Genomic DNA, 288,358 nt, shown 5'->3' on the forward strand with positions numbered 1-288,358 from the left:
CTGAGCAGCGTTCATCTGCTGAAGTATAAATCTGTCATCCCATAATCTGGAAATAGCTTCTCTAAGGTGTTGTGTTTTTTTGTTTTGTTTTAGGGTTGTTTTTTTTTTTAGATAAACTCCCATTTTGTTAACCATTACCTTGCACATAGAAGCAACACTCTTGTTCTGCTCTAAGCAATTCCATTGTGCCCATGGGACTGCAGGCATGAATAGTTACTATTTGGCATGCATGTGCAGTGCTGATCAGGCCCATAAATAACCACTGGAAAATTACTATTAATGGTGCCTTGATGGTTTTATTTCTGTTTGTGCTCAGGAGTCATTACAACACTGACTTTGGTACAAAAGAGGTGGCTGAGCTACTGTTTGATGTTGTGAGATGATGATGCTTCTTCATACAGAAGTTAAGAAAGTCAAAACTTGGTTCTAAGATGTCAGTAGTTTCATTTCTGTATTTCAGCTCAAAGAAGGTGTATATTGTTACATCTGTTTACAGCACCTTTTTTTTTAATATATTTTGTCTACTGTTAATTGTACTACAAGTAAGAATGCCACTTGTGAAACATGCACTGTCCTAATTTTGTTTCTCAGGTGCAGAATTTGAAATGAAAATCCAAGTTCCCAGCTGGACCTATAAGCTTTTCACAAGTTGTACATACACATTCCCACAAGCTTTTGTGGTTGCCTTCATTGCAAACTATTTGGAGATGAACATTTTCCCCTCACAGTTTGAGTATCTCTCCTAAGTGGCATGGCACACCCCATAGGGACTGCCTGGAGCACAGTGTCTTCACACCTGGTTTGTTTGAAGCATAGGAAAAGTGAGCACTGAGCTGTCTCTAGATGACCATGTAGGCATGCTGTACCCTTTGATAAGTAGATAATAAACAATGCATTTCAGTAAGCACTACACACTAAATTTGGATGACAAAATGGAAGGAGTGAAAGACTACATTTAAACAAAAGTGGTAATAAATTTGGCCTAATCTAGTTTGTGAAGAAGAGAATGGGAATTTGCCATTAGCTTCAGCACAAGTTAGATCAGCCCATTAAGCCTTCTTGACACTATTAAGTCTTCTCCATGTAATTATGACTCTGCACTCCTAGAAAGGACTTGATTGAAAACTCTGAGAATAGTTACAGCACTATCAGCAGCAGTGCAGACTTCCTAACCCTGCCTGCCTATAAATGTCAGCTCTGCGAGCATGAAATTCATGGAGTCAGTATAGCTGCCATTCAGGCTGTGCAACCCCGACCAGATACTTTCTAATTTTCAGAAAAAAAAAAAAAAAAAAAAAAAAAAAAAAAAAAAAAGTAAATCTGGAATTAAGGATTTGAAGAATGACAAATAAACAGCTTTCTGGGGCTACTGGCAGCAGTTGCAGAGGTCTGCTCCAAACATGAAAGGTGATACTAACAGATGTATAGAAATGCTCAAGTGGCTGGAAGGCATAGGAATGACTTAAGCTAGGATTATTAGGGGAACATTATTAGGGGTGCTGTGCCATAAAAGGCAAATGTAAGTTAGGAAGGTTGTTACAGGAAGGTACGTATGTACAGTTGGTGAATGTGGGTGTGTAAAACCAGAGAAGCAGAACAGAGATGTTCCAGCTGAAGCATGAGTTGCACATTATTCAGGAATCAGGCTCGGATGCACATCACCACTTTGAGTCTCAGTTCTACAGGGTGAGCATGGCAAGAAATGTGCTGCCACATAATGCAAGACATCTTAAAAATACATTTCCTCCTATTTTCCTTCTCTCAGCAAATATAGACAATACCAATCATCACTTACCTGCATTTGAAATTCTGTAGTAGGTAAAGCAACTTCCCACAGGACAAAGTACTTATAATATAGTGCCTGACACTGTCATTTTGACCCAGGTGCATTCTCATGAAACATAAGAACCACTGTGCTTGTGTAAGCATTAATTCTGATTATGCTACAGTATAGACACTTATTTCTAGTCTCTTTGAAACCTCCTCCAATGTGAAGCTCTAATTCTCCCAAAGTAATAATTATAGAGAAAGAAGGCTTCAGGAATGCAGGAAAGGCTTTATTTATTTGTTTATTGGAAATGTGATAGAGTTAATTCATGTTAAAAGGACCAGGAGAGATGTGTGAAATGAACAAGAACACATCTGGACGATTCCTCCAATGGTTTGGACACAAAAAATGATTTTTAGAAATATTCTGAGAAGAAATGTTATGATTGGGAAACAACTTGGTGAAGTGTCAGGAGGACACCTTATCCGGGTCACAAACAACTCAGTGATGGGAATTTTCTGTGAGTTGTATTGCTAATTCCAGAAGCCATCAAGTCACCCAGGAAGTATTATTGTTTTGTTTGTTTGTTTGAAGACAGCCCTTTTTAAATTAGTGGATTAAGATTAACTTTTTAGCTTTCTTTTTAAAAATCTGAAAAGCAAGATGGACATGTTTATTCAACATCAAACATCTCAAAATTTCTTTTATCACAATAGGTTTATTTCAGTTAGTTTCTTAACATACAATAGAACATGGGTAATTGCACCCACATTGCTTAAATTTCTAGTTTTAATAATTGTTACTTAATTTATCCAAGTATTGATTATTCAGTTCATATCTCAGGACATTCTTAGAGGATCTCCAAAAACATTTTGGAATAAGGAAAAAAAGAGCCATGTGCCTCTAACAGAGAAATATATATATATATAATCTCTTCGATCAATAATTAGGAAACAGAATTTACAAAAAAAAGGGGGGGGAGGGGAATGAAAAATGCAGGAACATTAGTTGTATTCACATTTCAACAAGGAAAAAAAATGAGTAGACTTCCTAATGTAGAAATTTCAGTTACTATTATTTCTACTGTATTCAGTTTTCTATATAGAGGATACTTTTAATTTAAGAGATAGAAATATGTGCTTTCATTAGCAGAGTACTTAGTAATTAAAAATGTTGGTGGCCGCAACACAGTGTGCTTTGCTTGCTCTGTACAGGGGAAGGAAAGGGAAAGCAAACAGGATGATGAAAATCTAGGCAATGGGAAGGTTTCCAAAGCCTTAGTATCCGATTCTCTCGGACTCAGCAGGTGTTCTCCAGCTTCGCTCAGAAGCTGCTGCTCTGGGCCTCCCTAAACCACTGACTAGGTGTACATGATCCTGGAGAGAATCTCAGCCAGGCATCAAAAAGAAAAGCTTTTCAGGAGAATAAAGTGCACCAACAGCTGCTAGAAATGTCTTCCCTAGTGTATGTACAGTAAGTATATAAATCATTAAATATTAAAGATTATACAAACCTTCTCTGGAAACTATTTCAAGAGCCCTGCCATATTTCTGCAAAGCACTGGCAGGCATATTTCATAAATCAAGCATATTTGCAAGGTCCCATCAACATAACCTTTACATTAGTTGATTCGCTAATGTGTTTTTATTATGAGAAACCTCATTATTTGGAATTACAGAGAATGTCAGAATCTGTCTATTAATACTCAAGACTCATCTATATACTTTTATACAGAAAAAAAATCGTATATTTGTAGGAATATGTATCATTTAGGCTTTATTTACTTATGTTTTAAGTAAAAGGAAAGCAGTGCTTAAGCTCATATTGGTACTATGAATACAGATGAATTCTACCTCAAATCTTTATTTTGCTGTCTGCTGTTATTAATACACAGAATTTTCTATTATGTCTGTTAAGTCTGACCAGCATGGTATTTTAAAAAATCACATCACCTGGAAAATATAACTGTAATGGGCACATACCTGACTAAACCCAAGCTCTTGACAGTAAGTGTAGTCTTAATCATTCGCATTATCGTCATTAGTTTGTCATTCAGTTTGACATGTCTAAAATGAAGTCCTGCCCCTCCAGACAACCACGTCTCCTCGAGTGCTGCAAGAAATTTCTCTTGCAGTGGTGGGAGGAGTAGCTAACATAAAGTTACTTATATACAGAGGCAAGTTGCAAGATGGAGGCATTAACCATAGTCCTTAGGGGGAAACACTACCGTCTTTGATCAATAAAAATACCCACCTGAGTTTTAGGGCTGTATTTACCTGTACATACTTGAGTGATGTGAAGACAGATGCCTTACACATGTTTTCTCCTAACATTGTATAGTACGGGAAGATGTTTCACCTACTTTTATCGTTTATTATTCAATCTCAAAGACACATTACAAAAGACATTTTCTGGATTTTTTCTTAATTTCAGACAACAATTTTGACTGCTTTATGTTTCATTCACTTACAGATGCTATTGACCATATCACTGAAATACTCAGTTTTTGTGTTGTTGTGTTTTGTTTTGTTTCCGGAACTTTTAAATAAAGATGAAACTGGCAGAATTCACTTCAAATTGGTAACTTGTTTCTCTGGCTGTGCATTTTAATATGAGAAGTAGGAACAAATTTACATCACTTACAGATGGCTTTACAATTCAGGGCTGTTTGAGCATAAGTGTAAATTACATAGGAGCTGACTGCACCATTTGTAGGTGGACAGTTTACATCTTCTGGGCAACTCAGTTTGTGAACCTACCCCAAATCAAAAGACTGACCAGATGCAGTCATTTCTAAAGCATTAGTTCTAGATTTGGTTTGCACTTCTTTTTACAATGGAAATCCAAATAAATTCCATGCTTCTGCTCTTTATTTCTATTCCAAAAATATATTTATACAACGCTGAGAGACAATGCAGTTGAGCTGAAGAGCCAAATGTTCAGATGGTCGTGAGCAGATACCTCTGTATTGCCTCATAGGCTTTGCTTATTGACTCTTCCATCTGCAAGTAAACTGTGAAATAAGGATTAATTTTCTGCCTTTCGTCCAATATCAGAGTTATAACCAATGTTAATTTTGAGAGTTTGATTCGCATGAGAAGACCAGTAATTACATTTATGTTTAACCTTGCCTTAAGGAATGTGGACCATAACTCTGAGTAGATCTGTAAATACAAAGTACATAAAGGCAGTAAATGAGGGTATTTTTATCTCAACTGACTTAAATTTAGGTTCTGATGACTAGGCAAATATGGGATTGCACATGTTGTGGACTAATGCTAGCCTGAAAAAACGGAAGTGACAGGAAAGCACTAGAAACAAGGTGTGTGCTTATCATTTTGGTTCACATAACTTTCACTTCCACCTTCTCATCTTCAGTGCTACTCTCTTCTCATCTCTTCATACATAGACACAAGCACTAAGTACACACTTATTCCAGCTATATTATCAATGCACCATCTTTGGCACTGGCTTTCCAATAGCAGTTCTCCACAGATAAACTGTTAACAGAAACTACACAGAGCCACTGAGGGCCAGATGCTCAGTGAGCCACAAATCACAAAACCCAAGATTTGAGGGAAATGGCTAAGCATAAAATTCTTGCTCACCTTCATCTGAACCTAATGATTCACTTTGTATGGCAGTCCTAGCTGTCCCTCTGAGGTCTGCATTAATTGCATCTCCTTTTCTCTTTATACAAAAATGAAGTCACATACAGAGCTCCTACATCAGCCCTGTATTTCTGAAAAAGCACTGTAAGTTGGTCCTTCTTCAACCAATTAGACAGAGATGCAGCACACACTCAGAGGTGTTTGGCTCTAGACATTAAAATGCAACAAGATCTCCCAGAGGAAAAATCTTTTTTTTTTTTTTTTCTTTTTTTTTTTTCTTTTTTCTGGCACTTCTATTCCCATTCTCTATATATTTTATGTCTTTAAACCACAGCCCTCTCCTTAGTTCCTCTTATCATCCTGAAGTCCTTGCAGTTAGTCATGTCTAAGGTAATCCTTTATATTATGATTTTAAAAACATTGTTATTCCAAAAAGAAAAAAAAAATATTGGAGAGGGCAGAGATACAGGAAGTTGGAAAGGGAGGAGATGCAGGAGTTGTCACCCTTGTAGGTCCAAAACAATAATCTTTGTTATTGCTGTATACCAAGAAGCAAGAGTATTGGAAGTTTTCATTCAGAGGTTTGCCAATGCATTTCAATCTTGGCCGACAATATCTTCTCTGTTTGAGTTCTGGACTTTGGCTCTAGAAGAAATTGGCAAAATGATTCTTTTTTTTTTTTTTTTTTTTTTTTTTTTCCTCAGAGACCAGTAAGTGAAAAAAAAAAATGAAAATTTTACATAAATAACAGATGTCTCAGCCAATAAATTGCAATTGGAAAATAAAACTTCTGCCATAACTTCCTGTGGGATGTGTTTTTAATGCACTTTAAAAACTGAAATCTGTTTTAAACTGTTACTTTTTTTGCAGCCATGTACTAAAAATAAAAATATGGCCTCGTTTTCAGTACTGTTATGTTCTGAGTTCTGCTTCACCTCATCAAGGTCTAGCAAGGTTCATCTTTTCAAATTCATCATAGCTTGATTTCTATCACTTAACTTGCAGTTTTATAAAGGAGTGTGAAAATCATTCAAATTCAAATAGCAAGTGTACCAGGGGCTCTCACCTCTCTCTGCACCACTCAGGCACACACACATAGACCACTGCATCTTTGTTCTTTGGAGTAATATCATTGATCTATAATTTGCTGTTTGTCGTTCAGTTAAATCTTACCAGCTGAACTGTGAACACAAAATAAATGTGATCAGTGATGGCTGCATATTCAAGGAAGGCTGCAAATCACAGGATAAAATGTGTGAGAGAGGTGACTAAAATTTCTGGTTCTAGTCTGAGGATAGAGTACAAATTCAACAGTTACAGTTTCCATACGCTCTTTCTAAAGAGGGTGAATTTGAAGGACAGCATTTGGGATGAGCTAGGACCTGTTTGAAAGTATATCAATCCAATAAAAAAAAACGATCCTTCATGCAGGTTAACATCATCTATCTGAACGTAACCTCACTTAATTTGATTTGCTTGTATCTGACCACAAGCTCAGAGATTATTTTCCCAGTAATTTACTCCTCCAGATTTCAGCATTGGGTGATCATTAATGAATCTTGTTGAAGCAAGGAATTTGGTTAACTGCGTGTCTCTACAAGATCTGGTCTTCAGAAGCTGATTTGGAAACTGATACACAGGAACTTTTAATAGCCAAATAAAGTGTTTAACACTAATATTATTTCCATATTTATTAAACTATAATGAAAACTGAAGCATCTGTGATCTTCATTCTTTCCAACAGTGTTGCTATTTACAGAGTTCTGCAAGAGTATCAGATGGTGTGTGGTATGAAATGTGTTTCAGATGACCCAATTCTTGTTAAAGATCTAGCAAATGAATGCAAAGGTACCTCTAATCCTTTCCAGAGAAAGTCAGACAGAATATAATTCCCCACTTCCCAAAATAACTTTAGTCACACATCAGCAGTACCTTGTATAAGTAACAGTATGTGCATGACTTTCAGTGGGCTGAACTTGCTGCTTTAAGTTCTTTCTACTTTACAGTACTACCCCTAAGTCATCCTGAGATATGCTTTCAGCTGCTCACTGATTAAAGGAAGCTTTTTCCTATAAGGTGACGGACTCTGCTCTTTTAGCTGTTTCTGCCTCAGGTTTTGATCTCCTTGGAGGGTGAGGTTTAGAATGAGGAAACGGTTAAGAGAGGCAACTACAGGAGAGGGGGCTACACAATTCGTTCAATTTCCCTTTTGTTTTTCAGTAGTTATTATGAAACTGTTAGAGATCTTTGTGCCCAGAGGAATGTCATTGTATCAAGATGAATTTTCTTACCACAAGAATGTGTTTAGTTCAAATGATATAAGACACAAATATTGGAGGTTTGTATAGTGCCACCACATCCATGTTCTGTTGGGAAGGATGTAGTTTTTTTTACTGTGTTCACAACATTCAGTGCAGGAGATTATCTTTTGATTCACCAGCCATTGTAAAGAGGGTGAAAGTGCCCCAGCAGGATACAGCCATCAGTCTAATGGAGCAAAATGAAAAATGTCCAGCTGGGATGACTTAGTGGAAGATGACAGTGAAATCTTTGTGGATCGGTGCTACGTAACCTCTGACAAACACAACACTTATTTAGTTGCCTAAAAGTACATTTGGGTGCCCTACTGAGAATAGGACAAGAGCATAACTTCTGCAGTCCCTTCACTTCTGTTTAGAGGAAAGAACTGAGAAATACAGAACTGCAGAGCAGAAATTTTCTATACTTTTGAGTACTGATTTTTCTATCTCTAGAAATGAGGTGGCAAATGAAATTGGTTAAAGATTTTGATTTGAAACTGGGCATATCTTACCAACTTATTGGTAAGGCTTCAAACTAATTGTGTACGTGTGCTTTATTAGGTATAGTGTTACAGAAAGAAGAATCCTAGCAAACCAACACTGATGTTACCAAATTCACAGTTTGTGAATTTGATGCAGAACTGGACAAAATAATATGCTAAGAAGTAAGACTGGGGAGAAGAGAAATTGTGTTCCCTTCACCCTCTCCCAAACTCCAGGTTGATGGAATTTAGTCATTTTGTAGTTATTGTTCCTTAGTAGAAAATCCACTAGGACTTGTTTTCTTTCTGAGTTTTTGGAACATGTCAAATATTTTAGATTTAGCTGTTGGGGGGGAGGGAGTTTGGACCAACAATACAAATACTGTTCCCAGTGCCTCAGCCAGACACCTTTGACATTATTCAAACATTTCCATCACATTATTTCCATGACAATATTGCTTTAGAAGTGTATCTTTCAAAATGAATGAGGATTTTTGAGACTTGATATAGAAGTAATGCAGGATGAAAATTTATTTTGTTGAAATAAACGATACTTCTGTTTGTCTTAAAATAATAGGACTGGGGTTTGTGTCAGTGACAGCCCTTGTAACTTACCACCAGAACTCAGAGTAAGGCCATACAGCCAGTCTTCTCTCCCAATTCCCCTGAAGCCCGTGCCCAGTCTAATACTGACTTCACTGGGAACAAAACCAATTCATCAGTCAATGTTTTGTTGCTTCATAAGTTTGAGGTGGAATCAAAACACTTTTTCTCATTATTTCTAAGAGACATGATGATGTGTGATGATGCCAGGAACTCAGCTGTTCGGGCTTGTCATGCAGGGAAGTTCATCTGAAGTAGCTGTTGTGCTGAATATTCAGTTCTCACTGTAGACACAACGATTTCCTCCAAGGCTCATTTAGACCATGTAAAAATCAAGATTGTTCTCTCCGTTTCCAAAGACCCACAAGTCACCTGGCACAAAGGCATTCTCTGCACACACTGAAACTGTCACTAAGACACCAGCTTGGAGGAGTGACAGCATGGTAAATTTTTGCCTTAGCCTCCTTTCTGCTAGTGTCTTTTTGTAGGTGTTGGCTTCAGTGACAGGGCACTTCATATCTATTCAGTGCTTGTGTGCAAATTGCTACCAGCTATGCTGGTATAAAAGCTGTGTAAGTCAGACCTGCTTCAGAATTAAGAATCTGTTTGGTGTTGGCTTTTGTTTGTTTGTTTATTTTTGTGCAGTTTCCTTCTTCCTTTCTTTTTTTCTTCCCCTTTCCCCCCCACCCCTTTTTTTCTTTTTATTTTCATGGTAGAAAATTCTCTAGTTATGTATTGTTATTCTTCGCTTCTTTCTAGCATTTTTCCTTTTCTGTTCAGTCTCACTTTCTTCCTCCCTTTCTTCCTCACTTTCTTCCTGCTTTGATGGCAGATGTTATAATTCTAAATTCCCTCCTGAACAGAAGGGTCAAATTCTGAACAATACTCCTCATTTTTAGCATGTTCTTCCTGCAGGCCAAGCTACCTGATTGATTTTTAAAAGCCAGTTTGTCCAGTTGCTTATTGTAATAGTTTTCTTACAAGTAAGAGTGCAGTTTTGTTTTTCATATTAATGGCATCTAAAAAGTTTTTATACATAGAGCTAATAGCTCACTGTTTTCAGGCCATGTTTTCAGAACCCAACTCCTTTGCTATTCCTTAATTATTTGTGTTAAAACTTTCCTTGCTAGATGAATAACTATTCAGCTGTGCCTTAGATTGATTTTTTTGGGGATCTGTGGAAGAGTTTTAGTTGAAACTTTGCAGCTGGGAAGATCATTTTGACTTGGTAGTGTTCAGCTATCATGACTGTTTCACTCTTTGATGTCTTTCAGATTTGGAGACAGGAGTTGAAAGTTAGTAAGTACTCTGCACAGATGTCAGAGAGATACTTGTCCTTCTGAAAAAAAAAAAAAAAAAAAAAGAAAAGAAAAGAAAAGAAAAGAAAAGAAAGAAAAGAGAATCAAATTCAAATAAACTGTAAACCTCCATGGAGGGTTGGAAGGAATCTCCCTTCTCCTGCTTCAGTGAGAAATTCAAAAAGTTAGCAATAAATTCATTAAAGATATAATCTCAAGCAAATTTATTCTACCTTTTTTTTTCACTGCCTACATGCTAACCAAACTGAACATACATGTAACCTTTCTCTGCTCTCCCTTTTTGTACATCTTCCTCACCCTTTGTCTTCTAATACTGAAGTCCAGAATGATGCTGAAATTGAGATCAGAGAGTCTGCCTCCCATGTTGATTAGTTATTTTCTTACCCAGCAGTTCTGTAAAGCGCCAGCTAATGTTGTTTCTGACTTAGTGTACTGATTTAAAAAAAAAAAAAAGAAAGAAAGAAAAAAAAAAAGGATGGCTTTCACCTATATCTGAGACTCGCTATGTTTTCTAGGTCACAAGACTTGAGCAGAATAAGCAGGAAAAATTTCTTCTTCAAGTAGCGCAAATATTGATGTGCTGGGTGAGGCAGATTAAACAGGACATAAGATGTTGAGTATGTTGAGTATTATTTATGCAAAATGGAGTCAAATTATTGCATATGTTCATGTCTTAACATTATTGCATATGTTCATGTCTTTCAGAGTTTAGAAATGTCTATAATTCTTCACAGAACTTGAACTTTAGACTACTGGATGTGCTTTTTACAAATAAATTCACTTCTTGCAACTATTTATTTATTTATTTATTTATTTCCCTTTCCCTAAAAATAAATTTACCTCACTTATTTCCAGTTTTGGGAGAACTATTTTCTGTTTATAAAACCAATTTCTTTCACTCCACACCACCAAATTTCTGCAGCACTTAAAGTGCTACTAAAGAGGTCTTTCCTGCCTCTGGAGAATGATATATTCTCCTTGTTGCTCTCAGGGAATTTCTGGATAATGCTTAGCAATCTACTTAAACAGCATTTAACAGCATTTTGCATGTTGGCTACTAATGGTCTGTTCCATGTTTTCATGAAACATCTGAGATCTGAAAAGAAGAAAGTCTGAGCATTAATTGTAGTGCTGTCTGCAATTACAGCAGGCTGTAGCTGGTTGTTGAATGCATCAAGTGCTTTAAAAAGCAAATTGCTTGAAAAATCCAGTTCTTTCTAGGTTCTGTTTCCTGTATTCATTATTGCTTGGAAATTAGAGATATAACTGCTATATTTAAAAGCACCACTTATTCCTTACAGCACTGACGACAATATGTATTTTCTCATCCACTGCCTGGTGCTCTAGGAATTAGGTTGCTTCCTGATTTAATCATTTTTGAGTGGAGAATAAAAGTGATGCCAAATACGCATTTTAACATCAGGAAGATGGACAAACCTAATCTAGAAACCTGACTTCATGGAGCTGCTTCTTCCTCCAAAAAATTTCATGCTCTTGGAAGTAAAGGTGGCACCTCTCCTTTCAGCAGAAGTCTTGGGACTGTGGAAGCTGACTACATGGGTGCATTTCCCCGTAACTCTTAAAAAGATTCCTGACAGGCAGTGATTTAAAAATCATCCTTGTCTTCTCTGTTTCCTCACCAGACGGTTAAAGGCATCTTCATACTGAAGAGGCAGAATATAGCAGCTCCTTGTTTATCTTCTCGCCTGCTTTAGCTCACCACTCTGAAGTTCCTAGTCTGGACATGCAATAGGGGATCCTGGAGCAGTCCAGGAACCTAAAAGACTTTTACTGCTTCTATTTACTGCATCTATTTTTCAGATTTTGGTAAGCTTTTAAAATACATTTTTTATTTTTATTTTTTATTTTTTCTAATTTAGCATTCACAGACTGAAAATACATCACCTTTCATTTTTATACATGATGTCCCCAGAAAATCTTTGTCATTGCACTTGAAATCTTTTGTTTGTAGTTGTCTTTATGCACTTTTCTCCCCTTAGCATCCTCTGGAGCTGTTTGAGATCAGAAAGAAACACTGTGCCTTCAGTGTAGAAGTTCTTGAGAAAGTTAGGAATTCAGAGAGAGGATCTTATTTGTTCATGGCCTTTTTTTTTTTTTTTTTTTTTTTTTTTTTTTCCTACCCCAAGGTGACTTGTGATTCCTGACTCAACTACCCAACTACTCTGTGTCCTGCTGTTGGCAAAGTTAGCTTGGAACGAGGGACAGCATAAATTGAGAACCCAAGAGATGCTTCAATCAGCCTGGCAAGTATTTGCCTCTAGAGGTCTCCCAACTCTTCTCGCGTTTGAAAATCCAGATGTAGCACTTGGTATCTCTGTCTTCAGCATACGATCTCTCCCTTCCTTGTCCTCCCCTGATGCCCAAGCCCTCAAAATTAGCTCTGTAGCATTTCTGTTTTATGGTTCACAAATAGAATTCTTTCTTCTCTCCATTTAACATTATCAGAACCTGTCAGTTTACCTTAATCTAGCTCTTAGTGAAAATTTGCTGTTATAGGAGCTACTTTGGGGGAAAATAGTGGGCACTGCAACCAGTTTGTGTCATAATGGATAAATCTGGGGATTAGGAACAAACATTTAACTGAGGTACACCATAAGCATACTTCCAAGCAAACCATGTAAAAACTGAGTGGATTTGAACTGTCTTTTTTGTGTCACTTGTCTGCAGAAAAAAAAGAAATGCCAACAAACATTTGTGTAGTGATCTTGCTCTGCTCCTTGTGGCATCTCAGAAGTATCAGCTGAAAAAGCATCTTTGCCAAGCTTCTCTCTTCCTCAGTGCTGGTAGGTGCCAGGCTCTGTGGATAGGATTGAGGAGGTTTTTCACTGGGGTTAGTCAGCTTGCTTCATGCTATTGTTCTGTAAGAGGTGTCGTGACTTCACAGGAGTTTTGTCTAATTTGCATCAGTATAGTGAGAAGGCAGACTCACTCGCTGAATCAGTGCAGTTTGACACTTTCCCGTTACCCTGATCCACAGGCAGACTGAAGCAGAAGGGGGTGACATGCTACACCCCTCTCCATTTGCATTTAGACCCATTTTCCCACTCAGAGGGGAGAAAGCGGCTGCATTCAGGATGCCAGCAGGAGCTCAGCGGGAGCTGCTGCATCTCAGACATGAGATAGAGGCAATCAGGTGCTTCCTGCAGGTGCTGTGGAGCTGCTGCCTGGTTTGGATTGCTTCCTCCGGCACCAGCGGGATGCTGTCAGTCGTGCCACCAGGAGAGGCAGCGGGTCCTGGCCAGCAGCCAGCAGCCTGGCAGCAGCCAGCATCCCTCAGCACCTTACCCCTGGGAAGAGAGGGGAATCACTCCACGATCTTAAACGCCCTGTATAAAATCTTAAAATAGCCACCCTTATTTACACCAAGCTGACCCCAGAGGCCTCAGGGCCGTACGAATAATATGTAAGTATTAATTTAAAGGGCAGTTAGCGACAGAAGCAACCTTAACAGCAAAAGCTTTTTGTGAAAAATGAGGAAAACAGGGAACATACAGTATCTCAAATGTACAACTATGCTCTTTTATGCTGGCTGATGTCTGATGAACCTCAGTCCTGAAGAGAGAAAGGCTAAGGAATAATTATGCAGGAGAATGGAAAAATGTTGTTGTTAAATATATTTTCTGATTCAATGGAAAATGACCAGAAATTTAGGGGCAATAGTTTTTTTTTTTTTTTTTTATATAGGGTGTGATGTGGTTAGAAGAAAACTAATTCCCAAGCCATTAGCAAAGATATATAATTCATACAATAAATCTTTAAAATACTATAATATCCTAGAAGTTTTAGAGAATTTAAGTTTTAAAGAATAAAATTTGAAATATGTTTGAGAGCCAATTATGTAGGAATTACATGGATTTTTCTTTAATTTCCATTAAAATATTCAGAAGCACATGATGATTTTTAATTTTAATGACAATAAATCAAAGGATTTTATAGCTTAGGTGACTGGATTTGGGTTTGGGTATTGACCAAAAGGAGACCACTAAATTTGCATTATTTTCTGTTTTAATTCAAGCAAGTTTCATTAAGAGAAAAAAAAAAATGATTCAAACCTTTCTGCAAACAATGGGAAGAGCCAGCTTAGTCCTCTTCATTAACTGTAGTGAAGAATTATCTTCCTTCCATGGTCATTTAGCTTTCAAACTAAACAGAAAGCAAGGAGTACCATGGCTGTAGCTTTAATGAGACAGCTGCTTCTTTTTGAAGAACTCTATGCAACTATCAAACAGCAGTCAGATCCAAACAGACCAGAAAAGAGCTACAAGGGAAATTTGTTTAGATTAAAAATCATTGAGAGAAACCTAAGAAAAGGAAAGAAGATTATGAAAGCTTGCTTACTTGCTTCAGGAAAGAAGTAAGATATCATGATTTTAAATTTAAGTAGCCAAGATTTAGGGATGGAAATGATTTCTGATGGTAAGCAGGTGAAGCGGAGGAATAGATTGCCCATGCTGGTGTCACATCTGTCTCACTGGAAGGTCTGAAGAATTGGTTATATAGGCTAAAATGGCCTGCACTGCAGGACACGCTGAGCTCCTAGGTCTGGGTGTGAGCCTTTTCTGTGCCCAACTCTATCTCAGAGCAAAATAATCATCATCTCCCTCCTTCTCCAGTCCCGTTTTCAAAGCAAAGTAAAATAAAGCATGCAAAATGAATTCCAGCAGACCCTTGTTCCGGATGATCCGGGGGGCGGGAGTCAGCATGCTCATCATGGGCTGTCTGTCAGCCACGGTCATGGATTAGGCAGCAAGATGAGCAGGGTGACTCCTTCAGAGTCCTTTCAGTTTTATTTTGGGAGGACCTACTGTGAAAAATAATCAGAGACAATTTTGAGTTGGTATCCAAGCTGGTTAGTCACCTGGTCAGTCTTTCATGCAGACTTGGACAAGAAAACCCCAACATACTAGGACGTTTGTGCCCCATAATTTGTGCCCCTCACTGTTCAGAGGCAAAAGCTTATTGTCAGTTGTAGGATTAGAGACACAGTACCAAGGGGACAGCCTATCACTCTGACCTACCAGTCCAGGAAAAAATTATTGTGGGGCTGTGGGGATGCCATGACAGGAACAGAAGGCATTTAACTCTGTGAATTATCGCAGGTGCTTGCCTATCTGAAGAGGCTCTCAGTAAAAAGTGTTTAACATTCTCCTGTTACAGTTCTGCCTCTCAAGTGTGAAATGAACTCATTTTGACTGTTCCAGTGGAGATGGGAAGAGATGCATTAAGTTTCTTAACCCTTTCTTTCTCTGCTCTTTCTCTTCTCCTTGTTAAACTCAGTTTACCAAGCTCCCCAGCCAATTATAGAGAGGATCTTGTGAGATATTCAGATACTTCAGCAGTGGCCTCAGTCCTGTAGGATATTTAGAAATGTCTTTAAGACTTTGTCTTTTATTGTCCTGGTTACTTCAAGCAAGAGTTCTCTCCAGACCTAGCTTACTCTTGGGAGACTACATTAAAAATCTGTACCACTGCAGTGAAATGCTCTCTTCAGAACTGGTACCTGGGGTATCCATATCTGATGTTGGTGACATCTCCAGAACTACTCCACAGGCTAGAAATGAGGCATAGAAAAACACTCAGAAGACTCAGACTGGTATTATCCCATGGCTGTCTTTTTAAAAACAACTCCCAGATTATTGTGCACTGTATATTAGACAAAGGAAAAAATAGTCCTATCTGCCAGCACAGTTTAGAAAAGCTGATGAGTTTAAAGACCTTCAACAGAGAGAGAGCTGCCACTGATAAAAACTTGCTGTGACTCAGCTATGCCTTGCGTGAGAGCAAGTCATTTTGTTGCTTACCATTGATTACTGAACATGAAACACTCTGAGGTCTTCCAAAGGTCTAAGAACTTGTAAGAAGTGAATGGTAAGAAGGGGGTCTGTTACAGAAATAAAAGGTGGTTTTAAAGGAAAAATTGATAAAGATCAAAATACAATTAAAGAGGCTTAAAAACATGTACATAGTACATTATTTTTTAACTTATTTTTCTGGAAAGCAAAGCAGCACTCAAGTCAAGGGATGGAAACAGATGAAAAGAATTTATTCACTCGAGGATGTAAAAGCTCTACCCATTTCTGTGTACAAAGTAGGAGAATTTATCTGCTTTTGTGTTACTCCTAAGAGTAAAGCAAGAATGGAAACTGAACAGAGCAATAAAAAAACTACCACCACCACCAAAAAAAAAAAAAAAAGTCATAATAAGCGTTTAAATATATAGATATACTTAATGAATATACATACAAAAATATCTCATGCTGGGCAGAATAATGCAGTTGGGTGCAACCTAGACAGAGAGAAGTCAGGCCTGAGCAGATTGGTGGACAGCAAGTGTAACTCCTTGCAGCAATGAAAGCACGTCCTGAGCTGCATGGGCAAAATCATAGCCAGCAAAGGAAGGGCTGAGTGCTAGGAGGCAATTTGGAGGCCACTTTGGGAGTGCCATGCCATGCCCAGACCAGCATCCTGTTGGTGGACTAGAGGGGGAGTCCACCAAGAGAGGAACTGACAAAGTGGGGAGCAGAGGACTGCTGACATGGTCCAGGGGCTGGAGAACATGATTTGCAAGGGGCAAGTCGAGGGAACAGGCTTTACTCCTCCAGAAAAAAAAAAAAAAAAAAAAAAAAAAGAGAGAGAGAGACAGAGAAAGAAGAAAAAGAAAAAAGAAAAAGGGATATAGAGGGACCTAATATCTGTCTTCAACTAATTCTAACTAACCTAAAAGTGAATTACTGAGCAGACAAACACAGAGTTTTCTCAGACTGACACAGCAGGAGGCAACAGTCACAAGCTGTAAAAAAAAAAAAAAAAAAAAAAAAAAAAAAGAGAAATTCTCACTGGCTGTGAGGAAGAATTTTTCACAGTGAAAGTGGTTAAACCCTGGAATAGATGGTTCAAAGAGGCTGCAAGTTCTCTGACCTTGGAAATCTTCAGAATTCAACCAGTACAGACCCTGAACAATCAGGTCTAAAGTGGAAGTTACCCCTCCTGTGAAGAAGGACTTGAGCTAGATGATGTCCCTTCCAAATTAAATTATTCCACGATTCTATGGGTCCGTGGGATTTGTCTAGTCAAAAATATTTTTACACATTTCTGATGATGGAGACTCTTCCATCTCCCCAAAGGATCTATTGCAGTGCTTCCCAAAGAGATTGAAAAAAAATATTTCAAAGCAACCATATGTTTTGACTGGATTAAATCAGCTTCTTGAAGTATTTGGAACCTTTACATTGCAATGCTGTGATAAAGCCTGGCAGCCAGAGCGTGAGCCTGAATACACTATATTTCTTGTAGCTGAGTTGAAAGAAATGGAAATAGTTAAGCATTTCAAATCATACAATCTAAAGCAGTGGTTAGCAGCCCATTTCTTGCTAGAAAATGGGTATGTCTTTCAAACACCTTTGGCAGCCCCTGTATTAAAGTTTTCCAATATTAATGTTAATAACGATATGTCTGTAGAAAATATGAAATGATTTCATGGTCATAGTTCTCTATTTTTGTACAAGAAGTAAGAATATGTATTAAATATTACAGAATACCAGATATTATAGGAACTTAATTACCACAGATCCACTGTTGTATTGCATGAAAATTGTTAGATCATTTTCTTACGCATTTGTTAGACAAAAAAAAAAAAAAAAAAAAAAAAAAAAAAAAAAAGGATCTGAATCTTAAATATTACAACTTTGTCCTCATTTTGTCCTCATTTTTGTTCTCCATTTTTGCCACTACATCAAATGTGGTATCTAATTATCTAATTTTGTTACACTCCCAGGAGTACTAACCCATCTTTCATAAATTCTTTCTGACTTTTGGTTAATTTTGAATGTATTGCCCACCTTCTTGTTCACTTCATTTTTCTATTTATTTTAAAACTAAGGTTGATCAACCTCTTTCTTTGTTAGAAGTAATCTTTTATTTATATCTTTTTGTTTGAAACCTGTAATTTTTTCCTCCATCTTCAGTAGCAGGAACACACTTACTGTCAGCTCGATGCTCTCCAGAGTCTACTATGCACTACTTGTATTGAAATGCTGTTTCTAAACAATACAGAAATGCAGTTGAACACAAAAAAAACACTGCAGAATTTACAAGTTGGTATTAATGAATGAAGTATGCATCTTTTTTAAACATCAGGGCTTACATTCATCAGATAAAAGTACGGCACCTCTTCTCTTCCAAGTCTCATTTCCACTATTGGTGACTGTGGCTGACAGAACGTTATTTGTCTTTTCTCACTGGAACTACACTAGATTTGGACAAGATCTAGCCTCATATTTTCAGGGCCCCAATGACATGCTTAAATTTAAATAAATAAATAAATAAATAATGCATGCACAAAGAATGGCAAAGTCAGCCAGTCAGTTCCCAACAGAAATCAAATTGTTCGTTTTGTTTGTTTGTTCTAACAAACACAGCTCTAACACTTCCAGCATTTTGTATATTATTCCAGTCTATGGCTTGATCCACTGTAACATCCTTGTGCCATGAAAAATGTTGAGGATAAACTCACTCTTCACAGAAGTATTTTTCATGGTGCATGTGGGGGTAATCTGCACATTGCTGTCACAGCACTAGTAATATGAGGAATTGGTAAGTCTAAATCCATATCTTACCTTTACCTATGGTTTAAATACTGTTTGTTTGTTTGTTTGTTTGTTTCCCTAAGGCTCTTATATTTTTAGTTTTTATGTTTCTTGGAATTGTTTTCTGAACAGGCACAAATTTAACCTAACTTTTAAATGTATACCAAGACTGAAGGCAAACAAAACTTACTCTTTTTGAAGTGTCAGAAATACAGGTGCATCCTACAAGCAGCAAAATGTATCCTTTTCAGGGTGTTGTTCTATAGTTTGGAGAGCAACTAAATAAACAGATATTGGCTTATGGACAAAATCCTCTCCCTTTAGCTTCTAGGCAGGACATGGAGTGACCAGAAAACGAATTGGTGTTTGCCTCAGAGACTTTCAAGCAATTTCATAGCAACCTACCACACTCCAGGTTGCTTAATGAGAACAAGACTATGTTACACACATTCCCTCTTATCTCCAAAGTACTGTTTGGTGTATTTCCGTGAATGTGGCTCTGCAGAGGATTTCCTGAGAGCTGGTTCCCCTTTGGAGCAACATCCCACTGTAGGTCTGCTGTGGGGAATGCTTGCACCTGCATGGAGAGGCCGAGCACAGCATACAGAAGGCATTGTGTAAACCTAATGCTTCTGCAGGTATTAAAATTCAGCCCTGACCACAACTAAACTGAGGATAGAGCAGGGGATTACATTGATTATTTTGGGTATTGCTCAAGTTAATTCAGAGTGACTGGATCTCGTTTCTCATGAGGGTTGCATGAGTCAGACTTGTCAGATCGAACTACGTGTAAGCATGTAGGCATTTTTCCAAACAAATGCTGTTGACAGTGATTGTCCAAGTCAAAACATCACAGATAGGACACATCTCTCCTGATTTTAAAAGTTTGTTCCAAACAAACATTCTAGCCCATTAGTTCAGCTTCTCTTACAACTTATGAAGTGAAACACATACATCAAAGCTGTGATCTGACCTCCTTTAGGCCTACTTTCCTATGAAATAAGTTGCACTCCAGAGCTCTCTGACAAGCTCTTGCATGCCAATAAATGGGGCCCACTCCAATGAACTGAGACATGGGTAGTCAGTGCTCTTTGCATAAATTCTGCTGAACTGCAGAGCTCCTTTGACATCAGGCTTATTTTGGTTTATGGTCTCTCTTTTTTTTTTTTTTTTTTTTTTTTTTTTTTCCCAAAGCTGGTTTAAGACACTGAACAGTTGTTCAGTGTTCCTCGCTTTATTGTATGTGTTCTCTCATTTTTGGCTTCATGCGTTGATTCAACTCTTAGCATCTCCAGCCTGAACAGCAAGCTCAAAGGCTTAACTAAGAGATTTTGATTGATTTCAGCTTCACTAAGGAAATAGCAGCATTTGAGCTGTTGCCCAATCTTGCAAGCATCTGTGGAATTGTGCAACACAGTCGCTTTTACAGGACCTGGCTTTTTGTTAAAACACCTAGATGTATCGGTAGGAATGTAACTGCTGTGGTAGCAAAAGTCTCCTTCTCCCAGTGCAAAGAATTCTCTTTAGTGCAGAATAGGAATTTGTAGGAAGTTAAGCAGTAAAATAGACATCTGGTGACGATGTACAGGATAAAAATCCCATTACTCCCTGCTGCCAGCAGTACAAGGCGCAGAGCCTGACTCCTTGACCCTTGTGTACTGAGGGAAACATTCAGACTGCATAGCTTTGTATTCAGAGCTCTATCTAGGTGCTCTCTGTCACCTTCTGTTCATTCCTTATCATTTCATTTCACACACTTTCACATCCTTTTTCCACAAGTACTTCTGAGATTTTCTCCAAGCTATTGTCCTCTAATGAGCCCTCCGCCATTATGGTTTCCATTCTGTCCTTCAAAATGCTGTCATCAAACCCCATTTATCACTTATTTTTCAGTTCAGGACACACTGCTATCTCAGGGTAATAGAAAAAATAACATAATCAGGAAAATATTAAGAAAAGAAAAAAAAAAAACTATACAAATCTCTAAATGTCACTGTATTTTCTTTTGCTTTGGAAATTTTGCCTCCTGTTGGTGCTCTCTCTTCATTTCCTCTATTACAGAGTGTCTTGAGAGGCCAGGACCCATCTTTGCTGTGTCAGTAAAATGTCTTGTACATCTGAACCTTGATCCCAAAAGGTGCTTAAGACTTTGGCCCTCAACCAGCTTTGGGATTTATCATGTGTCTTAAACATTCGGTCAGGAATAGTGTTTCGCTAGATCAGCAATGTATAAACAACAGCTAATGCTATCCAGATCTCAGCCTCTGGCCTTGCCTTAGCAATTAAAAATTACTTTGAAAGTGAAATGTTTGATATGGCTTAAAGATATGGAAACTTTTGATGTCAGTCAATCTGGTAGATAGCAAAGTCAGTCAGTCAGGTAGATAGCAAAGGAAGATTCTATTTGTTGAGCTTATTATATTGTTACTAAATATGTAATAATAAATATATATTAATAAATGTATATATTAATAAATAAGATAATATTTTAAAATGAAAATATTTTCTTTTTCTCCAAATTAAGGCTGTTTTTACAGACTTCAGATAAGTGAGATCATATAATCTTGTTCAATGATTTTATTCTCTTAGGTTATGATAACTATTGTCATATATTTTCATGGAACATGCACTACTAGAATTATGCAGATGTGACTTTATCTGGATGATGTACATTTTAGGAGCTCAGCTCTGTATGGATATTATATATGCTATTACATCCTGTGGTCCCACACAGCTTACTATATAGAAGCTACAAATTAAGTCTGCCATTCTTTTTTTTTTTTTTTTTTTTTTTTTTCCTAATCTACTTCACAAACGTTAGTTATCCTTGTCTCTCAAACTGTCTACTGTCATTAACATCATTTCTTGTACTCAGAACAATCTGTACTTTGCTTGAAATGTGTTGTTTCTGTTTCAGACTTGAAGGAGGCACGTGGTTCTCTTTGAACATAGGAAAACATTCCTCCTTTTTCCACCTGTATTATCTGATCTACTACAAAATACAGTCTAACAAATGTTGCCTTACAAGGATGGTTTATTCAAGCATTTAAATAACAATTATCAACTTCAAAACTGCTTCAAAACTATTTTTTTCCTGAAAGTCATTTGCACTATTTGTTTATAAACTTTAAAGTAATGCTTTGTTTGGCCCTCATCCTTTTTTAAGTGAGACATTTTGTAAACAAAATAGTAAGAGAAACTGACCGTTAGAGACTACTCCCCTCACTCCCATTTTCTCTCTAGTCATAAATGCTGAGAATCTAATTTATTCTCCGTACTGATAAGACACAGCAGTTTTCACATATTCAATGTGATTCAATTATAATGTGCCTTTCCAAGTATGCAGACTAGTCTGCAACCTCTTGTGCAGATTTCCACTCAATATAGACCAGGAAGCAGCTGACCACTTTGAGAAGAAACACCAGAATAATTGCACTAACAACTTTCTATGATTCCCTTTTTAAATTTAATATAACTCTGGTATTTCTGACAACACTGCCTAGACAGTTGTAAAATCTCACAATCTCACATTTCAGTTGTACTTGAATATTTATGTCATCCTTAAAAAAAAAAAAAAACAACACACAAAACAAAACAAAAAAAAAACTTTCTGACTGCATTTAGAAGAGGCACAAAATATTTAACTTTATGGATGATTTAACTTCAGTATATTTTGCTTATCTAGTTTTTTTTTTCAGAAAGCTAACTGAACCACCAAGTTTGAAATCCCACTTTGTTGTGAAATCTAATGCTGTGATGGCATCATACTGCTCACGTTATTGTGTTTGATGTGGGAAAAAAAGATGGTGATCTGACAAAAAGGTATGCCTTTTAAAAGCCTTGTTTCTTACATTACATTAATTTTAACAATCAAACATTTTTCAGCTTCCATTTGCTATATTTACTTACAGTGTGCCACTTCTTTCATGTCTCTCTTGTGTAAGCATCCTTCTGCCAGCTGATTCTATAAACTAGGTGCAGATTTGATGATATTGACTGAAGGACCACATATAGATTCTGTTTCTGCAGATCAGGTCATATTTTATCTTTTTTTTTTTTTACTTAGAAACGGCTGAAACTGTACTGCAAGGCTTACTTTACTTACAAAATTTACTTACTTTCTTCTGCTTCTCAGTATTCAGCTATTTCCTTTTGGCTTTCAGGATCAGATCATCAAATAACTGTAAATCTGAACAGCCTCATCAACTGCAAAGAAAAAAAGATTGATTTCTCATGCTCCTGTTTAAATCAGAAAGAACAGCGCAACTTTTCAGAGCTTCTGCCCTCTGCTTATTCACTTGACATATTTGAATCAATAAAGGGACAAATCTTTCTCCCTAATGCAAACAGTAACATAAAGGAACTAATCTCAGATTATATAAATTGGAAAGGGTATCAGCCTTGAACTGCTGCAAACAATGATTTGCTTCTTTTTACCTAACAGCTTTTGTTGCTATCAGGTCTTCAAATAGCTATTACAGTGTTGGATAACAATACTGTCTGATTGACTCATCTTCTCCTCGGGTATAGCTGTACGTAGACCATATTTTTCTTCCTACCTGTTCTTGTTGCAGTTTTCTAAGCTACTTGTTTAATGGTATGCAAATACCTGAATGTTTATTGCAGAGGAAGGAAGTAATTAATTTCAGGGGTCAGAGGATTTTATTATTTTGTTTTGTTGATTCATGAGTTTATATATGCATTAACTGAGAGCCAATTATTTATTACCTGGTTGTTCCTCACATGTTGATTTATTCATTTGCAATTCATTTATATATCAGGGGTGTTTGCTTTGTTTTAATAACAAAGATACAGTGAAGAAATTTTCTCATCAAGTTGCTCTGCTCTATCTTTGGAGAAATCAATAAGATGAAGTGAAAATAAAAGGCTGTGACTCACTGGCAGATATACATGGAAGAACGCCACTCCGCAATGCATTCTTTTTAAACTGACTTCTTTAAGATGCCGTGTGGCTTGATCTCCCCACAGCTTTTGTTTGGTGACCACAGGCAAATTCTACACAAACCAGCAGACCACAGTACAGTTAGACCAGGATGCCACATTACTGTTTGCTCAGGTTTTGATTGCATTTCCACAGGGGTCTTCTGACAGCCTGACTACAATACCCAAGAAGCACAAACCTCTCTAAACTCTGGAAGCTCCAAATCTCTCCCAGCTTGTTGTATCCTGAAGGGCTGCAGGCTGGGCTGGGGGTAACAGGCTTTACTGGTGCTTTCTGCCTGCTGAGCTCGTAATGCTACAGGAGCACTGCTTGCCCATTTTAAAAGCCCCAGAGATACCTGAGGTATCCTGGTGTGCCTTTAGTATGGATGAATTTGCTACTTGCATCTCCATGGGGTACTGAGTAATTTCATTTGCTGTTTCTTTTTCTTTAGCTGTTAACACAAAATGCATTTTTTATGGTAAAGCTGTGTAATATTTCAAAACTGGTGTTTTTCACCATAGATCATCTAGAATCACATTGCTCCTAATAAAACATTGATGCTTTGCTTGCCACAGTGTTGGCAGTCTTTGAAAAGGCAGACTAATTGTTTCTTGGCCTCTCTTTAGCACACCACAACCCGCCCTTTGATTGATTTTCTGTGTATCGTTATTACTTCGTGTGATTATTGCTGCTCAGAATTGAGACTGACCAGTTACAGACCAGCTGTGTTAAGGACCATGTATTGTACAATAATGTATGGATTCTGCCTCCAGAGGTTCTGCAGAAATTAGACATTTTAACCAGTATTTTTGCTTTACCTTTCAAAGGACTTTAGGCTCCGATCTTAATAATGAACCACGGATGTTTTAACTCCTGCTTTGATGTCTCACAAATATTTCCCTTCTTGTTCTTTGATCTCATTTCTGTCTTCAGTGAGATTACTTCACTCCTCACATTTTCTATTGAGGGTGAATTACTCCTTTGTGTATCTTACCTGTCCCACAGGTTCTTCCACTCATCAGGTATTCAGTGATTTTGCATCTCTTCTTGATCCAACAACTGGTCTTCCTATAATTTCTTGAATTTTACTTTAACAAACGTGATTACCAATCAAGAATGCCAGGAGTATAGGATGTGATTAGGCATATGGAGATTAGACACACAGAAATACATGTATGTGTGCTTAGCCTACACTAGTGTGATCAAGATACTCTGAAAAGCTTCAAGTACGTCTTAGAGCAGCAGTGCCAAGTTCAATGAGAAACCTTATACACACTGTTAAAAATGCTACAAAGAAGGGTCTGATATAACAGCAGCTGGTTCATTCATGCTGCAATTTTAAAAGAGATTGTGACAGTAAGGAAACAGAGCAAGAAGTAGAATATATAGTATAGCAAGACACCAGCTAAGGCTCTCTGTTATTCAATTAGATTCAGCACCATTGATTCTGGATGCATTTGTACCTGCTTTTAACAGTTTCAGGCATATTTCTTTAGTATCTGCAAGAGTCGTTTTTTACTCAGAGACCATGTGGGATAGATTTTGTTCACATTTTCCTCTAGACTTTCAAAAGCATTCCAAATCATTGTCTGAATTCCACAGCAGAAGAGCATTTTCTTCTGGAACTGCAGACAGTTTTCAAAAGGGACAGACATGCAATTGCATGGCATGCATGTGCCATGCAGATGCACAATTGTATAGATTTATTATATGCATGTATATCCTGTAATTGCAAAGCAACTTGGGTGTTTGAGTACTTAACTGTCATTTAGATACCTCGGGCTATATGAAAATTTGTATTTATTTATTTATTTATTATACGATAGGTGTTAAGTGGAGAAATCAAAGATATTCTCTGATGTTAGCAATGCAACGTCTTCCATAAACAACTATTGATTTTAAAAAGTCTACTTGAAAAAAAAAAAAAAAAAAAAAAAAAGCAGAATATATAGTATCAGTACTGCTATGTCTCAGTACTATGATTATTGTCAGGGCTATTATGATTTCCAGAGATATAGAAATTGAGAAATATGGAAAATAAATGGAAAGTCACTGAAATTATTGCGAAAAGACACCTTACAGAAGGATTTGCTGTGCAGCTCCTCTGGACTTCAAGGCTGGCTGTGGCTCTGTCAGAGTCAGAAGTGCATCCCTTGGCAATGTGAACTTGCAAACAAGTCCTGTAGGAGGAAATGGATACACAGGAATGCAGTCTCTAGTTCTGACTAATGAGGGAATAAATTAATTCAAATTGCCACAGGGAAAGAAGTTGTTAAAATGTGAAAGGTCTGGATTTCTTTGGTTATGTGAAGGCAAGATAATGTATTTTATACCCATAATTACCACAGCAGTATCCTGATGGTAACTATCTAAGTATGAAGAAAAGGCACTGAACATAAGAAAAAATGGGGGAGCGGAGGTTTAACCTTTCCTTGTTGACTGAATTTGTTATGGCAGACAGTTGTCTCTGTTCAAAGAAATAATCCAGATATTCATGGAGAGTCAGACAAGAAGGTAATGAAAATACTGAGAAATTCTGGAAATATACAGTCTTTGAACATCATATTTCTGAATGGTCTTTACTTCCTCATCTCTCAAGCTTGTATTCTACAGTAACTCTGTATCCCAATTAAGAAAGGGAGTAATTTTAATGTAGCTTTGAAGCACATTGGTTGTACGTGCAATGCGGAACTGTGATTTATGTTGGTGCTCTCTGCTGGAGCTCTAATTTTAGCATAACGCAGCCTTGCTTCTACTTTGCATGTTTTGTGATAGACTCATCTTGAAGGAGTGTTTTAAGGTATTTAGTCTTTCATTTAATGAGGGAGTAGAGCATGCCTGGTCTTCTGTTGCAAGTTGAGGATTTTGATATCTCAGCAAGTGTTCCAGTCTCCTACTTTTACAGCAGAGGAAAAAAAAAAAACACAAGTGAACTGCAGGTTCTTATTGTAATCGGTGTATATCTGGCAAAGTTACAATTTGTGCCCAAGGCAATCCTCACGACTTACGTGTGAGAAATATTCAAATGCTGAATATCATTTGTTGTGTTCCAGTTTGCTGTTGTGTGTTCTGTGTTGCTTGCTGATTACACTGTTGTTAAGTTGTGAGGTCTGAGCCTTCCTTTCAGTGAGTTATGGAGATGTGCACACGCATTACAGCGAATATGGAAATTCAATAAAAAAGAGATCACTGATAAACAAGTCTGCCCTGGTTCTGCTTGCAAGTTATAAATAGCTGATCAGAAACTTCTTCCTCTGGATGAGCATAATGAGTCAGACATTTTGCTTACAGTTAATGAGATTATACAATAATTTTTTGTTAGGTTAACCTCCCCAAATGGAGTGAGAGAATTGGTCCATTTTGATAAAGCCTCCTGCTCCTACCATTTCCAGACATACTACCAAAAACTTTATTGCAAGGACTAAATTTAGTGCTAGCAGTTTATCTAAGTTAAAGAAATTCCTGAGAATGACCATCATCTGAACACAGTGTTATCACCAAAGGGCAAACTTTTAAGACTTTTGGTCTTTTTGGTTCTTCAGCCTCTGAAAACATTATGCTTTCTTTTGAGCTGTAAGCTCTTTTCCAAGTGTCACTCATGTTCATCTCCCTGTTGGGTCTGATGGCAGGGAATTCAGTTCGGGTTTTCCAACCCAAATATTTTAATGCATGATACTATATAATCTTACCTATTAATTGCTGTAATGTACATGTATAAAGGCATTAGTAGATATCTAGGAACATATAAGTGTGTTTTGAGTTCAGATGATTAAAAAAAAAAATCTTCTTATCACTACTAACAGAATAGTACTATCATTCTCATTGTTTTTTAGAGATCCTTAACCTTCAAATACCACATTTTTCCTTGCCCTTATGTTCATTGCTTGCTTCATTTACAGTCAGGAGCTTCTTATTCAATGTCCCGATAGTGACTGAACACCTATAAACTTTATGACTTTAGACTAAGAAGTGAAACTCAGTCTAGTATTAATTGGTTGACCTTTTGCTGTACCCACTTATAAGGCATTAAGTTATATTCCTGAGTAGAGATTTGATTAGCAATGATCAAATTGGAACTGAGCTCACTGGAAGTGCATAAAACATTTTTAATCTGGACACGTTTCGTCTTCATCTCAAATGTTTATAGCTGGTTGCCTACAGCTAAAAGAAATATTTTTCCTTTTGAGTTTTTATTAGGTTTGGCAGCAAAAGAGACTTTACAGATTTACCATAAAAAGTACTCCTATTATCAAATAAGCCAACAATAATCTCTTATTGTTTCTGATTAGGGTCCTAAGAATCAATGACTGTGTTATAGCCAGATTCTAAGAAAATAATGGGTAAGGTGGAAGAATTCCTTCTTAGAGGAAGCTGTGGACCAGTGCATGAAAAATCCCTGCTTCATTTAAATGTATGCAAATAAAATGGATGCCTTTTCTTTTTTCTTTATCAGGTCATTACATGAGTTACTAGCTGTAAAATTGGCAGACAATTAAACAGAATACTTTGACAAGTACTGCAGTTTAAAGATTCCAGTAAATTTCCTGTCGTGTTCACAATGGGAGCTGATTCAAATCACTACACGCTTTGGACACTAAGTTTGGAACTTAAAAAACACTGAAGCTTGCTGGCAACAGTCTGTTATAGCTGGCCATTAATGCTGATACCAACAGAAAGATTCCTTCCTTAGCTGTAACAAGTACTGCATTTCAGCAGCATGTAAATACATAAAATCCATTTCCTAGCATGGAGAGGATATAGGATCTGTTTGCAAATATTCATGCCTACATTCTGCACAAACAAGATAATGTGCAAACTAGCTACACTTCTGTGCTTTTAACATAGATTATTTCAAGTGAACAATATGTATTGTAAATACAAAGCCAGTAAGTGCTTCTGCAATGATCCATTAACATTAGATCAAAGGTATCTTGTGGTTCTCCCATTTGTGAATGTACAGTTAGGCTAGACCACGACAGCAATAAATGGATAGTTTCATTAACCAGCATGTGATTTTCTTCAAATCAAGTCTATGATGTTTTCTTGATATCATTATTATCATACCTTCTGAGGGCTAATCTGCTTTCTCTTGTTAGACAGAAGTCACCCTCCTTGATCAGCTTTAGCTGGCAGGTTTTGACAATGCCATAGTCTCCATCAGATGCAGTTATCTGTGTCTTCCTGATCTCCAGTCAGGCCTGGAGCACACAGAACACCCTCTCTAGGGTTTAGCCCATAAGGATTACTAAAGATTAAATTTGCAAAACAGATAAAGCTCATCAGCCCTTCTGTCTAAACTCAAGCCTGAGATGTGCTGGGTCGTCCCACTTCATTTGAGGGGTAATACTGTAATTCACAGCAAAGTCACTTGGAGATTTCAGGTTGGAAACTCCATTTTACTCCATTTCTGCATACCATTGTCTACAAACATGGTCAAGTTCTGGCAGAAGGTTCCTCCACATGAAGTCCCTTCACAGGATAAAAATAGATCATTAGCTTACCAAGTATGACACTCTGTGTTTAGAAGAGCTTTTCCAAATCATCATCATCACCAAATAATGTCTCTTAAATCTCTAGAGGGCACCAAACAAATGTCTTTTACTTATGCCAGCTTTCCCCTTCTGGTTTTTAAGAATAAATAGTACATAAATCCTTCACCCTACATTGCAAGCTGTTGGCAGAGCCCACTTCTCTCTTCTGTCATTCTTTGGATATTTACTTTCTCTTTCTATTACTTCCTGTTCTTGAGATTTATAGCCCCTTGTCAATCATTTTAACCATATCTGAACATATTTATTCATTTTAACTAAGCAAAAGTAGATATAATTATACCTCAACAGATTTGCTGTTTCATTTTGCAGACAGGTAATCTGATTTGAAGAAAAATTTTAGACAGCCATGCACTCTCCATTTAAGAAAGACTCTTAAGTAGAAAAATGAACAGAGAGAAAAACAGACCTGATCAGAAAATGTGAACAGAAACCTGAGAGAGGGCATGATGGAGGATAAATAGGATAGAAAAGAAAAACATAATGCTGTGGGAAAGGGCCTCAAAAGAAAAGATCTAAGTGACACTGGTTTCCCAGATAAGTTATCCATACATATGTTTGGATATGGGTTTGTAAGAATCCAGTTTCTGATAGACAAGGGCTGTGTGTTCACTTATGGGTTGCCTTAGATTCTTATTTCTTGTGATACTGAGTTTGGAGCTTCTTTGAGTGAAACTGTGTAATCACTACACTCAAAGTTCCCTTTATCCACATCCTCATCCATTCTTTTCAATAAATGAAAACCTGTTTCTTGCTGTTTTAATCTTCACAACCCCATTTACATTTTCTTTCCTTGCTACTGTAGGAAAACAATGACTTTTGTGGTTATGGCTGTTTAGACCATGATAAAGGTGCAACATCATCTATGCAAAGCTGCCCACAGTCTCTAAACACCAACAGAGCAGTTCCAAAACCAGATTCATTCTTTAATTAGTTCAACTGCCTGCAGGCTGATATAATATAATAGGATAAAAAAATACAGCAATACAAAGACCTTCTACAGAGCTCTGAGTAGTAGGTGTGTGTACTCACATCAATCAGAAATCATGGGATGAGAATAAAGTTCTGTGGAACTGCTTTGTTGAACATGCTAGTGCTTTGCCTTTCCTGAAAACCATAGAAAATCTAAAATAAGTCATCAATAAAAGGAGATACAAGTCGGGACTTAGACAGCAGTGTGTTATATGCATTCTTCTTGTTCCTTTCATGGTTGGAGCCAGGAGAGCATATTATATTTTAAAATAATAATTTCCCTAATATAATAGTAAAAGGATAGAAAAGAAATGGATTTTCCTATACAGAAAAAAAATTGAAACTGAGATCTACTTGCAGTTATTAGATGGCAAAAAGTTAATAATAAATAAGCACTGTTCAGAATTCTTTATAAAATGTCATTAATTTATAAATCCAGCTTGAAATATGGTGAAGCTTAGAACCTTTGGGACAGTTTTATTGCTCCTATTTAAGTGAGGACAAGACAAGTAAACTGCTACATTCATGTTATATATATGTATAGATAGTCTATTGTATAACATAATTTTTTCATAGCAGCTTATTCTGCAACAGGATCTGTGAAAACACTCACAGATTTGTGAGTACAGATTTGAGAATTTGCTTGAAAAGAAACAAAAATAAACTCTCTTTTTAATGTTAATCTTTCTAGGCATATTTGGACATGTTTTGAAGAGGAAAAATCCTGATAGATTCTCTTTTTCTTACTTCTTGCTTAAAAAAAAAAAAAAAAAAAAAAAGAGTATAAAATTCATCCATTCACTAATATTAAAGTTGTTTTTAGCCATCCAATAACACTTTTGTTAATAAAATAGTTGAGGAAGTTTGGTCATTCCTAGTTCTAAGATTCTCAGACACCACCATGCTATGTCTTGACTCAGCAGGGATGTTAGCATCAGTTTATACAGAACTTGGTGCAGGATGGAGTCTAGGGAGGAGAGAAGGGCTGTGACACAAGTGCATGTAATTCAGCTCTGCAACCAAAGTGGTGATAGCAACATGATCACTGCTTCCAATGCTAAGAGTGGTGCTTTGAAGGAAAACATCTGATTCCAGGTCTATTTAACAGATGGGCTTCTTCCCTGAGAGTGAATTTCTGGTGGTTAGAACAGTGAACTAACAATGCTTTAAGGACATCATCTAACTATCAGGCTAACCTGATACTTGAGTTCAAAGGCTCCAAGTATGCTAGAAGCATTCACTCAGACAAGGAGATGAGAGCAACCAGAGAGAAAGGGATATTGTTTTTGTTATCTTTACAGTGTCACTTCATCACATGGAGAAGTTTCCCAAAACCAAGAGAGATCATGGTCAATGTAGCTGCTGCCCGGGATTCCCATATGAGGTAGATTGATTGACTGTGCATTCTTTCTGATGAAGTGATTGTGAAATTAAATCTTGGATCTTGAAAAGATTTATTAATTTTGACACCAACATTGGCACTGAGGAGAAACGTTGTTCCTCAGCTAGTCTGGGAGATTGCTGTATTCTGGATTGATGTCAAACAGATTGGAGAGCAAGGTGTAGCTGCTGTCATCAGCTGTTAGCCCAGCTAACTTGTCCTTCTCGTTCCTGAAAATTGACTGAAGATCACTTTGTCTTCAGGCATCTTTTGTTCATGTAGTGCAATTTTCCTAACAGGATGACCTTTAAAGTAATGATATTTATCCACCATTTCAATGAGCGTACTTCAGATCTGTGATTGCACTTTTAGGCAAACATCAACAAGCATAGGACAGATACACTGGAGGATTTAGATAAAATACAGAGTCCTGGAGGAAGCAGCGTGGCTCCCTATAAAATGCACAGGGAAACACTGTTGTCTTAGGGTAGAAGCAAAGCATCCAGCCCCCTATGAAAGAGCCACACATAAATATTGACGATGTGTCTCACAACACTTCTGCTTCTGCTTTACAATAGCTAGCAATTGTATGGATGATGGGGGTTCAATTAAATTATCTGAGGCAGTTCAGAGATAGCTTTCTATCCTGCTGATTAATCAGCAGGCTGTCCATGCAGGGCACTCTTTCCCTTCCCAGTGGATTGCACCTGCAGTACAGAAAGTGTAAGGTTCATTTGGCCAATGTGAGAACACACAAGAGGGAACCTGGCACTGGATATTAATGATTAGGAAGAGAATCAGGAGCCTTACACTGAAAAGGAAATATATGAGATGGGTTCTTGTATAAGATAAACTGTTTGAGATGAGGGATCTCCATTTTCACATGAGTGAAAGTCAGGGAGTTCACATTCCTTTAGTCAGGGAGGTATCCAGGGAGTTCTTGTCTTAACCAAGGGGTATCTGTTTGAGATGACAATTTAGATTTTAGGTGCCTTAAATTCCCTCAATATCCCATTCCAGGCAGTGGTATGGAATCTAAATGTAAGGATTATATGTCTTAATGTTACAGCATCACATTCAGTAAGTTGAGACTAACAAGCATCTGCCACTACTATCCAGAGGCTTTAGCTTAAAATTTCTGATTGCATCCCTAACTGTGTAGTCATGAGACATAGCAGGGGATTCAGATGTGCTCTTCAGTTGCCAGAGACACACTCGAGTGAATTACTAATCTCCCCAGACACCTGGTATGCAGATAATGACTTTTGCATGTGCAGCCTGATCATCCACCTGGGTAAAGTGTGTCCTTCCTCCCTCTTCTGTGGCAGGGGGACTTTAAAGCTCCTCTGTCAGTATTGGCATGGCTAGATCCTCCAGAGTACTCACAGCTGGGCTGCCTTTTAACAGTCTTTCCTTCTAAAAGGCAAAATGATGAGTTCAGCAACATTAGTCTAAGCTGATAAAATTCACGGGCAAAAATGGAAGTCCAAAATGATCCTTCAGAGCAGCAGCTGAGCTATAATTTAGGATATAAAGCCTGGTGGCTTGGCTGCATGAGATTTCTGACTGTTGTGGCTTTGGCCTGCTCTTCCAGCCACAAGCCAGCACTGCTGCTTAAGCTGGAACACTGAGCTTTAAGGAAGAGGAGCACTTCAGCATCAGCAGCATACACATGGGGTAAGAGAGATCGTGTTCTAGGGCCAGCAGGATCCTGCTCTCCCCTCTCCTTGGTGGTCTGCCTCTGTCTTTGCTGGGAGCTCCTCCTGCCTCCAGTAGCAGCCTAGTGCTTCACTGGTATGCGCTCACCTCACCAACAGCACACTGCACTGGTGAAATTGCAGCTTATTGCTCCTCAAACAGCAGTGCTGAGTCCTACAGGTATTGTACAGTTGTACACAGCTGTTTACAAGGCCTTGTTTAACCTACTCTGCATTCAAGTGGGCAATGGCTGCTCTATGCAGACAGCAGAGACATTCCCCCAGAGACATTCTAAAATCTGACCTAGAAGCCACTGGTGTGTCAGTCCAACCCTTCACTTCTAAATATACATTTGGGGCTGGTCTCCCAGCTCTTGCTCCATCTGAGTAACTGTGATGAATCCACGAGTGAATGAGGTCCTTCTATCTCCTATCAGTAGTAAGGAAGCTTCCAACAGGAAGAATGAGAACTTCCCTGTGTCTCTTCAGAAAATAGAAAGGTGAGGACTGGTCACAGTTCCTATAGCTCCCCTTGTAGCTCCACTTACCTATCTATGAAATATGGTAAAATACCATACTTGGTCCCAACATTTACACTTTGCCATTCAGACAATCTTGATATCCTGTAACACTTTAATTGCATCAGAAATGAAGGACCATGTAGCTGAGGTAGTGGATAGACAGTTTTGCTTTAAAGAGATAAAATAGTTTTACATTTCTTGTGTAAGCTTCGTATTTCTTGTTGCTTGTGCGTGTTTGACAGGATAGAACTTCACAAGGTTATCTATGAGTATGCAGGGGAGAGGAAATCAGTAGACTACCTTGTAGATAGTCATTAAAACAGTTTACAGAAGAGTCCATTAGTCTTCCCTTAAAACACCCAGTTCTCCTCTGCTTTACACTTAGCACTGGCACTGTCCTTGAGCTTCAAAAGGGTTTTTGCTCCAATTTGTCCAAGGAGTAACTGTGGTCCATTCCAGCACTGCCTTTGCTTTTTCTGAGGTTCTTATATTTGTCAGGTATAGGTGAATAACCGACAGAGGTGGAAAGTCCATCAGTCTTCCACTCCATATAAATAATTTGAAACCATGGAGTGTTTTCTTTGGCTTCATGGTTGTTTTTGTTGTTTCGTTTTGTTTTGTTTTTAAGATCTTATGCTAGCTTTTCTTTTCATGTGCATTTTGAAGAGGAGGCCATCTTCAGGGAATTTTGCATTAGCTTATTTTATGTTTGTTTATCAGATGTCTTCTGTAAGAAACTGCTAATTAATTGCTAATTGATAAAAATGAAATAGGCTGCCAGAATTCCCTGAAGCAGCACGCAACAGCTGAAGCCAGCACTTTGGAGAAGAAGCTTTTCCAAGGGCTCTTGGTCTAATGAATCCATTGACCCAATAGGTCAATTGCCTCTTCTCATTCATGATTTTGTACCTCTTTATACCTTACACATCTACACATATTACTAACCCCTAATGCAGCTGTTGTAAACAATGAGGACATGAAACCACTTGCGTGCTTCTAAGGAACTCAGAATTTCGGCTGAAAGGTAAGATTTTGACGGGTTCTGTTTTGTTGGTACTGTTTTGATTACTTGGCCCCATTGACCAAATTGAATATGTAGCTGCCAAATATTTGATTTCTACCCTGTGTCTAAAGATAAAGCACAAAGACATTCTAAAGGTACAAAACTCATCTATTAATAAAAGTGTGTTTCAATTGTATTGTTTTCCCTCTCTAGTAGAATTAAATGACATGAAGCCACTCCTATAAGTCAGGCTCCAGAGAGACAGAAGCCTTTCCAAGAACAGCTGTGCCTTCATTGCAGAAACATCTATCAAATAACATCACGGACTCAGCCTTTTTTCTTTTTGATTTAATAGGAATGAAATCACTGCAATACTAGACTGTCACAGGTTCATCAGCTATCCTGGACCCTGACTAAGTGTTCATTTCTCTGTCTGATGAAGTGTTTCTGTCTGATGAAAAACAACAACAGGAGGCCACCGTTTTGAGACAATGTTTTGTTGCACTTAATCTGTCTCATCAACATTCAGATTCAAACGCCAAGAAGACTTAGTCATCTGATGAAACCGTGTAGGTACTTTGTGAATAAAAGAGTATCTATATGTGTTTAAATATTTATTGCATCTGGGCCAAAAAGTAGATCTATTTGGTTCCATTTTATTTTAAATGAAAGAGGAGAATTGAGGGAGTGATCGGGCATGACACTTATGTAGAATTGTGTGGATGATTTTTTTCTGATTTGGTAATCAGGAAAAGAACAATTCCTGAAGATCCATCCTGCAAATAAACTTCTAATTTTTCACTCTGAAAAAGGAAAGGTAAACTTTCTCCCAAGCATTTTTGCTTCATTTTATAACCTTTCAAAATTAGGTAAATTTATTGTTAAAATGTCACTTCAAGAGAGAAAAATAGTAACATGAATTTACAAATCATTTTTCATAACCCATATCAGCTTTGTTAATGAAAAAAAAAGAAAAAAAAAAGAAAAAGTTGAATGCAGTTTTTATTTCCAGATCCAGCTTTATTTTAAATCTACTGAATGTTTCTCACTATTATTTCTCAGTTATATAACATTTCTAGAATTTAAATACTTTAACTGAAATTCTATTTTTGAGCATCAATCATAGATTGAATATTTTAATTGCTGACAAGATATTCTAGCCATTTTTTAATATGCACATCGGTGGAAAATGTATTCTCTCAGTTACCTAAAAAAGGTTGAGATTGTGTTTTGAGTTTGTTTTCTGTTTGCTTTGCTAGTTTTAGAGCAAAGAATTGAAGCATGAAAAAGAAGACCCTGGGATATAACTTTTGTTATCACTGCTCATATTTCATATAGACTAGGTACTTACTAGATTTCCTACATAAATTTCCCTGAAGAAAAAAATAATAAATAAGTAAACAAAGGTAAGAAAGACTTTCTCTGCTGGAGTACACCACCAGCTGTACTTCATTCAGATGCAGAAATAAGAACAGGAGCCTTTCAACTCTTGTTGATTTGTCAGTCTCAGCACCCAAGGCTCACCCAATGCAGAAGAACTGCCTAATAAAGAGGGGCAAGAGCCAGACTTGGGAAGGGGTCAGTAGAGGGAAGAGATATAGCTCTGTAGTGCCAGTAAGTTTGCCTTTCCATGGGAGAAAATCCAGTTTCCCATATTCATATTTTTTCCTTTTGGCACTCATGTATGTAACTCATTCACAGAATATCTTTCTGTAGGGCTGGTCCTCAGGGAGGATGATAATGTGTTTCTGAGGATTCATTAGCTCAAGCAGCAGTGAATCAGAAAGCTCCTGCTGAGACCAATATTCATCAATATGAGGAAATTTGGGAATTTTCTACATTTTTCTCTGACAAACAAGCAAAAGATTGCATGCCCACATCCTGCAACTCCTTTATCTTTAACAGCTATTGATGTTTAGAGAGAGAGAGAGAGAGAGAGAGAGGAATAATTTTAAAAAGCATAGAAAGATGCACAAAAAAATTTGAAATTGCATGATTATTGTAGTTTTGAACTTCAGGTCTCCTGCCTCATGTGATGCCTCTTATGGAGCTGTTTTGGGAGTGAATCAAGGTCTGTTCGAATGAATCTTGCTTAATTTGTTCAAGAAAATGGATATTGAGCAGAAGATCAAGCTACTATTAAAGGAAAAGGTGTCCCTGTATGACAGTAGATTGTGCCCCAGAGAACTGGAGCCTATTTCTTATTTTTCCACTGAGGTCTTGTGTGGCCCTGAATAAATCAGTAGACCAAAGTTTTCTCAGGCAATCTCTATGTTACTAATTTTCCAGCTGTCTGACATGGGAGCTATGACTTATATGAGAACAGAGATATCACAGCTGCAGCTGGAGATTGCAATTTTTAATTTGAACGTATATATTTCTAAATAGAACAAAGCTCAATGCAAATTCAGAATGCAGTGCTTCAAACAGGACATTCAAATGGATAAATATTTATCTTTAGTCTCTCTGTGACTAAATTCTCCCTTCTTATGTTGGGAATAATAGCATCTGTCCCTATCCTCCCTGCCAACGCACACACACAGAGGAAACGAATTATCCTGTTGTGAGAATAGGGGTCAAATTCCATCTATTAGATGTGAAACATCTGTTTCACATGTAAGAAGCTCCTGGCTCTCCCTGTCCAAAAAGATAAGATTGCAGCTGTTGCCCAGGACAGCAGTTTGGAGAAGCTAAAGGAGAGAAGTTCAGTTCTTCAGGGCTGAAAGGTGATTTTCCTGGCAGGAAAATTACTTGACCACTTAAGTCTGTTAAAATCAGTGCAAATCTATTGACTTAAGCAGGCTGGGGCACAGAGAAGGAAAGTTTCTTCCTCAGGCTCCAGATTCTGAATTTTTGTTTACTGACACGGTTTAATAAATTCGTGTTGGACGCATCCTTTTAATCAAATGTTTGATTTTGAATGATCTAGTGGGAGCTGGATGCAACGGTGCAGGGAAAAGGCTTAAGCTACCTCTTGAGAAGTCGTGATCTAATCTGTTGTTTCCTTGCGTTCTGTTATGAACACACATTCTGCTGTAAAGTTCACAAAACAGACCAGAAAAGGAGTCATCCTGCTGTCCGTACCAAGTGGTGCCAACCAAGAAGTCCATGTCCATACCAAGAAGTGCCATGGTGAAGTGCCACCATGGCACTTCACTCTGAGGACCTAATTATTTTCAGAACAAAAAAAAAAAAAGGTATCAAATAAGGCTCTAGAGAACTGGTCTGTTTTACATGGAAAATGATTGCAAGACCATTTTGTTTAATGAGCATTCTTTACAAAGATAGGTTTAAAACATTATGTCGACTATGCTGGAGGCCCAGATCACTGGTTAATCAACAGAACAGACATTTGGGTAACAGCCACATGAGTGAGCAGCATGTGTCTCCAGAAAGCTGAAGCTAGTGAAGAGGATTAAAATTTTACTGAAGTTGCCTGCTTCATTTCGTGATAGTCCTGCTTTGGACTACGTGCAGGTCAGAGACTATATGATTCATCTTCATTCTTTCCATACTTCTACTCCATAATATTGCTACTGATACACGCTATGAAGTTCAGTTAATACCTAATGGCTTGTCTTACACTCCGCTAATACACAGCAGTGTTCAAGCAGTGTTGAGGGCAAGGAAGGAAGGCACCATGCCACTTCAGTCAGCACAGAGGGGAAAAAGAGAGTCTTTTATTGCCAACCACCATAAGAAGAGAAGAAAGAAATTACAGATATAGCTGAAAGCAGAAGGGAGAAAAAGATGTGCTCTGTTTCATTAAAGACATCAGGAATGTAAAAGCAAAATTTCTCTTCCTCTGAGGCAGAATGGTTAACGCTGCATATTAGGTTTATCCTCACAAGAACTTTGAAAAGCTCTATAGGCTTTTTGCAAAACCCAAATAATGAAGGTACAGACCTAGGATCATTTTAGCTGCATTATTAAAGCTTGGATAATTTTGTCTGGCCAAAAGCCTGGATTTTTATCTTAACTCTGTAATAAACAAAAGTCCAGTTTTGTAAGATCAGGTTTACTTGGTAACTGAGTTCTATTTTTTCCTGAACTACGCAATCCAGAAAGGATTTAACTCACCTGTGGTGTGCTACCCCTCTAATATTTATCTGCTTGTGGAAAGGATGTCATGATGCTGTAGTACCAGTGAGTGGTGTTTGACAAATTAGAGACATGCAGGTGTATCTGTATGCTGATATTTATATGCCTCTCATTTTGTGCTTGGTTCTTAATCCCCAGCTGCCCATGTTATCTATGTGATTGTGTTCACTTTATATCTGTTTTTACATGAGTTAAGAGCTTCCTTTGCTAAGGGCTCTTGAGTGCAGAAAAAAAAAAAAAAAAAAAAAAAGGCACACCAAAGTTTCATCCTTGCAAAATGGATGGAGTTGCTTGCTCCTTGTTCTCCAGGTACCCCGTGGGGTCCTGGTGTCCTACTCCTTCACTGGTGTCGTGGCCTCTCTTGCCCAGAGCTCAAGCAGTTGTACTAGAGTATCTTCTCAAGGAGTTGCGTGTGCTGCAGCGAGAACCCATGCTGATGAATATGGTATGAATAACTGCAGACCTGAAGGAGGGGTGGGAGAAGAGAGGGTGAGTGGGATGCTGCCATGTGTCTTCCAGGTGCTGATTTGTACCAAGATCATTTCTGGTGCAAATAGATGCAAAGTAGAAGACTTCAGCTGTAGTAGGTTGCTCTCCTATAGCATCTTGCTTTCCCAAGATTGTTGATCCAGGTAGTTATATGGATGCATTTAAAGTGTCAAGCAATTACAGAATGGGCAGATCTGCAAAATCTGCTGGGGTTTCACAGAATGCAGAAATTTCACTCAGCTTTGCTCATGTTACTCATTATAAATAAGTACAGTGCTGATGTTAAATTTTGGACCAGATATCATGTTTGGATCCACTTTTCTGGACTGGGAACATCTGCGGATTCTGTTAGTAAAACAGCTGCTTTATGCTGTGTTTATTTTAAAAGTCTTTACCACCATGATGTGGGTCCTTATTTCATGGACAAACTACCTTTGGTATATTTAATAGGCTATAAATTGTATCCTGAAAGTTGATGTTTTGTTTACAATCAATTTATGACTAGAAAGGCATTTAATGAAAGCATATTGAGATTTTCTGCTGTTATAATCTGTGACACTCTGTTTCCCATATGCTCAAGATGTACAGCATCTGTTCTGTTTCCAATGTGAGTGGCAGTTTTACAGTGCACAGAGCTGCTAATAAAAGGTTACTGTTGACAGTTCAGTCACAATATAAAGCTCTTACAGCTTTTGAACATGTAAAGATATTTAATTTGTTTTTAATTATCATTTTGGTGCTTAACTTGTAATAGGATTTTTAAAAAATAATTATTGTCTTGTAAAGCAAACTGGAATAATGAACCTTAATTTCGGATGCTTCCCTGGAAGATTCATCAGTACTGCTGTACAGCTACTGGGTTAGTCTTTAATGAGTACTGCTAAGGAAGTTGTGTAGGGAAAAAAAAAAAAGAAAAAAAAAAAAAAAGTCATTAGCAATAAAGTATCTGATAAATAAAAACATAAACATAAACATAATAATAATAATAATAATACAGCAGTACAAGGAGCAGTGGACATAGCTGTGTCTAAAACTGAGATTGGCAGGACAGTGTGGGCCACGTGCCCTTAACTACACTCAGCCAGTCAAACGCAACACCAGGATTTTGTCCAGTTGTCAATTTATTCAGCTATTAAAGAGAAAATAAAAAAGACCAGAGATCTTGATTTCACCTTCTGTAGATCTCCCGATGATGTCTGTGTTTTTAAACCACTGAGGACTGACATCACAGTCCAGGCTTTGTGCAGTCCTCCATCTGCAGAGCACAGAGAGCACACCCAAGAGCAACACCGGCCTGACCTTACACTGAGCTTGTGGGGTTGTCCCCATGGCCAGGGCAGCCAGCTGGGGCTAGTTACAACCTGGTGTTTGTCCTATATTTGTTGTTTATCCTTCAACTAATAAAGTCTTGTTTTCTGGGTATCTCCATACCTTTCTGTTTTAAGCTGCATGTGTAAGCCATCTGAAAAGCTATTTCTGGTTATTCATTTTCTGGCCATATGGTTGTAAAGTGAAAGTTGTGATGGAGTTATGCATCCCCCTCCAGGCCCATTATCTTCCTAGCAAAAGGTTTATCTTCGTCATAAGTTACCATACCAATACTCCCTATCTAACCCAGAGATCATAGAATCATAGAATTGTTCGGGTGGAAAAAGGTCTCTAAGATCATCTAGTCCAACCTTTAACCTAGTACTAAAGTCTGCCTTTATACTATGCTACTAAGTTCAAAACCTAGATATTTCTTGAAGACCTCCAGGGATGGTGACTCAGCCACCCCCCTGGGCAGCTTATTCCAATGCCTCACAAGCTTTTCAATAAGGAAACTTCTCCTAATATCCAAACTAAACCTCCCCTGGTGCAACTTGAGACCATTTCCACTCATCTTATCACTTGGAGCTTGGGAGAAGAGCCCAGTCCCCACCTCTCTATTGCCTCTCTATAGCCTCCTTTAAGGTAATTGTACAGTGCAATAAGGTCTCCCCTGAGTCTCCTTTCCTCTAGGCCTCAGCCACTCCTCATAAGTCTTGTTTTCTAGTCCCTTCACCAGCTTCATAGCCCGTCTCTTGACGGACTCCAGCACCTCCATGTCCCTCTTGTGGTGAGGGGCCCAAAGCTGAGCATAGGACTTGAGGTGTGGCCTCACAAGTGCCAAGTACAGAGAGACAATCACTTCCCTGGTCATACTGGCCACACTATTTCTGTGTGGCCACACAGAATCACTACTGATTCAAGCCACAATGCCGTTGGCCTTCCTGGTGACCTGAGCACACTGCTGGCCCACACCCATGCAACTATTGACCAAAACCCCTAGGTCATCCCCACCAGGCAGCCCCCTCTCTTTGCCCAGCCTGGAGTGTTTCATGGGGTTGTTGTGGCCCAAGTGCAGGATCAATCACCAAGCCCTGCTGAACCTCATAAAGCTGGCCTCAACCCATTGGTCCAGCCTATCCAGATCCCTCTGTAGAGATAGATAAATAATCATCATAAATGGCATATTAGATAAGTATATGGCATATTAAGGTAAGTATATCTTTGACAAGAGACAGATGCTTTGAGAAGCAGATAAGGGGCATGCTTAGAGGAGTTCAGTACTTAAAAGTAGAGATGTTGGTATCAATGAGTCAAATAGCAAAATTGAAAGGAGCAAGCTAGATGCAAACCAGTCAGTGTCTGTTTCATCAGAGAGAGGAAATACCTTCATACCTATCTTCCATAGGTACGTTTTTGTCATCTAATCCTGACAGCATGACATGGGGCAATTTCTTTGTGCAGTTTAGCAATGTGAAAAAAAAAAAAAAAAAAAGAAATCATTTAGAAATGAAAATCAGAATAATTTTCCAAAAAGATATCTAAACAGAACTTAAAAGTTTTAAAATTTGTCAATTTTTAACTAAAAAAAATATTTAACTGTTTTGTCCTTGGATTCCTGAATATTTTTGGTTGAAGTTAGAACAATCATCTTTTTAAAATTTTATTATTTCTAAAATAATCACATTATAAGTAGACCTAAGTATGTGAAAATTCTTAAAGGATTTACACATCAACTGCAGAATGTTTCATAATGTGTGTGATAATGCCACAAAATTAGAAAAAGATAAAAATTACTGGAAGAGGACAGAAGTAATCCAAAGTACTCTTATGTCAACAGTGGATTTGGCAGTAAGACCATCTGTAACACAAGGACTGCAGAATGAGTTCAGAAGTGAAGAGGGGGGCACAAGGCAGATAGAAGAACTAGCTTTTAATGCCTGTTTCTTCCTTCATGCAAATATTATAACAACATTTTTTGGCACTACATCTTCTGTAGAAAAAGGTCGTTTTGGGGATCATATCAGGATCAGTATCCCAAAGACAGTTTTTTATTTCCATTAAGATTTTCAGTAAAAAATAATTAAATTTCATATTAGTCTTATCAGGTAAAAAAAGCTCCGTACCACTTTGGAAAATAAATTCAAAAATGAGTTTAATTGTTTCTAATCAATTTCCACTTTTATTTTTAATGCTGTTTGGACCTCCTTTGATTGCAGTTATTCACAGAGATATATATTTACACTCTGCTACCACGGCTAGGAGCAGAGATGCAGGCCTAAAATGTAGAGGTGAAATATATTGCTGTCAGTGTTCTTTTAAAACACTCTTATTTTTATTCACCATCTGTCATATTGGTTCGTAGCCAATATCCAGCAGCGAGTTTTATAACTTCTTTGGGATTAATGGAGTATTGAAGACACAATGAACAGTTTCACAGTTGTTTAACTTGTTGCTTTATTTCTCCTTTTGCATTAGTATTTTCATCACATCCATTGTTAATAATAACAGTAATAAATGTGTCAGATGCAGCACACATTACCATTAATAATAATAATAATAACAGTACATCTCAGATTTATGAAAGAAAGAAGGAGACAAAGCTAGTCTGGCTAAAACTTCACACAGGTTCAGCAGTCTTGGTGCTCACACAGAGCAGTCTGTGGCTGCTGGCGAGCCAAAGAAAACCAGAATTGACTCACACATACACTTCAACCCCAGGTCCATTCCCTGCCTGTCTCCAGCCACAGCCAACAGCAACACAGCTCTTGTTGCCTGATAGATTATCTAAAAAACTGAGCATCTTTATCAAGAGAAGCTCCTCTGATCAACAGAAATGTGCTGCTTAAACATAGCATTCCAAATTTATTGATTAATAATATGGAAATGCAAAATTCTGGTAGATGACCCACACAGAAGCAAATAATGATGCAGTACAACATCCCTAAGTATGAAAAACCACACTGTATTTCTAAGGGGCAACTTTCAAATGAGACATTTATATCATCCCATCTACTTTATCCAGCAGCTGGTTCAGATAGATCAGTACTGCTCATGGTAGTTTCAAAGACACCAGCAAACCTTTGGAATTGCCATCAACTTTGGGGGATTTGTAGAGAAACATTTGAAAATATTTTCAAAGTATATTCAGACTGTGTGAGATTCATAGTAGCAACCCAAAGGTTTAATAACCATGTGAGATAAAGAATTATTTTGCTGAAAGATGGCCTGTGCACACTATAACACACATCATGTTCTGCACCTAAAACCAGAGTTAGCTGCTTCACATTTTTTTAACCCTAGAAAGCCCCTATTCTATTTTTTATATCAGTAAGTGTCTAGATTCCAAAATACCTTCAAAATTGGCTAGTCTTCTGTCTTTCACTGATACAATGTAGTATTATAAACCCAGGGCATACAAAGCACTTTTTTTGCCTGCAATTAGTGAAAAATTTACAACTCTGTATTATGTTTAGGAATTGTCTGAATGCTATGAAACTAACAAGACTTGGATTTCTCTCTGCTGACTTTAGAATCATAGAATGGCTTGGATTGGAAGGGATCTTTAAGCACTTTTTAGTTCCAACCCTCTGCCATGGGCAGGGACACCTCCCATCAGACCAGGTTGCTCCAAACCCCATCCAGCCTGGCCTTGAACACCTCCAGGGATGGGGCTTCCACAGTTTCTCTGGGCAGACTGTGCCAGTGCCTCACCACCCTCTGAGTCAAGAATTTTCTCCAAATATCTAATCTAAATCTCCCCACTTTTACTTGAAAACCGTTACTCCTTGTCCTATCACCACACTCCCTGACTCCACCACCACCCTCAGGTCCTCAGCCTGAGGGCTGCTCTCAATCCATTCTCCACCCAGCCTGTATTTGTTCTTGGGATTGCCATGGCCCAGGTGCAGGACCTTGTGCTTGGCCTTGTTGAACTTCATGAGGTTTGCACAGGCCAACCTCTAAAGCCTGCTTCTCTTAAAGAGAAAAATTAAACAACAGGCTTTTCTTTGTTTCTTTTGTTATTGTTGTCATTATACTTTTCTGCAGGTCACATGAGGCAAAACCAATTGAAGAAGACTGATACACAGAGAAGAATGTCCTCACATACTGCCCATGAGACAAATGTTTGAATGCACAACCATTTTTTGTGTCCAAAGTCTAGCCACTAAAGGATGACCTGTTAAAGGGGTTGATGTTATTGGTGATTGCAATCTTCTCTTAAATTATGATTTAGAATTGGAAGTCTGCTCTGCAGAAATTTCTATAGAATAGAAATCCTAGTGTTCCAAAAATCCAGGAAATTCCAATAGGCTTGTAAGACCTCAGCCCCCAAATTGTGCTTAGCACAGTCATGTGCTTGCCTACGTCTGTATTCTCGTTCAGTCACCTGCTCTGGGACACAATATGAGAGAGGATATTGAGCTGTACAGACCTTAAGTCTGATCTACTGTAACCTTTCATTCTTGTCAACCTTCTATTAATTCCAACTTGTGATGAAAAGGCCAGCATTGCAAAACGTCCAGTATGGTAAAGTATGATACGATAAAAGCTAAAGTAAAAAATATTTATTATATAAATCTCTATATATTATATAGAGATTATCTTTTATAGGTAATTAACATCTATATGGGTAAATAATTAAAAAAAAAATGCTGTAGGAACACAGAAGCATTTTATTTTGTTAATTTTGAAGTTTCAATTAATTTGATTAGACATGTTCAAATGTAAAATATATTAGATTGTATGCCTATAACAGTATGTATCAATTTCAAATCAGAATTTAATATACTGTTAATGTAAAAAATAAAAATAAAAGAAACATTAAAGTTTCAACTTTTTTCAAATCTTTTTCTTACATCTTACTTGACAACACATTGCAGTTTTGATAAAAGTGCACATTTAATCAGAATTATTTAGTGTTGATGTGCTTTGGATCAGACATTATTAGGATCTATTGTTAATGAAACTGTTTCTGGAGGTGTTCAATCTGCCCAAGCTTGGTGCCTAATGTTTGTGTCTAGCTTGGAAGTGCTCTTTCTTTACTGAGAGACAGGGAAGGAGCTTTTTCAGGTTATGATTCAGTGCAGGAACCTGATTTAAGTGCTCTGAATTGACTCCTGGATCCTCTCCATTATCCAGTGGCTATAAAGTGAGATTAGTCTCTTCAACCTTGGCACATGGATTAAACGCTTCATGTGAATATCCCTTTATGCCATTTTCTTAAGTTGCTCCACACCATGCCTGTATGTTCCACAGGCTGAATTGCCACAGGCTCTGCTAGCGTAACTCTGTAAATGATTACAATCAGGATTACTGCCACAAGGGTCCATAAATCCTCCACAGCAAGACTCTCCAGCTGTGCTTGTACAACTCCCATTGCAATCAAGCCTAATTCTTGACTTGAATTTTTAGGCACTGTAACAACACAGGAAATAATAGCCTCTGGCCACTGCCTGCTGATGCCTGCTGATGCTAAACTCAGGAGACAAGGCTCTGCAGACAGGAAGTACCAAAGTGCCCCATTCTCCTAGGATAGCAGTGACAGACCTAAGCTCAAATGTATCCAGCCCACAAAGACACAGAGAAACACTGTGCAAATGTGGGAATAGCAATCAGAAATCTATGTGCAGCCCACAAAAACACAGAGAAACTCTGTGCAAACATGGGAACAGCAGTCAGAAATCTATGTGGCTGAAAGACTTTCGTCAGCTTATGTCATCCACTAAGCTGTAAAAATTACATTACATTAGCAGCGAACACCAATATTGGTGGGATCTGGGGAGTGGCAACAGTTCTCTGGCTTTCTTCACCAGGTATAAAACAACTGTTAACAATATGTACAATGACATTTTCAAACCAGGAAATCTACCAGTGGCCTTGCAATTCTTTCTAGATCAGCAGAGAAAGATCACCAGCTGCACAAATGAACCATAAATGAGCTCTGAAAAATGTTTGTATGTTTTAAGAGGACACTAAACACAATAAATATGACAGAAACGGGCTCAGATTTTCCTGCAGGTTGTAGCCTACTAGCACCTGTTCAAGCAATTTTCTTCTCTTGCAGAAAGGAAAGTTTTCTCTTACATTTATGGCCCCAAGCAGAGCTCTGCTCCTTAGCAGCTGCAGGCTGAAAGTAACTTTACAGGCATCCATAGACAGGCAGAAAACTTGCAAAATCAGCCAGCTCTGGAGCACACAATACAGCTCTGAGAGTGAACCAAAAATTACACATCTGAATTACAGCAACAACCATGGAAGGTGAATTGCAGATCAACTTCTAGCATCTTGGATTTGCTGTCACATTTATGAAAAAAAGCATTCATCTCCAGCTCATACCAGTTACAGAAAACAGCATAGCTCACTTTCTAGAGGCTTAGGCGAACTTACTTTTTCATTTTCCACATTCATTTCCATTATCTGAGAGTGGGCCTATGCCCCCAGATAAAACCACATTAAAACCTCTCTATAGCCCTCAGATAAAATTATTGAGTTTTCTTTGTTTGAGAGAGACACTGGAAGGTCCCTCTTTACATAATTATTTGTTCAGCATGGAGGAGGATGACAACAATGCTTGCTAGAAATTGAAATGTGTGGATCATTACAATTTAGAGTAAGTTCTTGCAGAATTGAATACTATTGCATGCCCTTTCAGCAAGGGTAATCGATTTGGCATGCTGCTGTTGACATGATGGCTGTAGACAAGGAGGGAGGTGTGTGTTGCCTTGCTGTGAGGAGATTCCTCTTAGGCATTCATCTGTTGACAAGGTTTCCCACAGCCCTCATTTTCCTTTTCATCTCTATGTGTGTTACATGGCAGTTCAACTTTGTGCCTCTGAAAATAGTAGTTATTGGCTGTGTTAGCAGAAAGGTCAAGCTCTGCATTGACTTACTTTGTCCTGAATATCATGAGTTTGTAAGAACAGTTCATATTTTACCCTTTTTACCTAGGTTGTTTGTTTCATGTAGTAAGACAAGACAGGAACACCATGTCTATGGAGCACTAAATCATGCAAGTATTTTCTCTGGGAGCCTCTAACCCACCATGCAGAGAGGAGTAGCAGTAGTGTTGGCTACTGCATGCAAGTGGGAAGACATTGGCCTAGCACAATGTTGAAAATTCCTCATAACTGAACTGTTTAATGGTCACATCAATGCCATATTGATGATGTTAGTGATACATTAATGTTCTATATCCCCCCCAGCTGCCAGAAAAACTGAGCCTCATTCTAATGAAACTTCAGTTAAGATATACTTTTTTTCTTTCAAGAGAAACTTCATTTCATCCTCTGAAAGAAGTCTTGGAGAACAAACATGAAGTCGAATCAATCAAGATATTTACAAGTACTGTTGTATCAAATTATAAAAGGTTAATGTAAAAGATACTCAGAATTTCCCCCCTTTAGGGTCAAATAACAGTTTGAAAAGGATGATGCAGAATTAAATAATCGAGACTGGAGCACACTATTTCAAAATGTTCTGTGCTTCCTCATCTTTTCTTTTTGTATAAACTTGTGTTGAAAACATGTTACTGGAAATATGTCTGTTTGATTTTCACTAGATTAATGTAAGCTGTAGGAAAAATGTTCCACTGAAAAAATTCTATCTACTTTGTTTCTTGTTCCCATTTGATTGGGACCATCCCTAAAGCACCCACCCGGCTATTCTATCACTAAACAAAACCATCCTGAGATATGTTAGTTTTATACATGTACAATTTCTAGGTGTTGTATTTCAGCTATCAGGTAGAGAAAGCAACGTGATGAGCTTGATTCATGGCATAATCTGTTGTTGATTTCATTATAGTGAATAATGGTTTATAGCTACAGCTAAGCCAAGTAGTGGTAAATTGAGAGGGCATTCTCCCATAGTGCCAACAGTCTTCTCCCATTGATTAGATTGTTTTAACTGAAGTATGTCCATTATGAAACATCCCATTGCATAAACAAGATTGTTTCAGATTAGTTTTTCATTTAATAAATGTTCTGTCTTAAGGTTTGTCAAACAGATTTCCTTCAAACGTATAGAAGTAATTTGTCAAACGAAACGTGATTTTTTTTTTCCTTTTTTTTCTTTTTACTTTTTTTCTTTTTGTTCCCATATTAAAAGTAACAAAAGAATCTTTGATCTTTCAGGACTTCAGAAGGCATATGACTGATTGGAGTGCTTCAGCTGTAGAAACAAGCTAAAATCACAACTGCTTCATTTTTTTGTGTTATGTTTTGATAACTTTGTTATTTGAGGTTGTCCACTGTCTGTAGATGTCACTACCTTTGTCAGGTATTAATGCAGGTGGAAAGTCCAGCCACACATTTTCTTGATATGTGTATTTAAGGGTGTGAACTTGTTTTCAAAATAGGTCAAGAGCAAATCAGTAGCAGATGATATAACTGCAGATCCTGATTTGCACTTTCATGTTCAAACCACTAGATATTTCTCTTCCTGTAAAGACTGAAGCATGTTCCCAAATGGGGACTTCTTTGGAGTGATAAAAAAATATATTTGAGTTTAAAAATGTACATAAAATTCATACAGAATTATCTTTGCAACCAAACACCGCTGGAATAGAAGAGTTTTGTTCCTTACAAATAGATCATTGTAGAACCTGCACACAAGTAAACATAACAAAACATATCTTCAAACCCCACGTTTTTTTTCCAAGTAAAATTCTTCTGTTTTCTTTCTTTTTAAGTGGTTCTCATCTGTTATAGACAAAAAGAGATGGAAGAATTTCTGCTTTGAAGTTATATCCATTTTGCTTGCATGAGCCCAAGAACATTTGGAGCTCATCAAGGCTACATCAAAGAGTTTTATCATGTTCGTGCATCAAACAGGTAGTGACAGAACAGCACTTTAAGAGCAAAGCCTGTAGCGTCATCTCTGTCTTTATATTTGAACAGAGCTTTCAGAAGGAGGAAAAATAAGAAGTCCTCTCCTGTAAAAGGAGAGGACTTGTCTTCAAAATAAGTTTTCAATTCAACCAAAATTTAAATGCATCTATGTAAAATAACCCAATTAGAAAAAGGAAAGAAGTATTCAGTTTTCTAGGATTAATATAACCATTGAAGAATGATGAAATAATGTTTTTTTTCTTGAAATATGAAAGAATGTTCATCTTCCTGTTTAAACTAACAGGTTATAATAGTCTCCTAGTGCAATCCATAGCCTAAATGTCTATGTGGGTGAAATCCTATGGTACCCTGCAGTACCCAAGAAAGCAAAATTATCCCTATATGACAGCTTGCTGCCTTCTAAATAAAAGATCCTTTTTTCAGATTGTTACTCTTGAGAAATCAACAGTCACCAAGCTCCAAAGCGTCTTCTTCCCTTACAGAAAGACCTGGGATAAAATTGAAATGAACGTCTCAGAATATTATTTTATTTATTTTCTTTTTCTACCATTATGGCATTTTAAAATCATGTCATTATTACTGACCCAAAGTTTAGTGCTGGGTTAGTTGGTTGGTTCAGGCAATTACTTTCTGTTTTAATATCTATTATGTTCATAGGAAAGCATTTTGCATCTCCTCTCAGTTGTCATCTGAGTGCTGAGTATGCAGGGGACCTGATTGACATTTATCTCTACTCCTTAATGTTGATTAATAGATCATGACCTAGATAGCAAGTTGATTGTGAATAAATTCTGGCAAGCTCTTCAAAGTCAAAGGAAAGACAGCCATAGGAAGTTTGCATATATGCTGAAAAAGCTTCTCCTTTTCTGCCAGTTTTCATAAGACTCGTTTGCAATTAAAACTGTTCCTGTTAAAAATTTAGAATTATTTGTTGGTTTGGGTTGCTGAGTTTCTTGCTCCTGTTCACATCCTCTTCCATAGTATTTTAACCAAAGATAAATTTAGAGGCATTCTGCAGTATTCATTTTGTCTCTTTCTTTTAATTTTGGTTTTGCAGTAAAAGATAAAATAGATTGAATTTCTTCAATTCGGAAAAGAGAATGCAATGAAAGTTACAGTAATGAACTACAAGATCATGAATAGTAAAGTGAAGGTTATTAAGAAACACCCATCCATTTTGTCTTGCATTATGAGAGTTAGGTATCCGGTGAAATTAACAGCAGACTTAAAACCAACAGGAGGAATTACTTTCCTACAAAATGTACAATTGAATTATGGGGCTCATTTTTCCAGGATATTTCAGTGGCCAAGAGTATTAAAATATATAGCTCCTTTGATAGTTACTAAACCCAGTATATCCCATTCAACTTCTAGTTTAGAAAATTCTAAGCGGCTGGTTGAACATACTTCTCTACAAAATGTCTGTAAACTTCCACAGCTGCTCCCTGGTGGAGACCTGAAAGCTGAGTATGATGATCTTTTGCATAATGTTGACGGAGAAGTTCTTATATTCTTCTATTTATGGCTCTTGATGTTATGGTGTCAATTTATATCACATATTGCTTTTCCTTCTGTGTGAGGAGCAGAAATACTGTTACCCTCAGATCTACTTAAACGTCTTTTCACAAGGGATTCACTTATGAAGATTAATTTAACACACATTATTAAAAATATATTTAAAAAATCTAATTTGAATAACTCTGTAAAATTTGAAAATCTATTGCCTACCTGAGTTTAAACTGTCCAGAAAACTGAAACCACCACGTTATGATTAATGCTTTATATGTTCTCATTTTCCACGTGGTTGGGCACAGAATTTGTCACTAATTGTCACAGACATATAGCATGGTGTTAAGTGGAGTCAATACATAATTTTCAGCTTGCTTCACACTTTCTGCTTTTAATCAATTCCATTTGACTCCTTTTGAAAATCTAGATTCAGAAATCTTCTAGTGCTGATAATCATGTAACAACTAAGATGCTATAAATGAACCTATGAACCTTATATAATGCTGTTCACTTCATGTAAGTAACTTTTACTAATGGACAAGTAAAATGCCATTGATAGTTTTCATTTTTCCTATTATATTCACTGCACGCTGTTCTCCAGGCTTCTAAATGTTCCTGAAGGTTTTGCAGGCTGCAATAAAGAGCTATGTACAGTCACCCTGCAGCCTACAACCACTCTGAATTTCTTTAGAACTTACTTGCTGATTCAGATATCCTGGGTTTCCCTGGATGCTCTGAGCGAGAATCCCAGCAGAGGTGGCTCAGCTCATACATTAAGTTGGTTATAATGCTTGCAGAAGCAGCCCTGCACCTGTGAGTCTTTTATAAAGCACTTCTCACCAGAGTGGTGATGGTACTGCTAGAGCTGTCACTTCTAGGGCATACCAAACCTTCAAAAGAAGGGAAGTGAACCTGTATGCTTGTGGATATAAACTGGTGCACAACTACAATTTATTGAAAGGTGTAGATGCAGCTGTCACACAAACATGTGACACGGTTTAGTCATGGTACACAGCCCCAGAGCTACATTCAGGTGGGCACAAAGAGGCCCTCAGCATCCCCAGTGCATTCCCTCCAAAGGGAAAGAAAATGTCCATGTGCTTTGGCAGTACTAAGCAGTGGTCACCTGGAGTCACCAAGCTGCCTCGTTCTCTTCCCCTTCCTATCCATGCTACAGCTCTTTTTTGCATACTGTCTGAGGTCCCTGAAGGTAAAATCACAGCCTATTTTTCTGTAAGATAAAGGCAATGATGTTTAACACATGCAATTTCACTGAAGCTTTATTTCTAGCAAGGGAATTTTGTACTTCAGCTGGAGCAGTTCTTCGGTCTTTTCTCCTGTCATTTAATAAATGAGAGTACTTAAGTTGGTGATCAGTCATAACCTCTGATCCTCTGATGGTTTTGCAAAAAATCTTCATCAATGAGGTCAACTAAAGTGATAGTTTCTTATAAGAAGATATGTTTAAGTATACAGTGGATTCTCAGCAGAAATTACAGCTTACAATGAGAGGTTAATGACTCCTTACACAGGGAGTTGGATTGTGTCATATTACTTCCTCAGACAGTGTTTCAGACTGACAAATTTCTGCTGCATGGGTATGGGTTTCCCTCAAACAAAATACAAGTTTATTTAGGAAAAAAAAAATCATTAAGAGGATAAGAACATTTATAAATGTAAAACAAAATATTAAAGATGTGTTGCGTATGTTCCAAAACAGTAAATTTGATAGTTGCCAATTAGGCTTAAGCGTACCCAAGGTAATACAGAGGAATCCACTTTTATCTGCATCTGTGTCATTTGTCCTAGGATTCCACAAAATCTAATTAGGAACAGATTTCTGGCACATGCCACCAAGAGGAGAATACATCTCCTCCCAGTAATTGCTTGATGTATGTTCCTCCACCCTCTGTCTTAACTTCACTGTCATATCACACCTGCGGCAAGACAAATTATCAGCACATCCTATAGGGCCAGTAGTCTGGCAAGAACTGCACAAGCTTCAGAAACAGTTGAAGATGGTGATAGAAAGCATACAGCAAGATACTTGGTGTGAAAGAACTGCTCAACAGGCTTGAGGAGCTCAACTACAAGCAATAGTATTTTTGAACCACAGGTATGAATTTTTCATATGGACTGAATGGATGGAGTTTTTTAAAAGTCTTCCTCTGGAGCCCCTAAATTCTTCAAACACAACTTTCAAGGCAGTGATAGTCAATGTGCAGCTTCTCACTGCCCTCAAACCACAGTCACAAGGAAAACCCTCCTGGGCTGTCAAGAAAATGTATCAGGGTTATGCTGCCTGTGAAAGAGGTTGGGGTGGGTGTGAAGGCAGTGAGGGAACAAGGACAGGTGAAATGCAGAAAAGGATTTAAATCATTGTTTTGCAACAGTAGAGACTCAGTGCAGAATGCATATGCAGATTTCCGAATAAAAAGTTGCAGTCACTTCACTGGTAACTTATGTTATTTGTTCCTCATTTAGGTAAAGCTTAAAAATGCAAACTGCCCAGGAGTAGAAAAATGTCCTGTCTTTCTGTACATACAACATCAGAGAGATCAATATCTGGAAGACTTCACAAGCTTGTATAAATTAATGGAAACCAAGAGTCTTCTTATAGATTCTCTCTTATTCATAAACAGGTAGCAATACAGTAAATCAAACTTTTAGATTTATGAGTGATTTGGTTTTGTTTGTTTGTTTGTTTTGTTACTATTATCTTGAAGACTACTTTTTTCATCCATTACCACAAATGGATGAACAGGGATGGCAAAGCAGCACATGTCACTTCTCTGAAGGCAGTCACTCTAATTCATGTCCATTTCTCAGGCTCTCAGCATGAAAATTCACTCACTGTTGCCAGCAGGCAGATGCATCTATTTTAAAATTACTGTAATGTTATGCAAAGCTTGAGTAGCTGTTATGAATAACTGTGGTAGGAGAAGCTAATTCAGTGCTTTTTATGAAATAAAAAGATACATTTTCTTTAAAATGAATGTATTTTTAGAATTCAGTAGTGCTGTTACAGTGCACAAAGTAAATCTTTCAGGCCCAGGTCCTGTAGCAAGAGGTATGTGGGCAGATACCACAGCCTGCAGAGGGCATGGGTGTTGGCAAAGGGAAGCTCAAGAGGGAACCACGTGAGTAGTGAGTCCCTTGGGGGACCTCTGGGGCTCTTCAGTAGAGACTTGGGCTCTACTTTTCCATCAGCAATATTTTCAAATTTTTGGCCTGCATGGGTATTGTTTGTTTTGGGAACTGCAGGTCTGAATCTCAAAATTCAGTGTATCTGTTCTTCAGCACTGCTAATCTGCACTACCAACAGAATTGACAATGTTGTTGATCACACCTATTTTTTTCTTTAATTTCACACTTTACAGTAGGTAGAGAAGCCAACTGGCATATACAACCTGTGATTTAATTAAGCATCAATTGCTCTGAGAGAAAAAATCACAGAATAACTGAGTCTGGAAGGGACTCCCAAAACCCATTCCCCCCTCCCCCCCCCAATCACCCAATCAAGGACATCTAAGGCAGGTTGTTAGGGCTGTTTTGAGTCAACTTCTGGATGTCCCCAGGGATGTGTCTCCCCGGTCCTGTTCCACTGCTGACTCTCATTCACATTGCAATTGCTATTATATTCATTTCACAAAGAGTTTGCAGTTGCGGTGACTAAGTCTGGTGGGGAAAGAGAAAAGGTAAACTGTAAGAATGGAGTAACAGCTCATCTCTCTATCTCTCTCTCTCTCTTTTTTTTTTTTTTTCTTTTTTTTTTTTTTTAATTAAGGTACATGGCATAACAGTAAAATGACAAAAGAGAGGGTTTTGAGAAGTCTCTGATTATTCTAGTCAGCAAAGCCTGCAAACTTTCATGATTAATTTGTTTCTGCTTTTCTCTGAAGTGAGCTGACAACTGAGTTTCCAACACACCCACAAGAATACACTCTCAAAGTGCTGGTTAAAATGCAGGCGTGTATGACTGTGGTTTCACTTGGGCATTTTCCATCTCATCCCCTTGTTATAGCTAAGACCCAAAAGGTTTGTTTTTGATGTTGCAAAAGGAATTTTTAAATAAATTGCTGACCTCTGGCATTTGAGCATCAATAACAAGACCTTTCAGGACTCATCCTCTTCAATAAGTCAATGCAATAAATGCAAAATTGGATCGTGCATTAGTGTGAGAAAGGTCAAGGGAAAAAGAAATTATAGAAGATTGTCCATGTTCTGTTAACCATCTGTTAATAATTTTTTTTTCTAAGTTTTGCCTTATTTCCAGTGCACTTCATTCTATACTCTGTACTTTCCATGTACACTGTCTTTTGAAACCTTAAAAACAACTTGAGTTTTTTGTTGTTTGTTGTTGTTGTTGTTTGTTTGTTTTGTGTGTGTGTGCGTGTGTGTCATTTCTTGATAACGATGGTCTCACAGGTCAGTTTTAGAAAACCATTGATTCTTTACCAAAACTTACTGTACTGCCAAGGCACAGCCCCACATTTCTGAAACAATTCTCCAACATGCCCATCAAGCCACCACTGGTGAACAGATTGAAATCTTCTGTGCAGTGCTCAACCATCTGTAATCTTTATGCAGAGGATGAAGCATGAGGTGTAATTTATCTTGTGAATCCATAGTTGTCTTGAGAAGACAACCTCCAGAACACTCTTCCCAACTCCCATTCCCTGTTAGTAAATAGTCCAAAGGTAGAGCTGTTCTCCACAGCTTTGCTGTTTGTCTGCAGCTACATGGGGCATCTGAAAACATTTGGAGGGAGATGGGGCAGCCTCAGCATTGGGAAATGTCTCTCAAGCAGGAGAAGCAACATGGGCACTGCAAGACTTGACAGGGGTATTAGACAGCCTGTTATGTACTTCAGGTGATCAAAGGCCTTCTCTAAAAGTTGATTTTGATGGGAAACTGAGTATTTAGAGAAACAGTATTTTCATAAAAATACTGCTCATGTTCTGCAGGCAACTTTGATTTCTTTATTCCCTAGAAAATCCTAGATGTTTCAGTTTTCAGCCAAAAATATGACTTGGATCTAACTTTTTTGGATTTATTTTTTTTTTAACTGAAAAATGAATTTTCCACTGGGAAAACAAAAAGACACTTTTTTTTTTTTCTTCTATCAGAATTCTGTTTTATATAAGAAAAACAGTACTTTTGCTTTTCAAGATAACTAGAAGCAAAACTAAAAACAATGAAAATAGGAGCAATAGAGCTTGCCTTACAAATAAGGCAGTAATACTGCAAGGAAAAGCTCTTTGAAGATTCCGTTAAATTCAGTGGTATTGCCAGCCACCCTGTTGCCACTAAAGATCTGGATCACTTTTCTCAGTACTGCCCTTTACATTTTCCCTTAACCTTTTGACAACTGGATTATGCTGACCCTTTTCTTTTCAGAAGAAGCTATTTCATTGCTGGGTAGAATGACTACAGCTTTCTGTCCTAAAGTTTTCCATATATAGAAAATGAATCCCTTCAATTCTGGTCTGCTTTCTCTCACTGTCTAAATATACACTGTTAATTTCTGTCTTTTTTGCTATCAGGAAATCCAGGAGGCTTGAAGCCCTTCATGCAGAAAGCAGGAGTGGAATTACATGCGCAGCAAGGCACAGAGATGCTGCAAGCCAAGACCCTTGCCTTTCCCCTCCCATTCCACCACTGCCCTTTGGTAGCTTTGCTTTCCCACCCACACCTCACACAATCCTAGTATCATAAAATGAAGGGACCTCAAAGATCATCACCTCCTAAGAAACTCTTCTCTCCCTCCCTCCCTCACCACTGAGGGGTGTGGGGAGCTGCAGGTCCCCAGTTATGTTGCCAAGGGAGTTTTTGTTTTTCTGTTGTTCGATGTAGGAAATGAGTCAGAAATACATGTACAACATCTAACCACAAGCATTCAGGCAGGGCAGAAGTGTTGATCCTGCACAGTCAGTCTGCAAAGTACCTATGCAAACCTGATTCAGGGAAAATGATGGGCCACATGAATCCTTCCAGCCTTCAGTGCAAGTCTAGGATCCTCCTTCACTAAACCCCAGCTAAGTGTTCCCCAAGCCCAAACCCCAAAGATCTAAAATCCTACTGCGTGTTCCAGCACCCTGAGTTTAAACATGATGCATCTCTGATCTCAGCCTGGAATTGCCTTTGTGGAAAAAGCCTGCAGGATCTGGCCTTTCTAACTGGAGAGAGTTACCTGCTCTGGCTTCCCACCTGCTGTAAAGCATTATGAGACACTTGACTGTGTTTTCTGTATTTTGTAATTGTACCACTAGAGAAAAGAGAAATGTGATGGTGAAGGGAGTCAGCAAATCTCTCACTGCTTCTGATACAGCATTCTGGGAAGGATTCAAATAAAATAAATAAAATATTTTTCAATTTGTTATTTAAAAATACCATAAACCTAGCACAAGCAAAATATGCTGACAAAGAGCTCTTTGATGGAAAGAAAGGTCCTACACAGACACCAAGGGAAACACTGGGGGTTAACACTCCCTTTCTGGCACAGCAAGAGCAGGTTATATGCTTTGCCCAGACTGTCCTTTCAATGCAATTCGTACCTGCACCAGCCCTGGCAGAGATGCTGCCCCAGGTCTGCTCCCTGCATGGCATCTCTTTCTCCCCAGGCTGATAACATAAACTCACTCCAGCGTATGGCATTTAAACTCTGCTGGGTAACTTTCACTGGTAGCTATTTTCCATTCCCATTCCCCACCTTGTCAGCCTGTGCTGGGAGGGTTGGTTGTGAGCTCAGGGAAGAAAGCCTTTCTGTTCCCTTTGGATCCCTCCCATGGTAACCACTGCGATTATCACAAAAGAGAGCAGCATCCTGCTTCAGACACAGCTCAGACCCATAAAACTGGCTGCTCACCCCCACCACAAGGAAGAAAAAGTCCTCAGCAAGGCAATCGCCAGTGCCTGGCTTTCAGCCACAATCCCCGGGACCCCACCTTGCCCCACTTGGCCAGGACTTATTCCTCCTAGAGATGCAACCGTCCCTCCCAGCATGTTACAGAAATATTATTTACAAATTCAATTCTTATTATTAATAGTTATAATTATGTCAATTATTTATAATTTCAAAAGCCCCTTCTGGTCTTTTTTTTTGTTATTATTTTTTTAATTTCCGTCTGCTTGGGTGCATATGGTGAGAATAAAGCATCTGCTTTGTTGGGAAGGAGGAAGACATAGAGCACACAACATCCAATTTCACAGCCTTTTTGATAAATTAAGTTGTATTTTGGGGGTAAAAGAAGGTGCTCATAATATTCCGTCCTTCTGGCTGTTTTTTCTAAGCAATTGCTCATCAAAGAGTCTCCTCCGTGTCTGTTGTTGTCTTCCCTTGTTTCTTCTAATGGAAAGCTGCTCTCACCTCTCAGCCAGGCTGGGGATATTAAGTGCATCCTAATGATAATCCTTTTCATAGGTGCAGGTGGGAGCTCAGTGCTCCAGCACACTGCATTTGCTAATAGGTTTATGCTGCATGTACTGTAATCACATAAAAAAGGCAGGATAATAATCTTCAGTGCAGTTTGTGGGATCAGTCCTTTAGCCTGGAAAAGTAAATGTATTTGTGCTCCTCATAACACCAACTTGACTAGATTATTCAGTTAAATCAGAGCTACCAACTTTTTACAGCGACATTAAACTTGGACTCTATGTTATCAGGAGGAATTTGAGCAGAAATGAAAAAAAAATGATATCCTTAAATTTAACTGTAAGGCTGGTTGAAGGATGAGTTTTAAATAACAGAAACTTTCTACTGCTACTTGAACACTGGATAAGGAAAGCTACACATTTAATCATTGCAAACCCAAGGATTAATAGTTCAGAAAGATGTTTATTCTTGGCACAACACATGGCTAGAAATCTAGTGCAATTTCATACAAATAGACAGCTTGCAGCATTTTAGTAGGGTTAAATGAAATTATATCTGAAGTAACAGTCTTTTAATATACACACAGGATCTATGAGTCTGTCCAGTGAACTGCAAGACTTATAGGGAGATATACAGATACACCCTGATTTAAATTAAAAAACAAAACAAAAAACCTTCTACCAAAAAATCATAGAATTAAAGCCTCTAAGGATTCTTGCCATTCTTGCCAAAATGAAAACAGCTGATTCAGAGAACATATATTTTTCCAAACCACATATCGATACTCCTCAGTAAAATGAATGCAATAATTGAAAAAAAATTGGCAATAGGATACTTTAGGCTAATGAGTGAGAAGATGGGGATGTTCTTCCTCTCTGATTTCTTCCCTGTTTTCAAAGCAGCAAGCTGATTCCCTGCTTCCACTCTCTTGGAATTCTTTTTCAAACCTCTAAATCACGGAAAGGAATTGGCATATTCTTTCTGTTTCTGATAATTCAGTGGCAACATTATCAGCACCTGGTGTTTTGTTGTTCCTGAGCTCCTGATTGCCTCTCGAATCACTTCAAAATTTAATTCTACCACAAATAGCTACTGTGTCTGGAAAACATCTGTTTATTCACTTTAGCCATCTCCCTGTAGTGGGCACATAAAAGTTGCTCTCCTGTAATTGAGTTTTTTATAATGAAAAGATTTCCTTATTTGTTCTTTATCACACATAGATTTGGTTAATATCCTCTCCCCATGCACTGATATCCTTATAAGATGTGGTTATTTTACTAATCTTGCTATCCTGTTTCATCTTTTCCCCAAGCTAGGAAAGCATTGCCTTTCTTCTTAAGCGGCTGGCCTCATGACCTTCCCTTTGGCTTTGGAGTATTTCTCATGCAGAGTTCAATTTTGATTCTGAAGGCTACAGTCTTACTATGTATTGATCACAGATGTTTTTATGCTATCAAACCATTCTTTTTCCTTTATTTTTGGATTTTTTCCTACAACCTATTCTAATGCTTTCTTTACCATCTCTTCACAGGTGTCCCACCTGGTACCAGTTTTCTCATAAACATCACACAATCTTTTGAAGACTCCAAGCACTTTTAATTACTGCCCAGTATTCCTGTCCATAGTCTGCATCTCACAGACTATGTATTGTGTCTGTGCCTCATATGCTTTAATTCATTTTGCACAGTTCTTTGTTGTAGCAAATCATATTCCTACAATAGCATGAGCTCACTTGCAGCTAGCTTTCCTTTCTTCATACTGTCTTGGTGTCACTTCTATGGCCTGAATAAAACACTGTATTATGCAACCTCATTGATACCAGCCTATTTCAAGGTACTCATATATGCTTTTGAATGTTCCCATGATCAAATGATGGGATTTTCACAATCACATCTTTGCATTGGGAAAATGGCATTGCCATGCTGTTATTTCTGTCCTGAATGATCTCATTCTGTGCATCTGGATCCCATGCACCCTCCTTCCCTTCCTTAGGACATCACTCATCCAGGAAAATACTGGCAATTGAACACATTTTACCTTAACTTCTTCAGAGAAGCCACCTTTATTAGCAGTGAGCTTCATCAGAATGAGAAAAGTCTTTTCCTGGCATTGCCCTTTGAACTACATACAGGAGTGTAGAGACAACTGCGAACCCAGCTCCTGCTGACTGTAGTATCACCAGCAAGAAAGGTCCTGTTTCTCACTTTGCAGTTACTTCTCCATTCCAAAATAGTGCCAAACTCCTAAGCTTCAGATATTTGTTTCTTAGGCCTCTTGGTAATTCACAACTGTGACAAAAACTTCAGAAGGTTCTTGTTTTATGTAAATTAAACCTCCCAGATGTTCCCATACCCCAGTATTATTTCAGGCTATTTGGGACAGAAGATATGGATATGTAGAGCCTCCATTTTTTCAATTTCAGTTTTTATTGTAGAAGGGTTCAACAATGAACATAAGTCAGTTTACAGGAATTAGTTCAGTCATTATTCTTCTACATGTCTGACCTGGCTAATTTAGGGAAAATCTGCTACAAAAAAATAAGGAATAGGAATAGATAACCAGTTATCTAAGAATTGTTTCAAACATAGACCAGCATGTGCTTTTCCTCAATTCCTTGTACTATTCACTAACTGAAAAACTAGTTCATTCTAACATAATAGGTGTAAAGATGCTAAACATACACAACTCAGCAAAATGTAAATAGGCAAAGTACTAAGCTAAAAGACTAAGGACAAGCAAATTTAAAACAAATAAGACAACCTGACATTTATTGAATCTGTGGAAGCAAATTTAAAAACAACTTCATCACTTGGGACCACATGTAAAGTATGATTTAGTTGTAAGGAGTATCAGGTACCTCACTGCCCAACTCCCATTAACTGAAAGAGCAGTGCCCAGCTAGAAAACTGAACCTGGAGTTTAGCTGTTGTGAAGTTAATGAAGTCAGCACGGAAATTTCTATTTAAAATGTTGCTTAATACTAGCAGAGTGATGATCTAAGCAAGTATCCTGCACACTTGCCCAGAGTGGGCCTTCAGTGGATCCCTCCCAAGGAAGGGCATTTCAATTGGCCTTAGCAGAGGGAGGGCAGTAATCTCTGTGCCTGAGAGCGCTCGGTCCTCTATCAGGAGAGGAGTGCTCTTGATGATTCCTCCACATCTCCAGCCAGCCCCACAGAAAGGCAGGCATGTATCCTCACCTGCCCCATTTTGTGTCCTGATGCCATAGGGAAGGCATGGGGAAGGAAGCTGTGCACTGGCTGTGAGAGCTCTTCTCAGTAGCTGTGAAAGCACAAGAATAAGTGCTCCAGGAGCCTTGAAACACCCAAGTCGTACCCAAAACCTGCCTTCAGCTCAGGCAGGGGCAATGCTAGCAGATTGCTGGGTGGTGAGGGAACGGGCCCAGGGCCTTCGGCCTCCTGTGGGGACACCTGGTGGTGGCCGCGGGGCTCTTACAGCCAGCAGAGTGTGTCCACGGTCCATGACATGGAGCATTGCCTGGGGGAAAAAAAAAAAAAAGAAAAAAAAAAGAAAAAACGCCCAAAACACTTCGAAACAGCACTTAATACCCTCTGGAACAGCCTTCTTATTCTTCAAACAGAAGCAGCTCATGTCACTCAGAGGAAAGTGTTTACAAAGAGGAATACACTCTATAAACTGGCTGTAGACCAGTTGAGCCAGTTTCCTTGCAGCAGACTTTCCTCAGTGACTTGAGCATTAGTTTTCGCAGATGGGACACCCTGGGAATACAGTTTGCTTGGGAAATTGTTTAGGGTGGTTAAGCTATACATTTTTTCTATTCCAATGCACTTAGAGGGTGACCTTTCAGGTTGAAGATTGGAAAGTGTGCATTTAGGAAACAAATTACAAGATTCTTTTTCTTATCTAGTGAAGTTATCTAAATGTGGAAACTAGAGTTTGATAATTTGTGCCAATACAGCTTTAAGGGACTGTACCAAAGAAGCTGTCTTGAGCCGCATCCCCACCCCCCTCAACCAGAGGATGCCTATCACCCCACAGGAACAGAGACAACACTGCATTTTTCTTTTTATTTTGTACTTCTTTGGAAAATAAAGAGGCATTCCTGAATTTATGGTTGTATTATATTTACCCCCCCCCCCCCGCACCATAAATTTAAATATTTTTTTCTATAAACGCTGATTCCTGAAAGCATTGTCAGCCATATATAGGATTTACTCACTTTCCACTAAGTCCCATTACATTGCTAATCTGAGTAAAGCCACACATGAAATTTGGAAAATATTTTTTCTATTGAAAGTATTTGGCTTAGTATTTATCAACTTTCTCCTATCTATAAATTCACAGAAAGCCATATTGCTAGTGGTAGGATACACAATTTAATTTTCAAGAACTGAGTATAAGATCAGTATTGAAACAAAGCCAGTATTTTCATGGGTGTCTGTAATTAAGCATCTAATTTCTTGTTTCATTTTGTATACATGAGTATTTAGCATCCTAACAGTGGAAATAAATTAAAATGAATAGTCTTTATCATGAATCAAAATACCCCAGTAACTGAAAATTAGTATTATTTGGGTTTCCTGTCCATCTCCTGAATTAAGCAGAAATGAAACATTCTGATGAATGTTTGTCCCTTCCAGGCAAACAGGCAGAAAGAGTGATTTATTCTTACAGTAGCTTGGATAAAATCCAGAATGGCAGGGTTCCAGCTTGCTCTAGCAACACTTAAAGTCCAGCTGATTCCAATAAACACCGATATCTTAATGCTTATTTTCCATAAAGCCTCATCTGTGGCTTTTCCAATGATCAAGTTATTTCAACTAACTAGAAGCTTGTTTGGGGGAATAGAAATTAAAGAATTCATAGTAATTTAGGATTTTTCCCCTCTACTAGCAATAATTCTGAGGACGAGCAAATTCTAAAAATGCCTTGCCTGACAAGTTAAGCCCAACATAACCCTATATTATGAAACCTCAGGGTTAAAAAAACACATGTCAACAAGCACAGCCCACAAGGAGGTCACAGGTCCCTTTGTGTTTAGGTGACATAACTCTGGGTGTAGCCCAGGCTACTTCCTAGGGGGTGCAAGTTCTGTCTTGCTGCACTCCTCCTTGCCCCTCCAGTCATTCCCATTACAACTGCAACCGCTTCACCACAGGGACCCTCACTCATCCCCTTTGCCTATTGCCAGGGCAGAGGATTCCCAGTCCCAGGATGGGTCTCTAGGTGCTGCTATAACACCAATAATAAATACTCTTAAAACTATTTTTCCGGATATTAAATTGGTACCAAGACTCCCTGGTGTTTGTGACTCCTCTGAAAGAAGTGAACAGAAATGTGACACTTATAGTCAACTGTGGTTCTGACACTGCAGGGCTGGCTCCTAACCCATGCCGTATCTCACCAGAGTGACCAGCTCCCATTGCCAATGCCAGGGCATGAGGAGGGTCTGTCTGCCCCAAGACTTGCAATCCATGTTTCAGGTGACTAATGCTTTGATCCAACAGAAATATAGTATGTATAAGCCTCTTTTAAACTAGTACATCAGGAATTTTGCAAGCTCCCTTGAACTTACTGTCTCAGGAAAAAGAGAAGTGTTATTTCCAGTATCTTCTCATGAATCTCTCTCCTCAGTAGTGTCAGCAAGAATGCTGATTGGTGACCTCACAAGACCAGAGTGTGATACACAAACCAGTCATTAAATCCTAATGAGATGAGGTAAGCCAAATGTCTCCAGTACAGATTTTGCCCTTGCTTATAATATGTGTACCTAGCATCTCTTAGCACTAGGGCAGTCTCAGCATTATAATAGGAAAACTGCTAATACAGCTCAGCCACAAGATACTTTTACCCATGACTTAGCGGTTTAAGCAGCTGCAAATTTTATATAGCATCCCTACCACATATTTTTTGATGCGGACTATCGTGTGGGACTGGAGTGTGCTTTACCAGTTAAGTCCAACACATTATGAGCATGAGCTTTCAGACTATGAGGTGTGCAGCTACCTTCTTCAGACAGAAAGAAAGAAAAGCAACAAATACATTGAGAGAGGGAAATGGTGTCACCCTGACTAAACAGAGAAAAGCAGATATTCAGTTGCTAGTTATGAACTCTTACCTTGCACTGGAGCAGAAACATCTCACCTGCACTTGTAGGAATATTTTGAGACTGACAGGGAAAATCAGCTTATACAACCTTGCATTATTATCAGTATAGTTACTACTACTATTATTAATTCCAGTAACAACACAACATTTTGTTTTCTAGTCTCACCATGTACTGATGATGTCCCCAGTAGACTTATTGCCATATTGTTAAACAAGCTTCTGGACCCAATGTTCTTTAAAGACCGACAATCTAGCCCATCCAGATAGTGGTGTGCAAAATGATATCAAATAGTAGTAGATGTTATTCTAGGGATACACTTGGAAAAGCATAACCACAACACTTTAAAAGTGGTCACGGCTAACACCTAGTTATAGACAATGTGAATTCCACTCATATAATATGGAGTTTCTAGTTCATGCAGTTGAAACTAAATCAAATTATGGAGACTGCCAGTTTAGAGGGAAAACAATCACTGTGATGCAAGCAGTGACCAGTGGAAATCAATGAAAACTAGATGTGTTTATTATTTCTTGCTGCTTAGGGCAGACTACTCCCCAGGTTTTTCTGGGTGAACTCTGGAAATGTTAAGATGCTCAGGAGAGCAATCAACTTATAGGAATATCACCAAGGTCAAAACTCACCATAAGAATTTTTATTGCCGTGGATGGAGCACAGCATACAAAGAAGCCAGCATGCCCTTAAAACTACAACAAACAATAGTGTACCAGGTAGGAAAACAGGCAGTTTTCTTTTAAACTACTTTGTCCTAATGTGAAAAAAAAAAAAAAAATCATATAGCTACCAGAAAATATTATCTACTTTTCCAGGCAGTTTTAAGCATTAGAAGAGCATTAAAAACTCAAGTAGGAAACTGGGAAGATTTGAGGGAGATTTTGTCTCTAGATTTCAGTTTTGTTATTATCCTTTATATTACTGGGAATGCATAAGAGCAATAAAATTGACCTACAGGAACAATTTAGTATTCAGTATATGCTCCTATCTTGTCTCTACAGAGGGCTAGCTCCTTTCTAAGGAGAAGCACAGAATCCTCATGTCAATAATTACCAAATAATCTGCATGCATTTTTTTTTTCTAGCTTCTCCACCCCACCATATATTCATTTACCTGCTCAGAGATACAGCATGAAATGTACAGCATTCACAGGATTTTCAGGATTCTTTCAATGCAACCTAAAATACAATAGCTTCCTGAAATTTCCAGTTCAGATTAGACTTGTCTTTGCTAATACCTTTCAACAAAAACTGCTAGTGGTTTAAAAAAATATTATGCCTATTTCCATATGCGTGAATCTTACATACTCCATTTTGCTTGAATGGTTTCTCACTCCTGTTCTGAACAAGGCAGGAGATGACCCTTCCTTTTGTCCTCCTTGTGCTGCAGACAAACATGGAAGCACCTGAGCCATCCCTAGGGCAAGGCTAGAGAGCAAGCCAGGTTTCACCCTGTGCTCTCACCCCATTGTAGACCTCCCCATTACTGGAAGATGGGACATCCATAGTAAGCACAGTCCAAGCTCTGGCTGCCTCAAAGCCTTGGTTGCCCAGCAGTAGGTGAAATCTGCAGGCAATTTCCTGCTCTATTCTGCATTGGTGCAGCCTCACCTTGAGTACTGTGTACAGTTCTGGGCACCACAGTACACGTACAACAAGGATATGAAGCTGTTGGACAGTGTCTAGAGAAGGGCTACGAAGATGGTGAAAGGCCTAGAGGGGAAGATGTATGAGGAGCACCTGAGGTCACCTGGCCTGTTGAGCCTAAAAAAGAGGAGGGTGAGGGGAGACCTCATCAGTCTACAACTTCCTCATGACAGAGAGTGAAGGGGCAGGCACCAATCTATTCTCTTTAGTCACCAGTGATAGGATCCTTTGGAAAGGTGTCAAGCTAAGGCAGGGGAGGTTCAGTACATTCTCACAGTTTCCACTTAGTGAAAGCAATGATAATGCCATCAGTACCTATCCAAATTTACTTACCACAAGGCAAAATTTGAATTCACATTAGGGTGCCTTTTTCACACAGGCTGTTGTTCAATCTTAACGAATATTTAAGAACATTCTTCAAAGTCCGGTTTACCTGTAAGCACTTGAGCTTCTGAGGTTTTTCATTATTTTATTATGACTATTTTAAAATATTTTTAGAGGCTGGAAAGGGAGCTTAGAATCCATGTAAGTAACTTCTCTGAAAACAGACAAGGTGAAGGAAGTACTCAAACTCCCCAACATGAAACAACTGTAGAACCCAGCAACACTTACCAGCCTGCTTCTGAACTTGAGTCACTTCCAAATTACTATATGGTGAAGTTGTACCACCAGGGCTTTACTGTACTGAGAAGGCACTACCAACTTAACTACCTCATAGAGTCTCTAAAACTATTTCACAGAGACAGTAGAAAACACGAAGAAAAAGCAGCCTGCTGGGGAATACTGAACGCATTTAGCCATGACAGTAGAAAAACACCCTAGGTAACATGAGCTTCAAGCTCCTCTGAAGTGGCAATTACTCATGTGAGTCCTCGTGTTTCCTATATAGCAAAGGACAAATGATCCACACCTGGCAGATTTCACTAACAGGGGTGGAGCCAAGAGACCTTGTGGAATAGGCTCATCTACCTGGTTTCAGTCTTTTAAGGTCAATTGTTCCTTATCACTAAGAGAAATAACCTGACAAGGGGCTTAGTGGTTAGAGTTGACCTAATGAATTAACTACAAAAGATGCATGAGGGTCATATTTCTGTTAGTCATTCTGTGAGGAAAATTAGTACAGAGCCTGTTCAAATAAATAAATAAATAAGCAAATACAAGAATAAAAGAAAAAAATAAAATGACCTTAAAGGCAAAATTGCTATCGTAGATTTTCATCTGTCTAGTCATAACAGATAAAGAATATAGCAATCAGAATTAATTTTCTTGACATTAGCGTGATTTAAATTTGCTTTCCTGAGATCTCTTCTCTATGTAGGACTTTTCAAAATCTAGCCCCGTGACCTCTGACTACACTATTTGCTTTGGCTGCGTATAAACTATCACGTATAAATGCCAGGATCCAGATCCTCATTCACTATTCAGGTCAAGGACTGGGCTGAAGGTTTGGGCTTAAAATTAGTTGCATGCCTACACTGCTGTTTCCTGGCAGGTCATGGGAAGAAGATTGGCTGGCTTGGGGGAGCTAATGTACATGTGGCTTTTAGGCTGCAGCCAAAGTGTTCCTCTAGATCTGGAAGTTTGAAGAGGGTTGCAGTCTCCAAGCTCAGATACAGCCACGTATTAGTCTGGCGCAACTGATTTTTGTGTTCCTTGTACTAGCTGATCCTTCACCTCCTCTTCAGAGACAAGGACATGCGTCTCTTTCATGTTCCTTTGTTAGAAAACCAACCAGCATAGATTAAAGCCTCTTTCTTCAAGTCAGTAAGATACTGGGCTACAAAGATGGTGAAGGGCCTAGGGGAGAAAACGTATAAGGAGTGGCTGAGGTCACTTGGCCTGTTCAGCCTGGAAAAGTTTTCTGTCAGATGACTGTATCTAAATGGATGATGCTATTATAGAAACATCCTCCTGTAGATCTAACTTTTGTAGAAACACCTGGTCAAAATAGAAACTGATTTTTATCCTTAAAGGTCAAAAACATACTTTCATGTAATTCAAATGAGAAGCCATTAAAATATAGCCTGGAAAAGAGGAGGCTGAGGGGAGACCTCATCAAGGTCTACAGCTTCCTTGCGAGGGGGAGTGGAGGGACAGGTACTGATCTATTCTCTTTAGTCATCAGTGATAGGACCTGCGGGAATGGTGTCAAGCTGAGGCAGGGGAAGTTTAGGCTGGACATCAGGAAGAGGTTCTTCACTGAGAGGGTGATTGCACACTGGAACAGGCTGCCCAGGGAAGCAGTCACTGCTTCAAGCCTGTTGGAGTTTAAGAAGCATTTGGACTGTGCACTTAGTCACGTGGTCTGAATTTTTGGGTAGACCTATGTGGTGCCAGGAGTTGGAGTAGATGATCCTTGTGGATCCCTTCCATCTCCGGCTATTCTGTGATTCTATGATTCTGCAGTAACTTCTCTGTTTGATGTTGGCCATGTGTTGTCACTAGGAGCACAGGCGGGGCATGGAGTGGTGACCCAGTGCCCAGCCAAATGACAGCAGGGGCCTGTGCTGCCTCTTCCAACACACCTCTGAGTTCAGCAACCTCTGGCTCTCACCCATGGAGAGTGACTCCTGCTTGGAGCTGGCAGCACCCATGTGCTGAGTGTGAACCTGGCTCATCTGCTGGCCAGCCTAGAGGTGGTGCACCCCTGTGCCACTGAACATTTACATCTCCCAGCTCAGAAGCTGCTTTATTTCTTTGACCATGAAAATGTCATCTTTCCTGCCTAGGGGCTCACTGGTTCTTGCTGCTTCCTCTGCTTTCAATTAGGTTATAATCCTGGAAACAGGAAATCCTCCTCAGCTGTGAGCTGTGAGGAAGTCCTCAAGAAAACCAGCAAAGTGCTTTAGAGAGAACGCAGGAGATAAATATAAAAGGCGTTAGTGTGACAAACAGTGGTTTGGGTTTTAATAACTATTGATTTATTTTTTATTCCCTGTGACTGAAGGTGACTCACTGCTGTTTTTTATTTTTAATTAATAGAAGAACATATAATCATAACATTTATTCTCTGTGAGTAGTTCTGTTTATAACCAGCTACAGAAGAAAAGACAACAAAACAGACCTGTTTGATCCCGTTCATGAGTCTGAAACGCGTGTTTGTCCAGAGTCCATAAGAGGCTTTCCTCCTTCTTGTGACTCTAAGTGGTGGTGTTTGGTCAGCTCATGGACACTGAAGAAAATATCCAAAAGCTAATAGAACTCCCTTTCTTCACTGACCCAAAAGGCTTCAGTTATCTCCCAAACTGGCTATTAATTATGCTGTTCAGGTAAGGGGCAACTGTGTCCTGAAGGTAACTAGTACAGCACCAGTAAGGAACCCTTTTATAACCATTGGAAGAACTCAGAACTGCTGTAAAAGGTTTCCCTCTGCTGCTTGGTGACCAACAAGACTTGCCATGCTCACAAAGGTGTCCCTGCATGCACACCTACATTTCTGAAAGCTGCAGCAATCAGCAATAAGATCAACTAATATTTTGGAAGGAGAGACTCATAAGAGGCATCATCCTGAGATCTGAGCCAAGCTCAGAGCTGTGTGTATTCACGCAACAGCTAGACTGTCTTTGAACTCTCTGCCTTTGGTTCTTAGGTCCATTTGCAAAACTGAAGTATGGAGTAGCTAGCAAGTCGGAGGTGGAATACGCACAAGCGTTGATCACAACAAAGAGTTAAGCCACTCATCTAGTGAGCCAGATAACTTCATCCCCTCACTTATTCAAGGTAGTGGAGCTTATTTATTTGGATTTGTTACCCAATGCTTTTCCTGGTGTATTAAATTGTTTATCAATTAAGTGGTAATAGAATTTTGTACTGTTGTGTACATAAAGCAGCACCAGGATGCCAAATTGCTCACTGTTGGACTTTTAATCCTTGATTTTCCACATGGATTTAATTTTTCATAAATATTAATAGTTCAGCAGTCTACTGAGAATCAGTGTGGCAGAGAAAGGCAACAGGGAACAGACCCTTTGCTCTGAAATTGTTGGGGAAACACCAAGCACAACAAGTGCTGATAACTTCCATCTGCTAAGGCCATAGTGGCTTTGAATTAGTCGAGGGAGGAGATCATGTATTTCTTGGATGAGAAGAATGTGTTAAGTAGAAATCTCATCTGACAGATATGTCCTACTGGGGTCATGTTGATGAATCTGCTGAATCTACTTTCTTTTGTTTCCTTTTTTTTTTTTTTTTTTTTTTTTTTTTAATTCGCTTGTTTTTGTTTTCATTTGGTTTTGTTTTGTTATTTCATTTTGTTTTGTTTTTAGCAGATTACCTGAGGCTCTGACATTCTGTCTTTTCTCCATACAGCATCCTGTTTCCTGGAACCACCGAGCTCAGTTACAACCTCAGTTGCATCTGTGAATCCCAGTGGTTTTCATTTAACTCTATGACTCCTCCTTACCCTGGTACCTTTCTTCCATCAGTGATTTTTAGGTACAAGGGGCACAACAGCTAAGGGGAAACAGATGGAGCCTCTTCAGCCTCAGAAGAAGTGCTGCAGTGGTGGAGAGGGTTCACCTTACTGCCTGTAGTGCTGAGAGCCTCTACAGAGGCACTGACTGTTACACAGGACTTTATTGTGCCCCAGTGAGGAAAAGGTATTTTTATGAGAAGAGGTAAAAACACTTGTAGCAACCACAACACTATTTCATGGTGTTGTTTTCCAGGGCAAAAGCTATTTATGTATTTGCAGTCACACTCCACACTTGCTACGTGATGTATCTTATATGTCTTATAGCTTAACCTGCTTCTGCAGGTTCATGTTCTGGTCCCCATTGACAATAAAGTAATATAGCTGATCGTGGATAGTAGAAACACTCAAAACTATGGATATTAAATTCTTATACACCAAAGAAAGCCTTACTCTTGACATAGCATGGAAGAAGAGATAGCGAAAGGATGCAGAAGACCCTCACGGTTCCAGCCCCATCTATTCACTTACAGGAAGAGATGATGCATAGTAGGTAAGGGAAGGAGCAACTGAGGAGTGAAGAGGGTGGATGTTATGGAAATGCTATGGAAAATGTTGGTTTAATATCATTCCTGCTTCTTTTTTTTTTTTTTTTTTTTTTTTTTTTTTTGACATTGTCTTGAAAGGATCACACTGGACTGAATGCTGTATTGGTGAGCTTGGCCAGATGATCTGCTGTACATAGAGAAGGAGCAAGCTCCAGTAGCAGTACTACTGGCGGGAGACAATGCAGGGGCTCTCCCCACCCCCAGCCCACCTCCCACTGTGGTATTTTACACAGGAGGAGATGACAAAGGTCTTGTGGCTTTTCCTGTTGGAGCATGAACATCCTCCAGGAAAGGAAGTGGTTGGTTTGTCTAGACAAGTCTCATGGGGACAGAACCCATGAGGTTCAGACTTTTAACCCTTTGAGAATGTTTCGTCAATCACCAAGTTACAAAGTTTTATTAGAGAAAAGACTGGGGACTTTTGGATGGTTTTGATTCATGTAACAGAGCAAACTTTTCTGCCTCTTTTTTAAAGCACCAGTGCTTTACTAGGTCGCATTTACTCATTCAGCAAAGATTATTATAATAATGTGTTCTCTGATTATCCTCGTTTTTCATGATTATTAAAACAGAAGGCTTTAAACACAGTCTCTGCACATTTAACTCCTTTCCTTTCCTGTGCTCTACACCTTCCAGCATTGTGCCCTGTGAGGATATTCCATCACAGCACTGCCCTTCTTGAAGCTTCTGGGACAACTGTGTGAATCTTCTTTTCCTCTCCTTAAATTTCTGTTCATTATGGATAGTAGCAACACCTGTGGCCATAGACTTCAAAGCATTTTCTATATGAAACATCTATTATTTGCATATATATAAATACATGCATATGGATGTGCATATATATATTCTTCATGAGTCTGAAAGAACACAAAATTCAATTTGCTTTTCTGCTGTAATCAGGAGACCTGCAGCATCAGTGTTTCTATTGACACCTAGTTACCAGTAACAGTTGAGAAAATGTCTGCTTTTATAAGAGAATGGGGGATTTTTTCTGTGTTTTATAACTCTAGAAATACTCAAAACACATTAATGCAATGTAACAAAGGCTGAGAGAAAAATCCATAAGGTCATTTAAAAAATAGACCCCTAGACATTATTCAGAAAACTAGAATAGATTTTTTTTCCTAATCTTCCAATCTTCGATACTCTGCTTTAGTGTTTCAGTGTTTTTTATAACAAAGGTAGGCTAATATCACAATACATATAAGTTATTAAAGCTGAGAATGAACATGCTTTGTGTTCAGGCAGACTTCCTCTGGCATGACGAGAACATTTTTATCAGATCCATGGCTCCAAAGCAGCACTGCTTAGCCCTTTCCATGGACTTGTATTCCACACCGCTGTATCTGCATTTCATGAGCTGAGAGAAAAAAGGCATTGCTCAGCAGCTACCACTTTGTCTGACACTGGCATCAAAATGATGAGACCAGCTGAGGACTGTACTGTATCTTGGAGGATAAACCCAAAGATCCCAAAAGTCGCGGAGACCCTTGATATCAAGAATGTGTCTGAAAAGTGCCGTCAGTGCTGTGCTCTGCCAGGACAGAGCTGCTGATGGAAAATTCCTGTTGAATTGGTTGCAGACATCTCTTTTTCCTCGAAGAATCTGTGTTTTGACATACCCCAGCTGTGGATGACTCAGGAAATCCCAGGCCAAAAAAAAAAAAAAAAAAAAAAAGGCTCTCTAATTCTCTTTTTTTGTTGTTGTTTTGTTTTGTTTTGTTTTGTTTCCCAATTCCTCAGAAAAATAGGGTTAAGATCCCCTTTGGGCAGAAGTGGGGATGGGATGTGGGTCCCTCTCTATCCAGAAGCACTTCTGTGTCTCAGCTAGGGGCTCCTGCACAAGCATGCCTGGCCTGGTCCGGGAGCACGGCTGAACTTCACTGAGTAGTGCTGAAACCTGGCAAGTCACTTCCCCATCTCCCCACAAAAGCCAGAAGCTCCAGATATGAACTCACTGCCCTCAGGCAGAGCAGCATCAGACCAGGATCCATGGCAGCAAACCCTGTAACCCTGAGGTCTTGGGACACTGAGGGTGCTTCCTTGAAGTTTGGTGAAACACATTTGCCCAAAGAGCATTGGGTCGCCCAGGAGAGCTGGGTGCTCAGTACAGGCTCCTGGAGGCCATTTGCATGGGCTGAGCATCCCCACCGTGCCCTGGGGTGAGTCCATAGTGCCTGACCTCCTCCAGACACCCGCATCCTCCTGGCATCTCCATGTGCCTTGCAATCTTCTCTTCCCTCATGAATCACTGTGAGAACTTCTCTAACTGATTTTCCTTTCAGAGCTCTTCCCCTTGCTCCCTCCCTCCTGCTGGGGGTGTAGCTCCTAAAATGTGATGGGTTTGTTTCAGAGCAAAGGAGGGGACAGCTTATGACCTGGTGGCAGCTGCATGACCTGACACATGCCATAGATACATAGAGGGATAGGAGGAATAGGAGCACTTGAAGTGAAATGGGGTCTTCAGGCAGAGCTCAGTCTATCCCTGCAGCACAAAGTCCTTCCCAGCACGAGGGCAGTTATTAGCCTCTGACTCCTGCTCGTAAGCACACTCTCTAATCGCCTCCACTTTGACTTTGCCCCTCAGTAGCTCCTAGAGATCCACCTTCAATGCAGAAACATATTGACTGCACTTTCAAAAAACCAATGGATTTTCTATATCTACTCAGGGAGCATCAGGTGGCTGCTTAAGCCTGCCTTTTCCTCTTTGACTCTATGCTGAGTAGTGCTATTTCTTCGAGAGATAGGAGGGCAGCTTAGGACATAATCCTGCAGATAAAACTTGAAAATAATCTACTTTGCTGAAAAGGTTCAGTAGCAGTCTACTCATATGAAAGCCTGGGAATTAGAGCTAATGCTCTTCCTCCCCTGTAACTCCATTGGTTCCTGGCGTGCATTGATGTATGTGGGAAGAGAATACGAACCCAATTATTCTCTATCTGAATGACACTATGTCTAATCACAGGCAGGACGTACTGAAGGCACAGAAAAGCCTTGGGGATGTGCGGATCAGTCACCTGAAAAAATATAATGACTCACGTAAAGCTGTACTTGGAATATTTCTCCCATCAAGTCCATTTTATGTGCTGAGCATTTACCATAATACGTGAGGTCTAATTTGCCTACATCCCTTCATAGTCTCTTTCACCTCCCTGCAGTGAGTCAGGCTACTCAGCAAATGCTTTTTGCTGTGCCTCCTGAATCAAATCCCGGACATCTCCCAGTGCATCCTCAGCTGATTCAGCTGAGTAGACTCCTGAGTAAAGTCAGGTAACATAGTGAAACTGTTATAAAGCTCTGAAACTTGTTATACAGCTGCTGATCATGCCTGTACCTGGGGGATGGGAGGAAGAGTTTCCTGTTTTACCAGAAATCTTAACACTGCAAGTAAGTTTGAAGTCTTTGACTTCCAAGATCACAATGGAAATTGATCCATAATTCGTAGCCCCTGGGATACAAATGGCATCATGCTATTATTTTAGGAATGCTGCATTTTGGTATGTTCCTGTTTAACAGGTATGTTCTTTTAACAAGGCAGGTGTCAAGAATAGTTCCTACAGTCCATTAAAGATGAAGCACAGCAAAAAACAGTGATAGCACTTAACAAATCCAGCTCATTGAGCATTACTCCTGGGACCTACTTTCTAAAATGTAATTGTCTTCTGTCTTCATTCCCTGATATGTCTTTCCAGCTACTGCCAGGGACCATCCAGCACTCAGGCTTTCAGCCTCTCAGCCAACTTCTTTCCACATCAGCTCCTCATTGCAGGATAAGACCTTTGTAATGTTGCCTTTTACCAATGACCTTTCTGGGAAACAAGGTCTGATATTGGTTAAAATATCTAATGAGTTTTATTTTTTAAAAAGTAGCTTGAGTGCCTGAGCTGACTGCCAGCACACCTCCCTCCAGCAGCAGTAGTGGTGAGGGTGAAGGGGCAAAGTGGTGTGGCAGCAGCAGTGAAATACCCAGGGAAAAAATGGGAGCACCCAGGGCCAAAAACTTCTTAATTAAATTAGCTTTGCTACAGGGTACAAAAGACACAGGAAAATCTGGGGTTTGTGTGTGGATTAGCAGAGAACAATTAATTCTTCCTTTCAGGAATGCAAGTACCTGGAGCTGCCTGTATAATGAATGAACTGCTAAACTCTAGAGGATGTATAGCCCACAGTCAAATGTTTCTGACATGGTGGAGACTAGGAAAGAAATTTTGCATTAATTTTAAGCAAGTCTTGCTCAGGATGAGGAAATAAAGTGACCTGTTTTCCTGGGAGGATTTCCAGAGCTGCTATTGAGGAACAGTTGTTTTCTGTCCAAGAAAAACAGTGTTTTATATAGATTTTCTTAGAATTACTTTCTTTTAATGGTGTTATTTGTCTTTCATCCACCAAATGGATTTACTATGTTATTTCTTCTTTCTAGGAAAGCAGGATAAATCATACGTGTGTGTATGCATACACATATATACATACATTATGTGATTTGAAACTCTTTGTCTGCCCCAGACTATCACAGAGCTCTTTTATGCTCTTCCTGAACAATAAATCCTGTTTAGATTATGACAGTCAACACCAATTTCCCACAAAACCATGTTGTTTTCACATGTGAAGTGCAAAATTCAAAACATGGCAAAAATATTCTTATAGGAGCAATCTTTCTTCTGTTATTTTGCTAGTCAGGGGCTGGGAGGGGGAATAAATAAATAAAGGGAAAAAGAGTGTCAAACTATGCTTAAGTCTAGAAAATATGTTTTATCTAGTTTTAAAATAAATGCAATGTTTGTGAAATAAGTTCAACTCTTAAATTCTGCATGCATTCCAAACTGAAAAAGATGTTTTTTATATTAAAGAGAGAGGATGTTCTTTTGTCTTCTTATTCCTAAAATGCTCTACACTACTACATTGTTTACAGCAATGCTGCAGGAAAAGTGACAGATGCCTTTACATATGAGAGTTAAATTTTATTAGCCTACCTAGTGTGATGTTACTGGAATAAGGAAATAAATATCAGCCTGCCTTTATCAGATCTGCAGCTATCTCTCATTAGTTTTCTGCTTAATTTATTCCAGGGATCATCTTCTTTTTAATAAGACAATTTGTCCATTTTATCAGATGATATATTGTATATGCATTAACAGTTTATATGTGGCCAACATAAAAACAGAGTTTAATGATGAAAGAGAAAGAAATCACAGGAGTTCAAAAATAAGAACATGAATATATATATTCACTATAGTGTATACAAGTTAATACAGCTAGAAAGGAAAGCTTTGAATTGCTTGCAGGGAGAAGTCCAATGTTTCTGCTGGAGGATAAATGCTTTTTTTAAACAACTCAAAGGCCACAACTCAGCTAAGGTCATGGTGCCTAGAGCAGATGGATGGCACTTAATGGGATGGGACACAGGGCGGGCTTGTAGGGACCCCCAAATTTGTCCAGATAAATAATAAGCTTTCACATCTCAGTCTCCCTCACCTCAAACAGGCTTAGATAAGGTGGAAAATATATGAGACTCTGCTCGTTTGGTCAGTGGGAAATTGGCTCATTGCCTTCCTGGTCTACTCCCTTCCTTCCTCTGCTTCTTCCAGTTTGCCTCAGGCTGGTAGTTAAAAGCTCTGTGGAAATGCAGAGGTTGGGTGAGGCTATGGGTAGTAGAAAATAATAGTGGGGAAAGAGAAGAGTGAAGCATAGGTCATAGGATACACGACTGGTGGTAGGTTTGACTTCTTAGATTTGGTGTGAACATGTTGAGGAGCTCTGCAGACTGGGGAACAATTGCAGTCTAATTGGGTAAAGTGCCAGATTTGTTATAAAACCTTAGGTGGTTGAGGTTTGTACTGTTTGTTTGTTTTCTGTTAATTCAAAGGAAAAAGAAAAAGACAAAAAAAAAAAAATCCCTTTCTTATATGTGTATGTGTGACAATGAGAATTAATAATGGCACTTGTTTTATGGTCCACTCCAACCAGCTTAGAAAGTGACTAATCTGTAGAGATAATAATGTATTTTTAAGGTAATGCCTTATAAATCAATCTAGCTTGCAGAAATCATTGAGCTGGTAAATCATGCAAGTTACTTCAATCACCTGCTGTATGTGAGAAGATCAAAATAAATCCTGAACGTGGAGTCTAGACTCTGTTCCATGTCAAGTAAAAATGCTTTTTTTGACACCAGGACTAAAGTCTGCTGTTTGTGTGGTCTGAAACAGATTTACTCCTGATAACAACTTTTTGCTGTCACAGGTTGTCACAGGCTGTCACATAAATGAATGAAGGACCTGTGCTGAAGGCTCAGTGTCTCATCTCAGTCTACAACATGTACAGCAATGGTTCGGGCTTTTCATTTTTTGACATGAAGGAATCGTAGCTGATTTCTGGGTTGGCTTTTAATATTTTTTTTTATGACAGAATCAGTCTCCTAGGACAAAAATCTCATCCATAACCTGCAGGGCATGAGGCATCCTGAGTCAATGCTTCAGACCGTGCAGTTGCAGAGTTGTGGGGAGGAAGTGGCAGACACCGTGTTACCAGTGCATTGTTCATGAAGTGGAGGAAATAGCATATGTTTCCCTCTCTCCCATCCTTAAAGAACAGAAGTCGTTTGTCCTGCCAAATGCATGGCTAAATAACCCTGCTATCTATGTTCTGCACAAATTTACGTAGACAGCTAAAAAAAAAAGTTTATTTGCTTATTTTCCCCAACATTCAATGTATGTTATACATTCAATGGAAAATATACATTCAGAAGTAAATTAATATCAGTGCCAGAAATTTGCATTTGTAAAACAGATGAGAGCAGAAGTATGAAGTAGAGGACGTGAAAAGAAAAGGAAAAAAAATTGAACGTGTTTGGCACCACTGAACAATAAAAACGTAAAATGCAAGAGGGACTATGAAAACATTGACACTGGAAACACCTTGTGATGGGAATATCAGAAGTTGGAAGAAAATAGACTCACTGAACATGGTGTGGCTTGGTGGGAGAGTTCAGTGATCTGTGTAGATCTCTGCCCACATGGTACTTCTGAAAGCATCGCCATGCAGATGCCCCTTGGGAGGCAGAAGCCTGCAGTAAGCACCGGTGAGAAAATGACCTTAAGGATCCTTGATCTCTTTAAGGCTCAGCAAGGTGCAAACAGACACATGATCACTTGATTTTAAAATTCACTGTTTTGCTTTTGAAACTTGACAGAGTTTTGATGTTTTGCTATTGAGCCCAACTCATTTCCATCTGGAAAAGATTAAGTCCTTCATCTTGTCTTTCAGAAATAAATGAGAGTTTATGCAGCTGTGGTGGCTAGGAAAGAGTTCTCTTTGGTAGCATGGCTCTTCCTACACCCTACACTCTGGAAAAGCGTATGCTTTGTTGGGTATGGTTTTACTTTTTTTAAATAATAATAATAATAATAATAATTTTTATTATTATTATTTCCTCTCTTTTAAATGTTCCACTTTATCATGGTTGGAACTTGCATTCCAGTATGCAAGTAGTTATCTCTGTGTTATGAAAATGGTGCTAAGCTTTCCCATCTCCCAAACAGGGATACTTCCATGGCATCCTTGATCTTGTTGCAATGTCCTCTTGTCTTCCAACCTTTACACTTTCATTCTGCCTTTATTGTGAGGGAGATCTTAGGAACAAAAAGGAATTTGGTTGGGCTGTTGCTCCATAAGTCTGTGTTTGGAGCAGAGCAGAAAGCCCAGGCAGCATGAGAGCTCCCTGTGCTACGCCGTCAATGTCACGTTCCACCAATGTCACGTTCCCTGCAGACACAGAGGGAAAGTTGCCCCTGGCATGCTGCAGCTCAGAAGAAACTCCTGTAAATGCAAGATATTTACTATCCATTGCTCACAGGGCTGAAGTATTGCTGAGTACTGAGTCAGGGAGACTCTGGGCTTTCTTTCAGGGTGACTCCTGAAAGGGCTTGAAACAGTTCTGACTCCAGCTCTTCAAGGTACTGTGTCTGTGCTGCTGCTTTTGATTGCACTTACTAGGAAGAAATGGATATTAAGAGTGAGATACACCTAAGGAAGTTTACAGAAGCAAAAACATTCAAGTTGTGGAACTATTCTACACACAAGAATTAGAAGCAATGCTCAAGACCCAGTCAGGATCTAATCATTGAGTGTTAAGATTGACAGTCCAGTGCAGAAACAATGAAGATACAATGTCAGAAATTATTGTCTAAAAATCATGTAAAAAAAGAACTAATTCCCACCTTTCCAGTTTAAAGCAGCTGCTCATCTTCCTTTTAAATATTTTCAACTTCCTCTGAAGTCTACGATGATATTGTATTCATAGGCATGCTTATTCTTTTTCTAAATGTCAGGATGCTTATTCTAATAGGGTTGGAGCTGAAGATTGTAATGGGCGTAAAATGCTTTCTTATGCCAAAGCATAAATAATATTTAGCTGAACAAATACCAGCAGCAACCACTCCAGTAAGTTCATCGTGCTCATACACATGTGCGTGGTTACACAAATTATTTATTGGACCAAAAAAAAATACCTGAGCTTCATTTACATTGAGAACCACTGTGACAATGGCAGGGAGAGCTGCAAAAATAAAGGCAGAGAGGATATGTGTGGGTACCACCATGTCTTGGCAAGGCATGGCGGGTCTCCATCTACCAAGTGGCTCCCCGGAAATGGTTTAAAAGAGCTAAGTCACAGGTTTCTAGGACTGCATTAAGATTATAAAATTATCTAGTATCAATTGCCAGAAAAAAAAAAAAAAAAAAATCAGACAAGTGTAGGTTTTTTGAGGACTTTAGATCTGGGGTCTTCCCCATGCCGGTGGCCTTGCATCAGGCAGCCTTCATCAGAAGGAAAACCCACTCAAGGCGCTCAGTGGAGCCCTGCCTTGTACTGTGCACTGACCTCAGGGCAATCTGTGTGCAGCAGGCTCGGCTCAGCATGACTGTGGTTTTTATTACATTCCTTGATCAGCTGTAGCTGCCACTGTTGCCAAAGTCAGAGAAGCAGCCTTTGAAATAGTTCAGTCAGAGGAGACTTGCTGGCATCTTGACAGCAGGTGATAAGGGCCTGCTGGTATACTCCTGCATGGGGATGCTGCAAGAACCCTTTTTTTTTTTTCTGAGACAGTTTTTACAATTGAAAAATAAAAAGCTCTAATTTCTACACTTTTTCCCTTCATTCTAGGAAATGTGAATTAGAAAATGCTCTAAATATTACTTATGGGGCATCAGCACTGTGTTTCAATGTTTGTGGCTGTATTGAGATGCCACATGCTTATAGCTGTTTAAGAACTCGAACAGGAGAGGGTTCACATCATGTTGGACATGGCTGCCTTGCCACCTGGGGAAAGGGAACACCTAAGTGCCCAAGAAGTAGGATATAGTGGTGGAAGTGGAGGAGGAAGAATAGAAAGATGAGACTATCTGGGAAAGCAAATAAATTAATCTGATAGAGATTTCCTGTCCCACAGCTGGGTTGTGTGCACCCTGCATGTTCAAAGGCAATAGTGAAACAAGCAACCCCTTACTTTGGGTGTCAAGGAATAGAAAAGGGGGAAAGAGGGAGAAAAGAAAGGGTAACGAAGCTGAGCACCTTTCTTTTACATGTGTGCTGCCACAGGAGAACTGCCTGGTTTTGTCATGTGTGTCAGGGAGGTCCATGCTGCAAGGGGGATTCTGCTGCTGAAATCTTTGTGCCATCCCCTCCCTTCATCTGCACAAACGTCCTGCATTTTGTAGGCCTTCCAAGAGCTGTATTCACATTTTGTGTACCTCTTCTGCATAGGCAACTATGTGTTGCCTTTGTCACACTCAGAGCTGTAAAAAAATAAATGAGCATCTATTGTTGCTTTCTTGGCAAGCTCCCTCTTCCTGATGCTCATTGTAAAAACAATATGGCACAACACAGACAGTGCAATGATCCCCTAGATTGCCGGGGGGACAATCTCTGTCTTAGAGCTTGAAGGCTCTAAAAGTGTCCATGGCTGGCTTGGTTTTCAGTTTGACAGATCGAGACTATTTTGAAAATGGACAAAAAGCAGCCAGAGGGAAAATGATCTTCCTCTGGTATTGCTCATGACTCTAAGACAGAGGAATGAATCTGAATGGAGGAACAACTGCTAACACAACAAATTAATTTAAGAGGACAAATTCAACAGAAGCTGGGAGGAGAGGCGCCCAGGAGAAGCATCCCATTTGGAAAAACAGTTCAGCAGAAACAAAGCAGTATAAAAGAAGCAGCACCATTCTGCCCTCCCTGGGGTAAAATTAGGAACATGCCATAGTAGCTACTCAGGCTGCACAAGACATAGACTGGAAAACCAGAAAGTCAAAGAGAAATAAAAAGTGAAAGCAGAACTGGTAACTATGGATATCTGCAGTTGATTGAGCAAGAGGGGGTAAAAGCAGAAGGGGTAAAAGCAAAGAGGGGTAAAAATAATTTAAAAGAGAATGGAGCAAAATTTGCTGAAAATAATGTTGGCTAAATGCATAAGATGGTAAGTAACAAGCTATATTTGCACCCATATCTCTCTTATGAAGGGAAGGGAGAGAAAATAATCACCAGGAAGGGGATTAAACTTTTAAGGACCTCTTTGGTGTAGTTTTCACAGAAATATTAATAGTGATTGATGTTTAAAGAGCTGATGAATATTTAGGAGGCAAGTCCACACGAGGAGAGGGAAAGAGTAGCTTAAAGACTGTTTAGGGGAATAGACTGTTTAGGGGAACTTTATAGAAATGGCCAAACTCTATCTGCTTGAATAATTATGATTTAAAAAAACAAACAAACAAACAAAAAAAGTTACATAAATAGCGAGGTCCCAGATGGCTGGGGACAGACAAATGTCATTAAGGGAAATAAACTTTTCAAAAGTGGAAGAAACTGTGGTCTGGAAAATTACAGCTTAGGCAACTAAGTTTTGTTACCCAGAAAGATTCCAGAGGAAATTTCACTCCAAGAACAGTATAAATTATTTGAAGTTTAGAAAATATAAACCAAAAAGAAAAAAAAATGGAGGGAAAAGAAAAAAAAAAAAAAAAAAAAAAAAAAAAAAAAAAAAAAGGAAAATTAGATTAATCTAGTATAGAAAAGAGACATATAAGTGAGTAATAGGAAGAGAGTTTTGGGTGGTTTTCTAGGTTGCCTGTGGGGGTAGAGCAAGGAAAAAAAAATCAGTTTAAACAAAAGCAATGAAGACACATTTTAGATATTAGGTCAAACTTTCATATGTTAAATATATCTAAGTAGTGTCATTTGTAAAATAGAGTGCAATTGGCAAGTCCCGAAGGAAGACGGTGCGGTTTCCTTGGTTTCACACCTCCCAGCAGTGAACTTTGCCATGAGTCCCCTGCAGGCTGGGTGTGCAAGACTGGCTTCAATGGGTTGTCCCTGCTGGTGGCTTCTCAACTTTAAACAGGAGATGAAATTTCTTAGCAAATCTCTCTTACATTTGAGCTTGCAAGGCTGAGAGTTGTAAAGCACCCACTGGGAACGGTCTGGATGAAGGTGAACCAGCATGGGTCAGAGAAACAATGTGTGCACATCCTACCTCAGGAAAGCAGGACAGCACGCACTGAACAAGCCTTTAGCTTAGGGGAAGTCCCAGGAGTGTTTCTTGCACAGCAGAGCATCCCTTTTTTGGTCCTGAAATATTGCTATCCAAATATACGCGATGCTGATAGGTTCACCCACACAGCCAGAAATGAGAGTGATCTCAAGGGTAGGCAAATCAATATATCACTTTAAAAAAATAAATAAATAAATTGGTAAATAAATAAATAAATAAATAAAAGGAGTTACAGTTTCTGTTAGGTAAATATTCCTACCATGTACAGAGTATGCAGTGTAGTGGGTTCACCTTGACCCAGATACAAGAAGTAACTGAGGCACAGGCACAAAATGATAGTTAAGCCTTGCCAGTGTATTTACATCTAATTTAAGAGTGGAACTCCTCCAAGGGATGCCGAAGCTGAGCAAAAGGTGAGCAGCAGCAAGGCATGTACATGTGGTTACCAGGCCTGTGACAGCCTTGGCTGTCTGAAGAATGTGATATTTGTGCATGCGAACATGGGCTGTGCTGGAGCACCAGGCAAACCTGCAGCTGGAAGAAGGCCACGTGAATGGGGGGACGGAGATGGAAGTGAGATCTCCCAGCACGGCACAGATGACTGGAAGAGACCAAGTTTTCCCCCTTTCAGAAAAAAAAAGAAAAGAAAACAAACAAACAAAAAAACTCCCAAATCTTAAAATATCTTTTATAAAAGGGCTGAAGTCTGTCTTAAAACTCATAAGGACATTTTACCCCACTTTTCCTTCTGGGCAGCTGTTCCAAAGCCTCCCTGGCTCTCATGACCAACACTATTTCTGAATCTCTATCCTGAACTGTCTGTAATTTGTTTATTCTTTGTTTTTCTTGTGCCAACATTTTCCTTAACTTATCATGGCCAGGGAGGAGCCACATCCCATCTCGGGCTTTGTTTTTCTCCTAGTCTGAGGAAGACAAGTATCCGACATTTTGGAGCCATGCGTGGTACAGTGATACCCATCTTAATCCTCAAAGAAGCTGGCTTGACGAAACAAGGGGGGATACAGCCATGTCAGGAGGAGCTTTGCTAAGTGGTAGAGCAGTGATATTACTTCTGGGGTCACTCAGACTTTCCTGGAAGATATAATGAGATAAATAACAAATTAGAAATGAATTTGGGCAGGGGTTCTTGTGAGCCTCCCCCAGACACTGAGAAGACAGGAGGTAGCAGCAGTCCCTGCGCTGCAGCTGAAAGCCAGGAGAGGATGTGGTCAGCAGGACAGGGCATGTGGTTAGTAGGAATTTGATCCAATATGCACATCCAGAGCAGTGTCTCTGTAATTCTCAGGAAAGATGCAGCATGCTGCCCCCTCAGTGACTGACAAATTAAGACAGAGAAAAAGAGCTGTTCTGCCCTGCCTCTACCTCTGCTTCATAGTCCCCATCAGACAGGTGACACCCAGGGAGAAATCATCGGGGGAGAAATGCTGTGACCTCCACTGGCCCTTGGCTTTATCCTACAGATAGGGCATTCCTGTCACACTATCTGCTTCACTACAAGATTTAGGCAGAATCAGTCCCTTACTACACGGTTTTCCATGAAATAATAAGGTCAGCCTGTCAATTACATTTATCTGATGTCTTCTATGAAACTCAGATTTTTTCCTCATCTATACCTCTTGCCAGCAGCATTTTTTACATTTCCAAATGTTTACACTTGGCTGTTAAAAATTCATTTATAAAGCTAGATATAGGTACCCAAATAAATGCAGGCTCAATCACAGAGCTCTCGCTTCTAGAGAGGGGGTTGCAATGTGTTGATGTCTCTGAAACCAAAAACACTTTTACTTTGTGAACCTGCATAGCATAGCCTGACTTGAGGCAGTTACCTCTGAAAATGTTGCCCTGTAGAAATAAGGCCATTGCTAATACACTGAATGTATTATTCAAAAGATTCAAGATAAATGTTACAAATCCCAGATTTTTGAAACCTTTCTCTAAACTGAAGCCTAACCTTTAACTTAAAAATAGAAGACTACGTGTATTTGAACAAAGAGTGCTGAACAATATTTTTCATATTGGCTGTTTAAAAGGAGAGTGCTTCTGTGGTTTTGCTCTTTTTGCTTAAAGCTTGGGGAAAGAAGAATAAACACACATACACAGAGAGAAAAATCTGCAAGCTCTGCAGAGCCATCACTTTTGATATCTTAACCAGGTGGCAGATGACACCAGTGACAAACAGCAGACAGTGCAGAGACTGGCAGCTGTCTGTTTAAAATATTCTGAGCTTTGTATGATCCACTTGGGCTTGTTTCTCATCTCTTTCTTCAAGAACTGCCACACACTGAGCCTGCACGATGCCTGCAGTGGGCAGGGTGCATGCAGATCATCTCCAGGGCCTGAAGGCCAGGACCACAGGTCACCCAGGTTCAGGATGCAAGTCAGCAAACTCAAATTCTGTTTCCTTACTCTTTGCTCTTACCCTTTCTGTGTGATTTCTGTTCTTCATGAGTGAAAGGGGAACATTGTAATTCTTCAGCAATCCATGAATTAAACAGAGTTACAATCACAAAGCCATACTCTCACCTGCTGTGAAAAAGAACAAAATACAGCATTTTTTCTTTATTTGCCATTTCTTAAGAAACAATACATGTCCATTGCTGCAGAATTTATTCCAGTACTAAATATATCTTTCAATGGAGGTTTGGCACAATTGGTTTTTAATGTAACTGTTTGGAAAACCGGACAGGCAGAGGAGAGAACTAGGCTGACCTAATATAATCATAACATCTCATAATACCTCCAGGATAAAATATGAGTAAAGCAACTCCTATGAACCTCAGGTTGAAGACTGGCTGCAGGAGAATGTGATGCCACAGTCAAGTGCCATAATGTTCCCAGGAAACACTTAGGTATTCAGATAATGTCTTGACAAGTCAGTGCAGGAATATATCTGTATTTCAGTCATAAGCCAGCCTTACTTAGATGCAAATACGATCTGAACTGGACTCTTGCCTGAAGGGCTGGACATTGGCCAAGCAGTGAACCCCGATGGGAAAAAAATTTAAAGTCTTTTCATCCTTCAACAAGTAAAGATGTTCAGGTGGGAAGTGTGCAACATAACCAAGTCAAGCTCCCTCCTCATAGTGCCCCGCACCACATTGTGCCTGTAATGTGTGTTTTGAGGCAACAGGCTGCTAAAGTGCATTTCTTTGTGCACGGTGTTTGTAGTAATTCTCAGGCTCTCAGAGCACTGCAGGCGGAGCCAGCAGGGTCTTCATGATGCACTCACCCTGAGTGCCCATTTTTAACATGGAATACCTGCTTTTGCATGTATTATTTCTAGAGGTGTTTACAGAGGTGCCAGGACAGTTTGAGTGGCTATAATATTTATGGATTCTCTTCCTTTAACCTGGTTACGGTGTGAAATGCAGATGCACGCTGGGTTAAACTGTTTTATCCCCATTTGTGAATCTGGCACAGTGGCTAAGGATCATGGTCCAAAAACAGTAGCATTCCCAGGCTTTGTCCCAGAGCTGTTCAGCATCACCGACTAGGTGGTGACACTGCATTTCTAACACCCACTTAGCATTAGCAGTGAACAGTGATACCAACACAAATGCCTTTAAAAAAAAAAAAAAAAAAAAAAAAAAAAGACTTGTTTCTAAGAACTGTGACTAGAAAGAAGAGCACAGGAATGTGATCTTTGTGATCTTTTCCCAGCTGAAGGGCAGATCAGACTCATCATAAACCACTTCTCATTCTGATCTGCTTCTTCCTCACCCACGAGAAGTTCTCAGCAGTAGGAACTAACTCAAACTGTCGATGTTCAGTCCCCAGGTGGGTGCACAGGCAGCTACCTTGGTCTTTGTTTGATGAGGTGAGTAAATGTTTCCTGTATTTTTGTTCATCTGATAATGTAGGAGCACATGCCAAGAAACAAACTCCAGTGAGGGTGGGAACTCTTTTCTCCTATGAACCTCTTTGACACCAAGGCTTTCCTGAAGCATGGAGAAACTGAAGCCAGTCCTCACACTTTCCTTGTAGCAGAACAAACAAACTGAAAAACAGTCTCTTTGAAGACTTTTAGCTTTGCATTCAGCATCAGAAAACAAGACTTGGTGGCTTCACACCGTTCCCAGCATTGGCCAGGACATGACTAACACTGCAGGTTTATGCTAAATGCAAACCGTGGGGTCTGAAACAATTTCTCATCTACCAAGTCTGGGCACACAGCCTTGCTGCATCTTGACATTGATCCTCTTTTCTCCTCCATCCCCAGATTTCATGAAGCTCGAACTGTACTGTACAGTTGGGGCACCCCAGGCAGCCTCCAGCCAGGACAGTTAGCATTGCTGGGGCACATAGCAGCTACACTGGCTGTGCAGGCACAGTTTAAATGCATTGCTGTGGTTGAATGAAGCAGATCTTTCCCAGAGTTCTTGACCCTGCTTTTTAAATAGTACAGTAAAGGTCTTGGTCCAGTAAAATTACTTTCATTTGATAGCAAACTCAAAATTCATTTGTAGACCTTCCCCATCTTCTGCTGAAATCACGAATATAATAAAAACTGGCTCACATGAATATTGTGTGCCCAGTGGAGCAGGTCTGAATTTCTCATTTCCTTTCTGCTCTTGCTATAATTAAAATAAAATGTTTGATCTTCTTTTGGATAACATTTGGAGCTAGTTTTCTGCAAAGGTTTGATTGGATCCTTGAAAACATTTTATCCTACCATTGTACAGTTGAAAAACTATCTAGGACAATCTTTCAAATTAACAGCCTATTCCTCTGTGTTTGTAGTGGAAAGTGAGCTTTTCAGCTTTTCTACAGCTGAAATGGCATGACAAATATACATAGAAAGAGAAAACTGTGTGCTGTCAGTCATCTGCTAAGCAGAGAAAGCCCTGCAAACCTGTTAGGCATGGATAATACTGTGCACAGAATGGAAAAAATAAGATTTAAGGTGGGGATGAAGAACAGGTCATGTTTTATTTATGCATTCTCAGGTGCTGAGTGATAACTGCTAAGCTTAGGTAAGTAAACATCACAGGCACAGGGAAGAAAGCATAAAACACCACTGTGTGATGATGGCCTGTTTCCTCCCAGCCATCGGAGTCGGGATTGCCCCCTGCCACATAAATCCATCCACTCTTTGGAAGCTCTCCCCCACCTGAAGCTGACTGCCCATAGTGCACAGATGCACACTGCCTCTGCCCATGCCTGGTCCACCCACATGGCAGCATCTCCCACTGGTACTACTGGTAAGTACCAGGGTATGTTACTGGTTTGGTCCAAATATCTTTTTGGTCTTATTGAAATATCTATACTTTAAAAAATAAACCTATACTGTAATGCTTGGACCAGCCACCAAACAGAAAAGCTGTGTTGGTATCAGCCCTGTAAATTGCTTGGTGTGATACTTCAGAAGGTCTTAGGTAAGAAGGATCACAGGAGATGTCCCGAAGGGGTCAGACACAGAAAAATAATGAATTATTGTAAGAAGGTCACAGTTGTCTTTCCCTTGTTGCCATCTCTCCCCTGCAGAGGAACCAGCTCAGCACTTGAGGCTCCCAGGGCAGTCATGGTTTGTGGCAGCAGCACTTTTCCCTGTCAGTGTATTTTTCTGTCTTGAAGGTGACTCCCCACATTGACTCACAACTGATTTAAAAAATGAGATTCTTCTAACTCTGAAACCTTATTTGAAAACCTAAAATGTTACCATGAGAGGGGCAGTGATATCGTCGTTATATCTGAGGGTCAAAACTCAAGTTTAGGATGTAATCCATGTCCTGGAGAGCAGATCCCAGCTGTTCAGGCAACTGTGTCCTACTACTTATTTTATTGTTTCATTTTGAAACTAGTAAGGCTTCTCAACCTAACATTGACCTACCATTTCCCAGCAGAAGGTTGTTAACAGCAGCATTATGCAATGGAAAGGAATTTTTAATCTCCAGTTTGTCATTTCAAGAACAAATTGAAATTATCACTGATAAGCCCCATCTTAGCTTGATGAGACATTTATGAAGATGGACAGATAATATGTTACCCCTATAACCACAGAGAAAAAGTGAAGTTGCTTAATAAACTCTACTTTTGCTCAGCATATAAACCAGCTGAGGTTAAACAACCATTTTGCTTGATTTTGAGAATGTGCTGCACAATAATAAGGCTTAATATCCAAAAGGGCCAGAATTCAGAACTTTCTAGATATTGGTGTTTTCAAAATGTCTTATTTTTTCTTACTCAGGAACTTGGAAGTGTGTCCATCCAGATCTTTTGTGCATCTGCTGTTATTTCACTTGTGGTATTTTCCCCAGGCTTCCTGTAAGGCTGCAAAGTCTGTATTCCGGGATACAAGCCCTTTCCTATAATGGGAACAACATCTGAAGTTACACAGCTTGTGGTTCTTGCCTTGTAGTGCCTGTTTGTCTGCACCACCGATGCTTGCTCACAACCTTCCACTTGCTGATCCAAGGAAAGAGCGTGGGAAATGCAATACCCAGATCCTGCTCTCCAAGAAACTCTGGTAAATGTGTTCAGGGGCAGGACCACGGGTCCACTTTTACGTGGTCTATAATGGAGCATCTTCTGCTCCCTAAGGCGTGAGAGGCACCATACCCAACCCAACCAGCAAATCTATTCAGCATTTTGTTCAGTAGGTCAACACTGCTTCCTCTGCACACAGAGAGACTAGCCTCCTTGCATACAGTATGGTCTGGGCACTGTGTCAATGTCCCAAAAGGATAAAACAGTAATGAGGAATGATTATATCCTGTGAACTTAAAGGTTTAGAGCTTTTTGTTTATTTATTTATTTATTCTCTCAAAGAGAAAGCTGAGCATTGACTTCCTTCACTTCTATCTTGGATTGCTTGGTGAAATTCTCCTCAATTCTATGGCATTAAAGCAGGGGTATAGTTTTCCCTGCTCTGGGGTGATTAAAGCAGAATATGGGTCTGGAAGGTTAAAGGCTGCCTAGAGGAGAAACTGCTGCCAAGGCTTTCCTGTTGGGTGCAGGTGCAATGACAGCCTGAACTCTCCAGCTCTCCTTTTCCTCTCACATATTTTTAGAGGTCACCTGAAGGTTCACTGCTGCCTCATTCAATCTTATTTAATGAGGAAAATAATTTATTTAACATAATTCACAGTCTCAATAATCTGATTGTGGTAATAGAGAATCAACTAGCTAATCCTTGTATTAAATTTCCAGTTTAGATTTTATGTTACTTGTGTCAGTTCAAGTCTTTTTAAGGTATCTGAAGATACTGAAGACTAAAATGTCCTTCTGAAAGATAAAATGCCATTTCTGGAAGAAAACTTGATCTTTTTAAACTTTCAAACCTCTTGTATAACTCAATATTAACTATTTGGTCGTATGTAGTAAATATGACATTGAAACAAGCATGTGATTAAAGTTTAAACTATGTAATAAAGTTAAGGTTTGGCATATCAGGAAACACTCCAATGTTTCCAGACTTAAATGGAAAAATAAAAACAAACTGTTCTGAGATTTCCTTTGAGCAAACACATCAAAATATGGTCATCTTCACTCTTAACCTTTCTGTGTCAGTATCCTCTGGGTCAGCCTTGCAGCAGCAGCTCCCACTTCCTCTCCTTCTTCCTTTTCCAACTGTTTTCTTCTGTCTTGCTCTCCTAAGCAGAGCTGGCATTTCTCTTATCTCCATGAGCTTCTCTGCATATCTAAGCATATAATTCTCCCTCATAACTCCCCCAATCACTGGCTCCTTGTGTGCTCCACAAATAATAATTCTTGCTGACATTAGCAAACCACGTTGCTCTTCTGGTTGTTGTGGATGCTCTCCAGGTGATCTGGCTGATAAATATGGTTCTTCAAAACAGCTGGCTTCTTACCAAAGCTCTTCTCTGTACACTCCTTCCTGTGCCCTGTGTTGCTGTATTATCATCTGGTCTGCAAAATGTTGTCATTCCCTACTGTTTCAACAGCAGCCATGAAGTTTATTCAGTTTTTTAAAGCAGAAGGAAACAAACTTCTTGTGCCCACCCTGATGAGATTAATGATTTCTTTCTTTTTCTTTTGCAAAGTTATTCAATTTCATATCACTGTTTCCCTCTTAATTCAGTCCTTGCACTGTTGTAACATTATCAAAGAGCTCACTGAATATGCTTCATATTCAACTCAGTTTGCTGGAAGAATTTTTTCAAGAGACCTATAAATGTGAAGCAGAAAATGTATCCCAGGTCTACTAAGTGTAAAAAAGGACAACCTAAGAATGCAGTACCATTTGCTACCAAGTGAGAGTCAATTCAATATCCAATATTACTGTGAACATTTTTGGTTGTCAAAACTCTGGGGTGCCTGGGAGAGCAGGGCACTGCCATGGGAGGTACAGTGCAAGCACAAGGCTAAACTAAACAAACAAACAAAACCCACAGAAGCTAAGTCACACATTAAACCACTTGCAATCTGCATAGATATAATTGCTGGGGTAACAACACTCACTGTTTTGTCTGTCTGCTTATCACATACTCAAAACAAAAGGCAAAGCCGTTACGGAGGTCCCACACCAGGGAGGCAAAATCTTCTTGTAGCACTGGGCATGAGCTCATTAGACAAAATATCTGGCACCTTGAATCCTAGCCTGAAATCCAAGCACTTCTGTTTGCATTTTTACAGTTGCTGTTGGAGGTTGCAGAAAGCTTTTCTGCATGGACATGTCCATTAATGGCTGAGTGCAAGTTTTCTTGAAGGAACAAATTTCACTAAAGGTTTGCACCCACATGTGAACTCTGATAACTTTTTTTAAGCCAGTTGGAAGACACATATCTAGAATTAGTAAGCTATTTCCTCTTCCAGTTATATCTTCTCAATCTTTGACAGATTTCCCAGCTGTACTACAAGCATAGTAGCTGAAACGGGTATAAAAGAAGAAAAGGGAGAGGAAGACAATTTCTCTTGTGTCTCTTGTAATAATCATGCCTTACCCTATGCAGCAATGGAAGAGCATTGTTCTGAGCTGTGCATACCCTGCTTCAGGCAACTTGTGGTGCTTAAGATATGGAGCAAAACAGCAGGAGCTGGAGGTATAAAAGAGTCAAAGAATCACTATGGCTGTGATTACCAAGATATTTCAGCTTCTAACTCTCCTCGGCTTCTGAGATTAGCACTGTACCACCTGTTGTCCATCAGTGTCACAGCCACTTAATTTATGATATTCTGTTTTTGAAAGTGACTGTAGGGACCAATCAGTATTTTAATTTAGATCAATCATTCCCAGGGATTTGATTAATGTTGTGTTCTTTAAATCACTTTGATATGAAAATTAGTTTAGTCTAGAAGAACATATTTCTTCTGCTTGGACAGATAAGGTGGTCAGCTTTTCTAGAAGTCCAAAGTACAGTGAAGTACAAAACTCAGACTGGTAGATTATATCCATCCACTGATTTCCATGAGAACAAGATTTCATTCATAACCTTATTTCTGTAGCAATAAACATATCCATTTCTTTACTAAGCTTTATTTTAAAAGTCATCTGAGTAAAAACTGTAACCAGGACATTATGTGTGCTATTTTTATGGAGGTTCTCAGGAATGAATTCGTCATGGCAGTATTTTTTTCACCAGATTTGTTTCTTGGGTAATTTCTCTGTCTAGCTCAAATATTATTTGTCCAGGGAATACAGCTGTGTCTTAAGTATAATCTAAGAAATCACTGACAAAGCAGCATTTTACATTCAACAGAATAGAAAAAATATTTCTATTTGTCCTCCCCCCCATAAAAAAATATATAAAAATATATTAAAAAAAAAAAAAAAGACATTGTGTTCTACAGTTAAAATAAGTAACTAAGTGTCTCCATAGAAGAATCTGTGCTGAACCAACTTAACTGTCTTCTAAACTGATTTATTTAAACATTTGCCACCTCTCAAAGCAGGCAGAGGCACAGCCGGAGGGGGGTTTGGTGTGACAGTGTAAGGAATTTGAATCACACTGCAGGATGACGCTTTACTTTCCATGGGACAGGGAATTGGTCTAGTAACTGATATGGAAATATTGCTGTAAAAACAGATCTTTAAAGTCTGATAAGGAGTACTCTAGTTAGCATAGGTGTTAGCGTTAGGTCAGAGGTTGGACTCGATGATCTTGAGGTCTCTTCCAACCTAGAAATTCTGTGATTCTGTGATTTTGTGATTCTTACCCCCAAGAACTGATTAGCTGTACAACTTCCCTGGCTATTTGTCTGTATTGTGCAATGTTTTGTTGGAACGGATAAAGCAGCATTGCTTTGCAGCTGCAATTATTTCACCTAACAGATTTATGGCATTTGAAAACTACAATCAGTCAGATACTCTCTGAAGGGAACATGTAGTTACTTAGAAATACATGTGAAATATTTAGGGTGAAGTAATTTGTCTGGCACAGGGAATGGTGCATCTCTATAATTTAGTCCATGGTCTGTAACTGCTCTTTGCTTCAAAAGCACTTTTAAGGCTTATTAGACTTGATTAGCAATGTAGAATAAAGACTGAAAATGTGAAAAAGAGGCTGATGCCAAAGGCATTCACTGCAGAAGCCCATTCAAAACATGCAAGCAGTGTGACAAATCCCACCAGCAGAATATATCAGTGTAACAGCACTGACTTCAGGAGAATAGTAGCATGGAGAATCAGCCTGGAAATTTGTTAATAAGGGCAAGATTAAAGCGCACATACATGAAAGTTTGTGTATTTATCAGCAGCTGCTCTTCAGCTGTGTGCATTCAAAATTTAGGTCCTCGCATTTCCAGCCAACTTCGAATATTTAAATTTCTGTAGATACACACTTGTTTTTCTATAGTTGTGGGAGCTGTAAAGCAGTTTTTTTCTGGAGAGGTAGAGACTCAGATGGCAGATACTTAGGTTTCTCATATGAAATTCTCCTGGTTTCTGTCATACAGGTTTCTCTTTTTTGTGTATTCAATTAGAATATAATTATGTTACTGACATCTTTCACTTCCAATGAACAGAATCATAGAAACATTAAGGTTAGAAAAGACCTTCAAGATCATCTTGTACAACTGAACAGCTACCACCAATGTCACCCACTAAACCATGTCCCTAAGTACCATGTCTAACCTTTCCTTAAGCACCCCCAGGGACGGTGACTCCACCACCTCCCTGGGTAATTTTGTAATACACTGTGGGGAAAACAAAACAAAACAAAACAAAACCAAACAAAAAATACTAATCAGTATGGTGAAGCTGGAGTATTTATGAAGGATGTGTGGATTTATAATTTTTTACCAGAGGAAAGCACTGACAGTGGGTCTTCACATCTGGGTAAGGGCTGTAACTATTGAGCTAACGGACGAAAGAGTAGAAGTAATATTTAGTACAGACTTCACTCCAAGGAAGGGTTCAGAGTGGAGACTCCTAGCTGAAATGATGAGCCAATATTCTGATGAGACTCACTAGAGTCCCTTGGGCCCACTTGCAGCCCACTGTTTGTTGTCTACCTGAAGTATTATTTTTCCTGCCTTCAATTTGCTGATGGTTAACCTTTTCAGTATGCAATTTAGGAGCTTTGAGAGTGTCATCTGAGGTTATGGCTTCCTACATTTGGTCTGTGATGAGACTGTTATCCTCAATGGATCTCAGCCTGAATTTATTTCTTCTTTTGCTTGGTGAATCATCTTGTAACTAATAATGAGGATTTTCAACATAGCTGAAGCTTTCCTGTGCACATTAAATTTTTTGCTGCCACCCAGATGAGCACAATGTGGCAGTTGCCACCCAGTCAGGAGGATGGGGCATGCAGAGCAAACCAGAGGCACCACAGAGTGCTCCATTACTCATTTGGTCAATGCTGGCAATGCTTTTGGTGTCATTTCTCTACAAACGATCTAAATCGTCTTCTAAACATTCCCAAATCCTTCTGCCCAGGGAACAGAAATCTGAGGATGGGTTATAAAGGGAAGCCTCCCATGGGATACTGCCACAGGGCCTTTCAGCCAAAACTATTTCTTGAATGTTAACCTTAAGGCTTTACGTGGGCTTTTTGCATCTTGAAATTATGTTATGAACATCCTTTTCAATGTTTGTTGTTGTTGTTGTTGTTCATTACAACAGTGAGGTCTGGGGCTAAATGCTACAGATAAAAAGGAGTTTGAAGTAACTTGCAGAAGTGCAGCCAATACCTCTAAGTAAATGCTGTGCCCACACAGCTCTCTCTGGGTGAAATGGCATGAACCATAAGAGTGCCATTTCTCTTGCATCTTCCCAGTCATTCTCTATCCTTTTCTAACCTGATATCCTCCCCATCCAGTCATTCTTGCTGTTAGTGATTCTGCAACTAAGCAGAGGCTTTTCAGTATGTAAGCATACCACTGGCAGAATTTCTTCAGGTGGGCTGCTAACAGTTGGAATTAGATAAAAGAGCAACTCTAGCATAACTTACTGAAGTTTTTCCCTCCCTTTCCTTGTAATTCATCTGAAACAAACATGGAAGTGGTTGGAGCTGAGGGCGAGCAAGGAGAAGTCCTGTTATCTGTCTATCCTTGTGGTATTTCTTGAGATAATAGACGCAGAAAATCTGCATCTCAGAAAACTGGCAATTCATGAAGTAAAAGCAAATATTGTTTATATCTGAGAAAAGGTTCAGATGGAAGCTCAGATGCTGTTCCAAATATTTAAGCCATCCAATCCAAAGGAGATCAAAATGGTTTAAAAGGTTTTAACAGTGGTCTACCTTGGTAATTGTTAGGCAGGCACAATTAGTCACCCATTGTATAGCATTAGTGAGTCATATTCAAGGCTTATGGTAAATTTTAATGGAAATATTAATTAATTAGATTAATTAATTAAATAATTCATAATTTATTCAGAGTACCTACATATGAGCTAAATATCCCTCACATGTAAAAAGTGATCTCATTTGCTGTTTAAAGATAGCCCCAAAGTCTCTGGGAGCTCTGAAGATAAACTCCTTGGTATTTTTAACAGTCTGCAAGGACAGCAGAGAAAATATTTCTGCTGTGGTATAACTTGAATTTTGTGTTTTTGAATCCCCTTTCCAGCTGCTCCATCTGAGGGGCCCACCAGATGTGGGCTTCAGTAGTATGGTGCTCACGCCTGCATGCAAGGAAGTGGACACATGCACACATGCTACATTGATTATTTTTCTTCTGGAACTGGCATAATCAGCACAGTTTTAATAATTTGACAGTTGGTGATCCATCTAACTGAGAATCCTCTCCCCAGTACAGAAGAAAGCAACATTAAGCACTTGTAGGGCACGTAAGGAAGGTGTCTTCTACTCAGATTTGGAGACTGAAAAGCAGAGCCGGTGTGGGGAGGGAAACAGCAGCAGCCGTGGCCAGTGCTCACCAGGGCTGTTGAGGATCATGTCTCAGCAAGTTCCTCATCTGGAGAAGAGAAGACCGCAGCCCAACACAGCACTGGAAGGTTTCCAAGCTGAGTCACAGTGACAGGAAGGTGCAATGCATGAAGCTGTGTGTATATCACGGGGAACTGGAGGGCTGAATACTCCTGAGGTGCTATAATGTACAGGCTGGATCTAAAAATTGGTGTTAATGGAAGATAAGAAAACTTGTGCTTTGTAGGAGTAGCTCAACCTTTACCTCAAATCATCTCTGATTGCAGTGAGCAATGAGATAAATCTGCTTTCTTTCATGATTTTTCAAATTGGGTCTAATTTTGCATTTTTAAAAACTTCCCTATCAGGCTCATTGAGTATAATTTCCTGTTCTGTTTTCCAGTAATTGGTGAAGTGATATCTCATTTTGTTGTGGGATATGTCAGCTCTGCGTGGCATTGGAGCTGGAATGAAATGATAAGAGGAAATATATCAGGGACAGGATAAGTTTTGTTCCATAGTGGAAATTGAAATTGTGTGGTTGTCCCACAGCATCATATGATCATCCTGTCCAAATGCAGTCCTGCTTTATTCAAACCCGGTTTCTAATAACACATAAGGTGATCACTTCCTCAGTACACTCTGCTGCCAAACCTCAGTGGTAGAAAAAAAAACACCACAAAAGCTGGGCTTCACTGTATTATGACAGTAGGGCCTGAGAAATCTGACTGAAATCTCTCTGAAAGTGAATTTATTCCACCTCTGAGCTGTAAAAATGTTTTCTCAAAAACCTCAGTGAAAGAGAATGGCTTTACACAAGGAAAACTATTTCAAAGACCATGCATTGCATGTTTTTGAGCCAAAAAATGAAAAGAAAAAGATAAAATGGACAGTGCTCAGGACAGTTTAAAGGACTTTGACCTTGGAAAAAGAAAATAATAATTAAAAAAATACATGCACACACCTTGTCTCAATACCAAAATAATTAATTTAGCATTTTACTGATTGCTACTTTTTAAGAACATTTTCTGGTTTAATTGATGTTCTTAGATGATTTTCGTTTTTCTTTTTTTTTTTTTTTTTTTTTTTTTTAACCAGAAATGTGTGGGAAGAGTTGTTGAGTAGTGCCTATCAATTGTAAAAGGCAGTATAATATGGGCTGAGTTACATGGGGGTACAACAGTGTAAAGCAAGAATTTCGGGGAAGGAGACAGATAGAGCAAAGCTGGTGTACTTTTCTGAAAGATGTCTTACTTGGTTGTGGTACGGCATGTCTGAAATTAAAACTGCTGATGCAAATGGAAAAGTCAAATTAGCTAAGATGGTTTTAAAGCCAAATCCTATAGTATGAAGTTAATCTTTACTCAACTGAAAATCCCCAAAACTTCACTAGGATTATTAGCTGGAAAAAGGCTGGAGGATTGAGTATTTGAATAAGAAGAACATGGTGGAATGCTTCTGGGTTAGGTTTATGGAACATCATATAATAGTGGACTATAAAACCAGAGGTTATAATAAAAGCAAACTGCAAACACTCTTTCTATTTTAACTTTTGGGTGAAAATGGGACTTAGGAATTGAAGGAACAGTCTATATTTCTTGCAGATGTCTCTAACTAGCCAGTAGTTTATGTTGGAAACTAAATGGGAAACAATAACTTTTTTCACACTTCAGCATATTAATAGTCTCTAATTTGAAAAAATAAATGCTTGCTCCTAAGATGATGACTCTACAAGAATAGCCTATTGCCTACATATTGTTTTCTGGGCCCATTATATATAATTAGAAAGAGGAATCTAAGTGAGCTCATTATATGTATACATTTCTCTGCATAATTTATTTAATACATCCATCTTTTAGATGACAAAACTTCAGGGGCCACTTCTTTTGCAAAACATCGCATACATTGTCAGTCTAAATAAAGATACCCTCATGCAATAAATACTGCTGAGCAATTTCAGCAAAATAGTACAGCCACATCTGCCGTACATGTAAAATGTGGCAGGATTTCATTTTTTGAAACATTTTTGATGTTTGGAAACGAGTCAAAGATATGTGAAGAGACTTCCACCTGTAACTGTCTATGTCATATAATGCTGCAATACCTGCTCTTTCCTTTATGCCAGATTCTAAGCCTGTGTTCAAAAGAGAAGAATCCAAATATTCAACATAGAGCAGAAAATGCATGCAAAGAAACTAAGTATAAAATAATTTTATTTATTTATTTATTTATTTTTATAAAATAAAATTGTCTGCCATTTGCTCTCTTTGCTCAGAGCATGGAGAGTGTGCTCAGAACAATAAGCAAGACAGTGAGTTTTGCCCCGAATAAGCAAAGAAACCAAAGGACTTGTGCAGTTACCAATTATAACTGCTGTGATTTTTTTTATTTTTGCTGAGTAACTGAAGGAGTAAAAGGATTGGTTTGTCATTGCTGCTGTTTTGTCTGTTTGTGAGAATTTATTCTGGAACTTGTCTATGTGTTACTTGAGGCTTTTGGTGGATCTGTGCATCTGACTAACAAGTTGTTGGAGGATGATATATCTCTCTAAAAGAAGAGGGGGGTCTGTTGTTCATTTGTTTGTTTGATTTTGTTTTCAGTAGTCCATTGGTTGGAAACACCTGGCACAGACGTACAGTGACATGGACTTTGTGAAAGAAGCAGGCAAAGTTTTACATGTATTACTAGATCCTCTGTGGGCTTAGAATCAAAAGATTTGGCTAGCTGAATTTGCCAGTGAGAAGGCAGATATAACTGATGCTGCTTGACCTACGCTAAAAGGGAACTACCACTGTGGACAGGAGATGCCATATATATGAAGTAATGGTAGGTCTTTCCTCTGTTTGCAAGAAAGGAACCCATTCCTAGTTGGGTTTTGAGGTCCCCAACTAAAGCCATGGTCTTATCTCAATCCTCATGTCCCTGATACCATCAGGAAGAGAACCTCTGGGCAAGATGGTTTCATGCACCTGGAGGCATGAGGATGACACCAACAGGGATCCAGCCCTTCCAGAATCAGGTCACATGGTGGTCAACATTTTAGAAGGAACCCTCTCCCAACCACTGCTGTATCTGGGATTTGGTCATTGTGGCTTTCAGACAGAGCCGGAAGAGGTTGATTTCACAGGATTTGAATCACCCAAAGTGAAGTTGGTCTGTTACAACAGTCTTTTTGTGCTGTTTCAGACAAATCACTTATGTAACTTGCAAGTAACTTTTCTTAACTTCATGAGAGCTACGTATCCAACTGGCCTTCGGAAGATGTGTTCTCTTTCCTACAAAATGGTCATGAAAGAAACTTCCTCATTCATCACGGAGCACAATTAAAGTCAACAACCAATCACCTGGGAGACTGTGCCTTCAGGCCTAGCCATATGCTGGGTGCAGAGATGTCTCCAGTTTTCTTGTCAATAGAACTTCTAAGTTCATGTGTAGTGTCAAGCAAACCCAGCTTTGCATCTGTTCTCAAAGTCTGTTCAGGACAGAAGCAGCCTCCATGCAGGGCTGAGATTAAGCCAGTAACTGCTGCCTCCAGGCTGAAAGTCTGGGGGCACAACGCAGAGACACCTCAGCTAGTTCTGCAGGAATTTATGTGGCTGTAACACTTTTTTTTTGTCTGCACTGGTCCATTATCCACTGAACCTCAGCCCCAAATCTCCTAATAACAGGAGCCCATCTGTAGACTAAACATCACTATTTACTGCGCTAATGGTAGTGATACAAGCACTCTGAAAGGACTCCTAGGTTTTGTAGATCTTCAAATGAGGTAACATCTGTTTTTGTCTGTATTTTTTCATGGTCTCCTCAGTCAAATGACCATACTGATTTTTCATCTCTCAGGCTTCCAATATTTCTCATGAATGAAGCAGGTATACATGAAATCTCTGAGTAGACTTGGTCACACAATTACAAAAGGAAAAACCTTTCTGTTGAGAAATATCAGTCTGAGCAGGACAGACTGTTTCATGAGAACATGTTTCTGTCAACAGCATCAGCAAAGAAAATATACATATATATATATTTCTTCCTTACATTCAATACATTTTGGTTGGGCTTGATTACTCTGATACTTCTCTCAGAAAAATGATGCATTTGAAATGTAACTCAGTCTTACAAAACTAGTCTTTCACTAATATAAATAAATAAATAAATACAAGTTTTTTTTTTTTTCCCAGCCTAACAATAGAAGAAAATATTTGGTACTTTAGGGTTAGGAAGGAACAGGACAGGAATTTTGTCTTTTGATGAAGAGTGTTGCTTACAGGGTTTATGTTTCACATTTGTTGAGTGCTCTAATTGCTTCTAGACTGTGTTCTTGGAAGTTCAGGAGGTTCCTTACAGGGTGGCTTCTGTAGAAAGATTTCCATCAGTTCACGGTTTACTCTTGCGTTGGTCATTGTCAACTGTCAATATGCTCATGAACCTCCCTGCTGTTTTTATGCATGACTGGATCCATAGGAACCTAAATCTCTGGCCTTTCCCATAACCTGCTACCAGGCCACCCCGTAAAGGTTTTCTGATTCAACTCATGTGAAGGAAAACAGTGCAAGAATCATTGCACAACACAAGATTTATATGCATTTTCCCATGCCAATCTCCACCCATCCCAGCCACTAACCAAGTAGAAGACATGTCAGACTCAGATGAATGTAATAAATCTTTCCTCTTCCTTGTATTCATCATAACATTTATGTCTTCCTCCTTTTTTCAGCAGTCAGTTAATTGAATTATCAGAAACTGACTGGATTGCCTAGAGATTTCCAAAGTAAAGGCAGTAATGAACAGCATAGCTAGTATCTAATTCTCTTTTGGATTGAACTTTGAGAGAGAATTGAAAAACAATTTACAGTAATATCACAATTTGTCCTAAAAACTGTTAGAAAAATCCAGGTAGTCAGTACCTGAAAATAAAGTCTTCCTTTTTGGATGATGTCAAGGATGAATTTGGTGCAACACCTCCATTAGCTGAAAGGACTGAGACTTTGACAGTTTTTATATATTCATCTCATTCCCATTTCTGTGATTATGTGGCATGGCAGCACAGATTCTGACATTAACAGAAGAAAAGAAAAAAAAAAAAAAAAGGTATTAAAATAAAAGATTAAAAACAGCCTGTTTATCCTGGTTGATGTTCATGAAATAATTAAAGCTAATTGTGTCATTATGAATAGAATAGAAATGTTTTTGTTGCGTTTTCTGTAGTCCAGTTGTACTGGATTGCCTTCCAATTGGATGACAGGCATACATGAAATTCAGCCTCTGGCCACCGAAAACCATCACCCTTACTTTACACTGCTTTGTGGCTTCTTCCCATGGCCTAGCTCTCCTAACTGAGCTGACAGACCACTCTTTGCATTCTTCACTGGTCAGTCTGCTTCCTCAGTTCTTTCACATGTACAAGTATGTGTATATGCATGAACTTTTGAACTTTTGATTGACTTTTGTGCTTACAAAGAGGCCAAAGTATAGCTCTCAGGTCTTTTAAAATATGAGTATTGCCTAGACAGCTCTGCCTAGGGCTGCCTGTAAGAAGCACTTGCAATTTCTTTTTTCTCCAAAGGAAGAGACCTATTCTCCGTCTCCTGGCCTTGGACCATGAGCACATTCCATTCTGTGCATCCAGTAACCGTCGAGAGCAGAAGCGTTCTGGTCTGGGTTTTACTGGAACTGGAAGGAGCAAGTGAAAGGCTGTGTATCTCAGGAATCTGAACTATTCAATATGTCAACACTATTTGAAGAGCCACGTGTGCGTCATGTTCTTGTTTGCAAGCTAATTAGATTACTTGTTTTGAAAGATGGATTAATGAATTAATCACAGGGTGCGGTGGACGTTTTTTCTTAATGTTCTGAGACTAATTTAACATAAGGGCTTTTTTTTTTTTTTTTTTTTTCCAACGTATGATTCATCTCTAAACTGGAAAACATGGAAAGTGGAAACGTGAAAATGATAACCATGTTAGAAAATGAACGTGGTAACCATAGCCATCTTTGGCACAGCAAGTTTTCTTTTATGTTATCTAGAATTGTAGATAGTACCAGCAAGCATGGAAAGGGGAATGTTATGAGAGCTTTCAAGTTAATAAATCAGAGCTGAATGGATAGGGTGTGGTTTGATTGCGCAAAATGCCAGACAGGTTTCTGGTTTGCAAAACTGAAAAAACAGTTGGTTCACATCTTGATATCTTCTCATAGTACAGCATTTATGGAAATTCTGCCATATTTTTGACCTTATTCAAACTAGCTGAGTTTTGAGCAACTCCTATTAGTACTGACCCAAACTCAGACTCAACAGCAGAAGCCAGCAGAGACTGGGGCCTGGACGTGGACTCTGTATAGAGCGGGAGACCACTCTGGTCAACTGGGCAGCCACACCAAGTCGGGCATTTATGTGTGCATGGTCATTTTTACTTATTTTCCTGGTTTTTAGCTTTCTAGTTTTAGACAGCTCCTCCCATAATGGGCCAAACTGTTCAAGTCCTTCTCTTGGTCACCTAACCCACCGAGCACAACATCATGGGGTCCTGGCAGCTGGCACACAAGTAGGGAAAGCATTTAAATGTTGGGCAATACCAAAACATGTAGTTCTTAGCAGGACAATTGGCATGAACAATGAACAACCTGGTCTTCTGTCTCTTTGAAAATGAAAGGTGGAGCCAGATTTTTGAAGATTATTTACCTTAATAAATAGAGAAAGAGATAAATGTCTAGGGGCAGAGATAAGGTGCCCTAGGCATTTTTTTGAAGTGTCTGGGAAATTCCCATTATATCAATAGGAGTTACGTAGCTAGGTACCACTGATCAAACACCTATGTAAATGTGGTCTTTGTTTCCTAATCCCTTCTGGTTCCACCTTCAGTGTGGCAGACAATCTGTGCAGATAGATACAGGACATACAGTTCCTTCCACAGAAACCTTTTGATTCTCCTTTGTCACTAAAAGCAAGGAAATGACAGAGACCAAACTACAGTCTGTAAACACTTCATTATTAGTAAAGGTGACATTGTAGGGACTAAGCATATCCCTTGAGGTCTGTCTGAGGCAAGGCAGAGTTTCCATAGCTGTTGATTAGGAAAATAACCATTTTTTCCTGAAAATTGAATGACTGCTAAATGGAAACTTAGCAGACAAAACACAGAGAAAGACTGAGTCCTAATCACATTTAGGAGTGTGACTATCCACGTATTTGAAAGAAAATATGAATAGGTCTTACAGCAGTAAATGGATTCTAGTAATAATGCATCCTATTGTTAGGTATGGTATACATTTAATTGCATATTGCAATTTCTTTTCACATCTGCTTAGTCTGAATGCAATATAATGGAGAAAAAGCTGCCACAGTTATTCAGCAGCTGCAAAAATATAGAAGTCGTGCTTTGGTGTGCTTTATGAGGCATTTGCTCCAGTGCTGCTGAGACTTATTTCATCAGCTGGAAAACAAAATATTCCTTATTTTATGTTTTTGGATGTCTGCTGAAAAAATATTCTGAAAAATATTACCTTCAAGCTGCTGCTGACTACAGTGATGCATTTCAAAGGTCTATGAATAGTGTGTGCTTCCACATGAGAGGCCAAATAGCTCTTTCTTGTTTCTTTTTGCTGTTTGTACATTAGCTGGTGTACGATAGTGCTGTAATATTGCCATGTGGCCAATGTGTTTCTCATTGCAGTGCTCAAAGGACATAAATCCATCTTGTTGCTTGGAGGCTCCCTCACCCACAGCCATGTTCCCATCCCCACCAGGAGCGGATGCACCAGCACTGCCTCCCTCCCCATGCCCTGCTTCTCCTGCTCTGCAACCTGTGTGCCCCCACATCACCCTGCCCAACTTTGAGCTGCCCATAGCTGTGCACAGCACTGGCTCTGACATCAAAACCAAGCCTGAGGGCTGTGCCTCATGCTGGGAATTGGGATTTCCCCCAGAAATGGTTACAGGAACCACTCCGAGTACCCAGTAGTGTGGACTCATATGGGCCCTTTGTTTTCCAGCTGTGTCCTCAGAAAACTGATTTGCATTTCCAGGACTGTGTTGCTCTTCACTGAAGATATACTCATACTCTTAGGAAAATGTGGGCTGAGAGGAGTGTATCTTCACATGTCATCTGGTCCAACCCTGGCAAACACATGCTGAGCAAGATGCCAGGCACTGCATTTCACGGCTGCTGCACAAGCACCGTGTGGGCAGAGACTGTGGCAGTGGGCAAAGCAGGGGCAAGCCAGGTGAGTCAGTCCAGGCTCTCCCTCCTCCTTCCAGCCAAGGATTTCCTAGCAAAGGAACAAGAATCACCACACAGCTTGAAAAAATACCTCTTGTGGCCTCTCGAGCCTGCAGGAGATATGACTTTTATTTTCCAACAATTTACCTTTCGCAAGTGTTGAAAACACGCCTTTCCTATTTTTGGAACCCTCTGAGCTATTTCATGGAAGTTTCTTCACAGGGCCAAGGGTTTCAGTGACACACTCTCCCAGGGTGTTTTCCTGCCCCAGGGTCCAGAGACAACCTCTGCAGTGGCAGCAGGTGAAATGAGAAAGCCTTCAGCATGCTTTGGTGAGGAAAATAGAACAAAAAGAGCTTCTTGAAAGAGAAAACTTCAATCCTAAATGCCATTAAGTGCTTGCTATCACATTCAAAGGTGTAATTCTGTCTGCTGGAGATAGGAGTATTAACTACAGGTGTCTGCTCAAAATCGAGGCAGTAAGAGTTTGATGATTCTCTGTCAGCTCCGTTTCAGCAGGTTTGGATAGATCTCTTTTGTTGTATGTCTGGAGATCAAGAGAAGCTTTCCACCAGCATAACTACAAAGTGCAGTCTATAATCTTTTTTCAGTATCAGTTTTAAAAAGAAAATACAAAATTGAAAAAAAAAAAAAAAAAAGTGAGTTTTACTTCACCAATGCACTTACCTTTTTCTGGCTGTTTGCAGCTTTAAACAGTTCTGTGAAAATCAGAATTTATTAAGATTCAAACTGTACAATTTTCTCGTATCACAGCTTAGATTAATTCACAATAAAAGGATGCAAAATGCTGTTAGGAGATCAGCTAAGGAACCCATTTCAATTGCCAGTAGAAGACACTTAACTGAGGAGTCCAATAACATTTAATATATCAGAAGGAAGAACATCCAAGCTATCTAATGACTTTAAACCAAACTAAAGAGATTTAAAAATTCCTCCTTTAATATATATTTACCAGTTTATCTCAATATTACTTTATATTTTAATAGAAGATTGTGTTGAAAATGATGTAAAAGCTACAGTTCTTTTTACAGTTGCAAGGAACAATTCCTGATAAAACCTAATCAAGTAAATGCCTTTAATACTAAGACAGATATTTTCCAATGTTTTTCTATAATAGGCTTCATAGTATTTTTGGTACTGATCCTATATGTAGACGTATCAGTGTAAAGAAATGAATTAGTGGATCATTTCCCAGCTGAGAGGAACCTATTGCTCCACCAGAAAACACCCAGTGGTTGTGTGGACACTCAAAAAGAAGTAGGGAATAATTTCACTGAGATTTTTGTTCATTGGCTTGCACCCAGGGATAGGAATTGACAACACAGGAAAGCCAGATATATGTGCTGCTGTAGAAGAACACTGCTCTGTGCAAGACACTTTCCTTTGGTTAGAGGCAGTTGTTGGAGTGTTTGGACTTGCTCCAGGTTTTGTTGAAATCATGGGAGAGTCCCTCTGGCTGGCACAGCGGGAGCTGCACTGACTCCTTGTACTCCAGCGTAGCAGCCCGTGTCCCTGGGAGAGCAGTAAATACCATTTGTCATCACTGTTTTTCTCATCTAACTTCCCTCCCACTTTTACAGAGCAAAAACGGGGGGAAAAAAAAGTCTTGCTGGCCTTGTGGGAAAAAAAAAAAAAAAAAAAAAAAAAAAAGGAAAAAAGGAAAGAAAAAGAAAAAGAAATAATGAAAAAGGAAGAAAAAGAAAGGAAAAGAAAGAAAAAGGAAAAAGCCTTGCTAGACTTTCTCCTGGAGGCATTTTTTATAGAATATTCTTTTTTAACATCAATAAAAATCAAGATTTCTCTTTGTTGAAAACTACTGTGATGATGGAATGCTTGATCCTTGCTTGATAATGAGGTGTATTTTTCACACTTTACTCTCTTGACTCTTTAAGTAGCTTTTATTAGTATAATTTATCCATTTTTTTCTGGCTTCCCACACACAGAGAAAAATATTCCATAGAGAATATTGTTCATATGCATTTATTAGTTACTGTGAATTCTAGTACTGCATTTCATACTAACCTTCAAAAAAATTCATCTTGCATTGCCCTCTTAGAAAAGATCCTGCACATTTGCTAAGTGAGCATTAACTCACCTCCAAGAAAGTTCACAGAGAAAAAAAGCTGCAATTCAGCCAGCAGATATATAAGAGAATTTAACCTGTAGTTAATATAATAAGGCCTTTGTTGAGGATCTAGCATGAGCAAAAATAAGGCTTAATATTGCTCACCAGCTTGAAGTTGGGCCCCACCAAGGGAGATGATCTGATGTGCTTTGAGTTCAAACTGTCTTTGAAACCCTGCACAAAAAAGTGAACCAGCCATGCCTGGAAGAGTGTCCAGTCACCTGAAATTACAGCCAGTCCTGTTAGTACAAAAGCAATCTTCATTAGAAGGGATGTATTTTGTCCCACACAATAGACACAATGTTTTATATTTCATAAACTGGTCTTTAACTTTTCTGAACCACCCCTCTTTTTTTCAAATATAGTTCAGACTTAACAAGGATGGTGACTTCTCTGGCATCGGAGTGGAAATCACAGCTCATGACCACATCAGTTGCCTAATACCTCAAACAACATGCTTTTGTATTTCTTGTTTACATCGAATTTTTAACATCATTGCTGTTCATTAGTCTTCATAGATTATGATTAATACTCCCTCTCTTCCACAATTAAGTAATTTACCAGATGATAGACATTACAGGACCACCGTACACTGAAAAATTGGGCTTGCTTCAACAGAAGTGAGTATCTCTTTGCTAATTATCAACAGTGATAGTTATGCACAATAATATAAAGCTTTCTAGATAGATAATGAGGTAGATTTTGCTTTCAATAATATCAATGTAAATGCTTATTAATTCTGGCACATCCACATTGCAGTTCTTCCAGGTGTTCACAGCCATAGCTGGAGTAAATTTATGTTGTACAAGATGATGAAGAGTTGCCCTCAGCATATAGCTGACTTTTAGGTCTATCACCTGTGACTGAGACACAAATTCACTGGTTTTTGTGGGTTTTTGGTTTTTTTTTGTTTGTTTGTTTTGTGGTCCATTGTGTCCAATGAGTCGTCGTTCATTAAAACATTACATGTTTTCCACCACCTCGTCAGCTGATGAGAACCAATACAGAAATGGAAACATTCCTGGCACTTGGAATTGAGACTCCAGGAATTCCACCCAAACTGATTGTCATTTTGCTCCTGAAGCATGTAATTGTGAAAAGGTCATTTATTAGGGCTAGTCACTGTTAAAATGAGACTTGGTGAAATCTTCCTTGCCATTATTTAACCTACCATTAAAAGAATTGTGTTTCCACATGGATTATTTTCTTTTCTCTTTTTGACATTTGAAATTCCAGTGAAATACAAAGATGAAGGCACTCTCCTCCTCCTGGAATACTTTGCAAAGCCTTTCCCTGAGTGTTGCAAAAGGGTAAGGATAAAGAATTGGTGCAAATTTTCATTTTTATAGTCTCTGCTATAGTTCTTCACAAGATATCACTAAGAGAAGAACTGGAATCCTGGGTTACAATGGAAAGTTAAAGATCAGTGACCTTATTTGCCATGGCATTTAGTCAAATCTGCTTATTTCAGCAGCTGCTGCTGAGTGGCAGGTATGATGCAAATCACTAGTCATGAGTTTCAGTGGAAGTTTGCCTATGCAAGACAAGATGAACCCAACTGATTGTAATCACTGCTTCCCTCCTCTGCAGTAGAAATTTGCGTTGTGACACACTGTAGCTGCTGGACACTGGCTACTATAATAAAAGTTAATTTGCAGGATGGTTTGGGCTGCATTAATTTTCAACGTGGCAAAATGTTAACAGTTGACCCAACCTTGGGCTATTGTTGTTTCATCAGGAAGCTGAAAAAGGAAGTAAGTCATGAGTCACATAAAAGGCCATAGATAATAGAGAATTCTTTAGGTTAGTCAAAGCAGACTCAGAAGTCTGGCGGGATATCAGAGTAACCTAAGAACATTAAGCAAAGCAGCAAAGTGGCAGCTGAAATTCTCTGTGGCTGGGAGAAAAAAAAAAAAAAAAAAAAAAAGAGAGAGAGAGAGAAAGATTAAGGCAGTTATCTCAAAAGAAGATGCAATTTATACAAGGTGCAATAGCGTCCCTAGGAGACTGAAAGGAGCTTCCATGGCCTCTGCCCTGGTCTTCTCCCCAAGTCCTCCAGAATGCTCTACAGCCTGCCCATCAGGAAACCCTGCAAGAATAAAACTTTAGGTTTTAGGTTAAATTTCTGTCTGATACTGGTTGGATAAGGGATTCAAACCCAAGCTTCTGATATGTCACTGAGTATCCTAATAGGGCATTGGACTTTGAATTATGTTTTTATGCAAGAAAACAAAGAGCATGTGCAGCAGCTGCTCTACAGAAGACCGTAGCAGGCTCTGCTGCCATGGGAAAGGAGCCCAGCCTGTCAAGTCAGCTCTTGCTGAGCCCTTTATTTGGCCATGAGCAGAAAAATATCAGCCTCTTGGATCCCTGCCAGGACGAGACACTACCTGGGTGTCACCTTGTCCAGGACATGTTGTATGTGACCAAGCACCGAGATCAAGAAGTAAGGTGAGATGGAGCAGTTCTCAACTTGGGGGCTTCAGTTACCACGTTTTCCTCAACAACTTCTTTATATCCCAGGTCCATTTTTGCATCTGACCTTAAGATATTTCCAAGTGATAAAGAGGATTACTCCATTTCTTAAACACGTATTCCAGAGTCATGCTGTTAAAGGACAATCATCCTCTTCAGCTAAAAAGTTTATAACAGAACTGCAACTCCTGAAAAGGGCTTCTGCTTCTAATCCAGTCCACAACCTGCAATAAATGCAGCCAGTGTCTCCCAAATGACAGTGCCAGGCATCTAAAAATATTCAGAGGGACACTCTGGGTTGCTGCTCTAATCAGCACTGCTGAAATTCACAGCCCAAGGGAAGGAACAGGGGCAGCATCTGCAGGTGGCAGGCCTTGTGTTCCCCAGGGAGGTTTAATCAGCACCAAAGCCAAAACAGTCTCCTGGGGCTCAGCAAGCAGCCCTAGCCCTAGTCAAAATCCTGACGGTGTTAGGCCAGCATTCCCCTGGCATTGCCTCTGCTCAGAGCTGAGTCACAGGACAGGGTTAAGCTGAGGGATTCATTGAAATAAGGTGGGGTTTGCTTCTGAGGTCAAGAACCAGAAACAGAGGGATAGGAGCACTACAGCAAACTGCTTCCATCACAAGTCCAGGGTGGAGAGAAAAATCATCGAGAAAACCAAATCTTGACTAATTTTGCCAGCATGTTCCCTCACTGAAATGGGGATAAACACACAACTGAGACTTTCTAACTGAATGCTGATGTAATTTCAGGCAAATAGCCCACTACCCTCACAAAAGCTGTTCAGGTAGCACAACGCCTTAAAGGACACCCAGCAGCAAATTGTCTCAGCTAGACACGCTTTTGACAGTGACTCCTTATGCAGCCAACCGAGCCATAAAAACTGCTGCGGATCAATGACATCAGTGCAACTTGCAGGCTTCCTTCAGATGAAAACCTCAGCATAAGGAAATGATTTCAGAGACAACTAAACTCTGCCAATCATAATTAGTAATTAGTAGGTTCCATTACACTTATTGGTGTATGCAACTAATTCACAGTAATTAACAGAATTATGCAACAGAACAAGCTCTTCTTTTTCCAAAAAAAAAAAAAGATTTTATTAACAATACTTATGTATTCATATTAGAAAAACACTGTAGGTGAAATTAATCAAAATTCAGACATGGCTCAAATATAAAACATACAAGAAGGTGCAATAATATCACCACAGGCATAACCTAACAAAATAAATGCAATAGTGCCTCAAAATAGGGATTGTGTGAGATTTGCAGAAGCTTCTGTTTTTCTGTTTTAACAGCCACCACATAAACACAAATAATAAGACCCTCATAACATAGGCAATGTAGCTCCATTTAAAAAAAATCAATATAAATATGCTGATTTATTCCCTAAGAGGATCTGGAGCACAACATAGTTGAAATTTCATATGTCATGAAAAGCAATGGCTACTTTTTCATTTTAATAACCGAGTAGCTTATTCATTGCCTTTGTCAGAATTTTTTCATAGGATGAACCAGACTTAAAGTTTATACTTCCACCGTTATGAAAGCTCCTGAAAGCTTTGACTACCAAAGTGACTGCAAAGGGTAGTTTACTGAAATGATAGTGCCAAAGTATGTAAAATGGCAGGGCTACGAGCCTCTGAATACTCTTGTGAAAAAATCCTTTTCTTTAGCATGCAGAATATGCCAAAAAAATCCACTACAGAGATTTAGCTTTGCATTCTCCTTAGTTATACTAAGAGACAATCGATTTTTTCAAATCTTAATTAATTTGTAACTGCTGAAATATTCTCCCAAGGCAGTAGTAACATTCCCCCATAAAAACATGGAAATCTAAATACGTGGCTTTACCAAAGTATTACTGTGAATACAACAGAGTAGAAGAACCAAACCTAGGTTCATTCTGCTTCTATTAAATGCAGTCCTTTATAAAAAGTAAGTTGGAAAAAAATGCAGTTCTGAAAGACAGAACTACATGTCAACGTATAAAACTGTGTGGAAACTATGTTACAAAAGAGGAAAGTGGAGTCAAGAAAGTGTTTCAAACATTCAAGTGCACATTTAGGTTTAAGACTTCAGGTTACGCATCTGAGGCTTTTTAATCAGTTTTCTCATCATCTTTCTGCGGAATACATCTGTTGGCTTTTTCATGGCTGGTTTCTGACTCCCTGCTAAGAAAATAAAGAAAGTAGTTAGTGAAGCAGTGTGACAAAATTGTTACTACTGTTCATTGTTTGGATATATATATATATATATATTTTTTTTTTTTGTATTGTGCTGTTAAACCTGTTCACCTGATAATAACAGCCATGTCAGAAACTGTGAACTATAGGAGAGGCAGAGAAGTGGATAAAGTTGCCTGAAAGATTTGGTTAATGTTGCTGTACACTCCCAAGCTATAAAAATTAATATGTATAGCTCAGCATTAATTAGTACTAATTATGCCCTCAACTATGACCTTTGGGTGACCACGCCTTCCTCAATTTTGAAATACACAAGTTAGTGAAAAAGCTTATAACCGATCCTCTGGGCTTTGCAATCTGTTGCACCAGGAATGAGGTGGATAGTATTTTTTTAATGTCTTTCCTCCATAAGGAGAGGGAGCGAGGGAGAACCCCCAGAGCAGACCTGGCTGGGTGTGTGCAGGATGCTGAAGAGGCAGTTTCCTGCCTCCTCTCTCTTTGCACGCTTAAGCTGGAGCCTGGCCCTGCCATTCCCCAGGTAGTAATAGGTGCAAATTAGGTAATCGCTGGCATCTCTGATAGACCTAGCACGCTATTAAAGCCTGCCTTGTAACGCCAGAATGGCAGAGACACACTCAGACTTGTCAACCACAGAAATACTACTGCCATGAGTAACTGGCAGGCAGTCTTTTCAGTTCTGAGGACTGTTCTCAGGGTAAAACCCCTGCCCTGCTGGAGCTCCTTGGCCACCAGCTTCAACACCCATGGAGTTCAAAGCCCAAACCAGAGAATATTCTCCTGACTTAAGCCTTCTACACACCTTAAATACGGCAATACTTGGACACTGTAAATATATCATCTTTAAAAAAGAGCTGGGTTTGGTGTTTTATTTTTTTTTTCTAAGGCTAGATATGTGCTAGATACAGCCTTATTTTTTTCCCCACTTATATAATTTTTTTAATGTTGCACTCTGTCTGCTTCTTGACTGCTCTGGGAAGCAACATATAATTATGCTTTTCTCTCTGTTGTTGATTTACATATCAAATTAATTAAACTAGTGTATTAAGACTTGTAATAGCTGGTATGAACATATTACTGCAGGTAAAAGCACAACTGTTTTGACTTATAAGCACAACCAGTAGCTGATCTGAATAAAACCATTATGAAAAAAAAAAAAAAAAAAAATCAATCATCTTTCCCAACCCTTCCCCCCACAGCCACAGGAACAGTTGATTCAGCAAAAGCGATGAAGCAGAAATCTTTAGTAATGGGAATGGGAAATGGGAACAGGCAGCAGGGAATCAAGAGAGGATGGGAACTGATGAAAATGCTAAGGAATTAAAAAAAAAAAAAAAGGAAATTGATTTCACATCTCACTTTAATCCTACTTTAAAATATCCAGAAGAAAGTGAGACCTTAATTAGTTTTCTCACTGGTACTGACCAGTTTAAAGACTGGTTCCTTGTGTGCTCTAGTAAATTAATTAGTCTATTTGAGTGCCTTTCTCCATATTTCATTCAACAATGGTGTAACAACCTCACATGACACTTTTCTTGTCAGAATGATTTAGTGTTGCATCCCACTTTTCCCTTCCTTTGAAAATACTGAGTTCCAAATTCCAAAAAGCATAGATTTATAAAAAAAAAAAAAAAAAAAAAAAAAAAAAAAAAAAAAAAGGTGATTAAAAGAACACTCTGTACACCTATTACTGATATCTGGATTGGTTTATCTGCTTTCATCTGATAAAATACAAAATAATAATAATAACAACAATCTTACCTTTTCCACAGACATTGTAGCAATCTGTTTCAGTAACAAAGTTATTGTTATTTCCACCACAGCCAGTGTATTTGAACTCCTTACATGATTTACTCTTGGTGTCATAGTAATAGCGAGGCACAGAAGAAGAACACAATCCTTCATCCTTGGGGCTATAGCATAGCAAGGGACCAGCTTGAAAAAGGGGAAAAAAAAATAAATAAAATTATGTATTTTTATGACTGGCATATTCAAATTTACCCTACAATGAATTTGTTGGCTAAACACCTATTACTCCCATTGAAGGGACACAAGCATTACCAATGACTTCAGAGACTTACTGCATCTTATTCCTGTGAGTTGTGAGTTTGAGAAAGCACCAGACCATCCCAGAAAATAGGTTTACTAATCCACAAGTGAAATTCATCAGCTTTCCCCACATGCGGTGCTACACATGGGAGAGTTGTGATGTTCACATAGTCTAGACAGCAGGCTGATTCCACATCTACATACAGGAAAATAACGATTCCAGTGGAATTACCTCTGTAGATGAGATAGGCACTATTTTGTCTACCCTTGCTATGCTTTTGCCAGCAAATCCTGCCCACTTGCTGCAAAAAGTACAAAAACACACCATCTTTCTCACAAGAATTATGTTTCATAACGCCTCAGCAAAGTCTTCCTTCTGTTGCTGGAGTCCTTTTACCAATTTATTAGATGCTGAACACAGAAATTAAAAATAAGTCATCATTCACCTAAGAAAATGGTGACAATCTGTCACCAGCCAAAAATAACTTTCTCATCAAGCACTAATGAAGCACAGGCAGCAACAGTTTTGATCCGTTCTGGTAGCTCTCTCTTCTTCAAAGATACTGTCAAAGATAGACCAGATGTTAACCTGGTGATTAGGAAAACACTTGCCTATAGTCACCTGCTGCTAATTACAGAGAGACGGTGGTCAGACGAGGCAAAAAACTTCTGGAGCTGGCAAGTGCCAAAAATTGCAAGCCACCTAACAGCATCTCTCAGGCTTGAATATATAAAGGCACTGCTCCCTTACACTGGGATATCAATTCCCTGCCCGTGGCAGCCGCAGTGTCCCAGACACCTGCCCAACACTGATCTCCGACCTTGCTGCCCTTCAGGTTACACAGGCACAGCTCTCTGGAAGGCAAGAGACCCGCTGGGTGTTGCTGTGGGCAAATTTAAGGTCACAAGACTAAACTAACACAGCATTTTTGTTCTCTCAGTAGCAGGCAGCCGAGACCAGTGACACACAAAAGCCTGCAGAAAATTATAAGCATCTGTTTCCCAGAAGTCTTCAAAAATACTGCTGTACGGGTATCCAGAGGAAAATACCAAATAAAGTATCATCTTCGTATCGCTTTCAAAGCATCTAGTTTATTAAAAACTTGGAACAACCATTACTTTTCTCTGGCAGACAGTGGTCCACACATGACTGCAAATCTTTGAAGTTGTTGTCGTTCCCGTAACAGCCACCATAGATGAACTCCTCACACCTCATCGAGCTCAAGTTAAAGGCGTATCTTTTTATATGACCTCTGCAAGGTCCTCCGTCAGCCTCCATCCGGCACCATTTGGGCACTTCTGCAACGAAAACAGTTTCACCTTCAGTGAAAGCCGACCCTTTGCACTCCCCATCCCGAGCAGCCGTGGGTGAAGGTTGACACGAGATGAGACGCTGCTATCCTGGTTGTGGGCAAGTCCCCAAACCTCAGACTTTAATAAAGCGGGACCAGCTTTGCAGGAGGAATCGGCCGCGTTCATCAGTGGCTAGTTATAAAACCAAATTATATTAAAAAATAATAATATGCAAATCCCTCGTGCCTCCTCTGACACAACTCCCTCCAGCCCCTCAGCAGCAGCAGCAGCCCCTCGGCTCGGGAGGGGAGGATGTGTGGGGAGGAAGGCTCCGCTCCCTCCGGCCCCCGACCACCCCGGCGCTGCCCCGGAGCCCCCCGCCGCCCCCCGGGGTGCCGTCGGGCCGTCCCCGGGACTCACTCTTGATGGTCCAGCAGCTCTTCTCGCAGTCGTCGAGGGTGAGGAAGTTGTTGGCGTTGCCGTGGCAGCCCCCGTAGGTGAACTCCTGGCAGCTCTGCGTGTGCCTGTCGTAGTACCAGCGCGGCACCAGGGCGCGGCAGGGGCCGTCGTCGGGGGGCAGCAGGCAGGCTCGCTGCTTCTCTGCGGGAGACACGAGCACCCGGGGCTGAGGCCACTTCGGAGGCGACCCCGACCCCTCGGCAGCCGCCCCCGGGGCCCGCTCCTAGCCCTACCTGTGAGGCTGCGAGGCGCCAGGGCGGCGCAGGCCAGCGGCAGCAGCAGCGCGGGCAGCGGGAGGCGGCGGCCGGCGGCCATGTCGCGACAGCGGGCGGCGGAGAGAGACGGACAGACAGACACAGAGAGAGACAGGCGGACGGAGGGACGGACAGACAGACAGAGACAGACAGACACAGGGCGGCGGGGTCCCCCGAGCGGTCGGCGCTGCCCGGCCCGACGGCAGCGCTTTATATGCGCCCAGACGGCTTCCCCGGGCCGCCTCCTCCCTCCTTGCGCGTGTGGTGGGAGGGGAAGGGCTGATTCAGCGGGGCAGCGGGGCCCCGATCACCCGGCCGTCACCGGGCGCGGCGGGATGCGCCCCTGCCCCGGCCCCAGCGCCCAGGGACGCCCCCCGACCCGCCGTCGGGGAAGGCTCGGGTGGGGAGCAAGGGGGCAGCGGGGGGGGGACCCGTCCCCGGGCTGCTCCAGCCGCCGTCGGGGGGCTGTGGGGAGCTGGCCGGGGTCCACGGCTGTGACCCGATTTCCCCCCCCTGCCCTGCCCCGCACGTTACGGGATGATGCGGGAAGAGGATTTCCTGTTAATCACGGAATCCGGGACGGGGCTCGCAGCCAAAGTCCGGCCGTGGAGGCTCCCGGTGGAGGGCGGCAGGACCCCGGGGGTGCCACCGGACACAGCACCCACGGGTGCCACTCTTTTAACACTGCGTTAACTCGTGGACCCCCAAAAAACGAGGCACTGTCCTGGAAAACCTGCGGTGCTAAGCGGGTGAAACCCCTGGGTAGGTCAGAGAGAGCTGGATTTCAGGAAATATCGCAGCTGGGGTTATCTGAAGATTTTTAACCCCAGCAGGCAACCCAGAGTGATGTGGCAGAGGAAGGGGTGAGCAGCGAGCAGCATGCGTTCCTTCACTAATCTATGAGAGCCATTACATTAATTAGTGCTTACTCCAGATTTAATACAGTATCAGAGATAAGAGTGCCTGCAAATTAGTCACCGTGCTCTCCGTGGATAGCGAGAAGCTAATCTGATCTCCTGTTATTCTCCTCTCCCTGCACAGCCACAGTGCTGGACCTCCAGGCAGGCTCTGCCGTGGCCAAGGTTGCGATATGGGGCCCTCGAAATCTGTGGCCTGCGGGGACAAAGGCACAGTCCTTTGGAGTGTGAGGAGGAGGGCTTCACCACACCTGGCTTATCTCAGGAATTCACTTTCTCTCAGTGTTTTCCTTATATCATGCAGGATTACTGCCTAGTTTTTGGACAAGGTTTTATTTTCCATAAAGGCAAGAAAGAGGAGCAAACTCAACCCCCCAAACCTAAGGGGAAGGTATAAATGGCACCTCTCTCAGTACTCTTTCAGAAACATTCCTTTTCTCAAAAATCTCCAATTGCCAAAGGATAAGTGCTTGTTTTAGCTCAAAAACAAAAAGAAACACAAAGAAGCACAACAAACAAACAAACAAAACTCTAGTGTGCTTGGAGGCATCACCATGGGACACATCTGCCATATTTTATGTATATAGCATACATATATATGTTATAACATGTCCTCTTTTTTTTTTTTTTTTTTTTGTATGTGTGTATGTGTGTTAAGCTTATTATGCACAGTGACTATAATAAAGCTTAGGTGCCTCCAGTAGGAAATTAAATAAATAAATAATCAAAGTACGTGTTTCCGATTTCCAGAGAAATTCAAAAGGGCATCTTTCTAATATTAGGAACTCTCAAGTGATTTTAATATGACTAGACTAACGTCCTTTGGCTTTCATCGGATTTTGTTGGAATTTCAAAAGAAGCCATTAAAATACCACTTTAAACAATAGCAGCAAAATGAATGCTGTCATGCTAATACCATTTTCCATTTCCTCAGTGAATGCACACACACAAATCAAAGTTTGAACTAAACCCACCTATCCATCAACACCACAGCACAGTGTAGCATTTACTCAGCTGCTCCTTTGCTGTAGCAGCAATCAGGTTCTTTTAGATTAGGAAAATATTTGTAAAAATATATGAACTAGAGAAACAGTTTATGTAGCGAGTGGCAAAAAAGCCCTTTACTAACTGTAGTTAGCAGTTAGTAGACAGAGCCAGCAGACAGCTCGCTGTAGTCTTTCCACCACAGGGTTATTGATGCCAAGCTGCAACTGTTCCCAGTGACAGCCCCTGTTCCCCTCAGCCCCCCGCAGCCCACCACCCTGTACAGCCACCCCACAGCGTGGGCAAAGGCTGTGCTGTGTAAGGCCAGCCTGCTCCTTCCAGCTGTTTTGGCTTGCACGAGGACCAGCAGCTGGTGGGCTTCGGGGATGCAGCTGCCAGTGCAGGCTGTAGGGGTGTGGAAGTTGCATACCAGCAGCTGGAGATAACAGCCAGAGGGATGGATGGGCAGAGGAGCTGATTTAATAGACTGGATAAAATAAAACAGATACAAACCCCAGGAGCACTATAGGAGCAGCAATGGAGGAGGAGGAGGTAAATGTTGCACTGCTGGCAGCTGCTTACCCCTGGTGGGTGGGGAGAGGACAAAGGAGCGTCTCTATGGCTATAGTCAGAGGTGGAAAGAAAGAGGAAGAACTACCTGCAGGGGTCTTGTAGTGCCCCAAACCCAGAAGGATTCATACAGGCCCATTTTAAGGGCTGCATCCAGGCCTGCAGCTTTGTTCAGTGTGAAGGGCTGTGGCTGTGTGGATTCAGCCTCTGCTGGTTTCATAGGAAAGAGGCTGCTAGGATCCGAGTTGCCAGGTCCTGTACAAACAGGGTGGAAGGACCAGCCCTTTTGGGGTGTTTTGTGCTTTCTGAACCCATCAGTTCTCACACAGAGCATCCCCAGTCCTCAGCATCCATCACAGCTGCACGACCTGAAATATGCAGTGCAGGCCAGGCATGGCAGCCCTCTCACTGCAGCCCTGCCTTGCAGACAAACCTACCAGCCTGGACACTTGACCCGAGAGCGGTTCCTTCCCTTCTCAGCCTTTTAGTCCCCTCCACTTTCAGTTTTAATGCGCGAATAGTGGGGAATGCACCCGAGCTAAACACCTGCTGCTGCCTCACCTCCCGGACCAGGAGATGCAGGAGCCCAGGGATGCGGGCGGCATCACCCTGCGGGACGGCAGGAGCGGAGGGAAGGCAGCTCAGCGCTGGGACTGGGCATCCAGCCGCATGAGCCCCCGGCCGGGGGGGGACACCCTTCCCGGAGCCCTCCCTGTGCACGCAGCCCCGGTGTGAACGCCCCGGCGCCCCGGGAGCGGGGCCGGGCCGGACGGCTGGCCCTAATCCGGTTATAGGGGGATTAGCCCGGCGGTTTAAAGGCCGGAGCGGCTCGGGGAAGGGGTGCGAGGAGCGGCTCGGGGAGGAAGCGGCGGCCGCGGAGCAGCGGGACGGGCCGGGACAGCCCGGCGGCACCCTGTGAGTGAGCCCGGGGGCGGGCCGGGGGCGGCCGCCCCATAGCCCCGCCGCCCCACAGCCTCGCCGCCCCGCAGCCCGCCCGGGGGCTCCGGCCCCGGCCGGCCTCGCTGCCCAGCGGTAACCTTTTGTCCTCCCTCTTTGCCTCCCTCCGGGCTTCGGCAGCGTAAACCATGCCGGCCATCAACATCGAGGACCTGAGCGAGAAGGACAAACTGAAAATGGAAGTGGAGCAGCTGCGGAAAGAAGTCAAGCTGGAGAGGCAGCCGGTGAGGCAGCGGCCGCGGGGCGCCCCGGGACCGGGGGGACGAGGAGCCCGGCACCCCACGGGAGCGGTGCCCGGGGCAGGATCGGGCGAAGCCGGGCGGGGCGGAGCGGGACAGCCCGGTCCTGCGAGGGGCAGGGGCGCTGGGGGCCGCTCTGCCCCCGTGTCGCCCTCAGGGACCCCCGGCCGTCGGGAGGCGGCCGCCGCCCCGACGTGAGGCTGGCACCGGGCTCCCGCCGCCCCCAGTCCGCAGGGGGAGGCTGCGGGGAGAGGGGGAGGCCCCGAGGGACCGGCACCCGCCGTTCCCGTGGCCTTGGGTGAGGCACGGCACGGCCCGGCACGGCCCCCAGCAGTGTGGGGGGAGAGGGAGAAGCTGAGCCCGTCCTCGCCCTGCCCGAGCGAGGGGCAGAGGGCAGAGGGGTGCTGCTGCAGGGCCGTGCCTGGCAGAAAACACCGCGCTCTTCTCCGTCATCGACGCTTCTTCGCATGGGTGAAGTGGTTTTCCAGTGATCTTGGTTGTTATTGCTGTATTTCTGCACAGTTTCTATACGTGGAAGAGCAGAACTGATCTCGGTCCATGATAAAACTTTTTTTTTTCTTATTATTTTGCATTCCAGCAGAAGCAAACTCATCAAAGTAAACACTTCTATTTAGGGCTAAAGCACATTTATGTTAGGGGATCAGTGGAATTATTCATGCGAATTAGCTCTAGGTACTTAACCCAGAAAACAAGAAAGCCACAAATACGTTTTAGGTGCCAGTTAGCTATCAGTGGGCGTACGCGTTAGGTGTGGTATGGGCGCCAGCTCCAGCAGTGCTGAGGGCCACACGTGCAAGTACTACAGACACCTAGATTATCCCTCAGAGAGTTCCCAAGCAACTGAAATGGATGTATAGATTACGATTTTCATAACAAAAATGTAAAACCCTATCTAAATATTCCAAATAACCCAAAAGACTTTAGGGAAATAGGCATTTTCAAACCATCTGTGGTAAAGCACAGGCAATGTCCTCAATTTTACCAATGCGCTATACAAAGTTTCACCATGAGAATTTGTGTTGTAGTTGTCTCAGTCTCCTGGTAGCTCCATTACAGGTGTTACAGGGACATGGAAGTGCAGAACCCACGGTTGCCAAAAGTACAGATGTTTACCAAAATTCTTCTTGACCCCTTCCTCTACCTTTACAGCTACGCCATGGCGTAAGGTGCCCCGACTCGAAGGAATGGGTTTGCAAGGCACGGCAGAGCAAGGCACAAGTGTAATGGGATTTGCAGGTCCACATTCTTCTCTGCCCTAAGACAGCTAGAGATAGTTAGGTCTTATTCCATGCACGGTTTGGTGTGGAATTAACCGTGAGTTATTTCTGATGGCTTAGAGCCAGTGATACTGCAAGTAAATTCACTGTTTCTCTTGCCATCATTTTGCCTTTGCAGTAATATACAATTTACAAGGAAGGCGACAAACGGGCCTTAAATTAGAATTTAATGAATTCTAATTAAATTAAGTGCTGACTGACTGCTGTCTGCACAGGGATTGTGGGCAGAAGCAGGGCACAGCTGGGAGTGTGTCCTTAGAAGTGTCCCATTTTCAGGCACCTGAGGACAGTTTCTGCTGCCACAGGGAAGGGAAACAACAGGAGCTTTTGGTCAGGGATCCTCTGGAGCTGGTGGGACTTGCTTGCGTGCCCTCAGGCTCCACACCCGCTGTGGCTGCACCTGCTGCATGCACTGCCTTCAGAGAGCAAAAATAAACCCGTTCCTTCTTCACGGGCAGGCGTCTGTGCAGGCCTGCCCCACTGGGTGCTGCCTTGCTGTGAATGGCATGCAAGCTGTCACGTGTGTTATGCCCTTTCTTAACGTGGTAGGGTATTTTATGAACCGCTGTTTCAATTAACCCCAGGTCACCTGTAAGTACATGCTTTCCTAGTTAGTTCTTGACCATGATTTAAGATGTGTGGTTGCTCCTGTAGAGCTGCAGGGTGGGGGCTTGTGTTGCCACCGAAAAATCTTTGTGGGATGTTTGATTTGGGAAAAGCATGTAAAGTTACGTATGCTTGGAAAACAGATCCCACCACGTTGTGGATCTGAGATTTTGCTGTTCCTGAACACATTGGCTATCAGACAGTTCAGTGGGCAGGTGAACAGGGAAAGATGCGAATTCACCGCGGCGCGGCTGAGATGCGCCCCGCCAGCTCTGGCCGTAGCACTGCCATGTGTTTGTTCCCTCTCCAGGTGTCCAAGTGCTCCGAGGAGATCAAGAACTACATCGAGGAGAGGTCGGGTGAGGACCCGCTGGTGAAGGGCGTCCCGGAGGACAAGAACCCCTTCAAGGAGAAGGGAGGCTGTGTCATCGCCTGAGGCTGCCGGTCCCCAGCTCCGCCGCTCCTTGTCCTACACACTCAGGAGCAGATCATCTTCTCCTTTATTTTTTTTTTCCTTTTTCGTACAAAAAATAAATAAATCCCAAAGCAGCCTATCCCGCCTCGCTCCCTCCGCACGGCCGGGTCCCTTCGCTTTCACCACCTGTTTAGGGGGGGCACTCTGGTTGGCACTCAAAAAACCTCCCTGCCCCTCGACGGCCTGCCTCGGCCGGGCAGGGGAACCTGCTGGGAGCCGAGCCGAGCCGTGCCGGGCCCTGCCAAGCCGTGCCGGGGCGGTGCAGGGCCCCCAGACCAGGCCCCGGCGGGGCGGAGCGGGGCAGGCGGCGGCCATGGCGCTGCGGGGCTGCGGGCGCTGGGCGCTGCGGGGCTCGGCCCTCAGCGGCGGCGGCTGCGGGCGGCGGCACCGCGGGCACGGCCCCGACAAGCCGCAGCATGGCGCCTTGCGGGCGGCCCTCAGGAAGGTACCGGGGGCGGCGGGGGGACGGCAGGGGCCGAGGCCACCTCCGGACAGAGCTTCCCCCTTCCCCGGGGCGGGCGGAGGCTTCCCCGGCTGAGCGGCCGAGGGCTCGGCTGCCGCCCGCCGGAGGGACGGGGGGAAGGGAGGAGGGAAGGGAGAAGGGAAGGGAAGGGCGACCGGGGCACGGAGCAGCAGCCCGGGACGGGACATGGGGGCTCCGTGCCCCCGCTGCTGTGTTTGGGAATTCCGAGCGCCAGGGCGGTGTTTTTAGAAGGGTGCTAAGGGGAGTGAAAGTTAGTTTTGTTGTGGGACTGAGACATGGATCGAGGGGAAAGGAGGCACATCGGGTAAGGGGGAGTGCGAGTTGAACGCCAAATGCCGCTCTGCAAGTGGTGGTGAAACTGGTGAACTCTGTGCCCAACAGTGAGGTCACTGGCACCTGCAGGAAGGCTGAAGTATAATGAAACATGCCAGTCAAAGTTAGATAATTAGGTGCATTTATTTATTCATTCATTCATTCAGTTGGTAGAAAGTCCTGCGTTGGGGCACGCTGGGGGCGCCTGCCAGGTGGAAGTCAGATGGCATGGGATGGGATGAGACAGGATGGGATGGGATGAGCTGCATGTATGTGAGAAACCTCCCTGTGGACTATAGTGAGTGAAGTGCTGAAGTTCAGTACCGAGCACAAGGAGTAAGCAGCATTATCCTAACGGCAGCCATACACAAGCAAGCCTGATGTGCACTCAGAGGTGGGCGTGATGAAGTGTAAGGGGTTGTCCCTGATGTCCCTGGAGATAAACTTTCAGCTCCTGCCGGGTCCTGCAGCGTAGCTTTTTAAAAACAGGGCACCATGGATTGCCTGATGTTAGCTCCCTGTGACTTGGGAGCTGTGCTGTTATGCATTTGATGGAAGCTTTTAAAAATGACATGAAGAATCTTACACTCAGGATAAATTCATCCTTTTTCAACTTTCTCCTCTTTCCCAGTGCACTGTGGAGAAAAGATAGTGCGGCTACTTCTGATCCATGCAATTCTTAACTTCAGATTTCTCTTTTTTTTTGAACTGACTTTCATACTTCCAGTGTCGAAACAGGATATTGCAAAGGCCATTTAATTCATAAAGCTTTCTATGACTAAAAGTAGGCCTCTTGGCCTTGAACTTTTGCAGTTGTGTGTTCATTTTCTGTATAATACAAAGAAACCTGGTGCACAACCAGTCCGCTTCCTAACAAATTAGTTTCATTAATCTAAATTCCTGGACCTGGTTCAAAGCAGGAATAAGCTGGCAGAGAAAGGATCGGTAAAAATGCTGCAAGTGAATCCTCTTCTCTCACCTGGATGCCAAGTACAGGATTGTGTTGCAAATACTGCAGTGTCAGGCTTGTGCTGAGGCCATCTGTCTGTCTGTCTGTCAGCAGTCACCTGCCTTCCTCTGCCCTGTGTCACTCAGCTGTAGCTCTTCTTTTGCAGCAGTCTTCCTGCACGTGCAGGGAGGACAGCAAATACTGCTCATCGTTGCACTTTGCCTTATCTCAGATCCGTGGCATTCCAAAATAGAATGAGGCCAAGGCTTTAGTGAAGGCAGTCGTATGGATCCGGGGGGTTTGGAAGTCCTGTTTTGGCAGGGAAGGATTGCTGCATGCGTGCCCGTGATGAATGTATTGGAAAAAAAATTACACTAAGCACCACAAAACCTGTTTCATCCTTGTCATGTATTTTACAAAGTGGTTATATAACCCTTATTTTAGTTTTTGTCTGATCATATAGGGAAAAAAAAACACACGCTAGTTTATGTCAAATCCAGTCTGATGTTGTTTACCCCAAAGCTTCTAGCAATCGGTGTTTATTTTGGCTTAAGTTAAACCTGTCCCCAGTGAATTTAAGATAAACTGAAAAGTAAAGTCTTTGGGAGAGGATGACCACTCAGGATCTGTAACGCATTTTAAATTTAATGGTTATTTAATTTGGGCCACTCTTTCCACTAGACAAATCCAGATGCAACTACCTGAGAAATTAAAGAAATGAGCAGTGCAATTCCATTAGTGAAAACTGTTATTTTTTTGTCTCAATTTATTTTATTTTATTTTTTAATCTGTTGAATTAATGTATTTTAAATGATCTGTACTTTTCCAATTGTTCTGAGCAGGATGAGGAAGAGACTCCTGTAATTCCAGGGAGCTGTTTTTAGCAAGGGTATTGAAATAACCTTGTGAGTGGTTTCCTTTACTACTTTATAGGTCACCACCCTTCCTCTTGGAAATTGAAAACGTAACTTTTCCTTACCTTGTTGAACAATGCTTACAATGCACTGGTATCCTACAGTTTAGTGCAGTAATTATAGTGTAACTGGCTTGAAGTAAAAAGGTTTAAGCTATTTTAGGTGTATGCATAACTGTGCATATATGTATATGATATGTGCATGCACATATCCATTTTTGTTTTCCTCTGGCATTAGTAGTAAGAAGCTTTGGGAAATAGGTTTGAAAAGGATTGGCATATACTTCAAATGCATCTAATATAAATGAGATTTCATTTTGCATCTGGTGCTGGCTTGGTCTATTTACGCTGTGTTACATCTCTGTAGGATAAGAGGGATTCATGTGAAAGTGAGACTTCACCAAAGGACACCACTGGCCTTATTTGCCACACTTGGATTGTGTGTCTGGCCCAAGTTATTAACAGTGTCAAGAGTTTCTCTCCATTACAATAGATATTTTTACAGGAATTAAAGCCTCTTCATATTAGAGCATGCAAAAGCTGAATTAGATATTGATTTTCACTCTAACTTTCTAGTAAAAATGCTGTAAACTTTGTAATTTTTGTAAAATTATATGTCTATTTCTGACATTCTACAAAATAGTGAAAGGTATTGGATAGAGTTGGCTTGTTCATCTTTTATAGCAAATCACAAAAATACAGCAACAGAACAGCCAAGTAGTTGGCTGCTGGTATTACAAATAAATCACTTAAAATTACTTTCTCACTAAGTTGAGAGAGAGAAAAGGAGAGAGGGAGGACACAAAAGAAGCCGCAAAATACCTGACTGGGACCTCTAATTTTAAAACACTATTTATCATGCATTTGAGGTAGAAGTTTAGGCAAGGAGACAGTTAATAATGTGACATTTGTAAGCCTCACAGCTTTTGCACTGAGTGCCCTTCTATCCAAGGCAAACAACATGGTGCCCCCAGTTCTGGGGTATTTGCAGTAGCCTGTGTCATCTTGTGCCTGACAGAAACATGTTGTAAACATTTTGGGGATAGATCCCTTGCTGGTATGAATAAATACAGAAATGCCACTCGCTCCTGCCAAGAATTTCTGGCTGAAATTTAACAGAGAGGAAATTTTCGTAATTGATTTTTGTCGTTATCGGAAGGGGCAGCTGGGATATACCAGTGCGATAAGAGGTACCACCGACACATTCAGGAGTGCCATGCCAAAGAGTTGCTTTTAAATCAGAGTTTGGGAGAATAAGAGAAGGAAAACATGAGCTTCAGCACAGTCGAGCAGATCCTGAAGAAAGCTTTTTCCGATCACCAGAAGAATGTCATTTAATACACAACTACTTTGCTGTGTAGCAAAAATGCAGTAAAGGCAGTATAATAAGCAGCATGTTTACTTGTTGCACAGTGCCAGAGCAGTGCGTGCATGTGAGACTGCAGTTGCATTGCCCCCCTCAACATTATTCATGTGAGAACAAGTTTCCACTGCATATCCTTAGTCCTCAGTGAGCATCTTCTAGCAGGAGAACTGTGCCTGAGGGATATTTTTGTGGTTCAACTCCAGCTGCTATTTTCCTGTGTTGTTGTCACACCAGAATGGAGTAGGCAATGCAGGTATGCACTTCAGACAACTAAAACCCTGCCCAAATAAGCAGTTTATGACTGAGCAAATGTCTGTGTTTTACATAGGTTATGCCATGACGGTTCAGAAAATGTAACCTTGTTTAAATCATTTTGGGTCCCATTTGTATGGAAATGTGTGATTAAATCTCTCCCCCTGGCCAGTGGGCACACTGATGAACATAGCAGCTCCCAGCCAGGTGTCCTAGTGCTCTGATAGCTGTTCTTTCAGCTTGCGTTGTTCTGGACTTTGACTTTCTGGCAGATTTTTTTTTTCCTGTTAAGGCTGTAAGGGAGCATGAAAACCGACCTCTGGCTCCAGTCCCTGAAGATCAAGTTTGATAGGTGAGCACTGATGGATTATGCAAGGACACTTCCAAGATACTTGGTGTGCTGCTTAAAATTATTTTCTGTCCTACAGCCAGGCTTGTGCATCTAGTCAAGAATTGTTGTATTACCAACCTACTTTAAGAACAAAAGATCCTGGGTCACTTGGTGATGCCATCACCTGAGGTTTGTGTTTCCTCAAATGGGTTTCAATGTTTAATTTCCAACTTCTCATAAAAAAATAGAGACTTAGTTTCTCTGTAAGAGTAAGTCAGGACAAGCTTAATGATTTTAGGTACTTCCAGAAATACCATTTTATCTGCAGTCTGCCACTTTATGTACTGCAGGCTTCAAAATATGCCCTGTAAACTTGAGGTTGGGCAAACTAGTATGGGTGGCAAGCTGTATTCCTGAAAGTGCCAGAAACATTTGATACGGCAAGGTGCAGACAGTTGTGCTGGGCTTTGAGGAGAAGGGATCAATGGGGAAGCCAAACTGTTCAACTTGAAGCTGTGCTTGTTGGTGTCGGGTCCTGAGAACCTGGGGAGCATGAGCTTAATGAAAGCTAAAGGACTGAAAGGCTGGAGTGTGGGAGGAGAGGTGACTTGATGTGCCTGTGACCACACCTGCTGGTCCTTGGCCTCCGTCACACTCCAGAACCAGCAGGATTTTGTCAGGAGTCCTCTTCCTCCTCTGCCAGCATCTCCAAAACTGGCTGTGGGCAGGAGGCTGGATTGGAGCACTGCTACTGTGTTTGAGAGGGGAGCTTCTCCTCAGGCAGATCTGGTGAGGTCACAAGTGTTGCTGGTAGAAGTTTGCAGTGGGATAAGAACGAGGATGTACGTCATGATTGAATTTTCAAAGACAGAAGTGGAAATTAGGAACATCTCCCTTATTCTTGAGAAGAAACCAGACTTCACAAGGGTAAGCTGTAGATCACCTCATATGGAGAGAAATGTGGAATGTTTTATTTCAATTTAGCTTTATCCCAGCCACAAAGAAAACGATAAATGGAAAGTAGATGGAACAGGCACATGCTGAGTAAAAATGTTTCCCATGATGCTGGAGCAATGTGGTAAGTAGATTCCGTGTAAGCTTCTTGTGGTTGAGACGACAGTCCAAATCTCTTGTTGATGAATCAGTTTTAAGAACTAGCAGTCCTTCAGTGGTGTCAGCTGTTTTAATCTGTGAGGATACCCCAGCTCAGCTGATACAGTAATGAACATCGTTTAAGTGCCAGCGCATTTATAAAATGGTGTAAGTTGTGTGTCTCTGGTGGGTTTCCATTATTTCTGTCTGCAATTTGGCATGTGCAGAGCCATGCTTTGAATAGCTCCACAGAACACTTTTCTTCTTTGATGCAAGATTAAGAAAAGGTAAAGGCAAAAGGGGAGTTAGTATCAGTTCTGAATATATTTTGTTTTATCTAAGGATTCATGATGTGAGTCACCTGGATGCAGTCAGTAAACCTTGTGTTATGCCCAGGACTGTTTCTCTGGGTGCAGGTGTAACAGCACAGATACTCTTGCCTGAACGTGGCCCAGTGATGCGCTAGAAAGTCATAGAAGGAGATGTTGCTTGCCACTTCTGGTCCTAATTGGTGAAAAAGCACAGTGAACACCTGGAAGGTCTACTAATGGAGGTCTCCTGAAGAAGGAAGTGTGTCAGTCTGGACAAACTGTATAGCCCAGCCAGCACTTCATGTAATGTTGCTCAAAACAACCAATCTCACCAAGAGTTACCCAGTTTTCACGTTGCATTTCTACTTAGGTACAGGGTTAAGTGCTGAGCCCTGAGCAGTGTGTGGGTGGCACAGATGGATAAAATCCAGGGGTACATGCCTTTCAGGTTGGAACCCATTGTATATTTTCATGATGTCCTAATGCTTTTCAGCAGAGAGGTGGCCTGATAATATGTTTTGTTCATGTAGGGCTGTAATCCAGAGCCAAATACGAATAATCACGGTTCTTAGGAATAGCATTTGTGGTCACTGTGGCTGAGTCTGAATCTAGTCAAGTGCTGGCTGTTTGGAGGTGGAAAAGGGAGTTTCTTTGATCTAGTTTTTCCCCATAATGATACCACATGTGCACAAAAAGTCCCTCTGACCAAAATAGAGGGAAAGAATATGAGCTTTACGCATTCACATTAATAACTATGTAAGTCACAGGGATAGCACAGCAGTGGGTTTGGAACAAGTAGCTGTATGGATGAAAGTTCTGATATTTTAAGTATTCTTCTCGAATCTTTTTGTTTCATAACCAAGAAACTCTGTTTCTGCTAAGAAGAGTTCCATTTTCAAAACTCAGAGATTTAGAGAAGCCTGACTTGTCTCTGGCTGTAGATGGACATGAGGGAAATACTGTGGCAGCAATGAGGAAAAAGCATTATTCTCTGCCCAGGTAGAAATTATATTTTTATATGCCTTTCCTTGGATGCTATACATGATTATGTTTATACAGGGTATATACATGTATATATACATATATACACATGTATATTATACATATACAATGTATATTATACATTGTATACAATGTATATTATACATATACAATGTACATGTATATTTTCTAGCTCCCTGGGAGAATTTATAGTTTTTGCAAAAAGGTCATGGTAAAAGGAACAGAATTTATTGTCCAAGAACACAGAGCTCCTCGTGGCTTAAACCCCATGATGCTGAGAATCAGAGTTAAGAAATGCTCTTTTTGCTGGCATATTACATTGCTCATTCTGGTGTGGTTGAATGGAGGATACGCCAGATGCTACAAATGAGACAGAGGAATAAATAAAATAAAACCTGAATGGGTTCAAAAGAAAAAAGTTGAGAAATTTCCCTGGAACATACAAACATAGTCAATTTCCTGATCTCAGGAGGCTTTGCAGCTGTATTCCTTTCCTGATTTTGCTGGAGGGTAGGATTCAGCATGGTAGTTGCAGTTCTTGGAGTCCAGAAAGGGAGGCAATTTTGAGAACCACCCATTTTCTACCATGTTCCTGAATAGGGTTGTTGAAGGTGTTGTGGTTGGGACTGTGCAAGGGACTGCAGAAACTCCCAGGTGTATGCAGGAGGGGTTTGTCCTTATGTGTATCCCTGCTTAGCACTGCATTCCCTGGAGGACTTGTAGGCTTTTAAGTTTTAGGTAAGCAGTGGCAAAAGCTTCGTGGGTGATTCAGGGTTGATTTCCATTGTTGATTTATTTATTTATTTATTTATTTGCCTCCTGAACTAAAAACTAGCCAGCTGTGTGGAACCAAAAGATCTGCAGTATTCGAAGTTTTGAAACAATAATCAGCTTTACTTTATGTATTATGTATGCTGCAGGGAATTGTATCACAGTGAAAGCGAAGAAATGCAATGATTTAAACAGAAGTGTGTCCAATTACAGCCAAATGAATAGAGCAGAAGAAATTGCATTATACTCATAATGTGCATGCTTTTCTTGCTGGAAATAAAATAGATGGGGACAGGTATGTTTTATTATATAATGAGATGTTGCCAAGTCTTACATTATAGGGCTTTTCCCTCTGCTGATTTTTTTCCCTTTGGGAAAGGGAAAATTTAATTTAGTAGCAATTTGTTCCTGTATTGGCTGATCTCTGCAGTCTTTAGTACCCAGTGCTGTAGCAGATTGTATGATTCCTTGTTGCCTGTGGCATGGCTTAATTGAAGGTACAAAAAGGAATTACGGTGCTATAATTAATCAAGTTTAAACACGTCTTCCCATTTCTGTCTTATATTTTCGAGCACTCGGGAAATTTTTCTGCTTTCCTTTTCTCTGAGTCTACTGAGTATTGGTTTTGAACCCACTGGGAAGCTGAGCTCTGGCCACAGCTATGTCTAAAGGCAGAGGAGAAAGGCGGACGTGAGCCAGGCCTGTTCACCCTCACTGTGCCGTAACGGACCAAAAATAAAAGTTTCCTAACATACCCAAGGTGCTAGCAATGACTTGTTATATGCCCTTTTCAACCACCTTCACAGCAATGCACTGGAGTGACTTTTTCTCCTTAACTTTTAATGTCTCGTGCTCAAATGCTGCCCATTGGGGAAGGGAAAAGAGGAAAGCTGAATGATCTGAAATGTGTGTACTTATGTTTAAATGAACCCACGTGCACAGGAGGGGGTATATATAATGTGCCTGATGAGCATGATTGATGTGCTGTTTTATTCTGTCAAGCACTTGGTACATTGTCAGGCAGAATACAAGCTAAGCCACGCAGGCCGCAGACAGCACGATGAGCAGAAGTGCAGGCCCAGTGCAGGGGCTGCGGTGTGGGCCTAACCATGGCTCTGTGCACTGACACCAAGTCGGGTGGTTTCACTAGCAGGGGTCAAACCAGTGAAGTGTTTAAACATCTGTGGAAGGCTTTTTAGATATGGAATTAAATATTTATATGCACACAGTCTATATGTCTTGGCTTTCTTTATCCTTCTCGATGGTATCTTCTGGCTGGTTTCAAGTGTCGTTTTCATCCAGCATTTTTTTTCTCGCCTGGCTGATCACATCTTGTCCTGCAGAAGTCATGCAGGGTGGCTGGTTCTGCATATGAAATACGCAGAAGGCTGGGTAGACCAAACTGAACTGAAAAGCCAAGGCATCACAATATGGTCCTTTAGACCGTCCCAGGTCTGGATGTTTTCAGGGGGTGGCTGTTGGCGGACGTCCTGCCTAGTGTATGAATATCTGGCATGTTCTTCAAAGTTTGTGGATAAAGTACAAAGTTTTGAGAGCAACTTTCCTGCCTTCCCTTTCAAAGGAGTCCTTCAGCCACTCATTCCTTGCTCAGAAGTGTTCATTTAGTGTTCAAAAAGCTGCTGATAAGGACAGCCCATCCTGCCGTTTAATAGTTTATTTTTTTAGGGTTTCTGTTTGATTACTTTTTAGTCCATGAATTTCAGTCTATGCATCTCTCCTTTATTGAATGTGCTTGTTGTTATAGCAGTGAGCTTGTTTACAAGGGCTAATTTATTTTTTAAATAAATGACTAAAGCAGTCACATTTCATATTAGACCTGTAAGTCCTCGACTATAATGGGGGGAGAAGATGTAACAAAAAGAAATGGAAAATAAAACAATGATAAAACTTGGGGGAATTTCTTAATTTCTTTCCTTTAAGCTCAGTAAAGGCTTTTTTAAAAGGATTTGGATATGTTTGGTAATTCCTCATTTATTTTTCGTTTTGACAAGGGGAAAACAAGATTGAAAATTCTAAGTAAAAAATTAAATGTCCTGAAAAAATGTTTTTAGGAATTACAGAGAAAAATACGGAAAGAAATCAAAGCATTCTTTTTTAAACATTTATGTGAATATTTAAACCACTCCCTCTAGATTCATTGCTAGTGCTTGTAAGGTTTTGAGTTAGATGGATACTTAATTACAGTGTTTTTTCCTGCTCTTTCTCCTATACTCTGTGCTACACTTATGTCATGATTTAATATCTTGATGATGGCTTGGAAGTGTTCTGAAAGACTTTAAAAGTAACTGCCTTCTAAATTATAATTTTAGAACTTGTTGGTTTGAGGTTTGTAAAATGAGTCATGCTGCTTAAAAAAGCTGAAGTCAGAATTGCTTCATTTTTGTTCTTTATTTTAATTATCTAGATATTCTGCTTCTAGGACTTTTTTTTTTTTTTTTAATCCAAATGTTTTTCGCAGGGTCATGATACAGATGAAAGCATTTAAATTGAACTTTTCCAGTTCAACCCTGTATCATTGTGGAAAACATTTTCTTGGTTTGTTCCGAGCAAGAGTCTGATGACAACTCCGAGTACAGAAATTTCCATATTGCTGTTGAGGACCTGTCTCAAATCCCATACTGGAATAGGGCAAATTCATCAGTGACAACTCTATAGGCAGTCATTCGCTCGGATGTTAAATTGTACATTTAGCTGAATAGCCCAGTGTGAATACAGAGTGAGATCTGCAAATTGTATTTGAATGCCAGGTCTCCCATGATGTGAGCACAAGGGAGCCTGGCCTTCTTCCACATGCAAGGAGGGGGAAGTATTTTGGCAGCCTCTAGGACAAGTACCACCTTGACAGGACCACTTATATCGTGGTAGGTTACTTTTTACATAGGTCTCTTAGGTGAGTACTGAGATACACCAAGAAAAAGCATGTATATTTTTAAAAGACAGGGAGTGTGGGCCAGAGGCTGAGAGAGAAATCCCATAGTTTTGGGTGGCTAGCCCCATTATTTCAAGTAGTGGTTTAAAAATAAATAAATAAAAATTCCCCAGATAAAGGTCCTGCAAAACTTCCTGGAAATCTTCAGTGAATCAGCCTGTGCTGGTTGTGTATCCCAAAAGAGGAAGCGGTAGGTTGCAGCCTTGCTGTTGAGATTACTTCAGACCTCAGACAGACTCGTAATATTGGATTTTGTTTGCCAGAAGAAAGTGCGCTAAATAGGTTGGTGTGAGCAGGCAAGGTTCACATCACAGGGAATGATTTCTGCCCGCTGTGCGGTTCAATCGTCTGTGTGTGATGGGGTTATTTGTAATCTCCTGTGGTCTGCTACATCCCATCCTGCCTCTGCTTCTGCATCTGATCTCATCGGAGACCAAGTGATGGCCTCTTCCTTCTGGGCACCGACCGCCACAGACCCAGGCCCATCACGTCCAGGTTAGGTGATCCAGGCCCCCTGGCAGCTCATAGCTCCTGCTGTGTTCAGGAAGAAGACAAACGAGATACTAAGCTGGAAAGCACATTCTGGTGCTGCTGTTGCATCCTGTGGTTGATTTATGTGGGCTTGCCCTGGTAGCACATATGGGCACTGCAGTGGATTTGGCTGCCTCAACTCTTTGAGTTCTTTGTTCTGGGAAGACACTGCCTGTCCTCAGCACCGGTTTCTGTACTGTGCTGCGTTGTCTCGCAGTGCAGTCATTGCTGCCAGAGGTTATGAATAAAATTACCAGGAGAAATGTTGTATTGTGTGCTGTTCATTATTTTCATTAATTATTGCTGGTGTCAAAGGCAAAGGTCTCTCTAGTCTGTTACCTCCTTTCTTTCAAGTCAGTGTTTTGCTAATTGTCCTGATATAATCAAGGAAGAAACATCGTTAGTGGTTTCTTGTTTATTTGTTTTTTGTTGTTGTTGTTTTTGTTGCTTTAAAGATCCTATTAATAGTGTTATCTTTAGTTGTTATATTAATAGAGCTCAGTTCAATTACTATAGCTTGATTTAAAAGGAAAAACCTGAACGTGGTATGATATGGCACCCTTACATCCATTTAATTTTTGTGATAGAAAAGTATTTTTTCTCAAATTTGTGCTTTGCTAGTAAGACAGTCTAATTTCAGCTTAGGTATGAATCACATGAAGCTTTAGTAAAAATTTCTGTCTCTTTGTAAGAATTCAGATAAATATTTGTTGGTGATTTTTTTTTTTTTTTTTTTTTTCCAAGATTAAGGCCATATATCATCCTGTTTACTGTGTGCTGAAATATTGTACTAGCAATGTACAGTATTGTAAGAGACAGATATGAGAAACTATGTATTGAAATATTATAGTCTTTAATTACTAATTTGAATTGCTTGATAGAAGGTAAACTCGCTGGTGAATAATGGAAAGAAATCTTCAGTTGCTGTAAAGGACATCTGTATACACTCTTAGTATCCAAATTAATTAAACTACAGTTTCCACCTTTGTAGAAATAGCATGTTCTAGAACACATTGAGAATTACGTGACAATCGCTAATGTTTCTGCTGGTACAGTATCGGCACAAAATACTGAGTACTACATGAAGGAAAATCCCCAGATGTGTAGTTTTGTTTCGTTTCTCATTTAAATAGGACAGTAACTTCCAGGGGTAAATAATGAAAGCATGCAATTATCTGGCAGTATTCTGGAAAGGTATTTTCATTACTCTGTTTTAAACAGAGCAGAATAATCCAGAACAGAAAATGAGAATTTCTGTTTCTTCCCCCTCAGCTCTCCCAGCTCCATTTCCCCTTTCCTGAGCAGAAAGCTACAGGTGTTGTTTTCACAAAGCTTTGTAAAGACTACATTAAATAAAAAACACTTTTATTTTTCTTACTGTCATTCAACATGAAATGAACCTGTTGTCTTGATCAGTTTCCAACTGGGCAATTATCCAGTGTTTTTTTTTTTTAAATAAGTCATGGTTGATTCCACCCACAGTAGTGATCATAGTAGTGATGTAAACTAAACCAAGTCTGAATTCTTTAGTTTTATGTCTTTATGGGTGGGATGAAGCAGCCTGAAAAAACACCAGTCCTGTACATGAGACTTACCATGTCTTTACTGTCAGGAAAAGAACAAAATTTCTGTTGAGTTTACTCTACTTTATCAGCAGGCTAAAAAAAATACATGGCTCCTAAACAGATGTTAAATCCCAAATGCCACTAAGATTTGGCCAGCTAGATTAAGTAAAAAGATTTCCTTTGTGGTTGGTAATATCTGGTGGATAACATTTAAGGCATACAGTGTTAAGATATTTCTACAGAGAGGAGTTTTAGATCTTACTGTAGTCAGTATCCAAGTGATGCATGTCTGAATGTTACCACCCGTGGTTTCCACATTTCTCCTGATAAAGCATATAAAATTAAACAGAACTGCTGCTTGGCTTCTGCTGAAAGTTTGTTTCTATGTATTTGTCAAACATGCCATGTATAACTTATGATTTAGTTCAAGGTGCCTGCAGCAGTTACTGCTTGCTTCTGAAGGCTGTCTGCACTGAAAAAATGTAAGTTAATTCAAAATTAATTGCTTAACATTTAAATTGATTAAAGCCTGAAATATTTCTCTGAGGGCATAGCTATGACATTTTGGCAAAATCCAAAGGAAGGGGCAAGTCAAATGGCTAGGTATGCAGCGTGTTTGACCTGCATCCAAATACAGCCATTTGTAACAATGTTTTTAGCACGTTCTGTGAGTGCACGCATTCCTCCGGTCATTGCTGACTTGGCCCTTTGAAAACCTCTCTCTGTTTCAGTATATGAAGGGGCAGTAATATCCAATAATCAGTACTAAATCATCAACCAGCTGACCAGCACTGCAGTTCTCCAGCAATGTGGCTTATGTTTGTATGTGGTAGCACAACGGGAGAGGTTCCCCAAATCCCATCCACACTGTCTGCCCTCTGATTGCCCAATAGCCTCCTCCTTCCCTCAGATTCAGTGTAAATCATCTGAGGATGTGTGTTTTCTGAAGCCTTATTTTAATAAATAATACTTTTAAAGGAATGAGTTTTCTTGCCTGAAAATAGGTTAGTTTGTTTAAAGTCTTATTTGTGATTGTAAATAGCACGTGTGATTTTTGCAAGCAATTTGTGTCCTAAGTATAAAAGCTTTTGACAGAACCTGATTAACTGCTTTTCAGAAATGCAGTTAAAGTGGATGGTCGAATGGCTAAGAAATGACTGTGAATATTGGTATCTGGACTGTGATGTTCATTTTTTCTTGAACTAGGGGACCCAAACCATTTACAATTTGTGCAGCAAGGCTGTCTTCATCTTTGTGTTGTGTCATGCGAGGTAGATCTTGTTTTACTAGATGTGGCAAACTTACCTGGTAATAATTAAACTCTGGCTCTGTCAGACAACTTGAGTTCTGCTCAAAGGCACAGAAGCGAGCAGTTTATAATCTGCAGGAATGATGTAAAAGAACTTCTTTAATGCCTTAGTCATTCTTCTGACTCCATTGAACTTCAAAGGTAGCTTTGTATGCAGGCTGTGAAACGCTTGGCCCAGTACCAGCCATAACAAATACAAAATGATGTTAGTATATTCACTGCAGACTTTTTGCCAAGTTCCATCAAAACACGGGGATAACTTTCTGTACAGGCTTCATAACCACTTTCAGGGACTTCCCTGGACGTTATCAAATCAGTGTTACTGGGATGTTATTACAAACAGAGTACAGCCAAAAGCTGCTTCACAGCCTGTGACTCAATGTGAAGGGTCCACACACTAAAATCTGAGCATTTAGGATATGGCAATACAGAAGGCTAAACGTGGGCTGTCCTAGGTAGTGTCCTGCTGAGTATTTTGTTAGCGTTGGTCATGAGGCCTATGTTATTCAATATAAAAGAGGGAGAGAGAGGTTGTAATTACTGAATGAGTTGTACATTCAGTGTATGTGTTTCTCAGAATTTGGTAAGAAAAGTGAAAAAGTAATTTCATGTTACCAACAGTGAAGTATCCTTATTTCTGCGGCCAACTGGGAAGCAGAAAGCAGCCATATAAGGGCTGAAATTCTCTGAAGAATGTGCAATAAATAGGCAGCTGAGAAGAACACTCCACAGGGTCTCATAAGCACAGCACTTCAACAGGGAGAGGGATCTATTTCCAGCTTAAGGAATAGTTAGCACCACAGGACTTGTTTATTTAGTGTGGGGAAAAGACAAAAAATTCTTAAAATAATAAATTCTCTCTTTGTAAAACAGCATAGCAGTAAAATTGTGTTCATGGACTAGAGACATCGTATTGGGGATTGGTGTTTGTTTGGGTATGGTTTGGTTTGGGGAATAGGGTTGACTGGTTTTGCTTTTGGACACCCTTGTGCATGCTGACCCAGGTGTGTGGAGCACTCGGAGGCCCAGCAGAAGCACGTGCCAACCCCCAGCTTGGCCTTGTCAGAGGTGGGCCCCATGCCTCTAACACTTTTTGAGAATTATTGGAAACACATCTGCCTGGTGACTGGTTGGAGGACAAGGGGAGCCATGCTGTGCCGTAGGGGGCTATGAGGCACAGAGCTCTTTGGAACAGTTCTTCAGGCCTTAGAGCTCAGCTGCAAAAGTGCAGGTTGCACATTTGTCTCCCTTTTCATGACCATGAAAATCCATGTCTTTATGGGACAAGACATCCAACCCTTGTGCTCTGAAACCTCCAAAGTGAACATCCTGGCCATGCTCAAGATGTGTTTTGTTGGCAACAGCTGGAAGGAAAGAGTGGCCTGAGTAGAGAAAGTGCAGTCACCCAACAGCTTAGAGTATTGACATATGGAAGGTGTGCAGCAGTAGCCCAGCTGAGAGTTGCTAGTCTTGATGTTGAGAGTTGTCCAATTTCCAGTCTTGAGAATGCCATAAAATTTGGAAGAAGGCCAGATTTTTCCAGTGTATGTGTTGTCAGACACTTTCAGATTCGACACAAGTGCTTTGAAGAACTCCAGTGTCCTTGAGAGTATTTCAGGCAAAGGGAAAGGCGCTGAAGCCCTTTGTACTTGCTTGTCTTGTGTGCCCTGTGTGGCCATCATGAACAGGCTATCAACCCTCTTTGTCAGGGACTCTCTGAGGACAATCAAGGTTTCTATTCCTGTCACATTCTAGAAGCAGTACCGAAAGAGGTAACGAATGTTGAGAGGGAATCGTCATTTTCATAGGGCTTGGATAGGCTTAAACCAGCCCTGATGACTTCCTGTTGTAATAGTTCCAATTGCTAAAAGAACTACTTATATTTACCCCATTGCATCTGTGGTAATTGTTGTGAGTGGGTGGAGAACAAGGGCATCCAACGGAAAGTAAACAAATTGATGTGCTTTCAAAATGTTCTCTGTACATTTTTTTGCTTTTTAAATTATTTAGACAAAAGTAGTCAAAGGTGTCTCAACAGGAATGTTTGTGTTAATAACTTTTAATTTATTTTTCAAATCTAGATCATCGACAGGGAGATCAATCCTTTTGTGGACAAATGGGAAGAAGAAGGACAGTTCCCAGCACACAAAGTGTTTAAAACCCTGGGACAGGCTGGATTCCTTGGTGTGGATAAGCCAACAGGTAGGAGAGTGTACAGCTCCTGAGTATTGATGAAGACAGCGATAGACTCATTACACCATCTCAGATAGCTTTTGCCCCAGAATTTACTTTTATTCCCAAGTCACAGGAATGCTGCTTACCAGCTACGCAGATACAGAAAATGATGTTGCTAAGTGCTCAAGTTGATATTCTCCTAAATATAAGTGTTTAAAAAAATGAGTAATTGTTATTTAAAGCCAGTGAAATAAATGTCACTTCAATTCTCAACGTACAAGCTGTCTAGTGACTTTACTTTCTTCTGGATCAGAATACATGGAATAATCTCAGTCTTCATGAAACAAATCAGTCTGAGTGCACTGGAAGTGCTGTAAGATTTGGCCTATTACATAAATTTTACTTGTAACATCTACATCATTGTAATGTATTATGTCTCACCATGAAGATGAGGTTTGTTTGGGTTTTAGACTGTTATATCCTAAACTGTCCTTGAGGTGCACTATTCCAGACAGCAGCATGTACAGAACAAGAAGCTGATGATAATCTGTCAAAGAACAAGGTTCACATTGCTGTTCCTATAATTGTGACAAAAAAGTCAAGAAGTCCAGAGGCATAGTAGCTATTTCAACTCCTCAGCTAAAATACATGTTGCAAGGTTGCAAGTTTTTTCATTTGCAAGCAATGCAATATATATTTTTTTCAAGTACTACTGATAAATGTTCCTGTCAGAATTCTCTGTTTCCCCCCCCCCCCCTTTTTTTTTTATTCATGGTTTAGAAGTGTAAAACAAAAACAAGTTTGCATCCTGAAGTGGCACTGTTTGAACAGTTAACTGCAAATAATCATAGAATGGCTTGGGTTGGAAGGGTCCTTAAAGACCATCTAGTTCCAACCCCCCTGCAGGGATGTCAACCACTAGATCAGGTTGGCCAAGGCCCCGTCCAACCTGGCCTTGATCATCTATACAGAGCAGCTCACACAACCTTAGCTATGCCACACCACATCATTATGTTGCTAAGGGACAGGGTTTGAACTGTGGAACATATTATGCCTTTTTACCAGTTACTTTCAGAGGAAATTTTTCTTCTTGAAATGAACTTTCATATTTTTATATGTTCCAACTTGGAAGATTTTTCTCTAGCTGTTCAGCCGCTGGAGCTCACAGAACTGGTTAACTGTGATTGTCTGACAAATCCAATTAGGTCTGAGCTGGTACTTCTTTACAAAAATGCTGACAGTTTGAGATTACATTTAAGATTTATTTAAAGGACAAATAGGATTATTGGAGGAAGGAGAAAAATAACACCTCCACCTTCTGCTATAATTGTTTGATAGGCAGATCTGAAATATATCTCAGTGGGGTCTGCTTCAGACTGCTAATATCCGTGTCGATTGCAATAGTGCTGCCTTGCACTGCTGACAGATCATAGCTCTGTCTTTGTTCTTACATGCATTTCAGGACATGCACAGGCCTCCTCTGGGGTAAGGAACCTCAGCTGCCAAGCATGCTGTGCATAAAACATTGTAGAGGTAGGAACTTTGTATAATACTCACACAATAGCTAGAACAAGGAATAAATTGAATAAAATCTAGTGAAAAAAGGGTGTGCAAATGCAAAGATGGGCACAGAAGGCTGACTGCACTGACTACACTTGTTATACTTGTGGTTTGGAATATTTTATCCTTGGTTTTGACAGTAGGTGTTAATTGAATTTGTTGGGTCTCTGCAGCTGCATTTTAACAAAACTTTTGAAAAACCGGATACATTTATCAGCGACATTTGGTCCATCTCAGTTCATCTTCTGGAGCAAGATACTGTTATGTACAAAAAATGCACCAGCTCCTGCGAGTTGCTGCCTTTGCAGTGTTCAGCTGTGCAACAGGATGACCCTGTAATAGTACAATAACATTGGGCACATCCTGAAAGTCCTGAAGCTCTTGGGAAGATAAGTGAAACAGTCAGATGGGTAACAACACAGTCTCAGTGTAACTTACTGTGGCAAAGCATGAAATTCTTCATCGTTTTTTGAAGTGCTTACGCTTGCTGTATGACTGGTGTGTACTAGTAGCAGTAATTTAAAAAGGGAAAAAAAGAAAAAAGTAAGAAAAAGATCTTTTATACCCTTCCCAGCCACTTCTGTCATTTAAGAGATCTTAAGAGATTTGAGGAAGCAAAGCGTAGCTGAGAGTTTGGGTGGGATGTCAGGTGAGATCTGGAGAAGGGGGATTAATTGGTTGGAGGAGAGCATTTGAGCCATGTGAGTAACAACCTGCCCTCTTCCCTTTCCAGCACAACCAAAATTACCATTTTCCTGCTGCATCCCTCCAAACCCAGATCATAATGCACTGGTGAAGAAGGCTAACTTTTTCAAATGAATAAATTTAGTAGCAGCTGCACTTTTGAAATAACATTTTTTCTGAATTTATTTCCCAAGGTTCTTCTGTCAAGTAAATTTTTTATTTTTATTTTCTGTAGAACGAATTTTGAAGCTTTCTGATTGGGCAGGAACGGTTCACAAACTTGTTTTGCTTAGATAGAAGGAAACATCTGCGGGACTTCCGGATTGCTGAAACTGGACTGGTTCCTGTGTAAACACCATTCCATTCGCAAACAATGAGCTGCTGAGCGGGAGGCAGGTTTTTAAAAGAACATGCCTTACATGTGTCCCTTATCGTTGGAAACTTTCTCTGTGTGGAGAACTGATTTGGGGCACGGTTTGCATTGCAAGGGCTGCATCAGTTCCCACCAGATGCGGTTGTGGGCTACAAACTTGTCAGTGTTTTTCCTGTATGCCTCTTCGCAGTTGTTAATACTTGGAGTAATATTTGCTGTAGTACAATAGTTCAAGATGTTAGTTGCAGGGGTTATGTAAACACCAGGCAAGGCCAAACTGTACATATATAATTGGAGAGCCCTGAGGATGAACAGTGCATTTAACTTTCTGTCTGGTCAGTCCTCTGCCAGAGGAAGATTATTTTATTTGAATCATTTCTCTGCTCAGCTATTATTTACATGACTCAAAAATAGGGCATACAACTTTTCTTTTTCCCTTGGAAAATGTGTGTTATTCTGCTACATTAGGAAATTCTTCCTACTTGTGAAATAAATGGCAAAAAAGTGAATGTTATTTTTAATAAAAAGTGTCTTTTTCATCTGTGCAAAAATCATTTTACAGAATTGCTCAGTTCAGCCTGAAGCATTTAGTTTGAGGGGGAAAAAAAAACACCATCTCCATATACTTTTTACTGTTCATTTATGCTTACTGTGTGTTTCTCCTCAAGTTATAAAGTGTCTGGGCTATCGAGGTACTGACAGTCCCAAAACTCAAGACAGAAAATATTAGGGTAAGGAGCAAAAATATTTTAAACAGTCTTGGTAATTGGCCATTGGTGACTGTGCTAAGGGAAGCGGGCAAGACATATTTTTGGAGTATTTTGTGTGCAGATCAGATGAAATGTTGGAGTAAAAGCTGAAAACATCCACACAGTCCTTTGTAATCTTATGGTTTATGAATCAACGCCTTGGCTGTTACTAAATTTTAGGATGCGTTGCCAAAGACAGGCTCAAAATTTGCTGTTATGTGCTTGCATAACTCTACATGTCCATGCAGATGACTGAAAGTGTTTTTTTTTTATCAGCTGATGCAAAAGTGCAGGAATCCTCCTGTGAAGGCTCAGGGAAAGCAAAGAGGAAGGAGAAAGGTTTGCAACAGGGCCGTGTCCTTCTGTCCTGCTTCTACATATAGCATCACATTGAGATGTGAGCAATCATGATGCCTGTTGTGGGTATTTCACCAGCAGTCCTGTAGGAATATTGAGTAGAATGTGTTTGTATGCACAAATGGTTATGACAGTATGTCCAAATAGTAGTTTTCATTTATTCCTGTCAAACAATTAGCAGTGCGCTTGCAGAAATGCATTCTTAAACATATCAGGAAAATCAGGAGAGAACGGTGTAAGACTTCACACAGAGGGGAGAGTTTTACACTGTCTCCTCTTCATACTGCTGGGATATATGCCAGATCTGGGACTGGATAAAGTAATAAGCAGTATGTTCTTGTCACCTGAGACAGATAAGAATCTGATGGAACAAACCACATTTCGAATGACTGATAGCTTTGCAGTTGGAAAATGATGCAATATCTTGCTGTACGAAAGCCTGTTTATTGCACGTTTGTGTGTTAAATGGAGGAAATATAGATCTATGCTATCCTCTGAATTTAATTCTGTTCTTTTCTTCACAAGTTTACATTTCTCTTGTAAGAGGAGACCTTACGAGAGTTTGGTAGTGGAAAGTCACCTTCAAAGCACGTGGGGGAGTTCACTCTTTCTTTCTCCTGCCTATAACACTAAGCCTTATTATTATTCGGAATTAGCAAAAGAAGGACCTTGGAGGAACAGTGAATTCTGTCACTGGAAAGGGATTTAGCAGTTCTGATTAAATGGGGTTTTATGATTTCACAGAGAGTAAATGTAAGAAACTTCTGAGGTGTATCGATGGATAGAAGCTAAAAGGGGACAGAGATGCCAGAAGAGAAGTCTTTGCCTGTCCCCCTGCAAGTTATGTTTGTCAGGAGTGGAGCAGCTACAGTGCTTGTGGGTTTCTGCATAGCCGGCTGAACTCACTAATCTTTTTCGTACCTACAAACAAATGCAGCTGGATGTTAATAATAGTCGTGCTGTGGAGGTTTGGGAGCGTGAGGGCATTGTGCTACGTGTTAAGATGCCCGTGAACCAGTAAATGAGAGCTCTGAAATACTTATCAGTTACAAGGTACACCTGTTTTGCAATCAGAAAAGAGCCTTGAAATAGCCTTTGAAAAACAATAGTTTAAAATGAGTCACTGCTTTATTTGAATTGAATTGCTGACAAAATTAGTGATGGATGGAAGTGGTGTGGAGACCTTTCAGATAAGTGTAAGAAATCTCAGGTGCTTATCTGGCCTTCCTTATTTTAAGGAAAACATCGTTATATGTATACATACACATTCTACATGGGTGATCCTTTTATTTATTTTCCCTTTCTTGTGAAATGGAAAAGTGTAGGAAAATGGTAGCAGGGAGACAGTTTGTTTGCTGCACATCATGGACCAGCATCTACCTGAGCTCTGTTCCTGGTCAGACAAGGGAATGGGTACCTGAACTCCTTTTTTTTTCTTCTTTTTTTTTTTGTTTTTCTTTATCTGTTGTTTTGGTGGTGGTTAGGGGTGCTGATTCTCCACATGATTTGGAAGCCTGAGTGCCTCATTCTTTGTGGCTGGTTAGGGAGTACACCAGAACCTCTGGGAATAGCTTGTTCAGCTATTAAGAGCAGTTTTGCAGAAACACCCAGCAGAGAACAGATTTACTGAAGGACAGCAAGTCTTTCTGGAAGAGATAATCTTCCTTTAAATGTGTTGTTGATAGAGAGATCAGATTAGTTCCTGGGCTTCTACTTTTGTACTCGAGATAAAACAAATCCTCACACTTATGGCTTGAATGCAGGACAAAGCAGTACCTTGTCCAATTCAGGTACGAACGTGTCAGTGCCTTAGGGGCAGACTAGGATTTTTTGAAATCTGGTACATGTACCCAAGGGGTTACAGGCTATGTCAAAATGGTATCGGGGGACACAAAAAACGTCTCTTTCCTGGAAGAAGCCAGAAGTGTCTAACTGTGATCAAATGCTCAGCTATGCCCCTGCAATTAAGTGCTTGAACTCTCAGTGCTCCATTCCCCCATGGCAAGCCAGATTTGCTTCTGGGTCTCACAGGCTTCACACAAGCTGACAGATCCCCGTGGTGTCTGGAAGCTGACTCACAGCACTTAGTCTCCGTTTGTGTGAGAAGCAGAGAGAAGCAGCCCTCCCTGTGGGTACGCTTCTCCACCTCCCAGCCGAGAAGGGGCCATCAGCACGCAGCCCCCGCTCTGCATAACATGCTGGGCTGTGCTCCAGGGTGTGCCAGGCTGTACCTGCAGCAGAATCTGTCCTTCTCCCTTCTAATTAACTTTACATTAAGTGTGCACCAGCTCGAGTGCATTGTATGAAAATGAGGCTTGTTAATGAGGTTTCAAGGTTGCACGGAACTATAAATACTAAAATACCAAGTACGTGTATTTGGGGGAGTGTGGTCCAGAAACACAGATTTAAAAGCTAAAGCTGTGACATTGTTGGAAGGTCACAATGAAAAGGAAGTGGGAACCTTGATTTCCAGCATCTATGAAGAATTTATTTCCAGAAGCTGTGGCCTTACTTACTACCTAACAGGTTTTGCCCTTTTTTTACATGCTGATGTTTCAAGCTTCAGCAGAGAGGATTCTTCTCTATCTAATTCTCTACTCCCTAATGCAAAAGTTGTAGCAATAACAGTTTTCTTATTTCAATGAAGAAGTAAGAAGACCTGTGTACTGCTCCATGGTCTAGGTGCTAAATCAGGAACCCAGTCTAACCTGTGGAACATAATTAATTGGTCTAATTGGCACTGAATGGAACCAAAAGCCAGATGGCATTTCTCAGCCTAGCATCATGACAAAACAGTGGAAGAAGCAATTGAGATTCCTGGTAGTAACTTGTGATCGTTTATTTGGAGATGGACCTGTTTCAGAAGCTGTGGGCCAAACACACTCTAAATTATGTTCAGCGCTTCAGTTAAATTTTGTAACTTTTTTTATCTTTGTGAGCTATTTCCTCCTGTTGCTGTGCTTCTCAAGGCCTCTGTATATAACTTTGGTTTGAATTTGTAGAGTTCTGTAGAGAATTGCTGTGCTCGGGTGTTTTTGAGCAGGCAGGCAAATCTGCTAAAAATCTGTTGTTCTTGATTTTATGATTGTGAATAGCAAAAGAGTGTACATCAAGGAGAGAAGCTGAATAGATTAAAGACATATGAAATACTACAAAATCTGAAAAGAATATAAGGATTGAGACAATATCAAGTAAGAGATGCTGTTTGGGAGTTTCCATTAAAATAATTAAGTTTATCCTTGTATTTCTGTGGATCAAATGGTAAGACTGTCAAAGCTTAACAAAGCTTAACAAACAGTGAATGTGCTTACATTAAAATAACCTTCATCTTGGAAGTTTCTTTAATTTACATGTAACTGTCTTTTCCCAGTCTCAGAAGTTTGACACTAGATTCTTGGCATCTGTTCATGTACCGAGATGGAATAACCAGAATGCTTTCTGAAAGGTTTGAATATACCCTTAATGCATCAAGACACATCACTACACTGAGTGGGGATAATTATCATTGTGAAATGTCGGCTTGATTCACTTTTATCCACTTGCTTTTGCATTATTAACTGCTGGAAGCGAAGGTTGGTTTCTTTCCTGGGACTGAAAGGGGGGGAAAATATTGTGAATATTTTGAATGAAGTCATTCGGAGGTTGACATGGAAAATCTCTGAAGAACTGTTGACTTGTCAATGCTTTCAGATCCCATAGGTCAATAAACAGATGACAAACTTTGAATGACAGCTGGCTTGAGAACATTAACAAGACTGTGGAAAGATTGCATTGTTCCGAGGTAGGTGCTTTTTATGCTCAATATTTGAGCAAGATTAGCTGGTGTCCAGCCTGCACAAACCAGAACACGTGTAGCTGAATAGAAGAAAAAATAAGAAAAAAACAACAACACATACCACCAACAAAAAGCCCAGATATCTCTTTAGTTCTACTTCTCCTATTCTGATCTAGTTTTTCTAATCCATAGTGACCCGGGTGATGCAAAATCATCATTACATTATTACAGAGGCATCATTAATAATCTAATCCATGGAGATATTGCATAAGCTCTTAGTCACTCCTGACATTGGTAAGGAAGTTTAGAGGTCCCCAAGCCAGTAAACTTTATTTTCCTATAAGTGAAAAACGGGACTTGGCATTATCTTTCTCCCTTTCTGACAGATGGCTAACATTGCATCCACCTTTGTGAATTTTGTCCTTACCCTTGCAAGACAGCTGTTGGGCTTCCCTGCTGTAAACTGGACTGCTGGGGACAGTGCTAATCCTTTTTGACATTCATCCCAGCAAGGAGGATGGACCAAGATGCAGACACAGTCTATCTGAATCTGCGTGTGACTACCAATCTGCATACAGGAGAAGTAATGCACACAGCACTTCATAATGCCATATGCTACACGGTAATCAAAAGATTTCAGAAAAGGATACTGATATAAAGAATTTATTTCCTTTGTGCTTACTACATGGATAAGGTTAAAGCTGTTTGTTTTCAGCTTCCTAATTTGATGGAATGGAACAAGCAAATTTTGAGGTAAAGATGCAGAGAACTGAGACTGCAGTAGTTTGTAATCATGTGATGTTGTGTGGAATAGATATCACCATTTCACAGTGAACCTGGAAGTTAACCATACCTAGTTATGTGACATGGGGCTCATGTTTGTTCTGCTGTGAGGTCTGTTTTGATTTCACTGTTTACCCTCATGTAACACTGTTTGGATTTCATTGTTTGCCCTCACGTAGTACTGACAGGCACATCAGAGGGTGCATGATACCCTCTAGCAAGTGAAGTGGGAAATGAAAAATGTTTGTTTGTTTGTTTTTCTGAAGTACTTCTAAAATCTATTACATTGGCCTGAAAAATATTTGTAACCTATGCCCTGGTGTATTGGCACAACCATGTTGAAGTTCTTTTATAAGCTTAGCCTTAGTAATACACTGATATGTAGATTTGTGGTTGGTCCAAAGAACCAATCCATTTAACTTCATATTCTCAATTGATTTATTACATTATAAAAAATATACGAATTGTTTTTGAAGTGGAGATACATTGGCAACGGGAATGAGTGAAACTCTAAAACCAGTTCTTTTGACTGGACAGTCTGACCAGTGCAAGACAACTGCTTGGTTCATTTATGGAGAGGCAAGCAGGGATTTCATGCCATCGGAACTTGTGTCTCATTATCTCCTGTGTGCTTCTCAATTTGAGGATTGTTTGAGTTGATAAGTAGGGTGGGGAAACAGCAGGAGGCTCAGGCATGTGTGAGTGAATGCTCTGTTTGGCTATAACCTGTACCTGGTACGGAAAAGTAATACTCCATCCTGAATTGTACTTTGTAGTGACAAGCATGATTGTGTATCTGTTATACATTTATATTATTTGTTGCGGTAAAGTTTGTTACATTTTATACATTGATTTTTTATCTAGAGAGAAGAATCCTTTTACATTTTCTGTTGTTTTAAACCCTCTAAAAACTTCAAAGAAAGAAATATTAATTAAGTCGGTTCAGGCAGTTTCGTTTTATCTGGGACTGTTGCTGTTTCATTCAGGGCTATAAACAAAGTGATCAATGTGGTGTTTTAAGTGCTCAGGAGTGTGTGGGCTTAGTAGTGAGTTCTCACCAGTTCTGGTTGACTTTTCTGCCCTAGATTAATTTTTTTTTTAATCATTTTTTATCCTCTCCAGAGGAATTGTGCCACATTATACCTCTGTTGAATGAAGAATGAGATGCAGATGAGCGTTCAAAACCACCCCGGTGTGATTGTTACCCTCACCATCTCCCTGTAGCACCTGAGAGCAGTGTGTAGATGTTGTCTGTGGCTTTGGGACTGCATAGGTACAGCAGATGGGTAGCATGGACTCTGCTTCTCCTGCATCACCCCTGCAAGAAGTGGTGTCCCATTCCCTAGCATTGTGCTGAAATTTGCTGTAAGTGCCAGAATTTAACTCAGTAACATTTCCCAGGAACTGAGGGGTTGGCAGTGCCTCAGGGCTGACCATGTCCTTGGCCTGCCAGCTACTTCTCAAACCTTTGATCGTGCAGCACAAGAGCTATCTTGTTTAAGTACGTGCTTAAATGCATTGTCTGGTCTCACTGCTTGGGTTCCTGAGGGACAGGTTTGTGAACTAGTTGCACTTGGTGTAAGGTATTCACACTTTAGCTGTTTTTCCTACTATAATCTATAACGTCCAAGGAAAACAATAACAAATGTTTCCTGCAAACTGTAATCCAATATAAAGAGGACAGTGATAAGATATGATAAGCTGATAGCTATTCTTCTCAGAAGCCTGAATAACGGCAAAAGGAAATGATTTGATTTGTTGTTGAGTTTGTCACATTTTATTTTTGGTGCACATCACAGGACAAAAAACAAATATAAGCAAATGTGCTTTTTTGAAACTTTTTTCTTGTTTCTGTTTGTCTGTTTGATAGTTTAAGTCCTGATTAGGACAGATGCTGTATATATGTTAAGCCAGAAGCTCAGTGTAATAGTATTAGCAGGTTGTGTTTATCTGGTCTCCTACTTATTTTACAAGAGAGTGATCTCTAAATGGAAATGCACACAGCAAACTTTCAGGGCAAACTGGATCAAGTGTCATTGCAACCCCCGCCCCCCCAGGAGACTGGTGCACAATAAAAACTAAAGATGGGAAAATATCATAATCCCAGGACTCGGCGGAACAATATAAATGTTTAAGGGGTGAAAGGAACACTGAGCAGGACTTCTGGGTTATGTGTGCAGGGCAGGACAGAGTTTATTACAGCCTTGCCCCTGCCTCGTGGTGCCTGTGAAATCTGAGTAGCTATTTCAGTTATTTTGCAGCTGACTTCGTTGGAGACCTTGGGAGGAGACTCATCAGAAGTTTATTGGGGCAGAGGTTGAGGAGTGGGCAGAGATAAATGGTTGTTAGGACAAAACAAAGGGAAGAGGCCACAAGAGGGTGCGAAGATTTGTTTAACATTTTTTTTTATTATTTTTATTCTAGGCTCATTTGGTTTTATGTTGCTGTTTCAAAGCCACAGTCATCTGGAGGCAATGCAGCTTCACCCTGTTTGAAAAACAGAAAAGTGTTTATTGATTTAAAAAATGAAAAATAAGGCTGAATTAAAACTTTTATTTTAAATTTTCCAGCTGTCCACTCAAGAAACCCTTGAGATATCTTCATCTTCTTTTTTTTTTTTTTTTTCTTTTTTTTTTTCAGTAACATAAAAGAACAGTTTTCAAATGAGTAGAATTGCTAAAAAGTGTCTGCTTAAGTGCTGGAGTTGTTGGCCAACTGGGAAGGACACAGGGACTAGGGAAACGTTCTTATAAACACCGGGATTGTTTCTGACCTTCCCTGGGGTTAGCTGTTTTGCAGAGGTTATTATCTTGCAATGTTTTCTGCTTTTGTTGCTAATGTCTCTTCTGTGTTGTCTCTCCAGCAGATACATGGGAGCCTAGTTAGGAAAGACTACTTCTTGCTGGACAGAAATACTGGCTGGAGGCTGTGCTTGGCTGGTACCTTTCTGCCTTTCTTCCAGCCTGGAAGAGCTGCTTCTGAAGAAGTCTCATTAGAGACTTCTCTTATTAGAGAAGTCTCTAATGAGACTTCTTCAGAGAAGATTGATTAGAGACTTTAGAAGTCTCTAAACAATAACTATTGTTTCCCGTAAGACCATAAAGCTGCTCTGTGGTCTTGTCTGAGCTGGGAAATGTCTCCAGAGCTGGGAAGCAGCAGCCGCGATGACGAAGGAGAAGGACAGGGGTTTTCCCTGGGACGCTGCCGTGAGCACAGCCGTGCACTGCCCGGCACATCTTTTGCATGGCTCTGCTAGGTGGAGGTCAAGTAGAAAACCTTCCTGGTAGGGTGACAGCTGGTAGGGTGGTGGGACAGCAGGGAACTGAAGCAACAAGGTACGAGGGCTTTCTGGTTTCAGTGACTGTTAAAGGGCTTTTTCTCCTTAGTGTTCCTAACCACTACTTCTGTTTGTGTCAGAGCCCGTGTTACACGTTGTCCAATGGAAACAAACCCAGAACTGTAGGAAAACACCTTGGGCAGCATACAAGAAAATTGTTTCAGAGCCTATTGCAGATGTCTTTCAGGTTCCTTCATGGTGGACTAGATGAACTCTGTTGTCAGCTGACAGTGCATCAATATTCATTTCAGTGCCAGTGGTGGAAGACATGTTTTTGGTAGAACTTTTTTGGCATGGGACCTTTGAAACACTATGACCTGTCTATGTGCACTTTCCTTTGGCATGTGAAGCCAGCAGAAAATGTGCACTCCCCCAAAACCTCCGGCTTTTACAAATTCACTTTGCTTGCTTCATCTGAATAGGGAAACAAAGGGCAGAATTAATGGAAAATTTCCTTGAGTGAGTATAACAGGGGCAGATAATTGATTTTTTTTTTTATAGCATCATCAAATGGTTTAAAAATCTCTGAAGGTGACTTTAGTCAGAATTTTTTCTGCTCCCTAGTCAGAGGAAATGAATGAGCCTGTTACTTTCACCCTCCCTTTATCATTCAAGAGCTGGGGTCCTTTGGTGGAGTGGAAGTTCCGTGAGTAATAAGACTACTGGAAAGAATTAGTGTTTTTTTCTTCTTTTTTTTTCCCCTTTTTATATGATGAATAACCAGTGAAACTCATCCCACAGAATCGCAGAGAGCAAAGTTTAATAGGAATCCAGAAGCTATTACGCACTTTATAGGTGGTGAGACCATCCATGGCTACCTTATTGTATTTCAATTGTATTTCTGATCATCGGCTCCTCACTCAGCTGGTGCCAGCACTGTTTCATAGCTTCCTACACTCTCTGTCTACTGGGCAGACCAGAGCTTTGGTCCCAGCAGCAATATTGTAGTCTTATGCCAGAGATCTGGACTTTATCTCATGATGTTACTTGGCTGAGATGCAAGGTGCATCCCTGATGCTTTGCTTGGACAGCATGGGTATCGCTGTGTGGCTGGGGAGGAAGGTGCATGGGGGAAGGTGAAGGGCATGTTGGCACCAAGCTGGTCCAGAGCCTCTGGGGAGTCAGGTCATCCACCAGATTGTGGTGTGGTCAGGGCTCTTGTGGAAAGAGAAATAGCTTCTGGGGAACTGCTAGAAGGATGAGATCCACTCCAGCCTCAGTTTTGCCAGGAATGAAAAGTTCAGGTACTTAAAGTACTACCAATAATCAGTGGATGTTCCAGCTTCTCAGAATCATCCCTCAGCCCAAGATTAATTTTTGTGCTTCCCTCCTTTTTCTTATATTTGGATTACTATGATCATATTTTTGACAGGTCATTGTCATTCATGTGTTTTCTAAATCCTACCAGCAGTTTTCAGTCATCTCTGTCTATTTGTGTTTTTCCATTGAGTCTCTCCTCTCTTTCTTGCTGTGTTTTCCCCTCTTAAGAGGACTCAGGTAGGTTCACGTGTTACTTCTCTAACAATTGCAATTTGCTATTTCTCCTTTTTTAACTTCCTTTGGTAGGAGTAAGGGTAATTTTCTTTTTTGTTCATGATAAACTGATGAATTTCTGGGCATAAGTGGAGGAAAATTTTTTTTTTTTTTTTTTTTTATGATCAGATATTCTTGGCATTGCTAAAAATGTTAAGGTCCTGAAGGCTGAGGAAATTGAATCTTTTTTTTGTCATCTACTTGGTATGGATTTACTCTGCAAAGCCAGTGCCATTTCAGAGAAATTTAGACAGATGGACTTTGCTTCATCAGGAAAGCTTATTAAAGATTAAATTGCATATTTTCTCCTCAAGCTAGTAACGCGCTGTGTTTCTTTTACCTGTTCTTTTGTTTGTTCTTGCTCAGTAACCTTTTCAGAAGTTTTATTTTGGAAGATAAATAGAATATCTTACTCATTCAGCATTCTAATAGCGATTTGCTTTCCAGGTCTCTCTTCTCATAGCTGAGCAGTTCAGGCTAAATCCTGCCATCATGGAAGTCCATGTTTACAACAGAAAACAAAAAGCCTCTGATTCCATTTTATTTGATTCTTGTTTGTTTGTTTTAGGTAGAATACTGACTTTTTTTCCCCTTTTATTTTAAAGGAAGGCAGATGAAGGCAGCATGGGAGCAGTTTGCTCTTCTGTGGCGGACAGCAAGAAGCCATTAGCTGAGCTGTTGCCCGTGGCAAGTCAGGAAATTCTTTCCAGTGTGTCCAGATGCTTCCTGCACACAGCGCTAGTGTCATACTTGGCACGTGGTTAAAAATAAATAAAGTCACACTCAGACTGCTTTTTATTTTGTGTATATATAACCCAGTCCTGGCACTGTGGAGGCCTTGCTGGTTGGCCAGTGTTGCTGTGCATGGGGTTGTTTTGAAGAACGGAAAGGAGCTACATAAAATGTGATCATGTCTAGTTGTTGATAGCCTTTTTTTTTTTTTTTTTAATCTCCTTTTCTGTATGTCTCCTACATTGCAAAAAAGATAGATAAAGCAGCTGAGGGTTATAGCAGTGCAGCATTCAAGGGGGGGTGTTAAATATTGGTATCTTCACATTCTGTGTTGGATTTGAGCTGACCCTGGTACATCCTCTGAGCACTTTGTGGATTGCATTTTGTAGTTGTACGACCTGGACATCCTGTTTTGTGCTTGTAAAACCTCGTGCTTGTGGACACTTGGACCTGTAAAAGAAACCAGGATGCGTTCGCTACATTTCGGCAGGTCTCTCCTGGGCTTCCAGTCACCACGCTGATGAGATGTCAGGATAAACCAGATAAACTCTCAAAAGGAAAAGCAGTTGTCTGTGCCCTCTCCTTATCTTCTTCCAAACACAGTTTTGAGAATCCTGTCCCCTGTCTCTGTCCAAGCTGTAGTTGGATATCATCAGGTTGCATAATCCCAGCAGAGGATGTGAAACAAGAAGAATGCAGGATGAAACAAATACCAGGAGGAAAATACCTTTAAGAAGTCATCTCAACAGGAAATGTCCTGTTCCGTCCAGCAAGCTTACTTTGGAACTATACTCATGATGCTAATATCTTTGTTTCTGACTTTATTCCTTGCTACTGAGAATCCAGTTTCTTCTTTCCCAGAATACTGTCAGAGAGGTATATATTTTGGTCTTTGAAAACTTTGTATGCAATTACAAATCGCCTGCATGTTTTGTGTTTTGAGTTCTGCAGGCTACTTCTTTTAAAACTGAAGAAACCCTCAGTGTTAGAGATGCCCACTGAACATGTCCATGCAAACTGATGTGCAGGAGAACTGACTTGACCCGTAGGCTCGCTGCACTGTGTAACCTCCAAGCAACTCCAGGGATTTCAGAGCGGCACCTGTCTGTGATAAGCCAGAATTTGGGCCTTTGTGTGGTTTGTATGGTGCTGCCCTCTCAATTAGGGAGAGGAGGGAAAATCTTTCAGTTAGAGGAGAGGATGGCACAGAATGGAATGGTGTGAATCAGACTTCCTCCAGGGATAATTTTGAAGCAGGTGTCTGCCGTGTAATACATATAAATTTATAGAATTCCAGAATCTTTTGTGTCTGATCTTGTGATCTGAACAAGTGACTTGAAAACAATCTAAGATTCCAAAACTAAACCCATGAGATGATTAAACTTGGATATTTTTACCTTTGCAGTGACTACTGCCTAGCTCTATGCTATGTGGTTACTGCACGATGTGGCATCAGGAGACAGCATCCCATCTTTTGTCCTGAATGCAGCTGCCCTGCATGGCTTTAAAATGTCTTGCCTGGATTTGGGGTAGATTTTTGTTGCTTGTTTTAGTATGGATCTTCTTCCACACTTGGATTTATTGAGGAGAAGCTAGATAGAGAGTGGGTATATTGACATAGCTGGTCATTCTGGAGAGCAACCACTGCCCTTTTGCCTGCTACTCCATCAAGCATCCCTGAGGCCAGATGGAGAAAACCAAAGGTGGAAACTTGCTGGGTCCTGGTTTGTAGCTGGAGGAGCACACATGAAGGTGGTCTCTGACACTCTCAAACATCATCCCCTTTGCTGTCTTTTGAATGAAAATGCTAATAGTGCTTAAAGGAGAAAATGAGTTCATATTTAAATAAAATTCCCCCTTCCTTTCAGTATTTTATGGATTCAATGGGTTGTAGTGAGCTATGTTCTGTAAATGCCTCCACATGCTGAATGATCTCATTTTCCATGTGGGAGTACAGAATAAACTTCAGAACACAAAAGATTACAAGGAAAGGTGGCATTAATTATACAAAATTACCATCAGAAGGCAGATTATTATACAGAACATTCTTCTTGACATTGTGAAACAGTTTTTAATTTAATATTAAGTTTAATCTGACAACACTCAAAAATAACCACAAATCTCTGCAGTTTAATTTCTGACAAGGGAATATCCTTAAAGTTAGTTATTAAAGCATACTAATGTTTTTTGGGGAAAGGATTTAAAGTCTAAGGTCTAGTGAATAATAATAATGAAGGGCTTAATTGAAATCAGTAATTTTTAGTCATAACATAGCTCAGTAAGAAAAGGTGAAATGGAATAATACCTGGATTCTTCTCAGTCCCAAGTATCTACTAGCTGTGAAGTAGTTCATATTTTGGACATGTGAATGCAAACATAAAAGTTTGAAAAAGACAGGTTGACATTTAGTTGGTACAGTGTTTAAAAAGAAAGAAGAAAAATTAATATAGAAAATAAGAGAAATCAAAACTTAATGTCGATAGCAGACACCAATTTCTCAGAGGCTGTGGTTGCAAAACACATGCAGTAAATCAAGCACTGATGGGGTAAGGCTCGTGTTTTGCAATTATCACTGACTTTTGAGATGTACAAGCCCTTACAGGGTTCCTTTTTTTATCACAAATCAATGCCAGGGAAATACTGGCTTATTTTAAAAGGAAAAAAAAATAAATAAAAACAATCCAAGAACTACACTTAGAGAGTTATTAAAGTGGGATGGAAACTTTCATATGGTCATGATTATTTTTGCGTATGTCTGGAGGCTGCCACTAAGAGCACAGCTTGTGGTGCTGGCAGGCAGGAGATTCCCCCCTGCAGCTGGTTGTTGGCCCAAGCCAGCCGTGGGAGGAGGCAGGGAGATGGGGAGCTGAAATGGAGAGGTGGCAAAGGCAGCTGGACCCTGGTATTAGGAGTCTGAGGAGCTGTGATGAATGTGGGGGAGAGAAAAAAATCCTGATCGGGATGGTTTGTGATCAGAACAACTTGGGGGAATTACTGTAGTCCAAGATGTGAAAGATGCCAGCAGACGAACCATGCAGAGAAGTGCTTACCCCCAATATCCCACTGTGTGCCTCCTCAGCTTCTCCTCTCCCTCCCCATTTTTGTCTGTGGTGCTTTTCAGTCACATTTTGTTGTTGGGAGAGGGGTTGATTTCAGTGAGATGGGGCATGTTCTCAAAACATATTAAAAAACGTTCTTACTGCTGAGGCATCAGGCTGTGAAATCACTTGGCAGTGGTGTTTTTATTTCATCTGACCCTGGGGAATCTGAAGGAGACCACAAATGCATTTTTAATGATCAGCTGCAATTTTATTTTTAAGTAATGAATTGTAACTGATCGGAGCTTCATTTGGGGTAGAAAACAACTCAACAATATGAAGTCATTCTGAAGTGCAGGGCTAGGTGAAAATATCCATGTTCGACATAGGAAAACAGAATCAAAGTGTTGAGTTTTCATGGGTGAGACGTGTCTACAATCTGCTCTACAAAGTACACGGACTCGAGGGATTGTTGCTAAGCTTGTTTTCAATACGGTACTCTGGGAAGACCTTATGTCAGCATCATATCTTGTCCTTACAGCAGTGCTTTAAGTGCTCAGGCTGCTGGCTGATAATGGAAGATAGCTTCCCTATTGCTTGCCTGTACCTTTTTATCTGCTTAGGGGTTAATATCACCTTTGTTTAAATAATCTCTGGGCAAGATAAACTCTCAGAGGCCTGCGTGCAGGGTATTGTCATTTTCCTGTTAAACATTAATGAGAGCTGGGCATGTATTTTCAATTTTAATTTCTTGAAAATTGACTTTGTGATTGCAAGAAGGAAGCAATGTGATAAACATTGTGCTTCCTCTGTGGTGACTTCCTTAGCACATCTTTCTTTGCTGGCGGCTACCAAAGGCTTCAGCTACTTCAAAAGGCCTTAAAGCAAGTAACTAAATTAGTTGGACTGCCCTAAGTGCTTAGCTGCTGGGGGTCTTTCTCCCTGAACAGTCACACTGGCTGCAATGCAGAGTAAGGGAAGGACAAGACAGGTGGCAAATCCTACTCACTGTGGTTTTAAAGGCAGCATCCTCATTGGCTTCAAGGAGCCCTGGGTTAAAAAGCAGGAAGCATGTCTTGTGTAGCTGAGGGAGCTGTCTCTGCATGTGCCAGCTCTGGAGAAGGTCTTTGGAAGGGTCACCAAAAAATGCTGTTGGGAAGCTGTGATGTGTTTTAGCTTGGTTTCCTAAGAAACGCTCTTATGTTATTAAGTGCTCAGTTTCCTTTAATACTTTTGGATGTTATCAAGCTTAACCAGATTAATTCAAGGTCCCAGGGATAACCATATCCTGAATGTCCGAAGAAGTCCTTAATGATTGAAAGGAGCAAGACAAGAACAAATGCCCCAGTAAGAGAAACATGATGTTGTGAGCTGAAGTTGCCTGCTGCCTTGGCCAGATACCTGTCTTAGCTGCTTCCTCAAGCATATTGGTGTGCATCTGAGTGTATGTGGATGGATACCCACAGGTTGGTGGGAACACAGCACCTGGATCTCTGCATTTTGGACAGGGTTTCCCTTGTCATGATGGCAGGAGATGCTGCAATCTAATTCTTTCTCTTTTGCTGTGTTGCCAGGCATAGTAATAATCATCACCGATGCCATAAATATTTATGGAAAAAAATTTCATCCCCTCTTCCACTTTCAGTGATAGTGTTTATCCTCATTGTTTCACTGCTCACTGTCAAATCACCCGTTTGATTCATTTTTCATCATATATACTCACCACTCTGTGCTTGTGGGCTACTCTAATATTGCATATATTCAGGTTATTGGGAGAGGAATTATTGTGTTATTTTTGGAGGAGTGCTTTTTACTGTATATTGTGCACATTGTTAATACAGTGTTTCTATATTACTTTGGGATGGTATGTTATTATCGTCAAATGTGCTTTTTCTGTGTTGGTTCCACAGCAGCAATGCTTTTTTGATATTTTAGAAAAGGTTTCACTGGTTAGTGTTTTTTTTTGTTTGTTTGTTTTTTCCCCTAAGGAAATCTTTATGAAGATATTTTCAGTAGTTGTGCTTTACATATTATTCATACATTTATACATATTTTATACAGCCCAAATATGTTAAAATAAAATTAAGGGTCAAGCAGGAGCCCTCAGATCTAATTAATGTGTTCCAGTAAGTGCCCTTAAACCCTCTGTGCAGTGGGAACGGGGCACAGAAAACCTCTCCTGATACTTATTTCCACTTATTGCTTCAATATTTAATTATCACGGCTTAGTTGCTGTAATTCTCAGTGAGTTTTTGAAAGCCTTAATTTGAAACTAATTGGACTAATGCACCGACCATTAATTACGCAGGCCTGCAGATGGAGGAACGGTGGGAAGCCAGTCTTTGTGGAGACATTGCAGGTCAGGGCCGAAGCTGAATTGTGGCTGAGTAAAGTCAGGCAAATCTCTCCACCTTCCTATGAACCCCTTTGCTGGCATCTGCAACAGGGGAAGTGGTGGGTGCCATGACAGCCTCGGTGCTGGGCTTGGCGCTTGTCCTGCCTGAGGTAGGCCTCAGTGGTGGTGCTCAGTCATGTTCTCTGTAATGTGAGCCATGGTGGCAAGATGGGTTTATGTATGTGTGTATGTGTGTATATATATATATATATATATATCAATGTTATGTTAAGATACATGTACGTATGTTTTCCAAGCTTTAAATAAGCGTTATTGGACATTTTTAATTTTAATGTAAATTTGAAATGGGAAGACAATCACGTTGCATTTGGAACATCAGCTTTTTTACCCGGTGCCCTTTCCTGATAGGTTTTACATGTGGGGGTGATCTGTGGGGGAGGCCTTATTTCTTGCAGGAGCAGGGTACTTTTTCTTGGAGTAGTGAAGATACTGCTGGTTGGAGAAGTTTGTCTTCAAGAAGTTAATCAGCTCATGAAATTGCAGTGAAGCATTACAGACTCTTGAATTTTGCATTCTCTCTGCTGGGCAGCTGGACATTATGGTAAATTTTCAATAAATGTGTCATATTGAAAATTGAGAACTTGCCAGCTTGGTTACAGTGAGGAAGTTTACTCGTGCTCCGTCATTCGTGCAGTTTTGTGCAAGCATTTCCTATGCAGTCTCAAAGAGCATTATATTAAGAGCATACACTTGAGTCTCTTTGTGGGCTCAGGAAAAGATGTGAAGGTGAGGCTCAGATCTCTCACTTTTAGAAGAATAAAAAGTAAAATCATGATTTTTTAAAAATGTTTTCCAAAATAATGCTGTTTTTTTTTGTTTGGTTGGTTGTTTTTTTTTTTTCTTTCCCCTACATAGTTGTTTCTCACATGTGGTGTTAGTCTGAAGTCTTACTCTTTAGTGAGCAGTCAGAGGTCATTTGTCAATGTGGGATTTGTGGGCATGGGAGGTGCTGCTGCAGCATGGTATGCAACTCCCACCTGGCTCCCCGTTCCTCCCCTCTTCCCTGGGGCATTGCTGGAGAGCAAAACGTTTTCCCCACCTCAAGAAGGAACAGAGGAAGCAGAACTGTCTCCAGAAATAAGTACGAGAGCAAGGGTGGCTATTGTAATTTTTCTTGCAGGAGCTGGAGGCTGAAGGACTTGAGTCTTCAAGAAGAAGAAACAGCAAGATTGTTTATTTGCAGTAAAATCAGTTATTGAATCTTCATGCATCAGCTGCTCCAATTGCTAAGTAGCAATTGAGGATACTCCTAAGTGAGGTGTCTGGTAGTTTATTATCTGTAGTTAATATAATATAAATTACTGACTAAGAAGGCTGTGTTTCATGTGATTAAGAGCACAGAAACAAAAGAGTGCTTTTCCTGGCACGTGCTACGTTCTAGTGGCAAAAAAAAAAAAAAAAAAAGAACCTAGGTCTGATTTCAATTTAACTTAGCTTAATTTCTTATGCTTTAGTTGTTCACAAAAAAAAAAAAAAATTTTTTTTTACACGTTGCCAGAGCCAAGTTCATTTTTCAATACTCTTGTGTACCTTGTGACCTTGATTTCAAACTTTTTTTTGTTTTTATAAACCATCTTTCCATCAGAAAAAGATACATTTTCAAAAGCTGTTCTTCTTTGACCGTTGGGATAACTTTGCTGTGGTGCTGAACTGTTTCTGCCAGCAAAAGACCTCTAAGTTCAATAAGTAGCATCAGCTTTTATGCAAGTGAGAGCAGTATTTCATCCCTTCTTTATTTTCATTTTTCTCTATGCTATAAGGCTGCTGTCTGCAGCTCTTTACTACTCATACTGCAAGAGTCATCACCATAATTAGTAGTGAAAATTCAAAAAAGAGGAAATCGACCTTTCGTGAGTTTCAGAGAATTTTCATCTGCAGCTCCGGACCCAAATCCAAAATCAACTGTATTAACTGGATCCTATTTTACCAACACTGAGAGGGATTTGGGATAGCAGCTCTTGTTTGGGCATGTCTTGGCCTGAAAGTTCATGGCAAACTATAATTGAGTTCAGGGAAGAAAGGAAGAAAGATCAAAGGGCTGATTTGTAGGAGCAATTACAGAGCTGAGGTAGGGAGTGATAAGAGGCTTGTGATTACTATGTGTGTGTCAGGCATAAACAGGGGAAGGGGGAGCCATTTAGGACAGAGGAAGAAAAACTGCCAGCAGTGTAAGCTGTGAGATTGTCACTTACTGGCCAAAAATTGTAACTGCTGGTGACATACCAGCTGTATTAAATGGCAGGAGATTAAATAGGCAGTTGGGACTCACTCTTCTAGAGCTTATGGGATTCTTTAATTTCTTAGATTCTTTAATTCAAATTTAGTGGCAACTAGGGAGTTGCTTAAGTGTGTCATCCAACTTCATGTTAATATGGGTAATTAAGTTCCGTGCAGTAATCCAATAATCAAATCCCATACTTGTGAATAAATTAGAGAAGTAGATTTGTCCTGTGACCTTTGGATCTCTGTAGGTCACTTCCAAGATGAATGCAGAAAGTTGGTGAGGACAGGAAATTTTTCTGTATGCTTGGATAGTCATTGGAAAACGTTACATCCCTGAAGGAAGGGGTAAAAAGCAATGGAAGACAGTTGAGATGTAGTATATATTTGCATATGCTTTAGAAGACACCAGATTGGAGTTTATATAGATAGAATGGTTGGCATGCTATGTGGCAAGATTGTTGTAATGGTTAATTACTCTCACTGAGGAAAATCTGGGTCTTATTTCAAGGTGTAGTTTTTCTGTTTTCAGGATCATGTATTATCTACCTTCTTCAGAATCATTTTTATTGGTCATGGGGTTAGATAGGAATGACCAAGGACTACCGTACTGATACCAGAAAGTAACATACTGATATGCATTTGTTGGCAAGTGTTCAAGGAAGTGACACCACCAGCAAGTATCAGGCCAGATCAGGTAGGTAGCACCATTCATTTTCGGGGCTGGTCTGGAGCACTAACTTCCCAATGTGTGCTCTGGCTAGGGTGACAGAAATGTGTGTGTTCGTGCCTGATATGGGCTGAATTTGTGACTGCGGAGTCCTGGCTTCTGCTAGGACTGCTTGTCCTCAGTAGTGCTACTATCTGTGATGCTGTCTAGATTATGATGCTCTATAATCTTTTATAATTTTTTCTTTCCTTTTATTTTTTTTAGATGACATTTAATTTAATGCTCTACATATTTTTTCCATGAAGCTCAGAAATTACTGTAAAAGTTCTGCCTTTGTTATAACAACGAAATAACAATGCAATGAGTCATTTCAAATACAGTTTTCATAACTTAGTGTAGGAAAGGCAGGGAGAAACTTTAAAAGCAGGCAGTTCTATAGTTAATACTTACATATGAAGTATTAAGTATAACTATATTGATATAACTATTGATATGTGAAGTATAACTATAAGTATGTAAGTAAAAATTCAATAAATGAATATTCTTAAATATATACTAACTACTTTTGCATTTAATATATCTGTAGAGTTCCTTGGCTTTATTTGCACATCCTCAACTCTGTTTTTGTTTAATCATCAGCAAAACCATCTTTTTTATTGGTACATACAGATGCAAATAAAATTCTTTTTTCAGTGAACAGTGTCACAGTGTAAGTAATGAAAAGCGAATGTTAGGTTGTTATTAATAACAGACAGTTTACCTTCAGAATCTCCATAAATTTGTTCAGAGAAGGTGTTTATTAAACAATTTCAAATACATATTTAGAAATCTGTTCTCAATTAGCATGCAGGCAGAAAGTCAATTTATGACTGAATTATTTGTGATAAGTATTTCAATCACATATATAACTTCATATAAGTTTATATAACTTCAGGTGTAAATACTCAGTTAAATCTCTTGTGAATTTCTTTAAAATATTTTTATCTTTTTCTCTGTCCTCTTTTTTTTCCTCTTTTTTTCTTTCATTTTTTCCTTTTTTCTTTTTTTTTTCTTTCCTTTTTTTTTTTTTAATTTAATTTGTTCTGTTTCTGTGTAAGAGAAACCCGTCTCTGGGTATTGTTGAAAATAGCGGAAAATATGAAGTCATTTATCACAACATTAGTGAGAAAGTAATCTCAACTGTAAGCAAAAAAACATAAAGAAGGAAACATCAGTCTTCTCGTAACTCCTCTATGACAGCTTGTTCAGACACAATTAAGTTAGACAGTATATGGGATGGGAAGACTTTAAAAGTACTCTTTATGGAACAAACACCAAAAGTTCTAAACATTGGTATGATTTTGCTCATGCCTTTTGCTATTCTCTCATCTAAAAGACCTGAGTAGGGTCATTTGCCACTTTTTAGTAGCAGTTATTTCCTAACTTGTCCAGTTGCATCTGGGGAGTTGTGATTCTGTGAGGGATGTGGAAATAACGGGGGTTAAGTTATGCTTAGGCTGAAGTAGCGGCAGCACTGCTGAAAGCAGAATGGTGTGACAGGCACCATTGCTCCAGGAGCCTGAACCTGTCTGCCTGCTGTCTTCTGCTTGCAGGCTCATACATGCCTTAAGGTTTTATTTACCAAGAAGGATCTCCAGTTAGAGCATATATCAAATCAGCCATGAGGATTCATATTTCCTTCCACCCCTTGCTTCTTTGAATTAGGTTTAAAAATAAAATACAACAAGCAGAACACTTCCTTCTCTGTTGTTTTTTGTGATGGTGAGCATCACTCCACCCATCTGTCTGCTTTCCTTCCACATGCACTTCCCTGAAATGAATCCTCCATTGTTTTCCTTAATTAATGACATTCTTCCCAGGCTCAGGTCAGAGTTTATTTGTTGTTGTTGTTGTTTTTTTTTTTTTTTTTTTAGTTAGTTGGGTTTTTTTTGAGCATGTGACTTTTTCAATATTGTGGCAAAATCCTGTCATTTTTATACCAAGAGACTTACCTATTATACTCCTGTTGGATTTGCATCATCTACTTTGCCACTGAGACCATAACCTGCACAAAAATTTAAATGGCAGGCAAAAGTACCTTTTTCTAAATTACTTTCTCCTTCCTTGCCATCCACTTCAATGCCTTTTATCAGTTTTGTAGATCATGCTATCATCACTAAGGGCTTTTTTTTTGTGTGTTTATTTCCCCCCCCCCCCTTTTTTTTTCCTAAGTAGTAAGATGTTTTAAAAGAAAGTCAATGGTATATTACCTTTCAAAGGCTTTATTGCCTCACGGGCCATTTATTTAAAAGGCACGCAAAATGCTGCTCTTCTTATGCAAGGAGATGAAAAAATGAAGGTAGATGATTGTGTAAATGAGGGAAAAGAGCTATGGGTGTTTGGTCCCTTTTGTTCAAACGTGGTTTTCTCAGCAGGAGTGACCTGATAACAGGTAGCACCCTGCATTTCGTCAGCAGCAAGGCAGAGTGGGGAGCCAAGGGCTTCTTGCTCAGCAGAGCATGGTGCTGGGCTCTTGTTGGCCTCAGCTGAGAAACTGCTAGAGACAAGATTAAAAGAAAAAATAAATTAAAAAAAAAAAAAAGTCAACAGGGAAACATTAGGGATAACAAAATTCCAGTATGATTAGTTTTTATATAACCTTGTTGTTGCACATTCTTCATTGCTGGCAGGATGAAGAGAGGGGGCTCATGATCCAGCTGTAAAATCTGGATGAATTTGTTTGGTGTGGTTTTGTTCCCCCATCTTTTCTGTGTTGATAATCAAAACAATGAGATCAGCAATGTCCATTCATCTTGGTAGGGCATTCAAAAAGCATCCCAAGTGTGATTAAAAATAAAATAAAGAGAAATGTTCACTTGCGTAAGGAACAGGGTTGGTGGTACACAGTGCCCCGAGCTGAGTTTACAGTGAGGGGAACCTGTTGACAAGGGAAAAATTAGGGAGAGGTTCCATTCCAGGTCAGTATGGGGAACACAATCCAGAGGCTAGGATTTGTCTGAAGATTGATCCTACCTCTGGAAAGTCAGCGTAGAAGGACACACTGAGAGATGGAAAACAACTGGAAGAAAAATAAAAATTATGTCAAAATGTGATGTTGGATTTATCCATACTTGATCTCTAATATGATTAACCAGCTTCTTAAAGCTCTTAATTCCTATATAATACAGTTTTTAGTGATTATTTACTCTAAGTTATTATGCCTTAAGACTATTTTTTCTGGAAGCTTGAGAGGCTGCACACAGCCTTTCAAGTTGCAGGGCTGGATTAAGCAGGACCCCAACTGTACCAACCACTCCAACACAAAATCAGAGCAAACCAAACCTCGCAGAGTGAATTGAAAATTAAATTGCAAATGGGAGACATTTTCTAGGGGTAAAACATTAGACAGGGTACCCTCAGTCTGCAGCAGCAGAGCTCCAAAACATAGGAATTTCCCTAAAATGGTAACAGTTTAGGATTTATTTATTTTATTGGTTTTGTTTTGCTTTGCTAGTTTTTCTCTTTATGGCAATATTCCTAACACATAAGAAGAATCTGCACAATAAGGAAGTGGATCTAATTCTTTTGTGTAAACCTCCCTAAAACACAGAGGATAGTGGCTTTGTTTGGTTTGAAAGTGTAATTGCTAAGGTCTGTGTTTTCACCTGCTCTTTAGGTAAGTTTGTATTTGGTGCATTTTTCATGTCTTGCTTTAATTACTTCTCGGTTTAGTCCATCCTTTATCAACGGTACGCTGAAATTTAGAGCTACTCTAAAATTAGATACAGACACAATGTGAGAGGGATTTCAAACAAGAAGTAAAAGACTCTTCCCTGATACTTGATGTTGTAAGAAAAGCTGAGCAAATCTGTAGCTTAGTCATTACAGTTACCATGTTTGCATAAACGTGAACAAAATAAATGAGCCACTTTTTTTTTTTTTTTTTTTAATCTTGATTTTCTGAAGTAAGAAGATAGGCGTTAATTCTTGTGTGACTTGTTTTATGTCCCCTGTCTTGAAGTGCTGAGGCTGTAGCCTAGGGGTTACTTTGATCTTTTTGAGAAAGGAAAAAAAAAATCTTTTTATTTTTATTTTATTTTATTTTATTTTATTTTATTTTATTTTATTTTATTTTATTTTATTTTATTTTATTTTATTTTATTTTATTTTATTTTATTTTATTTTATTTTATTTTTGAATGGAAAGAGAGTTTAGGCTTCACATTTGAGGAATAGTTTGTGTAACTTTTTTATTGTTTCACTGAAGTATAGCATGGTCTCAAACCTAACTGCTAATTTTGAGGCTATTCAGTATTCAAAGAGCAGTGTTTTTGTTCTTTCCTCAACTATTTTAAATGTGGAGTGAGAGCTGAGTGTAAGTTGATGGTTTTGGTGTGGGCTTTCTCATTCTTCGTGTTTTGGTGTAACGATGTAGTTGTGAGGAAGGAGGCACAACCACTGCTTCTTTGCTCCCTGTTTAACTTAGAGTTGCTCAATTTGAGAGTACCTAATGCTGAGAAAAGCTGTAAACTGGCTTTTTGTTAAGCATAATGAATTAACAAATAGCTGGAGTCTGTAAAAGGAGAGAAAACACCATACTGGTGCAGTTTGCTCAATATTGTGAAGCTTCATCAGTTCAGCCCAGCACGTAACTACAGCATCTCTGAAATATGTGAAAGCTTATCACGAACTTTTTGGAGATCTGGCTTACGAGGAAAATACTTTTTTTTTTTTTTAATTTTTTTTTGGACAGAAATAGTGGCTAGGAGGCCATGGGCATGGAAAGCAAAGGCTTCACCAGCAACCTCAGTGGCTACACAGTGAGCTGTGCAACCGTGCTAAAATGTGGCAATAAAAATGGGGTAATAAAATCCCGTTTGGCTCACTCTGTTGCAACCCTGTTCTGCTCAGTGGGGTCTCCAGGCTACAGAAGCCTGTTGTGTTACAGCTGGCTGGCTGGAGACATCTGAAAAATCTGATAAATATTTGTGAGACCATTGGATATGTTTCTAAAATAGCGCCTCCAAAAGTTTTGGCATGGAGAGCTTCCAAGATGAAAAGAGATGTACATTAATAAAAGACGTATGTTAATATATTAACATAATTTTATGATTGCATGTTCTGTTTCTGGAGATGCTTACACCTATGTACTGATAAATTGAGTGGAGTTTTTGATTTCAGATATTTCACTGACTCATTTAGAAACAGTGCAAACAACACTGTAATCAATTCTTGGTATCTGATGGATGGTTGCCAAACCTATCATGTTTTTAAAATTGTTTGCAATTAGATGGATCTAATGGAAAGTGCATGGTACAACACAAACTTTAAATAATAATAATAATTTGTAGTCTTGACAAGTGCATTTTCCTTCATGAAAAGCTACCTTTCCCTGCTCCATCCACCCCAGTTTCCATCTGCTTGTGGATGTGTGGGAGAGCTGAGGGATGGCTCTGGAGCATTTGTCTCCTCAGGAGGAGAAGAAGGCTGCAGCCTCAGTGGTAATTGTCTTCTGATGTGAAAGGAAAGCATGTTGTTGCCAAGATCATTGAGCCATGAAGATAACTGAGTTATTTGACATCACTTCTGAGACTGTTTTTCAAATATCTCTTGCAATAATTTCCTAATTTCTGTGAAAAAGGACTTTTTTTCATGCTTGTAAACTCTTTGCTGCTTTTATTTTAGAATGTGAATACTTTAAATCTCAGTTTTAGTCATCCTATGAGTATATACAATGAAATATATGTTTTGATTTTAATATACTTCAGCAGAATCATTCAGCATATGCAATAAAATAAAATTGCAAATTTCTTTGCAAGTTTACCATGTGACCACATATTTAAGGTATTATTTTCCTGAAGAAAACATTTATTGCTTTGCTACTCTACTGTGATATTTTAAGAATGCGGATTTAAGATATGATTTGTTGTGTAGCTACTTCTTAAAAAAGAAAACGATAGAGGTGAATAGCCATCCTCTGACATTCTTGGAGCTCCTGAGTGGCAGCTGAGTGCATGAACATCCCTGTTCAAGTTCCTGAGTGATGTGTAAGCTTAAAGATAGTATTGATGATTAGGAGAGGTTTGACTTTCACTGTAAGAGTTTATACATTCAGCAGCATAAATGCACTTTCCTATAGTCTTTAATTACCTCAGGCTAAACCTGTTTTCTATTCCCATTGTAAAAAATAAAAAATAAAAGAAGAGATCAATAATCTGAATAAATGTTATTTTTTGGAGCATAGCACAGAGGATTATGGAATACTCATAGAAATAATAAAATATTTTGAGTAGAAAGTTCTGAAGAAAACAGTCTTGGATGGAGACCTTGATTTCTGGCATGCTCTGCACTATACTGGCAGTCCTTGCACTCATGCCCAGTATCCCATAAAATACACACCCTCCAATTTCAAGGTAAATAATAGGAAATAGTGCTGTAGCATTTTTCATGTTGGAGATTGCAGTTCAGGTTAGAATCCTCTTGTGTTAGCATTTTTACAGAGAGGGATGATCCATGTTATGATATAACATGTCTGACATTGTAAGAGAAAAGATGTACACAAAGTCAGATGCAGAAATGAGAACTAAATTGGGGGGGGGGGATTAAGAATGCAACATCATATTATTAAAAAAAAAAAAAAAAAAAACGAACTTTGTTATTTTCCTTTGAGCTTTTTTTTTTTATTTATTTGCTTTTTTTTTTTCCAGTTTGAGGTCAAACTCATGATGTTTCCTCATAAAATGAAGACAGGCTTTTTGTCTTAGACAGCAAACCACAGCCTATTGCCCAGAAATAGGGATGCTCTTGTGTTGTTTTGTTTTTGCTAGCTCAAAGCAATTTTAAATGCAATCAGATTTCACAAACTCAACAAAACAGGGAACAGGTTCTCCATTGCTCTCTGCCGCATTTGTGTCGCCCCTGTGGATGCAGATGTTGCCAACTGAAGAGAATTTTGGCTGTTAATACTCACAAATGAGGAAATTACTTGATGACAGTGAAGCACACTTATACCTGTCGCAATAGTTTGTAAATGGCTCTTTAATAATTTGTTCACAGTGACAGTGCTAGAAGTATGTTGATCTACAATGTGACATGTTTTGGGATGGCAGGGGATTTTTTTTTTTTTTTTTTCAGTAATGGGCCAAGCTTCTTGAGGACTTTAGGGGACAGCCACTGGAAAACCACTTGGTGCTGATTGGAGTCCTGTAGCAGTCTCTGCAGTGTACTTCTGTTTTGAGGCCTGAGCTGCTGAACTTTTGCTTACTAGTCTGGCTCCAGAGGATGTCTGAACTTCATTGTATTAGCACACACATTTCTAAAGCCTTGTTTTGCTAAAGATTTTTTTTTTTTTAAAAAAAAAAGCATTTATCAAATTTTTCTCTGCCCTCCTTGTAATTCTCAGTTTATAACCCCCTGTGGAGACTGCAAGTTTTGGAACTTGTGATCTAGTAAAATCTTTGGATGTGACATTGTGAGGTAGCTGGCTAAAGTTTTCCAATGCAGCTTTCCAACAAGCTGTTTATCAGCTTGAACTTGAATAAAAGCTTTTGTAGGAAGGAACGTTAAACACAGTTTTCAGCTGCTAAATAGTCAACCTTGGTATTAAGTCTTGGCATAGAAATTTTAATAAGAAGTAAATTTAGTAAATCCATTTAATCCCTGGCTCATATATTATTGCTTTTTATTTTAATTATTTATGTAGAATACAGAATGAGCTCTGGATCTTTAGAATATTGGCTGTGTGTCCTGCTGCCTTGAAGAAGTGAAAGTAAATTAGTCTGCTTTTCTGGTCAGACGTTTGCTATGAAACTGAGTACAATTTCTTCTGATTTCAGATCTTGACAGCTTTTCATCAAGCACCTAAAAACTCCTTACAAACATATGTATTCACTCCTGTCACTCCCCTTGTCTCTCCTTTGGGTTTGAACTGGAGTTCTTTGGGGTCTGTGTGCTGTCTGTTGTTAAATCTGTTCCCATTTCTTTGACCCATTCACCTACAGGATGTTGAATTTCTGTACGTTGCTGTATGTTGCCGAGTCTGAAGGCACATTGCAGTGACTCTGAGGGCTGATTCATGGTGGCGTCAGTCAGCCTGGAGTGGACGCACACCGTGTCAAAGGATGTTGATGCAACATCTGCCTGTTTGTCAGAAGGGTGGCAACCTTCAAGTTGGAGAGGAGCAATATTCCTTGCTGGATGAGCCTGACTCAGAGAATTAAACTTCGCATCCACAAGCACAGCTTAAACTAGGTGAACACACAGCATGTCACAGCAGTGTATGTGCTCAGCATGTGCAAGGAGCTTGGCAGCTCTTGCTGATTGTCTGACCCAAGCAGCAGGTGATATATTCTTGAAACCAAGGCTATGGTTTGTTTACGAGCTTGCCAAAATAGAAACCCAATGAGAAGTAGCATGACTTTGCCATCAAAGCTTAGGAAGTGTGGTATTCAACCGATACCCTCTTGATTTCATTCCTCCATGTATTTATTTCTTATTTTCTTCATGCTATGGTGTTTAGTTGGACTAACATTTTCAAACATATAATAGCTGAGATCTGTACTTTTTAATCTTAAAAAAAAATGTAGGATGGTTTAAGTAGGCTTTTGAGAAATTGGTGTTGGGTCGGAGCTGAGAGGGAAAAATAATCAGTTTATAAATTGGCAGAGGAAGACTGCAGAATCTATGAGTAGTGATTGCATCGAGTTTATCTCTGAGTTAGAGTTGGTGCAACAGCTGTTGTTTAGGAAAGTATGCAATCCTGGATTTTCTTTTTTTGTCTCTCTCTGTTGGTGTTCTTGTGTTGCCATGTTTTATATCATCAGTATTTTGCAGCTTAGCCTTCCCTTCCTCGTAATGTTGTTTATATACAATTTGGGGTGGATTTTTGTGATTTCTGGAGAACTCTGGTATCCTTCTGAGTATAAAGATGCAGGCAGATGTGATTGCTGGCTCACAGAGCAGTTAGTCTTGCTGCATGTCCATTTAGAAAATAAACCAAGCTTATAAATTTGTGAGAGAGATCCTTGTTAGCTAGTGCAGCAGCTGTCAAGTAGTGATTTAAAATCTATTGCTCTGGCTTTCCAAAGCAATGTCCTAGACAGCTTTGTACCCTCTTTAAATGTGTTCACACCCCCCAGCTAGGCACACACCTGCTCAGTGGCTTGTTCTTTGTTTGCTTGTTTATATAAGTGGTTCCTTATCTTTACACTCTGAGAAATTCTTCTACTGTATTTTCCAGTGTAGCTTTGTCTTATCTAAAACAGCAGTAGACAGATATGATCACCTTATCCATCTCAGTAAATTTGGTTTCTAAAGTGGCAGCAAGGATGACTTGCACATTAATGAGTGTTGTGGGAATACACAATTTGCATTGTCAGTGACACAGGGGTTGTTCTGATGCTGCTAACCATGTGTGTTTGAAAAGGAATGAGCAGCCAGTCCATATCTTTTTTTTTTTTCTTTTTTCTTTTTTCTTTTTTTCTTTTTTCTTTTCCAAGCAATACTGGATCATAAGACTAGCATTACCAACTAAAACTTTAGCTCCCAGGTCCTTATCTGCCTTGGATTTTTTGGATAAACTAGTGAGCATCTGTGAAAGGTCAAGTACTCTTTGTGGTAGATCACCAAACAAAATTGTAAACCACCATAATCTGTCTTCGTTTAGGACAATTTTTTGGTCAAACTGAGGGAGTTTGACCCATATGACTAAGCTACTCTGACAAGGGGAACTTTGCCTCTGATACAAGGCTTTTTCTTTGTTTCTTTCTCTTTACTTTTTATTTTTTCCCCATGGATTGATCCAGCTGAAATATCCAAAAAATATGTGTGTTGATCTCAACAAAGCTGAAATGCATTCACAGTGTTTCTGTTACATGAAATAGGAGGTTTTATTCACTACACCCAGCAGAAGCAAATAAGGATCAAAAAGTATCTTCCAATTTTATCAGCCTAGACTTTTCAGCACAGGTTGGTGGGAAATTGAACACCACTGAGAGCACACCTTTGGCAATTCTTTAAATTACTTTTATGTAAAGAAGAGGAAGGGAATTACGGTAGGATTTATATACTGACCTGTCTGATTATATTTGCACTTGTGTAACCTCAGGGCTCTTTGTAGTATTCTGGAGCTGAAATTTTTGAATGATATTTGTGACATGTGAGTAAGGTTTGAACACTTACATTCTTCTTCTGTTGATTCAAAATCATAGGCTATGATGAAAACTGGCAATTAACTCTGTCACCTTGGTGTCAGATGTAGGATTCTCTCAGACCTGTCTCCAAGATGGGAGGTGATTCACGTTTTGTTTGTCTTTCTAGTCACTAGAAATAAGGGCATATGTTGTGTTTTTTTTTGTTGGTGGTGGTTGTTTACACTGAGGTAGGTGGCAATAGTAGAAATAATACTGCATGATCTACTTTGATATAGGTACACCCTGTGTGAACTTTGGAAGCTGTGTAAGCAAGCAAATTATATTGGCTTTGAAGATCCAGCTACTCATATGACTGTATTGTGTTTTCATCCTTGCTTTTTCAGGCTTGTGAACATTCTTAAAACACGCTGAAGATTCCCCCCCCCCCCCCCCCATTTCCTTGCTTCAACTCACTTATAGATCCTTTTCACCTCAGATAGAGTCTAACTGATAGCTACTAGGTAGTGTTCAGAAGCAACTTCTGAATAAAAGCACTAGTAAGCTCTTAAAAATTTGGACTAGAGGCTTCAAGCCTGTTTCATCATTGCATGGAGTCATATATGAACAGGGAGCTTGTAGCTGAACAAGGGACAAGAAACCTTTTGGTCTTCACAAAAATAAAATGATCATGTGGAAGTTCTCACCATCTCCTTTTCTTTTGTAAGTCCTTTTTCTTAGACACCTTAGACACCTGTCTTCACCTTTTACTATTTTCCCCACTGATTTTCTCATCAGTGTTTCTGTTTTCATGTGGTGCAGCCAAAGATCAGGTACTGCTTTTTTATTTGTAGTTTTGGACATTATCTTTGTTGTCTGCCTACATTCATACATAAAGGTCCTGATAGTCTAAATTATCAGATTTACTGGAAGAATATATATCTATATCATTTAAAAAACAGATTTATTTAAACTCACTATTTTGGGGGCTCCCGCTGTGACACAGTAAGTGTCACAATCTTCACGGTGTAGAAATAAATTGCTTGATATAAAATAAGGAGCTTTTTTCCTCAGGTTAAAGTAACACGTGGTGATGGTTAGCAGAAGAGCACAAGGTAATAATACACAGAACACTTTGGCCAGCAGCCAGACCCCCACCCAGCCACTGGCTCCTTTTCCCTCCTCAACAGGACAGGGGAGGAAACCCAAAGGAAAGGCTCACGTGTTGACAGAAGGACAGGGAGGTCGCTCGCCACTTGCCATCATGGGTGAAGCAGACCTGGCTTGGGGAAGATTAATCCAATTAATTGCAGACTAACAGATTTTGTCTCATGAGGAAAAAGAACACCTTCCCCCTGCCCCCCCATCACTCCCTTCTTCCCTAGCTCAGCTTCACTCCTTCATCCCAGCTCCTCAATGTCCTCCCCAGTCCCAGTCTGCTGCTCCTTCCTCACTATACTTCTCCCCTGCTCCAATGCGGCTCCCTCCCATGGGCTGCAGTGCAGAATTTTTATTTATTTGTGTGTTCACATGTGCTTGCATTGGGTTTTATAATTCAATTTCTTTGTATTAGAACCTGAAATCAACAATGGACAAGATAGCAGATGAATCCGTTCAATAGCTGGAAGTTGCACTATTGTCAGCAGAACAGCAACAATTTGAATGTAGCAGAGATGCCTTTTTCTACCTGTTTTGAATTATAAATATGTCAGTGCCATTAGACTTTGTGCTTGGTTTTGCTTTGCTTTGTTCTTTCAATATTTCTCACAAAATAAAAATGGAAATGTAACCAAACAATTTGCTCAATGTCAATCATCTCAATTTAAAGTTAAATAAAATATTTACCCTAGAAATGTTTTACCTGTGAATATTTGCATATAACAAAAACAATCACATCTGAAATTGGCTTGGTTCCTTTAATTGTTTTTTCACCAAAAATTATGTTGGGCATGCTGTTTGCTTTTCCGAATGAAAGTTAGATCAGCCTAGTAGCATTACACCATTGGGCAGGTATTTGCAGGAGGTGTTGTTCTGTTGATGGAAGTGGCGAACACAACCTTCATGCCCACCAACAGTACAAATTATGCTTACAGAATGAAGCACTCTTTCTGTGATACGTTCACTGGCATTGCTTCAGGAGGTGGAAATGAGAACCGTCTGTTGGTTTTGTCTTGGTGAATTTGTGCTGGAGGAAGCTGGGTGCTGCTGGGCATCTCAGGGCTGGTGATTATGGCACGGTTATGATATATGCCAGTGCTCAGGGAATAACCTTCCTTCCATGGCACCTTCAAAAGTAGGGTTCCCCATAATCATCCATCAAACCACTTGCATTTCTCCATGAAACCTTTTTCTGCTTGGCTTCTGGAGCAGAACTGATGCAAAGTTCAGTGTTGCCTCCTGCACAGGGTTCCTACAGTTTGCTTCTGCTTTCCTGCCTGTCTGCAGCTGTGGTTGTCTCTTATGTTATCTATCCCCAGGTTAAAAAGTATTTGGAGCATACACCATCTCTTTGCTAGGGCTTCCCCCTTCAGCTTCTCAGCATCTGAGGCTTTGTTCTGTTTCTTCTCTCTGGTAGGAAATTTCCTTGGATATCGTGACTTTGAGAACTGCTTTTTTACAGCATTTTGTTTTGAAAACATACCACTTAGTAACTGCTCTTAAATGAGAACAATGTCAGTCTATTATATCATTATTTACAATGAATTATGGTACAAACAAGGAATGTATGTAGGGTACACATTTGCACAAAATGGTCCTCCTTAGGGTCGGTCGTGTGTGTAACACAGGTGAAGCTGTTCTGGGTAAACCATGAAACTAAAGTTTTGGTTTGTGAATGTAACTAACAGACAGGAATGCAAATGTTTGGTAGGCAAAACAAAAGACAAAATTAATAACAGCTGCAGTTTGGCAATAAAGAGATAGACAAGTGGAAAGCATTTATGCAGTAACAAAACCAAGGTTATCTGTTATTACTCTGATGCTTTTCCTGTTTGCTGAATGTTTTCATATCTAAAATGTACTTTATAACACCAAGTTTCCCAGTCCACCCCTCATTTCCCGGTGCTGAGGGTTATGCACAGCTACAAGTTTTCATGTAGTTTCAGGAGGAAACTATATTGGGATTATATATTTTGCTAAGGATGTTCCCAGATTACTGTCGTTTCACTGTACTGCTTCAGCTCCCAGTACGAATTTAGATGTTGTCTATGTCTCTAAGTAACGTGTTTTATTTTCAAGTAAAATTGTTGAAAAGTAGCCATTTTGTAATTCTGACAATCCAGACCATTTGGACAGACCTAAGGAGAAATGTTACTTAAAAACTAGATTTCATGCTTAGTCTATTCTAATTGTGCTTTCTCTTCTCTCTGTAGACAAAAAAAAAAAAAAAAAAAAAAAAAAAAAAAAAAAAAAAGCACAAAGACAGTCTCTGTGAATTTAGGAAAAAGATGATGGAATACAAAACCCTGTTTTTATGCACTGTGGTGTTTTGATTTATAATTAATGGTGTTTTTGGAAAATGTCAAAGGTCACCAGAGGGGTGAGCTCAGATAGTGCTTGATGTCAGCAAGCGAGGACGGAAGATGGTCATCTTCCCCGTATTGGGTGTGGGGGTAGAGAGATTATATCTATTTATTTGACATTTTCTTAGCTGGTCTTCAAATGAGTAAAAAGATGAAAACGCTTCCTTATCTAACGTTATCTAATCACAACTACTCAGTCAACTAACGATGTCAAGCAGGAGGCTATTTCTTACCATATTTCCTCTGGAATAAAAACTATTTAATAGAGTTAGAAATTACCTCATCCATCATAGAAACACAGCGCTTTTCTGTGTTTCACTGTGTGGGGGTTTATCAGTGCTGGGCTTAGGAAGGAGGTGAAGAATAATATCCTCTTTAATTGAATTTGTGGAATGGAATGTAGGGAGGAAGAACGCCCAGGGCCCTGGGCCATCAACTTTGTGTTAATGAAAAATGCGTTAATGACTGCGACGACCAGGTGCCAGGATATGAAGTATGCATATTTGGTATTGTGCTTCTGCCTAACATTGATTTTTGAGCTACAGGGGCAACTTCACATATGGACACCATGTGCATGCGGTCTTGTTTGGCGCTGACTTGACTGCTCAGTGTGAGAAAGATGAGTTCCACTTGAGTGCAGTGAAGGATGGGAACACACAGAGAGGGGTTATCATGGAGAAACAGAAGCACATCGTACTTTGTGATTTGTTCATGTGTCCTTGCTGTTAGAAAGAGTGACGTTTCCTACTGATGCCATTTTGAGCAGCACTTTGCTTTTCTTGCTGTTTCTGGTAAAAGTAATGATGCTGCTTAACGTATCCAGGGGTGACCTGATGTGCACATGGGTAATTAGAGCAAATGTAATTTTAAATTCAGGTTTTGTAAAGAGTAGCATGACATCACTTTTCTGAAATGAAAGCTGATAAAATCAAATATTTAAAAGTTAGCAGTAAAATTGCAATTGGCAAATCCTTGCAGTAGCAATCCTTTTTTTTTTTTTCTTCTCATTTATACCAGCTTATAACATTAGTGTGCTCATCTGTTTTATCCACTGAATATATAATATCCAAGTGATAGACGTGTTTTTTTCCAGAATATGGTGGCATGGGCTTGGACTTCTCGTATAACATTGCAGTGGCAGAAGAGCTGGGAAGTATCCGCTGTGGAGGTATTCCTATGGCTATCGGCGTGCAAGCTGGCATGGCTACTCCTGCTCTAACAAGGTAATTTCCAGATTGTTTAGTTTAGCCTAAAACCCACACTGTGTGTGTCTAAGTCTAAAACTTGTCCTGCCACGTGTTTTAGAGTAGGAAAAACGTTACTAGACAGATTTACATTCTAGTTGCTAATCAGTAGTGCTTGAGAAAGAGATGTACTATCTACCAGTTTCAAACAGGTTGATTTAAGGGAGAGAATGCACATTTTTAATATTAGAACATTATGTAATAATAAAAAAAAAAAGCCGTGTTAATATTAAAGTCATTTCCAAACATAGAACTGCAATGCCAGAACCAATTAAAAAACAATCTTAATTCCAGAATCCCACTGTTCATGTTTTTTTTTTTTTTTCTAAGACAGATATCCCAGTGCAGTCATCCTCAAAGGCTGCATTTAGTTGTAATAATTAGGATGAGTCTAATTCTGTTTTGTAATTTATTGGCTTTTTTGCAGCTTCTCAAGGTGCTCCTTGCTGACTCTGCCTTTTCAGAAATAATGATCAGGATTGGTGTAAGACCTGCTAAAATTTTGTCACATGTATCATGCTGCTTAAGTGCTCACATTCCAAGCAATTACTCATCTTTCTTTTTCTCATTTGCTTGCGTCAGTGTTCACCTTTTATGACTTGCTATCACTCAGGCTCCTACACCTTTTGAAGCTGATTTTTCTTTTTTTTTTTTTTTTCCATTTTTTTCTTCCTTCCCTCAATAAAAGTGGCAGTTAACAGCTTCTCTGTCTTCATCTAGTAGCTTCACAGACGTTCTGCATCAGAACAGCAGCTTGCAAAACTAGAGGGAGGTGACACACTAGTCCAGCAGTTTGTCCCTGGGACATGGGTATGCCTAAAATCTCTGGAAGGTGGTGATGGGGATTAAATTCAGATCATGGAGATTAAGTCAGAATTTTTTATGCACAAAACAGGTATACAAGAGGGGAGTATTTACACAGAAGAGCATTTTGGTGTTTGTTGGTTTTGTTTGTTTGTTATCATTCTGAATGAAAATGTTTGTAAATCCAACTGTAGAACCTGGAATTTGGACTCCATCACCATTACATCCATCCGTCCATCCATTCTTGTTCTGGCTATGTGTGACTTTGGAGGTCTCAGCCATGGGAAATCTTTCTAATAGTTTTATTTTCCTTTGTGTAATGCACTAAAATCTCACTGAAAGCATGGAGATAGTTTTGTCTGTTGCAACAGTAGCTTATTTATAGTCCAACAGAGAATAAAACTAGTATTTTTAAGGACCTCTGAGAATACTATCTTGCCCCCATGATAGCCTTTTATTCCCAGGGTTTTAAAAAAATCTGTGGGTAAACAAAGACAGAATTTTGTTCCATTGCAGGATTTTTTGGCTTTATGTTGCTCTGTTCTGCTTCAGTAAAGCAATGAACCTACATACAGTTGTGCTAGTGAAATACTAAAGAGGATGCTCTCAGAAAGTGAATGTGAAAATGTCATTAATGTGATGAAATTTGTAATTGAATTGCCATCTGTAGTAGCGAACTCACCATTTCCTCCACTGTTAAGTCCCACTGTAAGATGTAAAACTGAAACTTGGTATTAAAAAGAGAATGCTGGCTGCTACAGGAAGTTTTGCACTGGTGCAGCTTCACTTCAGGCAGTACAGGGAGAGGGCTAACTGCTTTCCCTGGGTGATGCATTCAAATTGCGTTCATTGCCTGGATGGTTTCTTTAAAGTTATCTCTGTACTTTGGTGGTGCCAAACAAGTTTGAAGAGTTAATCCAAATTTTGCATCTTAACTAAGCATTGTGATACCTGATGCATCAATGATGCATCAAGTAAACAGTAATACAGGAATCAAACGTCATCCCCTACAAAGCTTTCAAACGAAGTCTGAAGCCCTTTGGTGGCTTTCCTAAATTTGGGTTTTATTCAGCTTTCATCAAGTATGTATGAGTGCACGTGGGAGCTGACTCAGTGAATGTGATGTGTCAGGAAGATACACTGCTGACATAAATTACAGGTGTTTCCTCAATTAGATAGACAGACAGTGCAGTAGTTTCAATGGATGGATGCTCATATGCATATGCACTCACACATACAGCTCTTTACATTTTCAAACTTCAGAAAAATAAAGTCTTAACATATAAAAAGTCAGGATGCTTCCTGATGCTGTTTCTTCTACTTCCGGGGGTTTCTTGCTCCAATGAGAGGCTGTTGCAAAGCTTAGATTGCAAAGATCTTTGAGATATTCAGTTAAATGAGAAGTACATTATAGTAACAGTTTTAATTATATAAACTACAACGAACATAGTTGTTTAGAAAATGTTGCCCATGTCTGCCTGTTCGTGGTCATGCCCCCTTTCACTTCATTCTTCATGTGTTTTTTTTTCTGACAACCTTCAGAAAGTTAAATGCATGGTCATACTTGGAAGCAACCCTGAAGATTTTGATTTATATGCACTTCTATTGTGCAGACAAATACAGTAGAAAATAGTCGTGCTTTGCTGAGAGATGCCCAGACTGCTCCATTTTTTTTCCAGATTCCCCAAAGTGAAGCAGTAGCACTTGTAAATTTGAGAACAAAATGCAAAATGTTCTGTCAACAGTGACCTGACCTATGTTGTGTCTGCTTCTGAGCATAACTCTCTGTCAGATCTTTGAAATGCATTCCAGATATAATACCTTGCTTGCTGTCATGCTTACAAGTAGAGTGGAAAAAGCAGCTCTCAGCTCAGGCAGTGAATGAAATACATTTTCCTGTGCTTTTAAACAGACCTGTAGTGATACCAGATCAGCATAAAGACCTTTTATCTCACCAGTTGGCATTACACTTTGCTTGATTTTTCTTTCTTTATATTTATAGGAAGACACTAAGAATAGCGATTGTACTTTGAAGGAGTGCTTTTCTATTTCGTTGGCTTATTCATTGGAGATTCTTTCTCCATGCTGAACAGTGTCATATCTGAGAATTTTCATATATATTTATATATATTTTACTGCCTCTTTTCCTGTTTGCTGTAAGGGAGACAAGTTACAGCTGGTGATGAGACCAGCAGCTTTGAAAAGCAGGATCATCCACTTAATCAGCTGGGAAAATAGTGAAAATCAGAAGAGGTAATTTAAGAGCCATCAACATAGCGTAAAGGAAACTTGGTTTTGTGCTCCTTCAGAAATGGTGTCACCTGTCTCTGATTTGGTACTTGATCTGTCAGCATGCCACTTCTTGCCCTGAGCTATAATGAAGACTGTTTCAGGTGAATTGAGTAGAAACAAATAAAGGTGCGGTTAGCTGAGGAGTCTGAAAGAGTAGATCTGAATTATTTGTACCACCCATGCTTGCTGTCCTCTGTTTTTCCAGGTCTTTTTTTTTTCCAGATAAGTGTCCTTCTGGGTGCAGCACTGTAAGCAAATTCCTTCCGCCTGTGGAGCTGGCACAGGCCAGAAGCTGCGTGCCCACAGTCATGCCTGTGCTGATAAGCCTGGTGGAAAATCAGAGGTTGTCCACACTTGGGCACAAATGTGGTGAAAGAGCTTCGGGGTCTAGCCTGGCCAGATCAATAAGGGTACAGTGGGGCAGTATCAAGCAGCTGCTTCTGAACTAATTGTTCTCAAAACAGCTTCATGCTGGTACTGTACCTCTGAGGGTTCTCCAGCTCCTGGTGACGGCCTGGCTGTGCTGTCTGGTGGGCAGCCTTCAGGTCTTCAGAGCTGGTGTGAAGGCATCACGTGGTAGCCCTTAAAAACAGTATTGTCTGAAAAGGATAATCTTTAATTTGACTCCCGTTTTACAGTACCTGCACCTCAGTGCAAAATGCATTCCAAAATAAATAGAAGATTGACGTAATTGTTCTTAACCAGAACCCTTCAGGTAGTCAAGAGGGACTTCTCATCTGTATTCTTTGCAGAATGTTGTTGTGCTTCAAACTGAGCAATTTATTTCATGAAATCTTCAAATAACTGAAGTTTAAAAGGCTTAATAAAAACGGGGAGCCAGAACACTTTTCTTATTGCCTTTTTTTTCTTCTCATGTCTTTCACAAAAAGTAAATAAGTTTTTTAAACGTGGTATTTTAAAACTTGTGTGTCTTCTTATCTTGACGGAAGTAGGGACTCACAGAGAGAAAGCTGATTGCAGTGTGGATTCTTTTAAAGCTAGGTTATGCAAATTAGTCATCGTAAGGAAGCGTCCATGCTACCCAAGGGTGCTTGCTGCTGTTCATGATGCGTTTTTTGCCATGCCTGTAAGAAGAATTTCTTCCCTTTTGTTTTCTCTCTTTATTTATTTTTTTCATGTACACTGAGGATCCAGAGTGCTGCTAAGCTGGGACTAGACCTCAAATGGTAGGATGCCCGTGCAGGATTACCCTGAAGCAAAAGCATTCCACATGGTTCATGTCTACTGCATTATTAATAGTGTGAATCTGGGGGCAGAATAGAAGGGGAACTGGGAAAAATTCACCTCTTGCTAGTATGTAAGAAGGAAAGAGATGGTAGGCAAGAGTGAACCTCTTCTTTGGGTAAAGGAAATCATCTTTATATTCCTGGGAAGTCCATGAGCAAATTGCTGTGTTGTCTTTGACATACTGTAGAACGTTGCATAGATCATCTGAAAACTGTTTTGTTTGTTTTGCTCTAAAGTTGCTGCACTGTTAAGGTCTGGCTTCAGCCCTTTTGCACTGATGCGCATCAGGATCAGTGTTTTCTCTCACAGCCGTTCTTGAAATGACCATTTAGAAAACCTCTAGGCTTTAGGGATAGTATTATATTCCCTTTTAAGTGGTCCAGAGGCCCAGATGAGATTTAGGAGTAGTAGGCTGTATTTCTTGAAGCTGTTAGCTCCAGTGCAAGAAAGCCTGAGTTGATCAAATGTCAAGAGCCATATTAGAACTGCCTGCAGTTGTTCATATGCAAAATTTCAATTATCACTTAATAGTGTATCATATAAAGTCAGTTCCACTCAGACCCTCCCTTACCAATTTAATTAATTCACTTCAGCTCAGCATTTTTCTCTCAGAAGCATGGGAAACAAAAGTGAGTAAGATCTGTAGTTCTAACAAGATGATTATCAGCCCAATTATGTCAGAACAGTGATGTGCAGTAGACATATTTTCATTCAATGTAGCAATATAACCTGTCAGAAACCATATTTTTGTATGGATTTGAGACTAATAGAACTGACTGCCATTTTCTAATTGACAGAGCACATAAACAAAACTATGTGGATCAAGGAAATGTTCTTGCATCTGTATTTCATTATAATTCTTTAACCTTTTACCCACAATTTCTAAGGTTGTATATTGTTGTCATTTTTTGTCTGTATTCATGATATTCCACCAATATTATTTACCAAGTGTGGAGCAAGAAAAGATGGACCACTCCCATGCAGCTCTTAATGTGTTAGAATTTCACATGTGGGACTTCTTTTACCCAATGTCTGCAAGGAGCTCTAGTTTATTGACTGTAGACTCTGACTATAGATTCTGTGTGTGCTTATCTATGGGCATGCACATTCATGAACGTGTATTTTAGAGGGATGCTAAGGCTGCAGAGTTAATGACATGGGAAACTATGCTTTGGGGTATGGCCCCAGAACATAAAGCAGACATCATCTGGTCTGTCTTCAGCCACAGCAAGGTCTCATTGCAAACAGCTGGAGCTATTAAACTGGAAAGAAGTTAGAATTGCATTTATGCAAACCTGATATCTTTCTGGGATGTTTTTAAGATGGGTAGAATTGTACAGAAACAACATACATGTATTCCTAATGCAAAAGCTAGCCATTTGCTGGGCTGCACATCCTTCATGAAAAGCGTGAGCTTCTGAAAATAGCATTGCCAGATTATTATTTTTTTTTAATTGAAAAATAAGTTCTCCAGCCTCATTTTTGGGAAGAACTGGACTGTTTTCTGGAACTTAAAACAAGCAAACAAAGATATCAAACGCAAAACATTATTCTGAGGAAAGTTCTTGTCATGAAAATCCTCTGTTGAAATGCCTAAAACTTTGCCAAGCTTTAGTTATCTGTAAGCATTGCCAGAAATCCCTAATAGGCAATGCTGCTGGCTCCTCTCAGAATCTAAGTTTTTTTATTGTTGTGCTTTTTTTTTTTTTAATGTGTGTGGTCTAAAGAGCGTTCAGCTGGCTGTACTTGATCATGTCCTAAGGAAAAAAAAAATACACTGCGTAACAGACCAGGGCACTTTTTCCAGTATGCTTGGAGGAGTAAACACTCCAATCTCACTTATTATATTTATTTGGGATTGCAGCTCTGATTGTTATCAGCAGGGACAGGACGAGGAGCTGGGTTCCTCATGTGCACAAAGTGAACGTGTTTGACAGTTCCCATGCTGAGCTCTGGCCTTCTCATGTTCTTTGGCTGTTTTGTGGCAGAGAGAAAGGGTCAGCCTTAGGTAAAGTGTCATTGCTCCTTTGGAAGTAGGGTGACAATATTTTAGCAAGAGAGCCCAGCTAACTGCAGCCTGCTCAGGCAGCTGGTGAGCCTAAGGAGATTAGTGGAAATGCTGACCTGAGAAGCTTCTTAGAGGGGACTGAGGAGAAACATTACTTTAATGGATTTCTGCTTGTAGAAAAGAGGTCTCCTGACCCAAGGACTTCTTGCTGGGACAGGAGAGGTTCAAGAACAAGACCATGAACTCACCATTCAAGCTGCAAGACCAAACCGGTAGAAGTTGATTAAGAAACAAAAACAACCATGAAACAAGATGGAGCACACTTTGAATGGGCACAGGCAGCTAAACTTTAGGAAAAAAATCTTGTTTGTGGGAGGAATCACTGTTGCTGGGAGCCTTTTTAATAGATAAAGACCTGTTACACAGTAGCCCTTGAGCTCCTTTGCTGGCATGCCTCTGGGGAGGAGAGACATCCCTGGGGGAGAGCAGGCTGATCCTAAGCAGTCTTTTCTACCTTTTGGAGGGGAAAGGACAAAGGGGAGACAGGCATTGCTTCCCTAGTGGTGTGATACAACTGTCTTTTAGCAGACAGTTTACCCTTGCTCTTCCTCCCTGTCTGAGGGTGCCTCCTCCTTCCTCCCAGGGAATGGGACTCAGCAGCTCCTTCCCGTCCCCAGGGGAGCTTTTGGTGCCCTTGGCATCTCATCAAAGAAATAGCAGTCCTCTTGCCAAGTGCTGCTTTTCTGAGGCCCGTGGCATGTTGAAGAGATGTTTAGTCCTCCTTGTCTGGGGACTGCCGTGGCCTGCATGTGCCTGGCAATCAGCTGGTTGCCCTCAGCTTTGGCTTTAGGTGTTTTAAAAGCGGGTGTTCATTAGTGATAATTAGATTAGGTTCCTGTGCGTAAAGGTTTTATCAAATACACCTAGCATTTCTTTTCCATCTGCTGACAGATTTGGCTAGTAAAGGCCGCTGCTTTGAGAAGAAACACTGTAGTTTAGAATTTCTCACTCCCTTTGAAACTGACTGGAATCATAGCCTAAATAAAATGTGCATAGCACATATTAATTAATAATATGTACAAGTGTCTTCTTTTGGTGTTAAAGTGTCATCAACAGATTGCTGTTTCCCTTTGTATTTTGGTGGGGACTACAAGAATGGCTGTGAAGAAGCAATAATGCATTTGACTGTATTATTTAAATGCAGATGTGGGATGTAAATATATAGTATGTACAGATATTTGCAGAGGGTAGCTATTATGTGTCAGAACTTTTCAGCCACCACTAAAACCAATGAAAAAGATGGTGTAAAAGTCAGAAGATATGCAGAGAGGAGATCCTCCATCCTGGCTGGCTGCAGGCCAGCACGGGAGCATTGTGGTTCCTGTAGGGCCTATGTTTGTTTAGATTTGATAGCTCATTAAGCAGCAGTCGTAAAAATCTAATTGAGGACATCTGAACCACACATTTCTCTGGAAGTAAGATGCTGGAATACTTGGAAATACTGTTTAAAATGACTGTGGCTGCACTTCCAGTGACGACTGTGATTCCTGGCTTTAGACAAAGTCTCTTCTGTCTTTGGTTTCAGGGTAGATTTCACCTAGTCATGGACAAATTGATCACTGTCTGGGTAGAACAAAACTCATAAGTATCTTGTAAGTAAAATTTATCTTCAAAAGCTTTTAATATTCTATCTTTTCATTATATTGCTGCAGGTTTGGTTCTGATGAGTTGAGAAAACAGTTCCTCGCACCAACTATAGCTGGAGATTTTGTGGCTTGCTTGGGAATCAGTGAAGCTGGAGCTGGGTCAGATGTTGCAAGTAAGTTAACCTAGCAAATTGCCAATTTTACACACTCTGATATTTTAATGGAAAGAATCTGGTTTCACTGACCCTTCCCCTTGCCACTAGTGCACATAAGAAATACAAAGGGCAGTCTGGCATCATGAAGGCAAAGAAGTAATATTTCAGGAGCAATAGCACATACATCTGATGCCTCCAAAAGCAATCAAATTGAATGTGTTTTTCAGTGAATACACAGACATAATGTCAGTGAGTAAATAGATAAGGGCTGAGCACAGCAGATTAATGTGCAGCTGTCAAGCTGACCCTAGATTTCTCCTAATGTTTTCATCATTCTGCTTTTGTTACCTCCCCTGTTCTGACTGAGGTCACCACCTGGCAGGGCACACTCCTGCACCTCCTGTAGTTGCACAGCCACCATCAGTTGTGCAAACCTGTAAACGTATGTGGTATGGTGTGTGGCCTGTTCAAATGTACAGAACTTGCACTTCCTTAAAACAGATGTCAATGAACGTAGACAAATTGCAGAGCAAGTCCCTTCTGAAAATGATGGCATCACACTTTTGCAATAAGTTCCTCCTGCTCATTCTTACCTCACCTCAGCCCCTTCAGTCATTTCTGTGCAGTGAAAATGTCTCTGAATTGGCAATTATTTTATTTAGAGCTAATGAAGAATTTGCCACGTCAAATGTATGAGTTTAGTTATTTAGATACTTTGCATGAAATTATTTTTCTTGTTTCAGTACAAGAATGTTTAAAAACATGAGCAAAAGAAACTACCATTCTGAAGTGCCTGAGGCAGTAGTTAATTTGAACAGCTGAATTACAACAGATTTTGTAGTAGAAGATGTCTCATCTATCTGTGGACTGTGGGTGCTGAGGTAAAATGACATGAAACCATTTTAGAGATTTTGTTGTTTGGAAGCAGGATGGCTAAGCTGAACACACCATGTGCTTACAAATTGTAGACACGTCTTTTTCCTGCAGACAAAATCACTGAGTGATCAACAAAACTGATTCCTATGTCCATTTCCTCGATCAAATTCATGTTTCTTTCTCAAGACAAATAGATAATTATTCAGTATTATTCACCAAAGGTGCAGCAAGCACTTTTCAAGGGAGTTAACAGGGATAATGAAATACAGGGACTAAATCTTCTTGCACAATTCAGTATCGTTCTTCTTTCTAGTTAACTGATTTTGTTCATAAGAAAATTCCCTCATTTTTATAGACTTGTTTTCAATTAAAGTAATCTGAAGTTTGAGGTTTTCTGATGTAGGAAACACAACATCATTTATTTGAGCTAATGTCTCTCTAGTTTAATTACCTGATTATCAAAACTTTCCAAATATGATTGTAATGTTTGGATGTAGTGTTCCAGATAATAAGTAACATAAATATTATTTCAGTTGCATGTTGCTTATCATCTAGCTTAATTGGCTTGAAACACTTGGATTAATACAGTTAAAGAAAAATTTGGAATGGACTAGGATTTATATGATGAACCCAGACTGTCAGTGCCACAGTGATACAGACAGCAGGATGAAAATATGATGCTTTTTAGCTGTCATAGAACATCTGATCATTGGTATAAATCCAGAAACCAGCATGCAGTGCTTCTAAAGTGCCACTAAAGGGGCCATTTAGGTCTGAGGAGCACTAGCTTATCTTCTCACTAGCACTGCTTTGCATGTCTCAAGGATCATCATCTCCAGGTAGCCTAGCTTTAAACTAGACTTTAAACTAGAGATATTTTAAGATGCAGCAGTAATTCTTATTACTTGTGCCTAAGTGCTTGTACTTGCCATGTTGCCTTTGAAAACTCATAATCGTTCCTTTCTTTCTGCCTGATACCTCAGTTTATGTGTTGGTGAAGTCTCCCAGGTTTGTGATACCAACAAATTTTGTTGGTATATTCCTGCTATTCTTCTAAAGATCATTAAAGGAATATGTAATAGGTTTCATCCAAAGGCTGATATCCAAGGTCCAGTAATGCCCTCCCTGCACGTCAGCACTTCCTCCTTTAATGCAACCTGATGTAATTTCCCCTTTGCCTATTTCCTTACCTACATTTCCACTTTTGTCCTAATTTTCAGCTTTACATAAAATGTAACTCATAGTTGCCTAATAACATAATATTTTAGTTTGCTTGGGTCCAACAGGACCTATTTTCTTTTCAAATTTTCTCTAGAAAATCCACTTTCATAATAATTGTATCAGGTAGGTTTGAAATAAGGTATCACCTGTAAATTGAATTCTGTTTTGTTTCCAAATGTATTCTGAGACTGTGAAGATTACTATGACCAACAACATCTGTTTTCACTAATTTTAATTTTGTACAGTCCTTCCTGTAGATGTCTTCCTTTGTCAGCTATCTTTTTGTAATTGCATGCGAAATATTTCTTTAGTTTTGAGGCATCCTAACATGCCTCATGCTACTTCTCATTCTCTTTTTCTTTCTGTAGCTGAAACTTCTTTGTTTACTGCCTTAATCTTTTTGGATTTTGTTGTTTTTCATCTGCAAGATTTATCACAGTTTGACCTATGGCAGTTCTTACCTTCTGACCTCCAAACTGTAGCTTACTTTGATGATTAATCTCCTTACTTCCCTGTTTTTTGAAGCAATTATTCATTCAGTTAGACTTGAAGCTATTTCGTGCATTTTTTTCCTTTTTTTTTTTTTTTTCTGTGTTGATGATGTAAATTCCAGATATATGTTTTAATTTTTGACATAAAGGATACGTGTTGCCTATCTGTGATCACAAGTTTGACCTTCAGAGTTGAAGCCAACTTTGTCTTTTGTCAAATATATTTAGATACATGGCTAGAGTCAACAGCACACTGGAGAAGAAAACTTGATTCTCAAATATGGTATGATTTGAATGGTGAAAAACCAGCTCTGGTTGCCTATTTGGCACTAGCTGCTTCACATGCCTTTCAGTGATGTCAAGTACCTCGTTGTCTTTCCTAGAAGGGACCCCCACAGTATACTTTGTAAGCTGTTGAGATATAGACACCACAAGACCACTATGTGGGCCTGCCAAAAATGAGTTACAAAGCACCCACTCTGGGAAATGTAGCCTCTTTCTGGGGCCATTCTCTATCAGGGAGAATAATTATAGTCAAATATGACAAAGGATCTTAACAGCCGTATCACTGAGACTGAGTCCACTTGACTTTAGTAAATAGTTAAATAAGTTTTCAAAGCCTGTCATATTTTATATTTAAAACTTACTTATTGACTTGGTCATCTTTCCTTAATTAAGGTTGAAGATACTAACTTCTTCATAAGTTGATTTTAAATAGCCATTTTTCAAGTACTTGAAGCAAACTGTCAACCATCACACTTGAGAATACTTGAACATTCCCATTAGTAAGGCATTTGTTCTTTAATCTGTATTTGGGAAGTTAGTCTCTTGTGACGCCATGCTTGCAAATACTGTTTATATTTGTGATTGCATTGTAGTACTCAGCGTTCTTCTGCAGACCTTCCAGGCGACCTCAATTTAATCTTTTTAGTAGCTGTACCATAACAAAGGGATGTGTGATGTAAATCATTATGTGTGCTACCATCCTTGTACGCTAGTCGTACCATGTTTCTTATTCCTGCTCTTTTGTGTCCTTCGCATATTGTTTAGTCTCCATGTATATGACTGTCCAGAGTCTGTGTCATGTATTAACTGCATCAGTACTTTGGATTCCTTCACTTTATTGACCTTCATTATCATTCAGATTCCACGTCAAGTCCTTTGGACAGATTTGGCATAGTCCTTTCATTAAATGAATAGCAAGATTTCTGCTGGTTTTATTCACGTTGGTACTATCTCTTGCTGTTCATCATTACACTCTTGTAAGTTCATTTATCTATAGCTATATCTGCAAATTCCTTCTCTTACACTATCACACAATTTTCTCCCACCATGTTTCCCATTTCTTCACTAACAAATCTTTCAGCCATGCAGACCTCATCCACAGGTAGCCATTAGGTTTATCCTGCAAATGAAGGTGGGTTCAGAGGGGCATGGTTTTGATTTGTTTTGAGTTTACAGCCTTTGGGAAGAAAGTTCATATGCAGATTGAGGTGGGTGTGTATGAAGGTGACTTAATTTTGGTTGCCCACTCCACTTTGTGTCTGACTTCTACCCTTCAAGTCTGCTGCCTCCCTCAGTAGGTGGGCTGTTATGCACTTTATAGTCTCATTATATTTGTAAGTGCTATTGGGGGTGTGCTTGGGTTCTTTCATACCGTCACCAACTTAAAGCTAGATATCTGTTGGAGTGTCTTCTTAGCTGGGTTTTCAGTGGAAGAAATTCAATTTCAGGGGAGAGAAGCCAGCTCTTTGGAAATTCTGCTGGAGTGTAAGTACTAACTAATGATTCACTCCTGCTGTCTGTTGCATCCAGGGCTGCTTGCAGTGATGTGAACGCTTATGAATGAAAATAGCATTGTTTTTTTTTATGCCGTGGAGTAGAAGTAGCAGGTGTTTAGAACTCCATGTACAGACAACCTTAAGATTTAAACTTTGCCTTCTAAAAGCTTACTATCTTTGAATTTATTACGCCATTCTGACCTACAGCATGCAGGAAGTGCATGTATATATATCCTTATGCATACACAGATATTGAGGCTTGTGTTTGTTTAAGTTGGGTCTCTGAAATTAATGGCCTTCTCAGTGACTAACGTACACAGTGACAGAAATGCGTAATAGATCACCTCAGACTGAAATATTTCTGGCCTGAGTTTTTGGCGACCAGATTTACTTAGAGAGCTTTCTGCTTTCATCCACTGGGATGAAGACTCCACCTAAAGGAGGGTGAGAGAAGCGATCTGCTTTCCTTGGCTTGTCTTCAAAGAGAGTTGTCCAGGTGAGTCTGCCTTTTCCAGCCTGGAAGGCTTAGAGGGCTTGGAGGGCACGAAATGAAGGGTGTGTTGACCGTCTGTCTGAGAGTAAGGGAGTGACTCAGCCAGTCATGCAGGGACCAGCTTATCCTTCCTTCACAAGAATAACCCTTCATTTCCTATGTTTTGAAATAGATATCAAGACAACAGCTGTGAAGAAAGGCGATGAATATGTCATAAATGGTGGTAAGATGTGGACGACATCTGGGTGCCAAGCGGACTGGATGTGCCTGCTGGCAAACACGAGTGAAGGACCTCCTCATCGAAATAAATCTCTCATATGTCTGCCAATGAATCTACATGGTAATAACAAAGAACATTTTTTTCTTCTAATTCAGTTTTGTTGGTGTTTTTGTGTGTGCATGATACAAGAAGGTAAGGTGTTTAAAATAAAGGACTACACCCATAAATGCTCTTCTGAATTAAATGTTTCATTGTCATACAGAGTTGATTCTGAAATGCATTGTACAAACTTCCATGAAAAAAAAAGTTGGGGAAAAAATCAAATGAGAAGGAAATCAAACATTTCAGACTTGACAATCGCCAGACTTTTCAATTTTCTGCTATTGAAATTTAATTTTGAATAGCTTTAACACCTTTTAAAGATTTTAAACCTTTTTGGTTTCCAACATTCTTGAAAGACACAAAATAAATGAGGGTATCCCTATCTGCATTAATTAAGTGAGTTTTTTAATTTCTAGCAAATAATCTTCTCTTTTAAAAAGATCTATCAATTCTAAGGAAGTTCTAATATTTAAAGTGGCATGGTAACTATGATGATGGGTGACAAGAAAATATTAAAACCTATGGCATTTTTGTTCATTCAATTTGGGGTATATTTTGCATGAAATACATGTTGTTATCAGCATTTAATATGTAGGGAAGTCACCATGGCAGTCAAGTGAATGTCTATATTCTTTACTTCAGAGATCAGACTGAGAACAAAATCTCAGGTCTCCAGTGTTGCAAAAGAGTGATGAGAGCACCTTAGAATTTCTTACAAGTGAATTTGAATGTGGAGTAAGTCAAGGAAGGAAGCAAGTTGCTTTGGGAATAAAGCTAGTGGGTTGTGAGGTTCTAAACAACTGCTCATGCAAAACCGGCTTTGAATGGAAGCTCACAGAAGACTGTGAGCTGATTCACCTGTTGACTTTGGCCAATAAGTGATGAATGAATGTGGTAACTTAGAGCCAGAATCTCCCAGAATTTCCAGATGATCTTACTTATCAGTCATCTGCATAAAGTTTTCCGTGTGTTTTTTTCATGAAAAGGTCAGAGTGCAAATGCAATACTGCTTCTCTGAAGCCAGTTTTCCAGAAATACCAAAGCAGCCAACCCACTATTACAGGTGGATCAAATATTCACAAGTTGACTCAGAGGTTTTACAGGTACTTTGCTAATTCCAGAAAGACATGTGAATCATTGTAGCTTTGTGGGGGGTTATCGTTAGGCCACACAACCTATACAAAAGCCTGCTTTACCTGTGGTAGACATATTTTGAGGAGAAAAATTCCCTGAGTCACCTGAAATTGATGTACAGAGATAAAGAAGTCTTCATAGAAATATAAATTGCAGTCTTCCAAGTGTACATGCTTTGATTCTTCTGTGTGATCAGTACAGATATGGACCTGCGGGAGGGTCATTGTACCCCGACTGGTGGCCTTCTGAAGTATTGAGATGGCTGATTGTGCTCAGTGGGTGGAATTTCACATCAGAAATTAAATTTTTCAGGAAAACAAAGAGGAAAAATATGACAAAGGCTGCCATTTTACACAGATGTGAGCAGGAAGCTCCAGCTGCTGAGTTATATCCTAAGGATGTGTACCTGCCAAAGATCACGCTCCTTACAGGGCAGCAGACTAGGGCTGTACAGGAAGTGTCGAGAGGACATCACAGAAGGATGCACTATCAAGCATCGATAGGTGTAGGTATGTCAAAACTCAAGAACAAGTGCAGTGGAGAAGGCATATGTTATGTCTGACTAACTGCTGCAGTTGCCAGGCTGTGTGGCAGGGCATGGAAGAGATCCGCAGCGCAACGCTAGCTCATTCCTTGCTAGCAGCTGGGAGGAGTTGGGAGTCCAGCGTTTTTCACAAAAACCTAATTGTTTCATACACGCATAAGGTGAGGTAAGGAAAAAAATGACAAGTATGAAACAAATTATTAGCTTCAACAACCAGTAATTATTAGAGATATAAAGTGGGATTTGCTTCTTCTAATTTTAGGTTTGTGCAGTGTCTATTCTTGGTTGAAGAAAATCATGGCCTTGATTTGACAAATGTTTCTGAATACCTCTCTCATAAGGGGAGTTTTGATAACTGTGGCTAGGTAGGTGTAGATTCCTTGTACTAATGATGTCTTAAAAAAAAGAAAAGTCAATTTCTCATGTGATGAAAGAGAATCTGGCACAGTATAAAGTGTCTGTGTGTAAGATATATAGACAAATGGCCTGCAGCCCCAATCTGGGACATAGTTGTGCACTGTTTTGTCCTGTGAGTCATGAGATAGCACTTGGATAAATTGCAAAGAGGAGATAATAAAGAGGAGAGCATCCAGGGAAGGGGAAAGAGCATGTTTCTCTAGTTGCAATTTAAAATGTGTCTCTTTCCACTTGTAATGGCACTAAATGGTGGCAGGAGAGAGCGACTCCCTTTCTCACAAGATAGAATAAAGGAACTAAAAAGAGATTGTCAGAAGTTCTGGAGGAGTGGGAGAAAATGAAAAATCAAAGACACCTGGGAAGAACTGCCCAGGAAGAGATAGAGCAATCCATCTCAGTAGTATTGGCACAAGTAGCACAAATGGCTCTGCTAGAGTGATTTTAGTAAGACAGGCACTTGGCCTTGCTAGATTGAGATATGTGTGTTATTAGATAGCTTGTCATTTATTTAATACAGACAAACTCTGGGAATTATTTGGGCAAATGATTTCTACTGCTGCTGATAATTTTCAGTATATAGTGCACCTTCTGAAGAGAATTAAAATAATTAAATGAAGCAAAGGAAGATTTTGATGTCTGTATCTTAGAGATGCGATTATGTATCAGTGTCTTTAAAAGAGAACGAAAAGCATAGCATGTGCTAGCAACAGACACTACGTGAGACTGATGGAGATTGGCCTCTTTCTGAATGAGAAAAAAGAATTAATCTCAGAGCAAGTGAAACTGGTAAGGCTCAACAAAGGAGGAATGCTGCTAGATTCAGGAAACTTGAACACACCACCCAATCTGTAAGAAGTATGGATGGAAGTCTTTAACACGTTTAGCAACTCTAACCAGACCTGTAAGAGCTTCTTCAGCAGTTGTTACCTTATGTGATTCTGGGGAAGCACTCAGTAGGACTGATCTGGCAATACAAAGAACTGCAGCAGTTGGACTTTGTCTAGCAGAGTCCTTAGTTAACATCCCAATAACAAAAGCAGAAAGTGCATCTTCACATGGGCAAGGAGCAATGATTACATAAAAGGCAGCTGGAAGCAGACCAAAGACATGATCTCTGAAACTCTCAAAGAAACCAAGCAGTGATATTCCAACAGGAAAAGATGTTCCAGAAATCATTTGGGCCTGTAGGTAGTTTCAATGTGTGTTTGTTTAGCTCTGATTTTAATACAGAAACAAACCACAAATGCTTTTTTGGCATGACTGGGTGCAAATTGCTGGATAGTTTTCAATCCAAGAGTCAAGGATTTTTATACAGATGTTCCAGTTTTCTTCCTCTATTGAACAACTATCAAAGGAAATATTCATAACACATTATCTGTTTATAGATTGGCCGATGGAGTAGTTTTGAGTGGAAGGTCTGGAAGTTGATGTGGATATTCTTCTGAGAGCAGACTTGGCATTTGGAAATAGTGTCAGTATTTCATCTCTGCTTTGCTGAGAAATGAAATTTTCCATAATCTTATTCAGTGCTGCCAAAGAGGATGAATTTGAAGGAAATGACTGCAAACTCCTTATGCCTGCAAAACCAAAGTAATTTTCACATGGCTGAAGGCCTCCTGTCACTAGGAGCTTGAGAGGCCTGTTTTAATTCAGAAAGAGGTGTGGAAGCCAAGGAAGTACAGAGAGGGACCACAACATTTTGTGCAGTGACCAAGTCTTATTAAGCTGTGTTACAGACTAGTATAGGATAGTAAAAAATAGAATGAAGAGGAAAAAAAATACCAGAATCTCACTGTATCACAAAATTGGTTAGTATACCATGTCTGTGGATAGCAAAATGTTTGCTTTTCTGTCCAACCCATAGAAACTGATTTGGAGGACGCTTCATGTTGACTTGGCAGATGTAATTGGCATGTTTTGCACAAATCCTCATATCTACCTGTTGGCCTCAGTTTACCTCTGAAGCATTCTTGATTTCCATGCAGAATTTTCATGTGTTAAACCCAGAAAAACAAGGAGATAAAGGCTGAAGACTTAAAGGGAAATAACACAAAAATCACTGATGTCTGTCTAATTCGTATGGCACAGCGGTAAGCCATGCTAGCATCTAAACAATGGCAAGGAAGAACTTGTGGGGAAAAAAAAAAATTGCTGGGAAAAAAAACAGGAAGGATTCCTTCCTGGAGTGATTACATAGCTGAAGTGGCCAAACCTGAAACAATTTTGAGATCTGGATAGAGATTGCAACAGGATTTTCCTACAGGAATCAGGTTCATCTCCAACAGACAGCTGCACATTGGGTCAGAGTCTATGCTGTATAGGGAAGTCAGTGAGGAAGCATACCCTCTTCATAAGGATGTCAACATAAAAACTGCAAGGAATGAATCACAATCCTTATAAAGCCTTCTGCGACTGTTTAAATGCACTAAATAGTATTCATAGGCCATCATAAAATACATAGCTTTAACAAAATTTTGAGTTGATACAGAATTGTTGGATACTTGTATTTGTAAATTTGAGTGTAACCTTTTTATTGCTAGGAGAGAGTGATATGATTTGATTATAAAATGTTTCTTCTACAGGTACCAGGAGAGATCAGAATGGGATAGAAAGGGAAGGATAAATGTGGAAGAAAGAGAATTTCCATGAGTAGAAATTCTCTAGTTGCAGCTTAACATAAAATTCTGTTTTCTGCCATTATTAAACATTTCTTTACTGTTTCACTGTAGTGCAGACACTCAGCAAATACTGCTAAATTGAATTCCAACACTTTATTATAGTGCACTAAAAACCAAACATAAGCAAATAAATATGTGGTTTCCAGATGTACATGAAGTAAGATTATTACTACTAGTTAACAATTATTATTTAGGAACATAATGAAAATTAAGACCTTTAGAATTGCAATTTCTGATTTTCTAGTCAAATAAAGCAGAGAAAAATCTTAAAAATGGGATGTACCAACTTTATTCTTAAATTCCAGATTAATATGTTTTTCTTTAGGTATTCACATTGCTAAAAAGATAGACAAACTGGGCATGAGGTCATCGGACACAGCTCAGATCTTTTTTGAAGACGTAAGAGTCCCTTGCAAAAACCTCATCGGTGAGGAAGGAATGGGTTTTACATACCAGATGTTGCAATTCCAAGAAGAGCGACTGTGGGGAGTAGCCACTGGTAAGTCATCGTTCGTGCTGCTGGGGCCTGGCAGGAACACAGGGGTCACCCTTACTGCATGACTAATAGCACTTTCCTTTCACTGTAAATTATGACCTCTTACAATCTGTTTTTGAAATCTCTCATAGCCTGGATACAGACAACCTTCCCTTTTAGTAGGAAAGCTTGAAACAGAAAGAAAATATTTTGTGAGGTATCACAGAGGCTGTTTTTGATTTTCTTCTTTTTCTCAGTCTGTTCTGCTGATAAGAAAAAACAGCATCATGTTATGCTGGCTACAGATGTAGTAAAAGGGTATAAAAATACTGTCATGAAATAGAAGAATGGTGACTTTTCCTGTAGTGCAGTAACCTGTGATGTTTATCTTTATCTTAGATTTTAGAAAAGTAATTTAGTGGCTGTGTAAATACAGGATTTAATAGCTTTGTTTTTACAGATCTGTTTTATCTCAATACACATTGGACGTACATGATACAACACCAAATTCCTTTCCCTGAAGATCTGCTGCTATAGAGTTTGTTTTACTCTCAACTCAGGCCATACCCAAGTCCACATGTTTGAGATAGACAGATTCTGGATATTCCAGATAACCAGATCCAAGTCTGGACTGTCCATCTTCAGCCTTCCAACCTTCCCCTTGCACCATACCATTTGATTCTTTAACTTAGATGTAATGTGGTTCACTATAAGAAGATTGAAGATTGGTCCTCTTTAAATTTCTGGTTTGTGTAAATAGTCTCCTCATACATGTACTTCTGTTCGTACACTGTCTGTTAACTCTCTTTGCGTGGCTGGAGAATCGGGAACTGTACAAAGTGATTTTCTGATTCAGTGACCAAATTTTTAAAAAAATCACTCCCTGTTATGGTTTGATCCCACAGCAAATATTTTGGAGTTCAAATGCTTAAAACACCTTTGGTTTGAGCCAGTGTTTTTAGTTCAGTCTGAGATAAATGGTAAACGTGAGGGCTGTTGTAGCAAAGAGTGGGAGGCCAGGCTTGCACAGGATGACGCTGCAGACTCTGGCAAGGATCAGATGCCCTGTACTGCTCCTGCTTTTGCACAGAGTTCACAACATTCATGGGATGGGGATGAAATGAGTTCAGATCATTCCACATGAAGTCTCTAAGCCTAATACTAAAAGCACGAACTGGGAATTGCCATAGCAAGGACAGTGCTGTAACCAGGGGCTCCAGGTTTTGAGAGCAGTTGTCCTCTCTACTCTCCTTGTTTTTAAAAGCTGAGAAGTCCCATGAGCCTGTGCCTGGCCTCCTCATCTACACAAAGGCCCCAAGCACCAGGCAGTTTGGGTGTAATTGCCTGCGAGCTGCCATTGCAGGTGCACAGAGCAACTCTCTGGTGCCTGCCCGCGATGGCCTCCACAGGCCGGGTGGCCTCAGGTCTGCCGGCAGCACTATGCTGGAGGCCTGGAGCCTGTGCTGGAGAGCTGCTTGCACAAAGCCATCACTATTCAAGCCATGGATGCTGGCGTACACTGCAGGCACAGTGCATGTTCAGGTGGCAGTCATGGAGAGCCACATGATGCCAGTCTGAAGGGGTCTCTGGAGGTCCCCGCACCATGCCTCCTGGTGAAAGCAGGGTGATTTCAAAGCTTGATCACTTTGTTCATGGTCTCGAACAAACAAGTTTTGAAAATCCTGAGGAAAAGAATATTCCTGCCTAGGCAGAAATGTGACAGATCCAGCGAAGAGAATAGTTTAAAGCAGTTTTCTATCCTTGAGGGTAGATAGTACAGCAGTAGCCTTGGTGTAGAGCTGTGTTTATACCTCAAAGGTGACTCCCCTGTATTTCTGGTGCCCACCATTAGAAGTCCCTCAAGTACCTGACCTCAGATTTCTTTGCTTATCACAAACATGTATGTTCCAAAGCTTGGGATTAATCTAAAGGAGTCAGAAAATCAAGCAGTTTGGCAGGAGGCTGTTTTCCTGCAGATATATTTTACCATCTCATTTTTCTATGAGCTTCATCAACATAAAAAGAAGTCTTTTGCTAATTACTGACGGTGCTATCAAACAGTTACCGTGTCACCTTAGGAGAGCTTATGAACAGAACAGAAGAATTTGCCCCACTGAAATCTTTGCGGGATTTGTTTTAATTTATGTAAATCTACTGTGCCTCATGCTAATTACCTTCAGGGCAGAGCTGTATTTCACCTCTCCTCATATGTGTGGCTGGTCACCATGAGCCCTGCTGCAGCAAACGAGTGAGAGTCCCCTCCTCCTCAAAGCAAAAAGGCATTTCTGAAACTTAACCAAAGTTTACGCAGACCGTAAGGGCTCAATTAAGCATTCTTATGCTCAGTTTTGAGTCTCTGTTAAACAAAACGACCATAAACGCCAGGTTGCAGTGACATTCCCCAGGCAGCAGAGTCGTGTTAGTCATGCCCTGGGTGAGAGTGATGCGTGGTGACAGCATCAAAACACAAAGCCCAGCAGGTGAGATCACTTGTATTCAAAACCACTGGCGGCTTGGTGCTCTCCAGCTTTGCACAACACCCTGGCAGCCCATGCACTCGTTCAGGAAGCGGGACACCAGGTTTCAATTTGCCTTGTTGCCAGAAAGACAATGAGCAATCTGGGAAGGACATCTTTGGCCCCTGCTGCCACCAGGGGAGATGCAGCTCTGTCCTACAGCGTCTTCGCTAGAAAGGAACCATGCTGTGCCCTCTGGGTCATTTTTGCTTTTAGCCACTGACAATCTGATGTAAGATGTATGAAGAGCACTGGAAGCAGGAACAAGGCTTAGGTCTTGTGTCACATTACAAAGTTCACAAGTTACCAGTTGTAGTAAATGAGAGAGTTTGTCAGAGTAACTGATGTTCAGCAGAGAGCTGTTTGCCTGATGGATGTGGTTTGTTACACCACAATGTTACAGGCACTGCTCGCTTCCAGTCCTACAAATAGTTTTGCTTTCAGTAGTTTCATGATTAGGTCTGCATATGTTCATCCTAGTCCTTGTTTCTGGCCCTCAGAAGGACATTCCTGTGCCTTCCCAGTTCATGACCATTCATGTGACACTGAAAATCATGTTTGTTTTTTTCTGAACACTTCAAGGACTGCTCTTAGCTTGCTTGCTTCAACTGCTTCCTAAAACTTGACAGAGGCAGTTCACTGCCACTGCAATTCTTTTTGGGCAGTGATGTTTTTTTTTTTTTCGTTTTTTCTTTTTATATATTTTTTTTAGTATGAAATATAATATGGTTCAGCCTTCTCTTTGTTTACTGGTTATCTTCATTGTGGCCAAGTATTAGAACGTGTGTGGGGAGTTTTCTTCCTTCTCTTTCTTTCTTTTCTTTCTTTCTTTCTTTCTTTCTTTCTTTCTTTCTTTCTTTCTTTCTTTCTTTCTTTCTTTCTTTCTTTCTCTCTCTCTCTCTCTCTCTCTCTCTCTCTCTCTCTCTCTCTCTCTCCCCTCTCTCTTTTTTTTTTTTTTTCTTTCTTATTTCCTTTTAAAATATGTTTTTCAGTGAAAGGACAGATGGAAAATGAATTACCTGGAAGGCTTTTTATTTTTAGCAAGCCTATGTTTTTCAAGAATTTTACTTTGCAAAAATTGGTCACAGGTGTGCTCTTTTCTTCCAAGTGGCATGTTACCAAAGCTGTTGGTAGAAGTCATTGCCTTTCCTGCTTCATTAAAGGGGAAGAGCTGCCACAAACCTTTCCCATGTTGTGACACTCAGCAAACACCATCACTTTGAGGACCTGTTACCCCGACCACAGGAAGGGAATGTTACTATGGCAAAAAGCAAACAGTTTTCCTGTGAATTGCTTCACTTGGAGGCCAAGAGGGAGTTCAGCATGTGTGTGAGAGAGCAGAATGGCACTTCTCTAATGACTTCTATCTGTTCCTGTAGCCTCAGTTTTATGAGCACCATTGAGTCACGGCAGGATGACAGATCCTTTAGCATGGGCAACCCACGTCTGTAAGACAGATTGTTTAGCTCAGAGCTTGCTGTACATCTCAGTAGAGAGGGATCAGTGACCGCTTCAGAAAAATGTTTTAGTTTCCTTTTGTGTTGGGTGGAGAAATAGCAAGGCAAAGTGTGTTTACAGTGAGCAGAAGTTTCAAGTGGGAAAACATAAGTTGGATGGAAGTATGAAGAAAAGATTGTTCTGCATCTGAAAACTGCAAGTGCTTTCACAATGCTCTGCTATCTGGTAGACGGCATGGTCCCTATCCTGCCCCCAGTGACATTTCCTGCGTGTGCTGTCAGTCAGACAGTCTGAGGCCAAGTTTGCCTGAGGATGGGAAGAACATTGTATAACAAATGAGGAAACAAACACACCAGTACAGTAAAAAGATGAAAGTTTAGAGAGAAAATGAATTTCACTGGTGATAATGTCATTTCCCTATATTTATCATACAACTGGCAAGGTGTTGTGTGCTGTTGTTGTAAAGGGCTGCTGGCAGTCGTGGTATTCAGACATGCTGTGTTTCATTGCTGTTTGCTTCACAGTCGAGCTTTGTCATTTCAGAGCTATGCTTCTAGCTCTAAATACCTGTCCTGAGAAAATCTCCTCTCTATTTTTGTGTTCCTGGAATAAGCAGAAGGGCAGTGATGACAGCCAAGGAAACAAGGGAGGATGGGGTAGCTGAGACGTGGGGCAGGAAGGAGGCAGGGAAGCAGGGAAGTAAGCACGGTGAGAACAAACCTCCTGTGCTCCCTGCTCCTAGACCTGATGCATGGTGACAGCCTGAGCAAAGACGGACCAAAACCCCATAGTGATCTTCAGCCCTTTTGCAGCCAGGGCTGACGCAAGTGCCGTTCTGCTCCTTCCCACCAAGTCCTACCATTTCCCATCTGGATATTGGCAACCAAATGGGCCATGCTGGAGCACCTTGCCCTGACAGACCTATTCAAGCCTAATCCCATGCCATTATCCCTCCCACCTCTCTTCTGCTGTCCTAGCACTGGCACATACTGTTTGGTTTCCCTCCCAGCAGCACAGACTCAGCTCCATGCTTCCCAGTTTGGGGTACGGAGCAAGAGGTGCCTAGGCACTTCTTCTTTTTTCTGTAGCATCTCTCCAAGCTGGAGACCATAGGTGTACAAGCCAAAAAGCTGTTAGCATCATACATCTTACAGCATTGTGTTACATGGTCTTTTGGGAAAACAGGGATGTTCCTTTTGTAAAAGAAATGTAGCTGGAGAGAGCAATTTATTTTCCTGTCCAGAAAACCAACATTAGAGTGGCAGCACAGAATTTACACAAAAGAAAACAAGACTTTACTATATATGTTTTTTTGTTTGTTAGTTTGTTTTTCAAAATAGGCAATGTGGATAGTTGTTTGAGAAGGGGGGGGAAGTATTAAGGGAATGAGAAAAGCCAAACCTTACAGGATATGGTGGGGACAGGATGCAAACAGCAGCGCTCTGTGGAAGAGCTAGTACATGATCATGGTGGGAAGCAAAGTCTGCATATGAGAACAGTATATGGATGTATATGAGGATATATGAGAGCAGTATAGGGATGAAATTTAAGTAGAGGTGGTCTCAATATCGATGCAAAAAAGAAGAATGGAAGCACACCAGGCTCCTGTGAGGAATTTGCATGTGTCTTGGCAAGAAAACACTCTTCTTTTTCTTGTTTGAAACAGGGTTGCTCTGAGGTTGCTCAGAAAAGAAAAAATGCAGCAAAGTAGTTCACTTAATTCAAAGCAGTCTCTCCCATCTCTCTCACCTGTTTTCCAGCTGTGTCTTATTTTGATTGTGTTTCCATTAGAAGCACAGTTCAGGAGTGGCTGTGAAGCTTCATATTTTCTCCTTCCTTTCTTTATTGGGATTGGATCATGGAATGTAATCAGTCTGCTCACTTCCCTTGATCTCTGAATACATTTCTGCCTTCTTCCCTGAAAGCTTCCTTGAATTTGCATTTCTACAGCATTGCTCAGTGTGCACACTGCCTGCCTTAAGATTTTATTTTGGGATTATTTCTGCTGTTCAGGACACAGGTAGCTTGGAAACCAGCAGTTCCACAAGCTTGTGATAGAGCCCCAAATGGTGTATTAAGGGTAAGGGTCACATGCTTGTTATTGTGTACTGCTCTCGGTGACTTTGCTGCATTCCTCCCACTCCCCTTCATTATCCTCTGAGTTTGGCAATTTGGGACTCAGGTGGAATGAGGATAAGGGATTTGTTTTCAAAGGTACAAGGGAATGCCAGACTTTTTTAGGAGTTGAAATTCTGCACTTCAAACTGTGAGCATATGGAATAATTTACTTTAGGAAATCTAATGTATTGTTTGTAAAAACGTATTGTTTGTATTGGGAAAAAAATGTTTTCAATAAGAAGGAAAAAAAAGAGATCTGGGTAAAGCTATGTCTTGTTCTGTGCTTTGCTTCGTGAAGTCCTGACACCGCTGGAAACTATCATACAAGAAACCATTGAGTACACTCGCCAGCGAAAGGTGTTTGACCAGTCCGTGCTGCACAACCAAGTCGTGCATTTCCGCCTGGCGGAGCTGGCCACTGAGCTGGAGCTGCTGCGCTCGCTGCTGTACCGCACTGTTGGTGAGTGCCCACATCTGCCCTCCCAGATGTGTTTTTTTTTAATGCAAAGAGCATTGTCAGGCTGAGGGAATATGGGGAGGTGGTTGCCAGGCTGTGGTCAGTAAGTGTCTGTGTGTAACCGTGCTTTTTTTCATCATTTTTTTTAGCTCTCTATGTGGAAGGCAATGATGTGACCAAGTTTGCTTCCATGGCTAAGCTAAAGGCAGGTCGTCTGGCCCGTGAAGTGACTGACAGCTGTCTGCAGTTTTGGGGAGGAATGGGATTCACCAGTGAGGTGCTGGTGAGCAGGTTTTACAGGTAAGCAAGTGAGTGGTGAACGTAGGAGGTTTGTTTACTGCAATTTTCCCTCTTAAATGCCCTGCTGAAAGATCACACGCTGGAAAGGCCACCAGCTCCTGGCTGATGTGAAAGATACCATCCCACTGAACAGCCTGTCACTGATTTAGGTTAGAGCTCGCACTGCAGTCCTTGACCATGCCATGAAATGGTCTCCCCTGTCCCACTGACGTGGGGTGACTGGTGTCGGGAAGTAGGCTGGCTCTTCCTTTGCCAACAGTGGGCCAAACTACAACTATGGGGTTTGAACTACCCACAGGTTAGCCTGAATTTCAGGTAAAGAAAGCAAACTCTGTATTTTTCCTGATGGTCTTCGGAAATGTGCTAGGCAGTATGACAATGAAAAGAGGTGAGGTCTACCAACAAGTGATTTTTTTCCTTTGCTTTCTGCTTATAATCTTGATTACAGGATCAGAACTAAAACAAAGCAGTAGCTTTTCTCCTGACTCTGAGGGACCATTGAAAATCAAGCTTCATCTTTTTTTTTCCATATTTCCACCCCAAACGTGTCTGAAATTGGAGTTCAACACTGGGCTCCTGTGGTGAGCTACTACTTCACTGCAGACAGAGGCACTGGTCCTGCCCACGGACCTGCAGCAGTCTCTGATAGCAGTCTCCATGCGATTAGTCATACTAGGTACCTTGTGAAACATCTGAGAGAAGTAGCTGCTTCCTGCAAGTTTTTAGATCATTAAAACAGCCTTTTTTGCAAATTCAATAAGCCCCATGCCAGGGCCTTGAAATTTTGCAGTGTATCTACTTCTACAGTGAAATTCCTTCTAAGCAAACAGTTTTCCTGGCAGCTGTGCTGGCCTCATGTCTTATAATGTGTTGGAAGATCAAGATGGAACTTGTATTTTCTCCTAACAGCAGATTTCATTTCAGCCCTCATAATACAATACCTAATTAATGGTTGGAAAAAGTAGTGGTTCAGTTAGTTCAAAGCTTTAGTAAATGTATCTGGGTAAAGTGAGAACAGAAGACATTGAAAAAAAAACTTATTTCTTTATAATAGGTTGATTTGTTTGGAGTAATGAGAGTTTCTCCCCCAAAAAAAAGTAGAAACAGAGTGTTAAAGAGTGGAATGTAAACCTATCGGTGATTTCATGGCAGGTCTCTTCTGTACTTCTCTATCCAGTACAGCAGAGGAAGAGAGAGAGATACCTTCTGATGTTTGACTCCTGTCCTTTACTGGTCAATGGGATAGGGGTGGGGGAGATGTACATCAAACGCCCAAGTCAGGCCTTGGTGCCCAACCCATATAATATAGTTTATAGGGTGTAACACTATAGGTAACACAGACACTTTTCCTTCCAGCAAATGGAGTAACTCAGCTCTCTGTCTCATGGCATTTTATGAGCAAGATTGCCATTGTGGTAAATCAGAGAGATTGTTAACCTTTTCTGACTTGTGGATACCCAAAAAGTAAGGACTGCTGTGTGGTGGTGGTTTTAAGCCAGCTGTCAATAGGATGTTTTTTCTTAGTTACCTTTTTCACCACCTGTTTATTAGCAGTTAATGGTCCTCAGTGATGGAGGTGCTGAAAGCTATTGCAGTAGGCACTTTGGATAAAATGAATACTTGTCTTGAAGCATTTGCTATCAATGTAGAAATGTGTAGACATTAGGCCATGTACATGTATGTACATGTATATTATTGCTAATTGTGGACAGGGTTTTTCTGCGTGAATTCCAGAACAGTTTCTAAGCACATCAGTACAGTCACATTTTCCCTGAGAAGAACTCCAGAGTATTTCCTATTGGTATCAACTGTGTCTGCTGTCTGAAGAAACATATCTTTCTGCCTCTAAAACAAACAGTTTTAAATAAGGCTAAAAGTGGTGCGATATATATAGTCTAAATTTTTCTGTGAATCAGTAAAATTCCCTCATTGAGTAACCATAAGCACCAGGAAGGGAGAAGTAGAGTATTACCTAAATAAACAATTACAGGTTCGATTTAGAATCCTGTTAATCTGGAACAGTAAGCAAAGCAGCGACTTTCCTAAAGCTGTTCTTTTTTTTTGTACGGCAGTCTGAGTAACCATTCACGTCACTCTGGTGTTTGTAGAGTAGCATGCTGGACTTATAATAACTGCACAGCATGATATCCAGTCACAATGTACAAAGATTTTTGCAGCATAATACTTACCCAGATTCCAAGGAAATGTTAGTCTGTGACACGTCAGGCTGTTTCTATTCAGAGTACACGGCGTAATGCATGGTTAGTGCATTAAGTCTTCGACTTTCAGTTACTGGTGTTAGTGGGGAGATACTAAACAGACCCAGCTCAACGCTGTCTGCCAAAAAACTTTATTCTTATGATTTTTTCTGATTTTGTGATTCTGTGATTTATTCACATCTGTCCATTTTAATCATTAGCCTTTTAAACCTTGTAGAACAACTTTTTCTAACATATAATGCTCTCTAGAATGTGTCGTTGAAGATAACTGTTTCTTCATGTAGGTACCTATACTGGACTGATTTTATATACTTATATGTTTTATTTTTAGTTGTAGGGATTCTGAAGAGAATGGGTTTGAAAAAAGTTTTGAGCTGAAATATCAAAGAGTTTAACAGAAACATATACACCAGTAAGAGTGGACTTTCCACACTTCAGCCTACTAGCTTGGTTCTGCAGGAGAGAACCAGACTAGAGCTGCACTTGTTTTTCCCTTCCCTACATCAAATGCCTCAAAGACATCATGACTTGGGAAAAATCGGTTATTGAACAAACCTACCATCTATATGAAAGCCCCAGGTAGTGAGAGACCAGTGGGAGAAAAACTTCCAGAAACAAGTATATTGCATTTTTTTCAGGCTTCATAACATGACTTTTTTTTTTTTTTTTTTTTAAATTTCAGCCAGTAATCTATATATTTGAATAATAATTTTATACACTTCTATTGAGATAGGAGGAGTGTGGTGACTGGAGATCTTAAAAAAAGTGTGTGTGGGGGGGTTGTTTGTTTGTTCAATTTAAGATCTTTTTAAAGTACTAAACACTGTGTCTATCTGCTGCCAGTGCTTACAGGCTTTACTCTTGCGGGGGGGGGGGGGGGGGGAGGGGGGGGTGATGGGGAAAATACTGTGCTTTCTTTCCTTGGTGCATCGTGAAAGACTGAAGAAAGTAATAATAAAAAAAATCTCGATTGACTGTTCATGTGAAATAGATGTAGTACACATAGCTGCAGAAGAAAACTGATTTTTTTTTCCCCAACTGCCACCTAAGCACTGCAATATGAAGTTTTATTTGTAATTAAGAATAGTTGAAAATCAAACTTCTGTTGTAGTTTTTAAGTGGAGTATCTTTTGAATAAGGAATGTATTTCCTTATAAATCATTTTTTATATTCCTCAGGTGTTTAAAAAAACAATTGAAATATCTTAATTGGTTTCATTTTGTATAGTCTTTCATTCTTTATAAAGCATGTCTAAACTAGAATGAGTTTAGACCACTGGGTTTTTTAATCAGTCTGTGTCATTATCACAATTTATGGTTGCACCAAAAAAAAAAACACAAAAAAAAACCATCAAGGTCTACTGACAGAAATCTGCTTTGGAATTAGTAGCTAACTGTTGGGACAAGACTTAATGACTTTCTCAATGATCTGTGAAAACAAATAGTTTCAGCCTTTTTCTGCAGCAGTCTTGTAAGAGATCTAGCTGTCTCTGGAGATGGAAGAGATCACACAATATTACATATGAAGATATATCAGTAAATTTTGAGGAGAAAAGTCTTGCTAGTAACACGATTGTAACACAGTGATTGGGGGGGGGAAGTGTTAACCTTCTGTAATCAAGTGGAATTTGTGCTGAAAGGAGGCAGCATTCAAATAGCCTTCCTGGGAGCAGTGATGCTTTGAAGCACATAGATGTGGAGAATGATTTGGCAAGGATTTAGCAAAGTGCAGTACCAATGGTCTCCTTGCCAAGAAAGCAGGGAGCAGCATCCCCGAAGACCTGCTGCCATGAAGTCAGGCTGATAGTGAAAAACAGAACTGGAGTAACCAAAACCCCCGTTCCCACAGGTGCTCACTTTCTTCCCCATGTCAAAACAGCACCAGCAACTCCAAGATGCCCACCAGAAAAGGGGAAGAAAAGAAGATTTCATTTTTGCAGAGCTTTAAAATTCTGTGAAGACATCTGCACTGAAGATAGTGCAACAGCTTCCTCTCAGGGTGTTTGCAAACAGAAAGGGCTTTTTAGATCCTACTGTCATATGGCTTTTGAGAGGAGAATGTAACTCGGAGTGGCTTCCTGGGCAGGCAGAGCTTCTTGGTTGTAGGCAGCAAATGGTGGTAGGATGCACAACTACAAAACACTCTACAGCTTTACTGGCTTGGGGCTAGAGACAGACTTAGTGTGTGGTGTTAGCTGTGATCATAGCACCTGCGTAGCATATTACTACCTTAGAAGCAGTATTTGTGGTCACTGAGATCGGTACTTGTCTCTACTTCGTTTTAGTATCCTGAAAACCAGCCCTGAATTCCAAGATTACTGGCACCAAAAGGTTTATAAACAAGGTGATGGGCACAGCTTGGCTAGTGCAAAACCACAGCTGAATCTGTGTCTGCAGAATAAACACTAGCCAAAAGAGGGAAGTTAAAACTGAACAACTATTGTAAGACTTTTGCTACTGAGATTGGACTGAGACACACAACTCAGCCACGCGTTCAGGCTGTAAGTCAGAGGGTTCCCTTACGGATGCATTCCTGAAGGAGGTTCTGTGTTAGGTAACTACGGAGACAGGAAACTTCATTTGACAATGTGGACAGCCCTTTTTGTCCCCTTTGCTACCTAACTAGAAATTACTGGTAACATGGACTGAGGCTGGTGTGTGGGAAGGGCTCCTCACCCTCCCTCTTAGGTACAGGTTTTTTTAGTTAGCATTGAGGTAATTATTATTTTTTTCCCATGGCTGATGTCTCAGGTGTGGGAGATTTCTTGACTGAGAGGAATCTCCTTACTGGGAGTGTTGTTTTTTTGTTTGTTTTGAGGGGATACATTGAGGGGCACGGAATGCAATGGCTATCTTTTCCTCAGGCAAACTGCTTTGGGCTTTCTGACCCTCCACTCCTGCTCTCCAAGGAAAACAGCATTCAACAGCATACCTCAAAATTACACCTTTTGTAACTGCTGAGTATGTTTTGAGCTGGTTCCCTATCACCCTTGATAAGAGGTGAGGTCAGTGCTCACCTCTGCAGAGTTGGAGGTAGTTCAGGGCATGCAGTTCTGCCATGGGGGCAATGACAGGGCAGCAGAGGACTCAGAAAGCAGTGCAGCAGTTCCAGAACAAAAGCATTAGAGGGGAAGGCTGCCTGAAACAATGCAGTTCTAATATTTATATATATTGAAATATTTATATGCTGTATTAATAGTGTATTACTCATATAATATTAGCAATCAAAACATTTACTTACAATAAATAGCTTACATACAAGCTTACTTTACCAAGTCACCTTCCCCAGCTTCCTCATCGGGTTCCTGGCAGAATAATTAGTGCTCTGGTTTTGTTTTCTTACACTGAGAATGTGTCTTTTTTCCCAGAAGAGGGCTGCTAGATTAACATAATTTGAATCTTTTGTCATCTCAGTCCTCTTAAACTAGGTAAACCCTTCTGTCCTGTCTCCATGGGGGAAGAGGTTCTGGAGGAAATATTCCTCATCTCACCCACAGAGACAAAAGTGTAATTACTAGCAATTTCGTAAAGACAGACATAAACACACACACACAATTATGTGAAAGGTTCCTTTTTAAAGTACGTTTATATAATAACTATCTGATAATAAGAAATATCTGTTGCACAACACCAAAGCCAGATCTTGCCACTGCCTGTTTATAACTTCATATAAGCAAGCCACATGTGTCCAAGATACCTGCTGCAAATGGAGGATTTTTATCTGCATCACAGAGGTTTGAGGATTACTTGCTTACTGTTGCAACAATGCCGTGAAGATGCAAAGCACTGGCAGAGGCTTTCTACAGCTTGAAAAACCAGACAGCACCACAGCACAAAGAACAACTAACCTGCTGTTTTTCCAGCTCTGTTGTCTTTACCAAAACCCATAGGAAGGTGGGGAATTTTCAGGATATTGAACTAATAAGTAGAGGTAGTTTAACAAAATTTTGTTTGTTATGCTTTGTTTCCTTCTCCCTAAAGAGGAACAGAAATTTGTGAAGACAATTGCTTGAAGTGCAGTAATTTGCATTCTGGCTAGCCAAGGGAGCTTAAGCAATACTGTCAGGGATGACTTGGCAATGTAAATGGTGGTTTTTAAATGAGTCCAGTTAGAAATATCAAATCAAAAGTAAATAAGCTTAGAGCAGCTATTCATTTTTTAAACAGAGAAGCATCATACTAACAAAGATTTTAAACTAAAGGCGTGCTGGCTCTCACATAGCCATTAGGGAGACCAGAGTGGTTTCTTTTGGTGCAGAACCTTCTGTATAAAAAGGTACCATCTTCATACAATTCTACAATACCTTAGGGATGCTTCTTTTACCTCAGAGTTGAGCAAAGTTAAGTTCTGCAATGTGTTTCGCTTTCCCTGCAAAAAGAAAAACCCTCCCATACTAAAATTCAGTTGAAGGTTTGGCAAAGGACCAGCAGGGATGTTGCAGGATGTATCACAGACCAGCTTACCAGGAGGAGGCAGTGGATGAGGTGTTCAGCAAACAACTGGCAGAACTACGTAGTATGTACCTAACTGGGAAGAGCCTGTGCTGGTTTACATGCCAGTCCAAAGTGATGGCACCTTCTGCACGGATTTTGAACTGGCAACATCCTTATGCACAGAAGGGATTTATGGTGCTGACACACATTTGTCCACACCATGTATGTACTTCTATAAACAAGGGGTTTTGACGTAATAAAAACAACTTTGTAATAAATGCAGAGGAATACCTGGGCATGTACAATTCTGCACCTGTTCCATCAGTATAGGATGCAAATGTTTTAATCTTTTTCTTTATATTTCTACAGGGACTTGAGATTAATGTCAATAGGAGGTGGTACTGATGAAACCATGCTTTCTATTATATGCAAATTCATGGAAACTCTTCCAAAAAAGTAACACGTCTTCACTCTACCTCAAAAAATTAAAGAAAGAGCATGGATTTTACTGCATACTGAAGGCAACGCTTTTCAAGGGTGAAATAAATAATAAAAAAAAAAAAAAGGAACAGTACTTTTTCCAGCAAAATACTTCTATGTATCAATATCACGATACCTGTTCTCCAATATAACATTTACGCTGATGAATAACATCTGAAAGCATGCAGCCTACTGTAAGATTTTTTTCTGGTTTTAGTGAATTGCAGCTTTGAAGCCTCTCGTGATCCACACTAAGTGCCCAGAAATCTTCTCAGAATAATAGGATCTTGTCTTCTTTAATCAAGGTATAGCTACATTTGAGCATCTAAGCCACCAATTAAAAAACATAACCTCCATATGGATACAGCTATAATTTCAGGAGTAGCGTAATCTAATTACACGGTAACTTTGCTTTAAAGATCAATTAAGTCAAAAATTATTCCTAATCATATTCAAGTACTGGAACAATGATTTTGTTCTCAATTACTACTGCCTTCCATATATTTAAGTTTTAGCACATAAATATCAAAATGAGTTCCTTCAGCAAGAGCAAGTCAGAAATCACAAGCCTCCTGATGCAACGTTGGCACAAAATTTGTCTTCATTACCTTCACACTGACTTGTACTACTCCCTGGCATACACATTTAGTGGTGGGAGTAGGGGTTGATTTTTAGTTTTAGAATTCTACAAACAACTGTTTAATTGTATCAGAAACTTCTGAGACCTGTTTTGTGTGCAGTTATGAATGAAAAAATATTAAAAATAAACACAATGTGAAAAATGTGTACTTATTTAAATAAGATTGTAAAATTTATATGCCATAATCTGAAGTGTAATGAATATAACACTATTAAAATAACTATTTTCAAAATTTGTGTGATTTGTTACACAAAAATCTCACTGAAATACACATCTACGATGATGAGCATCAGTTCTTCATGTGATCTTTAGAACTCATTCTTTACATTTGATTGCTTATCAGCCATACCTTCAAAAACATCAGTAATTCTCCTAAAACACCCATTTAAGTTAGAAGAGACATCATGTCTCACTAAGGAAAAAAAAAAAAATGCTTCAGTGGAATTGTCCTTGTAACCAAGTGGGCGTGCTTAAGCATTTTCTAGGGAATCTCCAAGGCGCTGTAAGATTAATAGATAGATAGTCAGAAGATTGTGTTGTATTTCCTTCTACCTGGAAATAATCCATATAGCTGCTAGGTAAAATCCAAGTTCCATTAAATTGAGAAACAATGTGTATTATGTAAGAATTCATATAAAGAGTCTCAAAACCAGTAAATATAATTGCAGTATTCTCATTCAAACATTAGTAACTACAACAAGCATAGTCAACACTACTATTTTTCTATTGTATACACTGTATATTTCATTCTATATGACTGTGCCATAGCATCCTGAAATTTTGTCAACTATTGTTAATTCCAAAGACTTTCAGCGTAATACTCTTGTACCAGAAAATGCAACTCCAGAGGAAAATTCTAAGGCTGCCATTGGTTCCCAACTGCCATTCCTCTTCTCTTCATGAAGTACTCTCAAAGCAGGATTTCAGTTCAGATTTAACTGAAAACTGACCTTATCTGGAAGAGAAGGGAAGAACACTACAAGATGAACTTGCTCCCAAAGTAAAATAATGTAACAATGTAAGTGTCAGAGTCTTTAAATGAATAAACAAAGAAAGGAAGACATAGGTTTACAATTTTTCCTATTCCTCCTTCAGCCCCACCCCACCACTGAAGAAAGAAATAAGGGAGGAAGGAAAGGAGGAAGAGATTCCATTTTATATGAATTTCATTTTTATCTGGTTTGACTTTTAAAACAAAAATCCTGTTGGTTTTATACATGAACTGAAAGACAGATAAGAGTTTTTTTGTTTTGTTTTAAACCAGTGTGCTCTGTCAAGGGAAATCATAGCATAGACTTCAGAACAAACACAGGACATCTATCAGCTGTGTAACTACTTGCATCCACCTATTTTCTACTGTATACTAGGTAGATAAAAACTAAATTTATTGGTAAGATAGATTGATTAGTAAGAAAAATAAAGTCTAGAAAGAAACGAAGGAAAAAAAGCTGATGTGAGACAATGCTTAAATGTATTTCCAAAAGATGACCAACTATCACAGGCATGCAGTTGTCAAACGGTTATGTCAATAGTTATTACTCATTAGATACCTTACACTCCACTCTTTCATTAGAACTATACAAGTGCTTCAGGCTTTGATGGCATACTGTATCCTATTGACTGTCTTGGGGAATACTATATTTGTTTAGCAAGCCTAGCAATTCTCATATAAAGATGCATTGTAAGGGCATCAATATTTCATTGCTCTTAGCAGTTTTGTAGACCTTTTAATAGTCAAAGATTAAATAGGCTAGGAACAGTTTCATTTTAGTTACTTTTATATAAATATGATTCTTTATGTGTAATTTAGATGTAATACTTCTGTTCAATATGAAAATTAACATAAAAAAACATAGCATACACATTATTTTAATGGCACACAATACACAGGTCTGGCCCCTTAAATGCAGCACCATCTCCAAAAAACACTGGTATTCTATAGCAGAAAAGTATGTATACAAACAACAGTAATGAGAATATTCCAGGACATTTTATTTGTTAGAACATAATTAAGTTATTAATGGCAACGTTATACAGTATTTCTATAAAAGTCATTCAAAAAAATTAGATACAGTTTTAATATCTAGAAAACAAATTTTTTTGAACTTTGAAGTCAGCAGTGTAATAGCTTCAACTATTAGAAACCACGTGGTGAACTAAAGCTAAGTGTTAAAAGCAAAAAAAAACAAATAATATGACAGCACCTCCAACAGGTGCATCATAATATACTTCAATACAAAATTAAAAATACTCAACCTCATATTTCAGTCATCATGCAGGGTAGATTTGGGACTCATCACTGACTGAAAAGAAACTAATGGTAAGAGTTCTAGTGATTCAATGGAATCGTTACATTTTGGATACTTTAAATATAAAAGGAAGCACTTGTACTGTGTCCATATCTGCTTAAAAGAACAGATGTGTAAGCATTATTGGTCACATTTAAATGAAAAATCCAGTTTTAAGTAAGTTCTCTGCAAAATGAAAAGTTTAAGCTACTTAAACATGTAGACTATTAGACCTATCCATCTGGGCATTGCAAAAATAATTTGAGTAGTGTATCACTATTATTTCTGTTATCTCAGGCCAACCTTTAAAAAAAAAAAAAAACACAGATGAAAACAATTCAGAGAGATCCAAGTATCATTCATGCTTTTGAAACCTAAAAATTACTATACGCCTGAAACTGGAGCTCTAATTTAGAGCATGGTCCAGAATTAAAAACAAAATGTAAGAAAGCATAGTAATTCTGCAAATACTTCACTTCTGAACAGTCCTTGTTTGGGGGGGTTCTTTGATTTTTTTGTTTTTAAATCAATTCTAAAAATTTCTTTCTTAAAAAAGCAACACAGAATGCTAGCAGTTTCTGCGTGTTCACAAATAATTCCCCAAAAACAGGGGATAGTGAGAGAAATTCTGATACATTAAGAAAACATATATATAACATTGCATTAAGTATTAATGCAGTTTACAACAATTTCATTGTGTTTTATCAACAGAGTGTGCCACTTCAGATCAATGTCTTCATCAATTAAGACTTTTATGGTTGAAATTACACAATTTAAACTGAAGATAACATGCATCACCTCAGTTTAATAATCCAGTATATTACAAAGAAAACAAATAATGAAAAGAGCATCATGTAGCATAAGAGTTTTGTCTGGCTCCCTCTGGAGAGTGTTCTCAGTCTGCCCATAGTTGCACCCAGCAGCCCACCTGTAGAGTCAAAATCATTATCCTACATTTAAACAACAAAAAAAGAGAGGAAAGAAAAAAAAAATTGTTACTCTGAGAAAGCAGATTGACCACAAAGCTTAAGTATATATATAATTTTTTTCTTCTCTCAAATCTTTCAAAACTGAATTTCATAGGCATTTTCTGAAAATTAACCAGGAAAAAAAACTTCTGCTGGTTAATTTATCCAGAGATACATATATTTTTGTTAAAGATTGGTTTTACATGTGGAAAAAACAAAGCATTTCTAACTTATTTTTTGCTTCCTTTTTCTAAAACACAATTAAACACAGAACTACCTTTCTGATAATGCTGCACGTTTGCTGATTCAAAACAAATAGCTGTATCTGAAGAATGAAAACCTTGGATGTTCTTTGGAAATAATGCACTCGTGCAACTGTATGAACAACAATATCGCTGCTGAATTGGTCATGTTTTTACAGCCAGCAATAAGCTGTCAACATTTTCATACAAATGTTCATATCACACAAAAGAACATTCTATGTTACTAACTTCTCAATCCCACCCCATTTTTAAAGAAAGTTAGTAACTAAACACTTACCATTTCTGATAACATTTTGTTTTGGTTTTTAACTTCTGTTCCAATTTCAATAGAAAGCTATTAAAAAAAAAAGGGGGGGTTAAACATGAGCAATGAGTTATACATAAATTAGAGAAGCTACTCTAAAATAGGTGACATCACTAATGTTTTCCCAGGTAAAATGTGAAAGAAATACACAGTGTTTTTGAAAAACAAACAAGTTATAAAAATAACAAGTACAGCAATCTGTCAACAATCCTCAGGAAAGTAAATATTTATCATTTGACTACTTGTGTTTAGAGAGTCACAGGAAGTACTCAGTGTATCTCCTCCCCTTTTCTCCTTTACCAGGGAATTCCTTATCAGAACTACTGTATGGAATTGCAAGAACTCAAGATCCAGTCAAGTGAGTAGCAATTATCCACATCCTGGAACAACTGTTACAACTCTTGGCACAGAGGACCAAGAGCACTCTCTTCAACAGTGTTTCTGGAGTTGACACCTGTAACTTGCTGATGCATCTCTTTTGATAAGCTGCTATACTGTAATTGCAGTTTTATTCCATGAAAATGTCTATTCCTTTTCCGTTTGTGCCATGAAGCAACGATGGCACAGCAGCACAAGGAGGCAACAAGTCAGTCTGTCCACAGAGTGTAACCAGGGTCAGCAAAGTCTGGTGATCACCCAGCAAGTTTCCAACAGTGACGCAGGCCTAAGGTCAAGCCAGGAAGTCTGCAGGTCAGGGTCAGAATCAGGGAGGTACAGGACCAGGCACAGACAGAACTGCAGCACAACTGTTGCTGTAGCAAAGATGGGGGCCAGCCAGCAGAACTGCAGTTCGCAGCAGCTCCCCAGGGAAACAGGAGTAAACCCTCCCCAGGCCCTAATGCCTTGGATTTGCCAAAACCCACGTGTTTTTGTGGCACAACTTCAATCCCATGATTTCTTACTGCCACTTTTCACTGCCACCTATAATCAAGTCACCAGTCCACCTAATTTAATTCAGCGTGACAATATCACTGTAATTAAATACTTACTGATTTAATGGCACTGACTTTATTACGCAGACTTTCCGTTAACCTTTCATTTTCTTCTTCGTACACGCTGTATCCACTGTTGGTATAGCCGTAATTACCCGACGGTGCTCCATCACCTACAAACACAACCGTCAGGAGTTACAGACAGAAAACACCACTGCAGCAAGTGCTCTTCACATGTGAAAAAGCACTCTTGGCATTTAATAATGCATTTCCTTAATCAAAATGAAGCAATTAGGAAGAGGCGCTGCATGCTCCTGAGAAATAGATTCAACTTTTTTCAAGCACAGAAGTCATCTTTCCAATATGCAAATCAAACTAGGGAAGCCTGGGGAACTGCTGCACTTTAGTACCATCATTTTTTTCCTGAGAAAATGTTTTCAGATGGCTTTTATGGAAATCAATCTAGGTATTACATGGGGATGTGAAAAGCAGTATTGAGGTCATTACATAGAGCAGTAAGCCTAATTCACAATTAGAAAGTTGAGATCATTCCCTAACAAAGAATAACAAAGACAAATAACATTTGATCACACCTGCCACTGAAGGACAGAGCGAGCATACTCTGAACCTTACACGTGTTTCTCTACAAACAAGACCTTAGACCAAAGGCCAAGCCTCTAAGCAGAGGAGCACACTGCCATTTCTGTCAGCAGTCTACAATTCTCTCACTCCTGCCTTTGCTTTCTGGAGCTTCAGGACTGTTATCCAGACAACAGACTCTGCAGAGAAAGCAGAGCAGAAGGGAACTGAGATCCACATACTCTCTTCCTCCAGCCTCTCCTGAAGGTCTGTGACAGGCAGCAGCTGGACGGCAGCAAAAAGGCTGCATCCAGGCCAGACAAAAATCAGCCCAAATCTAAGAACTGAAACCACAGAACAGACGGGCAAACAAAAAAGAACTACTAAAAGCTTTATCATAAAGATCCTACTAGATTAATTCTACTAGCAGTTCGGTTATAACTAACTGGTATTTACACACAAAGCCACAGTAAGTGTCTGAAAACCCATGGCTAATTCCTCTTCGATGCACTTTAAGGACTTCTTGTACTTGGACGCTGATTTTCTTTTAGAGAAAAACGGGAGAGAAGAGACACACCAACAACATTCACAGATAAAGCTACGTCTCAATTGGTTTCACTACGTGCTTTGCGTACATGGTATTAAAATTTGTAAAAGAAAGATATTAAAATTTGTAAAAGAAAGAATTATTGATAATAGATATCATTTTATATCAAGCCATAAAGCTGCTCCTAAGTAATTAGATTTTTTTTTAGTTCACGCTTGTAAAGTTTTTTTTAAATTTTATTCTGTAAGTTAGGCTAATGATAAATGTACAGTAAGACTGGGTGAAACGTGTGTTTACATGTCATCAATCACAGTAAGAGCTGAGGGCTTTTGCCCCCTAAGTCCTAAGTACTGATGCCAATTATAGGAATTTGGCTAAAATTACATAAATTAAAAATGAAAAATTAATAATAAGATTAATAAAGCCAGGATTGTTCCCACTGTTTTGTTTTACAACTGCATCTAACTACAATACTTCCTACCAAGTGGTAAGCAATTCTAAATACATCTGTAAGTTAACATACCACGTAGCTTCAGGCCAAAATACTGTAATTGTATGGTTCTGATATAGATGGCAACATAAGCAGATGTGAACAACTTGTCCAAAGCATTCAAATAGTAACAACTACTTCTGTATACGGAATACAAAACACTGTGTAGAGGGCTGGCGATTACTGCTTAAAGGAAGGACAGAAACTTCAACATGGCAGCCCTATGGGCTGTCCTGCAGTACCACACATTGATAGTTCATGCACTGTAGTATAATCTCAGGCTGAAAAAGAAGTAGCAGGTAGCTGGAGACAAAGGCAGAAGTAATTGTGCCCAACTTCTACTTCCAGCTCGTTAACAAAAATAAAAGGTAATTGCGGACTGACAGCTGAAGTGTTAGGGCAAAGCAGCAAATCTCACTGCACAGACATTTTAGTCTTCTGCTTGACCTTACAACAGGTTTTTGAAGAAATACTTTTGGGATGTCCCTTAAGGCACTGATTGCCAGAGACCTGCTACAAGAAGGTGTGTTCTTTCCCCCAAGCTCTTTCCAAAACCTTCCATTGCTTCCATCTTTCAGAAACACCCTTGCAGGCTGGATGGCTTTCAGCCCCCGCTCACACCTGGGAGTGAGCTGTTAGTCTAACCACAGCGAGATCTGAAGACCCGAGCGTTAGCAAACACACACCTTTTTGCGATAAACACCCAAACACTCTCCTGACCTGTTAAGAAGCGTATCTAACACTTGCTTTACGTAAAAAAAATACTATCACACAACGCAAACAGGAAACAGAAAGCAAATCTAGAGTAGCATTATAGACACACCTCCTTTAGCCATACGCCATGTATCAGCCCCTAAATATCCACTGGGGGCACAGCTTCCTAGGGCCAGGCCTCAGCTTCACGCTGCGGGCCCAGCACCTGCAGGGCCCTCAAGGAGCCCAACGAGGCCTCCTCCAGCCACCGGCACAGCTGCCGGCCGGTCAACGAGGCCTGAGCTCCCACCAACAGACCCCCGCCTTCCCACCTGGCTGGGTTTTGGGGTAAATTCACCTCATTTTTTCGGTTGTTTGTTTTTTTTTGACCCAAACATAGAAAAAAAACACAGAGAAGTACTAAAACTAAGTAAGAGAACTGCGTTAGGAGCAATAAACCCGGCCCAACAACACCCCAGACACCGCCACCGGGCCCGCTGCCCCATCCCCCGAGCCGTGCCCCCCGCGACAGACCGGGGCGAGCGGCGTGCCGTGCCATATCGCGGTATGTCGCGACGTGTCGGGGGGTATCGCGGCCCGCGGGGGGCTCGGCCGCCGCCCCCCCCGCCCGGAACGGCCGCTCTTACCCAGCCCCGCGCGCCTCATGGCTGCGCCTGGAGCTGCCGGGGGAGGATGAGGAAGATGAAGATGAGGAGGAGGAGGACGAGGAGCAGCCGGGTCGCGGCTCCGTGGCCGCCGCCCGCCTCATTCACCCGGGCAGCGCCACGACAGCGGCCGGCGCCGCGCGGCCCGCTGGGCGCTGCGGGGACCGCTGGGAAATGGAGTCCGCGCCGCGCCGCTGAGGCACAGCCCGCAGAGCCCGGGCTCCCTCACGGTATTAAGAGAGCGAAACGTGTTAAATGCAGCCTGCCGTGAACGTGCTCGGGGCCTCAGCTGTCAAAACATGCTTTGGTGTTGAAGGGAAAAAACGAACGTGCAAGCACGTAGCCTGCTGTGGATGTATTCACCTGCGAATAGCAGGCGTTGGGACTCGAAGCAAAAAACAAACACGTGTGGGGCCTTTGCCTGCTACAACGCTGTCGTGATCTTCAATAAAATGATAACGTACTGGTGGCCTTGTGAAACAGTCACAAAAATAGAATTCAGTGCTGAGCGGAGTTTTATTTATTTGTTAATTTTGTTTACCACGCAGGCATGCTGCTGCAGTGTACAGCCACCCAGCAGCTCAACCTGGGAAACTGCAGATCCTGTTATTACTGAATTACAGTGCCAATTACAACAGGCTACCACACCATCGGCTTACACATTTATTTATGCTGTTTGTGTTCTCCTAGGACTTGGGAAGCCCAGTATCGGACCAAGACCTGCTTGCATTGTACAAGCTGTCTAAACTCAGCCCAAAGCTCCTGCCTCAATGAGATTGCAATGTAACGGGTCTGTAGGCGAGCAGAGCTGCAGAAGGAAGGATAAAATAACATGAGCCATATGAAAGCCCTATGCCTTTCTGCTGATGCCTTTGTAATTGCTGTAAGACAGCCCATGCATCCTTTTGCAGAGCACAGAAACAGAGCTAATTACACTGTTTCTTTTCTCACCACTTGTCAATGTGAATTAAGATGTTAGTCTTGTATCAGCCCAACTTTAAAATAATTGTTGAGAAGCTGTTGTTCATTTATTTGCTCTTTAGGCACATTTGGATGCCCACATCTCAAACAGCACTGTAAAGAGTAAAATGAGTGTTAATACTTGTTAATCTAAATAGTTTATCAAAAACTTCAACTAAGGCATTAGTTGCTTGTATAAAGTTGAAGAAAAGGCAAAGGAGAAGTAACAAACTGCAAATCTGTCCTTCATGTTCCACAGCATGAAGCAAGTATCTATTGATTTTTGTCTGGAGTTCAGCAGTTCTTACGGGAGTTTGCAAACTGCTGTCACTGATGACTTGAGACTCGGTTTACATCAGCTCATGCAAATACATCAGTTGTCTGAAGAAAGGGAAAAGTACTGTCACTAAAGATGCTATTCATGATAAAACCACCTAAAGTTCACAAATGGGCTCATTTCCTAACTTTGCCAGGACAAAGAGATCTCTTGGAAAATTAAATGTTTAAAACAGCAAAATTGAGATGTTGTAAAATTTATGGAAAGTGAGCAAATTCTGATAAGAGTTTCTTCATTAATGCTACAAATTTGAACCAGGGCTCTCCTAAGAACAATATCCTCTTCAAACACAATTATTGATTTATGGTTATGGTGACATTGTTTGCAGTAATCATTCAGAACCAGAGGGTTACCCCAAACTGCGTGGGGTGTCCCACATGTCCTATCAACTGGAACCTTTTCTTAGTGCTCCCATTTGTTGGTTCTCTTTACTCTCTCTCATTAAACCAGATGCACATATTTACATAGCAAATAGCCCATATGATTTATTAGTAGATTACTCCATGACTCTATCACAAAAGCAATTAAAAAAAAAAAAAAAAAAAAAAAAAAAAAAAAAGAAGGAAGCGATCTGAAAGATCTTGTATAGTCAAACTTCCAATACACAGAAGAAAGGCTGGGAATCTTATTAACATGATAATAATAATGACAATGTTATCATTGAATTATTAAATAAGTAACCAAAATGTCAGTGTTCTTACATGTTTGATAAACAGGTTTGCACAGTCATCATGATTAACACTACTTTCAACAGTTATAGGCTGTGAAAACAACCTAACAAGTCACAGTCATCATTAGAGAGTTGAAAAGCTGATATTGCACTATATTATGTTAGTATCAAATATTTCAATCACTGTTTTCTTAAGTTGTAAGCTGCAATTATTTTTTAAAAATCTGCTAGTTAGAGCTTGATCCGTTGTGCAATTAAGTAATAGGTGATGAGACATTTCTGAATAAAACTATTGTATTAACCATGTATAAACAAAACTAGATATAAAAATAATTAGGATTTGGTGTCTTCAGAAAGCAGTAAAGAGCATCTTTCATCAGTATCCTTTTTCACGTAATATCCTGATTTATTCTAACTGAGTTTAGGAATTGAGAGCCCTCAAAATGCCTCTGTTAAAACAAACTTTGTTCAATCAGTCAGATGTCTCCTCCCGTAAAACCAACATTGAACTTGGGATATCATCAGCTGTATTCTTCCTGGTTGTATTCTCCAAATACTGCCAGCATGAAAAAAGAAGATGCCGGGTGAAGCCACACCTTTCTTAAGACCTTAAATGTTTGCAGGAGGCTGATCAGAACTGTTGCTGTTGCTGCCTAGAATGTCAAGCAAGGAATTATTCATGTAAATCACAAGTAGAATAGTACGTTCAATTGTTATTGAAGTTCTTTAATGATGAGTACATGAGAAAATCACTGCATATACAGACAAACCTCTCAGTTTCACCCATCACAATGATTCAAAACTTTATTAAATGCTGTCAAAGAAAACGATGTCTGTTTCTGGTCTTAATGAGCTTCCATCAAAGGCAGCAACTTCTTTCTGGGTTAAGCTCTGGAGTCATCTTTTCTCATTGTGTTTTCAAACTGTGTTCTAGGATCTTTACATGACAACCTTTACCAAGTGTCTGCCAAAATAGCCTTTTATTGCTTTTACAAGATATTAAAAGGACAAGATTTAGCCTTGGGGAACTCCTGTTGTCTTCGATGAAACTGCATTGCTGGGAATCAGGGGAGCTTCTTGAACATACGGAACTGAAGTCATCCATGCCTGGGCCTTTCCATACAAAGGTTCAAAAGACTATTAAGAATTTGTACCTTTAAAGAACTTCTATCTTATGGTACTTTCTGTCTATATATACATATTTATCATTACATGTTGACAAGCCATCTAAACTCATGATAAGATTTTACAACTCTCTAAACATGCTTAGAACAAAATCTACAATGTGTATTTATATATATTTGTGGCTGTAATGTGTATCACATTATTTTTTTGTTCATGATTTCGGTATTGTCTCATTTTTTCCACTCATAGTTATCCTCAGGGAAGCCTCAGGCTGGCCAGGCACAGCTCAGCAGCAAAGCACCAGCTGAGGGAAGGAGAAGCAATATCCATCTTCCTGGGCAGCATCAGCAGAAAATATCTGTGATTGAGGAAAATATTTAAAGGAAGAAAATGTAGACTTTTTCTTCTTTACGACCTTTTTTTTTTTTTTTTTTTTTTTTTTGACTAACAGTGAGGGCTTCTTTCTCCTCATTTTGATATATGTTATGTTTGGGAAGTATTGAGCTTTATCTTTGCTCATGGACAATAACATTTAAATATGATCATTTACTTAATTGTTGCTAAATACTGTGATTCTGTTTATTCTTTCCTTTAGTTAATTCTTAGTAGCATAAGCTGCTCGATCTCTTCTTTGATTCAGCAGGGAACACACCCACATATCTCTGCTGCATTTTTATAGATTTCTTGTCAGTGCTGTTCAATTGCATCAGAACAGAGAAGGAAGGCATGGACCCAACTGCTGGTCTCCCTCCTGAATTTCATTAGTGAGGGCAAGAATCAAAATTTACTGAGGTCATAGAGAATTTTTATATTGACTTTGGATCGGGCTATAAATTTTTATTAAAATAACAACTCCACTGATTCTTTGTCTTCCAAGTAGCATATGCTGTGTAATCTATGAATAATTCTAGTCATGATTTTTTTCTTTCATATTAAGGTACCATTTCTGATGTCAGCTTTGACTGGGTAATAATATCAGCTGAATGAGTGATAAGAATTCAGAGCCATTGCAGTAGTCTGAACATTAATAACTGTAATGTCTAAAGAGGAGGACTAATACATTTAAAATAAAAAGTGGAAGTCAAAGTAATTTTTCATTTCAGTAAAACAAATGTATGGGATGACTGGAGCATACAGTACCAATGCTTCATAAGATGCAATTAAACAGTAATTTGATGATTAGAGTTCTGTTTGTTTTGACCTTTCAGACATGTGGGAAAGGCTTTCACCAGTCAAAATAGAGAATTCAATAAAAACAGAGAGTTTAAGCACAATAAATTTTGGGGAGGGGAGAGCTATTTTGCAGACCTGTATCTAGACAGGGCATTTTCCTACAGCACACTTCTGAAGAAATATGAGGTAGGCATCATAGTTGTTTCCTTGTCCAGAAAGGCAAAAATAAGAATGTGAATCAAGATTCATGGATTCTGAGCTAGCTTTGTGCTTGCTTTGTGTTTGGCCACTAGAGAGATAGTTGAAAAAAATAAAAACATTGTGTACTCCCTCAATTCTCTTTAGTTTCCCCATAGGTCAAAAAATCATGCACAAAACAATTTGTTTGGTGACTAATTAGAGGAATTAATGCCTGAACATAAATCTGCAAAAGCTCTTGTAAATCCCTTGTTTTCCAGAAAGACTGTCACAAAGAAATTAGCCATTCAAATCCCATTCTTAATGGTCATTTTCTTAGATTGTTGCATGGATCACAATAGCAGGGCTGCTTACATGTACTGGAGCATGGTGCTAACGGGACTGTGTGGCTTCCTGTACTGTGGTGGCTCTTTCAGGGTTTCCTTGTGTATTTCTGCATAGCATTATCTAATGCCACAAGAACATATGCTGAATTATTTCTATATTTCAATTATTTTTCAGATACAGTGTAGCAACTGGGAAGAAAGTCTAACATAGTAATCCATAAAGAAGCATCTATCCACTTCTAAGAAAAAGCTCTTCTAATTTATAGAAAATTTGAGGGCATGATCTAGCTCTTAATGAAGTCAGCAAAAAAAAAAAATCTTCAATTTTTATGGCATGGGATCAAAGACTGCAGTGCAGGAAGGAACATTAATTACAGGGTAGAATGGATCATTATATTTCAGAATTAAAAGCTATAGGTTCTTTTCATGGCTTCTTGTAAATATAGTTGAAAGCAAACTTAGACTATATTTTATGGTACACCGTGAAGAAAGATTTCAGCTCCCACAGCACATTCACCAACAGAAGAAATCTTATTTGCTTGAAAATGATAAGAAAAATCATTAGTTCACTTATACAAGAAAAAAAAAAAAAAAAAAGTCACATACAAGTTAGAATTAAATGTCCCAAATGAGGGGAAAGGCTAAGGTTGATGGTTTCTACAGAGTAACTTTCCCCAGAATGGTTTGGGAAAGATGGAACATGATACACAAGTTAACTCTCCCCAGAATGATGCTCTTGAGTTGACTTCATATGCTATATGATAATTCAAATTAATTATACTTTTCTTGGAAACTCAAAGTTAAGATGTTTTAACTCAAAGTTAAAGTTAGTTTATTACAGGAACACTAAGTGTCCATATACCCCACCAGTATAAAATGAAATGTAGGCACTTTGCATGTCTGAATTTCATGTTCATGAATCTTCTTTTACAAGGAACAGTTTCTTTGAATAAGATTATTAGGCTAATCTCATTTATTAAAAATAAGAGCTGTTGTTCAATAAGGTTGTCATTAAAGTGATGCATTACGTATATATTTAAAGGCTATGCTTTAGTAATCATGTTATGTCTTCATGATCCTCTGCTGACATTTATTATATTTCCCTAGAGCACTCTGTTTTAGCATCTGTCAAAGAGATAATTTCACGCCAGAATTTAAATAGTATATTCCAGTATAGACAAATGTTGTTACTGTTTTTTACTGCTTAGTTTGACTACCTTAACGTCCTCTCATGGCAAAATATGTTTTGGGATGGGTGACATTCCCTGGAGGAAGATATTCTAAGAAGATCAGAATATCCTGCGTTTGGTTATGGAAACTCAGGAAATGTCTGCATAAAATAATAGTATGTAATCTCAGAAGTTGTATGTACACTTTCATTTTGGGGTTCTCCAGAGGCTTTCTCGATTAGGACGCTGCAGCCTGGAGTACTTTGTATGCATTTACACTGCGGGTTCTTTAAATGGTCAAACCAAGGATGTATCCAACAACCTCTGCCTCTCTCTTTTACTGCCTCATGCCAGTTCCATAACTCAACTTGCTGCATCACTAAGAGCATCATGTGCATTAGACCTCTCAGCTTCTGTGGTTACATGCATATTCTGTCATTTCTAAGCACTGACAGGGAGCAGGCTTTCTCTGCAAGCCAGGAAGGTGGGGAAAGAGGGGTCCTCTACATGTGCTGGGTCTTCCAGGCATCTCTGTCCAGATCCGTAGTGATGAAGCAGATTCAGGTGCTTGGGTGAGTATATACACCTGTATGTCTACTAGCTTTATAGAAAAATGACTTGAAGTAGCGGGCTTGCTGGCAGGCTTTCTGGCTCTGCATCGGTGGCATGAGCAGAGTCCCAGGTAAGACAGGGAGTACTTTTTTCCCTAAGGTGTTTCTTCTGATAAGGCATGCAGGTGCATGCACAAAGCCAGCATTACGTGGAAATATTACAGGCTTGGTGGGGTAAGTGCTATTGAGTAGTGGTCTTCCAGGAAAGGACACCATAGAATACAGGTCAGTACGCCTATGGCCAGGTGTACTCAGGATTTTCCTCCTCCATATAAATGAGGTATTCTCCTAATGCTCCAGAGAGCATGGCCATTTCTTAACAGGATACACAGTCACGGATCTAATTTCAAGAGTTCCTCTGATAGCTCCCTGCTGAAAAGTGGAGACCACTGTCTATAATGTGGACCAGTCAGTGATATAAACTTCAGACCATATTCCTCCTTCATGGATCATCACTGACAACAGTAAGGGCAAGGATGATTCTGGACACAATTCTGTTTCAGGAAATGAAATTCCCTGTGTCTGGACAACTCATGACCAGTGTGAATGACTGCATATTGCTTCAGTGTTTTTCTAGACATTCTAGTTCATAAGAAGTTAATGATAGAAAAAAGTCTGGAAAGGACAGCAAGAACAGACAGCAATCAAGGCAGATCTGAAGCACCTGGCGCTAGTGCCTGGGATGTGCTTGGCATCTGCAGATCGGCTCTTCCTGTGCCAAAGCTCCAACTGGAGAGGCACGGGACATACTGTAGGTGTGCAGGTGATCTGGTAGAAGTCTAAGGTGTCTGGCATGTGCTGTGTGTGTTCAGGTTCAACATACCCGTGCACTTGACAGACTGGATCTACCACTGTCAGATCTGAGTCATTATCTTTATGAGACAAGGGAAACCTGAAAAACAGGAAGATGTTTGTTATATGGTTTGGTACAGCCTAACTTCAAGATTCTTCAATGAACTGTTTTATATAAAACTGCACAGGTTTTCAGGAGTATCATGCAAACTTTGATAACATTAAGTTCTAGCCAAGTTTCTAAACATGGCATAACAGTTCATCTTCTGTCTTTTAAGAACTTAGTTTTCATAGAAATCTGGAGAATACAAACCTAGAGTAAAAAAAAAAAAAAAAAGAAAAAAAAAAGTTTACATGTACTGTGAACAGTCAACAAAACAATTGAAACTTACTGGGAGACTGTAGCACACCAGTGGATACAGTTTTATTTCATGGAATACAAATGAGGATTGTAAATGACATTTAAGAAGGGAATATGAAAAGACTGTTTTCTTCCCAGAGCTGAATTATTAGTAGGTTTGTACTGAGTTGCAGGATATCATTATTATTTTTACATCAGTAATGCCTTTCTAACCTCAATTAGCAAGGGACCAGAAGCCACGCTATGAATCTTTCACTGTAATGCAGTTGTCAGCTATGTAAATGACTTTATAAATGTGTCCTGAAAATGGAATTGGTTTATGCAAATTAACCTGAGCCACAGTTTGCAAGATGAGAAGTATAAGAAATGATGGAATAGACTCAGTGGTGTTAGGAAGCGTCATTGGATTCCACCTGAAGGGAAGAGCATCACTTGGAGAATCAGCTCTAAGTTCCACCAGAGGGAGGAAAGGAGCCATAGCTAACATTTTCAGAAGTAACACAATAGGTGGAGGTCATCTATCCAGCTAGCCCCTCTCATTTGCAAAAGTCACTTTTCCTTCTTAGATTGTTTCCTTTCGTGTAAAAAGAACCATGATTTAAATATATGCTGACCACCTGGAAAAGCTCTACTAAAAGTGGAAATAGACTTAAAATAAAGATTGGCATTTTATACCCTGGATTGGTAGGTGGCTCTTAAAAGGGCTTGGAAAAAAAGATAGATGTATCATTGAAACCATTCAGTTTGAATTATTTTAATGCTGGCAGCCTGACAAAAAGAAACAGAAATCTCATGCTTTCGCAAGTCCCTATTATTTGCTAATATATTTGGTATTTTGCCCATTATATTGAAGACTCATCATGAGCTCCTGCTCTGACTTTGCTTTAGTCATTGATTAATGGTGTCTCACATATTGTCATGTGGGAGATTATTGATCAATGTCTTTAGTAGGCTTAATTCAGTAGAATCTGCAAATGCTGATCCTTAGTCTTTATTTTATCTGTGTTTATACAACTCGTGTGGAATTCCTGACCCAAGAGATATTAGCCAATTAGCCAAGAGATATTAGCCAAGTGCCAATATTTACCTTAAACAAGGCAGAATCTCGATTCTGAAATCAGAATGAAAAGCTGAGAGAGGATCAGAAAGCCCAGAAAGCTATCTAATATGAAATGGACTCAGGTGTTAAGTTTTGGCTTGTGCATATATATTAGTATAGGTTAAAATCATAGAATCATTAATGTTGGAAAAGACCTTCAAGATCACCTGGTCCAACCATCCCCCTACCACCAATGTCACCCACTAAACCATGTCCCCAAGCACCACATTCAACCTTTCCTTGAACACCCCCGGGGAGGGTGACTCTACAACCTCCCTGGGCAACCCGTTCCAATGCCTGACTGAAATATACGCCTATATAACTAAAATATACACCTTCCTCAATTCTAATAGCCATCATTTTCTTCCTTAAAAAACAGATACTGTCCTAACTGCTTTCTTGAGGGTACTACTGATTCTTTTAAATCAATTGATTCAAATATATTGGGGGAGGGGCGGTTGTTTGTTTATTTTTGTAATTGTTTTATGTCAAGATAAAATAGCAAACCATTGTGATTCTAGAAGTTGACAATTACAGTAGCTTCCCCAAAAATGTAAGGCCAATGCCAGTTAAGCTATTATTATTATTTGTACGAATATGTTTATTTTATGACTTCATTCTTTGTATTTTCATTAATTTGCTAGTGCACTGTTAAAAAGGTAGGTCATGTTGAGGTATCCTTTATCTTCAGCCTTGAAAGTTCTCAGATAAACTAAGATAGTACACCAATTGCCCAAATTTACTTTTAGTTTTAAATTTTCTGTAATTATCAAAATTCTTTATTAACAATTGATTTAAAATCTTCCATTTGAAAGACATAAAGGCTAATCCGTGCGACTGAAATGCAGACAACTTTCTGATAAAGTAAAATGTAAGACTGATAGTGTCACAGAAGAAATCATCTTCATAGTTACCTTGTAGATTAAGGCTTGTGTAGGTGATGTGGTTTGATATGCCCTACTCTGTGATTTGAATCTTGACTTCTAACAGCTGTGCGAAGCAGAATAGTTATGGTCTGCAACAGGGGTACACATACTGTGATAAGCATGGAGATATTCTTTTCTTTAATCTTCATCTTGTTGCCTCATCTCTCAATTAAAAAAAAAAAAAAACAAAAAAAAAAACAAACAAAAAAAAAAAAACACACAGAAGAAAACAGAGTGAGGAACCAAGAAATCAGTTGTGCTAGAATATTGGTGAGTATTTATACCTGAAGATCTGCCAAAGCATACCTCAATAATAACAATCAATAAAAGCTACTGAGACAGCTGTTTTCCGTATCCAGGGCTAGTCTTAACTCAAGGTACTGTTTCAGATGGTGCCTACAAAGTCCCATATCCTCACAGTCTCCATATGCCATGCACAGGTAGCCTGCACAGGAGCCTGGTGCAAAGTGCTAACACACTGCATGGTGTATAGGTATGAGGAAAGTTGGCTTTTTTTTTTTTCCTTGTGACTTGTTGGCTGTGTTGGTTGATGAGAAGCTCAACATGAGCCAGCAGTATGCACTTGCAGCCCAGAAAGCCAACCATATCCTGGGCAGCATCAAAAGAATTGTGACCAGCAGGCTGAGGAAGGTGATTCTCCCCTCTCCACTCCACTCTCATAAGACCCCACCTGGAGTACTGCATTCAGCTCTGGGGACAGAGCATTCAGCTCTTTGTCATTCTAATGAATTGTTGGAGTGAGTATAAACAAGGGTTATAAGGATGATCAGATGCCTGGAGCACCTCTCCTATGAGAAGCTGAGGGAGTTGGAGTTGTTCGGCCTGGAGAAGAGAAAGCTCCAACAACACCTCAAAGCAGCCTTACAGTATCCCCAAGGATGAAGACTGTGTATCAATCACCTCATGTCTCTTACTGTTTCTTGAAAAGATCCTAAAGCAGGCTAATCATTTTTGAGAAGCCTACAAGACAATTTTGACTACTTTGGAGCTGTGAAATATACAGTAATTATTACACTGCTATACATAGAGGATTTACCTGAGAGTCTGGGTTGAGATTAGTATTTTCCTGAACACACTGGAATGGTCCAGTTATGTCTTAAGTTTAATATTTGCCTCCTATTGTGTTTCATTTGTGTCACTGGGAGAAATCTGTTGGGGACAGTTTCATAAGCAGTTATAGCTTTTTTATGAGTTTTCAAATTATATTTCCCATCTAGCCTCTTTATCAAACACAACAGTTTGCTGACAGCATTCACTGCTTCAGTTCAAACATTCCACTTATCACCTGGTTTCTGCTGGATGCTTTCCCTGTCTTACAAAAAAGTTTAATCTGAGATACCAAGCAACTTTCTTAGTACTGAGTATATATTAATAAATCAATATGGTGACAAATAACAAGCTTGCACACAACTATTACACCAGACAAATCTGTAAACTGAAAATGTATTCAGCAGCAAATTCTTATAACATCATGAAACAACACTGGTTTTAAGACAGATTTCTTTGCAGTGAGTAAATGAATAATACTTAAAATAAAGTGCTAACAAATATAGGCAATTCTAATGTATGGGTTTATTAAACTATATCTGCTGTGTTTATCACTGAATACAGGCATGTTATTAGAGCAAATCAGAGTGTAACGCTGTTCATTTGTCATATAGCACAAAATTAGAGCACCTTTTCTTTCAGTTGACAAATCTGGACTTTTTATACAACAGATACAGTATCCTCATAGGGATGTGCCTTTTTATACCTCACGTAAACAATTGTTCAATTCCCATTTGCTAACTACAAATATCTATGTAGTCAGTGGAGGTGTTAATGAAAAACATGCTGAAAACTAACAATCAATTTTTTTCATGTGTCTCCTGTTAAAGAAACTGGCAGCTCTGATGCATATCCCCACACCAAGGATCAAGGGATGAACTAAAGTATCCTGCAGCTGTGTTGGCACTGAGCATTTAATCACACTTGGTAAGGAATACATTCACAGTGAGCTACGTGTATGCAGGTCTTTGAATTTGCACAAGTGTAATGCTGTATTCCCTTTTACCATCACCCACAATTAGGAATTATTAGCTAAGCACTACAGTCTGACATATAGAAGTTCAACATAGCAGTGCTGGACCCATCATCATCAATGGGAGTGCAACAACAAGGCTCTGGGAGTAATTCCTGTGCACAGCACATTTCATAATAAGACTGGTTATATGTACCTGTGCCCTAAACATTCAGCAATATGTAAGCTGGCATACACATGGCTGTATGTCCAGCAATTTGAAAGTATTTCTGATATTGTTGGGTCACTCACAAACTAATGGATGTAATTTAGTTCTCCAATTCAATTTAAAGAGAGTAGAAAAATTAAACTGGCAGTTCCATACGTGATTAGGTTCTGTTGTTCATATTCTGCTCTGGTTTTATAAATTGGGAGAATTAACAAAAACTATAAAAAATCTTTTTGAGAGCAGTATTGCATAAGAGCAAGGCAATAATAATTATGTTTATGAAGATGAGCACCTCGAAGAATGTACATTTGCCTATGGAGACAAATCCAAAGTAGACAGTTAAGAAGGGGTAGAACTACAAAGTGCTGCAAACCTACAGACAAGCAAGTAGAAACCTAAGCAAGTAGAAACCTAGATGGAAGAAGTAGCTTAGACAGGCAAAAGTAAAAGCTAATCTTTCTGTATTTGCTGAACACAGACTTTTTTACTGCTACTTGCTCAAAAAGCAAAGATTTTGTTTGTGAACATTTAATATATTGTACATATCAGAGATATGAAAAGATGCATTATTAAAGTCAGCTATATTGGTTTTCTGTGTTCATTTCCTTTGTCTGGCTTTTAAATGTCCATTCAGTGTCTCTCCAATAGATTCAAAACACGTAGCTTGTCGCTTGTTTCTGCGTAAAGGTCCAAGTTGCAAGTCTCTCTCCTGTAGAGACCAGAACCACTGCATTATGCTTCTTAGTGTCAGTCTTCCAATTCAAGGGCAATTCATTTGTCTGGAGACACACAGGATTGCTTATTTATCACACATTAAGTGAGTGTCCAAATCTTCAGACACTTGTAAGGTTGGAGCTGCTATGGGGTGAATCAGTTCCTCTAAGTGCTTGTAGAGGCCCTGTTGCACTGTGTCTGAATCATCTTGCAGTCCTTCACATTCTCATACACAGTGAGGAAGTCAAACAAATGACATTGATATCTCTATTTTGCAGCTGGAAAACTTAATAATTGATTAGCAGAATTTCAGGATTTTTTTTTTTTTTTTTTTAAAAAAAGTGTATCTCAGAAAGAGGACTTTAGGCAGCATTAAGTCTTCAAATCCCAAACTGCAACTCTAAGAATGTCTTCTTTAGCTGCTGTCTCATACACCCAAACCAGAGAAAGGGAAGTCTGTTGGTATAGCTAATAGCTTACCAAAATAGCAGAGCTGGGACAAAGTTAGTGTGAGTAAGGGCAGGGTTACTTTCTCCAGCATCATTCCTTTAGGTGTACTCCTAACCAGTAGCCATGGCTCAGCTGACAGTCAGTAAACTGCAGTGTCCCAGTTATTTGCAAATATCTATCTTGTCATGAGGTTTCCAATTGGGTATGAAAAATAAAATAAGATAGAAAACCCTCATATATAGACCTCATTACAATTTGGGGTATGTACCAATAACTTTCTATCCTGACACCTAGACAGATGTTTATGACCAAAGATTGGGTTTTCTGTCTTGGATGTCTAAAGGCTTGAGAGCTCAGGTTTTGTTAAAATATATGCTCTGCATTGTATGTATAATGATACCAAGAAAGCTAGCTATATAGAATTACTAGGTATACTATCAAATCTCAAAGTTTTAATTAAAATATTTTCCCAGTAAAGATCAAGGAAAAGATATCTTCTTACAAAATCAGAAGTATTATACTCAGCAAAAACACATATTTCTGTCATACACTGTAGGACAGTAATATTTCACAAATTTGGCCAAATCCACCCATTTTGTAGTTCTTCCCACTTCCTTCTAACCAAATAATTTGTTTCAAATTTGACAGCTTTTATATTATGATTTTGTCAAAAACTTGTTGGCAGTTGATGAATTTTAAGTCAAGTCTGACTCTGACATTTTTTTCCTATGATAAATGGTTATATTTCTGGGTAAGACAAGCTCTGAAGCTATAATATTTATGAAGGACAAGAAAGAAAAATAGCTACAAAAAATCATTCCTCGTGGCTATTTGCAGTAGCTATACATTAAAAATATCTGCTGACTAGGCTACCATATGGATATATGGTATATATTCACTTTCAGATCAAGTGTCTTTAAGTTTCAGACACAGAATAAAAGGTATCGGAAAACTGTTTAGGCAGTACTTTTGTTTTCTGTCAGATGACTGTATCTAAATGGATGATACTAGTATAGAAACATCCTCCTGTAGATTTAACTGCTGTAGAAACACTATCTGGAAAAAGGAACTGATTTTTATCCTTAAAGGACAAAAACATACTTTCATGTAATTCAAGTGAAGAGCCATTAAACTATAGCCTGGAACAGAGGAGGCTGAGGGGAGACTTCATTGCAGTCTACAGCTTCCTCACGAGGAGGAGTAGAGATGCAGGCACTGACCTATTCTCCTTAATAGATGATAGGACCTGCGGGAATGGTGTCAAGCTGAGACAGGGGAGGTTTAGGCTAGACATCAGGAAGAGGTTCTTCACTGAGAGGGTGGTCACACACTAGAACAGGCTCCCCAGGGAAGCAGTCACTGCACCAAGCCTGTCAGAGTTTAAGAAGCATTTGGACTGTGCACTTAGTCACGTGGTCTGAATTTTTGGGTAGACCTATGTGGTGCCAGGAGTTGTACTGGATGATCCTTACGGGACCATTCCAACTCCGGCTATTCTATGATTCTATATTCTAGCTGTTGGGAGCTTGGAGTGGGGTGGGTGAGTATGTGTTTTATGAACCTATAAAGTAGCCAGTGCTTTTCCTTCGAGTATTATAACCCATGTTTATTATTACCGAGTTTATTTACTTCCTGATCATTGTGCTAATCACTTCCAAGATGGAAGCTATTAGCAAGTCATTATGAGCAGCAGCAAATAAATTAAATAGATGTAAAGAGCCACATGTTCTCTTGTTAGCTTGGAATAGGATTTCTGCAGGGGAAAATTGTAAGGCTTGAAGAAGCACTGGAAATATGTCACTTTGTGTAATGCTGGAAGTACGGAGTTTGCTATATTGCCAAACTTCTAGTTGGGTTTCCTCAACAGCTCTGAATGGTGATGTATCATAGGTATCTATGCTGTGATTATCTGATGACTATACTGTGATTGTGTTCCTTTTGCAACACAGATGTATGCAAAGTTAAGTGATTAGTCTGCAGAGTTTTTTCTTAGTGTCTAGCACTGATACAGCTGTTTTTAGATGGGGATTTTCAGGGCTGAGGAGGAAACCAAATACAGATCTTTATTTATTTATTTATTTTTTTTCTTCCTGGATGTACAGCTTCCATTAATACTAGCAGAAAACAATATGGGTCTAATGAGTTATTGCCAAATTGTATAATGTATTCTGGACTATATTCAGCTGACTACAATTTCCTCTCAGTTTTGGCTTTAGAGACCACTGTAACCAAAGATACGAAATCTGTACCCACATTTTTAGTATTCACAAAGTTATATTTTTCCCTGAAGTGAGTGTTTGGTTTATAACTTTATAACATGATGAAGGTTTATTGCATGTCTGAGTAGTGTGTTAGTGGAATAGTACTGGCATTATCTAGTATTTGTTCTACTGTTACGGTAAATGAAGGTACGTAATGCTTGAATTTCTTGTTCAGACCCATTTAAAATGTCATAGGGAAAAACAGAATCCAACCCAGAAATACTAAGTCCAATTATTTATCAAATAAAGTGAATTGTCCATATTAAGGAAAGAAATTTGGGGAACTCTCAAAACAAATGTTTTTCCAAATTTCTTGAGCATTATTTGATTTAAACAAAAGATCTCAGCAAAAATAGTAAAGGTGAAGTACTTCAATTGAGAGTTTGCTAATATGGCTTAACTTGGAGTATTCTGGTACCTGTTTTTTCCTAAAGTCTTACTAAATGTTGTTTGTTTTGTTTTGTTTTATTTTGTTTTGTTTTGTTTTTAACTACTTAGCTCAGAGCCTTCCTTTAATGTTCTTGAGTAAATATTAACAAAAAATAAGATATCCTAGAAATATACACAGCATTAAATTTCAAATATGCAGAGGCGTCCTGTGGTCAGACATCTCTTCAGCAAGCAAGTTAAAGAGAACAAATTTTCTTTGCTCTGATCAACACTACTTGTGAATCCCCTGTGGTTTGGGGCACAATAGGGGGGTTGTTAATGTCTTCATGTGTTGAGGAAAGTTAGTAAGAGAAAATTCTGTTGTTGATTTATTTATTTTTTTAAAAGCATGACTCATCCTCAAGATCAGCAGTGGGACCAAGGCTGACTCAGCTTTATGTAATATCGATAAACCCATTAGCAAAGCAAGAAGCTGATGAATTATTCTGGAGTACTCAAGAGGAAAGTGATTTCCTCTGTCACCAGCTGAGATACAGCAATAAGCATGGTCTTACAACACTGGTTTGCTGTTCCTGGCAGAGTGTGATTTTTCTTTGACCTTTCTCCTCATCTTCAACTTCTCCTCTGTGCTAACCCTGACAGTCAGCTGTGAGATAGCAAATGCATAGATTCTGACTCAGTACCAAGAGCTTCCACTCTCTTGTTCAAGCAGGGAGCAATTATAATGAACAGGTAATTTTGTTATGCAAAAGGAACCAAGTCAAAGGTAACAAAGCTAGAGGAAGCCCAACATGTGTGGCAAATCTTACGTTGACTGGAATCCAGGTTTGAGGAAGGGGTGTTCTAGAGGAGAAGAACCACTGACTGACATGTTCATAAGAAGTCCTTGAATACAGATCTGTATAGGGTAAATATTCCCATAGCAATGTTCAAGAAAGCAGAGAAGACTTGATCATGAAGAGGAACAATTTTATGACTGCCTTTTTCATTCGGGGAGCAGAGTTGCTTCAGGCTTTACAGAATAGAGAGACAGGAAAGAGAGGAAAAGAATGTGTTGGGCTCAAACAACTGTTATGTACGTGTTGTAACACTTGACCTTTCTAGCTTGTTTTGACATAGACATTAGCTGTAATTATAACATTACTTATAATCAAATGACTGTTTGGAAAAGAGCTTGATTTTTGGTTTTGGAAATGTCAAAGTTCATGTATCTGATCTCAAATACTTTTATTCAATGTATGTTACTGGAATCAATTTTTTTCTGCAAAATATATCAGCTCTGATGGGTACATTTTCCATTAGAAAAATAATAACTTAAAATTAGAAATAAATTGGGATTTTTTAAAGGTCTCTAAGCATGTCAGAGTATGTTCCATGTATGAAGGACCATGTGTCTTTTTACTATAGAAGTAACAACAAAGATGTTATTTTTAAATCAAGTTGTGATATACAGATGCTAATGCTCAGATCATACTCCTTGAAGTCAGAATGTGTTTAGATCAGTTGACTTGCCTATTTTGCTGAGAACTAACTGTGTTTTAGCATCCTCAACATATTTTTGTACTTACAAAGATGATATGTGTATCAGTGTTGGACAGTATGGTCATGCAGAGTCGATAACTGGAATGGCTTATTTTACGGAATAATGGTATATATGAACCTACTGTGCTCATATTAAGGCAATTTTTTGAGTCTCCACAGTCAGTCTTTACTAGTATTTCTCTTAATTGTAAATGCAAAAGACTTTGTTTCTTCTGTTGTAATTTCTTCTTGCAAGTAGTGAACTGAAAATTATAATATAAGACTTCCTACTGCAAGGTGTTAATTTTCATAATATTTTGGGTTCTGTGGAAATGGAAAAGTCTCACCACGAAGACTTTTACTATCAAGATGGTTATTTTTGTAATTTACAATTCAGTCCAGCCAGAATCAGATAAATAATATCTTTAGTTATCAAATTTCAGTGGTATACTGATGCATATACAGCCTGCTCAGTATAAAGGAATGTTTTCCTTGCACTAGAACCAATCTGAAGAGGAACATCTTTATCTTTGAGGGAAAAGAGGATTTTTCACTGTGAGGTTCTGAAAGCTATATGTAATTGTAGGATGCACAACCCTTTCAGGGTGAGCACTAATGTGCTCACAAGCAAAGCTCTCCCATAGCTTCCCTGCCAGGGACTGGTCTGGTGACCTGGGCTGGTGTTGTTTCTGGAACATGCTTCAGCAATATATGTGTTAAGTTTATGACTTTTTTTTGAACTTGATCCCATCTCTGAGAAAGTGAACCCATTTGCATTTAATATCTGTAAGCAACGGAGAATCCTCTTGTCTGTAAGATATTTTCATGTGGTTTTGATACTGTTCGTCATGCATTATTTCCAGTCTAATCTTGTTTAAAATTGGTGTCCAGTCTCTCTAGTACTTCTGCATCTCTGTTAAAGATCCATCTACTTCTCTAAATTTGTCCAGTCTGCCTTTATTTAAATGAAATGGCCTTCTCAGCATAGCTTTATGACTTAAACTATCATTACTGTTTCTGCCCTCTTGCTGTTTCAAAGCAGTCATGACTGCTATCAGCTTGTTGTTTTTTTTTAGTGCTAATATATACTTTCATGTTGACTGTGCGATGAACAAAGCAGACAAATGGATCTAAGTTAAAGGTGTCGTTTTTTCATACTAGCTATTATCTTTTAACCAACTTGCATAACAGTACATCTTACTGAAAACTTGTGCTGGGCCAGAAATGACTGCTCAGTAACAGGCAGAAGAACTTCTTTCAGATGCCCTACCAGCTCAAAGCAGTGGGGAAATAACAGCACTGCTCTGCTGTCTGAAGGCATGTTTTTCAGGCACAAACGATAGTGTCTTTCTGAATATAAATTGGACACATCAAGAAACAAGCAATAAATCCTAATTCAGGTGTTCCAATAGGTCCATGTTAGAGCTAGAGCTTCATCTGTTCTTGTCTACTCCTTATTACCTCCAACGGACATAACTCCCAGCTTGGGAAAGTGACTTCTTTGCTTGTCATCATGGGTTGTCATGTGACATGTTTTTTTCCTACACTTCCTCTTCAGTTCTGAAGCATGGATAGTTGCAAGTCATCTGGATCGTCTAGCTTTCTAAAGATGCATTGCTCACAATTTAGATGAAGGATTTTTTTTCCATTTCTTCTTACTATTTTTTAATACATGCAATCCTTGATCAGAAGCATTGGGTTGATTGTGTTTTCAACACAGCTATTTCATATGAACTGTACTTTCCCAGAGATTACTCTCAAGTTGATTCTAGCAGCTGTGAAATAAAGAAAATTTGAACCAATGAAGCAGCTCAGATGTCAAAACATATTTCTGAAATGCAATTAAACCTGATTATTTCCAGAGTTCAAAATCACACTATGGCCAGCAGTGTAAAAAAGCTACTGAGGTTAATAGTTTCCTCCATACCTTCCAGATAAGCAATTTGAAAGTCTCTGGGAAACAGTCCTTTGTGGTTGTCTGTTTTAATGAGCTTTTGAAACAAGTCTCCAAGTCTCTTTTTCAGACCCCTGAAAGTCTTCAACTTTACTGTCAATTGAAGAAAATCCAGTAACGTCATGTTAAAATATTCTTGAGATTCTTTGTTGACAAAGTTGTTATTGTCTTTTTAGAGTTAACACCTGGGCTGATTCCATCCTCCCCTCCCCCTGCCCGCCCCCCTTCAAAGCACTGCAAATATAGCTTTAAAAAAATGGCTGCTCAGAATCTTGGCAAGTCAAGGCCATCAAAACTGTATAGACATTAATGTTTACTTTGAGTCACCAAACACCACTCCATAGTCAAACTACTTTTTCAGTAACCATTAAATAGATATGAATATGTTATACTGTGGTTGCGAAGTATGGGACATGAGGAGAAGGTCTCGGTAGTCACACAACTTGAATCTTCAAAAAGGTTTGAAAAACTCCAAGCTTAGTAAGTCAATCTAGGGATGAAAAGTGGTTGGGCAATTGGGAAGATCAGTGCAGTCACACAGAAATAAGAGGACTTATGCTGCAGATCTCTGTGTATAAAAAGTCCTCAGTTTCCTCACTGAAATATTTAACTGTATGTATTCACCACCCAAGAAAGTCTTACTATAATGGTTCTGTAATTGTACATTACAACATTTCTGTCTAAATCTACAGACTGCCTTATATGGAAGTTAGGAAGGTAAGTTAGGCTAGTAGAGGCCATTTTAAAAGAGCATTTTTTTCAAATGTTGAAATTTGTTTGACATAATACATATCATGCATCTTGTATGCCTAAGTGTTTCTTGTGTAGGAAGACATTTGTGTAATCTCTGCCTAGGGCCTTTTTCTCCACCTTCTTTCAGCTCATGGGAGAAAGTTAATTCAGCTCATTTCTTTGGGTGCTGTGTGCCCCTCTGCAGCTTTTGCGCACTTGGTTGAATTTGCCTATTCTTTAAAGACTAGATTTTTCAATAGCATTTTATGAATCAGATAATGAAGCTTCCATTTTTAATACTTTCTGTAGTAGCTTTTTAAAAGAGGTTAATTTCCAATTTTATTAGGCATTGGCAAAAATGGAGAAGGCAGAATCACAGGAACAGGTTCTACAAAGCACTGAGGAGTTTGGTCTGTCTGTAAGGACCACTTGTCTGCACTCAGAACTGCATTACCCTCCCAGGCATACTTTATTAAATACCCTTCACCAGCCTACTGGAGCTTGTTTTTTCTGGGTAATGAAAGCTTCAACATACATTTTGCTTGAAGAGTTCTAGCATTATAATACAAATGAATTCAGTTTCTCTGAAAACTAGTAGTCCACGCAGCATATCTCTTGCAGAAAATAAAATAGTCTTGTAAACTTCATGAGAAAACTCTGAATCAAGCGTGTCTTCTGGTCACATATCACTGTGTTATCACAGTGCTTCCTGTGGTTCAGCATAATCACTAGGAAGACATTATCAGAAAGCATGTATGTGAGATCTTTTAGGTAGAATTGATACTGGAGTATTAATGTTTCCACACTTACCTCAGTGTTTCTGTAGAAGCTGAACTAAAGGAAATGAGTCTGTGTAAAAGGGATTCTTCATTCTCGCAGAGAAATTCTCTGTAACTTGAATGCTGACTGTGGCTTGTTGCCAGTGCATCAAGCTGTGTTGCAAAGCAATGAAGTATAAAAAATGGCCTTAGCTGTATGAAATTGCTCTGGCTTCTTCTTCCCACTGGATTGTTTGAAGAAAGGTGAAAGTGAAGACAAACTAATTAGTACAACGAAATCTTGGAGGCTGGCTCTCTACTCCCTTAGAGTATTTCAAGACATGCTTCTTCATGTAGGGGAAGGCTGCTCCCACTACAGGAACTATTTCCTTCCAGCAGCCATTTGAAGAGAAAGGTAACCAAGGTCCACTCACCTGGTTCTGTCACAATGTTTTATCTGCACAGGTGTTTCATAGCATCAGCATTGTATGGGGGACAAGAGAAACACTCTGAAAGGGCTCCTTTTTGCTCTGAAGCAAAATAACTTGAAGATAACTGCCTTCCATGGGACAGATCCTTCTTTTGCCTGATTTGCTAAATGATTCTAAAACACTGGGATTTCTGAAATGCAATTTTTGTCCATTTGCAATGATAATAAAACTACCATATGATCTTAGTAGCAGTTATTTGTGTAAGGACTAATTCTATGTGAAAGGTGTTTTTTGTGCTTGAGATACTACTTCTGATGGCTTACAATAAATTCAGAGAAATGAATGCTTATGCTCCCACAGAGGTATCAAACAATTCAATCTTAGGAAGCATGAGTGTGTAATTTTGAACTATATTGCTTCTGCTGTACCCAGCCAGATTCTGTGCAACACTAGGGAGTACAAAAATGCTGGCCTTTCTGCAATGCCAAGAATGTCTTGGTCCTAAAACTAAGAAACTAGGAAGATGGAATAACATGGATTTAATGGAGAAAAATATGTGAGTTGAACTTACCTTTATTTTAGACATTGTACTTGATTTTTAGCGTGATTTATTTTAAACATGTTTCCTGGGTGTTGTCTGTATTGCCAGTGAAATCTATTCTGCCTAAAATGAAGTTAATAGCACAAAAAATTGTAATGATATATTTTTTAAAACTTTTATGTTAATGTTTCATTGCTGTCAGGTGAAAGTCACCTTCCACTGGAAAGCATTTGTTTATAACAATTGAAGATCAAATCCTAAATCATTAGAGCAAGCCTAAAATCAGTGCATAGCTGGAATGTGAACATTTCTTCCATATACTTAAACATATGGAAGAAGAATAAGGAGCCAGGGAAGCTGTTGCCTGCTGCTCAACAGCCCACTTTGCATCCAGTGTGACCCAGGCACACTGGAAACCTTGGTTTTGCAGTCTGAATTACTTGCTTGCAAATTGATGGGTACCTGAGACAGAGTAATGGAAAACTGAAATCCCTCTCTCTCTTTCAAATACTTGGCTTTAATGCATCATATTAATACTACTAAAATACTGAAGATTAGTGCTTTCCTTGTGTGTGTGTTTTTTTTTTGTGTTGTGCTTTTTTTTTTTCTTTTTTTTTTTTTTTTGTGTGTGTGTGTGTCATAGTATTCCTGTGCTTGATTTGGGTATTTCATTTTCCTGACTTCTACCAGTAAGCAGTGCAATAAAAAGTAGACATTGCTTACAACATAGGGGAAAAAAAGGGTTTTATGTATGCAGAGATAACCTTAAAAGTAGCTGCTGTTGCCACTGTTTTGATGGAAAACAAAAACAAAACAAAACAAAAAAGTTTTGATATATTACACCAACACCTTTCAAAAAACTCAGTTTTATAGTTCAAGAAAAATTTCCAAATACTGCCTTAAAATAAGTTTGTTATAATAATAGTGAAATAGTGGCTTGAATATTAGACTCCTACTTTATTTGCCTGGGTTTGGGTTGAATTGAAACATGCCAGACAAACAACTAACAACTGGTGAAAGGGACTAAAATATGATGTAAACTACTCCATGTACCTCTTGCTATTGGCTTTGCCCTGCTGGAAGAATGACTTTCACCCATCCATGTTTCAAGTAAATCAGTCCTGTGCATTTCTGTGTGGCTGGGCCTACTCTTGCCTGTTAGGAGCAGATAATGTGTATGAATTTGTCTGATTATAATATTGTGCCTGTACAGCTGCTGATTTTGGCCAGGGGTACATCTGCTACTCAAAACTGTAACTTGAACACAATTGAATTTAGCAATTTGCCTATACCTGATTTAGATTATTTGGTTTCCTCAACATCTAAACTTGTGCTACTTGATGAAATAAACAAGGAAGAGTTATGCTTGTTTTCCAATATTTTTAATTGTCTTTTCTCCTCCAGAAAAATGAAATTGAGTACTCCTTTTTTTCTTTTTTTTTTTTTTAAATTGAAAATCTGATACTGATAACGTTGACTGCAAGCAAAACCTCCCACTTAGACCTTTGGAAAGTGTGACTTGTTTCATCAGCATTTATTTAAAGTTTAACTGAACAGAACAATTTACTTCCTAGTGAAAATTGAAGGTGGTGTCTGATTTTTCCTTTCTGTTAATAGCACCACAAGCTGTGTTAGTCTAGTCTTTATCTAGTAAAGTTTTGACTTTTCCAGTAGCTGGCAGAGGATGCTTTAAGTTCAAATCATCTGTTTAATCTCAGAACTCTTTTAGACTAGGCAAATGACATAGAAAAAAATTTTCTGCAATGAAAATTAGAATACTAGCTGCTACAATAGCTATTTGTTATCTAATTCTTATTAAATGCCAATTTGCTGTGGTGAAACCTGAGCAAGACTCCAGTTTTTGTTAGATGTGATGCAAGGTTGTGCTCAGTGATTACCCACTACTCATTTTTTTATTTTTTATTTTTACCAGCTGGGGCACAGCTTGGAATGGAAGTTTTGCTTTTTGTTCTCCAGCAAGACAGTCAGCATCTCACCATCATCCTGGCTTTCTCTGATCTTACAGGCACTTAGGTGTTGGAAGAGTTTTGACTGCTATTGTCAGTCTGAGTAAGAGAAAGCAATTTCTTATTGTAACTGACACAGGAGATTGTGACTCGAAATGAATAAATAGCTGGACTTAATTCAGCCTTGAACCAGGTCATGCAAAATGAATTAGATTGTCTCTTACTTTGCTTAGAAAATCCATGTTTTCAGACTAACTTCTGGGGTATACTTGCAAAATATGAATTTGTGGTTAATTAAGACCCTATGTCAGTCTAATCAGCCAGACGAAGAGTGGAACCCACCAGACGGGTCTCACAGGGAATTAAATGCTCCACCCCCAAACAATAGCACCCCTCCAACACTGGAAAAAAAACAAAAAAAAAACATGGTTGCAAATCACTGAACCACAGAATGGTTTGCATTGGAAGGGACCTTAAGGATCACCCAGTTCCAAGCCTCCTACCATGGGCAGGGACACCTCCCACTACACCACGCTGCCCAAAGCCCCATCCAGCCTGGCTTGAACACTTCCAGGGATGGGGCATCCACAGCTTCTCTGGGGAACCTGTTCCACTGCCTCAACACCCTCACAGTAAAGAATTTCTTCCACATACCTAATCTAAATGTGTTCAGGCTGCCTGCAAAAGCTAACCCTTGGATCTTGGCCTACTGTGTCAAATATTACCATGTGTTTTTATTGAAAATATGTATGTCACATATGGAGTTAACAAAGACAATTCAGCACATACCATGGCCTCTCAGGTGGTAAGTTTGGATGTAATGTGACTATATGGTGGGTTTGCCTTGAACCTTATTGCATCTAATATTGGTGCTACATTCCCTTCACCATGATGCAGTCTTCCCTTTCAAGTTTAAAATGTAATAATCAGATTATGAATATTGTTTCCAACCTTAATTAGTTTAATTAGTTTATCATAGTTCTGGATCAGGACCTTCCTGCAGTACTTTCTCTGCTATGTTTCATTTAATTATGTTTAATGCAATCTTTGTGTTTCTCCAGAGGCTACATAAGCCTTCAGCCAAAGAATCAAAATCAATACAGAGGGCTATTCTGAGTCCTGTGTTTTAAGGTAGGTCTGGAAGAACCTGGTTTAAAACGAGCATTACATCTGTTGTTTTGTTCCCCATCTCTCCATAGTACTGCATGACCCCCTAACCTGGCAGCAAGAACCGAACACAAGTTAAAATGGAGAAATTTTTCTTTCCCTCCATACAGCTAATATTCTGGTCTGGTTGCTGGTTTTCCTGTTTTGACTACCAATTCACTGTTTCTTCCTGCCTGTCTTTCTCTACTGCATTCAGATGTTTATTTTAATTGAAATCCTTAATATTATTTTAAAAGTCTTCGGGAGGCATGCATGGTAATAAGCACCTCCGCAGAACATGTAGGTGTTGTCATTTCCACATTTGTGCTGTAAGTGTTAGTTTCCAAGCAATACTTTCTAGAAACGTCCAATTTATCACTTTTCTTTCCACTCTTCAGCATAAGCTGAGTTCTACCATTACCAATTACTGTGTCTACTACCGTTGCTGTGGATTTGATCATTCTAGGCTACCCTCCTCCTCTCCTCTCATATACAGAGGGATGGAAGCATCACCAATGTCTTTAACTTTTCCAAAATCTCATGGGAAACATAGGATATAGCCAGCAACAAAAACTATCAGCTGATACTAATTTCTGTTGTGATGAGAACACAACCCATGACAGTTTCTTTTTTAAAAGGCCACCTCCCTTCCATGATGTGCTTAGAAAACTTCTTTTAGTAAATGGATAAGATTAGTCAGTAATGATTCTTGAACTGAATTGTCTTTGGACTAACAAATGACTTACTCTTTCCCACTGGGCTTTGTGGTAGGACAGGGGATTTTTAATTTGTTAATAGGTGACTAAAAACCCAACTTTTTATAACTCCAGAGTCCAAGAGTATAGAATCACGAGGTGCTCAAGTATAAAGAATCTTCTCCAAAGAGACACTATAATCCTAGCTTTCTTTGGCCTCAATAGTCACTCATGACCTTATGTCAACTCTAACATATTCTTTTTTCTTTTTGACTTCAGAATGTATTGTGCTACTCTGCTGTAACTAATAGCATTAATAGAAATAGCAACTTGTAAACCCGTTAATTTCTACTAGAAGCAAAGAACATTCATTCATTTGAAAACCGCTGTGCTTGGACATGCATTAACTATGCTCTATATTCATGTTTTTCAACATCAGAATCTCACTTAAGTTTAAAAATACTAATCATTGTATTTTTATGTAAGACTGAGAGCAAGCCAAAGCTATAGCTGACTATTTGCAGGTATCTGGGAGGAGCTCCAATAATTGTAAGGAACTAGAGCAATAAGTTCTATTTATAGACATCAATTCTAAATAAATGCAGAATAATAAAGAATTATGACTTTGAGAATTTATGCTTTTAACATTAGCTATGGAAGCATAATTTGCTGCTGAAATAATAAGATTCATGATTATATTGTGCCATGTATGGCTGAGCTGAAGTTAATATTTGGAAATATATATTTTTTTAATGCTACTTCTGTAAAGAGAAGATGCCCAAACAATCTTTAAAACAGACAACATACTTTTGTTGTTGTTGTCATTGTTGTTGTACTTGTATTTTAGGAACCAAAATAATTGTGACTGAATCCTTTTTCTCATATTTTCTTTAAAGGCTTTTATGCCATCATAAGAAAATTTCTTCAGCCTTGCATCTGAGAAAAGATTCACCAAAAAGAAAAAAAAAATTACAAATGTGGGAATTACGATACAGAAGTATAGAGGTAATAGTAAAACTCATCCGAACGTAGCAATCATTCTTAAATATATGCTGAATTTTAAGCAGTTACATTAACTGGATCAGGATATGGTACATGGAGTGAGCTTGGAATGAACAAAGGAATTTTTAACCTCTTCATAATGTTTGTACTGTAAAAGAAGTCATAATACATTATGACTACATTAACCAGGTATGGAAAAGAAAACAGTGGCAGAACTCTCCCCTCTGAGCATTATCTGGCACAGAACATTTAAAGTCCTCCACCACGAGGGATAAAGAACATACATTTTTTTCACGTTTCCACAAAACTCTGAAAACTGTTCAAGAACTCAGAAGTGCAAAGCATGCTTAATAGTATAAATCATTTTAAAAATGTGGTGAAGTATATCATCATGCAGTCTTGTGTCCACTGATCCAAGAAGTAGCCTAATTACCTTTCACAATGAATGTTCAGTGAACAGGTTTTCTTATTAAAATATACTTTGCAGTAATGACTGCAGCATTGCTACTGTAATATATTAGGATTAGACTGATAAGTTAAAGGTGAAATGAACTTAAAAAATGATTAGCTGTTAAATAGCAATATACATAAGAGGAATGAGTAGTAAATTGCTAGAATGACATTCTCAGTCATTTTAAATGGAAGTTTATGCAAAGAGACACTTATACAATATAACAAAGTAAATTGCAGTTTATTCACTGACAAATATTCAGGAGGGAATTTTCTGGATATCAGTATATTCAGCTTAGATGTCTGGAAGATATTATTTTATCAAGTTGTAGAATCTTTAATAATTTATTCTATAGGTGTAACATCATTCTATAATGTGCAGAATTGTAAATTCATGCTTTCTTACACCAAAAGTACTTCCTTGTCTATTCTGTTTTTAACACATATCTGAGCTGCTAGATCCATTCTTTTTTTTTTTTTTTTTTTTCAGTTGGTTGGTTGTTTTTGTTGTTGTTTTGTTTTGTATTTTTTCTTTCCTGATGCTTGAACTGCTAAGAACATAATTTCCACCCTGTATTTTGTTTGATTTTTTTTTTTTATCACGAAAGGTAGCCAGAGTGGTTTGGGTGCCTCTCAGAAAGTTAGTTTACAGGGTATGAGAGCTCAGACAGAGCTGAAGAGCTCCTTTCAGTAAATCATGCTAACTGCACACAATTATAGAGAAGGGAAAGGCATGTGGGATTGAACAAACAGTATGATCTATTATCAGGCTACTTGAGCTCTGAAAATAGCAGTTGTATTTGTCTGCTTAACTTTAGATATAGTGCTTGAACACTGAACCAGTTGGTTTAAACTCAATTTATAGTCAGGAGAGTCAGGCATAGCAGCCATGTTGCAACACAATTCTTCTGGCTTCCACTGTGAAATGGGAGTAGTTGAGCTTTCCACTCAAGTGAGGAGGTTGCACTCTGCACTCTTTTTCCTGATGTCTTTTGGCTATTCAGGTCATTCACGTGCAAACAGATGATTCACAGCCTCAGTGTCACCAAGAACAGGTAGACCTGTCCTCATGTCCATGTTTAAGCTCTAATTAATAAGTCATTAAAATAGCTGATCTGCTTGTATCAGTCTGATGAGAAGTCCTAGAAGAATATGGAGGACACCCATGGAAAGTGATCTGGGGGTTTTGGTTGACAAGTTGAATATGAGTGCCCTGGCAGCCAAAAGGGCTAACCATATTCTGGGGTACATCAAGCATGGCATTATGAGCTTTGACATGCTTTGATTATTAATTCAGCTTTATTTTACTGTACTGCGTATTAAACTGTATTTTTATGACTCCATTGTCATTATCTTCTTCTGCTAAGGACTTCTATTGCACCTACTTTTTCTTTAGGAGGACAGTTTTTACTGGTTTTAAATATTCATTGCATTCAGCATTTGTTGAGACAGTGAAGAAAACTTGGAATATAACATGGTGAGATATATGATGGGTTAAATATGTTCAGCAATCTTGGTATGTCACTTTGATAGTTTGTTATATTGTAAGATAATGGCAGAACACTACAATTTTATGTATAACCTCACCTGTAGAACTTAATCAGGATTAACTCCTCACTATACTAGCATATCTTCTGGAAAAACGTCTAACAGAATTGATCTGATTTAATATTGAATGTTGTTCCCAGACATCTTGGGACCACTGCAGGCTTTTCATTCCCTTCTCTATCAAAATAAGAAAACATGAATAATTAACTGAGAAGAAAAAAGAAAAATGAATGCTTGTCCCTTTGAAGAGATAATGAAAAGGCAAATATTTGATACAGGCTGATTTAAGGACATAAGTGCCACAGTACTTAAATACTGATACGAGTGCAGCATAAGAATGTATATGGATTGTAGAAGAAATAATAGTTTTGATTACCATGGCGATAAATATTGTTGCTTGAAGAAGAAAACCCTTGTAAGGATTAAGGAAGGATGGGAAGACAATGCCATTCTGGTTACTTTATGTCAAAAAAATTAGAGGATGTGCAGATGCCACATGTTTAAAAATTTGTTTCAAAAGACTTTTTGGGGATAAGCTAAGAGAAAGATGTGCCATATTTAACTGTCAGATTGACTGTCAGAACCCAGCTCCTCATCTTCGAAGAATACAGTTGCTGGGTTATCAATAACAGTGAGTTTAAAGTATGCTGTAATCAAAAGCAGAACATATTTTAAGAATTTAAATTACATGTATCAGTGCTTGCTGGGTAGGGAAACTGTGTGCAGGTTTACTGCAAAGGTTTGAATTGTAAGACAAAGTAAACAGTGAAGCATATGTTATGTCTCTTCAGATCACCACCCATTCACTCTCTGGTTGCTGGAGAGAAGCACACCTTTAGTTCTATAAACTCTACTTTGAAGGCAAAAGTTTTATGTGGTTAACTTTGAAGTTTAATCAAGGAGTTTAAACTCATGAAGGACCTTAGCAGTCTGGAGGTAAACTTGTTTGACTGCAGTGACAAATGCCTCTTGGTTTCTATTGTGTCGTATTAAAAGTAGTTTGATTTCTCTTTGGTAATTCCCACAGCACATCATTTGTATTCATTCATCACTGTCAATACTGATTATATTGCTGTCCAAGACAAGTATACTTTCCATCTTGGAGATCTAATTCCTCTCCTCATAAACAGTTCTGATAATTGGAGTTGCCTTGGGAAGTACAGTCTGTTTTCTCTTCCATTTCTTTGCATCTCTGCGAGCCCTGATGTTAGTCTCCTTCTTATTATTCTTCTATTCCTCTAGAGGAAAAAAAAAGTCTAATGTATTCCACCTTGAATAGCACGCTTCTCTCAAATGTAAGCCCATATTCATTGATGGTCTTTGCAATTTTCCTCTTGCTAATGTGTTGACTAGTCTTTTCCCTTGTGTTTCCTTTCCCGTTGGTTTAATCTTCTGATGTGAATTTTTAAATAGCTTATCACTAGTGTTTTCTTGATTGCCTGTGGTTTGGATTTGTATCCTGGGTGACTTGAAAATAGCCTCATATTCTAGAGTTGATGCTATATAAGAACTCTAAAAGGGCAATTTGCCAGCAATAGCAGATCTGTGTTTTCCTGAATGCTGGTCCACCTGTTCACTGTTTATTATAGAAAAAAAAATAATAATTTCTTGCACCTTTTAAATAATTAAATCTTATGCTGAAAATGCTGCAATTTCTCCATCAAACTGCTATCTTTATGATGGAGCACAAGAGGTGAGAAATAGTGACATAACACATTACTCTTCACACTGACTGCATCACTTGAATGTGTGAAGTGTCTCTTGTAGGCAGCTCAGCTTTAACAATTTTGTAGTAAAGCTGTTAATGACAAACCGGATCTCCTCTTACAGCTTTCTAAGAAGTCTTTCCATTCTGAAGTTGTACCTCCTTGCTTTATTTTTTTCTGATATCTGATTTAAAGCTGAATGCCCCTTTGTACTCTGGCTGTGACTGAAGCTCTATAGCTGTCTGCATCTCATTCCCTCATTTCTCCAGAGCTAGCTTCAGTAGTTCAGTAGTGGAGTCTGGCAGGTCAGTATCTTTACTTCTTACTACAACAAACCTGAATTTCCTTGAATAATAAAGAGCAGCTGGTCTCTAGTGCCTGCTTCTGGGCAGTTAATTTTATATTTCCCAGTCGCCTTCCTGTTTGTCTCCTTTTTGGCTGAGAGGCCTCTGCTCAGAACAAGCTAAAATAGCATTTGGGGTGAGATTGTGAGAATCAGTATTTACCTTTTAGTTTGATAGCCATTATTCATTAACACAGTGCTCTGTTCTGTGTGTGTGTGTGTAGGTTTTGCAGTGTAGCAGCCTTTGCAGTTTCTTCAAAGTTCAGTTGTAAATATACATCTTAGTCCCCAACTCTACAGTTCTCTACACTGGAAGAATACAGAAGACTGGAAGAATTCTCCCAGTGGAAGAATCCAGACTAAACAACCCCAGTTCCCTCAGCTGCTCCTCAAAGGACTTGTGCTCCAGGCCCTTCACCAGCTTCGTAGCCCTTCTCTGGACATATTCCAGGGCCTCGATGTCCTTCTTGTACTGAGGGGACAAAACCTGAGTGCATCATTTGAGGTGTGGCCTTACCAGAGCCTTGTCCAGATCATCACATTGACTTTTTAATGGTAAATTACTGATGAGAATGCATGTCTCATGCATGTCCAGTGCAGTGTTACACATACTTACAATACCTATTACAGGTAATTTATATGTGTTATGGGTAATAAAATTACAGGTAATACCTAGGGCTTTACTGATAGCCAATACCTATTATTGAAAGGTCTTCTTAGCAAGTGTCCTTTCCCATAACACACCTGGGGTCATGCAAGCCCTTGCAGATCTGAGTCTCACTAATACAAAACACTAGGACAGAGACAGTAGTCTTTACTACTTACTGAACACAGAGGGGTACTGATTTTACAGTTCATACTTGCTACCTTAATGTAAGGACCAAACAAACTGTTGATTTTTTTTTAATTTTATTTTTTTTTTATGTAGTATGCTATCATTCAGCAGTCTCTCATTATTGAATGTTCATAGTGCAATTTGAACAGGTTGTCATCAATTATCTTTGCCTCTGCGTGATGACTCATTGTCTATCTTTTATTTATCTTTTGTCACTAAATAAACTTTAGTACACTAAATAAACATGGATGAAAAATTCTGAGATTAATTAAAGAAAAAGGCCAACCATGCAAAGGTTCGAAAAAGTAGGTAAAAAGCCTTTATAAAATACCTTGTAGAATTCTCAGATTGTCTTGTGAAGACTTTTTTATCCTTAGGAAAGACCTTTATGTCACCCATACAAAATGTTTGGCTTCCTTAGCAAGGAGAAATGTTACTTTTTCCATCTCCTTGAGCCCACTGATTTGTTGTTGCTGTTCTCTAGAGCAGATTAGAGAGAAATTTGACAATAGTCTTGCACAAAACTGTCTGTTTCTGTAGTATTCTTAAAAACAAATTATTTATGTATAAAAGTGCATGAAGATTCAAATTTTTAAAAAGAAAAACTGTCCTAGAGATATGATGAACTTAGGGCTCCCATCTGATAAGTCATAGCAAGTAGAAAATTCTTAAATTCTTTATATTATTGTCTAGGCGATAGCTATCCTCCAGCTTAAAAGTTTATAGTTCTGTCAGAGAAAACACTTTGCCATGACTAGAAATAATACATGGGTGAGGTTCAAGAGCCACCCAGTGGCTTAGATTGCCTGCATATACAATTCAGAAAACCATTGCAGGTTGGGAGAAATATGGATTTGTCAATCATTGTGGAAAAAAAAAAATCATAAAATGTCTATAGCTAATAATTAGACCCTTCACTTAATACATTGAGAAGAATGATATGCTTCCTTGGTTCTTAGTTAAAATGCTTGAAGAAAGTCTATTTTTTATACATAGACAATTCATTTATTAAAATGTCATGTCAAGGTCCTCCCTACAAACACAGGTTTTGGCATGTTTTCAGTAGCTCTTTGTACTGTGTTATATATGAGCATGGTTGACTACAGCCATTCTTCAAATGAGTTTTATCTTTTTTATATCTAACAAGCTGTCTGTGAGGCAAGTAGCAGGGCTGCATGCTATGCCCTGAGTTTTCAGTAGGAATTCCTTTTATGCATAATTCTGCTTCTGTTCCCAGCTCTCCATTTCTCCTCAGCTTATTCTGAGATCTTCAGATTGGCACAAGGAAATAAACCAAAACATGTTGCAGGAGGTGAGACAGAACAATGAAGATGTACCTCTATGGAGAGACATCAAAGCAGCCCAGCAGTCATTTCTCCTGGACAGATACCCCCAGACAGTATTAGTGTAAGGCAATATTAGTGTACTTTTGTCACTATCAAATACACAAAATTTCTAAATGAAATCAGTTATTAAAAATTGTTCATGTTTTAAGTTTTTAAGCATTTATTCAAGCTCTTTTTTTCTATAGGTTGTATTTTGCTCAGATATCAAAATTGCTAGCCAGACATTATAAAATCCCTTCATCCTGCTATGATATTATTTTCATTTTTCCTTTAAACATGAATTAATTTACCACTAAGCCAAATTAGTGTCCCTAGCAATAATTTTCTCCCTCTTCCTAAAATTGAAGAGTGAGGGATTGTCTCACCGCTCAGTTCCTTGTAATCTCTTGATTTAGTTACACAAAGATGAGTACTCTAATTATAAAAATAGTGAAAACTGGTATCTACTTTTCCACATGAAGTCTTTATTCTTTGATAAAACTACTTTTTTTTTTTTTCCTTTCAACAACAAGAAGAAAAAATATTACAGGGTAATAAAGCTAAGCTAAAACTCTTCAAAAAAAAAAAAAAGTTGCTGCATTAGATTTTTCTTTCTTGTTCTTGTTCTGCATGCAGCTTTATGAACATCATTAACCTTTTATATCCACCACAGATCTTTTCTGGAGATCACAATTATCTCCTTGAGTTCAGTAAACTTTGAGGAGGATACTAAAACCTCAGATATTCCGAAAATATTGAAGTTGCATGATGAATGGGAATCTGAATACTTTGAATAATAACTTGAAATTAATATGCATTTATATGAATTATATTTCTGGCCATTTCACTGTAATTGGCAAATATATTTGACATAATCTAATATAAGCGAAATATTCATCTATTTATTTAAAATATGCTACAGAATATTAAGTGTATTTCTTTACCTGGCTACAGTAAAATAAAACAGAAGTGAATACCACCTGTATTCTCTGTTCAGCTGCTGCATACATGACCATGACAGATAGCCTTATCAGCATGCTGTTTTGTATATTTACTGGTCATGTTTCACTAGTGCCTGGAGGCAGTCTCACTTCTGTGTTGTAACAGATTATGTAACTTCAATTTTCACTGGACATGCCAAAATATATTTCTCCTTTTCGAGAATAAATGGTTCATTTCTTCCAGAATGAATGCAAATGTTCTTACAGAAGTGCTGATACAGTCCTGAGAGCTGCCAAAGGTAACAGCCTCCTGTGATAGGAGGAGTTCCTTGCTGAGTAACTAGATAAATGCTAGGTTTTTACAGATAGGTAGCTATATATTAGTTAATATTGGTATGTATCTCTCGTGGAGCTACGATTTAGTGCTCCCTTGAAATCAATTTTGTGTGATATATTGAGTGAAAAAAACAATAATTCTTTTTCTTTCTGCATCACAAGTTGCTCTTGGAGATGGTGTATATTCAGATCTGAGTTGAAAATAAATATCATTTCTATGTATGCTTTGCCCTTTCTGTTGGGGAGTGTAGGCTGTATAGTTCCAGGCCTGCTGTCAGCACATCAGAGGAGACTGTCTGGCAGACATCAGTGGGACTGGCTGGCTATCCAGCAGCGAGTGACACACTTCGATTTGGGAGCTCTGCTATGGTTGCCCTACAGGGACAGAAGAGTAATACCCATCCTTCTGTACGAGGACAAACAGCAAAGACTTCAGTATAAATACCATCAAAATCGGTATTAAAAATGCTTTGCTTACTTTGACACATACTTGCATAAGGACAAGAGGCAAGATGGAGGTAACAGTATTGATCTAATCTCCAGAAATGAACCTGTGATCCTGAAAGCACTTTCTGATGATACAACACAATCATGCACATTTCTGAGCCTCTGACGGCAGAAAAACTTCAGAGAATTTTAAAAAATATGTAATATCAAATTTCATACATATCGTCTGAATAAGCAATTCCTTTTAATGAAACACATAAAGATTTAAAGCGTAAAACCAGACCCTCTTCTCATTAGATTTCAAGCGAAATCTTTCAGAAATTGCAAGAACTGGAGAAAGCCTGTCCATCTCACCAGTGGTCAGTGTGCTCATTTGGAATAGTTCCCAATTCAAATCACGTCTTCCAACCAGAGTATGCTTTATTCTGCCCATTTTTAAGTGTGTGTATCTGGCCCATACTACAAGCTTTATCTTAGAACTGAGAAACCTTCCTAAGGTAAATGTCAGTGAATTCTGTTTTTATAATCAAAGATTTGGTTACAAATAATAGTTTTTTTCTGCCAAAATTTTCACAGTTCTGATTAATTTTACTTTCAGAATAACTGAACACAGTTCCCATTTACATTATCAATTAGTATTCCTACCTTATAGCTTTCATTGTTTCAGCCAACTCTCATTACAGTTCAGTGAGTGTGCAGCCAGTTTAGCTTCTACAGAACTGCAGCAAGTAAAATAATTGTTATTGTGAATGATAAAAATAGCTACCTGCCTCTATTTAGTGCACAGTGTTAGCTGTGGGGTTCTTGTCACCCCTAAAGAGAAACAAATATAAGCAATGTCTATATTTTGTAGGTAAAATGATTTGAGGTTTCCCAAAGCCTCCTCAGTACTTATGCATTACCTGTGTGGCATAACAGCATAGGGGTGCCTGCTCTGCACTCAGTATTTAGATAAGACACACAGCTAAACTGACAGCAACACTTGAAATACTGAAGCTCATTTAGGGTACTCCTCATGTTTCAGCACAACATGTAGACATACATTTTCTGCAAACAGAAAATGAACATTCCAGAAAAATCAGCAACATATGAAAGATGTTGTGCTCACAGTTGTTTTCAGCAGACACCACATAACCAACCAGAAAACTCTTTAGGGAAGCTGTTTTTAAAACTCAGATATGATCTCCAACAGGTAAAAAGTGATCAGGATGACAGATCTCATGTCTGTTGTATAAGTTTGGTGAACACATCTGTGGTGGTGCTGCTCTGCCTGCTTCAGACTTTGACAAATCCTGGCTGAGGACCAAGGGCACATGATGCATGCTGTATGACAGCATTTTTAGAAATTAACTTTTAAACCCCCCAGCATGTTGCAGCTGAGTCTCAGAGAATGTCCTCAGGCTTTTCTAAGGATGATACTATGCAGGCAAGTTAGTCTTAGTGAAATACTGAAACATCCAGCTGATTTGGAAATGCAGCATCTGACAAGAGTTGCATATTCTTTCTTTTATGGCTTTGCCAGCAGGTCATGGAAGGCATTTGTTGTCAACATCAGCTGAACAAGAACGTGGGCAGGCAACTCTACTAGTCTAGGGACCTGAATTTCAGAGGTGTACATTGTGATTGTGGACACAGTGACTGGGGAGGAAAATAAATAAATAAATATACATTTCTCATTCTTCATTGATACCAATGGCACACTAATGTAGCTTTTAAACATCCTTCCTGATTTTGAGTACATTAGATCTCAGGCAAAAATTTTTTCTTAGTGTTTTGTTCAGGAGGCTCTGATGACAACTGACAAACAGGATGCTTTATTCAGCAGATGAAAATTCCCCTTCTTGTCATTTAAAGGTTTTTTGTTTGTTTGTTTGTTTGTTTTACTATTGTGAACAAGCTTTTCGCCGTATGGATTCAATTTAGAACAGATATGGAGACTTAATTTAGGTTTCTTTGTGGTATTACAGCTCCTTTGTATTTCATAGCTTTTTCCCGATCCCATTTTTATGTGACCCTTAGGCTCTAAATCTAAGTGTAAAGTGAGTGAACTTCAAACAATTATTTCTTCTTGAAATTTCCCTTTTCACGCAATGCCTTTGCTGGGTCACAGCCTTTTAAGTTCTAAGTCCAGCAAAAGTGAAAGAACTGCTCAGGGAAAGGAAAACTGTATTATAGTTTGTTTGAAGAAAAAAACTTCACATCTTCCTGTCATAACCAGGTCACCAGCTGACATTTGGTGTAGTTAAGTCTCATTTCTGACCAGCAGCCTCTGAAGAAGTTGCTAGTGTTAGCCCCCATCACAGCCACCCAGCACAGGAGGGATTTCTTGGTTAGTTTGTTAAAAATAAATAAACTAACTAATCCAAACAAACAAATAAATAAAAGCTTTGGGGTGCAGTACAGCTTATAGCAACCAAAACATTGACCTGTTCACATTTGAGATCTAAGTATTGTTTTACACAAAATAAAACAAGCTTTTATGGCTTCCTGTACTGAAAGGGTGACCGAGATATGCTGACAGGATCTGGCTGGAGCATATACAAGGAAAATGAGCTTCAAACCTATAAACATTCATACCAGAAACCTGACATTTATCCAGAAACAAATTGGAAGCTTGAATGGATTGTAGCTTAGACACAAAGCAGTATTTTGGATATCTGATAGAGGCCCAAAAATACATACGTTCATGTGAATTACTGCATGACTATTTTTGTGAGAGCCTGAGAAAATTTCAGCCTTCTACCCATACGCATAGATTACATTCCGCACTAAACGACTTATTGTGTATTATTTAGCCAGATCTCCATAGCAGTGGTTTTGAACTGCTTATAAAAGGAAATTCACACACATACACACTTATATAACCTGTTTAAATCTTGTGAGAGCAGAGAAAGTTGCAGCTATATTAATATTGTATATTCATTAAATGGAAAGACAGGAGTGACAGCCCTAGAGACATAGATTTAAAATGAATAATTCTGAAAGAATTAAATGTGTAAATTAGAACAATTAAACTATGAGCCACTCAGACACATTTCAAGGCTAAATGTTAACACCCTGTAGGAATAAGAACATACTGGCTTGCTGAGAGTGCAGCAAGTTTTACTTCAGAGTTTCGATTTGTACATCACATAGTCTAAAGATGATAATCCTGTGTAGGACATCCTCTCTCACGTGATGAAGTAGAGGCCTTTTCTTTATTCACCCCTGCTAATTTTACAGTAGCTCTACATAAGGCAAAATAACATTAAGAGAGGACTAACACATTTCTTAAACGTGTGTATGAAGAGATATAATTTTCTTTTGTTTTCCTCTCCTCGTCATACATCCTTATACCTTATCTGTTTACTCCCTATTATCCTAGGTGTTTGTTAAATTAATTCAGTCAGTCTTTGCCCTGCTTACCTGGTTTCTAGTCTGCTTTTGACACTCAACATATATTTACACTTAAAAATCTCCAGCCTCTGGAGGAACCCACTTTTCCCTTACTGTTTATATAGCTAAAGCCATAACATGGCAGAATTCAGTGGGCTCTGTTTCACAGTAGCATTGCAGCGCACAAATTACTCACTGCAATGAAGAGATTGATCTGCTGTGGAAGAAGCAAGAAATAAAAAAAGGTGTGTACCACAGAAATAATTTTTCACAAGCAAATACCATCAGTTTAAAGTGATAGGGTGCATGCAAAAATAGCAGAAAGGGGAAATGAAACTTATGGAGATGTTCACTCTAAAATTTTCCTAAATGAAGCCACAATTGCTATTTAGTATCACTGTCTAAAACTTACACTGAAACACAAGATATTTAGAGAAAACTCATGATGGCCTTAGTGACCTAGAGATTAATTAAAAGTTTTAGTCATACTAGTAACAAATAATTAGTATGAGTAGAATAATGAACTTTCTGCCTTTCTGATTTTTCTGATTTCTGACTTTGTGATTTGTACCTTTGTAGAGAGCAAGTAGGGCATAACAAATGGAATAATGATTTTGAATTTCTTTACACTTTCCTAGCTTACTGTGTTATACTTTGCTTGAAAAGAATGTGCTGTGCTCTGTTCTGGTTCAGGGAAATAAGACTCCCAATAATTTTGTCTTTCAGTGTAGCAGTTGTTTACCAGTAAAACAAAATGTAGCAAAATGAAAACCACACAACAAGCACAAAAATTCTAGATTTAGGAACAGGAAATTGTAGGTAGTTGAAGAACTAAGGTAGACTGTGACTTCAATAAAATCACAATTTTTAGAAGTATTTTCTTAAAAATCAAGTTTTCCTGCCTACTGTTATTTTACATACTTCACTGCTAAGATAAACAGCAAAGGTAGGCATAATGGCCAGTTCACACACTGGGAAAAGTCAGTGATCTTTTTTTTTTTTTTTTTTTTTTTTTTGTTTTTTTGTTTTTGTTTTTGTTTTTGTTTTTGTTTTTTGTTTTGTTTTGTTTTGTTTTGTTTTGTTTTGTTTTTGTTTTTTCTATTGCTGTACAGGTGCTAAAAAAAAAATGGGAGCCATTACAAATACTATGATGCATTCCAGGACATCATTTTCATAAACTTTTTGAATCGGGTTAATAGAAAGACTAAGCCAACCACCTATACGTCCAATCAGAATACTGTGACTTAAGTGTCCTTTGGATTAAAATAATGCTAACAGCTGGTTTTGGTTAAAAAACAAGGCTGAGCTTTTCCATTCCAGGCCACATCTATGAGTCTGGAGACCCACCCATTCTCCATCGGGTTCAACAGAATTACTCCCATTTACATCAGTGGTTTTAACTCTATATTCCTTGCAGACCAAATTTCCTTGTTAGCTTCTAGTTTTCGATACTCAAATTTTCCTCTGCCTTTTTTTCACATCTAGCCTTCTGCTTTTAAATAGTATGTCATCACCTCGCTGGCTCTACTAGAACTAGAAACCCCTCTCTTGATGCGTCCTAATATTGTGCTTGCTTTCTTCATAACACACCAAATTTACAAGTGCTGATCATCTTGTGATAAGCTCATGGACCTCGATCTTCATCTATATTAGCTGCTTCCAAATAATGAGCTCCTCCCACTTAAAACAAAAATCTGAAGTTCTTAATTTTACAGCATTGCATGTAGAATTGCTACATTTCATTTCTATTATTTTTGTCCTCTTGGTCCTCATAGTTCTTTCAGGACAAAATGGTCAGTCTGATCTGGCTCTCACAAGTTCTTCATTTTTAATTCAAGCAAAAGAAAGCATGTTTTTTTTCCCCAGTATACTTGCTTATTTGCCATCTCTTACTTCTGATGCTAAATGATACAAGCCTTTTTTCTTTCTGACAGTCACAAGCACTGGCTTCAAATAAAGATTGACCTTTACTTCATTACTGATGATGAACAAGTTCTGAGTGTGTATTTGCTTAGCTCATAGATACCCACAGGGACTTCACGCAGAAATAGACCGTGGCTCTGGAAATTGCACAGGAAAAAATTAAAAATTTAACTCAAGGTGTTTTGATTTCACTTGCTAATCTCCAGGGGTGGGAACCCCTCTCATCTCTTCTGGATGGAGAACCAAGGCCATTCTTCACTTCATATGTGAGAAGGTCATAAAAGATGATTAACCCAACATAAAAGCTCTAAAGTTAAAATAAAATAAGAGTGTGTGGGAGGCTTAATAAAGCCTCTTTATAATGAAAATTATAATTATGTTTAGAAACATGTCAGTTTTGACTAAATTAATTTCTGGCTGAAAAAAAATTAAAATAAAATAAAATAAATAAATACTCCTGAAAGGTTCTAGGTTTTACCATTCCAGAATGCAATACCTTCTTCTTTCCACTTTGGAACAGATTGTCTTTTTTAAATGTATATCATAAAATATTAGCTACTTATTTTAACTCTTTTTGCATCTTACTTTAATTTTGGAAGAATTGTCTTATAATGAATTCACTTAAAGATTAATCTTTTTTACTTACAGTTATGTATCCAATCTCTCTTTTTTTGTGTACAGGAGGGGCAGACAAGACAGTCTGTTCTTCTGCTCACACCAAGCATCTTTCAGTCATCCTTTCACCTGAAGGCTATTTTCTGAAGCATCTCTGAGGCCCCTATACCCAAAGCTGGCTCAGGTGCTCACCTGAGGCTGGGGCAGTAGGTAGCTCTGGCTGCTACTGATCTTTGGAGTCTGTGGTCTGCTGCCTTGCCACCTGCCATGCAAAGAACCAACTCTTCAGATCTACTACAACTGCATCCATAAGCAGTCCCTAACCTGGCTCCACAAGCAGTGGAGAATGACAGTAAAGACAGAAAAGTGTGAATTAATCACAGAAGTGAAGAGGGTTTAGCACTTCTTTTGTAATGCAGTCCAGGGACTAAACATCGACATGTATACAAGCATGTATACAACTTCATCCACCCTTCTGTATAAAGCCTCGGAGCTCTCAGTGCAAAGCACAAAGTCACTGCCTGATGCCACTGTGAACAGTGGAAATTGTGTACAGTCACACTTGAAGGAATTAAATTAAAAATTGAAATGCTGCAGTCTTCTATGCTTCCAGTAGAAAATAGGCTGTTAGCAGAAAGGACAGGCTGGAGATGATAAAGTCAGTCAAAAGTAGAAGTGGTTTAGGTGGAATTGAAGTGTATGGGCATCACAGCGCTGGCATTCATAAAAGGCAAATGGTTCTTTCTGAGACTGATGCTGCCATAAGGAGACACTTCACAAGGGGAGACATTGAATTCTGTGCTGGTCTGGTTTACTGCTGTGCTAAGAAACTTCATCCTTTTGGTTATTCTCGATTTAGCCAGGAATTTCAGTGTAGATACGTTTAAATGGTCAGAATTACTTAATAAAGAGATTAAAATCTGGCATCCCAACTTCTTTTACATTATCAGAAAGGGAAAATAAGGACATCAAGTATTATATGTTTGTTTTAATTTTCCTTGTCTTCTAAACTTATATCTAAAATATGTTTTTACTGAAAAACAGTTTTGGAAGAAGGCAAGAACTCCTTGTATTTCTATACCCTACAGTGTGTGGGAAGTCAGATTTGATAAACAGAAAGGTCCCTTTTGAAGTGCAAGTCTTAAAACTGTGATTGAGAATTGCTCTACAGTGCCATCTAATGACAAGAGAGTCTCATAAGAGATCCATTGTCAAGATTGCCATTGTAGCACAAAGATCTGCAATACGTAGCAATACTTCACAGATTTTACAAATATCTTTAAAACATGTTTCTCTTCTAAAACCTATGAAACTGTGTCCTTTTAATGTAGATAATATTCAGAAATACAAGCAAAATGATAAGCAAAATAGATGTGCAAAATGAAACCTTGTGTATCTACTAGGTGCATGCTAAACACAAGATATTAGAACTTTACTTTCCAGTTGGATACCTGCAAAGCTATACAAATTCTTTAGGAACAAAATTAAAAGAAAATCCTCTTTGAGATACAGAACTTATTTTAGCAAGGCTTGTAATAAAATACAAGTGAGAATATTGTTTGTAAGGAAAAGACACAGGTTTTTATAACCTTTCTCTGGGATGCAGAAGTTAGCCGTGTTCTGAAACTGATGTTTTCTGTTAAAAATCTGTCAGCCCTGGGGATGATCTTGTCAACTTTCCTGGGGAATGTGTCACAGCACCTGAGACACAGTTTTCAGGCCTTAGCAGATAACCAAGATAATGTTTCAGTTGTTTGTGTTTGGTATGGTACAACATCAACTGTCAGTACTATCACCACCTAAGGAAATGGAATGACTTGAAAATGTTTCTGAGTTAACATGGTTATTTGTCCTGCTTCCTCTGAGATCTGTAAATTTTCTAAACACAAGAGAACACTGCTGTCCCCTAACTGGACTGCCTAAATAGCATACTGTGTGCCGGCAGCTGTGCTGAACTGTGAGTGCATCCCTGAGACAAAAAGTCTGGGAATGGATTCAAGATTTCTGTCATCTTGGTTGTTTGAGTTAAGGATGGACAGATCATGAACAAAGTCACAAACTCTGCAAACACTTTCTTCTGGGTTCACAGAGTCTAAGGAGGAGCAACTGTCTTCTCTTGCTCTGGTTGGCTCATGGCACTATTCTACGTATTTTTCATTTTCTGATTTATGAAAAATACATTCAATATATTTTTTTCTGATTTGTGTGTGCTTCTCAACACGGTCTCTTTTCATGGCCAGTGCTTTAGTCCAGTGCTTCGGCTGAGCTCTGGGGGGCAGATTCTCAGGTACACGACAGCTGATGTTGGAGATCACAGAACTAGCTTCCAGCAAATGGGAATATCTGCACGCTGCAGCAGGGCATACAGCAGAGCCATCACCAGCTACCCTGGGGTCAGGATTGCCATGTTATCATGTTGCTCTGTATCAGAGTCACCTCCAGAACAGCTTGTTCAGTTAACATTTGTCCAGTTCCAGCATGACCTGGGGTCCCATGTCCTGCAATCCATGCAGACAGTGATGTACTTATGATAGCACTCTGCTGGCATAATTAGGTGCAACCTTGAAAACCTTTGAGAGCAAAATAATTCTCTGTCAGCTCGTCATCTGATTAAATGGGATTGTTAAACAATCAATTTATGAGCACTTAGAAGATAATAAGATGATAAATCAAGAGCTTAAATGTGTTTGTAAAAAACAAACACTGTTGAGTTTGATGTCAGACTGGAAGATGGTCTTGTGTTGTTCCACAAAGGTTCAAAAAGGCATCACAACCGGTTGATATTTTCACCAGCGATTTGGATAACAGAATTCAGAATATTTTTTATGATGATTCTAGCTGATGCTAAGCCCTGAGAAAGTCTTGGAGAACAGGCTCAAAGTCCACATGACAAGACATGGCTCAAAAACAGCCAGATGAAATATGTGAAGTACTGCACTGAAAACAAAATGCTAATTAAAATCAGCAAATGGTAGAACCAGATGCATGGATCTGTGCTGGTCCTCTGAAATCAGGAAAACTCAACTAGCCTGCTCAGCCTGCTACACAGACTGTCTAAGAGCTGCCAGTGTTAAAAGAAGCTGATGTTTGATCACTTGGACACACGTGTGTACAATACTTGATATTCCTCCAGATGAAGGAAGCAACAGTAAAACACTTGTTCTCTGTGAAGAATGAGGTGCACAGCCTATGTTTGATAACCTTCCAGTATTTTGTTTGTTCAGTTTTGACTAAATCTATGAGAGATTCTAAGTTAAACATCTCATCTGGTGCTAATTTCTTTTTGTTATGCTTGTTGGAATGACAACAGTTTTTTCTCTTTCTCTGCCTGATAATTGCTGTAAGGAAAAAAAAAAGAAAGAAAGGAAAAAAATCTGCAGTCCTTTTTCCAGTGATTTTTATTATTTCCAGTGCTTGGTTTTTGGTGGTGGTGGTGGGTTTATTTTTTATTGACATTCCTTCTGTTGCAGGTGTCATGCAAAGTGATTATATAAATGCCAAAATGTGTTCCTCAATATTTGATCATTAGTAAGTTCAAAGTTTGTTCCTTCTTTGACACTTACAATTGTGAATGATCAGAATTTGTTACTTCTTCACAGCAGCAGCTACTGCTGCTTTGTGACCAGAACTGTCACATAGTAGCAGTGTGTCCCAAGTGTTATCCATATGTTATCCATAGGCACAGTACCTATTGGAAGCATAAATTTTACACAATTTCAACCACATCTAAGCAAAATCAAAGGCTTTGAAGGCTTAATTAATTTCACCTTGTTTAGGCACTCACCATGTGTGTGCCTCTGGCTGAACTAAAAAAGAGGAAATGAGGATTTGATTCATCTGACCTAGTCTAGACGTGCTGCATAGGATGAGGAGGACGGTACACTTGACTCCAATGAGACTGGTTCAATCTGTGTTGGCTTTAAAAGGATTCCGGAGAGTCTAGTTCAGAAGTAGAGGCTTGAGGTTAGGGGGAGATGTATCTGACATAGGCAGACCTGGGCTATCTGTTAAGGAGTCAGACATCTATCTGAATTTTCAGGATATTTCATCATAATAAGCAGTAGATTTCATAAATGAATCAAATGTTAATGAAAATAATTTAGAATCATCAGAGATGGTTCCTATATATAAACTTACATGCCAACACAAACATCACTATAAAGATGCTACCAAGAATAGCACTGCATCATTTCAGGTAGGCAGTATGTGAGCTGACATTTCCATACACACTGTGCTGGCTAAAATTGCTGGGAAAATCTAGCATGCAGTAACGTGCAATGTATAACTCTAGAGTCATTTCAAAATTTTAACACATGCTATAGTTCTCCCACAGAGCTATGTGAAATAATAACACTCTGAGGGAGTGATTAAGTTCAGCATAACAAATCATTATACATGAAAGAACTGTTGTCAAGCATTCCCTTTTCAACTAGAAACTGCTCTTTTCCAGCTCTCCATTAAAAGTATGGTGACTGTACTGGAAATGTTTCCTGATAGTCTCAGACATGTGCTTAAATGTACTAAAGACCTGTTAGGATGAAATTGAATGAAAGGATTAAATGGCTGAGAATAGAAAGATAAAGGAGTCATCATAATGGAAGGGAGAATATTTCATTGCATAGAGAATTATTGTAGTGGCCATATAAGTATTCCTCTCCCAAAATCTCTATCATGTGACAGAAGGAGTTGTTTCCCCTCTGTAAGTAATGATTTGCTGATGCATTGATGAAAACTGATCAGTCTTTCTAATGTTTATTCTAGACAAAATATCTTGAGTCATCACCTTGATTTAGAAACTCTGTAACTTTAAAAGGCTCTTAGCAATAGAAAATCATAAGACTTACAGGATATAATAGCTCCTGAAGCTGCCATGTTTACTGGAAGGAAAATGATGAGAAGGAAAATTTAAATTTAATTTCACAGGGACTTTGAAACCACATCAGTATTTGATGACCTCTGGGATTCTGTGATCCTGTTAAGGAGACCCACCATATTTGATATTAGCCAGTTCCCTTTTCACTTGATAAATTTCTAACTATTATATTGATTTTCATTTTTACTTGGCTGAATTATGTTGGTACTATAAACTAAACAATAGTTTTGTCAATTAAATAAAAGCTGGTGTTTTTCATTGTTTTGTCTCACCTTTCCCTCCTTCTGGGCTTGGTTTTTTTATAGGTAATTCCTATAAAACCTTTTTATCCTCTCATCTCTCACTTTTCTTTGAACAACAGCCAGTCATCATGAAGACTGACAGTGTTTCATAAAATAGTTAGTGGTTATTAATTTATAGATGACTTGCAAGGCAAGTGGAAAGGCCAGATAAGTTTCATTTTCTTTGGCATATTGTATTTTTGCTGGCATATAAATGCTGCTAATCACAGTTTAAAATTGCTCATGCATTTTCATTGATCTATAATTACTACTTTTAAATTAGGTATTATATCAATAAGATGCAATAAAAGATTATTGCAAGATTTTTTGGTGCATTAGAGGACCTAAACAAGAAGAGAGAAGTCTATTGGGGTTGTGACATCTAGTACATTAAAAGGGCAAGGAACTTTTCTCGAAAGAGATCATTCTGAAAGGAATAAAAAAAGTCCTGTCCTTCATATAGACAAACTGCTGTTTCAATTTAGCCATACAACTATTATTACTATAACAACATTATTACTATAAATTCTATGTCACAGAGTGACATCTAATTAAAACAAGTAATCCTAATTTTTTTTTTGGAATGTTGGAAATCGTACTGCTGCAGCACAACTTCCTAATTCAATTTACATTACTTTAATTAATGGATTTAATTTTGGAAACATTCAAAGTTACTACTGAATCTTCTGAGATTTATACCTTTTTACTTCATGCACTTAGGTAATGCAAAACTCATTGAGTTCAAATATTAGTTATTGGCAATTGCCTTTTCCATGTTCTGGAAGCTATGGAAATGTTCAGAGTAACTATACTAGGCTCAAGAGAAGAACAGAAGGTTAAGATGAAGTCACCTTTGTCCTAGAAATGGGACTGATTTCTCAGTAGACTGAAGCTGTATTCTTCCCTGTAACCATTTGATGTAGGACCTGTTATCCCCCCACTCCCTTCCAAGGTCTGATCAACATCATTACCAGCACCAAAAAATAAATGAACTGAAACAAATTGCAAAGAGATATTTTTAATGGGAAAGCAAGATGTCTAAAATAATAGCACTAAGATCATCACTGTTACATACTCATGAATCAGGCTCCACAAAGCAAAAGTAGTTAAAGTGATCTTTCTTGAAGTCCTACCATTTGTGTTTCCTTTGGGATGCAATATCAAGGCTCAAATGTTTGTGCAATATTTTCATCTTCACCCAGAAGATATAAAAAGTTCATTATATGTTCAGAAATACAGGAAATTGATTAGATTAAAAAATATGTGCATATCACATGTAGTAGATGGCTCTGAACAATGCTCTCTTTTCAGAGTTCAAAGAGTGAAAAACAACAGTAGAAGTTCTTCAGCTACAAAGGGGACTACGAGTGTAGACATCATTAAATGATTTTGTCTGCACAGTTTGAGACTGGGAAGAAGCCATCAGAAAGGTCATTTCTATTGCTCTTCTGAAACAGACAGAAACAGGGAAGATCTCTCAAAAAGTGTATTTCTTGGAGACTTTCCCTCAGTACAGATGAAAGAATGCAGTCTGATAAATCAATTATTTTTGGCCTGTGCATTGTCAGGCTTTTTTAGTTTAACTTCATAAATCTATTTCATGTCCTACTTCATTTCTAATTAAAAACTGGTGAACAGGTTGTTGACTGTGTTTTTAAGATGTATTTTCCACAAAGCCATGTGCTAGAGTACACATATATAATAAAATGATACCCTACCACAGCAACACAGTGGCCATGACTGTCCTTGCAGAAATTTGTACTTGCAGAAATTTAGCTCTTCAAGAAAGTTACTTGCATGACATAGTTTAACTTATAGCAGCTAAGCCACTTTCCTAGATTTCCTGTGATGTGTAATGGCTGCTATGCTTATAGGGTAATCAAGATTTTTATGCACATTCAGATACTTGCCTTATTCTTGCCCTCAGAACAGAAGGCAGCGGTCAGCAACACAGAACACACCCTTGAAGTACTGCATCTCACCAGAAACAACCTTATAAACAACAGACAGAAGAAACTGCCAAAGGCCTCACTGAAAGAGGCCTTACTCAGACACCATGTTACAAAGGAAAAATGAGAAAAGGACACTGGTACAATTTGAAGGTGTTTGTGTAACTTGCCTAGCTTTAAAACTTATTACCCCCAAATAAAATGCTGACTATAGCGGGGTTTAGAGACAAACTCAGCCCTGACTTTTCTTGGTTCATTCCTTGAATTAATCTGTTAGTAACAGATTGAAAAATGAGGATAATAGGTAAATGTAGAGCATGAGGATTTAGTAAACTGTTCAGAAAGGTTTTTTTCCAGTAAAGTGATAGATTACTAAATATTTAATGATGAACTGCACATTTACATATGATAATGATGATAAAATTATTTTTTTCATTCCAGGCTTGATAAAATTTTTACATTATCACATACAAATGCACATTTAATGTATCTCTTTGAGGCAACATCCACACTCTTTCCTTCTACATCTAATCAGAAGCATAAGAAACATTTAATCACATCTCCATATAATGCATCAAAATAAAAGGAATAATAATTTAGTCCTGTTCTGCTGTCTAGTCAATATAAATTCCAGGCAAAGTTCTCATCCAAACATCCAGGGCATAAACGGTCTGGAACTAATAGAAACTTGAAAGTGTAGTGGAGACTTGGAGATCTTCGTTTCCTTTTTCTTTCCATATTTGAGCAAAAAAATAGATATTTTCATAAATGAAAAATAATTCTTTTAACATTGTCTTTCAAAGGATCAGTAATTTCTGAGTTATGCAAGATTACAAAACAAAAATTTATTAACTTACTTCAGTGTTTGCATATAACAGGAGGGGTTATACAAGGGTAAAAAAAAATTTTTTTTGAAGGTTTCGATGTGTTCAAAGGGATTACATTTGCAAACAAGAAAGTAAAAGGCATTTAAGATGTACAATCAGAGCCAAAACTGTAGACCTCGTCCACTCAGACAACTTCAAGAGCAACACCCAGCCCATTCTTCAGAAGAGTTTCAAAGACAAACCCAAACAAGACCCAGTTTTAATAAGTAAAATCATCAAATGTGATTCAGAAAGATGAGTTAGGACAGAGTTAGAAGAGTTAGGACAAGCTGGATCTGAATGCTCATGGCAATATTATAAGCCACTATGTGCCAGCTGCCTGTTAAGGTCTGGAATCACCAAGGAACTGAAGTGAGATTCCCACTTGCCCTAGGCTCATGTTATTATTGCCTGTGACAACATTAAGGCAAATTCTCTTCTATGGATTGTTTCTCAACAGATAAAGACAGCCCTTTGTGACTAGTCCACTAATTTAAATAATAAGTATCCAAAGGCAGGCAGGAAGAATTTGGGCAAAATCTCTCTTTTTGTTTATTTGTTGTGGTTATGTTAAAACACTGTGTTAGAAGCTGAAGGGGAGATTTAAAGGTGAAAAATGAAGAGTCCTCTCAAACTTTTGTTAAGGAGGCCTTCCATACATAAAAAGCAACACAGAAAAATACTCAAAGCATTTTGTGGTAAAACTTGGAAGGCAGGACAATTAAGTTCAGAATTTTTGGCAATGTGAAAGTGGAAGTGGTTTAGGGAGGAGATGATTTACTCAGTTTCAGTTACTCAGAGATGACAGGCCAGATGGGACTAAGTCTCCATGAAGGGAATAGAAAACAGGAGAGGTAGCCATGTAATTCAAGTGACCATTTTGATTTTCACAGTAACAGCTTGAAAGTTTTCACATGAGAATGAGCTGGTTTATGCCAAAGCCAAAAAGGAGAGAAGACTGGGACAGCAAAAGTCAAGATAATTAGGTCAAGGATTATAGTGGCATAGGAAAAAGAAAAAAAAAAAAAAGAAAAAGGAGTTTTGAATGTGAAAAATAAATCTGTTGGAATCTGTTGGATAGGGATCTGTGGAAGATTTTTACATAGACAAAGAAACAACTTATTTATAAGAAGACGTCCACACAGTTAGACAGCTAGAACAGATACCAGACAACCTGACAGGTCTCATTTATATTTTTTTATTCAATCAGGTCTTTATTCCTGGATAAGAGCAACAGTGCTTTCCAAATAAGAACCAAGTACAACGGGAAAGATTGCAGCTTCTTATGTCTACACAATCCCTGGCACTAAACTGAGGACAGCTTCCACAAAAAGTATACAAGCTGTTTTCTGTAGTTGCAGAAGATTCTGGTGCCTCAGAGTGATACTTCTGAAATTCCACTCAGCATTTTGATTTAAGGCTTATAGACTTTCCTACACTGCTGATGGCAGGAGTCAGGGGAATGAGCTAGCCCTTCTAGAATAAATCCAAAGAAAATATTTGCACAAGCCCTCTATGAGGTGAGGCAATTGATCTCTAGACAAGTTTATTAAAGAAAAAAAAAAAAAAAAAAAAAAAAAGCAGCTTTTACTGTCAGGTATCATCCACATTCATTACAGTAGAATTTCAGTAGAATTTCAATTGAAGAAGCTGAGGAAGCTGTCAGCTGTCATGGAAGAACTTCAAATAATAGCAACTTCAGGAGCCATCTTACTGAGAAATAAAGGGCTGTTGTTGATTTGTGTAAACATAGAAAGCAATATCATCTTTCTGGACTTATTGGCAGTATGACAATTTGTATAGGAAATAACAAGAACTATGTTGAAAGCAGAGGTGATCACCACATGACTCTGGTTTTGAGGAATGCCACTGAAAACTACACCACAGATCAGTAACACCAACAGGAAATAACTTTATTTCTTTGCCTCTGTGTATCAACAACTACATTTGAACAAAGCACTTTACGGTGTGCCTGGTTACTTAAGGCCTCATTTTGGTGTCATTTGATTTGCATGAAACTAAAATAATAGCATTACTATGAGGCAAATAGGTCTCAGCGGACACATCTCTATACCAAATCCTACTTGCCAGTCTATTACTGATCACCAAAAAAATTCAAAATTATGCAGCTTGACCACTTTCTTTTTATGTTTTACTGAAAAGCTGGATTATCAGTAAATTTATTCCATCTAACCACACTACATCAGTAAGCATTTACTGTTCTTAAAACTACAATATTTTAGTAAACAATTACTTGTTTAAAACTATTTTAAAACATGTTTTGTGACTTGTGATTATAAAAATCTGTCACTCTGGATTATAAAAATGTAGCTTTTTGAAACTGTTCCAGTTTGCAAGAAAGATCTTGAAAAGTATTAACAGCATTAAAATAGCCCAGGTTCTTTCCAGGTGGCACTGAAATGGAAAAAGGGCTGACAAAGGCTGACAAGATTCTTCTGAAAATTTTCTGGACCTTAGGAAATATTCAAAGAAAGTAAATTGGCTGTAGTTACTATATTTTGAAAACAAAAGGTCTTGAAAACAGCATTTAATGAACTGCCTATGCACCAATGCTTAAATGCACGTAAGTTCATTTTAATGAAGTAAGTTCATTTCAATAATTAATGATTAGCCTGTAAAGGCTTTAATAATGCAAAAATCCAAGAAGAATTATTGCATTATTTATTCAAAGTGAAAAAGTTAAGTGTGAATCATAGAATGGATGGCTGTGGAATCACATAAATGGCTTCTGGAGAACTACAATCTGACTTCTCACTTGGAGACTTGAAAACTAGATCAAGTCAGCTGTGGCTTTGTCTAGTTAAGTCTAGAAAGCGTCCAAGGATGAACTACTCAGGAAAACATTGTTTGATGCTGCACTACCCTCTTAGCAACATTTTTTTTTTTCCCTATGGCCAGCCTGAACCTCCCAAGACAAAATTTTTGTCTGCTGCTGCTTGCCATGCTACCTACCTCCATTGAGAAGATTTTGGTTCCGTTGATCTTTGTAACTGCCCTTCAGGCAGTGGTAGGTAGTTATTAGCTCACTCCTTCAGCTCCACTTTGCCAGGTTAAATGAAGCCATCCCCCTCTACCTCTCTTCATAAAGCAAGTACCTTAGCATCTGTTGATCTTGCTAAAACTCTTCTGGTCCCTCTTCAGTTTCTGTGTATCCTTCTTAAAATGGGGACCAAAACTGGATGCTCTATCTTGTATGCAAGCACAGTTTTATCTATTGTTCATCAGGATGCAGTTTGCCTTGTTCACATGGTGCTTCATGTTGCTTCATATTCGGTTTATCCTATTTAGTGCTTGCAGTTTAGTGCTACTGTTGCTTTATATTCAGTTTAGCCTATACAGCCGTCAATCCTCCAACGCCAGGTCCTTTAGGAACAGCTAACACTTGGCCAGTCTGTTTCAGGCCTGTGAGGCTATTCTGCCCCTGGTAAGTAAGCACACTTTGCCAGTCATTTAACTATAAAGGTGGTCTTGCCTGTCAACTGCAAATTCCCATAATAAACCCACGTTGACTCCTCATATCTCTTTCAAATGTTTGGAAAACTGTTCAAAGAGGACATGGTCCATGATCTTTCCTGGGATCAATGTGAGGCTTACTGGCCTCACCTACTGGCCAAGGTCTCATGCTTGTCTTTCTTCTTCCTTCTTCAGTCACCATGAATTTTCATGCATGATACCTCCTTTGGTCACAACAGCTAATGTCCTCAGCATCTGTAGTTATATTCTACCCACCCTTATGGATCTGAACAAATCTAACATTTTTAAGTGTCTCAAACCTGCCACACCCTACTGAAGGTTGTAGGGTGTTCTTCCTGAGCCATTCCACTACATGCAAGGAAGTAGGCTTTCATTGGGAAAAAGGAAAGGTGAAAAAGACACTGAGTACTTCAGCCTTTTCAGTGTTGTCCATGGTATGTTGTCTCACCATTCTTCCATAAACCCATGTTTTCTCTGAAATTCTTTTTGAAGCTTGTATATTTGTATAATTCATAGTCTCCTTTCTTGTTATTCTGTATGACTCTAATTAATTTTATCTCCAGTGGGCTTTGGCTTTCTTGATTTCATCCTTAAATGCACATTCAGTGTTTTTATATTTCTCCTTTCTTGCCCATCCTTGTTTCTATTTCTCACATACTCTCTTTTGGTATTTTGCTTCCTACAAAAGTTCATGCTCAACCAAGCAAACCTTCTGCCAAAATTCCCATTCTTACTGCACATCCTTATGGTTCATTTCTGAGCTCTCAGATAAATTTCCTTAAACTTCTTTCTCAGTAGCAGTGCTTATTACATGATTTTAGTTTACTTGTCTATGCTTTAAATCACCTAAAACTAAATCCTGATATCTTTAAATAGGTATCATTCACATGAATAAATTCAATCATTTCACAAATGTGACATTTATAATGCTAGTAAGATCAAGTTCTTAATATAAAACGATACTTGAATAATCCTATAACTCTTTAAAAATTCTTTTACAGTTTCCCACAGCACATGAATACTTCTTACCATGCAAAGGATTCATTCTGTCAGCCATGGGTAAAATAAAGGTATAAAAAATATCACTAGTACTATCCTTCTGTACTTATTTCTGATAAGAAGTTTGTACTGTCCCCTTATTTTTTGAATTGTAACCTAGCACAAAATATCATCATGCAAAGATCAGATCAGCCAAAAATCTGCAGGACATAACAGACATGAACTGGATGGAAATGGATTTGTTCATTTGTCAAAAGCCTCAAACACATGTGCAAGAAGAAAATCTGTTCCTACACCAATGTAAATATATATATATATATAAATGAAGATAGGCATATTTATGATCTTTTAGATTACAAAATGTCTTTTGTTATAGTATGAACCTGGGGCACTAATATGACTCTTGGGTTGGGAAGGCACTGAAGAAAAAAAAAAAGATAAAAAAATACTTAAAAAAAAAAAAAAAGATTTGAATTGAGACTTGTTTTTTCTTTTTTACTTTTCATATTGGTTTTACTTTTCATCTGAGCAACACTGTTCATCATTGTACAGTCATCTGTACAATGAAGACTCCTTCATCTAGTCATGGAGGGGCCTATGAACATGTCTAACTATTCGCCTCAAAAAAATCAGGCCTTAATGTAAGAAATCTGTTTGGTATAGAACTCACATTCTTATGGCCTAGTGAAGCTAGAAATACTGTGTTGGGCCTTCAAAGAATTTTAGCCTTGTTTTTATGGCATCATGTCTGACTTACTTTGTCTTAAGAGTGCTTTCTGATTCTGCCATGAACACATTCAAAATTAGATCACTTGGTCTGTTCTGCAGCATAGACATGTTTTCATACCCTGGCATCTTGTATCAAGATTAGAGCTCTTGCCTTACCCACTTCTGTTTGAAAACTCACATTCAAAGACATATTTCTTCCAGAATAGAAAGTCTGAACATCTCTGCTGCCATATGTGGCTTAGAGTCTACATAAAACAAAGATTTGATTCAATGTTAATTTAAAAGGAGCGTGTGCAGTCACAATAAACTGAATTACTCTGAATTCTACTTTTGCTATGTGTGGTGATGCTAATAGGGAAGTGCAGCCTTTGTCCCTAACCTCAGTGAAATCATGTTTCTGAAAAGCAACCCCCCTGAATATATCACTGAGGTGTGGTGTGGTATTTTTTTTTCCATTTATATCTAGTTCAGAAATGTATAGTCATTATCCTAATTTTCTAATAAAATAGATTAGATTGCTAAAATGTGAAGGAGTGAAGGAGTGACATGGAGGATGACACAACCATGGGATCAAAAACCTGCTAGATATAATATAAAGAGAAGGGTGCATTTCACAAAGCATGATATGACATCAGTTCACAGAATCACAGAATCACAGAATTTTCTAGGTTGGAAGAGACCTCAAGATCATCGAGTCCAACCTCTGACCTAACGCTAACAGTCCCCACTAAACCATTTCCCTAAGCTCTACATCTAAACGTCTTTTGAAGACTTCCAGGGATGGTGACTCCACCACTTCCCTGGGCAGCCTGTTCCAGTGCCTCACAACCCTTTCAGTGAAGAAGTTCTTCCTAACATCTAACCTAAAACTCCCCTGGCTCAACTTAAGCCCATTCCCCCTCGTCCTGTCACCAGGCACGTGGGAGAACAGACCAACCCCCACCTCGCTACAGCCTCCCTTGAGGTACCCATAGAGAGCAATAAGGTTGCCCCTGAGCCTCCTCTTCTCCAGGCTGAACAAGCCCAGCTCCCTCAGCCGCTCCTCGTAGGACTTGTTCTCCAGGCCCCTCACCAGCTTCGTCGCCCTTCTCTGCACCCGCTCAAGCACCTCGATGTCCTTCTTGTAGCGAGGGGCCCAAAACTGAACACAGTACTCGAGGTGCGGCCTCACCAGAGCTGAGTACAGGGGGACGATCACCTCCCTAGCCCTGCTGGTCACACTGTTCCTGATACAAGCCAGGATGCCGTTGGCCTTCTTGGCCACCTGAGCACACTGCTGGCTCATATTCAGCCGACTATCCACCATCACTCCCAGGTCCTTCTCTGCCTGGCAGCTCTCCAACCATTCCTCTCCCAGTCTGTAGCTCTGCTTGGGGTTATTGCGCCCCAGGTGCAGGACCCGGCACATGGCCTTGTTGAACTTCATGCAGTTGACCTCAGCCCATTGGTGCAGCCTATCCAGATCCTCCTGCAGAGCTTTCCTACCCTCAAGCAGATCGACACACGCACCTAACTTGGTGTCATCTGCGAACTTACTGAGGGTGCACTCGATGCCCTCGTCCAGATCATCGATGAAGATATTAAAGATATCAGTTCTATAATATTGAAGCAAACATTTTGATGTAAGTGAATTAGAGGAGACTAATATGGTCCCTTCGCATCACTTTAAAGAAATGGGTAATTCTTAGGCTAGTATGATGTTAACACACTCCCACAATAGTCTATACTTCTGTTGACATTTATTAGGTATTAAATGCCAAGTGTTGCTTAAGTTCTGTCACATTTTAGGAGATCTGACATTTTCACAGTAATTTTCTCCCCCTCTGTCAAATTAATGTGATTTCCAGGTGAGACTAGACTCTAGGGTGGTATTTACAGCAGAAGAGTCAAAAGTTAAACATTAAATATTAGTCATGAATATTTAAAATGAGTGCTTTTAAAATAGTTTTTAGAATTGCATTTATTAAGGCATGTGGTTGGAAGACATTTTATGGATTGAAGACCACAATTTGACTATTGCTTTTTTCAGATAATAAAAGCATGGTGAACTGGCATAAATCTTTCCTGTATTCTGAAGCTGCCTAGGGAAAAGAAAAAAGCTTAGAATAGTCTATGTGCCTGCTGCTTACCAAAGATTTGATTTCCCACTTTAAATCTAAAACACCAGCTACTTCACAATGCATTTCCAGGTAGACAAGGGGCCACAGACAACAGGATTATGTGTGTCCCTGACACAGGGCTTTACACTGCAGCTTGGATATGAAAAGCCTGAAGGAGAAAGTCTAACAACTTTCCATAAAGGCTTCTATACAAAAAACAGAGGTCACCTTTAAGGACAGGTAGGAAGCTGCATAGTGTAACCTTAGTCAGTGTCTGGGTCTCAGGAATTGCAAAGGGGTCACTGAAGTTTTTTTCTGGAAACACTCAACATTTCCCCTTTTCCATCTTGCCAGGATATTCCAAGTGTAATAGATGGATAGGGATAGATGTTCTCCCTCCAAATTTCCTCACAAACCTATGTGAACCATTTTCAGGCTTTTTGACTGAAATCACTACAGTGAAATGATAATTTCACAATTCACCGTTTACCTTATTTATGGTCTACCAGTGAACCAGAAACCTGAATATGCAAATCTCTGTCTACATCATATTTAGGAGACAGGGCTCTTCTTAGTCCCACTTTGCCAAATTTGATTGAATACGCAAAAAAAAAAAAAAAAAAAAAAATATTCCACACCTATTTATTCAACCAAAATGCAAATTTGATTTCATACTTAGAACTCTTTGTTCTCATTTTCAAATGCATTTGTACCGGTGGATATCTATTTGCATAAATGTTTCCTAAAGGGGTCATGAATATTCATTTGTGTATATGCCACTGTCTTAAAAGTTCTTGGGAGGTTGAGGGAAGAAGAAAAATTATTCAGCCTCAGAGAAAATAAAGTCACGTGGCTCTGGTGATGAGTCACAGACTTTTCAACTAGAAAACAGACAAAATGGTGGTAGGAGGTTGTTTGGGAAGGTGAAATATCTAGATATCACTCATCAACTTCAGAAATGTGAAGTCTCCTGCTAACAACAAGTTTTCTTGCTACTTTCTCTGCTAATTGGAAGAAGTACTGAACACTCACACCTGGTTTAAAGCCAGCCTTCCTCACCTGCAGCTTTCAGCATGGCTTTTCCAGAAGCCAAAGGAATACACCTGAGATCAGTCACCAGTCCTGGGCCTATTCACATGTGCAAGCATGGACAGCCATGGGCTGTTCCATGAGCAAGTCATGGTCTAAATATCCTGTGGCCATACAATTCTTAGACTGTGTCCATCTGAAAGACATAATTTAGTAGATAACTATAATTCTGTGCAAACATGTTCAGCTAGCTTTGAGACCTGGGTCTAAACGATTCTCAAGGAGCTGGGTATGTGGGCAGGGCCAGTACAGGAACATCTGTAGCAGATAGTCCTGAGACCTGCCATACCTGCAATACAATTATTTTTATAGTAGAATTTGTTTTGCTAATGATGTTATATTCTGCTGCAAATTTGTCAGACTGAACAAAGAAATGCCAAGCGTGTATATACCTAAAAGAAATACAGGAAAAATATATTGAATAAATGACTTGTCACTGTTTGTTGCTGTTACTGCTCTCAGAATTTTATCTTTTTCAATTCATCAATTTTATTCAGGGCCCCAGGTGTCCCTGCTTGAACAAGGGAGGTTGGAACAGACCTCTGGAGGTCATCTGTTCCAATTGTTCTGTGATTTTGTGATCATCCTAGCTATAAATAGATACAATTATGCTCTGGAGAATTCACTTCTTCTCCCATTAAGTTGGCAGGAAATCTACCATTAAGTGTAGAGCTGGATGATTTTTTTTTAATTTTATTTTTTTTTTGTGGGAAACATGATTCTGATGCAGTCATTTTTGTCATCTATAAGCCCCTAGAAAGCCAATTCCTTCCCATCTGCCGTTTCTTGAACTACTGCCTATTTAAATTTCTCCATCTTACCCAAGCAGGCACTCCATCTGAACACCTTATCAAAAACCTCTGTCAGAAAGAGAAGATTAATTTAGAATCTAAGTTACTATTTCACTGATGTCATTATCTTGGATTTTAGTGCTTTTTCACCCTAACTCCATGTCTTCAACTAGTCTTGCTTTCAAATGGTGTTCTAAAGCAATGTATGGTATTGGAACTAGATAAAGGTTCTTTATTCTCTCCTTAAAAATAGCTAGTGCATTTGTTCTTCACTGGATATGTCTGACTTGATAGATTTCTGTAAAATTTTTATTTCAAATGCTGCATTTTCACTGTAGTCTTCCAAATTCTAGGCTGGAGTCCATCCAGTCACACTGGCATAAGCACATGCATTTACAGGACTTTTTCTTCCATCCTGTAAATTTTCATTCCCTTTCTTAGTCCTAGCCTGCATCCCATTTTTGCCCTTCTACTCTCTGAAACTGAGGCAATGCATTCACTTATTCTGGATTCATATTTAGACCACTGTATATCCTATACTGTTCTACATGCAGAACAATCTTTCTTTTTCTTCACTTCTCCATTCCTTTTAAATCTAGATTGCTATAGTACCTGTTTACTGCTTGTTATAATTCTATTCACAAATCTAGTATAGCTTGATGTTTGGCAGCTCCCATCGTATTCCTGTGATTCTATGGCTGTTTATTATCTCCATCACTTTATAAAATGTAGTTTACTGTACTATCACTGAACATTGACACAGTAATTTTATGAACATGAAACCTGTTGACTGTAATGTCCAGGATATATCTAGAACCTAGCATTATTAGTACAAGTTTTTTCTCCAATTGTGTCTGAAAGTTTAGAGCTTCCTATAATGAAATACTTTTCAGTGGCATTTATCTTTCTATAAACGTTATAGCTTGATCTACCTATATTTAGGACAAAATACCCCATATGTTCCCAGGAGATCTTCTCTTAATAATACTTCCCTAAATTAATTTTTGCACACACAAAAAAAATATTATATCTATGCAATAACTTTTTCTAAATATGGTCTATTATAGCAGTAATATACAATGCTAATCCACCTTTACCATTATTTTCTGAAGTCTGCTTTCTGCAATATCTATTCCTCTCATTATTATTCTTCCTCCATCTCTTTTATACTTTACAATATCCACTTTCATGTTCTTCAATCCTCCAGCTATTATCCATGTTCTTCAAATTTATGTTTTAATTTCTCAGCTGATTCTTACTGATCTCATTCAGCTTCCCTGCTAGATTGTGGTACAGTCCTATCTCCTTAAGTATTGTTTATCCACCTGTTTTTTCCACTATTAGTTTCTTTCTTGTGCTTTCATGTTGTAGAGTTCCTTTGTCTATTTTTCCTTTATCTTCTTTCACTGAATATTTTTTTTCTGTATTATAAAAATAAGCTGAGATTATCTGAGTCTTTCACATTCATCTTGTCCTTGTTTAAAACTCATGAATTCAACTGTGCCAGCCTTCAGTTCAGACAAAAATAAAATAAAATAAAATAAATAATAAAATAAAATAAAATAAAATAAATAATAAAATAAAATAAAATAAAATAAAATAAAATAAAATAAAATAAAATAAAATAAAATAAAATAAAATAAAATAAAATAAAATAAAATAAAATAAAATCCTCCTAACCAGGTGGAGTTAGCCCACTGAGCTCTTGTGAATGCCTCCACATGTGTGAATATCCACAAATCTCCTACCACATGAATTCATTATCTGAGTGTCGATAAGTATGTTTATGCCAAAATGCATAATTATTCTTGATGTACTCAAGTGGGTATCTAGTGGTTAGAGTCATTTGTCATGATGTGTGTAACATTCATTCACAACAGTTTAGTCTTACTGATCATGAACAATAGCACATCATAGCTAGGCAGAATAGCACAGAAATTTCACATTATGTTGTACTGCTGACAGATTGTAGAAATAGCTTCACTACAAACCATAAAACTGATAAAAGCCTTATGTCCTTTCTATATTATTGAAATAGCTGTGGTTCTTCCCACAGGGTATCCCTTCCTGTCATTCTCAGTGTTCCCCATATCTGCCTCTTCTGTACCTCTGCTTCTTTGCTGCATCCTTCATTTTTTCGGTCAGTAACAGCTTCGGATGTTCTGGCTCATTTGTGTTCTCTAGCTAACATTTTTAGTCTGTTGGTTGGCCAGAGCTAGTGCAATCTGCAGAGAGTCTGGAAGTGCCTTTGTACTGTTTATAGGCAGTAACTGAATAACAGTGAGTTCTTCCCAATCTTCAGAGGCCATCTGTAACTTCTTCTTTACAAAAGCATTTTTTTTTTAATATTTTTTGCCCCAGTGCCAAAGGATTCATGTAGAGGCAGTTCAGCAGTTCTGGGCAGTTCAGCAGTTCCAGCTCAAGCACACTCTCACATGTTCCTTGGGCATCAGTAGGCAGAGTTTGAGATAAAGAATGGAAAGGAAAGAGACAGAGTAGGAATCACTTACTTAAACCTACAGCGGGATCTAGAGGTGTTTGAAATACTTGCACCTGACCTCCAGCAACTGCTTCAGGAAGTGTCTTATATGTCCTCTGTCCTACCTGCTAGCCCTATGCTTATATCTCAGATTCCTTGCCATGCCTCAAAGTACAAAGTAGTTGCCTACATTCAGATGACCAGAGCCTTCACGTGAGTGTAATTATTCTCCCTTTCAAACTTCTACTAAGGCTCCAAATTGAAGGAAATACTACGGTGTCATTGAATGAGATGAGTTTTGATGAGGTCACCTGAGTGCTCAAATACTACCAAATGAAGAACTACATACCTGTAATTAACTGGCTTTAATTAAGCTGAACATTGACTTTCTGGTTAGCCTAATTATTAAAAATAATATTGACACAATTTCTACATGTGATACAGGTGTAGCGTGTTCATTTCTATAAACAGTAGCAATAGGGGCAGGAACAGTCCAATTTTTTACCCATTTTCTGCATACAGAAATGCCTTTGCAAATTGATTGCTCTTCAGTATCTGTTTCCTATTATTTAAGTAACTCATGAAAAAATAGTCAGAACTGGTTTTATATTGCTGTTACATAGAAGGAATGATCACACCTGACACCACATAAATTAAAGTGAATGAAGAAGTTTTACAATTTTACACTGTAAAAATACACGTGAAAAAAAGTACTATTATTTGTTAATTCATGTCCAATCTCTTGAAACAATTTAGAAGATTGCAGACTTTTGTCTTGAGCTTGTGATAAGACAGATTCTTAGAGGCCAGTATGCTATGGAAATACAGAAGCTATCTTCAAAATAACTTTTTGGAGAAGGGATATCTATGTGGAATGAAGACAGAAACACCTGGTGTCAATTAAGATGACTCCAATGTTTCTCCTTCATCTTCACCACAATTCCATTCTGCAGCACTGATATTTGGAGAGATTTTTCCTTCCTTCTATGACAGATAGCATTCCACTGTTCTACCCAAAGACAAGTATTGTCTCTCATACTTTCATTTCTTTTGATATTTGACTTAGTTGCTGTTAAAGAACAGCAGAAAAAAAAAGGTATTTTTGTTTGTTTGAGAAGTATGCAGCAGAAAATATGAATTAAGCAAATATTACTAAATTTCAATTATCACTACATGTTATACTGCTCTTAAACTTTCCAGGCACCAAATGTATTGCACCTACTGAAAAAAAAAAAAAAATCCACGCTAGAAGTAGACGGGTTGAGGTTGTTCAGCCTGGAGAAGAGAAGGTTCTGGGGAGACTTTATAGTGGCCTTCTAGTACCTAAACGGGCCTACAGGAATGCTGGGGAAGGACTTTGACAGGGAGAGCAGTGACAGGACAAGGGGTGATGGTTTTAAACTAAAAGAAGAGAGATTTCAATTAGATATAAGGAAGCAATTCTTTACTGTGAGGGCGGTGAGGCACTGGCACAGGCTGCCCAGAGAAGCTGTGGATGCCCCATCCCTGGAGATGTTCAGGCCAGGTTGGATGGGGCTTTGAGCAACCTGGTCTGGTGGGAGGTGTCCCTGCCCATGGCAGGGGGTTTGAACTGAGTGATCTTTAAAGTGTCTTTCAATGAAAAACATTCTATGATTCTATGACAGCTAGCTATATTCATACCCAGAATTTTAGCATACTGACAGAAAAGAGAAACATTTCATGATTTGACACACTAGAGATTTTTGTTATTGGGAATTGATGCAAGTCCTCCATTCACTTGTCTAGATATACTTTTAGGGATGTTATATGTCTCTTTTCATCATTATAATATCATTCTCCGATTTGAACTTTAAAAACAAAAACTGATCCCAAGGCCAAGTTTCCTGTGGCATACTACTTGTTTCCAGAATTAACAGACCCCTTAGCTCTGTTAGACTTAATTTTGAACTAATAATGACATCAAACTACTGAACATATAGAACATTTTTCATCTGCAGTTTATCAATCACATATTAAAGCTCATGTCTGCATAAACCTTTAAAGCATATAATCTGTAAAGTAAATGAGTTTCAGTTCATTCACCCAATTCAATTTTCTTCACCAATTTATTTTCTGCTGGATTAGTGAAAATGTTAGAGAACTAAATCAATAAATATAAAAATGGCTGTTTTGCCAACTGAATACTTCAATATTCTAATGTTTTCCTAGTAAACATACTTGAATTGGAAATAAGCAGCTTCTGCAATATACTATTTCCTTTCCTTGCTGTGAATTTAAAACAGAGAGAGAGATTTACATATTAATAATATTAATATTCTTTGGGAAAAAGGAAAGAAAAAAAAAAAAAAAGTAGCTTAGTGTCATTATATGAGCTTTCCTTAACTTTTCATCAGGAAAATATAAAATATTTTTAATAAAAATATAAAACCTACATTTATATTTAACTACATAAACCTTTTCCCTAGGGAGAATTTTGTACACTTTGAGACTTACTAATCAGAAATTAATAAGCTTCAAATTAAAGGCAGGAGCAAAGAGGGATACAAGAATTCTTCTTGCCCTAGCTGTTCTTGTCTTTTACCTGTTCACAGGCTGAGCCTTATGTTGGAGAAAAAAAAATAAATAAATAAAAATAAAAATAAATAAAAATAAAAATAAAAATAAAAATAAAAAATAAAAATAAAAATAAAAATAAAAATAAAAATAAAAATAAAAATAAAAATAAAAAAAGAAAGGATATATAAATTTTACTTTACTTCTCACACAAACAGTTCTGAAAGGGAGATATCTACCAAAAGAGCCTGTAAGTTGGTTTGTACCTGAGCATTTAGGGATCATAGGAAATAGTCTGCTTTCAGCATTCATCCTTTGGATACAAGAAGCATTGTATTCAAGAATATTTGGCTACACATTCCCTTCTATTACTTTGGGTATTTTTTTCTCTTAATTTACTCCATGATTGACTCAGAGAAACACAGTAGAGAATTTCTCTTAATTTTTCCCAGCTCATTATTCTTTCCCTTTTTCAGCTTGATGATAAAGAACATGCTTTCTCTATCTGAGCACTTTTTTCTTAGTTCATAGCAGGGATACCTGCTATCCAACCAAAACCGTGGGGGGGATGCCCATTGCCAAGGACTGTGGGTAATGTTGGCATATCACCATTTAGTTGATGAACAAAATTGGTACACAACATCTCCCTTCCTCCCTCCCTCCCTCCTCCCTCCCTCTCTCTCTTCCTTCCTTCCTTCCTTCCTTCCTTCCTTCCTTCCTTCCTTCCTTCCTTCCTTCCTTCCTTCCTTCCTTCCTTCCTTCCTTCTCATTTTTTTGTTTGTTTTTGTTTTGTTTTGTTTATTACTTTCATGCAGAATTAATGTAGAAGGGTCACTATCATTCCTCTGTGTTTTACAGAGCACACAGGAGATTTTTCAATAGCTCCAGACTCCAGGAGTCTGGAAATACCTGAGGAGGAGGAGGAGAAAATTGTGTAGGCATTGAGTAGGTGGAAATGTGCTCTGAAACTGCATGTTCATTCCTCTCAGCAGGGCAGAGCCATCCAAACCCATGGCTGTTGCCTGTAGAGCAAATTTTATTTGCTGTGGAAATATGTTACATAACTATGAATTAAAAATGATAAAGATACATCTCAGGAAGTATTTTTATAGGTGTCCTGCCCTAGGTCACACTGATATTGTAATATTGCCTGATGCAAACTTGAATGCAACGACAGTAAAACTTGAAAATTTATTGACCTGAGAAATGTTTGGTTAAGCATTTGCAATGTATCATGGACCTACAACAGGGAACAGTACAAAATGTGTCATTAATCTGTGTGAACTTTCACTAAATACACTAAAAAAATATTTTCCTGATTTCTATTGTGTCTTGGGGCCAGTTGTATCCATTTGTACCAAGTGAACGGGGCTTTCTGTGCTAACGGAAAGCTGACATTTTTACTTCCAGCAGCTTTAAAGTATTGCAGTCATGGGTACAGCTTACAAGTCCATAGATAACCAATGAAATGTGTTACTGCAGCAATACAGATTAATAAACAGGGCCCAGTCACTGCCTGGAAGGAGAAAGCCCATGTGGTGATCATGCGATTATTCATGTTTCCTACACAACCTCCAAGCTGAAATTTTTCCAGGATCCAACAAAGCTTATGTTGCTGTTATCATTACACGGGACAGAATTTATCATCACATATACATAGGGGGAAAAACAGTCTGTTTCTTTTTCCATATCCTATGTTCCTATGAAGGCAGGAGTCTAAGGAGCCTGGTAAACAAAAAGACCAGTAGAAGAACTGTTCTTTGGCTTTGTAGCACCATGACATTTCTTTCTGTTCCCTGTAAGTATGCCTCCAGTATAGGCCTGTTGCCAAAGGTTTCTTCAGTTGTGTGATTTCTGTTGTCCTTCCCCAGTTTCTTGGAATTTTAAAGTTAGCAAAACCTGAAGATGAGCATTTTACTGTAGATTTGCTCTAAGATTGGTAAAGAACAATTTCAGGAGGCCAGAAAAAAGTAAGGACCCTAACTCCAGTTAGAGCACAAAAACAAGAGCAACAAGGCTTCGATATTTTGCTCAGCTTTCAGGACAATTTTGAATTTTGTCCAAAGTTGTTAAAGCTGAAATCAGTGTTGTTTAAGTTTTACAAACTCTAACAACTGGTAGTTTGCAAAGGCCTATTTGCCTTTGCAAGGCAGGTAACTGATAACATACAAAGAATATTACAGAGATTAATTAGTTATTATAAAGGCAGAAGTCTCTCAGGTAAACTGCATCAATAAGCAAAAGGAATAAGACTATTAGATGTGTTTTGTTGCAGCATTTGGAAAATTCTGCTCCAAATGGAAAGTAAATGTAGAGATGTATTCATTGCTGTGCATGTAAACTAGCCACTCCTTGCTCTCAGAAGTATTTTGGGACTTAGCTCAGTTAAATATTTTCATTCTTGTTTTATGCAGGCTGCATAAATAGAAACCACTGCTTTTAAAATGTAATTCATCAGCAGTAGGAATTGGTGATGCCCTTTGTGTATATGAAAGTGAGGGGAAAGTATTTTGAGTCTCTAACAGAGATACAATGGTCTTGGATAATCTATTTTTCAGTTTCCTGACCTTAACATTGGAAAAATGCTCACCTCATCACAGGAATATCACTTAGAAAAAAAAATATTTGAAATCTTTATGAGATGTTAGACTTGCTTTCAGATATTATGATTTGATAATGCTGTTGTTCTATCAAAATTGTCTTTAAACCATTGTAGTAAAAAATCAATTTACGCTATTTTTGTAGTGGATTAACTGGGTAGCTAGCAAATATGTATGATAACAAAGTAATCAAAGCAAAAACTTAGATGGAAATTTCTATAGAAATGAATTAATTTTAAAATGTCAGAAATACATGGAGGGTTTTCCAGTACAAAAGAAAATCTATGGATTCATCAGTGAAGATGTTGATGCTTTTGGTAGGAACATTACTGTAGTCATGAGTGAAAGCTGTTATTTGTGTGGTATATCTCCCAGGTGAACAGCAAATAACAGAACGTACCAAAAGCAAAAAATAAAACTACAAGGAAAGCCAAGCAGACCATATGGTTCAATAATTTAAATCAAAACCAAAAAGGGCAAAAACATTTTTTCACCAGGTATTAAAAAAGGCAGAAAGAATCCATTGGCAGGACAACTGTGGAAATACTGCTAGAAGTTTTTGGATGTAGGAGAGCAGAGAGCAGATCAGCAAAGGGAATAACAGTGTGGAGCTACTCCTAGATGGTAAGGTCTTCTCTGCTCTATACAAACAGCAGGCTAATTGCAATTGTCATTCCTACTTTAAATGAGCCTCTCTAGTCCTCTTGACAGAAAAATGATAACAGTATATATGAGATAGACACTGGAGGAATCAATAGCTGTACTGGCAGTAAAAATAACAAACAAACAAATAAAAAATCATTTTTTCCAGAATTTTATGTTCAGTGCCCTGTAAATAACAACTATTTCTTTGTACCACTGCCCACTTTCTGAGTTGAGCATTGTTGGTTATCCCACAGGGAATTTATCTTAATTCTTATAAGTAATATGTGAAAAAGTCCAGAGTTCCAGGTAATAATATTGCAGGAGTTGCTGAATATCTTAGGTTGACTGATTTAATATCCATTTTAGACCATCAGATCAGCCAATTAGTCTTGGTCCTGAAATTAAAGTATCAAATGTTGTTGAATCATTAAGTATTCATTAGAACAATCAACTGATACATTCTAAAAATAACACCACCTATTTTGTTATGTTTCAACTTAAATTAATGTCAACTGCATCCTAAATTGGAAGAAAATGAAGAAGCTTAGCTCTTAAAACTAAATGATTATCTAACCTCGGAGCTTTTTCTAAAGCCTCCTTCATGAGTCTAAATTCCAAATGAAGACTATTAAAATGACTTTCTCTCACAGCATCTGATTACATGCCTGTGTGAGGGGCTGCAGCAGAGACATGTCCCACTCCAAAGAGCTTCTCACTATAAGAATACTGTGTGAGGCCAGCTAGCTGCCTCTGCTATGTGGGTCTCTGCCAAAACACACATCTTCACATAATCCTGCCTGAAGACAAGTGTCTCTTGTGCTCCATATAATAAACCTCATTTTCCACCAACAAAACAATTAAATTATAGGTATGAATAAAAAGCAACTTCTAAGTATCTGTTACTCAGCACTTATGAACCAGGAGCTGCAGGTGAAACTCTAATTCTTAACATTCCAATGCAGAACAAAATGTCTTCCTGGGCTAGAAGTAAAACAAGTTAACACATATTTTGAGGCAATGTGACCATTTACAAAAGACAAAGCTTCTGTTGCTGAATCTACCTTTCTGACAAAGTGCACAGCCTGACATTTAAACTTTCTTCCTACATTTTCCATGCTGCAATCTTTCCATAATGTTCTTACCTCCACAGAATTAATTCATTTGCTTATAGGAAAGATTTTAGGTCCGTTTGAACTTTAAGAGCATTTCTGTCAGACATCTGGGTAATAGTGTTGGCAGGGGGACAGTTGGACTAGATGATCTCAGAGGTCTTTTCCAACCTTAATGATTCTACGATTCTAGGTTTCTGTTTCTCAGTGGAAGTTTTTACAGGTCTTCACAGAAGCACATTGTTTATCATATTCAAATAATAAAATGTTGAATAGTTTTCTGTCCAGTGCAATGGTTTTCCAGTCACATATTCATTAGCTGCAATGAGAGATTGATCAAAACTGGACTGATCATTCTGTTGTTATTTCTTCCTCTTTTGATAAGAACTAGTTTGACAAATTCTAGGAAAGTTAGTTTCCTTTAGATGATTTGTCAAACACTTCTTACTTTTATGTTCTAGGTTCATATAGGTTTTGCAGGGAGTTTTACTGTTCAGTTTTCCTTAAAAAATCTTGATAGAAACCAAAGTCTTTCTCCAAGACATTCACCATGATCTGTTCATGGTCAAGTGTGCAAGTACTAACCCAGGAAATCTCCATTTAAATAAATCTAAATATCTTTCTCACTATCTATAAACCCCATAAAGTTTATAAGAAAGTAAAATTTATAAATATATTTTATAATTATAGGAATTTTATTTTATTTTTATTTTTTTTACTCTTTTGGGTACTGCAGAGGGTGTATCAATTCCAGATATTCCATACATCCAATCTGAAAGTCTGAAAGACTTAAGTCTGAAAAGATCAAAATAAAACACAGTAGCTATTTGGGGGAAAAAAAAAAAATAAATAAATAAAAAAAAAAAAAATAAAGGAAAAAAGAAGGAAAATAGGGGAAAAAAGGAAGGAAGGAAGGAAGGAAGGAAGGAAGGAAGGAAGGAAGGAAGGAAGGAAGGAAGGAAGGAAGGAAGGAAGGAAGGAAGGAAGGAAGGAAGGAAGGAAGGAAGGAAGAAAAGAGGAGAGCATTAGGCACTTAGTATTTTTCACTATTAAATCTAAAGATTAGTGTTACTTTCTCTTTCAACTTCTTCAGATACATAGCCTCCTGGCGAGTACTATGACCTTTCTACTTTGGAATACTGTCAAAGAATTTATCTTTGAAAGCATTCATGTTGATTAGAGCCAGGGAGGAACCTCCTGGGAACATTTTTCTGTTGATCCAAAACTCTCAGCTGTGAGCTCAGCTGGTGGGGCCTGATTCACATGTGTCCCTGGGAAGGAGCATTTGGAGGCACCTGCCATATGGAAGCAGGAGGCTGAGGCCACAGAGATATGTTTACTGATGGAGGAGATCTGTAGATGACAAAGATGTCTTCCTTCACTGCAGAAAAAATACCAAGAGGTAAAATTGCTTCATATAAGGGGTTTGGATATGGAACAAGAGACCTGAGTGGGATTGTTCAGACAGAGTGGAAATGCATTCCCAGCAGAGAGTCCTGTTAAAAGTGTACGTCTATTTTTGTAGGGCTTCAAAGCAATACATAAAAGCTTCAGGAGGGAGCATTCTCCATTTTAAAATGGACTGACCAAAGGATAGGACAAGCTAAACTTTGGGGCATTCACGTTCTCCCATAGAACATTTCAGTCATCTAACAATTCATTCCAATTAAATATGATTTTTTTTTTTTTTTTTTTTTTGTAAAATGCACAATACAAGCCCTTCCTTGTTGAGTACAGAAAAGTTTTAAACAAACTCAAATAGTTCATCAAAACATCAAAGAGTGAATGCAATGTCTGTTATCTGTAACTACTCTCCTCAGAGAGAGGAAGAATTTCAGAACAGAAAAGGAGGGATCCATGTCCCTCAGGGCCTACCTCTGTGGACCTGGGTATCGATCACATTCATGTGCTTTTTCGGTCACATACTACAGTCCCTTTCCCTCAATCTTTGCTGTTTACAGGAGCTGTGAATGTATGTTGCTACCATTGAGTTCAGTGTCACCTTCAGAGATTAAGTTGATTTTATGCCAGAGTAAAAGGGACTGAAAGGATATTTTTATAAACCATGTCAAGTCAATGTCAAGAAGCCATCTAAAGGCCTTCAAACTGGTGCCTTCCAGATTGTTTGAATTGTTCATATGGCCAAACAGATGGTTGAAAAGATCTTTTAGAAGGATATCATGGAATAACCAAAGGAATAACACACTGGAAGGATTTTTTAATTTTATTTTTAATTTAAAATCTTACACTTGGGTAGTAACTTATTAGAGAGTTGTACTGAATTATTAATCAAAATAAAATAAAATAAAACAGTTTCCAATATTAAGACTTTATCCTTTTCAATGCCATACAACAGATACAGGAGACCCTTGAACATTGTAGATTCATTATGCTTTTTTCATAATCCAAATACATAAAATCTACCTTTGTGAAACTCCTAGCTGATTAAGGAGGTATTGGGGAGGTATTGGGGAGGCAAGGACAATCCCCAGACATGGACTGTATATCTCGAAACAAGACACTGGAACTCATGATAAGGAAGCGGCAGACGGACAGAGAAACGAATGTAAGGACTATAAATCTTGAAACTGGACATTGGAATTCATTATAAAGATACAACAAACGGGAGAATTAGCAACAACCAGCTCTTGCAATTAAGAAACATGCCAATTCAGCAGATTCCTGACCAAAGGTGAAAAGTACACTGTGAGGAAGACTCGGGGTCTTCCTCCCAAAGACCCCTGCCCTGCCCACGTCCCAAAGACCCCTGCCCACAATTCTTGGAAGGCTCTGCGCAGGCGCAAGGTGCCAAAAGACTAATTAGCATGAGAAGCGAGGGAAGGCGGGGATAGGTAATGCATATGTATAGGTGCTTGTAGAATATTGATAGATTGATTGTATAAATTCAAGACTGCTTTCTGCTTTGAGTATGCACGATAGGTGGAGAGATCCCCCGTGCATCCAGCGCTGCAATAAAGAATATACCACTTAAAGGAATTACGGCTTCGATCTTTGAATCATAGCAAAACAACATTTTTACTAGAAATCACATACAGATTACTCATACATTAAACAAATTATTTAAAAATCTGTAAAGAACCTTATTTCGGAAAAAAAAAAAAAAAAAAAAAAAAAAAAAAAAAAAGTTTGCATCCATTGTATTTGTTATATGATTATTATTATGTCATGTTTATTATTTGCCATTTCTGCAACACTGACTTTAGATTTAACTGATATATTTTATAAAGGTGTTAGCATTGATATTTTTTAAATATTTGGAAATACTTGCCAAAGCAAATATGGTTATTTTGAATGAACCGATATGCTTGCTGCAGAAAAGCAGCATCCCAGCATTGTTCTACCATTTCATCAAAATGTTAATTAGAGACATTTCCTGCCGACTCCTCAGCATGCTTAGCTTCTCTGGTAGCCAATTAGGTACAAAGTTCTTTAGGGTGTATAAGTGGAAAATCTATGGAGGCTTCTGACCTAATTATCTTTTAAGATACAGACCTGAGAGTTTTCTGGTTGGTCCGTGACAGGATGTTCATTCTCTGTTCTCCCTGTTGTGGGTGCCAGTTAGAGAGACAACATTTCCATTTACACACTGCAGCTACTTCAGAATGGTGATCCTTTTATCCTCGCTTCATTCTTATCAGACTTTCCCTATCTATCTCCCCCACTGTTTTTCTAACTTTTTTCACTGAGTTATTCCAAACTCAAAAAATCACTCCCATAAGTAACTTTCTTCCACACCACAACAAAACAGAAATAAGATTTATGAAAAATGAGCTCAGTAAGAATATTGAATGATATTGAATTTAGCATATGGTACCTTAAAACTTATTATTTTTGTTTAAAATATGTTTTGGGTAGAACACCTGATTAATCTGTTTAAGGCTTGCTATGACTCTTTCAAAACCTCTTCCAGGCTGCTTGACCTGCGGTAGAAGTTGAATTAAGACAGCCATCACTATTACTCCTACAGAGCAGGCAAGTAGTTTCTATGCAAAAGAGATAATTCCAGGTGTATGGGTACTATACTCTACACAGATCTCCACACCAAATGTCTCTGGAGCTGCAAAGGTACTACCAATGTGGCAGCCTGCAATGGTCCATCCCAAACATTATGTCACAACAGCATTGAACTGTGTTGGAAACTATTGCTAAAATCCTGGAAGGGTTTTCCCTGAAAAGGGAAGACAAATGAGAGGGCACAAAAAGAGATGAAGTTGGAGCATGTTGGGAAACCACAGTGCTCATATGAGGAAACAATGAGGGAATGAGGTGAGAACATAAAAAAAACGAAACCTTATCCACAAATAAATAACATATGGTGTGCATATCTCTTCTGCTCTCTCTTGTACACACTTCCAAGGAACAAAGCTCCTTGTCCCTTTTGTCAAGCATTTCCTATAGGATTTCCCTTTGTTCCTTTTGCCACCCTTCCTGTCCACAAACTGCAACAGAAGTAACAACATTTAATCAAAACTAAAATAAAGTAGCAAAGAGAGGAAAAGCTGCCAAAATGAAATTTCGAGGCAGGTTTTTGTTGTTGTTTTCAAATAAAAGACTCCTGTATAAAAAGTAAGTAGATTTTAATGAAGAGATACTTGATTGATCTCCAGTGTTGCTCTGACCTGCTTTGAGTGCTCTTACTCCATGACTGTGCATAGATCCCAATAGAAACTAGTTCATAAAGCTAATGAAGGGAACTATGTAAAAATAACGAGACCTTTAAATATAGTAAAGCCTCCACATTATATCAAATTAATAAACTCTTGAGTTGTATTTATTTTGGACAGTTTAACCAACTTTATGTCAAGTGACTCTTAAAGGCGATTTGCTCTGAAAAGCACAGAGTGCCCTGGGTGCATGCTTCTCATCTCTGACTATGCACAGTGCAATCTGGCATTTGGCCCTGTGGTAATAAAAATGTGGCTCCTGAAATTTATTACATTAAACGCTGATGACAGCATGTAGACTAATGACAAGTAGTTACAGATTAGGTCACCTCCAAAATATTTTTTGTACTTGGAAATGTGTTTTGTGCTGTTCCCTTGACAATAGGCATGTAACTGAAAATGTGACATAAAAAATATCTTTGGAGGACTAATTTCAATAAAAATGATGAATACAGGACAAGGCTAATTGATACGTTGCCTTGGGCTTTAACTCCATTCAGCTATGAATGACAAATGATCTGTGTACATGTTAGAATCTATTGGATTATAATAGAATATAAAAATTATCATTGGGGGGTGGAAGTCCAGCTGGTTTTCTAAAGCTAACTTGCTCTATTTTGATTGCTACAGCTTTGGACAACTGTGGGGATAAAAAATAACAAAAGATAATCCAGTTAGTCACAGTTTATAAAGGTGCATCACTCATTGTAATAATAATAATAATAATTATTATTATTATTATTATTATTATTAAAAAAAAGAATTTCTAACACAAGCGCTCTCATTTAAAATTATGAACAATTAGTTAGTGATAATTGCCAAAAGGATACAGATGTTCTAAAAGCATTGTTGGTCCTCTGTGTTGTGTACAATAATGTGTAGGTAAGGTAATGTAATATATTAAGCAACTGGTATATTTGCCTCCCTTCCCCTTCCATCCACTTTTTTTCCTTGTTGTTGTTGTTGTTGTTGTTGTTGTTGTTGTTGTTGTTTCTGTTCTTGCTTTTAACCTTACAGTAGTTCCATGAAAACAGGAAGCGTGGACTTTTCTCCTTGCTTGATTGTTGTTCTGTTCTATCATTTCTCACTTTCAATCTTCTATCTTTTGTCTAAATTACAGGCAATTTGGGGCAGCCTCATAGGATAGGAGAATCACCCAGAAATCCAGGCACTTCTTAGCCACATGAGCTAGGGATACTTCCTCTGTTGTCTGCAGTAAAACTCTGGGCATATCGATCAGTCTTTCTGAACCAGG

At 39.1% G+C, this 288,358-nt stretch overlaps 4 protein-coding genes and 1 long non-coding RNA gene across 8 annotated transcripts; 2 read left to right on the top strand and 3 right to left on the bottom strand.

Annotated features, from left to right (window-relative positions):
- Positions 1–61,493: 61,493 nt before the first annotated feature.
- On the bottom strand, positions 61,494–67,024 carry LOC311430919. The gene is made up of 3 exons (XR_014689116.1): positions 66,752–67,024; positions 65,607–65,671; positions 61,494–61,888 (listed from the first exon to the last, which is right to left on the bottom strand). It is a non-coding gene; the product is annotated as an uncharacterized lncRNA (long non-coding RNA).
- A 42,873-nt stretch (positions 67,025–109,897) lies between these two features.
- TFPI2 (tissue factor pathway inhibitor 2) lies at positions 109,898–115,332 on the bottom strand. 2 transcript variants are annotated; one of them, XM_084509703.1, is made up of 5 exons: positions 115,066–115,332; positions 114,794–114,973; positions 114,200–114,379; positions 112,793–112,966; positions 109,898–110,998 (listed from the first exon to the last, which is right to left on the bottom strand). In XM_084509703.1, the coding sequence occupies exons 1-5, from the start codon at positions 115,145–115,147 to the stop codon at positions 110,898–110,900; spliced, it is 717 nt and encodes a 238-aa protein (XP_084365829.1). In that variant the 5' UTR covers positions 115,148–115,332; the 3' UTR covers positions 109,898–110,897. The 2 variants fall into 2 exon arrangements, with proteins under 2 accessions (XP_084365829.1, XP_084365828.1); XM_084509702.1 differs by having other exon boundaries at positions 109,898–111,001.
- A 2,983-nt stretch (positions 115,333–118,315) lies between these two features.
- LOC311431005 (guanine nucleotide-binding protein G(I)/G(S)/G(O) subunit gamma-11) lies at positions 118,316–121,206 on the top strand. Its single transcript, XM_084508069.1, has 3 exons — positions 118,316–118,472; positions 118,635–118,738; positions 120,968–121,206. Exons 2-3 carry the CDS (start codon positions 118,643–118,645, stop codon positions 121,091–121,093), a joined length of 222 nt encoding a protein of 73 aa, XP_084364195.1. The 5' UTR covers positions 118,316–118,472; positions 118,635–118,642; the 3' UTR covers positions 121,094–121,206.
- Positions 121,207–121,417: 211 nt separating this feature from the next.
- On the top strand, positions 121,418–213,752 carry LOC311431002 (putative acyl-CoA dehydrogenase 6). 3 transcript variants are annotated; one of them, XM_084508057.1, is made up of 9 exons: positions 121,418–121,577; positions 137,352–137,472; positions 174,392–174,521; positions 182,607–182,713; positions 187,730–187,897; positions 192,978–193,151; positions 199,518–199,679; positions 199,826–199,976; positions 206,998–207,980. In XM_084508057.1, the coding sequence occupies exons 1-9, from the start codon at positions 121,446–121,448 to the stop codon at positions 207,086–207,088; spliced, it is 1,236 nt and encodes a 411-aa protein (XP_084364183.1). In that variant the 5' UTR covers positions 121,418–121,445; the 3' UTR covers positions 207,089–207,980. The 3 variants fall into 3 exon arrangements, with proteins under 3 accessions (XP_084364183.1, XP_084364184.1, XP_084364185.1); XM_084508059.1 differs by lacking the exons at positions 121,418–121,577; positions 137,352–137,472 and adding exons at positions 163,230–163,327; positions 169,859–169,939; XM_084508058.1 differs by lacking the exons at positions 121,418–121,577; positions 137,352–137,472; positions 206,998–207,980 and adding exons at positions 163,196–163,327; positions 211,875–213,752.
- Positions 209,602–215,659, bottom strand: BET1 (Bet1 golgi vesicular membrane trafficking protein). The gene is made up of 4 exons (XM_084508068.1): positions 215,460–215,659; positions 212,561–212,676; positions 211,545–211,601; positions 209,602–210,986 (listed from the first exon to the last, which is right to left on the bottom strand). The coding sequence occupies exons 1-4, from the start codon at positions 215,476–215,478 to the stop codon at positions 210,831–210,833; spliced, it is 348 nt and encodes a 115-aa protein (XP_084364194.1). The 5' UTR covers positions 215,479–215,659; the 3' UTR covers positions 209,602–210,830.
- Positions 215,660–288,358: the final 72,699 nt, after the last annotated feature.

The sequence above is a fragment of the Aythya ferina genome (assembly GCF_964211825.1).
Source record: "Aythya ferina genome assembly, chromosome: 2".
In the NCBI taxonomy this organism is placed as follows: Eukaryota; Metazoa; Chordata; class Aves; order Anseriformes; family Anatidae; genus Aythya; species Aythya ferina.

Excerpts from the sequence above, each read along its gene's own strand:
- BET1 (XM_084508068.1), bottom strand. Across the intron at positions 211,602-212,560 it reads AAGTCAGTGCCATTAAATCA|CTTTCTATTGAAATTGGAAC; the intron begins GTAAGTATTTAA and ends TTTTTTTAATAG. Across the intron at positions 210,987-211,544 it reads ACAAAATGTTATCAGAAATG|GATAATGATTTTGACTCTAC; the intron begins GTAAGTGTTTAG and ends GTTTAAATGTAG.
- LOC311431005 (XM_084508069.1), top strand. The coding sequence starts at position 118,643 with ATGCCGGCCATCAACATCGAGGACCTGAGCGAGAAGGACAAACTGAAA. Across the intron at positions 118,739-120,967 it reads TCAAGCTGGAGAGGCAGCCG|GTGTCCAAGTGCTCCGAGGA; the intron begins GTGAGGCAGCGG and ends TTCCCTCTCCAG.
- LOC311431002 (XM_084508057.1), top strand. The coding sequence starts at position 121,446 with ATGGCGCTGCGGGGCTGCGGGCGCTGGGCGCTGCGGGGCTCGGCCCTC. Across the intron at positions 193,152-199,517 it reads ACTGTGGGGAGTAGCCACTG|TCCTGACACCGCTGGAAACT; the intron begins GTAAGTCATCGT and ends TGCTTCGTGAAG. Across the intron at positions 199,977-206,997 it reads CTGGTGAGCAGGTTTTACAG|GGACTTGAGATTAATGTCAA; the intron begins GTAAGCAAGTGA and ends ATATTTCTACAG.
- TFPI2 (XM_084509702.1), bottom strand. The coding sequence starts at position 115,147 with ATGGCCGCCGGCCGCCGCCTCCCGCTGCCCGCGCTGCTGCTGCCGCTG. Across the intron at positions 114,974-115,065 it reads GGCGCCTCGCAGCCTCACAG|AGAAGCAGCGAGCCTGCCTG; the intron begins GTAGGGCTAGGA and ends TGTCTCCCGCAG. Across the intron at positions 114,380-114,793 it reads GAGCTGCTGGACCATCAAGA|AAGTGCCCAAATGGTGCCGG; the intron begins GTGAGTCCCGGG and ends TTTTCGTTGCAG.